The sequence below is a fragment of the Melopsittacus undulatus genome, chromosome 3 (genome assembly GCF_012275295.1).
Source record: "Melopsittacus undulatus isolate bMelUnd1 chromosome 3, bMelUnd1.mat.Z, whole genome shotgun sequence".
Taxonomy (NCBI): Eukaryota; Metazoa; Chordata; class Aves; order Psittaciformes; family Psittaculidae; genus Melopsittacus; species Melopsittacus undulatus.
In genome coordinates, this window is record NC_047529.1 from 105236739 (window position 1) to 105457610 (window position 220872).

Sequence of the window (220872 nt, forward strand, 5' to 3'; positions counted from 1 at the left end):
AATGTTCAGTTTTTAAAATCTAAATAAAAGTGCTTTTAAAAGTTTGCAAAAGTCACTGAATGAGCGTTTTAGTGACGTTTATAACTTCTCAAAACCATCATCTTAGAATCTTTTTTCAATGGTAAATTTTAAGAAACGGTGGCAATCTTTCTTTCCTTTCTTTCCTGTCTTTCTTTTCCTTCCTTTTCTTCCTTTCCTTCCTTTCTTTCTTTTCTTTTTCTCTTTTTTCTCAATATCGAGGAATTGGGTTCCCTACATTTGCCAAACAGCAAAACCAGTTAATTTTTCAAGTGCCCACTAGAGGGAGCGTTTCCATAGGGCTAAAGCAGCCCAGAGGGTAAATCTTGAAACATTCCAACCCCTGTCAGTCAAGCCATGCCATTACCAACACCTATTTCCCTTTGTGCTTGTTACTGGCTCTTAATGGTTCGGCAACAGCTCGGTTACCTGATGCATATTTATTGCTTGATTTATAAGAATGAATTATTCGACCCTGCAATTAAACTAAGAAGAAACGTTTGATACAACTCAGCACTGAAGCACAGTTAAATGAGAAAATAAAAAGAAGGTGGAATATAAATATATATGCCTAAATACCACTAAAAAAAACCTTTTCTGACAAATTGGATTTAGTTAAGATTGAAGGAGTAACAAAGATTCACTAGACAGGCAGTAGTTTCTCATTTTGTAAAACTCCCAATCTCCTTCAAGAAGTGCAAAAGACAAAACTTAGTCTCGTTGCCCAAGTATCCATCCCACAAAGGCACAGAGGTTCTGCTTTCCAGAGGTTAAGGACCTTGTCTACTCCAGTTTGCAATGAATCACACCTGAATCTCACAAGCTCTCAAATTGGATGCTGCTCACACCAAGAGGCCCACGAAAGCCCAGAGCAGGACCAGGAACTGGGACAGGAAGCAGTGCACCCATCTCCCATCTGAGCTAGGCTGGCTTGTACAAACTAACCAAGCTTATGCCTTCAGGCATAAACTAATGGCAAGTTTTACAGAATCATAGAATAGTTAGGGTTGGAAAGGGCCTTAAGATCATCTAGTTCCAACTCCCCTGCCATGGGCAGGGACATCTCACACTAAACCATGTCACCCAAGGCTCTGTCCAACCTGGCCTTGAACACTGCCAGGAATGGAACATTCACAACTTCCCTGGGCAACCCATTCCAGTGCCTCATCACCTTAACAGTAAAGAATTTCTTCCTTATATCCAATCTAAATTTCCCCTGTTTCAGTTTCAACCCATTGCCCCTTGTCCTATCACTACAGTCCCTGATAAAAAGTCCCTCCCCAGCATCCCTGTAGGCCCCCTTCAGATACTGGAAGGCTGCTATGAGGTCTCCACGCAGCCTTCTCTTCTCCAGGCTGAACAGCCACAACTTTCTCAACCTGTCTTCACACAGGACGTGCTCCAGTCCCTGATCATCCTCGTGGCCTCCTCTGGACTTGTTCCAACAGTTCTATGTCCTTTTCATGGTGAGGACACCAGAACTGCACACAATACTCTAAGTGAGGTCTCACGAGAGCAGAGCAGAGGGGCAGGATCACCTCCTTCGACCTGCTGGTCACACTCCTTTTGATGTAGCCCAGGATACGGTTGGCTTTCTGGGCTGCAAGCACACACTGAAGCTGGCTCATGTTCATTTTCTCATTAACCAACACCCCCAAGTCCTTCACCAAAGGGCTGCTCTGAATCTCTTCTCTGCCCAACCTGTAGCTGTGCCTGGGATTGCTCTGGCCCAGGTATAGGACCTTGCACTTGGCATGGTTAAACTTCATGAGGTTGGCATCAGCCCACCTCACAAGTGTGTCAAGGTCCCTCTGAATGGAATTACTTCCCTCCAGTGCATCAACAGAACCACACAGCTTGGTGTTATCAGCAAACTTGCTGAGGGCTTGCATAGATTTATTAAACCACCCTCCTGATGAAAGCCTATGAAATCAGCTTTCTTTTGGGAGAAAGGAGGCTTATAGTACCCCTGGTGTGGACAAAACAACTGAAAAAGATGAAGAATCATATCCTGGAGGCAAAGGGATCTTTTCCCCATTCCCAGTGATTATGCACCCTTGCTGGTACCAAGCAGCAATGCTCCTCCTATGCAAGTATTACGCATCCTGTGAACCACTTCCCATGCTCACAATACAATGCATGTGACACTTCAAACTGCTAGCGAAGCAGCATGAATCACCTCAAAACAAGCAAATACTTTTAAAAACTGTATCAATGAAGAAATTATATCAATTAAGAGGATACAAAAAATGAAATCAAGGGCAGATAAAAACTCATCGCAAAGGATGTGTTTTATCTGAGATGTGTGGAAAGCCAGACACCCCAAAAAAACCTACTAACAACTTCACTGTCATTATTGATTTTTCAGGAACTGTGCTTTGGTGGAAAGCAGCTGTAAAATGAAGTGACTAGATCAGCTGTGAGGACTGAGACTGATGCTTGAGCAAATGACTTGATGTTTGTCTGCACAGTTAGAGGTTGATCCCATTCAGGGTACTGAAGAGCCACACAGATGTGGGGCAGGGATGGGCTGAGTGAATGCTGCCAGTGCCCCAGAGCTGACCTCTGTCTTTGGAAGATGAAGAGCCTGTGGATGCTGATAGATCTGGTAGCTCAAGGTGAGCCTGGAATGGGCCTTGTTTGCAAAAGCAACATGTGCGACAAGGACATAAAGCATTTATATCATCCAGAGATTAAGAGGGTTCATGTTATACAATACATCTTTACATACAAAGAGCAAATTCTTAAAGGTTGTTAGCCGCCTCATATGTGAACTCAAACCATGAGGTGAACCCAGTGGCTGGTAGGTTAGGCTGATAACAGAGGGGCAAACTCATTGTCACCAGAGTGCTCCGATAACTTGCGCAAATGGGCTGCAGGATCTGCATCATCTGGATCTGAAAACTGCTGTGCTGGCAGAGGCTTTGTCATGGTGTTTTGCTATTTCTTGCTCATTCATCTTCTGTTTTATTGCTGGTTTACAGCTAACAGTAACTTCTTTTCTTCTTAATGACTCTGCAACGTTGACTTTACTGCAGATCTCTATACCATATCTCATGGTAAAATACTTCCCCATCCTTTCTCAGCATTTATCTAGTCAAGCAAGGAATGCTTTCAGCAAGGGAAATCACTTTCACTTGAAACTGGCCCTAAGAGTACGTTAGGAATATTTAATGTAGGGAAAGTGTCCTGCACTGTTAGAAAGGGGAGCTAAATTATTGTCTCCCATTCTCCATGGAAGACTCAGCAGTGTTGGCTTGTCCAGAGATCAGAAGATGCACATAACTTGTGTCTAGAACATCCCCTATCTTGGAGGGAAAAGAGGCCCTATCTAACATCTGGCCAGCAACACTTCAACCATATAAAGTAAAAACAGAGAAGTCCAATAGAAGGACAAAGTGGAAAAAAAAAATCCTGCCAATTATTGTAGTTATGAGAGCTATTGGGTTCAAGCTGTGCTCATTACCATAGGTATCTCTTTGGTTGCCGTATCTCTCACTTTTATTGAAAATTACTCAAACATTAAAAGTGCTTGTGGATGCCAGCATCACAGGCATTGCCACCTTTGTGCTAATGCTCAGTAGCAATGTGATAACAACTAATCTGCTTCTCTCTGGTTTACAGATGCTGTCTCTGGTTTACAATGTGCTGTCACGCACATTGGGGAAGAAATGGTTAAAAATTAATTTCAGTAGACTGTAAGAAAATACTTTGTCAGGAACCTTTAGTTGAAGGGACTGGGTTTGGGTGGTGGATTGTTCTGGTTTGGTTTTAAACTTATAATGGTGTTGGGCCTTTTATTTATTCCCATCTCAGAGGCAGAGTCCAAAAGAAGATTAATGTTCAAAAAAATCTATTTTGAAGAAGTTTTTGGAGCTAAGGTTTCATACTTCTAACTAATGTTTCTTATACACCTTTCTTTACATAGTTCCCAAACTTTGAATTTGGGTTTTTTTCTACTCTGTCCTGCTTTCTAATAATTACTCCTATACTTGGATTATTTTACCACTTTCACTGTGGAAGAGCTCTAACTTCCTCTGGAAGCTCCTTCTTAAAATCTAGTCTTCCCTGCACCTCCATCATCACAAACTATGTCTCACCAGATATGCTTAATCCTTTGCTAAACAATTCAGGAAGACTGTTAGCACTCCAAGGTAGAGACTGAATAAAAACCTCCTGTCTTCTCAGAAATTAGAATAAGGGAAACAGAGACTATAAAGAAAAAGTCTGCATCCATCAACAGGGATCTTTAGTCTGCAGCAATTGAATTTAAAATGCCTTTCCTAGGACGGTTTATGTCTCTCAGACTTCAATGACATAATGCAGAAATGCATCTAGAAAATGCTTTTAACTCCACAGCTCATCAGAGCTCAGTGGTAAATGGGCAGATATGTGAACAAAAAACTGTCTCAGGAAGCAGAGAAAACATAATCCCTTGGGCTATCTCTCTGAGACAAAATTTAACAAAGATAACTTTGTCTGATCGAGTTCTTTAGATTTTCACACCTGCAATTTGTTGTGTTTATCTGAAATAATGGCAGCATTGTTTTCCTTTCAAATAAGAAATATTGTAACAACACCTCTTTTCAGTATTGCTGAATAATAATGACAGCGGCTTATTAAATATTTTATTAAGTAATCCTGTATGCTTTTTCCTGCTAGATGAATATGTGGTATTGTTCATAATACTGCAAATAACCACCCCAAAGGATATTCTTTCTGCTGGAGAAATTTCACTAAATAGGTTTTAAAAGCTTATTTTGGGGGAATGCAAATGTAAGATACATGCTGTGCAAAGATCTTCCTTTACATACTTCTTCAAGCTGCATAATTCCCCTGAAGGTTGGGTATAAAGTCATTAATTTATTCATTATGACTTCCTTGTATGAGAAACACTACGAGATAATGTGCCAGTCAGCTTACAGTCAACCAGCATGCTACATCTCCTCCCTTTTGCTGTTTTACCTGCTTTTACTTAACATCATATTGAAGCATTTGGCTTTGTTACTTTGGTATTGTTTATACTGAGCACACATAAGGGCTGCTATTCTGGGAGGGGTCTTAGTACACGTTGGCCTGCCTGTGCTTTGAAGAAATGCATCTTCTGCCTCAAATAGTAACTTGAACTAAAGGATGAATGAGGAGTCCAGCAAGAGATTCTTCCCACATCCAAAACCACATATATCTGGCTCCTGATCCCTGGTACCATGATGTATGACTTCCTATAAAAACTTGAGTGCACTTGAATGTTCAACAGACTTTGACTTCAACTAATGTTAGCAAAGACCTGAGGTTGCCTTTGCTGAGAGAGCTTACCTGTAGCTAAAGTGCTGCAGGTGGCAATGTGATGGAGGAGACAATTTGGCCTGTATCACCTTTAATAAAATGATGAGAAGTAGTCAACTGTGGGGGAATTACAAGTCTCAGTCTGTGTGAGGTTAGTATATAAGGATATAGAACCACAGGCATATTTAGGACTGGCAATGAGGAGTTTTAAACAAGAGCAGGATGGTTCTGTTCACAAAACATTGGTAGTTGAAAAATGTAGACTTCCTGAAGCCATTCTCACAGCTGCTTTTCAGAGAATCACTGTTTTTTTCTGGAAGAGCAAAGCCACAAGTCTTAGGAAGACATGGATCAGTAGCAAATGCAGCTTCTCTGGCAGCACGATTCATCTCACCTTTGACCGCTGCTTTCTGTCTTCTATTATTAGTAATTATTAGCGACTCAAGAATCAATCCTCTGTTGATACCAAAAGTACACAAGTCAACAGGGCCTTTAACTCTGACCATAATGGTGCACCTAGTAAACTAACTAGAATTTTAAACCTGTTGCACTGTAGATTAGACTTCTTACTAAGATTCCAAGATAACACAACACAGACTCTCCCCTGAGTTATTCCAGCAGGAACCAGAATTATTTGCATTTGCAATATCAATTTGAAGCTAGTACAAATGAAAGATTTAACTCAATACAATCTTTATCAGGCTTACATCCCTGGCTTACGTCAAGGCAAAGACAGCAATATCTGCAGCCAGGCTCTTACATCATGGCTCTGGATATTATGCTGATCTTCCAGTCTAAAGGTGAAGAATGCTCATTCTGCACTCATTGTTCCCACCATTTAGTATGGTTTCCCACTTTATTTATCTATTTTAGTGATACCTTTCCTTTCTCTGAGGAATTTTATTTATAGCAGGTTTTGTGGGATTATTTGTAAATCTAAAGACCATATATATACTGCTTACACTGACTAAGGCTGTAACGGTCAAGGTTATAAACCCAACACCCAGAACACAGTGACCAGGTGAGCTCAGAAAAGAAAAGGTGAGAGGAGGTGACTGGGAATGGGATGGGGCAACGGCAGAGGGTACAAGAGTTTCTGGTCAAACAAACATAAATAAACCAGAGGAATGAAAACTCCTGATGGTGGATATGTGAAAGAAAAGAAAGAGAAAAACAAAAAGAAATAAGTTTGTTGGCAAGAGTGTATGTCTAACAGACATGTTCATTGCCTGTCAGTCAGCACCAAAAAAAATCTTCATTCTACTGAAGTGCTGGCACACATGCAGGGTCTCTGCTTGATCCAGAAGTCCCCTCTCTGCTGTGCTTCCGTATATACCTCCAGACCCCTGACGGCACTGTGATTTTGGTTTGCTTCTTTGTAGGCAAATGCCTTAGGAAATCACATACTAAAGGTAAGTTAAAAGAAGAAAAGTGTCAGAGAAAGGCAGGCATCCAACAGTTAGAGCTTGAAAAGATGCGTAATAAAGAAAGCTTGAGTACCTGGGTATGTGGGGGAATCTATTATATCAGCTGCAGAAGGACAACTACATCAGATCCTATATGTCGTATCATGTATCATTTGTATCAGGCCCAGACAGATGCATATGTAACCGAAGACATTAATGTGGTAACAGCAGTATCATAACCTCTTCAGATATTTTCTGCTGAATAAAAACTGAAATATTATTCCATTTACATTGTTGGGTTATTTCATTCTGAAATGCAAGTATCTGACTGAAACTGTACAGCAAGTACAAGGCAGCTCCTCCTCAGGGTTGTGCCTTTTAAGTACCATACAAGACTGCCAGGGAATTACCATATAAAGTTTATGTTCTCTCAGTACTAAGCAGCTTCTGACCAGGAAATCATGTCCAACAGGAGCTGTCAAATGCCAGCAGTCTGCTTTTTTCTTGCCATTCTCTGAAATTCCTCTCGGTGTGAAGAATTATAGCTTTCCAGAGAATAGTCTGTCCTTGTATTGGTCAAGTTGACCCACACCAGATTAGTCCTGCTGACTCCTTGCCACCACCCAATAGCAGGATGCCCTGTATTAGTCCTTCTTGTATTGAAAATAGGAGTAGCAAAGGTTTTATTGTTCAGAAACCCTGCAGTCTTCACAAAACAGCCTTCTAGCATAACTCCTACACATAAGTACTGAACTGACACTTGTTTCAATGGGCTCATCTTCAACAAATGACATTAAAGCAGAGAAACTAGTCATCGGAGATTTGCCACAGCTTTGGTATAGTTGTATGTCTTGTTGATGCTCTTTGCTGTCCTTCTGAAACACATTATATGACTGGAGAGCTCAAGGCCCATTAGAATCTTCCAGCACTACAATTCCCAGCCTTGAGTGTGCAATCCAAAACCCAGAGTCAGGCACAGAAGGTCCCTGGGCAGTGTAAAAGAAGAGGTGTGTGCTTGCAAACGGCAGGCTGAGTAGCTCATTACTAGCTCATTAAGAAACCCACATTGTTTAAAATGAATGCTTCAGTTGCTCTGTGTGTAGCATGCAAAGCAGATTTCTGGCTGCATAATGTGGTAAGTGGATAAGAAAAAAGGGAACTGGTTCAGGCAGATAATGAAATTCCTGATACTACAGAAACAGCTTCAGTACAGCATGATTTCTGTAAAATTAAAGGTTGTTTTCTGGTTGTTTCTGTTTGCCTTTCACATAGAATTTATGAAATATTTATTGAAAGCATTAATTGAGTTATATTGGCAACCCAAAATCTGCAGAAGGGTATTGTCCCTTCACTGCCACAGGCCTTCAACCAAATAACTTCCTGTTTAAATCCACAGGTAAAGCACGAAGCTTGATGTAAGATAACGGGACTGGACTGAGCACTCCTGTCAGAGCTGAAGAATGGACTCATTAACTTCTTAGCCTCTTTACTAAGCCTATGCCATTTATTGAACAACTGAAATCAGTGAGTTCACTGGCTAAATATATCTACATGCATAAATCCTGATATACTAACTCATAACCAGACTTGACATCACTGAATCTGAAGTCAAAACAAAGCAACCTAGAAGCAAAAGTTACCCATGATCTTGACACCCCTTTTTCACCATAGGTAAGCTGGCTACTCACAGCAAACCCCACTAAAAGGAAAACTGACATAAAGAAAAAAATACCCAAATTGACAGGAAGTTTGAGAATTTGGTTTATGTTTTAAACCCTTCAGGTTCAGATGTGCCACTCATTTTATGTTTCAAATGCACCTGGCAAAACAGGGACTTTTGCCCATTCTTAGATACTGTACTAATAAAGGAACAATTAATAATATTAAGGGCAATAAACTTCAGGACATTTCTATATAGATTTACATTTTTAAACATTTACTTCCCAGTGTATAGTCAAACAAGACTTCAATGGATTTCTTTATAATGCTCTACTGGACAAACAAAATTCAGCTGTACAAATATAGTCTTATCATTGAAAGCCCAGAGAGGAGGAGAGGTTAAAAACAAAATGATTTGAAAGGACAGATGTATTGGTTCAGCCAGGCAAAACAAGCAGCAGCGTCACAGTGGAGGTTCATGAGGTTCAGTCATAGGTCTTGCAATACCACGGTCTCAGTGAAGTTAGAATCACCAGTCTTTCACATCAGCAGAACCTCATCTTCAATGAATCAGACAAAAAGGTTAAGTGCCCGGAGTCTTTGCTCATGATCCGATAGACTTTTTCCCTAAAAAGGTGTAGCAGCAGTCAAATCAGTCAGAATTGTTTAATCATTAATGCAAGCAAATTTGCCTGTCTCAAGAGAAGTGCCCTCGTAATCACTTTTGTAAATACAGTTGTATCAATCTGGTATAGGATAACAGGTTCAAAGTTGTAAACCCTGGAAAACTTTTACCATATGAAATGTTATTGTAGGCATTAACTCGTAATGTTTGCTTGTTATCATGACAGCAGTAGCTCCCTCAGGGGTCAGGAGGTTTATGCTAAAGCATTTAGTGCTGAGTAAAGAGCACGTATAATTCTCTATTGTAACTGAACTCAAAACACCCTCTTTCCTTCCCTGCCCCAAACAATAAGTTGAGAACAAGAGACATATGCAGGCACATCTGTCTTGATTTTATATTTACCGCAAGCTCTCTACAATGCTTTTGATGTCTTCAGAAAAATCATGTATCGGAAGGATGTTCTGGATTTAGGCGAGCGCTGCTGATGGGAGGCAGCAGATCAAGGTGGCAAAAGCAGAAAGGAATGAGCTAAGCACAGTCGTGACAGCCCCTCTCGTTGCAGTCTAGCCAGCCTGGTCTCAAATAAGACAAAAAACACATTTACAAAGTGGTGGTTTGTGAGTGCTGCAGATGGGCAGGACCTCAAGAATGGTGTTGAGAATATCTGTGGTCTTTGCCAAAGGGACAGCACTCAGCGGTTGGAGGAAGGCTTGTCTCTGAAGTCACCGTGTGGTCCTGAAGGACACTGTAGTATAGGATCTAGCCAAATACCTGTCCCTGAATATACGTGATCTCCCACAAAAGCTTTGAGGGTTTGCAAATGTTTTCTTAAGTAGCAATATTGCAGGGAATCATTATATTGATCCCCTTCTCTAAATTGTTTGAAACTAGTCACAACACCCTTTTCTCTTCATGTTGCTGTTAGTAGTACTAGTATTAAAAACCACATCTACTTATTCACAGTTAACTGGTCTGAGTTTCATCTTCAGACTTTCTAACCTCTAACACATCTCTTGATAGTTTTCAGCAAAAAAGACAAAATTGGCCAGCAGTGTATTTCAACCTCCAGATCTAGATAGGAGACTGAGCAGCAGTTCTGTAAAAAGCAGGTTAGTTTTCAAGCCAGCTGCTCTTTCAAGCCCTAGACCTGGCCCCTCGGAACACATCTCTTTCAATGTTTTCCAGGACTAAGCTAAAGAGTACTCCAAGCAGGAACACAGCAAGCACAAGGTGGCCAGAAGCATGATGGCGAGGGAGATATTTGCAGCCCTGGATGGATGGGCAAGGAAGAAAGATTAGGGAAACACCAGTTGATAAGGAGAAAGCATCCAAGAAGAGCAAGCAGAAGGAAAATAGTCAAAGGGATCAGTGGGGCCCGAGTTTGGAGCCCCCAGATAGAGTCAGGGTGGAGCAGGACCCCACATGCTTGAGGAAGGGCGATAACGGCTGGTTGGATTATGGCTGTTGTTACCAGCCCAAAAACATGCTGCAATAGCAGCTACTCACTAAATGAAGCAGCAGGAGGATTTCCCCTGGGGACTGGCTGTGTTTACCCATCCATGCCCTCTTCTTTTCTCTCTATGCAAGTCTAGCTAACTTTTGGTTACTATCAACCACTGGAGGGAAAATCAGTGTGAACCTCACAAGGAAAGTCCTGTTGTAATGTGTCTGCCCTTTACACAACTTCAGCACCTAGCAGAAAGCTGCCTCACACAGCTGGGATCCACATGGCAGTGCTCATTCATAGTATAGAAAATGCACTAAATTCACACAAAACACTGCTGCTAGAGTCTGTCAGCTTCTTCCAGGCAGACACACAACTATTTAAAGGGCAACTCTGCAATCCTGACATACTGAATTGGTCCAATTTCACAGTGATAAGCAGGAAGGCTATACCAGATAGAAGATATTGGGGATACCCAGCAAGCTGTACTTGTATGGCACTGTGACTAAAGCAAACACTCTCACTTGCTGAATGCTGATAAATATGGTTATATATAGTCAGTATCATGCGTGTGTATACACATGTGTGTGTATGCAAAAAAAGAAACAAAACAACACATGCATGCATGTTTGTGTTTTAAATAAAAGGCATTCCTCCATTTCATCAGTCCCACTGCTGCTGGCTCTTGCTGTGGAGACAACCTCCCTCCTATGAGACATGCTCCATCCCTATCTTCCTTACAGCTCGTTGTCCAGAGGCCACATTTGTCCAGACTGTTCTTTGCTTTGTGTGTATGTGTGTCCCATACAAAGAAGGTAACCCTTACCCCTGCAGCAGTGGGCACGGGGCTGTATGAGATGCTGGATTAAAAGGAGTCAGGCACAGGCAAGCTGCCGACTTCCTTCGCCAAGTGAACAAGTACTTTGAAAGAACTCTGTGAGCAAGGCTTCTCTTTGTTCCCCTTGGTCTCCCATTGCTGCTGCCTCACATGATTATTCTTTGGCCAGGACACAGAGTGCTTAAGAGAGACAGTATTTGTCTTTCAGAAGGAAATATAACATCAGTGTTAGTCGGGGGTTGCATATAAAGCATCATTAGCGGAAGCTTTTGACTTCTGCCGGAAATAATATATATAGATAGATAGATAGATAGATAGAGATACATCTGTCACAGACAGCAAGCAGGAATGTCATTGCCTTACTGCTCCAAAGCCCTGGGAGATCCCTATTGTAGCCAAAGAGATACATTTTCATTCCCTTAAAGTGATGGCTGAAGCACTGTGTAACCTTCCTTGCTGTACCAGCAGCCCAGTTCCCTGCCACGTGGAGAAGAGCAGAGCACAGGGACAGATTTTTCAGCTGTTGAAAATAGCCAGAGCTTCCTTCTAGCCAACACACTTGTGCTTGCTTGATGTTCCTCCATCAGAAGCCAAATCCCTTCCTTCTTGGGCTAGCAAAGCAGAAAGAACTGCAAAGACAGTGATGCCTTCATGCCAGCCCAAACACAAACCCAAAATGATAGTTTCCTCCTTGGAGGAGCAGTACCCTGCTTTGCAACCAGGAGGAAGCATAATCCATTTCATAATTCATTTAACTTCATGACCCTTAGGAGAACTATATCTCCACCTTTGCTTTTCCTTTTCTTTTCAGTACAGATATGCAACACCAGCATATTAGCATAGAAGAAAAGCCAGTGTTAATTTGAGGGATAGAGGGACTTACTGTGACTGTAAGAACTGATTGGTTAAGGTCAGATTTCATATTTCTGATACACCAAAGCAAATCAGGGTTAATGCAAACAAGGGAAAAGCTCACATCTGGAGACAATGGGAATTTAGGCTTTGCCTCAACATTTTTCCAAGTAACTTCCTTCATGTACCAAAGTATCCAGGAGTAGGAGGCAGAAAGAAGACGTATACACCACTGCCCACTTCTGAATGGCCTCAAGCAGTGCTTGGAAGCACAAATGGTATTCAGAAAACAGGGTTTCAGGGCCACCAAGGATACTGAGCAGTTTCCCTACTCTTCCCTCCCTGAAACCCTTGGCAAATCCTTCCCCAGCAGCAGCTGAAGTTGTTTGCCCCAGGGGATGCACCATGTTCCCTTGCCACAGCACAGGCATGGGTCCGCTCCATGCCCACTCTGGGGGAGAAGCAGGACCCTCTTCCTCCTCCAGCTGTGGGGGAGCAGCTCCTCTTGGCACTTTGCAAAGGCTCATAATTATTTTGGGGACCCTGATTATCCTCCTCTGTCATGACTTATCAAGTTACACCCAGACAATTTGAGGATGAACCCCAAACACTCTTAGAAATTACACAACAAAGATGTTCACAAGTAGAAGCATGCTCCCCACATGGTGATGTCCTCAGAATCATTTGGGTGCAGATGTTTGAAGCATGCTCCACTTTCTGTGAACAATTTGGGCAAAGGAAGCTGGGCTATGCAGAAAAGCTGCCATAACTGCTTCATACAGCGATTTCAAAAAGAAATAGCTAATTAAAGCAAGTGCTGTTCTACCAGACATGGCATTCATTGTGCTGAATTTCCATCACCTGTTGTACTTCCTGGTTTAAAACTCGGGGGATCAGCTTATAGAATCATAGAATGATTTGGGTTGGAAAGGACCTTAAGATCATCCAGTTCCAACCCCCTGCCACAGGCAGAGACACCTCACACCAGACCCTGTCACTCAAGGTCCACATCAGATGCTTTTTACACGATTGATTTTTAAGGTACATTGAAAACAGAGTTGTTTTCTACCTCTTGAACTATGCAATCCTTCACCTACAAAGCTTTCTGTATCTTAGGCTGTGGGCCTGCTGTGCCATTTCAATGACTTGTATATTGTTTTCACCCTGAAGCCTCTTGCCATAGTCTTGTCTCAATCTCCTTAACACAAGGTGAGGATACACCCCAGCAATAGGTGGTTAAACAGAGAACTTTAGTAAACAGGGACAAATGTTGAAAATAAATAAATAAATAGATGCACCAGGGCAGGAAGGAGGTAAAGTGAAGTGCAACTCCGTATCATCTGTGCCACTTGCCTTACGCTTTTTGTGTCCTGAGCCATGCAGACAAGCTGTGATGATAGCATTATCTGCTGACTGCACTGCTGACCCAGGCAGCCTCTCCCCTTCCAGCTCACCCAGCATAATGATGCAGCACACCATAGACAAGGATAAAGTGGAGATCTTTCAACCCCCAATAGTAAGAAACCACTGCCAGCTTCATCTCCTTTTTTTATCTGCCTTGCAGAATAGCACAGAGGCCTTATCAATACTTGCAGATTAAAAAGCTACTGGGGATGAGCCATGATTACATATTAGCAAGTTGTTCAGGCATTTCATGGCCTATAGCAATTTCTCCTCTCTCCAGGCCTTCCCAGGCACAGTCAAGGACCTAATCTCAGTTGGCTCTCTGCACGGGGCCACCCTCTTTGAAGTGGACAGTATTTTATTAGCATAGATGCAAGCTCTTCTGTGCTGACTAGTCTCTTGTGCCTAGGAATATTCCAAGGTATAATTAATTTACTAATATAGAGGTAGTCAATAATGCTTCACAGTTATTAAAATGCATGCTATCTCTATTGACCAAGTTACGTGCTTCTTTCATGAGTGTCACTTTAGCAAAGCCAAGTTCAGTCATCAACCTGCAGGGCTGCTCTAAGTGACTTCTCTGGTGATTTGACAGTAAGCATTACACTTATGCCCTTCCCTCTAGAATTATATGGCAAACGTAACTCTCTGCATGTAAAATACAGCTAGGATTCAACCTTTGCATCAGAGGGCAAGCTTATGTACCTGAAAAGACAGAGGCTTACTCATCCCCATTGAATTACTCATTAGCTTCTCCTACTCTCAGGTTTACTGAACCTTCACCTTGGCCTAACTGGAAGATTTGCTAACTTCATCCCAACTATACTCTAAATCTGGCAGGGGGGTTAACTGACCCTTCATCACCAGTTGTGAAAATTGTTATTTCCCCACCTCTTACTACAGCTTTGATCCGAATAGGTCATCCACCATATCAGAAAGTACTTGCCCTCAGCAGATGGATATTGCACATGCATCTGTGAGGAATCCATAGCAGCCTCCTAAAATACTCTTACAGAAGGGTGTGGGTTGCAAACCACACATTTGAAAGCCCAACAAACTGTAATTGCAAATACATATTGTAATGTGAATGTGTAGAATCCCAGACTGGCTTGGGTTGGAACGGACCTTAAATATCATCTAGTTCCAACCCTCTGCCACAGGCAGGGACACCTTTCGCTAAACCAGGTTGCTCCAATCCACCTTCAACTTGGCCTTATGTATTTTGAATACATAAACATTGGACATATAAGAATCCACATGGGTTTTTTTTAGAAGCTGTTTCTGAAAATGCAACCTATGACATCCAGCCCAAAATCATCTTAGTTCTGTGGCTTCTTGGAGCGTAGGTAAGTGTCAGAGCAGTAGCAGCCCTCTAACGTGGAAAGTACCTACTGCTTCAGAAGGACCCAGGTATAAAATAAGGGCCTCTGTGTAGAGAAGAAGTTCTTGAATTTCAAATGCCTTGTGCAGTGCCGTGCCTATGCAGTGAGGAAGCTGTTCATTAAATGTCAGGATTAAAACTGCATGCTCCAAATCAATCAGCCCTTCTTCTTGTCCTAAAATGATGGGTTTCAACATTTAACAATCAGAACATGATTTCTCTCTCTGAAAAGCAACCTCAGGATTGCGTGGGTAGTATTTCTGCAATCATTTTCATGTACAACCAGTAAGAGTTAGGTTAAATCCTTAACATTTCTGTTCTTAAATAATTTTTGTTTCCCTTGAGGATGCATATTGTTTTATTTGTCAGGAATTGCTTATAGATGCTTCAGTTCTGTCTCCCAACCCACCAGCTTCAAGCTGAGCCAAGCACATGACCACAGGCAACATATTGGCCAAAACTGAACTGAATTTCTTTTGGAGCATTTACTGGACCATTTCTTATGGACCATTACTTAGAAAGCCATGGCAGTGTGCTGAAGTTGACTGCTGCTCTAAAACCAGCACCTAAACTTGTAGTGCTAAGCATCATCTCGTTTCTAACATGCATGCTCATGTCATGAAACCCAGAAGTGAGAGTCACAGAGCTCTCCTGTCAGTTGCAACCAGCATCCTTGCCTGGTATCCTGGAGTTATAGACTCTTAAGTTTACTCCCAGGTTAGGGAGCACTAGGCTGCTTGTGAGGGAAGAGCTTTTGAGTGTCTGCCCTCTTTTGTTCCAAACACATTACAAATGTTGCAGCATTAGCAAACCTACAGGTTAAGAACAAACTTTGCTCATACAAAGGTCTTCAGATTATCCAAACTGACACAAGCTCCTTATTGCTGACACACATCAAGCTCAGGACAACAGGTTTATTAAAAAATACACTTTATTGACAAGACATTTAAATTTCATTTTGAAAAAAAATATAACTGTACATAAGACCTTAAGTAATCTTTCACTAATAGTTAATAAAACCACAGTGAGATTTAAAATTCAGTGATTCAGCAATCATGGAAGTTAAATTTGGCACATTATTTAAATCACATAATGAACAGAAAAACTGGAGGAAACTTTTAAGCAACACAACTCCACAAATGTAACAAACTTACACAGTGACATCCTCATATCAAGGTATCACTATTCAAATAAAGTATTTAACATAGAAAGTGCTTTCACTTAGAGCAGTGTAAGTGGTAGAACTTACAGAAATCTTCATAGGTTTTGAATGATGTTTTCAAAAACATCCCTTTTACCTGCTTTCCATTTAGTGACCCACACTTTCCCCTAAGGTGTTAATGAATGACTACCAAACCCTATTGATTTCATTGTACTTTCTCAGGTTTAGAAGCCAACCTTCTTTTAAAAGTTGGCTCATGTGGACTGTTTATAAAGAATACATATATATAAATATATATATATTTACATCTCAGGATAACTACTTAGACAACACTTCTACACAGACCACAGAACATAGAACAGTCCTTGGAGTAGCTCACATCAAGACATCCATAGACTTTGGGTGGTGATCTTCATCTCAGGGAAAACTTGGATGCTGGCATATTCCCCTCAAAGTTCAGAATAAAAGGAAGAATTCAGAACAGTAAGTGTTATAATCAGGTAGGGAAAGGGGAAAGACTAGGAAGAACTAAACAAGGTCAAAAAGTGGTTTGCAATGATAAAGTGTATCACACAGCAAAACCAGAAAGTGGGTGAATTTGAATAAAATGGAGTGCAAAAATTAAACCAGTGCACAAAAGAGGTATTTCTAAACTGTACTATGGGTACATCACCCTGCTCAGAAGGCCACCAAAACCATCCTGCTTTTCTTGAAGAGACAAAGAATAGGAAAAACATTAAAAGGAAAAAAACACAGCTGTAAAATAACACAAAGAACACAAGTTTTCAACTGAAAACCTGTAAAATAAAGGCAATGCTCCTGAAAATTGCTCTTCCGTGTAAAGAAAAATAACTGATACTAAGTCAAGGCTTGCATTTTGAGACTGACCGTAGGAAACATGAACACTCAAATTGGCACATACGGTACAGATGAAAAGGTAACAAAAAATTGATTCATTTTACTGGCCTTCATCAATTGTAGGTCTTTACATAAAGTGCTTTTGCATTCAATATCATGTTAATTCTTTCCAGGTTTCACTTCTGCTCCAAAACTACCTGGTAAGGCTCGCAAATGTTTCACTGTCATACAAGTAGGTGATGTTTATGCCTGGCTATGGATCAGAGGGACAGACAAGCTGGATAACCAGTTGAAAGTCACCTGTATTTTAAACAAACAGATTTCTTTTGCTATAAATAGTGACAGGCCACAGAACCTGAATGCCATAATGATGCAATTCTAAGGGAGAGGACAGAGTAGTACAATCAACCTGCAATCATCAGAAATTTTACATTACTGAATTGGGAGAGGTAGAAATTAAGCTAAAGAGGCCAGACAAGAGATTTCATGACAGTGCAGTATACTACAAAACTGAATCTAGAACAAGACCTACAGTAAAGGCATATACTTGAAATATATTATGTTTTGAAATGAGGTAAGCCTACTTCAAGTGAATTAGAAGAAACATGCCAAGAACTGAAGGGAAATAAGCCAGTACAAAATACACACTGGTTGGAATGAAGTCTTCTACAGATGTAGAGAGGGGCTACCCAGTACCGTCAAGGTGTGGCACGCTTCAAACAATGGAGAAAGATATTTTATTGTGGGACTAAAAGAAAGGATACCAGAAAACTTAGCTGAATACGCTTAAAGTCCCTACACAGAGAAAACATGGCTCATCTCTTCAATAACATAGCTCTGTTGGTCTTGCTTGCTTAAGCAATAATGGAAACATTAAACCTGCTCATTTTCCAGACCTGAAGATTTCTATAATCCCTGGTATTTTCCTATTTATTCACAGGCAACAATTACAGTACATTCATCCAGACAAGAAAAAATGTCTAAGAATGTTCTTTCATTGTATTTTTGGGTTACAACACTTTTAAAAGCTTACAAAAATAGATAAACACAGTTTTAATAAACACTGGCAGGACAAAGAAAGAGATGGTCCATTTTGTCAAATGCCCCAATATCATATACTTGTTTTCCCTAATCCCAGAATAAACAACACTGCCATTCCATCTTCAACCATTTAATAATATATACATATAAAAATTACCTGATTAAAGACACAAATGCATAATTATGAAAGGGTGCTTGTTTTCAGAGGGTATCTGGGAAGCAAGCTCTCCCCATGACTTTGTTGGTATTTTGGGAGCCTTTTATAACCCCTGTAAATATATTTGTTTAAATGTTGAGGTTTAGTTGTAAATAACATCATCATAGATGAAAATAAGGACATTAAGGACAAAACTGTCTTACTTTATGCCACACACTTTTAGAAGATACAGCAATTCTTTAAATGTTTCCTGATTTACATTAATTTGTGCAATAACTGCCAAGCAAGATCCTGCTGCTTTCACCTCTCCTGCTAACAGAATCAGACTAGAGGATCAAGTTTTTAATTATATTAACACATAATTTGGTTTATTATAAAAACTTACAATGGAAAGCTATAAAATATATTAATTCATCCAAGAATCTGTTCAACTACAAATCTCAAAATGTGCTATTTAGACTGGAATCACTGGTTCAGTAAATACCATCTTGTAAGCAGCAAAATATCCTGCTGTGTGCTGTAATAGTCATTGACTTAATGTAATCATCCTTATTAATAAGAAATTAGCTGCTTTCAAGACAGCCTTACAAGGTGATGCTGGTGTTTTCCCAGCCCAGGCAGGAAATCAATTTGCCCTTTCTGTTAAGGTGTCACTGAAGTAAAGATCCTTTTAATTTATAAAGGTGTTCTCCTGAATAAATGAATAAAATAGCCTGCCCAGGCCACACATACCATTGAAAGGCTGCTTTCGACAGCAAAATGTATTTGAAAGCTTCTGGATATGATGTGCATAGTTACCTCTGATAATACTGCATATAAAATTTTAAAGGGACTTTCTTAATTAATGCAATATTAAATTATATCTTACTAGTAAAACTGTAGAATTTTAACTGTTCACAATAAACACATTAGCTTATTTATTCAGCATGAGTAATGACAGACACTCATTGTTAAAGGTGCTGCAACCATCCTGTAAAATGGTGAATTAAGACTGTGGATCTGATACCTTCTGTTGTCAAGAGGAAAAAAGAAACACCGAGTTGCAGTCACGGCAGTGAACAAGATAAAAGTTAACTGGATGACTGCCTGTGTTTCTATTTGCTAGAATTGATACTAAAAGTATTTCTTTGCTTTCATGACAAGAAGTCTATTCTTAAGCACTCTTATCTGTGATTAGGCTAGGACTTCAGTAGTAGAGAAGCAAGACCAGCTTCTGTTCTTAAATACATTCCTTAAATACAGGAATCAGTCATGAAAACAATGCAAGTCAAAACTCCCAAGTATTTCCCATATTCCTTAGACTCTATAATTTCATTCACAAACTCCACTGGCCAGAAGCACAAGCATTATGTTAAACATGAACTGTCTATGCAAAAATGGGGTTTCAGGAGCAGTAAAGAATTTCTACTGAAGTTCTTTATAAATATACAGTACTTCAGCCCAGTAGAATTATTAACTGGCCACAGGGCTTTCAACAAATGGCTCACTTCAGCAGAAAAGGCCAGATTTTCATTCCCAGTGCCACTGGCCATTAACTGCGAGCATCAGTGCAGACAGCAAAACACCCCATTCAGTCTAACAACAGAGACTCACACATGGTTTGGGAAGGAACTGTGTTAGGCTGCATCAGAACACACTTCATGGAAATATGAATCCTTATTTAGGTGTATTTTGGTTTACAGCTAAAGCAGAGAAAACTTTTGCCACATCAGCTTCAGCTACAACCCCCTTCCCAGCCAGGACACCTTTGTTCTGTGAGAACATGGTGCAGAGTAGAGGGGAATTGCCTAAAGCCGTGTACTGCTCAACATGGATTTGCCATCAAAATTTTTCACATTTTTAATGCTATCCTCTGCCAGTGGATACTCAATAGGGATTTCAACATCGTTTTTCCTGGAACCATTGTCTTTATGCACTGCAGAAAGGCAACTATCATTTTTCTCAGTACAGCCATTAGTTTTAGCCAGATGAGGTTCCCGCTGACTGCAGCACAGCTGAGAGTCACAAGCTTTTGAGATGCAGGGCGAGCTGCACAGTATCTGGGCATTCTTGTGGTCAGTGTACTCGGGCTGGATGGTCACAGAATGGATCCCTGCATCATGGAAAATCTTCCGTATTTTATAAGCAGCATCTTGGTAATCAGTAGGGGTTTGGCACTTGATGTGAAGAGTAGCAATATTCTTCCCACCTGCAAGCTCCCAGACATGCACCTCATGAAGGCTGCTCACCCCTGGTACACGAGCTAGTTCATCAGCTAGAAAATGTAAGAGAGAGATATTACAGGCTTTGCTGTACTGGGTAATTACTCGATTTCTCATTAAGAGACCTATTGGAAAGCAGACAAAAGCACACTTACTGTTATTCTGTGCACTTACACTTATTTTATGCTTAGTAAAATATAGCTACTCCCAGCTGCCTTCAGTTCACCCTCCAGATGGCCACACAAGCAAGTCACCCTTCCTTCTGGGTTCACTCATCCCTCAGACTCCTTTATGGCAATTTACACTGAAGCAATGGTAGAGCACCACTTCTTTGACCAGGATCCCACATCTTCTGGTTTCCTTAGCCCTGAGCATGGTGGAATTACAGCAATAACCAGTGCTACCCCACAAATTAACTAGTGAGAAATATGCCAGAGAGCTACAGAATTAACCAGCCTTAATGGAAATTTCCAAGCTATTTTGGAAGCCTCTCAGAAGAAGGGTTGGGAGATACTGCAATTCAATGTTATTTCTTTCACAAACACCCCACACAAAGCATTAACAGCTCAAGACCTGGTACTTTTGATGTACTGTTAGAGTACCACATTCTCAAAATGCATGCTTTAACTAATCCAGAGAGATTTGAGTCATGTTGCTAGGACACAGACATGTGACTTATTTCTCACTGTTCTTGAGAATTTAGAGCTGTTATGAGTAAATAATCCAAACATGTAATTCCAGAAATAACCTATGCATTGAAATATATCATTAGAATTAATAGCAACAAATTTGACTTACTCAGTAGTTGCATATTAACACCTTTGGGAACCATCTGCAACAAAATAGTTGAGGTCTCCTTGATAAGTGGGAATGCAGAAGACAAGATGATGAGCACCATAATTATTGTGAGGCTTGGATCAATGTAGCACTGCCAGTTACACGGAGCATCCCCCAGAGGAAGTACATGGAAGATTGTAGCAGCAACTACCACAACCACAGATCCAAGCGCATCTCCCATAACATGCAAAAGAACACCTGAAACAAATGGTACAACTTCCATTAGTGGGGGTGAGGGAGTTTTTTTCGGGGGGGGGGGTGTGAAGTACAGGAATGCTGCTTTTTTCAAGTCTGTTTCACTTGACATGTAAGAAAAGCAATTTTCCAGGCATTAATATCTTAACTGATACTTTCAGTGACAGCTTTCAGGACAAAACAGCAAGGGAAATACTGACTGAACCCCAGCTGCTTAAGTGGGATGCATTATTAAACATGTAGGGTATGCTAGCACTGCGGTCCAACTGCAGTGCCATGGCAACGTAGAAAGTGTTGGCTTAAACGCCTGCAGATTATTAAAAGATCCTGGCACATTAAATCTCATTCCTCTATTAAAAATTGATGACTAAATATATCCATTCTATCCTGGAAGCTAAGAGAGCCATAGACCACTCCCAGTAATAGTTATTCTCCTCCATCAGCTTCTATGACACTACTAAGACTTCAAAAGTTACCTGTGTGAAAACAGCTCACTCCTATGTCTTCAAATGCCCTCAAATGCTGATTTTGAGATCAAGCTTGATTACTAGGCATACTAAACCCTGTCCCACCAACACTATTAGCCCTCAAAGCCCCCCAAGAAATCGGAATAAGGTTTGACAGTCAGTCACATGGACAACATATTTTAATATGTGCCTGGACTATTCTAAATTGAGAGGAATGCTGGGTACTACTCTTTACATCTATAAATATGTTTTTGCACTAAAGGTAAAGACACAGAACAGGCTCCTGTAATAACACATTTTTAGCTGCCCTTTCAATTACAAAGACTGAAGTAGTCTTCCTGCTATAAAGTCACAATAACCCAAGAACTTTTTTCTTTTTACTGCTCTACATTCTTTTCTCTCAAATGCTTTCTAGTTCTGTCAGTCTTTACTATTTAGACTCAGGTTCATTCAACCCATGCCTAATTCATAATAACTCTCAGCATATTAAGTTCATTTCTTTGCCAATACTTCTTACTGTAAGCCTGTGAGAGAATGCAATGGACTATCTCCTGTCAACATCCTTATGCCAAGCACTTTCAAGAGCTTCAGTCTATTGGAATCACTTCCTCTGGGCTGGAGAATCTGCAAAAGGCTCCCTCCCAAACTCATTAACAACACAGTGGTTTTGGCTGTTTGGTGGTGCTAGTCACTGAATTAAACCAAGCTTTGCCTGTGCTGTCACTTCTTGCCAGCTCTGTGCATGAACACTCATCTTCTGTGTGATAAATAAAGGCAATAACCCTGGAGCTCCTCTGAATCACTTAGGTCAGATAAGAAAAGTACAAGCTTCCAGTGAGTCCAGCTCTTTCTGCTGGAGTCAGGCATGTTCTGCCCTTTCTGGCAGACTCCCACAAAGCTTTACTCCTCCTAACAGTGTTGCAGTGTTCCCTTTTTATTTACAAATAATCCTGATTCAGCACAGGCTATCAGCTATTGCACGAACAAAAGGGACAGGCAGGATGCAATTGCCAAGGAAACGAACTGGAGAGCACAGCTTAAAGAGAACAGGAAAACGCTTCAGGAAGTCTTCTTTTGAATGAAGAATAAAGTAAAATGTGTCAGAATTTTGACAAATTATGAATTGAGAACACAGAATTTGGAGAATTATTATTTTACATTACTCACATAGTTAATATGTACATCTTAGTTCCATATCATATAATGAGGGCCTAGACAGAAATTATTTCCCTACTGATCCCCTAAAGCTCTGGTTATTGGATAGAACTGAAAATCATGCCTTATTTAATAAAGCCAGTCTGGTAGGATGATAGTAACGCATAGTTTCCAACAGCTTGTGTTAGAAAGTCAGAACTATATGCATATGCTCAGGAAATAAAAGAAATAATTTTATACTACAGTAATTAGTACTGTTGGGCAGAATGTATGGATCCCTGTTCCTACCACTTTTAAAATCCATTTTCTCCAGCCATGTTTTTCAGGGAGGCTCAGATTCTGTAATACGCAGGAATTTTGCCAAGTGATCATGGCTATGCAATGAATCTCAAAGGCAAAAAAAAAACCTAGATTTTGAATTTCTGTAGCAAGGAACATTTGTAAGGACAATACAAAGACTTTGCAAAGATGACACACTGAAGTAGCACTTGGAGAGAAAAATCTCTTTCCAAAAACCAAAGATGACAGGTATCTTAAAATAACTGACACAAAACTCTTTATCCTTCAGACATCTTTCAAAGTTTCCAGCATCTGTATGCCAAGCACTGTCATTCAGGCAAGTAAGACCTTCTCTAAAATACACCCACTGGTTTCTTATTCTTTCCTTCTCCATACCTGAAAGTGACAGTTTGGTTTACCTGCTCCAATACTCTTACCGCTATAATGCCATAATATCCAGTGACACCAGTCTCTAGACATTCAGGAAAGTGCTGTGGCTGTAGCACATGGTTTGATTTCCAAAGGGTCTTCCTTGAAAGACAGGTGGACAGACACACAGAAAATCCTATTCTATTCCATTCTATTCTATTCTATGAAAGCCCAACCAAACAACAAGTGCCTGGCTGCCATATTGATGTCTTAAGCTGAATTCACATGATGCCAACTTACAGGATTTTGAAGGAATATCAGATGCTGATAAGCAACCTCAGCAGCCTGAAACTATCCATTCTGCTTAAGCATTCCAACAGCCCTTTCCTTGGAGACAAACTCCATGTGTAACACAGTCAAAGATATCTGCTTTTGACTGAGCTTAGAGTAGGTATTTAAATGTGTATACATTTTAAGTGCCTATACAGGGAGGGAGAGAGACAGTTAATTTCTCCCTAGAAGCAGCTACACCAGTTCGCTCCAGATACCCAGAGACTTGTCAAATTACAAAGTAAGAAGGGTCAATCCTATCACAGGCTCTTCAGGGACAAGTTCACAGTTCAAGGACCCACAAAAATACTGTGCTGGAGCACCACTTCCAGCACCTTTTTCCCTGTGCTGACAACAAAACCTTGGTATTTAAAGTTCCGTTTCCTGCCCTAAAGCATTTGAAAGCTGAAAACTGCTCAACTGCTACAGTAGTGACAGCCAGCAAAGCACCTCACAGCTACCTAGCTCACCTTCCTATAAAGCCAATAATGACTTGAGTTTAGGGCAATAGGCTTTGCCTCCTTTCCAAGACATTCAGCTGCACTCTTCCAAATAATGAAAATCAAGACGTGAGCACACTCACAACCAAATCAGCACCACACTATTTTGTTACCATCTATGCTACTTCAGACAACCAAAACCCTTCTGCTAAAGATAACTAGGTCTACATACACAGAAGAGCCCTGGCTTTTGCTCTATTTATTATTGATCTATTTGGTAAAAGTAAACAGAAACCTGAAATGGAAATCAGAAAGTGTTTTAAAGTTAATGATAATAGTAGCAGTATACTCCTGTGCTGTACCTCTGATGTTCAAGGCTTCAGACTTCTTTTCTTTTTTCTTCTCAGACCCCTCCTCAGGGCTTTTTTGGTCATTGGGTGAATCACCTGCATTCAAAGAAGAAACGCTGTGTTGTGTATAAGTTCTACAAACAGAAAAAACATCAACCTTCTCAAAACCAACTTATTTCAAAAATGACCAGAAGAGAAATAAAAACACAGACAACAAAACAAGCCAACCATTCTCCACGCAGCAATCTGAGCAACACCACCTCCTTCCCCCCAGCAGCCCGGTGTAAAGTACAAGGTGAAAGAGGCAGCAGGGGTGTGAGTGACAGATAGCGCGTCTGAGTGTCTTTGTGACCCTCCCCAAGGCCTATGGGTGGGCCTGGAAGGGATAGGGATGAATCAAACAGGTCCCAAGGGAAAACAGGCAGGAGAAAGGGCACGGGAGGGATGTGAAGGGGTGGGAAGTAGGGCACAAGGGGAAGCCTGGACGGCGAGGCTGCAGCCGAAAGGCACCTGCTTCAACGGCCTCCCCGGCTGAGGCACTGCTGGGCACGGCCGGAGCGGGCATCGGGGCTGGCGGGCGGCGGTTACAGCAGGAGCCCCAGTCCTGGAAGACGAGGAGCCCCACCAGGTTGACGGCGAGGCCGAGGGTGCCGACGATGAGCACCAGCTGCGCGTCGTCGATGGGCTCCGGCCGGGCCAGCCGCAGGATGGCCTCGACGGAAATGGTGAAGCAGAGAGCGGTGAGGAACACGGCATTGCTGAGGGCTCCCACCGCCTCAGCGCGGCTGTAGCCGTAAGTGGCGCGGGGGCCGCGGCGGCTGCGGCGGGCGATGCGCCCCGTGGAGAGCCCGACGCAGAGGGAGATGAGGTCCGAGAGCATGTTGAAGGAGTCGGACACCAGCGCGATGGAGTTGCCCAGGTAGCCCGACACCAGCTCGGCCACGAAGAAGCCGGTGGTAAGCACCAGCATGAAGATGAGGCGGCACGTCTTCCCCGAGTACCGCCCCATGGCCAGGCCTATAGCCGGGCCACCCCCCCTCCGTCAGCACCCCTCTTCGCGCTAACTCCGGGACATGCCCCACCGCCGAACACAGCAACCGCCACCCTCCCGCAACAAGTGCGGCCGCGCCAGCCCTTAACGCCGCCGTCCGCAGAGATACGCCCCGCCCTCCGCCCAGCCCCGAGGGGACGGGCATGGGCGCCCGCCCATCCCCTCCCCTCTACAGCCGCAGGTACCGAGCGCTGTGCGGTACCGGGGATCGCGGCGGCACGAAATACATCGGGTCCGAGATAAACCCGCAATAGAGAGGCCGTGGGGAGGTGCCGGAGGATGAAGAGCTCTCTCGGGAAGGCCAGAAACATCCCGATCAAAGGGAAAGGCTAAACAGGATGCCGGGTCCCACTGATGTGTCCAAAGGTGAAGGTTAAGGGTGCTGAGGTAATAGCACAGGGTGCTCAGAGAAGCTGTGGCTGCCACATGCCTGGCAGTGTTCAAGGCCAGGTTGGAGACAGAGGCTTGGAGCAACCTGCTCTAGTGGAAGGTGTCCCTGCCCATGCCAGGGGTTGGAACTGGAAGAGCTTTAAGATCCTTTCCAACCCAAACCAGACTGTGATTCTATGACAGATCAAACAATTAAACTCCTTTAGCACTTTATTGGTTGCTTAAGTGTCAAATCAAAGCACAGAGTGCCATCTACAGAACAAGGTGATTTCCTGCCACTAGCCTCTAAAAAAGTATATCATAATAGTATTTTAGTGGGCATGAATCTATCATCATCCTACAAGAAAAACAATTTCACACTTTATTTAACCTACAGCATAGTCTATAAGAAGCATAACAAGTGAATAAACCTCTGCCATCTATTTGTAGATTATTAGTTTTGTTATGACAGTTCTTGGGAAAGTGACACCCCTGTAAGTGGAAGGATAGATCCAACTGCTGATACAGCACTGTGAGATGAAGGGAGCAACTGGATAATCAGAGGAGGTGCTGCATAGCTGTGGGTTCTTAATAACAGAACTGAGCCCCAAAATAATAAGCTTAAATGAAAGACATGAGACCTAGAGGAAATAATGTCCTTAAAGTTGTATCCTGCAAGACTATCCTGTCGTATTTCAGTTATGCAAGAGGCTGGAGCTACTGCTTCAACAACTACAATTTACACTGAAGTGCCACATCAACCATTTCACCATACTTGACAAAGCATAGATCACTATCAGACAATAAACCAGCACGGCCAGGGAACGCTATCATGTTCCTCCCACCGAAGGTGGTGTTCTTTACAACCAGAGATTCATTAAAGGCTTTGGGAGTTCCTGCTTCATTCTGATTCTGAAGCAATTGCATTGTTACTGCTGTTAATGGAGTTTGAGCCCTTGCCTGAATACATCTTTTAAATAAGGCCTCTCAATGCCACCTAAATTCTGTGTACACAACCAGACACAGGATATATCTTAACCTCTGGAGTGGACTTCAGCGGCGACTCAAGGGATAACCTCCTGTGTATCTGCAAGGCTTAACACACACAACAGGTACAATTAACTGGAGATTCTTGCACATCCCTTACACACTCAAGGCCCAAGCAATGGCATTACCCTGCAATGTTCAACGTAACAAATGCGTAAAAATTAATGTATTGAAAAGAACTTTACCATAAAGACAAACACAACAGTGGGAGCACATAGCATAGCTTACATCAACACACGTTTCAGCTCTATAATTACATCTGCTGACATAAGATGAGAGATTTTAAACAGTGATGCCAAATAAAAAGCAGTGTGAGACAGGCAGAACAAAAAGAAGATATATATGTTATAGGAAGTTAAATAGTCTGTTAGACACAAACTTTAAACCAACAGACTCTATCTGCTTTTCTGTAATTAATGACAGAAAATTCTACCTCTGGCACTTCACTTACAATCAAAGATACAAATTCACTGAAGTTCATTGCACCTGCATAGAGCTGAAAAGCATTTCCAGCAGTTCGTATTTTAGGAAGATGTATAACGCAGTAGCTGGAACATCATTAATCCTGTTGTGCAAAACATACATTAAATCTCTTTGAATAAAACAACCCAACATCTCATTGTCCTGAACTCACTTCAAAAAACTAAAAATATCACAGTTATTTGCAGAAATAGTGCTAAAAATACTATTTTCAGCAAATAAAGCTGTGACTAAGTCCCCTGACATGGAACACAACCACAGATGACACTGAAGAAGCCAGAAGCAGCACGTGTTCATCAGAGCCTCAGCTCTGAAGCTGTGTATGCTGATCCACTGATTCTTCCTTCTTCCACCTGTCAAGCTCACGCATCTCAATCTGCTACTCATGGTAGAACGTCAGTCTGAAAGCCACACACCAAGATAGGAATAGAGCAATGTCTGTGCTGTGTTATACCAGGATCTATCTCTGAACTGCATCCAGTTCCCATCTACATCTTTTGGAGATGAAGGAACCGAACCTGCACAGTCTTCAAAACACAGGGCAGCCACAGACTCATACAGAGTCAGAGGTCCTAACTGCCTCCTTTACTCCTCCCTCAGTACTACCCCACATTTGATTCACTTCTGTCTTCTGATCACTTAGTAAACAATCTTATGGGACTGATCAGTCTCTCCTGCTTTCTGTTTCCCACTTTCTGACCAGTCATTTATCCACAAAAAGCCCTTTCCCTTCATGACATGGCTGCTTAGAAAGCCTCTTGGAAATCCAAACTTGTGCTTATCACACAATGCATACAAGCCTCCCTGGCCTTCTTCATCCAGGTACCACAATCACTTCAAGACAACTCCTAAAACTACAATCTGAACAAAGCTACACTAACGTTCTTAGTGGAGACCTTGTATCTTTCAATGGCAAGAATAATTAATTTAGCTTGATCCTCGGGATAAAGTATGTGTTAACCTCTTTTGAACCTTGATCTTCTTCCACATAGTCCAGAAGAAAATCTGGATCCTGCATGTAAGCAGCACCAACACCTTTACCCTTACTTGCAGCATCAGAACATTTCAAATCCTTTTACAAAGGAACTGTTTCTGACTGTCTTGCAGCATGCATGGTCTCCTTATGTGTTTTACACTGACTGCAGACATTCAGCAATAGTATGTTACAGTTCCACTTGCTCATCCCATACTGAGATTGTCTGAGCAAGCTATGTACCATTAAACCCATCAGTCCAAATATCCCAGTCTCTGCTTCTACCCATGCTGAGTTGAATAAGTCTTTTTTAGGAGGTTCAGAAAAGGTTGTCCAACACTTCATTTTTCTGAATCTTTTGCCAACTTTAGCTGCAGCTACAATACTGCTCTAAAAGCTGTTCTTGCAGTTTCCTCATCCTAATCAGGAGTGGGAATTGGTAAAATTCCTATTAACTGGTAAAATTACTACAAACAAGACAGCTTTCCTTCTGAACCCCAGAGGTGCAAAGCACTCCTGTAAGGTTCAAGATTACTGTGTGCCAAGTATTTAAAGTTCTCAGCACACCAATTTTAAACCCTTAGCCATTGGCAGTCAGACCTCTAGCCAATAGGCTATCCCCACCTGTGGCCATAGAGGGATGTTTAGATAACAGCAAGAGCAGAGTAAGTATATATGACACTTTCCCATAATACTCTTCTACCTTTCAAGTATTTCCAGCTCAAGAGAGTTTCTGAACTATATATCTGTATTAACTAGCCATCAATGGGTTTCTGGTCCATGTACTAGTGCAGCCTTTTACTCACTGATGCAGACTTCAGCATTGCTTGGCAACAAGCTCCACACATCTTCTCATGGTGTGAAGAATCACCTCTTTCTCATTGCTTTGAACTTGGATCCCACTAGTTTCATTTAATATATCCTGGTTCTTTTATCAGAGGACAAAACAAACAGTCAATGACTACTGACCATCCCTATGCAGACTTCTGTCACACCCTCCTTAAGCTATCAATTTTCAAGGTGACAGGTTAAAATCTAGTTAGTTGTTCCTGGAAGAGGAGCCATTATGAGCCTTTTAAATTAGGCTATCTCTATTATTATGAAATATGACAGCACTAACAGCAGTAACAACAGTAATTTTCTTCCATTGCCAAATGAAGAGTGAAAATAAGATCACTCATGGCCTTGCGGTGCTATAGAATTTGGATACTAAACCAGATCATTAAAATGAAGAACTAATTGTGAACACTGTAAGAGAGATCACTCTTCACCCTGCTTATCAAAGTCCTGGCAGAGATTACTTTTTAACCCATCATAAAAATGATTTACAAATATAATATTTCATGAATTATCTGGAAGAAATCAGAATTGAAGAAACAAACACCCACATGTACAGGATAAAGGGGTCATGCCTTTTTAAGACTGTGGGGATAAAAGTACTACATTTGCACTAAAAAGCTGAGGCACATCACATTTAAAGGCAGCATCCCTACCTGTAAGAGCCTGAAATGCAGCAGGTAGATGAGAGCGGACCTTTAAGGAAGATCCCTGAAGGATCTCAACAAGCTTGTGAAGCTTGATGTTTTATATTAGGAATGCTGGGCCAAATTCATAGCAAATCTAAAACTGAAACCTTGTGGTTGGCTTCTGCCCCAGATAAATTTGACCATGAAATGAATCACAAAACAAATACTGACCATCGGACCTTGCTGTGGAAGATGGTTAACATGAGAGTATTCCATTTGCAGGTGGTTTGTTCATCTTTGATCATTTTACTTGTATCTCACTCTCATTCTGCTCAGAGCCATACCTGTAAGAGGAGTATGGGATTTCTTGGCATTCGCTGAAGAGCTGGGAAATCAGTTCATGAAGTTTGCTCCAATCTAGGGAGCAGAAGCCTTAGTTTGCCCTCCAGCAAGAGCTCAGCAGTCTGGGCAGGATACAGAGGTGAATGTCCCTGGCTTTTTTAACCACAGCTGTGACTCTTCATGACAGTCCCGGGGAGAGAACATAGTCTGTCCGGACACAGAGAATGGATTTCTCATGCCCTTCCAAAGAGAGCTTGAATACACTGGTAGGTCAATCTGAAATTTTCAGCCTCTGGGATTATTTAATTCCTAGCCTGGAATGTCTTGTTTTTTATTAGGTATTTTTTCAATTTTAAGAAGCTTGTTCAGTTTGTTAGTTATAAACCACCATTCCCTGCTCTTAGTATCTAGCATAAAGAAACCTTTCACATACATAGATGTTTTTTACATACATAGATGTATCCAGTCAGTATCTGCAGTGCTTCCCTTAATATTTCAACTACTTGGTAATTCAATTTTAAGAAGTGTAGCTCTGCTAAGTTTCCCATATAAATGCATGTGTGTGTATATATTTATACCCCATATAAACTTTTCCTACCAGAAAAAGGACTTGCAAAGAACATGAAGAGGAGAAAGCCACTCACTGGTTTCACCATTGTAATTTACATTGAGTCCTACTGCAAAATCCTTCTTTTTCTGTTCCAGCAGTGTTTCTAGACAGAAGCTGATAACAAACCTGTGCCTGTAGCAAACTCTCTGCAGAAGAGCCTTCCAAATAAAAAAAATTGCAGTTAACATATATAACATGCCAGCCTTTAAAAGCACATTGTATTGAATCTGTCCATGACTTTGAACTCATTTATCTCACAGTCCTTTTATTTCCTTCCAGCTCACCATAGATACTGTGAGGTAACTCAGGCAGTCTATCCATGTCTTCCCTGTGAAAGAGGTTCAAAGTTGAGAGCAAATACAGTTACCCAAAGTTCAGTGGCACTGGTACAGTTGGAATCTAGGTTCAGAAGTTTTAATCTTACTTTTATGCTGTTGCTAAACCATCCAGGGGTGCTTTGCTTGCTTTACTTACAGTTTTTATTCTACAGTTTTCATTCTACACTTTCAATTTTTGACAAACAGTAGCCCCAAAGCTTTCGCTTTTGCTTGTTTTGGAGCAAAGTTTTCTTGAAACAATTGGGGAAAGTAAAACATATCTCTCTTAGATTATCTTCTGAAGTTTATTTTAAGCATTTAAAACAGACCTGAAGAAATTTTAGTGAAGCTTGTTGCGAAATAAACTTTCACAGTCTCTTCCCATCTGTGTTGTCTTTAAGAAAGACTCTGGACTATAGCTTCAGCTAATATAAGTTAACACAGGTTACCTTTGGGGGAGCTGTTCAGAAATGCTTTGGAAGTACTTCGTGAGGATTATTTGGCACACTATTAAGCTAAAGAAGACTTTCAGAAAATATACATGTGCATTCTTAGGTATCTGATAAACACTTAAAATTACTTTGAGTTTCTCTTGGCCCCTTTTTTCCATTTGAGAGGACTCAGTTCAGTAACACTGCAGAAATCAAAGCCAGAAAATCTAAATATTTAGTTAGAGTAGGATTTGGTTACCTGCATGCCAACACCTATGGGATTTATGAAAATCTAAATATGCTCCTTCATTTATGCATACCATGTTGGCAAGCATTTATTAGTCGGATGCCACAGTGCACTACATAGACCGCAAAAGTCCATGAGGATGAGGATGTATTGCATGAATGAAGCAGCTGCCTGTTGGTAAACTCCAGCACTGTGCAGTCTGTACTGAATGCTGCCATTCATGGAACATGGAGTGTTTAGTGCAGGGTTGGTGGTTTTGGGGGAAAGCATCATCAACCTGGTGAAGACAAACTTGAGAGACCTACAGTAAAAGCTTTCAGGCTTTTCAGGTGTGAGAAGCATGGTACGCCAGAGGTTTGTTGTTACAGGTGTTACACCCAGAGTTCCTTCCGATTCCTTAAAAAGGTCTCCCAGCCAAGATGGGTGCAGTCTGGCACCCTTTCAGCAGTACATTTGAGAGAGAAACCTGTTCAGATCAGGGAACTTACTTTTCCTCTTCTTAAGTGCAGGTGATTTAAGCAAACATGAAATTTTTCACACTGACAACCCTAAGCACTGAAATTCTCTTCTCCAGATCTCTAATCCCCACAGAACTTTTCTTTCCTGCAGTATAGACTGTTGGGTCTGCTGAATTGGAGAGCACCACTGCAAATACAATTGCTCCACACAATACCTGCACATCTCTGCTCATCCGGTCTCCACTGGGAAGGACAATGGCATTAAGACATGGATCAAGCAGCCACTTATCCATTCATTTTGGCCCATAAATGTCCTCACTTCCCCAGGGACCAAACACGTTTGCAACAAGATGTGAAAATTTAGTTCAGAATATGATAGCAACAAACCCTCCCTAAGTCACCCAGCCAGTTAAAACTGGTGCCCCCTCTTCACTCACCCCCAAATCTCTTCTACTCATAAAAGCCTGGAAGAAAAAGACACACCTCATAGCAAGCCTCAGACTAAACAAACTCGCTCTGCATAAGAGAAAGAAGGGATGTTTTCCATTTCTGTGACTGCTAGCTTTCATGCCAGCTCTTATCTGAGAGGCCGGCTCCTGGTGCACACTGAGATAGGAGAATCAAGACCCAACAGAAAAAGTTCACACACATGCCTGCTAAATTGCACCTACCGCAATATAAAAGCAATATAAAACCCTTTGGCTGCTAACACAGAATGTGTTTTATTTAATGAGTTGTGAACTGTGTGAAGACCAGGAGGTCTCTCATGAGATTAAAGCTGTTTCCCACAGTCCCAGCTATTTTATGTGGCTCAGTATCAAACTGGTTGGGCTGGGTGACATCTTAACTTCCTGCCTCCCTCCCACCTCCCTGTACAGATCACATGACGACAGCACAAATGTTACTCCATGTTAAATCTTTATTCATTTTCCCAAGACAAACAACAGACAATTGCTGTGATCAGACTAACGTGGTGCTTTCCAAACCGTGGTTCCCTCGCAGTTTATAACTCTGGATAAATGAGTAGAAGAGACAACTACACAGACAAGGACAGTATGATCTCTGTGTGCAGGAAAACATGCTTCTGTATTTTCATGACTGACTGTAAAGGGCACGGCCAGTACTAAAGTTGTCTGGTATTTATTACAAGAGCCTGATTAGTATTTTTTCTTCTCAGCTGATTGCTTTGCCATATTCTTCAATTTTGCGCCAAAACTTCCTGTGTAATTCAAGACCTTAAAATTGACAGAAAACTCTGGCTAAAGCTGCTCTGTCATTTCCAACACCAACAGCAGGAAAAGTGTTTTGTGAATGTTAACTTCTGGCAAAAGATTTCTTAGGAAAGCTTTAATATTTCTATGTTTTAACAAGTACTTCCTGGATTTTAAGTCAAAGTAATACCTAGTGTGTGCTGCCCTCCATGGTGCTGTGGATGGCCCAGCTGGCTCAAGAACCTCTACACAGCAGCTCCTTTAGAGAGTGTAGAAATACTTTATACCTGTAATAGCTGCTCTTGGCCAGCATCAAAAGAAAGAACAGGGTAAAGTCCTTCCCGTACTCCTGCCAACCTCTCCTCTTAATCCTAACGTAGCGTGGGGAACCGCACTGTCTGAATCAAGAGCAAAAGGGTAGCAAGAACCAGAAAAAAGAGAAGGGCAAGGGACAGATGTGTAAGGGGTAAGAGGCAAAACAAACCCAGACAATGGGTGGAGGAAAACTGGGCTTTTCAGGGATGGCAACTTGGAAAAAGACATATTTGCTCATCAAGAATTATTTGTACTAAGGTAAGAACCTACAGCATGAATATTGCAATGAGCTAAAGGAGGAATACAGAAGAAGGAAAAAGGATATTGAGCTGGGTTGGAACCTGTAAACACCACTCTCTGTGTCCACTGGATCTCAGATCTGGCCAGGAATACTCACTGTAGGCATGGCTCACTCTGCCCCTGCTGTCAGCAGCATTCAGGAAACACACCAGCTAACTTTTCCATCCCTGACAGTAGACTGTGCCACGGAGGAATGAGATGAACTGTTGGTTGTTGTGATTAATCATAGCACTAATACATGGAGGAATCTGCTTCAGTGGATTTAGATGTTCCCACTGCCCTGAGCACTGACAACACAGCACTTGACAATCAAAATGCTGTCTTTAGTTTTTGCTTCATATTTTGCAAAGTGATGCAATCACATACAAGAGAGCAGAGGACTGTTTAAATACATTCCCTACTTAGGGAACAGAGATTTAAAGGCAGCTTTCCCCCTTCCTGGAAAGCATAGGAGGCGGAGGACTAGCGTACAAACCTTTACCCTCCAGCTAACCATCACTGATGTCAGGAGATTGCTCAAGCATTGCCTGTGGACAGCAGGATTGCACCAGAACACAGAGACCATGTCCATCCACCTGAATTTCTGCTAGTGGCAATGATGCACTAGAAAACTTGCCTTGACTTCCATCTCCAGGAAGGAGTATCTTTTCCTTGTACACAGGATGACAAGAAAGAGAGATGGAATCCCTCTTCTTTTCATGTCTTTTAATCTGCACGTGAATTACATATATAAAGTATGAAGTATAGCTTTCAGAGTACAGCTTTTTAGGGAATAAGATTTCTTTTAAAAGAAATGCAACAAAAGTCCCACTAAGGTTGAATATAGAGACAAATAGAAGAAATAAATATGAAATAATGAAATTTTACCTAAGAGGAGATTATAAAATCAAGCCCATGAAAAAGAAGCATTCCTCTATAGTATAAAATGGCACTGTCTTGCCTGCAGGCATTACCACAAGCAGAGAAGATTCACAGTACCAGAAAAAGAGGCAAAACCACCAACAAATCTACACACTGTGTCTATGGGATGGTACAAACTTAATCCTTGGTTTACATGACTGAAATCCACTTGTAAGCAGAGTTGCCCAGTATTTGGACATGAGTCTATCGGGGGAGAGGGGTGTCTGTGCTGTCCCAGAGAGTTGTTAGAAGCAGGAATCTGGCAATTCAGTAAGAACAATGTTTACCTACACAGTTACCATTATTTTCAGTTAATCCTCTAATTGTCTACGGTTCCCTTTGCATTTGGTTGTAATTGCTGATGTGTTCTTCCTCCCTGACTTCACTCAGAAACACAACTGGAAGCTGTCTTCCATGAAGGCATCATAAACAGAAACCTAAACCTCTGCACACTCAACAGCACCTCCTGCAAAAGATTTACATAGCAGAGTACCCCTGTGTCCCCTGCACTCCCTTGAGCACAGCTTAAGAAGTATCACCAAAGAATACTCCAGCTCTGTATTCACAGGTTTCTCAGACAGCATCAAAATAGTGTCAAAACAGTTTTTATCCCCAAACCAAGAAAGGCTGAGACTCCCCTTTTGCCCTTTTTTATTCTTTTGTCTCATGCAAACTGTGAACAGTTCTTAGAAGATAACCATGCCCTAGACAAAAATTACAGCAGAACTACTCAAATATTGAGTGTGAAGATTGTGGACGATTAGTATTTCAGGATAAGGTATTTCCTAACAAGTATCTCCTTGGGTGGTAGTACACTTTGTCCCTGTTTGGCCAGTCAGCGGATGAGGGACAAAATTTCTCTTGCTGATTGCTTTACACTTTAGGAAGTCAACACATACACTACTTATACACTACTTAAACACATGTGGTGATAACTGGAAACACACATGGGTTCAGGCATTAAATCCATTGCCCTTGCTAACAAAGGAATGAAGAAAACTACAACATTTTACTCGCCCATCTCAGAGAAGCAGTAAAGAGTCTCTATTAAGCCATTAAGCACAAGCATAGAGGGCTGGGAACGTTGAGCAACCACACTAGGTTATTTACCTGCTTCGGTGTCTCCTTGGGGTGAACGACAATAACAGCAGTCCATGAAGACAACATAGTTGATCACATTGCAGAACAGCCCTATAATCCCAACAAGGAGGACGAACAGTGCTTTCTCAGTCTTCTGAGGACTGATAAACCTCTTGATTCCCTCAACGAAGATGCTAAACATCAGAGCACTGGCAAAAACTGAGTTGCCAAAAGCTCCCAGTACATCCGCCCGGCTGAAGCCATAAGTATTAGCTTTGTGCCATCGGATGCGACTGACCCTAACACCGAACAAACCGATGATCATGGAGATCAAGTGAGAGAGAACAGCAAAGGCATCTGAAGCTAAGGAAAGAGAGTTGCCAGCATAGGCTACTGAGATCTCAACAATAAAAAGCACAATGCTCATCACACACATGAGGATGAGCCTGCTGCTCCTGCCCGAGTAGCGGCCCATTTCTGCTGCTCTTTTCCCCTTGGCTCTGAGGTTCTGCACAAGGAGCACCTCACTGCCTGCGTTTCTGCCCTTCACCTGTCAGTGCTGCTCACATGCAGGAACCACTTTTATAGGAAGCTGTAAAGCAATAAATCAGTTTAAAGGGCAGTTTAGCAAGACCTGTCATGTTAAGGCAGCCTGAACACTTGAGTACTGTAAGGGTTCCACCCTCAGGAGGCTTTTTTCTTTTTCCTACCAACCAAAAATAAACCAAAGGAGACTACTCAGTGGCACTGTCCTGTAACACTGAGTAAGGCCTAGACAGGAGAGCTTAAGAAGGTGGCTCAGAATTTTAAGCAGTTAGAGAAGGAGTTTCTTTTGCTACAACTCTCTTCTTATGCCTGTTTCAACTATTTCTATTGCCTGCAAATTTAGTACTGAGTCTGAGAAAATACTACTACAAGCCTATGAAAGACAATATTTGAAATCCAAGTTGGGTGGACATTACTTTTAAGAACACAGTAAATATGGACTGTCTGTGAAGGCTGTGGAACATGTTCTCCATAGAGCAAGTTTCAAAGCCAACTGTATTGATCTTCCATTTTGGCAACCTAGAGTTCTCACCTGCTTGTACTTTTGGCATGTTTCTCCTGGAAATGGATCAAAATTGGAGGCCATTTTCTAGATACAGTCAGTAGTCACAGAGATGAGCCTCAACAATAAACCCAAGGCACATTGTTTATTCCCTATTTAGAGAACTCTGCCTATCCGAGAATCCCAAAGTAATCCTCATAGGCTTGCAAGAAAATCAGATTTGGAGAAAGCACAACCAGAAGTTAAGGGGGAAATAAGAGATGCAGAAGCCCTAGCTTGGACTCAGTGCCTTTTCTGGAACAGTAAGGGCATGAAGCTGTAAACTGGTTTTTGTCACTCACTGTAGTACCTGTTGAACTCCTAAGTGTACACATAATTTTATGCACACTCAGAAACCGTGGTGAAGGAAATCTAGCTGCTAATAGCACACCAGGCTATGTGGATGATGACAAGGTTACGTTCCTTGAAAAGTTTATGATCTAGCAGTCTGTTTGAAATCCCGATCCATGTACGTATATATACAGTTACAAGATAAAACGGAAGGAAATTACATGCAGTCCAGCCTGAGAGAGATAACGTGATAACACTGATAACCTGAGCTGACTGACTGTCCTTGCTGGCCTCAGCCTTCCCAAGGTGAATTAACTTTGGGTTAAAAACTCAAACACCCACCCCTAGTTTTCATCTAGTTTTTTTGCTCACAGGGTTTCAACAGCCAAAATGTTTACGTTTAAAGTCCAGTTTGCTAGAAGCCTTGTCTGCCAATACATGTAATCTTTAACATTTAGTCATTTGTCTACCTACACATTGCACTCTTGAGAGTGCCATCCCTCCCCCCACTTTAAGAACACCACCAGTCCTGGGACAGTGAATAAGTAGAACTAATTGCCACACTGAAACTGGTACTTGCTCTTCTTTGTCTTCATATTGGACCTGTGTTACTACTTCTACTCCACCTATTTCTATGGTGCTTTCGTCCTTATATTAATGTTCAGCTACTTCATTATTTTATTATCTGAACTCCTAAGCATGAAAAGTGAGAATTTTATTTTCAATGGGAACAGACCTAGGTGAAAATTCAGATCTCTCAGGTCACAAGGTTTCAGTTACCAAAACAAGCCCTTGAGCTAAATGAAGCATTCCCTTTGCAGCAGAGCTAAAATGCTCAAATAGACTCTGTCAATAAAGAACACATCAAGGCAGCTTCCCTGCATCCCACCTTACTATGCAATTTAATCCAAATTTATCAGTATATAAGAACTAAGAAACAGTAAGAGATCTGCAGTTCTGTTATAAACACAAAGTAGTAACATTTAACCATCTGTAGCATATTATTCAGATTCATATATTTACTTTTCTAACAGACACAAACTACTAGGAGTATGAAAGTTTTCACACCAGTAAAATTAAGAGTATGGATGTTTCTATAATGCTTTACAGGTAGCTCAGATTGTGCTTCTGTTGCAGTGATCCTTTACATGGACCTGTCTCTCCCAGGCAGGCACTGGCATCTCTGTTGGAAGATCAAGAGCTTTAAAGGGGAGTCATACACATTCCAGACACTTCAAGCCCTAATATGGTCAGGAGGAAAAAAATGGTGGAGGTGGTGGAAGAAGGGCTGGCCTTCTGTGAAATCTCTGGCTTCAAACAAAACCTTTTGTAGGTGGAAAGGAATGCGTTTCTACAAACAAAATCATCAACATGTTTACTCATGAATTTGATCCAGTCAACTGGTTGAAGGTTGGCTGTTCAAACTGATAAGGCTGCAACAGTGTCAGATGCTGCATGTTGTTTCGTCTTTTCTTTCTTCTGAGCTTCCACATCTCGCTTGTAAAATACCAGTGTTGTGGAGTGTGTCAGTGGGATCCTGAAGTGCTCATCTATTCTTAATAATCTAGTTTGCCTTGTCAAAAAAGTCTTGGCATGTTTCTGTCTCTAATTCTAATTCCTGAGGACACTGCCTCTACTTCTCTTCAAAGGACAATCCCTCTGAAGACAAGTCTTACCCATCATTCGAGGCTGGGAAAACATCACCCTGGTATTACTACTTACATTCTTTCTCAGAGTATCATTTCTGTCAGTGTTAGGGACTGCACATGGAAAGGTCTTAGGGTCACTCTTCTCGTATGTCAACTGAAAACAAAAGACAAATGCATCTACTGACATATCATTCTCCAAATCCTTTGCTCATTGGTACCCTTGAAACTTTGTCCATATAGTGAAGAAATATCTAGGCAGATGAATGCAAGATAGATGATTTTAAGATGCAGCTGAAGCAAATCCTTCAGGGCTAACCATCATCCAAGGAACGCTACAGAGAATTTTCAAGTGCTCAAGCACTCTGAAAGATCTTAATTCTTTCACATTTTTTCTGTAGGATCACAAGGTGCATGATCCTAACTTTGAAACAATGGCCTGTATAGTTTAACATTCATAATTTTGACTAAGTGGGCTGACCATAGGAACCCTGGCAAAGCAAATGTTTTGCATGGTTCTGAAAAGCAGAGAATGAAGATCTGGGAATAGCACTGTATGCTTAAGACTTTTAGACTACTGATGCTACATAAAAATAGAGGTTTGGAGACAGGCAGCCATGTAGTATTGTCCCAGGAAGAGCCTGAGGAGGATCTTACTGGGCCAGCTTTTTAATTGCCAAGTTTTCACTCAACTCTTTTGAGGTAAAACGATTTATGTAAACAGCCTTCAAACCTAGAGGAGGTTAAAAAAGTAATAAACTAAGCATATCATCCAAAATGTATTTTATGCCAGGTCTCTCTTTTTTTTGTTAAAGTCAATCAGAGTAGAAGTAATTTTCTCTTAAAAATAGTTTCATAACTGTGCAACCTCTGGCCTTCTCTGCTAAAGCAACACATAGTAAGTACAGGAAAAGCAAAAGGGTTTTATGAAACATGCTCTAAATTTAACTACAACGCCTAAAATCTTTAGCAATTAAAATACCTCTCTTCAGACTGTCTCTGCATTACTCACTGCAGTATCACTGTGAGACAGCTATAAATGCCAGTTTATAAGATAAGAGAAACAGGGCTTTGGCAAAGGATCTGCAAGAAATGGCACTCACCTGCATCTTGCTAACAATGTGGCATTTAATCTAAGGTAGCTTTTCAAACTTGCTTTACAAAAGGGTGAAAATACTCCTTTTAACACCTGGCTCCAGAGGGAGTTTTCATAAAGGGTAGCATTCACCATGGCTAGTTAGCAATAAGCCTGTATTGAAAATTGAAAAGTTTGAAGGCAGAGTTAAAAGCAGATGTTTTATCTATAAAGTTGATGTTGGCCACTAAACTGTAGACTGTTTATATTCTCCCCTATCTTTCATGTATTTTCTCAATGTACAATAAAATACGTATGCCAAAATGGAAAGAGAAGTCATGAGCAAAGCATACCTATCATGAGCAAAGGATAACCCACTGAGAAAACAGAAAAAACAACCAGAGCATCTTACAGCTCACAATACATGTTTATTATTAGAGATGTTTACAGAAAAGTCTGTGAATTACTGCTAGCCTAAGACTGACAATTGTCGGGGAGGGACACAGGGTGCTCTGGTTTATGGCTTTGTTTTTTGAATTGTTTAAAAAGTTGCCAAACTGATTAAGTTCGGGGGCTATTTCAGTATTCTTAAAAAAAGGTGGATTCACAGATAAAGGAGAAGGTGCCTTCACTAGTAATTTAGTAACTACGACCAAACAGGGTGTAAAACTTGGCAGGGTTTTTGCCGCAGACACATCTTGCCCCACTCTGTAGTTCACGGATTGGCTGGAAAGGTATGCAGAGACTTTTTGCTCCCATGGAGGGGGCACCAGGCTCAAGATCTTGATCCCTGAAATAAAAGGATACTCATAAATACTTTGATTTAAAACTAAGGGTGCAATAAAGGTATTATACATAAAATCTCAAAAGCACCTTAGTCTGAAAGTTTCAGAACTAAAGGAATAAATATATTGAATTATGCAGGACAGCAAGAGTCAAGGGGGAGGAATGTACATCGGTGTTATACCCGGGGGCATGTTATATTCCTGTTTTATATTCACAACGTTTATTTTGATCTTGGTAGATACTCCCCTCTTCAGTTATATATTACCTGGCAGTTGTCTTCTTGATCCAATCCTCACACTCAATTTCTCCACAAAAAGGGATTTGTACAATCTGAAGCAGGGAGGAGAAGTGGAAAGACACAAAACCCAACAGTTATACATCTGAAAAAGTCATCCTCATCTCTGGAAGATTCCTAAACATTAAGATCTCATACACACTCAAAGTGGGAAAAGTTCCAATTGCTACAAATATTTTTAATAGCTCTTTCTCATCACAGAAATAGATAAGTACAGTCATCCCTCCATAGTGCAGCATGGAAAAACTTACAATCAAAGCAGCATTTAAAGCAAGTCAGGGGGTTGATTTCTTTTTTTTTTCTTTTAACCCAACATATCTTCCTTCTGTGGAAAAATACTGTTTTTCAGGAAAAGTTTGATACTTTCAAACTGCAGAACACATACTTGCTTCCATATTGCACCACAGTGCTTTCCTAATGAAGTTTCCATTTTAACTCCTAAGATTTTTCGTATCTTCTGAACAAAACAAGGACATACATACAGCACATTTTTTCTTGGGGGCAGAGAGAAGTGGTGTGTAATATTCTGCTGTTTCCTTCAGTTAGCTTAACTGTTTCAACTTTCCCAATTTCCTTCAATCTCATGTATTCTTCTCGGTAATACTCTTACCTACTGTAGTGAATCTATTTCCTAAGTTCTGTGTTCCATTTTACTGTTGATTTGGAGTCGCAGGTTTTTTTTTTATTATTTTTAATGGACTTTCACAGTGAGAATTCTATTTGCTACTAAAAAGTGTGATTTCTGTTAAAAAGACACTCCCTACATATATTTGACCATTCTAATGTTATCTAAGGGCAACAAAGGCCACTAAATTCAGACTTCACAGTCATTTTAATTCAATCCAAACTGTGATTGAGGTTTCCTCTTCTGTGGCTTTCACCAAACTTACATTCTCAAAATTCTCCATTTGTCTTGATCCAGAACACACCTTTATTATTAGGCTTCACTGGCAACCAAACAAGGGAACTATTACCACTATACTATACTGTTCTTGCACTAAGCTTTTGTTAGCTAAATGAAACTTTGTTTAAATACCTGTGCAATTATTCTTAAGAGTTTCAGCTAAACTTAGAAGAACACAGAAGCAGTCTACATTCTGGACGAGCTAATAGCCAATGCTGCAATTATGGTAAAGGGGAAAACAGTGACAGGAATTAAGCAGGAGTACTTTGGCTTATAAATTCCCTCTTAAACAGTAGACAGTGCTAACAGGATAATTTCAAGATACTACAAAACGTATATGCTGTAAGACTTTGTCCATACAACACATATAGGTAGAGAGTGAAACAGTCATAAAATTACATACGTCACTTTTTTCAGCTCATGTATATTGATTGTAATAAACTCATATAACCAAAGTACCAAAATGGTGCAAGTATCCAACTTGGAATGTAAAACTATTTGTTCATGTTTTCAAGTTTAACTACATTATAAACTAGATTAAGAGTTCAAAACACGATACAAACATTTTAATACTCTTGGCCCTCTCTAGAATCTAGCCGTACACAACAGTTAGTGTTGGAAATTGAAGACCATTTTGCCCCCTCCACAGGCAGGAGGTATCATGTGAAACTGCTGCAGTAGTAGAAGAAGGAAGATTCTACACTTTTTCATCAAAGTTAAAGGAAATGATTTATGTGCAACAAATACAGATAAGCTTCACATTCCATTCCTGCTCTCGAAATGAGCTTGACTCTTCATTTCAGTTATTACATTAAAGTTTACTGCATCTCTTATAAATTTAAGAGCTTACCCTCAATTGTTTTTTAAGCATAGTTTCTGAGTGCTTGTTTAATTCGTAAGTGATAATGTGATAGCACATCTTGAAATCACAGTACTTAAGAGCTGTAGTACTAGTTGAACTTCTATATAGAGCATGATTCTGTGTTAAGCAAAGACTAAAGATTTTGGGTTTTTAAATCTACCATCAGAATCAGACACTTCAAAAACACTTGCACTGAGGAAATAATTTTTGCAGTCAGCAGGAAGTGCCCAAACCAGTTTGGAAAGAGAATAGTTCATACTCGCGTTTAGCTTTGTAGCAAGAAAGCAATGCACAGAATGTCTCAGATCTCTAAATCCTCAACTTCATAAGCATACTAAATCAGTCTCTCCTCTGAAGTTCATAATTATTCATTTAAATCTTGTTATAAATTGAAATTAAGTGCAATAGAAATGCAAGAAAAGAGTGTGATGGAAGGTTAAGCCTAACCAAGAGTAACTGAAAACTATTTTTGAAGTTAACAAAAGTATTTCTGCATTTTCCATCAGAAATTATTAATTTTTCAGAGTAGATCTAATTAGATCTAACACAAATAAACCCCAATCTCTCTTTAAAAAACACACAGCCTTAATGACTGATCCTGGGGATCTTAATACTTGAACACATTCATCTTAAAACATGAAAAATTTCACAAGCTGAGGTTTGTGACTGAATTTCAGGGTTAAGAACTGCTGTTAGTTGATCTCTGAAAATGAAGCAGCAGCTCAATTCTCTACCAGTTCTTCTGATCAGTGAAGTTCAGTCATCCACATTATGCAGAATTCTTACTATCAACCCAAGGAGGTTTCTGACTTGGCAGTAATTCTCAGTGAACCCAATGACTTCTACTTCAGTCATAAAGGTAAAACTTCTTTGACGTAAATTGCATGTACTTTAAACTCTTACCTGGACCTATTATGAGATTTGACAAGTGTTTTTCACTGCTTGCATTAGAATAGTGTCAGGAAGTTTATCTTAATCTGAATAAAATATTTGCTTTAATCTCTCTAAAAAGCACTTTCTAATAAAAATGCAACTTATCAAACTGCAGCCATTGTAGGTCATCTCAAGAAACCCTGCTACCTCCAGCACAGAACTATATTTTGAATGGTGCTGGAAGCATCACGTTTAGTAAATACAGTATTTTAACAAAAGAAAACAGCAACATATCCCACAAATGTTGGGAAAACTGTTTTTGTGCAGCTTCATGTGCTTGTAAAGGGAGAGTTCCATAAAAAACACAACAGCATTTATATGCAAGTTTTGAAATTTCTAGCCCCTGATCATCTGTAAGGGACAGAACGCGTGTGAAAGCACTTACAAGACAGAATGAAGTAAATTTTCTTACCTTTCCTGAATCAAGCTCTTTTTGAAAGTCCTCCATAGTATTGGCCACCACCATATGACTTTTGAGGTCCTCAGAAGCTCTAAGAAAAGGAAAGAAAAAATAGGTCAGGGTAGATTTACACACATAACCTCAGCAGCCAAACTAACAAAGTTCTCAGAGTCAATCAAAACAAAAAGTTATAAAAGCAGCTATACATTCATCCAAGTTTTCCTAATCAGTTTGTGTCTTTCTACCGCTTCTGCCTTCAAAGAGATGAAATTCTGATCGCTTATGGAATGTTCTCCAAGTTGCTGCACATTTTACCATGTTAATTCACACTGCTGGGCATGTCAGTTCAACACTGACCGACTGCAGACAGAAACAGATGAGTACTACAGATATAGAAGATAATTAACAAAGAAAAATCTACATCTGAGTATAAAAATTGCTTTTAATTAGGTAAAAATACTCTGCTTGTAAGCGACTTTGATCACCACAGAAGAAAATAGGAAAACTCCTTTGCCATAGTGCTGGATCACCACCCTGTTCTTTCTCAGTGTTTCTATGAGCAACAATTTACAGTGGCAAACAGGCAAAGGATTCTGGCATATGCAATAAGTGCAAATAACATTTCCAAAAGTATTTGATTGCTTATAAGAAAACAATCCTATGAAATCAGGATTAAAATACACTTCTGAACTTCAGCTATTGCGGTTTCTTCAACAACTTTCTATCTTTCAAAATTCCTACCAAAAGCGTTTTTGTGGAACAAATCCTGTACATTATTAATCCATGAACTATTTATGGTGTGTTTATTAATACTTCACATGAATACACGGAAGTATTTTGTAAGAACAGTTCACAACCTTTAATGCTCTATTTGATAAGCACAATAGAAAGCTTCTATCACTGTATGCAAACAAGTTTCAGAGACAGTAAAATTAGTATCACAAACAGGAAGATGTACCTAATCTGTCTGTCGTCACAGATGAACCAACAGCGTGAGAAATTCTTCCAACAGGTAAAGTGCATCTGTGATTAGCATAGCCATTTACTGTACCTCTCAGTTTACCTGTTAAAAAGATTAACATGGATGTCCTCCAAGATCTGCTTCAGTCTGTCTTCTGCTTCATGTTCAGAAAGGGTCAGCTTCTGTCCTGTGTCTCTTCTAACAGCTACAAACTGTTGACTCTTCATGTCTCGTGGTCCCACTTCAATCCTGACTGGAACACCCTTCATTTAAAAACAAACAAAAAAATGTTTAAAGTAATGACAAATAAGTAATTCTCAGGAGATGTAGTTTTTTTTCTCTCTTTTCTTAACCCTAATGCCCACAGTTGATATGGACTCACTTTATACATTTAAGTTTCTTTGAAATAAATTAGCATATATTCCACTGCTTTTATGCATTTCTGTCTTTCCCACACACATTCTTCACTTGTGCATTATACCTTGCTCCACTTGGAGACTACACCTGTGCCAACATGCAAGTAATAGTCACACAGTTAAAGCACAACTGAAACTACACTAAGACAGTTATCCCAGATAGTGCAAGTCAGATTTTTGAAGTCTGATGATTAAGACTTCTATGATAATTTTAATATTCTTGTTCTTCCAGTAATACCTTTTAGCTCTGTTTTCACAGAACATTTTCAACTCTATTAACAGAAAATAACAAAACTTCTGTTAAATATATCCCTAACATCAACATCAATTGCACTGAATATTTGACTATAAACAGATCATTGCTTGATTTATGTAAAGTTTTTACATTTTATAAACTTTACTGATAAGAGCCATGTAATTTCTCATATCCTATATACCACCAGACAAAAAGAGTTTTCATTTTACTAGTTAGTTCAAGAGTGTACTGAGTCTAACATTTTCTCTACATGCTGCCAGCATATGTCCCAGGATGAACACATTCATTCATGGGAGATGAAGAGAATAAGTATGAATGCATTTGGCAGTGGTTTTGTTGTTGGTTTTCCCTTGATTTGTTTGTGAAAGAATGCCTAACGGGCACATAGGAAGACTTCCCAAGAGAGAGTAATGAAACTAATACTAGACATCATAAAAAAAGATACTAATGATTTGGCTCTTTTTGGGGTTAACATGAGAAATCAGCTAGGCTGAAAAATATGTAAGGCAAAATACTTTCCAGTTCATTCTTGAAATACTTAGTACTTTTTACCCTATGAAATTCCTTGTCAGTACTCAATGAAATGAGTGTACTTTGCCTGCATTAGCCTGAAGATGCAGTTTACACATTATGCTGGACACATTAGTAGACTGAATAAAAAACATCAAGTTTGTCCCATGCTCTGCCTCAATTGATAAAACTGGTGTTACACCAAGAGGAAAGAACTTGGACACAATGGGAACTTTCAACAACTCAGGGAGCTTCTATCATCTTACACTGAATTCAGAACACGATACTATAAAATCACTTTACACATTATTCAATTTCTAATTACCATAGTCCCATTCTGTTGTTTTTGTTTTACAAAAGCTTCGTATTTAATGAAGCAGAACTGTTCCTTTCAACTACTATGTAAAGGGAACATGGCAATTTTGAAACAAGAAAAATTGCTCCTTTCTTTGTTGATGCTTTATCTTTTCTGTTCCAATGTGTGCAGAGAAGGCATTGTTGTGACCCTGGAGACACTTACGTGCTAGTACGAATTGTTAAACATGCAAGTAATTTGTACTATTAATTTTCTGGGTATATAAAGTAGAGACCTGGAAGCTCAAAAATCTATAATGACACGTGAAGCTCAGCAAACTGAGCAAGTCTCAGAAAACTTTTTCTTCATTTATTAATGAAAGTGATCATTAAATCAGACAAGACTTCTTCATTTAGAGAAAATATTTGCCTTCAGAACACAAGGCCTCCTACATACCCCCCACATAAAAGCTTCAAAACACCTGGAAAGAAATGTACCTTAAGTTCCCAGTGGTTGAACTTCCAACCAGGTGAATAGTTGTCTCTTAAATCAGCCCGTACACGGATATTAATACCAAGCAGCCTACTGCGATATTCATTACATTTCTTCAATAAAGCCTCTTTATCCTCTTCAGAAAGGGAATTTGTGATACCACAGGGTATAATTACAACCTGCAATATAACACATGTACTTTAAGTTCTTAAAATAAATAGTTGCTACTTATAGGAACTTAAAATCAATATTGTGGCCTTATATCCATATAATAGTAAACTCTTTCAAGTTGCCAGAAGTAAAGGATACATTTCCCTTTTTATCCAGATACAGATACAATTATTTTAAATTAATGGATTGTTAAAGGGATCTTGACCACTAGAAGTATCTTAATGATATGTGCTAACTTTATAGAGGACACTCCATGATTGGACAGCTCCTGTGCTATGTTAAGTCTTCCAGGAGCCCAATATAAAATTCTCATGAATTCCGAGACAGGAAAAGAAACAAAATGAGAAAGCATTTTTACACACCTGAACACAGGCTACTCGAGGTGGAAGCACCAATCCCATGTTATCTCCGTGAATCATTGTCATTACACCAATAGTTCGGGTTGTAAGACCCCAGGAATTCTGGTAAGCAAACTGTTTTTCTCCCGGTTTCTTGGGATCTTCAAATACAATCTCAAACATCTTTGAGAAATTCTGCCCTAGATGATGTGATGTTGCTCCCTGAAATAGTTGCACACAGAAAACTCTACTTAATGGAATGTTAAGTTTATCAAGCATCAGTTTAAGGCTTTCATCTTACTCTATTTACTGAAAAACATTATACTTGTAATGAATACCTGGATAGCTCTTCCACTGGCAGATATAAATGCCTCCACAGTGGTTGTATAATCACCACCAGCGAACTTCTCCTTCTCTGTCTTCCTTCCTTTCACAACAGGTATTGCTAGGAGATCTTCGTACACTTGAGCATACAGATCAAGTATCTGCATCACCTATGATGAACATACTCTCTTGAACTACTCAGTATTTTGCATTTGCTAAATCATGAAATATTTTTATATGCCAGTCTAAAATCTTAAAAATTTAAGATTTTAGCAAGATTATGATAAAAAAAAATTAATTTTTTTCAATTGCTTTAAACTGTGGCTGTTTTCCATAAATCAAATAGCAGCAACTATCAATCATGACAGAAAACAAGAGTCACTACAGAAATATCAGTCCATTTGTTACACTGACTTCCGGTTTTCACCTAAACCTCTTAGTATCTGCTAAGTAAATAAAGATATGCCATGATACTCAGTGACACATCTATCTTTGGGCAAAGGAAACATTAGAATTTCTAGCTGTTAATACATGAATGCATTATTTAGATTTTTAAGGAAAATAATTTTTAAGGAAAGCATTCTTTTTATATAACACACTCTTCAAACTCTCCATGTTGTTTGAAGAGACTAAAGTCTTAGACATAAGTTAAACCTGAAGAAAAAAAAATAGGTTCTAGTACACTTGGCATTTTTCATGACAAAGAAAACGAGACCAATTTCTGATTTGGTTGTGTTGCTATGGAGCAAAGTAGCTTTCTGAAAGCAAAAGCACCATTGCATTTGCTTTTTACCTCCTCTGCTGCTTCTTCATACGTTGCAAATGCTGTGTGACCCTCTTGCCAAAGGAACTCACGAGTGCGAAGGAATGGCTGGGGATGTTTGAATTCCCAACGCTGGAAAGAGGGAAATAAACCACTGAACACTATGATTAACAGTAAAGTGTCAAGTTATTGTTAAAAATAATACATAAGTATTAGAAAATTCACCCATTTTACTTAATATAATCAATATACATTGATAAATTATGTTTTATTAAAAACAGTGAGAAAAATCACAAACCACATTCATACTTCTGCCATGAATATGTGCTGTGATCAGTATCATCAGGTCATATCCACATAGAATAACTGTCTTACACTTCACTTAGAATGTAAGTGTCAGTCAGAAATTCTGCACATACCACAATATTACACCACTGATTAAGCTTGATAGGAAGATCCCTGTGTGACTGCACCCACTTTGCATAGGCAGGATACATGACTGTAAAAAGAAAACAGCTTTAGGTCTCTTCACAATATAGTTAGTTTAAGCCAAACTCTTCCCTTTTGCTACATACAAGCTTAACATTCTCTGCTGTGAGAACTATGCTCTTATGTTTAAACTCTCTTTAAAACAGTTTAGTTTTAACACATAATCTTTTCACGTAAGAATACTTTCACTTCATTCTGTGTCTCTGTAAAATAGCTTGCCTGCTGCTGGCCAAAGTACAATCCAAAGCTTAATATGACACTATGTTTGAGCCTCTGGCTTAAGGTATGTAAATACAGCTAGGTTCACAAATAGAAATTCAGCAGCCTCGAGACTTCAGGACACTATAGTGTACCTGAATCAATAAAAAAAAAATGCATCCAGACTTAGGTCTTACAATGTATGTTTAAATTACTCAGAAAAACTTTTAGTAAGAGCTAATTTACAGCTATAGTCAAAGTACTTGGAAAACTGAAGTGAATAATAAGATGAAGAAATTTCATGAACAGTATAGAAAAACCCCAACTAAACACGTTTTTTAGTCAAAGCAAGTTAGCCTTCAGGATATATAAAAATTTCTAGTGTACATTTCCTAGGAAACTCCAATTCCAAATGTTGTGACACTTGCTGTAAGCAGCACCAAAATCAGGATATTTTGATAAGGAGTTATAGAAAACATCCTAACAAATGGGTTTCTGCTTTTCACAAGTTCGTCTATCAGCTACACTATACTTGCAAATGTCTCTTTTGCAGCCAAACTGCATGAAAAAGTCTACCTGTTTCACTCGTGGGCCGTACAGCAATGGGTTCAGCCAGATCTGTTTTCCCTGATCTTGTGACCCAAGCAACCTAAAAGAAGACAAAAAAGGAAAAAAGGAGGGGGGAAGTCAAAACAAAACAAGTTTACAAAAACATTACTTTCATACTCAACTGCAGAGTAAGTGGTTGGGCTCTCCTGTACTCATACTAAAACAAACTTTTGGAGTGTACCTCAGGAGCAAAGTCAGCAATATGAGTCTTCTCTTTCTCTAGGGCAGCCTGGGACACAAACATGGGGAAGTAACAGTTTTCCACTCCAAGTTTCTTGATCTCTGCATCGAAGAAGTTCTTGATAGCTTCCCAAATAGCATAAGCCCAAGGACGAAGAACATAACAGCCACTCACATCATAGTATTCAATCATCTCTGCTTTTGTGATCACCTTTCAAAAGATCAAATACTTCAGCTTCTATTTCATACATAAAGAATATTCAGTAATTTGTGTGTCACATGCAATTCAAAAAAGTCTACTTTTCTACAAAAGCTAAAAAAATTAGCAAAGATATGTTTTGAGATCACTTTTGTTACCTATAAGTTAAGCAGATCTGAATAATGTAACACTTAACTAAAAATTAATTTCACTAATCCAAGAGACAGTAGCTAATTTCTGGAACCAACAAACTGCAATTCTGTAAGAAATCTCTCTGGCTCATGTCAGAAAAGATTGTTTTTTTCCCTTGGGATATAGGCAAAAATTATACTAGTGAGAAGCAATGCACACCAATGATACCTATTTACAATCTTTCATAAGTCGCTAATCTAAATTAATCACATCTACTCTGGTTGTTTTGAATCTTATGAACAAGCAAACTCATTCACTATCAACAGATGCTAACTTCTGTTATACATCATAGAATCATAGAATAGTTAGGGTTGGAAAGGACCTTAAGATCATCACTCCCAAGCCTGTGAAATTCCTATCACTTCACTGATATTTTGTACTCTTAATGAAAGAGGAATTCATATATAAATTACAAAAAAAAATATAAATATATATATGTATATATATATATATATATATATATATATGGTAGGAGGGGGTATGGTTGATGATTTCCCTTTTTAAAGCTTCCTAAATTTATTCAGCACTTCAATCCAGGCACTTCTATTAAAGACTATGATAGCAATGTAAGAAATAGAAAAGAGCAAGTACTTGGCTTTGTATTTAAAAAACAAGACAAAACAGAAATATAAGATATAAATCCAAAGCAGATATTGATTTATAAGAATTAAACTGATGTGCGCTTACCTGAGAGAACCATTCTGCAAGATTTTCTTCTTTTTTAGCTTCTAGACCCAGCCTAAGGTGTTAGGAAAGAACCAGATTTGAACTGTATAGCATTTTGCATTCAACAATGAAATTTATCCTAACCTCTTTTTCTGGGGGGAAGGGCACTTGACATAGAAAAAGGGGGTATGGAACAGAACCTTTTAATTTTACTTCATAAAACTAACTTTTCCCAAATTATTTTCTGGCAGTTCAGAAACACAGCACTGCCCCAGCTACTAAGAAGGAGAAAAATAACTGTTACAGCTGAACCCAGGACAATTGGCTAGTAGGAATTGCTAGTATTTTCTCACCTGGGCTAACACAAGTATATAATAAAACCAGTTTTGTTTCTTCTCTATTGTTCGAACCTTTCTAATTATCACCATGGTTGCATCAAGGAACTTCATAACAATGCATTAAAAAAACCCCAAGCACCTTAAGTAAGACACCTCAAGTAAGAATCTTAGATTAACCAGACCTGTGTGTAAGCTCGTTTACTTTTTATTAAACAAATCTGGTTAGTTTCTTACCTAGCTGGTGCCTACAATTTCAGGAAACATATGCAACTTGAATTCACCATTCATGTGAATGTCAGTCACAGCGTTCAATAGAAAACTGACCCTATCATCAAAATAAAGACAACCAATAAAGATTCTGAAGACTAAAATCACCAGACTCAAATGACAGTAGACAGAAGCTTTTATATTTCTACAAACCAGGAAGTTTTAAGGGTGAAAAAATGCATTTTTCTGGCATAGTTCCTATATAAAATAAACACAACTGTGTCTCTTAACATGTGATTTATGTACCTGAAACAGAAAATAAATAGCACTGCATAATATATGCTGTGAAAAGACTTCTAAACTTTCAGGGTTGGAGCAGGAGAGGTGATACACAGCAATCATCACCTGAGAGTTCCACCAAGAACAGCAGTGTTGTTCTGGCTTGGGTTTCATATTTGTCATGGTACTCACAGTAAATATTTTGGAAACTCCAGTACAATGAAATAAGCATAAGGGGTTTTCTTTCCCCCCTCTGGGGTTTATACTGGGCAAGATAAAGCAGCATATTCGAAAAAAAAAAACAAAAACAACCACCCCCCCCCAAAAAACCCCCAAAACAAACATAAAGAAGCAAGTTCTCAGTGACAGTACTCACAGTAACAGAGCATGCACACTGCTTTGTGCTTTCTACAGGCACAGTAGATGTATGATCATAGATCATAGTAGATAGTAGATCATAGTAGATCATACATATCAGTATGATGCTGAGGTACAACTGAAACTAAATGAACTTTAGTAACTTGCTTTTGTCTTGATCCTAAATAAAAATTTATTTTGCAAATGTCCATGTTTTCAAGAACAATAAGAAACCTGTAAACTCTAAATCAGAGTAGAGGCAAATAGCTGAGGTCTCTAGCAAACAGATTAAAGATTGTATCTTTACCTGGTTTGTTTCTTAGGGCCTTGACCCTCTCCTGATCCACTTGAGGAGAACTCATTACCACTCTGTCCTTGCAAGGTTTCTTTTTTTGGGCCATCACTTTGCTTCTGTTGCTTACTCTGCTTTTCAGACTTGTTCTCTTTCTCTTTCTTCTTCTTGTCTTTGTCATCAGTGCCAGTAGCAGTAACTGGTTTATAGTCAACTCCTGCAATAGACTTATACTGGGCCTTCAATTGAAGAAGTTCCTTAACAGCTGCATCAATCTTATCCTTGAAAAACAAACAAAAAAATTATAGAAATTTATACAGAAATCACAGGAATAAATGTCTCAAAAAAAAAAAAAAAGAAAATGCATCTATGTATGACATTGCAGACATCCACTCAGTATTGGGGCAAAAAATCTGCCAAATCCAATAGTTATATGCATTAACATTTTAAGGACCATAGTTGACAGGAATAACTTTAAAAGTACATACATTTCAGATCTCAGAATTAAAATGCCTCTTATCCTAAATGCACATTTCTAATTAACTAAATCTACTGGGAGGTGACCCGGCCCATGGCAGGGGGGTTGGAACCAGATGATCTTAAGGTGCTTTCCAACCTAAACCATTCTGTGATTTAATGATTTTCATAATCACACTAAATTTAAAATAGATGCTGATTTAAATACATATATCACATTTTTATATTACAGTATGTTTTTACCTTTTCTGCTTTTTCTGCTTTCAATTTCCTAACTTCATCTCCTTGAAGAGCTACTTTGTTAAACATGGCTTTAGCTTCAGGTGTGTCTGGACCACTGGGTACTGGGTTTGATGATGGAGTCAAAGCACCCTTAGCTGCTGGTGGATGTCCCGGCTTGTAGTCATGACCAGTCTTTTCCTTATAGTCAGCTTTTAGAGAAAGAAGGAGTTTTACTGCTTCATCTATTTCATCCTGTATGGAAAATAAATAGCAAGATGTACTGGTGAGAATTAAAGAGAGAGCTGAAAAGAAGCACTGATTTCCATCTAGCGATAAATAGTGCTTTATCACTGTGGAAGGATTAAAGTACAAGCTCTTCCCCAAGCAACAAGGAGTATGTTTGAGAGCTGTCACATTGTAACAGAATATTCCCTTAGCCTCATCAGCTACAACCTGTTAATAATTGCAGCATAATCTATAAAGTTAGCTGGTTTAGGAAAGAGCTTTTTGAAAAAACCACCAAACAGGAAAAATCTAAAAAAAATGAAGCCAAAAATAAAATCAATTCTGCAAGGTAGAAATGTAGGCAGGAAAAAACCAGCAGCTCCTGAGAACTTACGGGGTTCTCTTCTGTGCTTTTCCACCTCTATCACTGAATTTGTCAAGTTTTAGAAAGTCTTGCTGTTGTTGCAGCAGACTAGATACTTTTATCTTGTCCCAAATAGAGCAAGAAAAAGTAAAATACATTAAAAACTGCTGCAGGATTGACATCTGTCATGCTTGTGCCTATTCATCTAGATGTGAGAAATCTGACTTGCTACAACTAGTTGAACTTAGAATTTACATCTCAAAGAAAAGAAAGTATCCAGCCCCAGATTAGCCTGTGTGGCATTGTCATGCAAGTTTGACCTCTAAGCTAGAACCCAGACATAAGGGAGTTTGATCACTACTTGGTGAAAGATTACCCCCCAGTGGCAAAATGTGGTAAGAATTACAACTGCTTACTCTCTATTTACTATTATACCTTGGAAGCTTTCTCTGCTTTGAGTTTGCGCACCACTTCTCCTTGTTCAGCTACGTTATCATAAAGTGCTTTGCCATCCACTAAACTACACGATTCCGAGTTATTGCAGCACACAGAAGATGGAAGTGTATTAGAAGGTATGCAAGGAGGAGCTGAAGGTGGATTTCCAGGCTTGTACTCTTGACCTGTCTTTTGTTTATATTCTGCTTTTAGATTTAAAAGAATTTTCACAGCCTCATCTATTTGTTCCTGAAGCAAGAAAGGAAAAACAGCAGTTGCAGATACAGATAGAAGTAACAGATGCAACACAATAGATAAAATAATGTAACCTTTACCAGAATGGCACTAACACAGCTGATGTACTGAAACTTCTAGAGCTAACTTATACTAACAAGTTGTCATTACTGAGTTCAGCAGTAAAACAGGATACCTATAAGCTGCACAACAAAGGACCTAATCATGCAGTACACGAAGGGATGATTTCCATACCATGAAAGCTTCCTATTTAGGGGGATTAGTTCCCTCCTGTTACAGCAGTCTATGACTTCGTACACCAGAGAATGGCAGCAAATACTCAGTCTAAATAAAGAACTGTTCTCTAGCTGCTATCAAGTTACTACCACATTTATTACTACCATTCCAGCTTTCAAGTTACAGTCATTTTTTCAAGTTACTGATTATATCCTGCTTCACTTATCTTGTATAACTAAAAAAGAATTTATTTCCCAGGTTCTCCATGCACTATCACAGGACTCACAAAGTCAGCCATATCATCAGCTGAAGAGAATGTGCAAAAGCACTTCATGGAATTTGAAAGTACTTGCTTATATTTTGTTCCTTGAATTTCTCAAAGCCTGCAATCAGGTTTTAATTTAAACTGAAAATACTGTTCCACCTAGAAGTATTCATTGCTAATACACCTTTGAAGCTTTCTCTGATTTCAGCTTGCGGACCACGTCGCCTTGTTCAGCTACTTTGCTGTATAGAGATTTGCTGTCTACTGGACATGTGGATGGAAGAGTAGAAACAGAAGAAGACTGAGGGGGGACAAAGACCACAGGTGGGCTTCCAGGTTTGTACTCCTGGCCTGTCTGTTGTTTATATTCTGCCTTTAGGGATAAAAGTACTTCCACGGCGGCACCTATCTCACCCTGAAAGACAAAGGAAAAGGGCAGAAAGAGGGAGGAACAAAGACTTAGAGACAGGAGACTCTGAAGTGCAAATTAAATGCTTTCATGAAAAGACCTGCAGTTTATGCACACCTATTCTATTTTCTTAACTAAATAGCAGAGTTGTTCAGCAAAGTTTTCTCTGCTAGTTTCCTACTTTAACAAAGTAGCTCCTCTTAAAGGATATACAACCCTAACAGTACTAAGTAGAATTATAACAATAAATTAATTTAGATCTTCCCATTTAGATTTGATGGTGTTGCCAAGACACTACTATAAACAGTATTTAACCACCACACAAAGTATGTCATTTCCCATCTTTTCTTTCTCTGCATTAGAAAGAATGGAAAGAACACAGCTGCTAGTAGCTATGTTTTCTATGCTCAGTTCTAGACAGGAAGATCTCTCAAAAATATCCACAAGATTTGGACCTTTACTTTCCTTTTCCCTTTCTGATTTCGGGAGTTTGTTCAGTTTGACTTTAAGGTCTAAATAGCAACAAGTCAATCTCAAAGTCACATAACTTGACCATATTGTGTTAAATAAATAAATAAATAAAATACGGTAGGATATTTTAACCCCAAGGACCAGATTTGTATACTTTGTATACCATTACGAAAGCATGAATTCATAAGCATCCATTCACCTCCACAGACAAGAGAATAATGGGCTATGCAAACCCAAAGAAAAGAAGTATTACTTTAATCAGTCACCTTAGGTGCTTTCTCGGCTTTCAGTTTTCGGACCACTTCTCCTTGCTGTGCTACTTTATCATACAGAGCTTTACTATCCATGGTACCAGAGCTCTCAAGCTTTGAAGATGGTTCAGTTACAGATACTGGAGGATTTCCGGGCTTATACTCATGTCCCGTCTTCTCTTTGTATTCTGCTTTCAAGGCCAGCAACTGTTTCACAGCTTTATCAATATCTTCCTTTAATGCCTTCTTAGCTTTCAAGTCACGAACTACATCACCCTGTGCAGACACCCTGTTGTACATAGCCAGGTGACTTTCAGATACAGTACAGGTTGGAGCAGAGGTATCACCAACAGGTGGAGCAGATTTTCTTTTTGCAGCTGAACTAGCCTTAAAAAAAAACAGAAAAAAGCCAAGATTTAGCATTATAATCTCATACAGTAATAGATATACCTAATACATTTTATGTCACTTTTGTAAAACACAAGCTTACCTCTTTCTTTGCAGTTTCAGCTTTGGTCTTCTCTTTTGACCCAGATGTTGGCATTTCCTTAGTATGTCCATCAGGGATGTAAATCAAAATGCACGGGGCATCTTTACAGCTGTAAGGACTATGAAAGGATTTATAGAAAACGTAACAATAAAGGAAATATAAGATACATATGAAATGTTTGCTGAAATAAATGTTCTACTCTTCCTCCAAGATGGTCTCACATTTATCTTCACACAGAACAGCAGTTCCCCAAATTTACATCACTGGGGTTCTGTACTGATTCCTGTTATTTCAAGTTTTCTTTATAGTACAATATTATGTTGAAATGCAGCGTAATTTAGATGTTTGGTACTTGCTAAAGAACTCTTACAATTAAATAGTATGTGCATGCTCCAATGGGGCGAATGTCTGTTTTATTCTGTAACACTATTTCTTAATTTATATACTTAGAATCACAAGTAAACTATGATCTTTTTAACCAAGTCCAAGTTAGCTGGCTGTACCAAAAGTACCATGAACTTTGCTTAGACAGTCTGAAGACGTAGGAACGTAAAAGCTAAAAGCCATGCCGCCATCAAAATATTCCATAGAAGGGTCATGGTAAAGGGGAAAACATTAGTCTTGCCAATGCACGTGTGACAGCATTATAACACAACAAGCTAAGGCGAATTTTGTGAAGTCTCCTTAGGCCATTCTTAGGTAGCTTACCTCACTGGCTCATAGGGCTGATCACAAATAAAGAATCCCCTCCTCTGAAGTTGTATGATGTCCCCTTTTTTTAACTCCCTAAGGCATGGATCACCTAACATCAGTTCTTCTTGCTGTAAGCGTTAAAAGAAATGAGTCCAAATGTAACACAGCACAAGAAATAACAAGAAATACAGTACAGCTGTAGAAGGATACTGACAGGTTTCTGTTTTTTGAAGAGTTGAAATATTAGTTAATTCCAGGGGCAGCAGAACAAGTAGTAGCAAGAAGATGCTCTATCATAAGAATGTATCAAGACAAAAACTCTTGGTCCCTGGTCTAAAAGCCAGATAATCCTGAGAAAAAACAAGTCAGGTTTTGATTCTGAATTTACGAGAGGGTAAATGGAAACTAGACATACCAGCATATAATTTTCTTATTGGAGAAATTATATTTAAAAAAGAGCAATTAAGTTTCAAAGAGAAACAGCGATGGCAAAAAAAACCTTGTGAACATTAAGCTCTGTGGAATAAAGGGGATAAAAGATAACTTACCTTGCTATTTCGGTTAATGTATTGCTTGAAATCTTCATCTTTACCTAGAACTGGCTTAGTGATTAGATGCTCATAATTAACACAGACAGTTGGGACGAGTGGTGCACATGGAGTTTCTGCTAACCAAGTGATCTTAGTCGTCTTTTTGAAGTCCTTATTCTCTAAGTTTAACTTGGCATTGATGGATACTATTTTTCCATTTGAATTTCTACAGGAAAACAGAGATGGTAATAGTAAAGCCTAAACAATTAGTTCTCATTTGATACTACAGACCAGCAACTCACTGAAAAACAAGTGTTCAGAGTTCATTTTTGAAGTGTGGGAGATGTAGGTAATTGAAGAGTGTATTCACTGCTGTTGAAGTTCCCCTTTAATTTTAATTCATTAATATCAAGAGGCATTGAAAAACACAGGAAAAAAATCTCTACATATTTATGTTCTCTGCCCCAATTCATCTCATTCTGCCACTGACTCAACACAACCACTTCGAAGTTATTATGATGATATTAATGGTCTCCTTCCTCACCTTAACAGTTCTGCAACTGAAACTGTGATAGATTTAGGTTCTTTTATTATGCAATAGCAGTACTTCTTACAGGGTGAAAGTTGTTAAAATTCCAGGTGGTTTTTTTTGTCTAAAAAAGTTATTTCACAGTGGAAATATTGCTGCTGAAACATGGAGAACACTGGATGAGAAGGACATGCAGCATCGGGACTGACTGTCGATTTCAGACCTGAATCTAGAGTAAAATATGTTCGAAGCTAAAGTTGAGTTTTGTAGTCTATTTCAAAGAAGATATCAATAAAAAGAATTACAGAATGAATATATATGGACAACCATTAATATTTTACTGTTAGAAGCTACCTATTAAAAGAATAATCAATAAAAACCTGAGAAGCAAAAAATGAATTTCATTTCCCAGTAAAGAAGTTACCTGTTTAATTTGGTGATGGTAATATTGCCCCAGTTTATGAATGTAACCACCTCTCCCTCTGTCAAGGTCTCTGCATCTGCACCCTCAATGAGGACTCTGGAGCCGTACCACACAGGTTTCAACCCAACCGCATCATTCTGTGAACAGTGATTTTGATTTCAAAGGAGAGATTGTTATTAAGTTGACTAAAGTTAATGCAGTGCCAAAACACTGCATGACAAGACAGATGAAGACAGAAGATGGACAATAAAGTCATGCAAAGCTACAGTATTCTTTCACTGCTCTCAGGCTTCTCATCCACAAGTGTTGCATGCATTCCTCTAACAGTATGTTCAAAAAATCCTATCTTCTATGAAATACTAGCACCAAAGCAACTGATACCATATCCCATTTCCTTAAAGTCCATACATCTTAAAGACCATACAGGTAAAAGCTGCATACGTTTTTCCTCAAGTTTCCATTTTTCTATGCAAATTCCCTTCAAAAATAACACCATAACTCTCATTTTTTGCCTTTTATATAGTTAACATGGAAATAAATATGGAGCTTCTCTCAGCTGCATAGATTTTTAAAGATAGAAACTAGAAATACTAACAATACTGAGTTTAAAAGCATCTCAACAGTGGAGATAAAAAAAGTAAGGCACACAGCTGGGAGTTCAGGCTTTTCTGAACTGAAATTTGTTTCTTCTGATCAGTACTTATTATATACTGGAGGCAGCATTTTTAATGTGAAAGTTTTACTATGCTGGCTTGCACTGACCAAACTTCAGATTTTTCAACTCTTAAACAGCAAAAATTCTCACTTGGCATCTGCTCAAAACTGGTTTCCTTGTTTATTTATCAGGGGGAGCTGTCAAACTGAATGTCTACCTCTTAGTTACAAGAAGTGGCTATAAGAACATCAGAGCAACAAAAATGAAAACAAATAAATGAAGCAAAACCTCAAAAATATTCTCGTTTCTCAGCATAAGTGTGACAATCTAAGGGCTACTTTCAATTTGCAGATGCCCGGCTCAAAGGAAATCACCTTCCTAACTGTAGTGCCAAAAAAAATAATTGTACCAGTAACACAGTCCTATTCTTAAAAGATATTAAAAGTATCAAATTAACAAGTTCTTGACTTTTTATAGTAACTATTTGCTATCTTAACTTAAAATCATTAAAAAATGCAGAGATTGGTAGAATTAAGAGGTTAATATATCACTTCTCTACATAAGTCTAATTTTATACACTAGTTTAAAAATATATCCTTCATTCCTCACACTTCTGGATAAGCAGCATCTATGGCATTATACTCACAAAGCTTGAATAAAGTTTTCTATTTAAATTTCTCTATGAAAGTTTGTATCAAACAACAATAAAATCAGCCTAAGCATCACTCCATACTTGTAACACCTTGCCTCTTCTGAGGCCTTTCAATGCATCTGACATATTTACAAAAGCAGTTTCCTATGTCCTCTTAACAGAATAAACATGTTTTGTAGTTGCCCAGTTTCTGACAATTCTGTGGAAAAAAAACCCAAAAACCTCAGTTTTCTCTCATGCTTCCTGCACAAATTAAAAGCAGGACTGTCCTTGCTGACTGCTCCAAGCCAAGGTACTTCCAACCTTACTGATCTGCAATATATAAGAGTAAAGCAAGAACCTTGGGATGTTTAGCCACTTCTTTCATCTCCTCTTGAGCTTCAGGAATATTCACTGGGACCACTGCATCTTTCAGTAAAGCAGTGTACCGAGGTGCTACTGGGTCTATAACCTACAGAAAACAAACGAGGTGGATCATGAATAAATGACACTGACAGAGAAGTAAGATGTTGCATAAAACAATTGCCACAGAAAAGGAATATTAACTGACATTCTTTATGTTACTGCATATTTTTTATGTTTGTTTTAATGTCACTCTAATCTTAAGGTATAGAAAAGTGAGAAAACAGTGGTAATACTTCACAATTTTCCATCTTTACTGAAATACTTCCAAGTAAAAACTAAGGATTGGGTACTGCTGACACCAAATGTTACCAAATTTATGAGCGAATGCCTTATGGGGAAGACAGTAAAATGTACTTTGATATAGTTCTACTATGCACATAGGCTATTCTTTCTCTCTAGGTAGCTGAATTTAAAGTGATAATTTATGAGTGCAGTTTGTTCTTTTTCTTGAAGGACAAGATCTGATCCCATACTCATTTTTCAGGTCAATACTCCAGCAGAATCAGGGACAGACCTGGCTACACAGGAAGCACCAATTAAGTCTGCAATTTTAACACAGACACATTAGATACTATAATAAGGCAACACCATAACATTGACTTCATCAGGATTTCTACAACATGAATTTGGCAAGGTAAAGATACCTTTATTTTTACCCCCTTTTTTAATCCTGTATTTTATTTTGTCCTGTATTTTCATTGCCCATTTTCAAACTTAACTAACAAGTTTTTCACAGCATTTTTCATACTTGAAATACTGGCTTGCCAGACTGTTCAGAGGCACTTTAAAAGATGATTCAATTAAAATAGTTTAGGTCAAAGGAATCTCCGAGACGTATCAGTTCAACTGGAAAACTAACACAAAGGAAAACACCTGCTCATGTTAAGTGACTTTTTTCCCCCCTCTTTAGTTTATTCCTGCTTAAGTGAAAAGCTACATGGAAATTTTAGAAAGAAAAAGCATTTAGCATCTAATTCTTGACATTAGCAAGTAAGGCGATATGATGATATATTTTTTAAGATGTCACACATTTGCAAGTTCAGTCATTGACAACAGACTTCCAAATGGTAGATGCACACCTTAAAAGAGACTTGTGAATGTATCTCAAAATCAAGGTGTATTATGTGATTTAAATAGTAATTTTGATAATTAAATAACTGAATTTTACAGTGTTATTACCAGGTTCTACTTCACTCATTAAAACTCAAATCCTTCCTTGGATGACAGGTGTTAAAAACAATCAGCAGAATAATTACAGGATAATGTATAAAGTAAGAGCTCAGAGCTACCTGTGTGCAACCAACTGGTTTTGCATGTATTACAGATTTCAAACCATCTGCAGAGATACATGTAAATAAAGATGGCTAATAAATTTAGTATTGCCCAAGGAATTGAGTCTAAGAAGCTCAATTTAAAAACCAATTAAAAAAATGAGCCCTGACAATCCATTGTGCTTTTCCCAAAAATCCAATTCTTAGTCATAAATATATTTATGCAGCAACAGAAAGAACCAATTAATAAACCTTTGTGTATGTAGTAGACCAAATGCAAAAGACATGAATAAATACAAAGACACATGCTAGACAAGCAAAAACTACTTAAATGAACAGATCTGGGTAGTATCTAAGGCAAAACCAAGCAGGAATCCCAATGCAAAATAACAGGTGTTTCCACAATCGCACAAAATATGCCATCAGCATTGTAACACTTCGCCTTATTATAGTGTCCAAGCATCCGCTGCCAAAAAGCAAGTAACCATGTCAAGATGCAATATTCCTTATTTGACATTCAGTCAGAAACATCAGCAGTGCTGGCTTTATCTCTGTGGCGCATCGTCCTTTTGCCACAGAAAGGAAAAGCGGCCAACGTGAATCCAATTGAGGGATATTTGTGTTGAAGTTAACAAATAAGCCAAACCAGAAATGGGCAGCCTTTTGAAACTAGGAATAATGCATTTTCAGTGAGTTTGTAGAGCTCCTGTTATATAAGCAAATGTGACTGTGCTATGGAAGCTGCAAAATGATAGCTTATGCTATGTATGCTTACAGCACTGTAAGCTATATGCTAAGGTAAAAAGCTTTAAGTAATACCTTCTTACAGATAGCTCGCAGCTTGAAAGCAGAAAAATGAAATGCAGTTTTCAGATCAGATTTACAGCAAATATCATTATCTTTCCCCATACTACTAAATAAGGCAAGTCAGTATTGGTGTAGGAGAATCAATAGGATTAGTGCTAGTTCAGGTTACAAAGGGGAGGGGGTGGGAAAACGGGGGACATTCCATTTTCCTGAAAGTGTGCCAAATGATGCAACATATTGCAACTGCTACTTGTTGTAATAAGCACTTTAATGAAGGCTAGATTCTCTACATATCCCAGAAAGAGGGTTTCAGGAGTAGCATCAAATTCAAGTAAGCACATACCTTTTTGTTAAAGGACCAAATTTTATCCCACTCCATATTCACAACAGATCTAGAGGAGCCCTGGGGAAAAGCCAGAACAAAACACATTAATATAAACATTAGAGCTCTTAGACTTATTTAATACAAAGCTCTTTAAAGACTACAAATCCTCTACAGTTTGCCTTCATCAAAAGTTTAGAAGGACAACTTTAGCTTGCAAAATAAACACTTTGAAAAGTGTGAAACCTGAAAAAAAAAACAAACAACTTGTCCTTACCAAGTGAGATTCGAAGAATCAGAGTAAATACCCACCTGAGCAGCAATAAATTGTTTTAGCCCTTCAACTGTCATGCCTCTTCTTAGGACACCACGCACAGTGGGAAATCTTGGGTCATCCCTAGTAAAGACATTTCATTAGTGTCACATGTTGAGTTTTACCTATTATTTACACTGATCAAAAACTTCACTAATAATGCCACAAGTAGAATGCACAGCTTCAGTGTATTTTGCTTGTGTGAATTAAGAACTAAATGAGAAGACCTAACTGAAAAGACTGAGCTCTCATCCATACAAAATGTACAGTGCAGATCTCTTCTACTTCACCTCAGAGAGGGAAGCCAACCCTCAGTGAAGTGGCTCTTTTCCTCTATCTATTCAATCTTAAGTTTCTCAAAAACAAGCAAAGCAAAAATTATGTTCTATCACATTACTTCCCTTCCAATGGCACCTGAATAAAGAAGCCTGAAACAAAAGGCTTCTTTCTTGCTCAAGAGAAACCAGAAAGAGATGAGTGACAGGACAATGTTATCTCTCAATGACATAAGTGATAGAATTACACGATTTTCTCATGCAACAAATAAAAAGGTCCTATCTGAAGTATAAAATATGTGCTGGTGAGAACACAAGTCAAACCTTGGTGAGGACCTAACAGAGAGGCTTAGGGAAAGAGAGGTCATCCTAAGACCAGCTACACCACAAATACTTCCAACACAGTTGAAAAATAGAACCAACAGAAAAAGCACACTTCGCACATCTAAGCAAAGTAAGCAAGCGGTCTAGGAAATTGCATAAAATGATGTTCCCACAGGCTGAGCACAGAATCTCCTAGAACCAGCTCAGGAAAAACACTACAAGCAGCTGTCTGACTTAGCGTTATTCATGGATTTCTTCAGACACCTCAACCATGAGGACTTCAGATGGTGTGCCCCCACAGTGGGAATGAACAAAGGAGCCTCTCTAGACTTCAAACTACTTGCAGAAGTGTAAACGCAAGGCTCATCCTTTCTAGGAAAATGCATTATCTGCAGAAATGCAGTTACCATGAAAAGAACAGAAAGAAGTTGGGGAGGGCCATCAGGAGGGAAGTAGCAGAACAGATTTGACTAGATGGATAGGACCAGAAGTTGTTCAATTCAGGTCCCCTTCTGGCATTGCTCAGGAATGCAGCTGATGACTCAGAGTGGAAAATGTGTAAGTAGCACCCATAGCAAGGGCCAGAGTCCAAAAATAAGCTACCTCATGCTTATTATAGGATACAAATATTTATGTACACAGTTACTGCAGAGTAGTAAACAGCCATAGTGTACATGCAGAAGCCACTGTAATTATTCTATCTTCTTAATTATTGTTCACTTAATCAATTCTTGCTGCTTTGATGTCTAAGTATTGTCCAAAACAGAGAATGTGCAGCAGCCACAAACACCTTAAAGAACAAAGCTGAACTACAACCATGTAACGTACCATCCATCCACAAGCCCTTCATTGACAAACCATGTAAGCTTTCTCTTAGAGAGCACAGTGTTGTTGAGGTTTAACCGGCTGTATTCCCATATATATGGCTTCCTTATGCCCAGTGCCTCAATGATCCAATAGAATTGTTCATCTCTGTCATGGTATTCAGTTGTTCTCAGTGCATGTGTGACCCCTTCAATACTGTCAACAATGGGGCAGGCAAAGTCGTATGTGGGATAAACCCTGAGAAGAAAATACTTTAATTAGCAAGGTACAAAAACAAAATACTTGTCTCACATGTAAACATTTAAACTAAACTCAATTCTTATTTATATATTAGAAATATTTATAATCTGTGATCCTGAAAACTTCTACATTAAGACTAAACCAGCCTAAACACAACAAACTAACCACAAAAAGAGCCAGAGGGCATTAAATTTTTAAAACAAAGCAAGCCTTCAACTGATCATAGCCTTAATATTAAAGACTAAAAAAAGTCCTACACTGCTATTGTTCCTTTCAAAATTCCTGACTTAAGGGGTCTGCTTTTTTTTTCCCTTAAATATCAAAAGGAATTCAGTTCACTGAATAATGAGCAAAGCTTTCATGTTTAAAGCCAAACCTCTATCCACAGACAGAGCTTTACTATTATACACACATTAAATTAATGTTTCCAAAAAGGGACTTGTTGGCTGGAAACAGAGGTTTCAAATAAGCACTGAACCATAGTCTTGAACGACTGGGTTACTTCAATGCACAATGCAGTTACTTCAATTGCACAAAGACAGCAGTTGCTGTAAAAATGGAAGCAGCCATTCAGATAAGTAGATCAAGAATATATTATAGCAATACAAGGTTGTAGCAGTGTAAAATTCCCATGGTTCTGTTTAAGCTCCAAGAGCTAAAGCAAACACCTTTGTTGTCCAAAACCCATCAAGTTTCAACTCATGCTTTGATTCAAAGCTCTTCCCCAACATACGATGTATTTATGGACCAAAACTGAAATAATATTCACTGCTGACCATGATGGCCAGCTCAGCTCACAGGTTTTAAAAGTCCTTTGCTGAAGCTTCAGGAAGTCAAGGGACTCATTACATATTCTGTCTAAAAAATTCTAAGAGGTTACAACCATTAGAAGAAAGTTACAGAGGGAAAGAGCAAGAATTACAGCCCACACAAGGAGGGAGCAGACATACTTGTAGGTACTTCCAGTACGTGGGTGAGGCTGGTTTTTACAACGATAAAGGGTTGGATCTCTCATACATCCATTGTTACTACTCATATCTATTTTTGCTCGTAGACAACAAGTTTGTCCATATTCTGTTCCCTTTTTCATTTCTTCCCACATTTGTAGGTTCTTATTAACACCTAAGACCAATAAAAATAAATTATTTTCTAAGGTATTATGAAGTTGATATGAAACCATAATCAACCACTACTGCAGTAACAAAAAGCAATGTCACCCCCTCTTTAGACACTGGAATTCATTTTCACACATTTTACATTTAGAATTGTTTTAAAAGTGGTGACGAATTCATACATACACAAATTTACTGCAACTTTCTAAATACACTTATTCCAGCCTTGCAGAACAAAGCACTAAACACTCCCAAGCTCCTGTAAGGACCTTAGAAATATGCAAATAGTCATCTCAACTATTTTTTTTAATAAAAATCACAGAATCATAGAATAGTTAGGGTTGGAAAGGACCTTAAGATCATCTAGTTCCAATCCCCCTGCCATGGGCAGGGACACCTCACACTAAAACATATCACCCAGAGCTTCATCCAACCTGGCCTTGAACACAGCCAGGGATGGAGCATTTACCACTTCTTTGGGCAACCCATTCCAGTGCCTCACCACCCTCACAGTAAAGAATTTCTTCCTTATACCTAACATGAACCAAGTTTTGATGCCAAATTAAGAAGATAAGAAGACAGAAGCTTAAAATATCGTACAGTTATTTCTGTGTTTAGATTCCACTCTTTGCTCACGTTCCGCTTTCATTTGTTCTGCAGGAGTATCATCCACATACGCCTTCCCTTCTTGAATAAGCTTCTCAGCATACTTCATTATTGTTTCAAAATGATCTGAGGTATATGTAAATTGATCTGGTTTGATGTGCAGCATTGCAACATCTTCAAGAATAACCTGAAAAGTGGGAAATTGTATACTGTAATATTCAGGAAAGCTAGTTTTCTTGAACTTCTATCCTCATCATGCCAGATGTGGTGTTTTTAATGCTCTATTGTCCAGGAAGGATAACCCACAAGAATAACATGACACGCATGAAAGAAAACAGAGGCAAGCATTTATCATTCATTCATTAATTCACAGGCTGTAATTATATGAGATCAGACTTTAAAATTATGAGATTAGACTTAATTTAACTTTAAGAAAGAGGTAGGACAAGAAAATGTCCTAAACAAGAAAATGTTTCATTTATAGAATGAAAACAAGTGTACTGCAAGAGTTGTGTATCTACGTACTGTAAAATAAGTATTGGGAAAGAGAAGAAATAAGCTACCAGTAAAAGAGCTTTAAGCTTTGTAAGGTGAAGATGATGGGAATTTCTTCCAAGCATTAGACTTCAGTGCGATATTGATAGTGTAAGTCTAGTACAAAAAAAGCGTGGAAGAGCAGACCTGCTTGTCATTTACCTCTGGATTAGCTATATAGTGAATGGATTTCCCTGCTCTTTCACCATACCTTTTCAAAGTCTTCTTTCTCTTTTTCTGGATTTGTGTCATCAAATCTCATAATAAGCTTGCCTTTAAAGTTAACTTGGTAGTGCTGATTCAGCAGAGCAGCTTTGGCATGACCAATATGCAGATAACTAAAAAGGAAATAAAAAAATATGTGCACCAGCACTTCTTCAGATAGATTTCTTTTTAGGGAGGGAAGGGGAACAAATGGAAAGCAATATCCAAGTCTAACAAAAAAACCAACCCAGGATATTTGCGTAAATACTATGCATTTATGGAAGTAGATTGTGTTTTTCTACCATAAATTTAGCAGCTGTTACAAATACTTAAATCTGTATATTAGGATATCACTACGGATATAAAGATAGGACTACAATTATCTTCAATTTTACAGGTTAACTTAAACCAACCGTTGATGAACCTCAGTAGCAGCTACCAGACAATCTAAAGCCACCACATTCAGAAGAGTGGAATTTTCTGAAATGGTGATTACTGTGTATTTTTAACATAAGCTAAAAGCTACTGTCAATTTAAACTAAATATAAAAAACCCAAATCCACAAATGAAAATCCCTTCCAAAAAAAGTTTTGAATATGTGTCCTTTAACAACAGTATTTTAAATAAAATACTATAATTAAGACACTAAAAGCAACTAATGTAACATGAGAACAATATGTGTTACACACATACATGCACATAATATATAACTTATTTTTGAACAATAGCTTATACTGGACTAATAAAGAGACATTACTACAGCAGTGACAATGCTGAACAGCCAGCTTAATAAAGAAATGCAAATCATGGAAATCTTACAGCTCATCAAGCAATTCCAAAAGGAAACAGAAAATTAAAAGCTGGCTGAAAGCTATGTTTATTAAATTGGTTCTCAGATCTCCACTCTATGGTCTTTAAGGAGTCTGTGTTTTAGGACTGCGTACTGTCTGGACCCCTGAGCCAAAGGCATCAATTACATATCTGCTGTGAAGCTTCCCGAAGCAAGGCTATCCCATTGCTGTATCTTTCCCTTCTCAAATCTAAGCTTCCTTGAGAAACACTATGAGTCCTTTCATCCAACCCCTAAAGTATATATGGACAAAGCTTTAAATACTCTTTTGGCTTAAAAGTCTTTTCTAATAAGCTAATTAACATCCTCATCAAAGCACACTTTTTTGTGTTTTTCTAGAAGAAAAACATAAAGAGAACCTTCTCTAAGTATTTGCTTCTTACCCACTTGCTTCAGGGGGAAATCTTACAATGACCTTTCCCATCTCTGCACCAGGAAGTTCAACAAACTTTCCAACATCGGCTTTCTTTTCTGTTGCCTTAAAAATTAAAAAGACATAATTATAGATCACATTAGCTGTATAATCATATATAAAGCTCTAGGTAACAGCTTCTGCACCAACATATCCTTTCAAATCAGACAATAAATGGCTGCTATATCAGACCCCAAATTCATCTCTTCACAACTTTCACATTACTCTTAGTCCATCAAAAGGAGATTAATTCTGGAGTTTTAAGTTACTGTTTTCAAATTCGATCCAGGACTGAGAAGTCCCACCAAGTTCTTTAATTTATTCCACTGAAGAAAATTTACTAGCCAAGTTTTTATATCTTGGTGTTCTTAACCTGAATGGAATCAACAAGTTTGATCAAACCAAAGACTGCAATCTTTGCAGGTCTATCAGGATCTCAAAATCCTCTTAAGAAAAAGCAAACAATATAACTAAGGATCACTGCTGATTAAGAGGTGCCATTTTAACATGATTCCATGTAAGCACTGGACTACACCACTCATCCCTTTCTAAATATGAAAGGGACAGATTTATCTTTAAACAAAAGTTTACAATAATGTAGTTTACTGTACAACTGATTCCTTTTAACTTTTAATTCTCCAACTTACTAAAATAATTTGTCTAATAGTGTATTCACACAAATAAAGCTACTCCCTTCAGAGAGAGCACATCTTACCATTTTAACCTTTGATGTATCAGAAGCCCACTTGGCTCCTACTGCCTGAAAAGCACGCTGTGCCTCAAGAAAGCCATACCACCGTTTTGCATGGACAGGAGCTTTGTTTTGCTGCAATTGCTCTTGCCATACATTATTACCTGTTAGAAAAAAACAATTTGCCAAGCTATTGAATTATGAATATGAAATGATTACTGAGAGCAATTTAAGACCAAGAGAAACTTATTATGTCTAAAAAAAATCTACTTACCCTCTCTTCTGAAAAGACATAGTCATGGGGATGTAAGAAATGCTAAAGCAAATTAAACAAACTCCCTCCAACCCCAAACCATACTGCATCCTTTCTTGGATTCATCAAAGCATAAGGGGGAGGTGGACACATGGCTGAGGAACATAATGTTTTTCTTCCCATCACCCACCTCCAAATTAATAACTTCTTTTCAAGACAGAAATACATGATATCCCTCTACTGTGTCTACAGTGGATGCTCTCTAAGCATTAGCAGAAGTGAAGCATATATCAATATTACCCTTTATTTCTGAGGGACTGTATTCCCACAATCTAATTTTCAAGGAACACAACTTCACTAGGAAGATTATGATGGGAAAAGGGAAAAAAAAAAAAAAAAAAAAAGAAGTACACTCCCTTCAGATTTCACTCAAGAGCAGCAACTTTGGAAAAAATACCTTTTAATCTCGAATATGCCTTTTCCTTCCACAAGGAATTTGGTTATGCTGACTGGTAGACTGACACCTATCAACTTTAGACATACATCTAAGAATATAAAAACAAAAGCCATAAAAACAGATCATAAAGGTTCTTTTAACCTCTGAAGGGTATATCACAGAGTAATGTATACCTCTTTCAATAACTCAAACACAACACCAAAGAAACTTCCTCTACTAATAAAGTCATTGAAAAGTCTGTGTACGTAATTTTACTCTGTATTACAAAATAATTTAAATATTTAATCCAAAATTTTGGGCCATAGCAAATTCTCAAGTTTAGGCACCATGTAATAAAAAGAAAATCATACTGATACCTTTTAGTACAGCCCATACACACAAGTCTGCGAGACTCAGAGCATTTCCAACCAAGTACGTTCTTAGAGACAGAGAGTGGTTGAGCTCTTGGACTGCTGAAAGAAACTGTTTGGCAGCAGCTAACTTCGTAGCACTGAACTCCAGCCAATGGTCAATCTAGTTTTAAGGGACAAAAGATAGTCGAAGTTACTAATGGGATGAGAAAGCTTGTTAAATAAATAAACAATCCATTTATCCGCTGAACAGAAAATATTAACTGGAATATAAGCATTAAGTATATTGGACAATAAATCATAATATATACTTAAAGAATATTTAAAATAAAATATACTGAAACATTCTTCCAGTACTATATTAACTGCTTAATTTTCTTCCTTGAGGTTGTATTCAAACTGCAGAAAATACTGACTAAAGCTATTCCCATTGGTAAAAATCATCAGCAGTTCTAACGTACTTATTTATCACACACAGTATATAATAGTCATCATTATCCTTCAAATATTTAGTTACTGCGTTTGTGACCTACTTGAACTTCCTGGTACTACTACAGGATAAGTATGCCATTTTCCCCTCAGTCCCTATCTTCCCTGCCTCAACTCCTGTAAGATTTAAGGCAATCAAATCCCTCCCCCACCTCATTTCCCTCCCCCTCTCCCACAAAACTGTCCTCTCCTATAAAAAAGAAAAAAAAATACATTTTGGAACATAAAAAACCCCACACTAATCAGGCCCTTGGTTAATAATGTAGCCCTGTCTATAAACTGAATCCCTCAATCCTGTAAGAGATCCAGTTTCTCTTCCAGTCCTCTGTCCTTATTTCATGTGCAAGTGTTCTGTAAACTGCATCAGGAATCCTTCCAATATTTGAGCTGACGTGGCAGGCACAGATGTAATTACACCACCAAAGAATTCAGTTCAGTCATTTGCAGTTATGCTCCACAACATTTGTACTACAAGTGCAGTTGTCATTGTACTTCTCAAAGCACAGCATTATTTCTGAAAGATGCAGAAGTGAAAAGTAGTATTTTATCAGAAATACTCATCTTGAAAGAGTGTTTGCAGAGGTCTCAGCTTAACTTAAAAACAAGGGCTTTGGTCAGGGTTTAAATAGCCTCAAGGCAGCCTACAACTTTTTAAATGCCTTAGGAGCAATATACTAAGACAAAAGACTAAGACAACACTTCTCTTGAAACAGCTATAAGGGTTGAAGAGTGATTACTACTAGCTTCAAGTAGTTGTGGAAAAGAGCAGAATCAAGTCCTTCTGTCCCTCCCCACATTTCACAGGAAATAAATTTCAATTTATGTGTTAGCTTCAGCAACCAACTCAAAATTTAGCACGATTATTCTAAGCTGGACTCCAGAGGAATTCCCTCTCATTTCATATAATACCCATAGCTCCTAATAACTTCTTGTAATCTGTGTTAGCAAGGAACATAGAAAAGACTTCTCTCTAGGACAAAAATTGTGGTGCTCTCATGGCACCAGGAGGGAAGCACTATGGAATACAGGACTTTATCCAAGGGAACACTCCATCTATGTGGCAATGTCTTGACACATTTCACTGGATGAAACTGGGGACTGGGTTTTGTCCACAGCAAAAAATAATTCAGCATTTCAATACCATAAATTGTTCTTTGGTGTTACACTGAAGGTCACAAGGTAACAACTGATGAAGATGATGATGATGATGAGAGATGAGGAAAGGGAAGACGGAACATTGTAGATGTTCCCATTCCAACCTGAATTGTCTTGTTATTAAACTGCCAGGTTCAGAGTTGTGGTTGTAGGGGCAGGATAAGGGCAACCCTTTTAAAGCTCCTATTTACAACTCTTCTTTACAAGAAGCAGCAAGCTTAAGAAAACAAAACCCTCAGTGTCACACATAGTTGGAACCTCAGTCTAACAATAAAATGCAGAACAATACACACAAGTTCCAAAAGAAAACCAAAACAAAGAAAACAAAAACTTTGCTCACAGACCAAAAGAGAGGATAAAAATTAAAAAAAAAAAAAAAAAAGGCATGATTAATTCTCACCTCAGTGTGTTCCAACAGATTTGAGCCATACAACCCAGCAGAACCAGCAACTCTAGCCAGGTAACGAGCTATTGAATTCACATCAGTAAATGAAACCTGACTAAAAAAAGAAAGAGGCAAGATAAAGGTATGTTAAATTACTACCTCGAGTTCAAGTTTAATTGTACATAGTTGAAACATGTGTAAAGCAAAGCAAAATAGTTTCTGGGTGAACCAACCGGTACCAGGTCACCAGAAAAAAAAAAAAGAAGTATCTAGCAAAGCATGTATCAGTCCTTGCTTTTTTACCACCAGATGCAACAACAACCTTCTAGACATAAAGCAATTTTTAGATAAACAGAAGTTAAAGAAATAAAACTCTGATTATTCTTTCAAAGAATAAAACACTCTCTTCACATCTTACAGAATGCGGAAGTACAACCCGAGCTACATGTTTTCCAGAACACATGAAGCTAGATCAATATTTGTTCTCTTTTCATACATGAAGGATGATTTTTCAAAGTTCCTGGAGAATCTATAGATGAATCAAGAGGTTTCCACCCAGGGTTTAAGGGCAATTATGAAGACAAGAAACCCTATTCATTTGTTACTCACTTCACTCAATTCACACTTCAGAGAGACTATCCCCTGTAGAAGAAACCTGGCTGTATTTCTAGTTTTTACTCAGTCTTCTCTAGATAAAAAGTCTAACTTGAATTTGCTTTTCCTTCTCAATAGATCTGGAAGCAGAAGGACCTCCAAAGAGTATACTATTTTCTGTGTACTAATCTCCCTTTTCTACCTGACATACAGCATTACAAAGACTGCATACTGATAAAAATCTAGCTTTAAATTAATCTAAGATAAATGGGAACATTTTCATTAAATATTTACCAAAGCAAAAGCTTCAAAAATAACCTTTAAAATAAAACTTTCCAGAGAACTAGCTGATAGCCAAGTTTTAGCTAGTAAGTGAAAAGTTCGTCACCAGATTTTAACTGCACTTCAAAATATAACCTAGAAGAATAACAAATGAAATGTTCTCTCTTGTTCAAGTCATTAGAACTAATGTTTTCCTGGGAGGAAAAAAAAGTAAAATCAACATCTAAAACATCCCAAATGAATTTCAGGTCATGCCAAAATAAGACAGCTTCAGCAGAATTGATGCCATGAAATCCATTTAGCAAAAGCATTAGCTGAGATAAGAGTTCAGCCGATGCTTCTCAAGTTACAGATATACTTTAAACATACTTTAAAATAGAGAATCAATTTTTTTAATGATTGTGCAACCAAGCAAAAGAGAATACAATATTAAGGTTTGGAATAACTTCTTCAACATAATTCAACACCAGGGATAAGAGGACCCTAACATAAAAAATTCCATCTGATGGAACCATGATTCTAGATATTAACCACATGTTACCAAAGTGCAGAGAAGGAGCTTTTGCTTTACATTTCTGACAATTTCCATTACAGCTAAAATGCCTGTTTCTGCAATATAGTGGGAAGAAGACATGGCAATATGAAATTATTTAATAACATAAAATTTCAAAGCCAAGTTCATCAATCTGGATTATTCCAAGGTCATCCCCATATGTCACAAGTGTACATGCACATGTATTATCCTCTGGTATATTTATACACACACTGCCTACAATGTGAAAGGAAAATGAAACCAAAACTAATACTGTTTCAGGGTAGAATCTCATGTAACTAAAAAATATCCGATTAATTCTCATTATGTAAGTTGTGTCCCACATATGCATAGCACACCCTAAAATTATTAATGCTGTAGCAGCTGAGTGCCAATATGCCACATTTCTCTTGCTTCAATCCAAAAAAAAAGAAAAATCACAAATTCAATGACAGCACTAGACATAAAATCAGCTATTGCAGTAAGAATTAACTCCTATTTGAGTTCAAGTCTAACATTTCAAACAGACTCATATCTGAGCTCAAGTCTAATGTCCAGATATTGTGTTTAATAAGGCAATATCTGCACCAGTAAAACAATCATTATGACTGAAGACTGTGAATCATCTTCTACTTTGCTTTTTTGCAGAAATATGGACACAGCGACAAGCTCTTTCCCCTAAGGTTAGAAGACAGTGAAAAAAGTTCAGTGTTGATTCATGAGGATCAGGTCAAGAGCTCTGCAATACAACATAAAAATACCATGTTGCACTAATAACCATTCTACAGATACCCAGCAATTCAAATTTATGATGCATCTACTGAAATAGGTTATAAAATGCAAGTTTGTTTTTTGAAGGAACAGACTGCTGACGATCATGATTAAAAGCTTACAGGTATGATCACTAATTCCAAACTCACCATAGCTTCAACAAACTTTAAGTCAGGAATGCAATGTTTATGGGTCAAAATATGTACTTTACTGGAGATGCTAGATATCAGAGGGGTACATCTCCTCTTGCTATCCAGGTATTCTACCTCATGGAAGGCAAGATGACAATGCAGCTTCCCAAAATTAACAGCATTAGTCCTGCATTTCTGATCTATGTATGATCCTACTCAGATCCTAAAACCAACTTTTGTGCCCAACTTGAAAATATTTATTCCAATGGCAGAGTATTTTTAGAAGGAGACAATGGATTTTCAAAACATTTTCCAAAATTCTTTCTACAGGATGCAGATGGATGGCATGGCATAATGAATTAGCACTTTTCTGAGATAACACCATGCCTTCACTTAAATGCAGCAGTGAGCCCAAAACAGTGCCATATAAACCTTTGACATTCATTGCAGCACATATGTACAAGGTCCAAGGAACCTTGCGTATACCAGTCTTGCTTAATATAAAATGGTTTTGCTTTTGATACTCCATGGCATCTCAAAAAACCAAATACCTAAACAATAAAGTGACTGGCACAGCATAAAGGATTAGATGTAAGTGCATGCTAATAAAAATACCAAAACTTTTTCCATAAAGATCAAGTTTGGAATATATTGTAAATGTTTTGCCTGTGCTACAAAGAGACATCAGTGATGCAGTGATGAATAGAACTCTATTCTTCTCTTCCTCCTACCTGTAAAGGTTACAGTCAATGTTACACCATGTGATTTCTAAAACTGCTGACCCAAAGCTGGAAGGAGAGATGCAAAGTCACTTACTCAGACACACAGAGGATGGTTTCTTTGCCTTCTTCCACTGCAATTTCAACATCATTCTTCACATGCTCCACTGTCAGCAGAGCTCCTTTAAAAATAAGACGAGAAAAAGATACTGAATTTTCTTCCAGAAAAGATATCTTTCATCACAGCAACAAAACAATTACATTTCTTATTAAATAGGACCAGGGGACCAAACTGGCTCCTTCAAGTAGGATTGTCCAGGAAAGAAATTAATGTTCAGCCTCATATGCAAGAGGCTTCTTATTCTTGGCAATCCTTACAGCTTTGAATTGATAATGTCCAGCATTTAGTAACCCGCAGTGAGCTCAGCAAGTGTTAGCAGCAATACATTTTGCTTCTTAAGGGTATTGTAAAAATCAGTGCTGTCCCCCGCTATAGGTGGGGAGCGTAATCAAATTGGTTTAAATTATTGAACAGCATTGTAATGTACTCCATCCTAGCCCTGACATATGCATCAAAGGAGATCAATTACTGAATATACCAGTACTTTCTGAACAAGGACGAGACTATTTTTAATGTGATTTAATGTTTATGAAAAGATTAGCCACTCAAAATGAAGAAACTATCCATAAAAGTGCAGGAAGTTTATACAGGGTTTTCAGAGCAAGTAGTTCAGCAGGGAGAGTAAAAGGCAGTCTCTAGGAAATAAAAGAATTTTTTGAAGTTTTTAGGCTACACTGTCAACTGAATAGCTCTGCTAATATTCCAAGTGCCTTGATGCAAACGTGCTCTGATCTCAATGATCTATAGCATGACACAGTTGCTCAAACAAAGCACTAACTTGGCTGTATTTCTGGATTGGCTCTGGTCCAGATTCAGCCTACTGAGCATAAGTAAAGAAGCTTGTGTTCTTTTGCTTCACTCAGAAGCATGCACAAAGACAGCAAGTTTTTGCATAGGCAAGTATTACTTAAATTAACCTAGCCAAAGGACTATACTGTAGGTCTTGAAAGGCATCTAACCTGTTACAGTGCTCATAGTGTGCCGTGCATCTTATCTCCCCTAGAACAACACCCAGACTACCCAAGGCAGATGATGTAAGCTATTAATACACTGGCCTAAATACAAAGCACTTGAGCTAGGAATTCCCTAGCTCACCCCTGCTCAGCTGCAGAACCGTCTTGCAGCCTTAAGCTTTTATCAACAGTAAGTCAAGGTTCTTCACCCCATTAGTTACTTGTAGAATTCAAAATGACATCCCTTGCGCAATATGTTTGTAAGATGTGTAAGTATTTTAATAACACGCATGGAAATGCTTTGAAGTTGAAAAGCATTATGCGTACCAAGCTATGTAATTAATACTAATAGCACTAAAAGCTACTACACTTTTCCCAGTGCACAGTGGATGAATAGTACAAAGTAGAAATGAGTAGGATGAGTGTGCTTGTCTTCTCAATACAAATGTTTACTGAAGTGTTTCCTCTGTAATAGTTCTAAAATAATTATGTAATCTCCTGAATTACATCTCTAGTGCCACTCACCAGTTATCAAGAGATAAGAATCGTCCAACCCCCCCCCCAATCCGTGTTAATCAGCCCATACTGCATCATATCTTTGCTAACAAATTGGTATAAATAAGTATCAGGAAAAACATTATTTAAAACTTGTATATTACACCTTAAGTCAATAGTTACACAAGTTGTATTCAATTCTGAAATGCATTTAGGAATAACAGCATGAAAAAGAATCAGTGAAGTGAGATGAAGAATGTGAAGAAAATATACTCTGAATAGTTAGAATGGAAAAGAGGTATGAAAAGAGGTATGGAAGACGTAAAAAAGGCTGCGCAATGGAGGAGGTCCTCAGGTTTTTAAAGGCAAAATAACACCGACGGTCAAGAACCAAGTGAAAAAGCAAGATTTTGCAGTGAAACTTTGAACTAGCTCCCCAGACGAGCCAAATTTTAGCAGCAGGTTAGAACTGACAACGAAACATAGTTAGGCAGAGCTCACAAACAAGCAACCTGAATTCGGGCTGCCTTGAAATCACATCTAACTCACCCGAGGGGTCCACCTATGCCTCAGTTTCTTTAGCCTAAGTGCAAAGCAGCCCACTGGTGCACCCGCCGGAGGGCGGCAGGACCTGCCCTGCCCTGCCCGCTGCCTGCAGACCGGGGCCAGGCACACGCTGCGGAGCACGACACGCGGCCGGCGCCTCCTCAGCACCTCAAGCACCGGCGGGACCGGCGGGGCCGTGCCTGTCACCCCACCGGCCTGCACCCCCCCTCAGCAAGGCGGGTTCGTCCCGACACGCTAAGGCCCATGAGCCGTCTCCCCCGCTGCCGAGGCCGCAGCGGGCACACGGCCCCGGGCTAGCCGGGCCGCAGAGGGCAGGGCGAACAAGGGCCCCCCCTCACACCTCACCCGTCCCCACACATGATGCAACACAGCAGCTATAGGAAAGGACAGCATCCCGCCATACCTCCACCCAGCAAGCGGGAGGAGCGGGGTGCGCCCCGCACTCACCGAGCGGAGGGCTGCTGGCGTTGACGGTGAGGCTCAGCGCCGCCATCCCGCCGACACGGCGCCGGAACCACGGGAGAGGCTGAGGCGGGACGTGAGGCCGCGCCAGCAAGGCAAGAGCCGGCTCGGCTGGTACCGCCTGTCGCCGGGGGGCGGGGCCGCGCGGAGCCACTTCCGGTGGCTGGGAGTGGAAGGCAGGGTGACGGGTATAGATGGGGCCTTGGTAAAGGTAGAGTGTGTCCTGAAGGAGATGTTGAACTTGAGGAGAATTCATGGTGTTGTGTGGAGGTTGTGCCATTTCTTGCCTTGTTGTAGGCTTGGGTGTCGGAGATTCGCTTAGGCAGAGGCTTCTCTCGAGCTTTGCAGGAGCTCACCGTAATCCTGAGGTACATGTGTGGCAGTGGCTGTAGGGAGAGCTTCCATCGTTTTCCTATCGGTAATAACACAAGTAAATCAAGCGGCGCACATATACCGACACAGTGGTGCTGTGGTTTAGTCGTCTGTTTAGTTAAGACTGTTGCTTGTTACTCTCGTAAACGTGGGTTTTGCAGTGTGGCCCAAGCTAGTCTTGGAATGAATTGCTAAAATGCTGTGTCAGCGTTTTTCTCTTCAGAGGAGGCAGACTCAAGTTCACATTGTTGCAAGGACAATGCAGTGTTTTTTCCCCCCATGTCTAATTTATAGATGGTATTACAGCACCTCATGTGCTACTAGAGGCATTATCAAATGCTTGATTGGTGGACTGGTGCTGTTTTGTGCAGTGGGTGTAGTGGTACAGCAGAGCATAACTCTGTCTTATGTGCTGGCTTTTATCCCAGCTTCCCTCAGTGCTTGCCTGTGTTAGCAGTACTACACTTTGTGTAAGTATGGAAAGCGGTTTCATACATAAGCATTTCTATACATCAGGTAGAAGCTGGTGTATGCTTTGTGTGTTTTACTCCCACTGAGGTAACTGTAAATGAGCGGAGCAATAAATTACAGCAGAATTAGAGAGAAGCTTATACAGAGGAAATTTTCAAGCATATAGCAAGTTTCAGATGAAAATAAGGATAAAGATGAAATTGCTAACCGTGAGTTCTGTGATTTGTATTTTAATGTTCTATGGAAAGGCTTATCAAGCAGGATTTGAGTTGTCTAAGTTTTTCTATGTTTTCTGTTAATGTGCTTTACAAATTCAGATGCAGATTTTTATATGAATACTAAAGCATGCACATCCAAAAGTCCTGCAGAAGGTAGGGGTAAGAATTATGTATAACTGAGGCAGTGAAATGATGTTAATTTTGTATACGGAATGATTAAACTTATAATGGGGCAAAATGTGAAGGCTCTAATTAAAGCAGGGTGAATTTTTGTTGCATGTTCTTACTAGTCATGAGCTTGAGAAAGGAGAAGAAAGGTGAAGCTGTAGACAAAAGGATTAGATGCATGTGTTGTTTCTATATATATGCAGCTTTAATCCAGTGTCATGATAGCATTATGGACTAGCTGATGATAGAATGCACTAAGTTGTAATCTTGCTAACTGATCTGTAAACGTTATAATAAGCTGACCTCACTAAGGAAAGAGCTTCCTTAGATCCTTTTCCATGCGTGAATATGGGGAGAAGGAGAATGCTTTAGCAAGAAATGCTTCCTGGAAATAGAACCAGGTTTAAGCCCGTGAGGTCACATTGGTGTTATCCTGCTGTGAGGAAAGGATCTAATCTAAGGACTCTAAGTAAACTGGAGTTTATTAAAATACCTTGTGTGATGAAAGGAGAAAGAAGCAACTTGTACACACTGAGGGATTTGGGTCACAAAATGTGAAGAAAACAAAGTACTTAGGGGTTCCACTGGTTCAAAATACTCCAAAGTCCTAAATTCAGCTTGAGGGAGACATCATCTGTTTTGGCCAAGTTTGTCACTGTTAGTTAGTCATATGTATTTTACTACTTATTCTCTTTTGTGTTCATGTAGACTGAACAGTTGAGTCCTGCTTTCCCAACCCCCATACCTATGGGAAATCTGACTGAAACAGGCTCTCCAATTTGTAAGTTCATTTTAGGTGATCTTGTCATCTGGTCTCTCCCCTTCCCTAATGTGCTGACATTCCATAGGAGGAAGAAGTGGTAGTGTTGGGTTCCTCAGCTCTTGGGGCTGTTGGGAAGGCACCTGGACATAAAAAAATTCAAGTTCTGGCATTTAAGTTGTCCCTGTGTATGACAAAGTGACCTATGCTGCTCTCAAGACTGAGGTGACAGACTCCAAGAGAGGCATTCCAAATCATCAGAGGGGTGCTGGGAACTCTTCTCCCCATTGCAGTTTCCTTGCGTTCTCCTCAACTGAGGTGTCCTGAACTCTGCTGTGTTATGCTTCACTGATCCCAAATGGATCCAGTGATCTAGGAACCTCTATTTGAGACATTAAGAGGTCCAGCTAGACTGGTCCTAGCTTCTGCAACACTGACACCCCAGCTCTCCACAAACAGCAATCTCTGCCATCCCAAAACCAAGTGCAGATCAGAAAATTCAAAGATCCACTTCTAAGAATCAAAACTGTGAACTTTATAATAAATGGGCTAATCCATCCAGGCAAATTCTTAGTCCATTTGTACTTAATAAACTCTTGTTGACTACATACAACAAAAAAACATTGAACAACATCAGGAAAATGACTTAACATGATTTTGTGCCCTGACTATTAAGATGATTTTTGCACTCTACTGTTATGATCAGCAGTATGTTAAATGCAGTAATGAAAAACAAATACTGCCAAAGGATATGGAAAACACCTATTCAAGAAATGTGACTGGTTTGATGTTTTCTGCTAAACACAGCAAAACAATCTGATCCAACATATACATATTGATTCTGTGTGGGATTTGAAATTATTGAACACCTTAATGTAAGAATGCAGTTCAAACTCTCTAAAACAATATTTCAGGCTCAGTTATCATCTTGCTTTCTTCTCCAAGCTCACTTTCTCAGCTTGCCAGGCCAAATGAAGATGCTTTATTGCTTCAAGGCACAAGAGATTGTTTAACAGTGTTAGGAATACGACTGGCATAATAGTCATAATTTCTCAAAGCAGCAAGGACCCCAGCAGAATTCATGTGTTTCACTTCCTTGTTGTACTGAAACGAATTTCCATGGATATCAGTTATCTTGCCTGGAAAAAAAAAAAAAAAAGAAAAGAAAAAAAAATCCAGCAAACAAGACCTGGAGAGAGAGAATCTACTTTATTAGTACAAGTGGTACAACTAGAAAAACAGTCTTTGTTGTACACATGCCTGTCTTCAGATGTCAAATATCTTTGCTCCCAGTTTAAGTGCAACAGTATTGTACTGACCAAAATCAAATAACTAATGGTTTTATTTTCTTTCAGTAACATTTATATTCCTTGTGTTTCAGGAAAAGGAAAAGACCACCTCTCTCTTATGGATTAACTAAAATGCTTCCTGAATAGTTTTTACATTTGCCATTGACAGGAAAGAAAGAAATACCTTGAGTTCAAGTAAAAGCCACGGTAAGCCTATACAACAAACTCTAACATAATATAGAAGTACCTTTGCTGGTTTTAAACAAGTTTCTAGAAATCACTTAGCAAGACCAACACCGATCTTTATGCAAGCTAATTTAACCATGACATATCTAAATAACAAGGAGGCTAAATACAGCCCTGCACTGCCCCAGATTAATTGGGTTTTTTTTGTGCCTGAGCTAACCTGTTTAAAGCTATCTCAATTATCAACACTAGAGACTGCAGATAATGTCATTATAAAGCCAGTTATCATTGCTTGACAATTTAGGAGATTAAACCCTATTTATAAGCATAAACAGCAGAAAAAGTATAATAACACTTATATTCAAGTTCTTGTCAGTGAGACTTTTCATAACTCCTCTAACCTCTTCCTCCCTAGAAAGGTGAAGTGGCTTATGTTGGCTGGAGACCACTAATTTTAGTGAATTACACAGAATCATAGAATGGTTTGGGTTGGAAAGGACCTTAAGATCATCCAGTTCCAACCCCCCTGCCATGGGCAGGGACACCTCACACTAGGCCATGATGACCAAGGCCCTGCCCAACTTGGCACTGCTGGGGACAGAGCATTTACCACTTCTCTGGGCAGCCTGATAAAGTGCCTCACCAGCCTCCCAGTAAAGGACTTCTTGCTTGCATCTAACCAAAATCTCCCATTTAATTTTAAACCTATTACCCCTTCTCGTATCACTACAGCCCTTGATGAATGACTCAAAGGAACAACTGCATTATTTGGCCTATTTTTGTTGTTTTAAAGAATTCTCTGTCCACGTATTACATAATGTTACTAATGCTAAACTACTACATCCACTTAGGACAATGTGATTTTAGTGTGAAATAGTAGCCAACAGAAAAAAGACATTTATTTTGGCCTATCCCTTTGGAGCTACTGTTGATTTCAGAGGGCTTTTTTTTCCTATGAAAATTGTAAGTAACTTTAAATTACATTTCACTTATCTTAGAGCTTTGAATGATATTAACTTACCTCCCACAGCATGTAGAATAGCTTCCGGTGCACATGTATCCCATTTCTTGCACCCAGGACTGGCAAATACATATGCAGATGCCTTGCCTTCTATAAGCTGAATGACCTGTTAGGAATAGAGAGTAGCAATTGTTGCAAATGGGCTAGGCATTTAGAAATGGGTAAAACTAACACCAGCAAACAGGGATTAGATCAGTTTATTGACTTACTCACTCTCAGAAAAGGAAAACCAGTCATTTCCTTTCCAATATTACAAGAAATTATATTAAGATTTAGAAAGCTATAGTGTATTACTATTCTGAATGATCTATTTTGGATTGTTATGAATACAGTCTAGTAGATTAAAATCTGATCTTAGTTTCAGAAATAAGAATTTCCAACTTGTGCAAGTAAATACTAAATAAATAAAAGTGGAAATTATCTCCATGTTGTCTTGGTGCCTTGCACAAGTTGGAGAGAAAAGATTGGAGAGACTGTTTTTGACAGCCATGACAAAAAAAAGCTTTAAAAACTGTAGCAAATGAGTATTCCTTGCATGCAGAGAAGTTCTGCAAAGGAAATATCGCTGAGTGCTTTTATGTTTATCCTTTCATATAAGCTGCTAGATAGTTGGAACCAAAACTGTATTAACATGAATGAGAGAAAATGCTTAATAGCTGTGATTAAACTGAATTCCCATTTAGTCTTCATTACAACTTTTTATTTTCTCTCCTAGAAACAAAATACAGGGCAAGCTGGACCTGAGCTATGACCAGCATGGCTACTGTTATCAATATACCTGTACCAAATTCTCTCTACCTCACAGCACACTGAATGTTAGGAAGAGAAATTGTGCTGGGAAAGGAGGAGGAAATCTCCTGTACATTTATGCAAGTAAGTGATTTCTTTAAAAATTCTTTTTTTTTGAAAGGTACCACCTCCCAGTAATAAGAAAAGATTTACAGCTTTCATACCTTGTTTCCTGCTCCTCCAACTCTGATGACACTGTCTGGATTCAAAGCACTGATACATTCATTTACCAGGGCACTGCTGTGAGAACGGGTGGTAACAATGATGTGTTTCCCAGCAGGTGCTTCTGTGAGCTGAAATCCAAAGGCACCTATGCCTACGACTCCCCAGATTGTCCGTCCCAGCACAGCATCAGGTCCTGCCTACAGAAAAGGTACACAGGTCCAGGTGATGGTTAATCACAGTGATATGCATTTAAAGCTCAAATGGAAGGAGTACTTAGAGATGTCTTTGCATACCAGGGAGTATAATACTACTACTAGGTTATACATTTAAACTACTCTAGAGCTCAGAATGAGAAATTGCCTCTAAGGCAAGGACATTGTTTACCCTTTTCTTATCTGTGACATTGTGGTGCATTACATTCTGCCTCCAATGACTGATGTTAGTATTTGTATATTTCTGTACTTCAGGCACAATCTGTAACTGAAAATATCATGTCATTTTAAATGTTTTGTCATACATATCACACAGAACATATAGAATCAGCTGATGATATGCATTACATCAACTCAAGAATTTTTTCTTTAAATTCCAGTGACTTTAACCAATCAGGCTGTGCCATGTGCTTTTTTCCCATCATACATAATACTGATATAATCTCAAAACATGTTTAAATGCTTATAGGTTGGCCACCCTGGACTTATTCCTGAAACCTAACATGATACACTCTAACCCAGCTGTCAGTGACAGGTACACTTTGTTTACTACAGGGCTGCAGATTTATGGCAGTTACCACATATCACAAATTCACCTACTGCATGGATTTACTAGAGAGTTTATAGCAAAGACTGCAAAACCCCTGATCTATACTTATTTTACAGCATGTACTCTGTATTTACTCTAGCAATATGTACAGCATATATTCAATATATAGGATATTACACAAGCCTCAGGATTCAGTATGGCTGTTAGTAGATCGCTGAGATTTGGTTCCTGGAAACCAACATTCAAAATTTTATATATTTAATAAAAAAACCACCACCCAATAATCCAGCATTAAGTCCACTATGTGCTGCTTTTCAGCTGAAAGTGTGCTAATTAGAAAAGGCTTAGAAGTGACAGAAATTATCTAATGCTTTTAAACAGATCAATGCATTTAATACCTCATAGTTGTAATAGGGCTGGTTAATAACTCCTGCTATTGCTTTGCCTCCATAAGCAATTCCAATAAGAACCGTTACGTGGTCAAGGAGACCTGTACAGAAATCACATGAATGTAGTTATGCTTCAAAAAGAAAGTATATATATTTAAAAAGAACCCCTTCAATAGATGTCCACACTGATATGCAGAGTGGTATCTTAAAAATGCAAATACTAATCAGGATTTTTCAGGTGTAATAGGTTGGTTGATACAATTTTTTTTAGTCATTTACCTTTGAGGTTTGCAAAAAAAAAAAAATGCCCCAGATAGAATGCTTTTAATAGAACTGTGTTATAATTAACACAAAATGAGGAAGAAATTTAAAGATACAGCTAAATGGAAGTATATGATAACATTCTTCTTTAATTGTGGTGTGGTTTCTTTAATGGTATTCAAAACTAACAATTTGTTGACAATTGTACATCTCTCTTCCTGAAAAAGGGAAAAAATCTGCCTAAAAGATTTCACATTAAAAGATGCAGCAAGAAGTTTCAGCATATTATTTCTGGAGGTTTTCTTTTGTTTTCTTCATTTTAGGGTCTGTTTCTAAGGACACAAATTAGGCTTTGCTGAAAACAGTTTCAGAAGAATAATGATTTGAAAGAGATGTTTTATTTTGAAAGAGCTACAAATATAGCTCTGGTATTTGAGCTGTTTGAAGAGGAGGATTGAGGGCATTCCTGTGTGATTTAGCCCTCAATTGAAAGTATATGTGAAATTTTGACTTAAAGCTTAAGGAAATCTGCCAGCAATCAAAGGCAGCCGTTTGCTCCCTGGAATGATAAAAACTGGCAGTTCAGTACTCCATCAGGAATATTCAATACTGAATGATGAAAAAATCCATAGAACTCAAAGTAAAGAAGCAACGTCAGCCTTATGAAACAGTATCGTGTATGAATTCTATCATATAACTATCTACATGTACATGCTACTTTATTATGTTCCTTTTTTGGTCTAAATCAACAGAATTAAAGGAGAGGCCAACCTTCAGTGTACTCCTTGGTTCCGTCCAAGGGATCAACCCATATTACAAGCTTTAAAAATACAAAAATAAGGACATTAACAAATACAAATGATTGAAGTTATCATGCAAAGTATATCTTTTACTTTAGTGTTTTCATTTCCTTACAGGAGTAAATACAGAAAAAGTTCTTTACACAAGAAAGCTTAAAAACTGACTAGAACTTCTCAGAAAATATCTTTATAGAGGTACAAAGGCTTAAACTTAATATGGAAATGACATTATTAGGTCTGAAGTAGATAAATTAATTTCAATCAGAAGTTGCAGGAAGCAAATGTCCATTTTCCACTATTGCACCTCAGGAATATGCAGCATTTCTGACTCTGGAGGTGTGATTCTCATAATAACATGCCAGTTTTCCAACCAAAAAGAAAAGCTTGCAACACTGGAATAACCTTTTTCTTAATACATTCTTAGCTAAAATCAGTGAGTAATATAACATAGTGTAAAATATGAGGACATGACTGGAGCACCTCCCGTATGAAGACAGGCTGAGAAAGTTGGAGCTGTTCAGCCTGGAGAAGAGAAGGCTGCGTGGAGACCTCATAGCAGCCTTCCAGTATCTGAAGGGGGACTACAGGGATGCTGGTGAGGGACTATCCATTAAGGACTGTAGTTACAGGACAAGGGGTAACGGGTTGAAACTTAAACAGGGGAAGTTTAGATTGGATATAAGGAAGAAGTTCTTTACTGTGAGGGTGCTGAGGCACTGGAATGGGTTGCCCAGGGAAGTTGTGAATGCTCCATCCCTGGCAGTGTTCAAGGCCAGGTTGGATGAAGCCTTGGGTGATACGGTTTAGTGTGAGGTGTCCCTGCCCATGGCAGGGGGATTGGAACTAGATGATCTTAACGTCCTTTCCAACCCTAACTATTCTATGATTCTATGTATAGCGTTACCACATTACCTCTTCCTCTTTAATTCCTGTGTACTGAGCAGGACAAGTTTTCTTCAGGATTTCTTCACAGTGACCATCTTCAATTAGTTCCTCAGTTACCTCATCATTGGGCAGCTCCTAACAAAAGTATTCTTAGAATTATCAGAAAAGATGTTAGCTTCACCTCAGTTTGTCTTAGAACTGTAGATTTACTTGTGGCTTGCTCAAAAAAACTAATGCAATGGAAAGGTGAAATGGACTGCTAGTATTTTTAATAGGTTATTTCTTAACACCTGCCAAACAGCTTCCACTGCAAATTAATAAACTGTTAGTATGAAATAAACTAGGTACTTACTTCTTCTCCTATGATTGTCACCTTGGGAAACTTCTGTGCCAGCGAAGCACAAATGCTCATTTGTACCAGTCGGTCAGCTTTGGTCTGCAAGTCATTGGCTCCAGTCTGTAAGAGGATGGATGGGAATTTGTATGTTTCAAAGCAACAACAACAAAAAATAACCAGCAATACAATGGCCCATATGTCATGTTGAATATCTACCTTATAATGAAAACAAGTCTAATTAGATAAATCATCAACCTAGTAAATGATCCTGAGAGAGGCAGGCTAAAAACTGAAACAGTTTCCCTGTACACCCCAAAGCTAAAACTGACTGCTGTGATATCAGAACAATATTTACATGCTGTGTTCTTCTCATGCAGTGGTACAATTGTACTGATACGTATTTGTGCAAATACTGCACTATGTACAGAGTAAATGAATATAGGTATGATCACAGATAAGAGGGAAAAGCAAAACCGACATGCTATCCAAAACTTGTGTTTTGTTAAGAAAATCAGGACAAAACTGAGGTGTTCCTTTTAAGTGTCTGAATATTCCTTAGAAATATCTGTCAAAAGATACTTCTCCAGTGCTCTTTTAATCCTTTAATAAGGAATATTTCTTGTATCAAAGAGACAAGGACTGTATTTCCTTCCTTATTTGCTGATCTTCAAAAATACCACTTTAACCTGTATCTAAATTAGCATTAGTAAGAGAAATTATATTAGAACAAAGTAAAAGTTATACCTTCTCCACTATGCCCAGATCTCCTGCAGCCATTACATTTCTAACAATTGTTGCAGCTTTTTCTGCAGCAGAATATGCAGAGGCGACCACACGCATGAGCAGAGCTGGAGAAGCCATAATGAAAGCTGAAAGGAAACAAAAGGCAAACTTAGAATCATAGAATAGTTTGGGTCGGAAAGGACCTTAAGATCATCCAGTTCCAACCCCCTGCCACGGGCAGGGATGCCTCACACTAGACCATGTCACCCAAGGCTCTGTTCAACCTGGCCTTGAACACTGCCAGGGATGGAGCATTCACCACTTCTTGTACGTTTCTCTCTTCAAGAGAAGACAAGAGAGAAAATATTTTAATTAATATTCCAAACAGATAGAATTAGAGCTGAGTAGGAGGGGGTATGTGGGTTACTTCCAGTGAGCAGTAATGAAGTGAGCTTTGACTTTTTGAAAAATACATTCAATATGTATAAAGCTACTTCAGACAAGTTTTCAAATACCTGTGCTCTGTCTGATAGAGAATCTAGTTCTCCTCACTAAAACAAAATCTGACATTAAACAAGAAAAGCAACAGAAATTCATAAATGTTAGAAAAAGTGTAGTCTACTACTAGTCCATTAGTTGAAATGTAAACCAGGTTTTTGTAGATGGCCTAATTGTGGGCACAAATAAGGCTAATGATACACAGATATCTCAAACTTGTATGTGGAAGTCTGTTCATCTAAAGTTTACCATCCTTTAAGTATTTAACTTCTCTTGTTTTTTTTTTTTTTTTTCTATGGAAATCTATTGCATCTTCTTCTGTTCTGGTTCCTCAACATAAAAAGGACATGGAACTGTTGGAACAAGTCCGGAGGGCCACGAGGATGAACAGGGAGCTGAAGCACCTTCCATATGAAGACAGGCTGAGAAAGTTGGAGCTGTTCAGCCTGGAGAAGAGAAGGCTGCATGGAGACCTCACTGTAGCCTTCCAGTATCTGAAGGGGGACTACAGGGATGCTGGGAAGGGACTATTCATTAGGGACTGTAGTGATAGGACAACGGGTAGCAGGTTAAAACTTAAACAGGGGAAGTTTAGATTGGATATAAGGAAGAAATTCTTTACTGTTAGGGTGGTGAGGTACTGGAATGGGTTGCCCAGGGAAGTTGTGAATGCTCCATCCCTGGCAGTGTTCAAGGCCAGGTTGGATGAAGCCGTGGGTGATATGGTTTAGTGTGAGGTGTCCCTGCCTATGGCAGGGGGATTGGAACTAGATGATCTTAAGGTCCTTTCCAACCCTAACTATTCTATGATTCTATGATTCTTCCCCTCAACACTGCATGTCCTGTAGTTCTTCCTCCTGTAATCCTCTGCATCTGTTCCCCAGCACACATCAGTGCAATACACTGTGCCTTCAGTTCCCAAACAGAACAACTATCACTTGCAAAAGGCTGACAATCATCCATTCCTCCCAGCTTTTCTCTACCTCAGGAAAAAGAAGTATGGATCACCAGGCTGTAGTCTTTCAAATTCAGAGCTAATTGCTTTTTATGTTTTCCTGTCAGTTCTTTCTGTCTGTATAGATTACATGCTTTTTGGGTTGGGCTTACACATGCTATATACTTCCAATTTAATTCTTGAGCACAGAGCTAGAAAAATACAGAGGGACTCATTAATCACCACACAGAAGTCTTTATTAGACTTTCCTCACAACCAGTATTTGCAGGAATTGCAGCAAGTATTGCATAAGTTGCACTAGTAGGTTATTAGACAATGTATTTCCTTTCTTGCTTGAGAAATCTCAAGTATAGTGTACTCAGTAAAGTATAATGTAACAAGGTTATAAGCCTAGCTACTGTAGATGATAGTGATAGGACCTCAAGTTCATGTCTTTACAGTTTACAGCAAGCAGCCATGTTAGAGGTATCAAAATCTCTAATTTAGCTGGTTTAAGAACTTTTCCAGCACTGTACAAACACCGTATGGGTATCTCTAAAGCCAGAAGATCTTTGAAGCTAAAAGTGTCATTGTGTAAGTACATTCAAAAAGCACAGCTGCTACTGTTTTTATGACCTACTGCTTGTGGATGGGAGCAAAGTGCTTTGGAGTCCTGCACAGTAGCCAGGGTGCGTACCCAAAGTACTCTTGGTCTGTCTTTGATTGGTAACAATAGTTACAGAGGAGATTTTTGAAATGCTACCTGTGGCAAAAAGCAACTCTCAAATAATTGAAGTTGTAGAGCAAATATGTGTAATAACACACGGGGAGACAGATACTATTTTAAGTATATACTATCATGCGAAACAAGTTAAAGGGAAAGAAAGTTGAATGTAGTTCATTCCATACTGAAATTATCTGGAATATTAGAACTTCTGAGAGAGAGTAAAAATTAGCGTATTAGATGGGAAGTTTGAGTTAAAGAATTGAGCTCAGAAGAGGATAATTAAGATTTTGATGCTCAGCTTCTCATTCTTCATTTGTCCTTTTATTATGCTTTTGATGATGCTTTGTAAAATAAGGTTTAAGCTTTATTATTTTAAAGGCTTGATTTATTTAATGATTTCATAAGCTTAAAAAACCCTCAGAAAACAGTATAGAAATACTGTCTTATATTCTTGAAGCTTGACCCAAGATGTTTCTTGGGCACGTTTTTCTTGGACATTCTTAAGGCAGACAAATATATTTTCTGTAATGAACCTACACCTGAAATCTTTAAGCAAACCTTAACCTTGAAATATTCTTATGAAAAACAAGATTTATTATGAGAAACTAAAATGGGAGGTTCAGCACCCCCTCCTCCCCAAAACATAGTAACTAACTAATGAAGTGTGAAATATGTTACTGCTGCAGAAGACAAATTTTTGCAGGGCTGTACCTCCTATGTAGCACATTTTCTGGTGTGTTGGACAAGTGTGTGCACTAGTTTCTCATCTCTAACCTTTTTATCTCAAATTAAGTAGCCTATTTATAAGTTTATGGCTTTTCCTGATGAGGGCAATGTCTAATACTTCAACAAGCTGGTGAAGGGCCTGGAGCACAAGTCTGATGAGGAATGGCTGAGGGAACTGGGGGGTTTAGCCTGGAGAAGGCTCAGGGGGACCTTATCGCTCTCTACAACTGCCTGAAAGGAGGATGGAGCTAGGAGGTGACTTCTCTCTTCTCCCAAGTAACATATGACAGGGCTCAAGCTGTGCCAGGAGAGGTTTAGACTGGGTAAAAGCAGTAATTTCTTCCCCAGAAAGGTGCTCAGGCATTGGAACAGGCTGCTAAGGGCAATGGTGGCATCACCAGCCCTAGAAGCACTCAAAACCAGTGTAGATGAGGACCTTAGTGACATGGCTTAGTGGTGGCTTTGTCAGTGCTGGGGTAATGGTTGCACTTGATGAGCTTAAAGGTCTTATACCTGATTCTATGATTCTATGAATACATCCAAGAATATATGACTTGCTGTGGACAAGTTTGACTCTTATAAAGCTGTTCCGTTTACAAAAATTGCACAGCAGCTATCCTTCAAATCAAATTTATGTATTATTTCAAAACCACAACAATGTTCTGCAAACAGCTATAGTTTCCTCTAATGAAAGGAGAAGGTGGATGTCTCAGAGCACGGGACAGCATGCAGAGCTTGCTTTTGCCAGAGTGTGCTCTGAACTTCTTTCCCTGCACTCTTCAAAGCCCAGGTGATGAGAGCTCTCTATTCCTTTACCATAGACTTTGGCTCACATTTCGTAAAAGATAAACTTTTCATTCTGTGTAATGTGAGGAAATGATATTTACCCAGAAGTGGGCTAGGGCTCGAAGTGGGAATGCCACTTCTAGGGGGAAAGAGCTGTGCTGCCTCATTTCACCCCAGTGCTTTGAGGCCTTTTGAGTTTGTATTGAAAATAATCATTGTTTTCTTTAAAGCCTGTTCCTGATTCTCTTGTGATTAGGACTCCCGGCGGTAACCCGCGGCAGGGCAGCGCACCCCAGCCGTGCTACCGAGCCGCGCTCTCAATGCATTTAGCCGAGCACTGCACAACGCTGCACAAGCGGCCGCCGCAGCAAACTCACCGTCCCGGCCGTGCTGCCCTCGGTCTCGGCGGAGTCCCCAGCACCCCTTCGCTCACCAGCAGTGTCCGGGAGCCCTTCTTGTGAGTCCTTTGCCCTGAGGGATCAGGAGTCCAGGCCCCGCCACGGCAGCAGCCGGGATCTCCCACAGCCTCCAGCGCTCCTCTCCCCTCACAGGCGCCGCCCGCTTCAGGCAGAGCTCGCCCCGATCGCGTCACGGAGGCGTGTTTACAACCCAAGCCCGAAGCACCCCAGCTCCTCCCGGCTCCGCGGAGGGCTGACGCCTTGTCCCGTGCTCTCGTCCGCCCTCCGAGGCCTGGAGGAAAACGCGTTGCTCCGTGGCATGTCCTTTACCGCGGCCCGTTGTCACCGCCGCTGCGTGCCGTAGCGCAGGCGGAAGTGCTCTCTCCGCACGTCGCAGGAGCTGCTGAGGATGTTCCGGGCCTGGCCTGTGGCCCGGGCCCGGGCCCAGGCCCGAGCGCGAATCGCCTGGGGATGGGTGCGCCCCGCCGCCTCCGAGAGCCGGCAGCCCGCGGCGGACCAGGGCTCCCCGTCCCGGGACACCGTGCTGCTGCCGCACAGCCGCTTCCCTGCGCAGCTGCCCGGGCGGCTGCAGCCGGAGACAGAGCTGGAAACGCAGCAGGTAGCGGCGGGGCAGTGGCTGGGTCCCGCGGGGCAGGCGTACCCCGGGAGCAGCTCCTGCAGGGGAGCGGGGAGGGTCGGCTGGGGTTACTGTACGGGCCCGGCTTTGGTGCCATGAAGTTGTGGGTGTGGGCTGCCTCAGGTGAGGGCCAGGCCGTCTGCAGTCGGCTGGCAAAGTAAGTTGAAGGACTTCAGTTGTTCATGTGTAAGCACAAGTACAGGCTGGACGGAGACTGGATTGAGAGCAGGAGGACTTGCGGTGTTGGTTGATGTAGTCCAGAAATCAACCGTGTGCTGGGCTCCATCACCAGCAGCGTGAGCAGCAGGACGAGGGAGGAGATTCTGCCCCCCTACTGTGCTCTGCGTAGATCCGCCCCAGCAGTCCTGCTCCAGCTCTGGGCCAACAGCACAAGAGGGAGGTGGAGCTCTTGGAGCGAGTCCAGAGAAGAATAACAAAAACTAGCAGCACGTCTTCTATGAATACAGGTTATAAGAGTTGGGATTGTTCAGCTTGGAGAAAAGGCTCTGAGGAGACCTTAGAGCAGCTTCCTGTACCTAAAGGAGGCCAACAAGAAATCTAGAGAGGGACTTTTTACAAGGGCCTGTAGTGGCATGGACAAGGGGAAATAGTTCTGAAAGAGGGTGGATTTGGAGTAGACATTAAGCAGAAGTTCTGCCCTGTGAGGGTGCTGAGGTGCTGGCACAGGGTGCCTAGAGAAGGTGTGGCTGCCCCATCCCTGGCAGCATTTAAGGCCAGGATGGATAGTAACCAGACCTTGGAGTAACCTGGTCTAGTGGAAGGTGTCCCTGCCCATCATAGGTGGCTGGAACTGGATGAGCCTTAAGGTCTTTGCCAACCCAGACCAGTCTATGATGTACAGGTGGGTACGCTCTGGTTTGCTAATGTTTTGTTTGGAGGAAGAGTAATGAGCCGCTTGGTTGTGGAGAGCCAGAATAATAATGTTAGGCTGAGTGTTATGCCTGTCTGGAGCTTTTTAATATTGTTAATAATGTCTTCTGCTACAGAGTTAGAAAAGTGAACTCTCTGTGTTTGTTTCTTTGCTTTTATTACATGTTTTACCATTTAGCCAAAATTCAGGAAGTGATGTGACTTAGGTGTTTTCTTGTTGTCTCTACAGAAATGTGGTTTTTCAGAACTGTATTCATGGCAAAGGCAAAGGAAAACGAAGCAAGAATTCTGTCTGCATGATGGACCACCTTATGCCAATGGAGACCCTCATGTTGGCCATGCGTTAAATAAAGTAACTGTTTATTTGTTCACACTGTACTGCTTTAAAGTGGTAAACATGTCATAATGTGCTGTGTGTTCTCCATTCCCACTTAAGTCAGTAACACTTTGAAGTCTTCAGTATTCTTGTAGATGGAGCTTTTGAAAAGAAAATGATGTGGTTATGTAGGTGCCGTATGATGCCACAGTGATACAGATACCATAACAGAACATGTACCTGTATTCCAAGTGTTCATTTAGGAGGCTGGATATTTCAGTCAAAACAGGACATCTCTTTAGAAAAAGACCAGCCTGCAATTCATTTCTAAGCAGCGTTAAATGCACGGTTTGTATATTGAACGTATAGCACGTAGACACTAAGGTGAATGTATATTTCTATATGTGTGTATGTAGTAACGTTACTGTAATGCATCGTTGAGCTGTGTCTTGCTATTATTTTTTCCTCTGAGTACTTTGTAGATTTGTTCCATTGAATTTATTTTATCTTGGTATCTTCAGTGGAACCACAATAACTAAGTGTTGATGGCTTTTAAAATACAGATTTCAGCTTTGAAATATTACTCCAAAATATGTTTGGGTATGTTTAGATTCAGTCCTGAGAGCATCAGTATTGCATACACTGCAACGTGGGAAAGACTTAAAATGTGACCCACAGCTTATAGTACTAGTGCCAAAAGTTGGACTGCAGTAATATGCACTAGGCCAGCCCTGTAAACGCAGCTCAGTGTTTCAAAAATGAGGACAAGTAGGATTTGTTCACTTCAGGTCTTGCAGGTTTTTAATCTTCATCTTTCGTCAATACTGAATGTAAATTCCCTTCATCGGGGTCCTCTGAGGTTCTGCCAAAATACAAAATGATGGGCAAGAAAAATTACAAATGCACAGCCTTAAATGTCAATTTATATTGCACCATTGTAGTTTAACCCCAGCTGGTAACTCAGCACCATGCTGCCAGTGGGATGGGAAGAGAGCTGGAAAAAAGGTTAAAACTCATGGGTTGAGATAAGAAGAGATTAATAGTAATTAAAATAAGGTATAATATAATACTAATAATGAAAAGAGAAATAACAGAGAGAGAGGAAAAAAGGAAAAAACAACAAATAAGCGGTGCACAATACAGTTGTTCAACACCCAGTCTGACATGAGCAGTGATTGGTGTCTCCTGGCCGACTCCTTACAGTTTATATACTGGGCATGACATGCTGTGGTATGGAATACCCTCTTGGCTAGTTCGGGTCAGGTGTCCTGTCTCTGCTTCCTCCTAGCTTCCTGTGCCCCTCCTCACTGACAGAGCATGAGAGACTGAAAAATCCTTGATTGGTGTAAGCACTACTGAGCAACAACTAAAACATCCATGTGTTGTCAGCATTGCTTTCAGACTAAAGCCAAACACAGCACTGCACCAGCTACTAGGAAGAAAATTAACTATCCCAGATGAAACCAGGACATGCAGCCTTTTGTATTTTTGGTTTTTTTTTTTTTTAGCAGGAGGACCTTAATAGTGTAGTTGTTCCACGTGGGGGAGCTAAAGAGGTAACAGGCTCTTGTGTCCTTTCAGATTTTGAAAGACATCACTAATCGTTTCTACATGATGAGAGGTTATAAAGTACATTATGTGCCAGGATGGGATTGCCATGGACTGCCAATTGAGTTGAAGGCATTGTCAGAAGTCAAAGGATCTGAAAATCTTTCACCAATGGAAATTCGACAGAAAGGTAAACTACTCTTTGTCATATCTCTATAGAAGAAGTTGGCTTAAGTATTTATACATCCTACTCATACTTTGTATTTTATGCTTTATACGTAGCTTTTATACTTTCCTGGAGGCTTTTCTATAAGCTATTGGTGACATTTTCTGTCAAGACAAGCAGACTGAGTGCAGTGTAATCTTATGAAACAAGATAATTGATCGTAGACTTAATTCACTGCTGTAATCAATGTGCATATTGTTGACCATTGGTTTAAAAAAACCCCAAAAGTAAGGCAGAGGTTTTGGATTTCTGTTTTGCTTAACTGTGTAGTGTTGTGAAACTGATATTTATCAGATTAAGATCCTTTTGGTTTTTGAAGACTGAATTGGGTAAGAGCTAAAAAGATGCATATGAAAATCAAGCTTCATCAGGACAGATTGGCTCAGTACTTTAAGTAGGAATGTATTTGTTTACTGTGTTTGTAACGATATTACAGAACTATAAGAGTGATCCTTTCCGAGGAGGTTAGTCTGCATTATATAGAAACTGTTTTGAAGAAATAGTTTGAAATACTGTGTGTAGTTTGAAATACCGTGTGTATTGAGACATCAACATTTAGCTGCAAAGCTATTTGTAATGGACAATTTCAACTGCTTTAGCTTGTGGCAATGAAATCGGCTTAGCTTATTTTCAGGTGCATGTTGTTCTGAAATGTCTGGCTCAGCATCAACAGAAGTGGTTAATTTTCACTCTTATTTTACATTATTTGAGAAGGCATTTTGAGAAATTGTTCTTCCTAACTAAATTTACCTATTCCCCTCCCCCCCTTCCTTAAAAAGAAAGTTTTTATTTTAGAAACATTTGTTTTATGTGCCTGTATAAATCAAAAGGTACCACTTCTGGATCTTTTTTGCTGATTGCAGTTTATGTAACTACTTCTCTGAAATGCATTTTTTTTGAGCCGTAATTATCTATGTAATACACATCAGTAGTTAGTGCATGGTTTAAATATTTTCAGCTGAGCCTTTTCTATAAAAGGTCAATAGAATAATTAAGTGGTATTACTTTGGTAAATGTACCAATTGTACAAAAATGTACCAAATGTACCCGCTTACCTTGGTGGGGTAAACCATGTGCTTAATGGAACTATTCCTTTCAGCCAGAGAATTTGCAGAGAGAGCAATTGAGAAACAGAAATCTGCCTTCATTCGCTGGGGTGTAATGGCAGATTGGGCTAACTGCTACCGTACATTTGATCCAAAGTATGAAGCAAACCAGCTGAGAATCTTCTATAAAATGTATGATAAGGTATGTTGAGCTTTTGTTGAAGTCTGGTTTGATTCATCATGAGTTTTGATTATCCTAACTTAATTTCTTCCCTCTTTTCCTCTTCAGGGGTTCATTTATCAGGACTACAAACCTGTGTTCTGGTCTCCTTCAACAAAGTAAGCATTAACTTACTATTTTGTCTTCAAAATTTTAGCAAATATATCAGTAGCTTTTCATGTTTAAGTGTGTTAACTTATGTTTGTTCTCTACCCAGAACAGCCTTGGCCGAAGCAGAGCTGGAATACAATGAGCAGCACGTCAGTCGTTCTGTGTATATGAAATTTCCCCTGTTAAAGTCACCACCTAAACTGGCTTCTGTGCTAGGTATGACTTCTGTATAGATTTTAAGAGTAACAGCTTTTGGTTTTGTTATAATTTTAAGTAAAGTACTTCTAATTTACATCTGTAGATGGATCATCCCCTGCTAGTGTGCTAATCTGGACCACACAACCCTGGACTGTGCCAGCCAATCAAGCAGTTTGTTACATGCCAGATTCAGCGTATGTGTCTTTAACTTGGTTCAGTGATCTGTGTCAGTCCTTACCAGTATCAGTGAAGTTAAAACGTTCTGGACTATATTACCTTTTATTTAAGGCATCCTTTTGGTGTGGTTATTTGTTGTTTTGTGGGTTTTTTTGTGACACAACTACAAACTTTGTTCTGTATTACTCTTAATATATCAGTTTCACCTTTATTTTTTCTTTTAAGTTAGCTCTTCTTCCTGATGTTAACATTATCTTGAAATTCTTTTGAGTTTTATGGGTGAATTTGACGTGTAAATCTCAAACCATTTTGCTGTCTTTTAGAGAAATTAAGTGTTTAGACAACTTGTAGCTTTATGGTGTTGGTAATTATTGAGTATTACAAATATATATTTGCATTGTAGATACTCAGTTGTGAAGTGTACAACTACTGGTGAATACTTCATTTTAGCTGCAGATAGAGTTGAATCTACAGCTGCTGTTTTGGACACTCAGTTTGAGGTTGTGTCAACATGTAAAGGTAGGTTTTAATATTGTTAATCTTAAGTTGCTTAGAAATCTGTATGTAGGTGTCTGAAAACTGCTTCAGTTTTGATATATTATGAAGTTTCTTTGTATCTTGAGAATGTGCTTCACTGAAATTGGACAAAGAGGAGTAGCAGTCTGTCAGATTCACTGTTGGCAAATTGTAGCTCAAATTTTCATCAGTAAGTTTCAAAATACTCTTTAAAAACTAGGTTCACATGTGGACAACAGAGTAAAGTCTGCTCGCCAGCAAAATCTTCATTACAGTGAATGCACTTTTTTCTGGTTTTCTCATCCATTGCTGATGAGAACAAGGAGCTAATTACAGGTATACTTGCCAAACTGACTAATCACTAAATTCTATGAAAACTACTGCAATTACTGTTTGAGTTTTTCATTGCCAAGAGGTGCCTTAAGCCTTCATTATAACCGTGAAGACCATCAAGCTATCACAGGTGTCTGTTGTCCTGTGGACAAACTAAAGCAGTTAAGTTTGCATCCTGACGTAATGCCTAGTGGTGTTTCTTAGTAGACAGACTTTTGTCTATTCACATCTGTATTATGATTCATTGTCGTAAGTTGGGATTTAATGTGTCATTTGTGAACTTTATTCATTTGCCTTTATCAGTGATTCAGTGCTGGAAGTACGTGTATCTAAAAGAGGTGAGAAATCTGTATGACTTTTCAGGTTTTTGATGTTACACAACACATTCTGATTCAGAGGCAAAAGAGGGTTCTGTTTCTTTGCTTAATAAACTTGCTTTTACCTGATGCAAAAATTAGCTGGAGGTCTTCTCATGGGTTTCACCTTTTTCAATCACACAATTTGCAGATAATGTATAGAGTTGGAGCTTCTTGAAAAAACCTTCATATTAGAACCTGTTCTTTTTTTCTTCCCACATATTCAGTAATTCATTATATTTGTTACCTTCCTGTATTAGTGTACCGAGCTGTCTGTCAGCCGTTCCTAAACATGTTCTTTCTAAGAAGAAAATTGTCAGTGAAACCCATTGTGTCACATGAAGCATTTCTCTGTGATTCTTGACTTTCAGCAAAGCTTTGATACTAAGATTTATTCAGTAAGATTAAAACCTTAAATTGTCACAATCTTCATTTGTCCTGTAGTCTGTTTGTATGTAATTTAGAGAATTGATAGTAATTGTTAATGGTAATACTTAGAGGCAGGATTGGGAATAGTTCCCAAATTCAAAGTTTTGAGCCTGCTAAATCATTACTGGGATCTGTGTCTGGGGAACATTGCGATAGTGGTCTCCAGGGAATGGGAATGTGAAGTGTCACTTGGTGAAATGTCGCTATTAGTGGAATACCATTGCCTAAGGAAGAAGAAAAGCTTTTTCTTCAAAGGTAAAAAAGCCTGTTTAACAATGCAGAGAATTTGAAAGTACTTGGATTGGGACCCACAAATGAGATGAAGTAGTAGTTCATCTGAAATTCATGTGCATACACTTGCTGATCAGTTGTTCCATTTCTGCTGTCTGATAAAAGAAGCTGAATGCTATATTCTGTTTGTTTTTCCACCTGCAGGTGTGGATTTGGTTGATGGTTCTTGTGTTCATCCCACGATTCCTGGCAAAGTTTCTCCTCTGTTACCTGCAAATCATGTAACAATGGCAAAAGGAACAGGATTAGTTCATACAGCCCCAGCTCATGGTATGGAAGACTACAGTGTAGCTTCCCACCATCAGCTACCCACGGTACTTCATTTTTCAGCTTTTGCTCTAGATTTCCTGCAAGTGTTTGATCATGTTCCCCTGAATTGATTGTTGTAATTTCTATGTAAAATGTTTCAAAGCATTCACCTAAGTGTGAGCATCACTAATGGCAAGCAGGAATGCATGAGTAATAAAAGCATGTATCAGCATAAAAGGAGGTTTTTCACCCATCTCATAATTAAAGCTTACTGGGAAGTGGAATAATAGAATCTGTTCCTCTGTTTTTGGTTTTTAAAGGATAACGCAAACAACAGTTCCCAGATACTGTCTCTTAGAACTCAAAATTGGCTTTTAAAACTGTATTTTGCAGACCAGTAAAGCGTCAGTTATTTAGGTCATTAGAACAAGCTTTGCTGAAGAATAGTGATAGACACATATATAAACCCTGTTCAGTTATGCATGATCAGTTTCTGTTTGATGGTAATGAAGAGGTAGGGTATTCTTTTTCTCTTTTACCTCTTTAAAGAGATGACTCTTGATGTCCCAAACCCTGAGTAGACTCATATTTCTGGTTGCATTTTTTCAGGGGTAGGGTTTTTCTTGGGGGTTTTTGTTTCTCACTGTTAATTTGAAAAGCCATTGAAATACTAACCAGTGACTTGATGTAAGACAGGTGTAGTATGTAGTATGCAGCAAATGTAATTATGCTCATTTCTTCTGACACGTAGAAGTCACTTGCCTGGTAGATTACTAAATTGCAGTTCACTAAAGTGTACTTAAATATAACATATTTTGCTATTAATCAGAAAAGTAGCTGCTCAGCAGAACACTTGACTCACTTTTGAATGCCAAAAAAAGGTTATAAATTGCCACCAGGTATTTTATTGACAGGATTAACATACTTATTTTTAGGATTGCTTTGTGGATGAAGAGGGATTTTTCACTGAAGCTGCAGGTCCTGAACTTCGAAACAAGAATGTTCTTGAGGAAGGGAATGAAGCTGGTGAGTACTTGATGTTTAGCTGTCTGTTACATTTGTGCCTGTTACATTTGTGTGTTCATATAAACTGGACACAGCTTGAATATGGATGAGGTATCTGCACTTCTTAATCTGTATTGATCATGGAAAGAAACAAATTGAAGTTAACAGAAGTGGTATGTCCATATTAGATTGTTAATCCTACTCATTGTTTCTCTCAGTCATTCAGATGCTTCAGGCAGCTGGGAGTTTGTTGAAAGAGGAGAAATATGTGCACAGTTACCCATATGACTGGAGGACTAAAAAGCCAATGATTATTCGTGCCAGCAAGCAGTGGTTTGTAAACACAGCAAGCGTGAAGGCTACAGCACAAGTGTGTAATTTTGCTTTCTTATGGGACATTTGAAGATGGCGGATGCTATTTGGAATCAAAAAGCCAATCTTGCTATAGCTCACTTCAGAATATATTCTTCTCTAAGGTTTACAAACAATAGTTGAAAAGTATTCATTACTTGTAGAAGTGATGAATCTTGTTGAGTTTTGTTCTCAATATTAATATAATCCAGGATGAATGCATTGACATATTTGTTCATTGTATTTACAGGAGATATGCGTATTTCTTAGAGCTACTGATTTTTTCCCAAATTAAATCCGAAGAGACAGTTTTATCACTATTAAAATTACCTTTGTTGATTTGCATTGATTCGATACCTTTAGCTGCATGACCAGATATCTTTGCTCCCCCACTGATTTTGGCACAGTCCTGTTTTAAATAACTTCATAATTTTTTTAATATGCAGTGCTCTTTGAAATTATGTATATCCACACAGAAAACTCAGACCAACACGTCAGGCTGCTTTGGGTAATAGCTATTTTCTTCTAAGTAGGGCATGAGGTATTGTATTCCATGAAGGATAATGTGGTTCTTGAGGGCTGGGAGTGAGTGGTAGCCCTCACTCTGTAATGCAGATGGTATGTGTCATGATGGGGATCAAAGTAGACAACAAGACAATGGGAAATGTACAGTATATACAGTGTTCAGAGTTTGTTACTGAAGAGCAAGATGTAGGGAAGTAAATGAAGTAAATGTGACAGTTGCTGGAAACATGTTATTCAGTGCTGAGAGTGGGAATGTAGACCTGTACCTTTTTTTACTGGTAACATTAACATTGTGCGAATGCTGCAGCATGTTCAATTCACTGTCTGCTTTATAGGAAGTGCTGAAAAAAGTGAAAGTTGTTCCCACATCTGCAGTGAACAGAATGCTTGAAATGCTGGACAGAAGGACGTTTTGGTGTATATCACGACAAAGATCTTGGGGTGTCCCAATTCCTGTTTTTTATCAGAAGAATACAGGAGAATGCTTGATAAACAGGTATTTGCCTAGCTTTATATACTGAAAAATGAAAGAGTGAGCACTGTCTGTTGTGCTGCAGTTACACAATATTATAAAACTTCTAACTGTTCAAGTATAAACCTATGCTTTTACTTGTAACTGTTTATATGCACAACTAATTCAGCTATAAATTAAAACAATCAAAACCTCATTGCTGAAGGTGACTTGCATGTAAGTAATGGAGATCAATTTATGTAGATACCTATGTTACCTGTAAAGTCTCCTTGATAGTTATTGCTGTGCTTTCATCCCTCATCTTCAAGTTAAGTGAAGTGATAGTAATCACTATCCTTTATGTTTAAGCAAGGAGTAAAAATGCAAGTTGTAGTTAGACTGGATTGCAACTGCAGCTGGAAGTTGAACAGGTATTTTGTCAAAATAGCATTTTGCAGTTGAATAAGTGGCAATAATATATCTGAAGTGGAATAACCGAATCAGTTGCAGAATAAGTAACTGCACTTTGTTTCAAAATAAAACTAGTGTGTTTTTGAAAGCTAGCCTCAATAAACGTAGGCAACTGGCCTTTAGCCATATGATTTGGGACTTGTAAAGCTTCAGATGTTAGCCTTATTCAGCCACCTTCTGGCTAATAGCATCCAGGTACTGTAAACCCTGCATTTAAGGAATCTGGACAATGTAATGTAGAGTAAATCCAAGCTATGCTTTGAAACAAGAAAACTCAACTAAGTATGAACCTTTCCTCTTTTAAAGAGTAATAGATTTCTGCTTTTATTCCTTTGGGGAACAGAGGTTACCAATTGTGAATATCCTCTAAGAGATTATTTCATAAAAGTAGGATTATGGAGTTCCACATTCATTGTTTTCTGTCTTGAGATATGCTGCTGTAACTCTGTTTTATACATCTTGACTGTCCACCCACTCATGCAAATTCATTATGGATAATAAGATTGCGTAGTTGGAGATGAACTTAAGTAGTGTTACAGAACTCTTGGGGTTTTTATTCTGGTGTTGAATAAATATACTGCACAGAGTCCAGCGTGTTTTCCAGAGGCTGGACTGAGCACACTGGTATAGTAGTAGGTGAGGCTTAGGGTGTGGGAGCAGGGGATGGACTTCAAGCAGTTAGTCCTTAGCTTCACCTAGTGCAACTGGGTGTGTAGGTGCAGATGTGTACTTTGACTCTTTCACAGTAGGCAATAACTGTGAGAAAAGACCACAAGAACTGTAGCTGTTTATAGTTCCTGAATAATGCTGACACACCTCAGGAAATAAATGAATGGAGGCTCTGTGGGGTGTAGAAACCATTTTAACCACCAAAATTGTTACCGTATTAAAAAGTAAGCATATGCTCACATTTTAAAAAGTCACAATTTCTGAGGAATACTTGTAGTCTATTTGCGGAATAAGCTTAAGTGTACTTATGACTACTCTTAACGTTGTACTTTCTTGTGCTTGCTGAAGATTGCTAAATATATAGTTTAACAACAAAATTAGAGTGTAATAAAACCCAGCCTAACAGTTAGTAGTCAAATGTGAAGGGCACTATGAAGCAATAGGTCCTTCAGAACCCAGGGGAGCTGACCCAGAGGAATCAGAAAGCATTTGAAAGGAGGGATGCATGGGAATTCCTTTAGGTTGCAGTAGAATTACCTCGAAAGCCAGTGATCTGTATTGAAAAGCATGTCTTTTGTAAGTGCTTGAGCTGTGTGAGATTATTGCTGGAGTTGTACAATATGGCAATTGGGGCATTTTCATGTGATAAACTCTGCACTAGTGTAGCAAGTTGACTTTTGTGTGTAGGTATGGAACTAGTGGTCACACATGTAGGTGGAGGAGCAGAGCAACATTATGGCATGTTTGGTTAGAGTTGATCTGGGGGAAAAGAGACATTTAGGAAAAAAAGAGACATATGCAATATGCTTGAAAAGTAAATTTATTTCATTTGACCCACAGCTTCTGATGCTCATTTATAGTCTGTACTCTTGTAACCTGTTTTACAGCAGAGGTGAAATCGTCAAAGCGAAGTGTAAACCACATTAAATATTTAAAGTTAGCTGCAGCAGACTTCTGTGACCAGAGTGGGAAAAGTGCACAGAATATTGGCCTATAGAAATGACAGGCAAATTTAGAAAGCAGTCTGTCAATTCATAGGTCATTTTCCTGGACACCAGTTCTTATTGAAATAAGCACCTAAGATGAAGTATTTTGTTGCATTTGTGTTAATCATTTTGAAAAACTCATCACAAGAGGTTGCTGACGTATTTCTACCACTTAAGAATTTTCATATTCAGATTGCGGTTATAATTAATATCATGAAAACAATAGTAAATAATTTAAATTTCAAAACAAAATCTGTTTTCTTATCTGGAATTGTGGATAAATGTGCTCCCAGTAACAGCTGCTCTGGAGTTTCCGAGTGACTATCAAAAGTAACAGCATCTCCACTGGAAGTCAGTGTAGTCCACATGGAGTTGCTGTTACATATGAGAGCACCAAAGGTCGATCTTGAGTGATGCTGTTTGTATATCACCTGTAAAAAAGACTTTAAAAAAGATAACCAAAAGAGTACCTAAAATAAACCGCTGTGTTTCCCTGTGAGCTCCCCTGAATTTGTTATGCAAAAGGCGACAGAAGGCTTCTCTTCAGGTTGCTCACGTTTAACAGAGTATTTTTCCCACACCAACAATCCTATGTTTCTAACTTGAAAGCCAAGAGCTAGATGGAATCTTGCATGCAGCAAGTACTCTGTGAGTCTTCCTGTTTGCTGCTATGGCCCACCACAGCTGTAAAAGCCATTCAGTTGTTCAACGCTGTTGTCTATAGTTAGAAATTTAATACTGATGATTAAATTTGTAATGTAGGGTATGCAACATTATACCGCCATCAGGAGTTAAAGAATGATTATAAAACAGCAACACCCCATATAAGAGAAAGAGAGAAAGAACAATTTTTTTCATTATTGCCACTTTTAGTAAGAATACGGAGGTAAAGTTCTGCCATTGTTCCACATGAGTGGAGGAAGAAACCCTTTAACTAGAATACATGCACAAATAAATGCTGATGCTGTTTGTCAACTTTCAAAGTTTAATAGGTTTCAAGAGAAAAAAAATTTGCAAATTCACTTTTCAGATATTGGTATTAGTAAGTACTGTTACAAAGATTATTCTAATGCCTGCAAACGTTTGTCCCTTTCTCTGTGACTTTGATTAACAGGTAACTTAAATTTCTGACGAAGAAAACCCCAACCTGTTTTGAAGTACATCTATACTGCTCTCTAATTTACTGTTGAAAGTCTTAAGACACTTCAGTGACTTGTAAGCAATAGCAACTTACCATAACCTAAATACTTACTGCTACAGTATCAATGCTCATGAAAAAAAGATAACAACTTGCCGTCTTTTCTCATTTGAAGAGGTTGAGAGAACACCAGGCCCTTTATTCTTCTCCTCCTGACTGTATCTTGTGCTGCCTAATTTCTGTTAACACATTAAATAAGTGTTCAGCATAATCAATATCATTCTTCAGAGTGATTGGCTGGTGTCATGGTAGCGTGAATTGCCAGGAGGGGGGGGTCAGTGCTAAAACGTAGCGAGTGACACGTAATGCAAGTTCTTCTAGATAGTGCATGAATACAGGGCAAAGTTTTACAATGGGGTTTATTGCTAACTCGGTGAATTGTCATGCTCATGTTGAAGCCTGCAGATTATAAAGTAATGAGTGGTTGTTTGAGAAGGGTGGCTTTTCGCTTGCACCTTACAGAAAAGTAATTTGCCAAAATCTTTCTTCCAATACAGATACCTTAAGCAGTCATTTCTCTCTCTTGCAGTGATAATTAATCATGAGGATACTGGGAATGGATTAGAGGAATGGGGTTTTTCAGACTGTTGGAGGAAAAAGTATTTGTTGAAATGGTATCCTGGAAATCTTTGGTCTTAACTATCTCCTCTTATAAAATACTTGCTTGTTAATCATAGAATAGTTAGGGTTGGAAAGGACCTTTTGATTATCTAGTTTCAACCTCCTGTCATGGACAGGGCCACCTCACATTAGACCAGATCAGTTACATTCTGTAGGGAAACTGAATATAATGACAAAACTAAAACTGGTAAAATGTTAGGGGTTTGTTTGTTTGTTTCTTTCTTTTTTTTACTTGGTTTTAAAGTGTAGTAGAATTTGGAGAATACCAAGTTAAGTTCACAGTCATTGACTCCTTATTTATTCTAAGTAACTGATAACAAAAAACCGACCTTATCTGTCTGAAAGCTTGTATCTGTGGTGTAATCATATCTGTTAGTTCACGTGTCACAGAAATGTGTCTTTAAAATTATTCTGCCCTTCCTAAATTAGGAATATAAATCTTTGCATTACGTAGCAATACACTTGATAAAAGCTCTAGCTATAGTATCTTTTGTAGTAATGGTGTATCTACAATGGTAGGCAACTGCTGTGTGACATTGGCAATACTTACTGTAAATGAAGGCAGTCATTTTATTATGGTTTCCCAAGGGAGACTGATAGCAAGGGTTTATTTCCTTCTTGTCTCTCTCCCTGCCTCCAATGGCAAGGAGAACTGCTCATTCTCACTACAGGCAATACAGTTTGCACTAACACAGTGTTTCAGGTCCTCTCTCCTTATTAATTCTCCAAATATTTGTTTGACACGCCTGATCTTAACAGTTATCCCTTCAGCTGAGGAGAGATGTCATCACAGTTAATAGTTGCAGAGTCACAAAACTGTCAGCACTTGAAGCTGTATCTCCTTTACGTATAGCTTAGAACATCTGACAAAGAGATTTGTGCTGTAATCAAACTGAAGCCAGACAGTTGCTGGAAAACATTGGTTGTTAAGAACATATTCGTACATGTTGTCCAAAGTAGCTCTTAGTTTTGGTCTGTGGCTGCATTTATCACCTTCTAAAAATCATCACAAATACATGTTGAAAACTTCAAAGATTTCTAGGTTGAAAATTAATTCAGCATCAGTTTATGGCCCTTCACTGAAGTTATTTGCAATATGGAAACGTTATGTGGAAGACAAGCTTAGTTCCTGTTTAAGTTTTCTACTTGCTTTATGGAGCATGTTGGTGGCTTTTCTATACTGGTTATGGGTATGATTCATAATTAGAAAAAAATTCTGGCTTTAATTTGATACCAGAGCCATTAGCTGAGCACTGTCTTACTTCTTCCATGAGTCATTCAACATGTATTAACCTTTTATGTGGTAATAAGCATGTTCTGGGGTGAATCATCCTCTTTTTAATTTAGCTACTTTATCTTCCACTGGTGAATTCCATGAGTAAGGATTGCCCAGTAACAAGAAGGCATTGACACTGGAGAGAGCTCTTGAAATACTTGAAAACAACTAGTTATCCATCATTGTCTTTAAAAATACATAGGTAGTGTATTTGAGAAGAATCAAAGATGGAGCTTTCTGTTGGCAAGGAGTGAAAATGATGCTGTATATTGTTTTTTCTAGCCTGTTCCCAGGTGCCATGGTCTGTGTCAAGACCGAAGGTGTATGTGTAAAGCCAGGCTTTTCAGTGGAAGGTACTGACCCTGCAAGAGAGACTAATTCATTGGAGTAATTTTGTCTGTACTGAGGCGAACAAACTTTTTGGCTTATGTGATTTGTTTTTTCCTGAATGCTTTCTGAATGTGAAGGTTTAGCCTGAAGGAGACAAAGCATAAGGGATACTGATACTATCTGCCAGGAATCTACCAGGACTGGAGTTGTTTGCTTTTGTCTTGGAGAAGTAACATTTCACAACTGGAAGTGTAGGCAAGTAGGCCTCTGTGCAAATATTACTGAAAGGGAAAGATGCTACTTAGAGTTGGAGCTCCTCAGTGTTGTTTTACCAAGTGTTAGCAGTTCTGTTATAAAGCCATAAATTGTGTCCTATCATCATTAAAATGGAAGGTGAGTGATACCCGTTCTAATCTGAAAGGGTAAGACTGGTGGAGGTAAGCTGGTTGGCTGTCACTTTGTGAGCCTTACTAGTTAGTGGGTTTTCTCTCCAGAAAACCTACTGGGATGTTCTACAGGAACTTACTTTGAAAAACAAACTGATGAATTGATGATTGATTGATTAATACAAAACTGCTGGTCTGCCATTGCAATTTTATTCCCATAACTAAGAGCAAAACTGCATTTTCTTCTTACTGTTGCACCTCGTGTCATATGGTCAAGTGACAATTTGTTCTGCATTTTGGTGGAAAACATAGGTTGTCATGCTTGAACTCTTGTGTGTAGGAGTCCACTAAATGTTATAGTGATGCAGCTGACCTTAGTAGCAGTGCAGTAAAAATACTGTGCTGAAGTTCAAGTACAAGACCAAGACCATCTTCATGTTGTGTTTTCAAGTTAACAATGTCACATCATTATTTTACTTCTTCCCCTCTTGCAGTACTGTGTCATGAAGTTAGTTAATCGATTAAATATTCGTTTCTTGAGTTAAAAATGAATCTCCAGTGGCTTGGGTAACACAGTGGGTTTAGTTTGAAGTTGTCAGGTCATGATTATTTGCTGTACTCCTTGAATACAGCAGGTGTCTTAAAAATCATCTCTTTAGTAAAGGCAAGGCAAAGTGCTTGAGGCTTGCTTTGGTTTTTAAGCTGTCTTAATTAACGTCTAATTAAATGATATTAAAAATCAGTTCTCCATAGCCATTCCTACTGGCCACAACAATTGAATGTCTCCTAAATAGTGCACAGAAATGCTGTACCTTATGAACTCGTCTGTTGACTTCAGAGTATGTGTTGAAAGGTGTTTTACATCCCTCCTCTACTGGGTAAAGTTTGCCACATTATTGGGATTAATATATTTATCCATTTCTTACCATTTAAAAAATATGTTACTCAAAAGGGGGAATTGAGGCAACCAGAAGTCTAATACACATGTGTGTTGTTCAAAATATTGCCATTTCTCAACTCTGCATTTGCATGTGAGTTCTCGGTGTCATTTTATCCAGTGGAGAATAAAAGCCTGTTGTCAAAAGGAGCAGATATTTTGGGTGGAAAATAATTTTTTAGTTTCTTTTTAAATTCAAGGTTAAGAAATAGCAAATTAAATGGATTCTAGAAGTTTTTAAGCTGCTGGCATCTCTTCCGAGTGCCCAGTTATTATTTGCAGAAAAAGCTGTTTGGAATACATGCGGATTTCTGTATGTCTGGGTTTTACACAACCCCAGCCGTCTTGGAAGACAAAAGTAGGAAATCTTCCTATACAGGCAGAAAGCTCTGTAGAGTCTCATCTGGATTAGAAGCTGGAAAACTGCAGGTTTAAACAGCTTGATGTCTATATCAGTTTATGTTACTGCTTTGGATCTGAGACACTGAGGTACAATTAATTCATTAATTAATAAACCCCTTTTTTTCTTTCTAACCCAGTGAAACTGTCGCAAATGTCATCAAAATCGTGGAGCAGCAAGGAACAGATGCATGGTGGACCCTTCCTATTGAACAACTGTTACCAAAAGATGCTGTAGCGAAGGTAAGTTTTTGACTTCAAATACAGAAGGTGCTTGAAAGAGTTCAGTGTTGGGAAATGATACAAAACCTTTATCCATTCCCATCCCCCTTTTTCAGTCTTGGACCTTCACGAGAAGGTATCCTGGGAGAGGAGTATTCAGAAAGTGAGATCCGAGTATGGCAAGAGACACAGTCAGATTTGTGCCATTAATTCAGGGCAGAAATCTCCCTCCTTCTCCTGTTCGTTCCTGAGAAAAGTAACACCCTAACTAAGCAAGTTATGAGCCCAAACATATATTTGGTCTTTGTCATTAAAATAGATGAGAATTTTAACTTAGTTCTTCCTAACTTTTTACTGTTCCTTTAACAACTTAAGCAGACACACAGACTGTACTTTTCCTTGTTCTGGTTTAGGTTTTCATCAGTAAATATCCAAAAACTATTGTGAAAAATTATCCAAGTTATTTTGTGTTCACTCACAAAGCTGATGGCAGAGCTTGCACAGATCTACAGGCTACTTTATTTCTACATTCAAAAAGCGTTGATGCTAAGGGGTATTCTATTTGCAGTATTTAATAGTTGTTTTTCCAATAGGCTGGTGGTAATGTTTTGGATTATGTCAAGGGACAGGATGTCCTAGACATCTGGTTTGACAGTGGAACTTCCTGGGCTCATGTTTTGGAAGGTACAGAATTAATATGTTGATTTTTCTTTTAAAATGCTTGTAGAACAAAAATGTAACTGTTTTGCATGATGGTGGCTGGTGTCAGCAAAACTAACGTAGGATCGTGGCTGTGACTTCTCATAAAGCTGCTTTTGCCTGTAAAGATAAGGATCTAATGTTGGCAAACTCATTTTCAGCATAGTCAAAATTGAGAATTCTCTAATACTCTATTCTGACTGATTTTGCCATGTGGCATACCATAGATCTAATCAGAACGTACTTGTTTTGAGTATAGAAGCTTCATGACACTAAGTACTTTGCTGTTAGGTGGTACTTAAATTATTTTCAGTTAACAAACTTCATGTTGGGCAAGGTATGTGAAGCGAAACAACACAGATTAGCTGCTGGATCTAAGTGAGTTGTAGGTGTACTTTTTACTTTCTGACCACTTCCAGTAACTAAAGCAATATATTGTGTCTTAAAATATTTATACTTGCTATCTGCTATTTATAGCTCCTACTACCAGTAGTTGCTACTCAGCAGGTAGCAGCTATATATTTATGTAAAAATATATAAAACATGGCTTGTTTGCCTGGAGGATAGTCCGGAGTCAGGAGTCCTTTCTAAAGGAGGAGTCTGGTCCCATACATCAGGTCTGTTGGACTTTAAACCCTCAGTACACAATGGTGTGATAACAGTCTTGTTGAATTATAAAACACTTTAGTACCAGAGGTTTTATTTCTTAGCAACGTGGTCAGGCAACAGTATCATCAGCAGACATTCATTTCCTAGAAGACCTTTACATGTATTAAAATTTAGACTCTTTAAAAATGGTTCTGGCTTGGTTTTGGAAGGTATAACAAAGTAGTGGCATTCTGTGCACAGTTACATACTTGGATTCTTTATTGACTTAACACCTCAGTATGCAAAAGCTACGTCTAATCCTGTGAAGGAAAGACACTGTGTTTATTAAGGAATAGCAGAATAGCAGGGGTAGTAGATGATGACTCTTGACTCACTGTTCATTTGTGTAAGGCTCCCATATGGATACTGTAAGTTGTAATAAATGTTGGGTCTTTCACACTATTTCTTTCATGGAACCATTCAAAGTTCCTCTTCTCTACCTAGTCATATATATTCCTGAAACTGGGCGCAGTGTGGTTTGTGTAAGGCATCTTCTTTTGCTGTCTGACATGATTGGAGTAGCCCCACTGGTTCAAAAGCTGGGGGAAGTACAACTAAAGCAGTGTGATTTTATAAGCCTCTATCTGCAGAAATGACACGAAAGTTGCATTACCTTTTTTCCTATGTAATTAAGGCTCCCAGCCACTGCCAGCAGTAGTAGTGCAAAAAAGTAGTAGTAGTAGTGCCATCAAAATGCAGAAAGCACTTTGCAGGAGAAATTGTTGAATTAGTAGTTGTGTCTTGAATTTCCCAATATACTCCAGCTTCTAAGACTTTTTGCAGAGCTTCTTCCTATGAATAACAGGCCAAGGCTTACAAGGAGGCTCACTGGTGGGATTCTTTTCCAAAGTACTTTTACAGAAAAATGGATGAAATCCATAGAGAAATCCAAAATTGCTTACAGAATGTTGTAACAGGAAGAACTCCCTGCAGTTTAAACTCATGGAAGCACAGAGGCACAGGGAAGCTGGCATGCTACCTGCAAACTGCTACCTGCTCATTTTGTAGCAGAGATCAGTGATAACAGCAGTTATTGCTGGCCTTCTGATGACAGTGTCATGTTGTTTCACAGCACATGAGTTAGTTTAGGACAATGGGAGGGTATAATATGATGGTTAAAACTGAGGCTGATGTTTATAATTGCTTCACTCTACCATGAGCTCAGTTTATTGAGAATGAATGATAAATCAATGATCTGTCTGTAACCAGCAGGAATAAAAGGTGGTACAGATTTCCATGCCAGTTCCACACTTGCAAGAATAAGTTGTTTTCTCCATTGTCTCTGGAACGTGGGGAACTTCAGCCTCAGTTTTCACTGGACTCAAACAATATGTGTCTGAGCTTATGAGATATGGAGCAGCAGTTATAAAATTCATCCTTTTAGCTGATGGCCACATGGATTGCTTTCAAAAAATAGGTCAGGATAAGGAGGAGGAAGTGGAGAGAGAGGTTCTGCATTGTGAGGGTCCTGAAATGGTTAAAGGAGTTGCTCAGTGACAGCAGACTCAGTGGCCTGAATTGTAGGTTGCATGGATACAGTTATATCTGTATGCTTCCTGTGCTGTGTTTCGTACCAGAGACTGGGCATGGTTCTGAGGGAAGGACTTAAAGTTCCTCTTTTTCCATTAAATTATGGTTGCCTTCCTTTTTCCAGCCTGGCTGTGTCAAAGGAACCACTTCTAAAATGACGTTACCCAAACCGTTCTCCATCAGCAGTGTGGCAGGGATGAAGGGGTGACTTACACCCTAAGACCAAAGATTCAGCTACTGTAATCACAAACCCAGAAGTGTACAGTTATAGCTAGATTGTGTGTAAAATAACCACCCCACTTGCACCACTGAGAGCAGACCCGCAGTGCAATGTGCTCTGACAAACCAGCCTACTGCTACTGAAGGTATCTGAGATACCACTTGCTTCATTAATGCTGTTTGCCTAGCACTGCTTTCACTGAATGGTTTATTCTTGGGATGTCTAACCCCGTTTCTTCCTTGCTACACATGCAAGTGTTAAAATCTAAGTCTGAACACTGAAGTGTGAATACATTCATGTTCACAGTTCTGCTGTGAGGTGGCAGAGTATTAATACCTTGCCTCCAAAACCAGGGTCTGGTAAAAGCAGACTTTGGTTTAAAAGCATTTGCTGATTTCAAATACTCAGTGCTGTGGTGCCTTAGACTTTTGGGGGTTTGGGTTTTTGCTTTGAAGTTTGCATTCAGGCTTTTGATCATGCTCATTCCAGTAGTTGGCTTTGGAGTACCCATTGTAGAGAATTCTGTTTTAACACTCTCTTACAGGTCTTGCCATTCTCCCTGTGGGCAGGATGCCCTCTGCACTGCAACCTTCAGATTGTTACTTTTCAAAATACTTCATATAAAAATGCACACTGGGCCCTATTGCAGTGATGGGTTCAAACTGAAATAGGGGAAGTTCAGGTTAGATATAAGGAAGAAGTTCTTTACTGTGAAGGTGGTGAGAAACTGGCACAGGTTGCCCAAAGAAGTGGTAAATGCTCCATCCTTGGCAGTGTTCATGGACAGAGCCTTGGGTGACATGATCTGGGGTGGGGAGTCCTTGTCCATGGCAGGGGGGTTGGACCTGGATGATCTTAAGGTTGTTTCCAACCCAAGCCATTCTATGATTCTATGATACCTTCCATTGGTAAAAGTCCCACAGAGTCCCAGTAGTTTTGTATTGCAGTGATGGTAGTTTCCAACATCATAACTATTTTCCCTATCTTATTGGCTAATATTTAACTGAATGAATGTGATTATTTTACAACTTAACTATCTGCTTAAACTTTTATGCTGACTTAGAGACTTGAATTTATCTTGGCTGATTCGTTCCTGGCATTAAAATACATTTAATCTAAAAGTCAAAGTCTGTAAGATCAAAGACACAGAATCTTGAAATCAACCCAGAAGGATCATAAATTGTAATTCTCTGTCATGACCTATGTACTATACCTCAGTGTAAAACAAACAACCAAGAAGTCTCTCCTGGGTTGCTGGACATACTCTTCCATGTACAAACATGCACATTGTTGGAGTTGATTTATATATAACTATCACAACTGTAATGAAACTGAGGTGGTAGGGGAGCTGCTTAAAAGGCAGGCTTTGTATATGCAAAACCCATGTTTGTGTTTTATAGAGATAAAATGATCAGTTAACTTTAAGCTACGTTAGCCAGATGTACTGGTTCCTGTCAGAAAAGACCAACAAGTTTGCTGTTTGTAACCAGCTGGTTGTTTAAATTCTTCTGTAAGTTGTTACTACGGGCATTTCCATTAAAAGTTCACTTATCTAAAGCCAGTGGCTAGTAAATGAGTTGTAAATAACAAATGTTCTTACAGATCATCACAGTGATGTTCTTCCTTACCACAAATACTCTTTATAATCTTGTCCTCACAAGTATTTTTGCAGTCTGTTTATACAAAGGCCCTTCTCCGCTTACTCTCCTTTTAAAACCCAAACTCTGTAGATTTCCTTGAAGGAATAAACAGATGTGTTAAAACCCGTAACAGGAGCCCACGCATTTTTCCTGTGCTAGCTGGAACCATGTGGCCTTGACCTTTGTAATGTTGAACTTCCTTTTATTGCAGGATGGATCTAAATATCGAAACTTCCATTAAGTCAAGCAAATAAATCAAGTGTGTCAGCAGCAGAAAGAAGCATTGTCTCAGGGGTCCTCGAGGGAGGAGAGAAGGAGCAGTAGATAAAAACTTGTGTCTGCATAGCTGGAAAATTACACCACCAACTTTTAGAATCAGAACTAATTTCCTGCCAGATGTGTGTATCATTTTGCACATTTCTGGGCTTTGACGTGCATGTTCTCTGTGGTGCTCCACATTACTCTGTTCTCACTCTCATGGTGACCTTTCTGGGCCTGGTTAGGATGAGGAGGGACTTGTTGAGTCTACAAGTCTTTTACCTTTCTGTACAGTGACTGAACTCCACAACTAGTCTTTACAGCTTTGCTGTGCTCTTTCAACCCTGTGGGAGGGCTGAGTTAGTTCATAGAGTCATCAAATGGTTTGGGTTGGAAGTGACCCTAAAGCTTATCCAGTTCCAGCCCCCTGCCATGGGCAGGAACACTTTCCACTAAGACCAGGTTGCTCCAAGCCCCTTGAACACTGCCAGGGATGGGGCAGCCACAGCTTCTCTGGGCACCCTGTGCCAGTGCCTTAGCACCCTCACAGGGAAGAACTTTTGCCTAATCTAAAGCTACTCCTACTCTCTTTTAGTTTAAAGCCGTTCCCCCTTGTCCTGTCACTGCATACCCTTGTAAAAAGTCCCTCTCCAGGCAGGCATAGGGTTGCTGTTATGCTTTTAGTGTGCAGGCAGCTCATATCCAGTCTGTGCACCTTGTTGCCCATTTTTTCTCTGATGCCAGCAGTACTGTTCAGCTCCAGTTCCTCTCTAGCATTCCTCTTTATTGTGTATTTATATGGAATGATATTTCCACTCAGCCTTCACCTGGATAAGCTAAACAAGCCATGCTTCTCCAGACCCCTCTCTCCCACAGCAGGCTTTGTTTCCCATGTTGTCCTCACCCTTCCCTGAAATGTTTAACCTTCCTGAAACACCAGTGACCAGAAATGTTGATTCTGTCACAGGTGAGCTGCGGTCACTGCCAAAGCTTCCTGGTCTCCTCTGAAAGTACCTGATGCCTTACACAGGCCAAACAGGCATGTTACATCTGGGACTTGTATCCTGAGTAATTCCCAGCTGGTGAAGTTTCAGGTTGTGGCATAGATATTTTATTAATTCTGAAGTATATGATTTTTTTCTTTAGGTTCTTCACTTTGTTGAGTGTTTTGAGAACTTCTTACGAAGTGCTCTGAGCGTGATAGCTTCTGTTTTCATAACTTACTATTTTGCTTGGGGGAAAGGAAGCTCATTTGTTAAATGTCTTGGACTTAAAAAACCATTGTGCTACTAACGAATCACTTGTATTATGTTCCAGTAACCATGCACCATGTATACAAGTAACTTACGTACTGTGTTTAAAGAGCAGAATACGTTTTACTAATCTCTCTCAGATTTTCTGTGAAGTGTATTAACTGAAGGTATAGGCTGATACTTTAAACAAAGTCTCCTGGTTTTAAAGGTGCAGAGCAAAGAGCAGATACGTACCTTGAAGGAAAAGACCAACTGGGAGGTTGGTTTCAGTCCTCTCTGTTAACAAGTGTGGCAGCAAGGAATAAAGCACCGTACAAGTAAGTGTGGTTTGCAAACACATTGCTAATTCATTTATTAAATGTCAGGCTTCTGAGAGTGTGAACAGTAGTGTATAACAGAGAGAGAAAGCCATTAGTAAGTATCTGACTTAGGTTGTAACACCTTCAGTATAAAGTTTTCCTCAGATTAGATTGTAATGGATTTGTTGTTTGAGTTGTTTCAATCCTAATTTTAGTAGCTGTTTTCTTCCTCAGTCATTTAGGTGTATCCTTTTACGTTGCCAGATACAAGCCTGTTCTTTTGCCATCTCTTCCATTCCCATAATGAAAAGGATTGGTATGGGAGGTGCAGGATGGAAATCTAAGATCATTAACTTGTGAATTGAACATTAGGCTGTAAGGAATTCAGAATTAGTCTGTGTGAGTTTTATACTGGAGCTCTGTTTGTCCCCTGGCAGATGAAAACAACAGGGGAGGGTAATGTGGGTCAGTTGCAAGGAAGCTGTGCAAATTTGAGCTTGAAGAGAGTACTACTTTTAGTCTTTAATTCATCTGAAATACATGTGCCCAAATACCTGAAGCAATCTGTTGCTCCCATGGCAAAATCAGATGAGGAAACTCAAGTTGTATCACTGCTTGGAGGGTAGTACAGTGTATTCATGGTTGGTTGAAATCAACAGATGAAGCCTCAGTCTTACCAAAATAGAGGTTTTCTGTATGTTTTGATGTGGGAATATCCTTAGAAACCTGTTCTTAACAAAGATTTTTCACTGGGATATTGGTTTCACTAAAATCTTTTCTTCAGGACTCTGGTAGTTCATGGATTTACTCTTGGTGAGAAAGGGGAGAAGATGTCTAAATCTGTTGGCAACGTGGTTGACCCTGATGTAGTTATCAATGGAGGTGAAGTAAGTCAAACTCTTGAGTTTGTAAGAATCGCTAGTTGCAACTTCCACTACCAGATTCTGCAGCAGTCTTGTATGTTTTTGTCTGAACAGCTGCTTTTTGTAAGGCTCTTCTGAAGACCTCACACCTTTGTTCTGTGCTAAGAGAAAAGGAAGTGCATTATGCAGGAGGTGTAGAATGGTTCCTTTTCACTTGGCAACACTGTTGATGGAGTGATTTGGGGCAGGGTTTAAAAACATTTAACATACTTAACCTTTGCTTTCAAACTGTCTAAAACCTCCAAGATGAGCTGAGCAGTCAGAGCAGTGGTTGTACTCAGCGATCTGCTCCCAGCTTAGGCTGTGGATTGACTCTGGAAACTGAGTTCATTCTGTGCTCAAGGAGGTTGCACTGCAGGTCATGCTCTGATGCTCTGCACAGTCCTGCTGTTGCTCTTTCAGAGGCTGCCAAGTAGATTTTGCAGCTCTAGATAATGCATCCTTACAAAGACCTTATCTAATTCAATAAAACACATAATAGCTTTCTATGGTTTTTCAAAAAAGAAGACATTTTCAGGGTTGAAAAGAGGGTGGAAAACAGTCTGAAGAGGGGGTGGGAGAATGTAAATCTAGATATTAACATTAAAAAGCAAAGTTAAGCATTCAGAGGGTTCAGGCTGTAAGATGGGTTGATCTTATGCAAGTTCTGGCATTCGCTGTCTGCAGACTGCTGCAGGTATCTATTGTACTGGATAATGTAAATGGTATATATGCTTGCTAAAAGAGGGGGAAGACCTGCAAAGACATGCTTACAGATACTTCACAGCAGTGGTGGTGTGGCACTGCACTGCTCGCCACACTGCAGGGCCCCCAGAACTTTAACTTGGTGCCTTTCTGTCTGCATAGGATCACACCAAGGATCCCCCATATGGTGCTGATGTTCTCCGCTGGTGGGTGGCAGAATCCAATGTTTTCACTGAGGTGCTGATTGGGCCTGTTGTACTTAATGCTGCAAGAGATGATGTCAACAAGGTAAGAGAGACCCACATATGCTCTTCATTCTAGTGACAGGTCCTCTGTATCTGATTTTATGTTGGATGCATAGAATTCATGGCAAACCTTTTTAATCTTTAGCCTAAAGAAAGCTTTTCTGAACTCAGGTAGGGAGGTACTACGGCTTCTTACATCTGTGAATTAAATAGTAAAGTGTCCTAAGGAAAAGACCAGGGTTTGCAGCATTCTTCAGTAATAGCCAGTCTTGTCTTTATTTCTCTATAGGTCCTTTTGGCATCATAGAATCATAGAGTGGTCTGGGTTAGAAAGGATCTTGAGATCACTCAGTTCCAACCCCCTGCCATGGGCATGAATGCCTCACACTAGACCATGTCACCCAAGGCCCCTTCCAGTCTGGCCTTGAACATTGCCAGGGAGGGAGCATTTACCACTTCTTTGGGCAACCTGTGCCAGTGGCTCATGAACCTCACAGTAAAGCACGTCTTCCTTATATCTAATTTGAAGCTTAAGCCCATTACCCCTTGTCCTATCACTACAGTCCCTGCTGAAGAGATGCTATTCTAACTCTTCAGTCACTTTGAAAACCAGTCAACTTCAGTTAATTCATTCTAGGATATTAAGTTGTTTCATCTAAAGTGCACACCATTAATGTTTCATTTTCCTGGTTTGCTCCTAGCTTCGGAATACAATACGCTTCATGCTGGGGAACCTGGCTGGCTTCAACCCAGAAACAGATTCCATCCCTGCTCCAGAGATGTACATAGTGGATCAATACATGCTGCATTTACTGCACGATTATGGCAGTAAGGTAGGGGTGAACTGTACTGAGATGAATGTATGTGTAATGTTTATCATCAGTTATTCCCTCTAGGCTCTTTAGGTACAGAGTACATGTCAAGTTGGCAAATTTCTTTGATGCAGTGTGAGCTCTCTTAAGCCCATTCCAGATTTTGAGAAGAAAGCTTTGTTTTTAACGTTCTTACTTTTGACATAGGCTGTTTTTCCCACTCCCTCCTGCTCAAGGCCTCAAATTACAAGTCTTTAGAAATAGTTAGAATGGAATAAAAAAAAACAAACCCCAAAAATTCTAGAGGTTTGGCAGCTGCTGTAGTCCAAAATTTAGTAATTTCTGTCACTCAGAAAGATAATTTCTGAGGTTCCCCGTGTCCTCTCCCCTCAAATTTGAATTGAAGTTATGTATTTGTCCTAATTGTTACTGTTCTAATATTCCCCACAACCCACCTTTTGGAGGAGAGCTTTTGGCAGACTCTGTCACTTATTACAGTTTCTTTAAGTTCAGATTCATCAGGGATTGTCATTGTGTGCCATGTATGTGAATCCATACGCTGTTCTCTCTCTCTTTGCTCCCTCTCCAGGTTACAGAAGCATACAAAGAATACAATTATAGCAAAGTTGTTCGACTATTGCAAGCATTCTGTTCCAGAAACTTATCAAACTTTTATTTCAGCATCATTAAAGACAGGTACGTTCATTACTGCTGCCCTTAGAAGAGGAAATACAAGTTCATCAGTTTGACATGGAGGCAGTAATGCTCCAGGTGAATGTCGTGTGAGCACAGGGAACATTTCAGTGATGTGTTGTGCATTACTGCACTAAAGCTCATAGGTAAAGCTTGGCTGCTGTCAGCTGAGTACTTCTCATTAGCAAGCTTCTGTTTGCTGCGCACTGGGAGCACTGAATCACTTTGTTGATCACCTTTCAGACTTTTAAAGTCAGATTCTTGGAGCTGTATTTCTACCTAGAAATGTGTGCATCTGGATCTGGGAAGGTAGAAGAGCATTTAGTACTTACCTGGGCACCCTACTGTCTTTTACTGATCTGTAAAACAAGTAGACAATCCTAAGAATGTGACCAATGCACTTTGACAGGGCTGCAGGCTCACCTCTCTGAAAGTGATCCTGTTTCTACACAACAAAGCAAATTAACATGCCATGTACAGCATCTTTCATGTGGCTGCCCACGCAAATGGATCTGTACCTGCACTGCTGTGCATACCTAGGAAGGGCAATTCAAAAAAACCTTTCCTTCAAAAGGCAAACTGCATTAGACTCCTGTACGTTCAGTGAAGCATCCTGAAAGGATGGCTCAGGATCAAGGACAGTAACATGAACACACAAATACTTCCCAGCTTTTATCTCTGTCTTGCAGGCTCTATTGTGAAGAAGAAAAAGATCCCAAGCGCCGTTCATGTCAAACTGTGCTAGCAGAGGCTTTAGACGTAGTAGTCAGATCCTTTGCACCAATTCTTCCCCACCTGGCAGAGGAGGTTTTCCAGCACATCCCTTACAAGAAAGGTAAAGCACCTGTGATTTCTAAGGGATTCTTTTAGTCTACTCTTTCATTGCACAGTTAAAAGAATGCACATAGAGAGATAAGCTTCACTTTTATTCATTTGATAACCACTTGACTAGAAGACACTAAATGAAAGATTCCTTTGCTTTCAAGACTCAGGGGGTGTGTTTCGTACTGGCTGGATTAATGCAAGTTCAGCATGGAAGAAGCCTGGCATTGAGGAAGCAATAGAAGGTGCATGTGCAATGAGAGACTCTTTCCTTGGGTCCATTTCTGGCAAGAATGCTTTGGAATATGAAGTCATCATTGTAATTGAGCCTGGACTGCTGTTTGAATTAATGGAGGTAAAAGATGCAAATAAGAATAGTGTTTTTATCTGTGCAAATCCTACTTATTGCTGGATGCTTTCTTCTGCTCAGGCAGGGACATCTAGCACAAGTTCCCCAGAGTGTGTCTGGGTAGGTTGTGGAAACCAACTGGAGGCTCCACGACCTCCTTGGGCTACCTGTGCCACTGTCTGGCCACCCTCACAGTATAAAAGTGGGTTTGTGTTTTCTTGGGATTCCTTTTTCCAATTTCTGTCTGTTGCCTCTTGTCCTGCCACTGGCCCCCACTGAAAAGTGCCTGGCTCAACCTTGTCTACCATCTCAGTCATCTTTATGGCCCTTTGCTGGACATCTCCCTTTTATCAGGGAGTACAGAACTGGACCTGGCACTGCAGATGTGTCACAGAGGTGCTGAGGAGTAAGTAAATTACTCTCATTCACTCTGATCAGGAACTTACACTTTAACATTTGTTTTGAAGAGTGGAGGACCTTAGACCTTGCAGTGGTAGACCTTAGTTTTGATGCTGGATCTAAACAGAATTATATGTATGTATACATTTAGGCATGTATGTGTATGTGAACAAACCTGCTCTTCCTTCATGCCAAGGCCATGACAGCTGCTGCAATCACATACACAATAATTCTGCTTTTGCTTTAACATTATCTGAGAGGAGGATGTTCAACAAAGCCAGCTCACAGATCTGAAAATGAATTATTCCGTAGGCTCTGCAGGCTGAAGAAACTTCCAGTGTTTCAGAGCTCAATGAAATAATGATGGCTTCCCAGACAACGCTGCTGACTGAGCTACCTAAAGAAACACCTACAGATGCAAACATCATCAGAGGGACCTTCCTGATTAACTTGGAAGGTATGATAACGACTCCAGACAGGCTACTGTTGTTTTCCGCACTATACCATACTTTGTTGTTCATATGTAGAGTACCCAACCTACACCCACACGATCTCAGCAATAATGTTTTCTTTAACAGGGGGTGATATCCGTGAAGAATCTTCATATAAAGTTATAGCTCTACCAGTTACCAAAGCAAAATGCCCTCGCTGCAGGAGATACACTTCCGATTCCACAAGCACTCCCTGCCCACGGTGCCTCACAGTCATTGCTGGACGAGGGAGCACGTGAAGCTGCTCCGAAGCTGTGAGTACTGCAGTATGCCAAAGCAGTGGCTGAACAGAAGGTCTGTGTACTAAAGCCTGTAGAATCAGATGCTTAAGCTCTAGCCTGAGTAGATTTTCCTGCGTTTAAGAGGGGAACCTTATGTACATATACCTTATTGTGTATATTACTTTTCAGCTTAATAAAAAGGGTGGTTCTAAATAACTGACTGATTTACTTGGTTTAGCAACCTTTATTCTTTTGAAGTTCACTTCCATTTACATGGAACTTCATGGTAAAACTACCATTTAATCTTTACACTGAGAGCAGTCAGCAACCCAGTTTTCTCTCTATGGGAGTGTCTGCTCCTCTTGTAAAACAGAGGGAGAAAAGGTGGTGACCACTATTCCCTAAAAAGAAAGAGAAGACACAATGAAACCTCAGATTTTATTTAATCAATTTACACAAATCCACAGCAAATTAGACACAAAATAGCACTATATACAGAGTATTACTTACAATACATTACAGATCTGGTTGGTGTAGTGTGTCAGCTCTGATGTGATACTCAGTTACAGTAAAATCCTTCACACAGCTATACCAGGGGACAGAATGTGATGCAACTAAGACACATTTTTTGTGTTCCTCGATGACCAAATCTAGCATGCTCCTTTCTGCAGCAGGCTAAAGTGCTGTCAGACAAGGTGTAAAGTCACCCATACAATCTTGCCACCTCCCATTCATCCCCTACAGCTGTTTTAACCTGTTATAGAACAGCATAGGAGTATCTAAAACATACACCAGGGGGCTGGCCACTTACTAGAATTCTTACTCTGACCTATCACAGACATTTAGTATCAGAACTTTTCAAGAAGCCTTCATCAGCTACATTAGTGCAGTGGTCAGGAACTGGGGATGCTGAGCCAGTGGAGGAGGCTGTGTACAACAGGCCACCTACAGAACCTTATTTTTTTGGGAGAGTTTAACCTTCACTGACAGCAGCCCACATCAGGAAGATAAGACCAAATTCTGTCTCTAGCAAGGCAGAATACTATGAATGTTTCTTACATCTAATGCAAGAGGAGCAGGTTACAAGATGGAGCTGGTAGTTTCAGCTGACTTCAAGACAAACAGAGTTTACACCAAGTTTAGTTTTCTTTCCTGGTTTCCTCTAGGTAGACAGTACTAAGTGATGCAAGATAATCATGTTTAATACCATTCCAATAGTGAAGATACTCACTATATGACTCCCTGTAGGTACCGTAGATAAAAATGGGTTTTTTAAGGCTAAAGTACTCAGTACTATAGATCTTCAATGAAGTTGGGTCAACTACTTAAGCAGTTTCTGACTACAAGTTACATGTGCAGAGACTTATAGCATACTACATCTTCTACAGTGATGAGGAAAACAATCTTACAGTAAGACATTCCTTGACCTATTTAAACTCAGCAGAGCTTAATAATAAAGGAGAAGGACGTAAACCCAGTTTTAGCTGAAGGCCAGCACCCTAGAGACAATCCTGGGAGAGCTGGACTAAAAGATGAGTCCATACTTGTGCCTGGAGAACTGGGTTCTCCTTCCCAAGCTGTTTCTGGTGTCAGCAGTTCTCCCTTTACATGAGGCCCCAGCACATTTCCTCTGATGTCTAGTTCAGGCGCTGTCATCACGTATAATGCAGTTACAAGGCATGAGCCCAAGGCCAGCTCTAGCTTCTGAGAAAGCAGTATTGGCTTTACATGGTAACTTCAGAGACTGAAGTTTTGCTCGGGTGTAATTCTACAGCTTGTTTCTCAAATCATACATGGAACAGTAAAAGTGCAGCAGTTCCTGCCAGCATGAAATACAGGATTTCACAAGATGTGATTCTGTGAATTGGCTAAAACTGCTGTCAAATAGATCTAATTTAGACTACTGCAAAAAGCGCTCGAGTTGGAAATAAATAACAAAGTATTTCAGATACAAGTGTACTAGAAACTAAACAGCTTTGTGTTAGTGCAGAGTTTAAAATAGATCCCAATTCCAAATTACCTTCTGAAGTTCTGGAATGGGGAGTGTTGTTCTTGTCGTTGTTCTAACAAGAGCCACACAGAAGTTTCTTCCTGTGAAGTTCATCCTCATGGTGTAAAATCATGCATTGTACCACTGTGTAGCACAGCGGTGCTAACACCAAGAGTGTCACGATGATGAGATGGATTCAACAGCCTCCATGAGGTTCAAGGCCAGGCTGTATTGCCCGTGATTCTCCGGTAAGTGCTCAATGACTTTGTTAATGAGTTTGGCTGTTGCTGCAATTGGTACTTCTACGTTTTGCAGCTCCTGGGGGTCCTGTATAAGTGAATAACACAGCATTAGAGTAACTTTACAGATGATCCCCTGCATATAAAGCCCTCCTCAACCTGTACAAAACAGATTAGAAAGGTTTATTCATCCAGTTAAGCTCATGCATTAACCCATGGAGCTGCTGTACCCTTCATGAAGCAGAGCTAGCACCAGGGAAAATGAGAACAAATTCTTGTTTCCATTGTAAGAAAAGGCCATCCAGATCTAATCACTGTCTTGGTGAACAGCAGCTCCTGAAAAATCCATGTTTTCCTAAATCAAGTTTAACTTACCATAGCCTTGAGCCAAGTACACAGTGTTGGAGGAAGCCTGGTGAGTAGTTCCATACCCTCCTTTGTCTGCACATGAAGTAAGGCAAAGGCCAGTCTCTGCCCAGCCAGTATAAGCAGCTGTGATGCAAGCACTTCTTTGTCTGTCACCATAAGAAAGGCCTGAAAATAGAAGAACATAAGGAACTAGAAACCATTGCAGCATGACACAGCTCACTTATCTGGATGCTTGAAAAGCTGTATCAAAAGAAGCTTCTCAATACTAAAATGACACATAGTTTTGAGACTGTTTCTTGTGTTATCTGTTATTGTAATTAACCATGTTATTAATAGCTTTAGAACAACAGAAAAATGAGCAGAGAACTACTTTGTACTTTACAGTGATTAGCATGAGATCTGTTTTATAGTTCAGCAACATACTCCTGACTTCCGTATAATCTCTTTCCCCCTCAAGAAAAGGAAGTATTTTTTTGTCCAAAGACTAGTAAACTTTTCCTAAAAGATTACAGGCAAAAAAAACACAGATTCTTATCCAATCTAGTTAAATGAAAAAGGCTGCACTGGTTCGGACCAGTACTGCAACTCCCTGTCCTGTTTCCCCTAGTTCCTATACAGAGATTCTTGCTGGGAGTAAGGAAAAATGAGGGTGATACTGGTCTTATTTTCCAACCTCTGACTTCTTCAAGCTTGGGGATTTTTTGAGCCTGTAACACTTGCATTACCTTCCCAGGCATCTTAAGCACAGGAAAATGTAATATTAGCAGAATATCTGACATAATGACTTAAAAATCATTCAAAACTGTTACTACCTCTTCACCAAGATGATCCATCCCATAACTATAGAGCTCACACACATAGTGCCTTTTGATGACATCCTCAGAGATCTGAAGATACTGAGCCAGGTCCACAGCCAAAGTTGGCCAATTCCTCCCCTTTTCAAAAGGGAACAATTCCTCTTCTGAGACTTCTTTGGCCTTTTGTGATGAACAGAGTGCTTCAACTGCTGCACTCACAACTTTGACCAGGAACTTGGAAGCAAAAAAATCGCAGGTTACTCCAGTGTTCTTTGGAATTTTAGATGTTTAAGTACAGAAGTTATACCTACCTGTTGTCGTATGGATAACACACTTGGATCCATACCCCCACTGGGTAGCAACTGAATTGAAGTGAGGTCTTTGAAAAATGCATTTTTGCCCTAAAATTGAAAACCAAAGACAGGCCTCAGATACAGGCAAATACAAATAATCCATTTTGATCCAATATTAATAAGTTACTTATTTTTTACATTAATTTTGTGCTGCATCTTCTGTTTCTCTCCAAGGACAGAAATCCTCAGCAGGATTTAAATGACAGTATACACCAGTACTTTGTGTTTCAGTATGCATTAAAATTGTAGCATGGTAAAACAAATGATTTGTGGGACCTGCTTTGTATCAGGGTCAAACTGAGTGGAGATACACTGCATTTTAAATACAGTGACTCTCATTTTAAGTGTTCATATGCATTAAATGACAAGCTGCTTATTCTCTTAGAGATGCTCAGAATTCTGGAATAATCATCAGCAATAATGAATATAACATTTCTGACCTTAAAATATTTATGTTTTCACTCCTCTGGCATGTCTCAAAGCAATTAGAAAATGCTGTCATCCCATGTTGTTTTCAGGACAGCTAATTATTATGGAGCTGGTTTTCATGCATCTGAGGTTACTACAAATATCTTATTCATACGGAAAAGCATCAGGTTTGGGTCTCAGCTTGAATGCTGCCGACAACTTCATTAATGCACCACACTGGACTAAATGTCTCAAAATTATGCATGAATTGTTTAAAGAGTGAAAGCTAGCCTATATTACAGATACCAAAAGGAAGGGTAGCAATATTAAGGCACATGCTTTCGAAAGACATACCTTGCTATCAAACAATGAAAGAGGCTTCACACTCTTCAGAGAAAACCTCATGATGGCATACAGGATGGTACATAACACAAACTGGTGTTCAACCAGGGGGTAGTGAACACGTTTCTGCTCAAGGGCCAGTTCTACTATTGATACTGGCCCTTCTACCGCCACCCAAGCATCTTCAGTATCTAAAACAGGAGCCTGCATTTCATCGCTGCTAACATCAGCCTGCCAGAGCAACACAGAACAGTGGTCACACTTTAAATGTCATCTCTATTGGCCTTCTATGCAAAAGACCTTGCTCTATAGTGAAATTAAGAAAATGTCATACTGCGTTTAAGTTCATTAATATCTGAACTGAACAGTACAGAAATCAGTGTATCTCTATTACTGGCAATTAAATTTGAATGGATTAGTTGCTTACTTTCTACAGGATAAAATGCAAGTTTACCTCTAGCAGTGTTTGCAGGAGTTCTGAACAGCAGCCAAGAAAAGCTGTCATTGCTACGTCACCCATCCCCACGTCCTGTTAACAAACAGTATGATTTAAAGTGTTTCAGTTGGAATTGAAACAGGCTTTTATTAGCTCTGGTTGAGAAGACAGCTGCTGACATAAAACACTGTTAAGCTCAGTTTATTAACCTGTTCTATTTAAAGATAAACAAATATTCATGAATTACCACAAAGAAATAGAAATAACAAGGGAAAAAATAGGAATAAAGCTAAATGTAGCCATTTACAATACTGTATCTCTGAAGAAGACTCAGTTCCTCAATCACATCAAGTGAATTTCAATTTCTGAGCATATGATTTGCCTTCCAAAAATATTTTAACTAAAATCATAAATTAGTATTAAAATTAAGGCATTTTTATTTATTTCTTCCCATTTAAACTGAAGTATTATTACTTGCCCGTCTGCACAACCTGTCCTTCGGAGCTTTTCCAACCTATCAAATAAACAAATACTTTAGCAAAATTAAATAGTTTTCATCATAAGGTATTTGATACATCACATTTTAACCTTTTATTACTATTTTCATAATAGAAAACAAGAAAATACCAGGTATGATATTAGAAAGAAACAGCACAGAACAAGGGAAGAGGAAAGGAAGACTGAAGACTCCAGCATATTCACTGAGATGGACCAAAAGGTTAGGAAAAGATGTGTCTTGTGGGAATCTGAAAGTTCCACGGCAATAATTTACCAGGAAACAGGCACATAGAAAACACCTTATTTACTGTTTTCTATCTTTAAATTTGATACATGCACACATACATAGTTCCAAACTGTTTCACACTTCTTATTCAGTAATTACAAGCTAATGCTGTGCGCAAATCTTCAGTACACATCAGCCAGTGCTGATCAGCTATCACTTAAAGTTGCCTATAGTGGACCATCCCATGGCTTTGATATTTTAAAACATACATTCTTTCCTCATTCAAAAGTTAGCTAAATAATAAACCAAATCAGTAGGTTTTTTAATGCTTAAATCAAAGATATTCCAAACTTACTTGAAAACAACCCCCCCCCCCCCCATGGTTAAAAAAATACTAGTTTCACTTTTCAGCTAATAAAAACTCAGCCTCAACTATCACAATAGCACACTCACCTTTTCCATTAGATACGTAGCAGAGGAAAGCCTTTTGACTATGAATGTATTCCACATCATCAGAGCGATACCTGGAACAATTGCAAACTTGTGAACTCCCAGTGAGCAGAAAAGAGATCTTATGAGTGAAAAGCCAATCAGAAGTGTAATGAAATATTATGCAGACTGGGTTAAACACTGTAGGTACACAGAAACTTCAGTGGTAAGCAAGAAAGCTTAAGACTAGTGCTTTAGGAACAGACTGCCCCTTACTTGCACACAAATAGTCTACAAAAGACAACTGCCATCACATTCACTAAAACAGATTATCAAGAAATGCATGAAATGTAGTTGACAGCAAGAAGCATGTGCCGTAAATTAAATACAAATAAAAAATCCGTTTCAGAGCAATGTTTTAGTTAAACACATGAACTTTATTGATTATTTATTGATTAGTCAACACATTCTCATGGTTGGATGGAAACTCAGTTTCAACATGAAAAAAACAAAGCTTGAATGTCAGCAAAAGGTCTTGGGGTGTTTTTAATTTAGACAGAATGGCCATCACTACTTAAAACCTGCATACATTTACACTAGTGAACAAACAGTCATTTATTCTCTTGGGTTAGTTTTAACCAAGGTAGTTTTTAACAACAGCTTCATACTTACCATGCTGAACATGAGCGTTAGTGATGCATCTGAGGTGATCTATAGACCGAATGAGAAAACATGCTTCCTTATGTAAAACAAAAGGAGTAAAAGTTACCACATTATTCAAAATTTGGTTTACATGTAAAATACTGATTATTTCAGTTACTGATTATTTTAAAGCTACTACATTTTGACTGTTATAAAACTCGAAGTTATTCTGATACTGCAATCTTCTCTGCTACTATCAGACAAACATGTATTCATGTGGCAAAGTATGTTTCAGTCATGAAACACATTGTGATTTCAGCACTATTTTCAGAGCTTTGTTTTAGTCTATGGACTGCAAACATATTCCTTCCTAAAAGACACCTCCACTGACTATAGTCGTTTTTCAAAAACAAAATCCATTTGTGCTAGAAAGATTAATTTTTATTCCATTAGGATGGATGAAGTTTTTAACAACCTCAAAGGATCCTTTTATAACAAGGTGTTATCTTGCACAGATCTAAGGAGTGATAATTTCAATTTTAATGTCAGCTGGACTTTGGACAATATTTTCCAATATTAGAGAAACTACAGGACAGCAGCAGCAAAAGGCTTCTGGTTTGTTTTATTTTCCTATGACAATTCTCAGCAGTGGCCAGGAAATCTAAGAATATTCAGAAAATCCCTCTTTCCTCTTTAAATGGAATGGATTCTAGCCTAATGCATTCAGCATTTTGTGATCTTGTTCAGCATAGCCAAAAAAGAGGGGAGGTTCATCACTAATATGGCAGTGCTGAAATTGGTTTGTACTTGCACAAAATACAGTCAAAACCCTTCTTCATGCTGCCTGTTTGAATCCCAGTTTCCGCACTTCCACTTCTGAGAATGTGATAGCTTGGAAAGATCCATTCCTGTCTTTGTGATGTGCCATTCAGCCTCAGGACCTGCATTTGTTTTCTCAATTCAATGTCTGCTTGCCACTTATCACAGAACTATTGTAACTAGTATGCTCTCAAAGTCAGACATCTTAATGAAAGCTTTTACAAACTATTAGAAACTTTTGAAACTGCTTCTGTTGAGTTGGTCTTCACCATTACTCCCTGCAAATGAAATTCTTTTACCTCTGGATCCTTATTCCACTGCACTACATATTCCCAACAGCAGTGTGCATGGAGTACATCCACTTCCAGACTACATGGAAATTGTTGATACGCTAGTTGCAGCAGGTCTAGAAAAAGCAAATCTGAAGTTACAAGACAGACCTCTTTCCACTGTAATTTTTGCTACTTCACAACAGCAGTGACCAAAATATCTCTGCAGATGTTCAGAATTAGAGAAATTCATGTTATTTTCTTACCTAGGATTGTTTCCAAGCCTGCATCTGCTTCTTGTTCCTCAAGAAAGATACTCGCACGCATTTCTTCAGATTCTTCAGTACTATCTGTACTGGCTTTCTGTTGGGCCAAACTCAGTACAAGAGGACTGAAGCCTTGCCTAAAAACCCACTTGGCTACAGTGTCAGCAATACCTCCTGGGACATACAAACAAACAAACAGCAATGAGGTACAGTCACTGTATCCCAGAAGGCTGATGGTTCAGAATCAAAGGACAAGAGAGAGTTTTAACCACTACTATTAATTACACAAGGGTAACTTTACCAACTAGAAAACCTAATCAACTGATAGATTACAATGCAGTCTTTACAGTTATACCCTTTTACAATTCTTAAGCAATACTCTTACGAGGTTTAAATTAAGGAAAGTAACCAGCACAACAATTCCCAGTGCAGTAGGTCAGTAGAACTCTTATTAGAGAGACAATCAACCATCTTTCCAAGAGAAAAAATGTACCTTTTCCAGCTTCAAGCAATTTCTTCACAGAAAGCTTGCCCAATGGATCAGTCTGGAGGGATGAAACTCTCTTTGTCCTTTTGCTCACTTTGCTGTGCAGCAGTGTTTGAAGGATCAGACAATCCTCTAACTGTTTCAGCAGAAGTTTCCAATATTCAGTATCAAGAGAAAGCGCTTCCCAGGATTCTGTGTCTGAACCTACAATTATTTGGGAAAACTAACAGAACACATGAACTGTTTTGTGTCTGTCCACTTAAAGGAGGACATGTTTAAAAAAAAAAGCATGTTATTACAATGGAATGCTATATCCCAAGAGCTACCGCATTTAAAAGAATTATTCAGTTCAAACAAAGTACGCACGTTAATTATGTGCAAAGATGATGTGACATCCCATACTACCCACAAGATGCACAGATTCTTAACTAAAAAGCCTAAGGAAATAAAAAGATTTGAAAAGTAATCTTATAGGCCCATTTTTTAGCTCATATTTGGTCAAAAAGCGGGCTAGAATCCTTTCAAAAATATTTAGTTTAAAATCCTCCTTTATATACACATTCCCTACGTATGTCATTAAGCCACCTGCATTTCAATCTCCTACTCTATTAAAATAATATATATCATGCACTCAGAAATACTGGATCTACTAGGATGTCCAAGAATCTTTCCAGTCAGGGTGCAGATCTGATTTTTAGCTTTGTGCACCAAGACACCAAACACTATAGTTCTCCCAAGCCTGGCCATTAACACAAGCTTTAAGACAACGGATGGTTGGGAATAAAAGGTGAAAGGATAAATGGCTTTATGGAAGGGAAGTTTTGAGGGAAATTGAACTGTTGCTTTATTCCTCTAAGAGCATAACAAAGGAGAGAGCATATGAGTAAAGAACAGTATGCTGCAACATACTAACACTGCTATTTGGGCAATGCTGACAATTCTAATAGACAGACTAGGAATAGTTAAGATGAATGCTCAAATTACTAAACCGCTCCTAGGTACCTGAGTTATAAATCATATGGCAGTCTGTTGACAAGACTAAAGAGTTAAGACAAGTAGTAACACACACATATGCCTAGGGCTATTTAGGAATAGAGTAACTTCTCCATCTTGAATTGCAATGCTGTGTGCAACTTCACAGTCTTACTCACAAGTTTGTGAAAAGATACTCATTGCCAAGAAAACCAAACACCTATCAACTTAAGAAGGCATAGTAACATAAGTGCTAAGACAATTCATCAGTATATTTTAAAAGGATAATAATAAAAAAATCACAGCTATGTTAAAACAGGTTAAACACCCAGAGTTCAGTGGATTTATGTGGAAACTGTATAGGGTTTACGTCTGTCAGCATCATTTACTATCAGGAAAAAATCTCACTGTGCAGTTCCCATCACATATTTAAATATGCTTAGTAAGCAATTGTGATATATCCTTTATTTACTTCAGCATAACATTCTTCAAATTCAAATACAAGTTTTCAGGCTTGCAGGATGCTAGTGCACATGTGAGAATGATGCCAAATGAATGCTGAGGATGTTATTCTGTTACAAAGACAGCAAATTGCAAGGGACTAATACAGTAAATAAAACAGAAGGGGGAAGTCTGGGATTACTTACCTTTTTCTCTGTCACACTGTCAATGATCTGTGCAGTGACAGAATGCCCAACATGAGCTGATAACAAAGCAGCTGCATTACTTTCTGACTGAACACAAGCTGTACGCATTTGCTGCCACCAGGGGGAAACTGACTGAGTGTCCCACGACTCATCTATAGCAACTGTAGAGAAAGGGAAGAGTAGGACACTCAACCTGGGTCACTGGGTGTTGAAACTAGTAAAGCAACAGCCAACACTGAAAGCAGCACTTTATTAGTACAGCTTACATGACAAGCAATTCTCAGTTTCTTTTTCCTGGATATGTAACACACAATTTCTAGATTACAATTCAAATTTAAAATAAATAGCAGAATGTGAATTACTCATTCTCCAAGTTTCATTTGTAGGAAACAGGCAATAGATCTAAATCACGAGGTAGTAAAACCTGCTCCACACTTACTACATCTAAGGAAAATGATACTTCATAATGCAGACAGCTTGTTGTGTAATTTCAAGATGCCACACAAATACAGTGCACTCAAATTGGCTCTCTTCAAACTACCTTGTGTTCAGCAGAATTAATTATTCAGACAGCAGCAGTAGATTATTCACACTTGCAGTTTCAAGCTCATAACAGTGCCCTATGGCATACTAGACATAAGGGAACCTAGCACAGACATATCTGTAGCAGCTCTGGGTGAGGTAGGAGCATCAGTATTTACTCATTACACTACCTAAGTAATGGCAAGTTGGCTTCAGAAAGTCTCCTCAAATTAAAGATATTCCAGTGCCATTTGTATACTGAACAACAGTGTCCCGGGGGCTAAAGCAACTCAAAGGACTTCTGAGAGCCAGTCAGCACGAGAGAGTTAGGTGTGATTCTGTATGCTATATACCCAAAAAAACAGGGGGAAAGGGAGATGGACAGCCACCTTCTGGTGTAAAACAGAAGCTGTGTCAATTTAGTAGCAAGTGAAACTACAGGACATGAATCAGGCCTTTAACTGTGACACTCTTCTGGATCTTATTTTCAGCTATTTTATCAACATAAAACACTCAGCTCTGTTTCCTAATAATGAGGAAACGGAAGGGAAACCCTAAGTGATAATATAGGCTGTGATTAATAATAATATTAGCTATTAGCAGCAAATTTTTAGCAATAATTAATATCAGTTGTGTTTAAGTGTTCCAAATACACATCTCACCTTTCATTTTGCTCAGAAGTGACAGCATAGTGTGAAGGCAACTGACAGAATCTGGTTTGTCTAGAATACTTTTTTCCTTGGAAAGCCATAAATTGAGAAGGAGTGACTGTAAAAAAAAAAAAAAAAAGAGTAATACTGAATTAAAACAATATAATGAAATTCTAATATTGCAATATAGTTAATGCATAAGATTTTATTCCCCCCAGTTTTTTTCTTTTGACATCTTTTAAGTGGGAAATATGAATAAGAGCAACTAAAGAACTGAATGTGGAGATATATGAAAACCCTGAACACAGCATTAATACAAAAATCAACATTTAGAATTTTTCCCTTTGATATTTTGTTTTCAAAATATGCAATAAAAAGCTTACCAACAAGATCTGAGGGCTAAATCCTGCTGATTCCAATGCATGACACATTTCTTCTGCAGAACTCTCCCCACACAAACACTTCCAGAAGAAAAAGCTGCCTGAAGCAAAAATTAGTTGACATTATGACATCTACAGCCTCTCCCTGTACAATTATATGAAAGATCAGCTATTGATCAGATCCCACTGAATGCAATAAAAAGGACTAAATTACATCCAGGACTCCCTGATGGTTTAACCTCTGTAATGAGCCTTCTTCTCCATTAGGGACTTACCACTACAGAAGTCACATGGAAAATGGATTTTAACAAGGCTTATTGCTATTATCGTTGTTACTGCTTGAATGTCCTAATTTTGGTTGGGATACAGTTAATTTTCTTCCTAGTAGCTGGTACCTTCTGATAAAATTCCTGGTCATGAGACTAACTGATATTTGTACTCAGCATTGCCATCGCTGTACTTAGGAGCCATCTATCGGAGACTATTCTTAATTACACCTTTCACCTTTTCTCAGAGCCAATCCATGGGGTAGAGGCAGTTCTCCATCTTCCCCTTTTCCTCCAGGATAATTACAATAGCTCTTAAGATCTTTTAATATTCTTCACGTCTTGTTCAGGGCTAAACATCTATTTAAAAATACCACCCAGAGATCTGCCTGGAAGCTGGACAGTTAGGAGTGGTAGGATGTAGGAGAGATTATGAGCAAGTACCTACACCAGTGGGCACCTCCAGGGTTTCAGAACTTCATCCCTGAACAAATGCAGAATCCAGGAAAAACAGTATTTGGAAGAAGTGCACTGTTGTCCTAGCAATACCAGAGAGGCACAAATCACTGCAATGTGCTGGAGTCTAACCCATGCCTACAGAGCCTGTGCAGCACCTCATCACCACTGTTCAACTTAGTGGCATTAATAAATGAACACACAGTGATAACATGGCTGTAGTTAACTTATACTAATACCCATCTAGGTAGAAAAGCTTGTCCTACGGCTAAAGGTAAAAGTCTAGAACAAGCACTGTCGCATACAACTGCAAGGCAAGCATTCTTAACGCCCCCAAATTAAGGCTGAAGTATTGATACGATCTTAGATTATAATCAGTCTATAAGTAATGTATAATAATTTACAGTCTGTAAGTAATTTATAAAGTCTCTATCAGGGACTGTGGCAATAGGACAAGGGGTAATGGCTTTAAATGTAAATGGAGGAAGTTCAGGTTAGATATAAGGAAGATGTTCTTTTCTGTGAGGGTGGTGAGGCACTGAACAGGCTGCCAAAGAAGTGATGAATGCTCCATCCCTGACAATGTTCAAGGTCAGGTTGAACAGGGCTTGGTCTAGTGTGAGGTGTCCCTGTCCATGGCAGGAGATTTGAAACTAGATGATCTTAAGGTCCTTTCTAACATCCATGGTTTCTATGATTCTAATTTGACAAACAGTTCAATGGCTCTTACCTAAAGCCACATATTCTCCATCTTCCATATTTTTCACATTAATCATGTCCTTTTCATATTCCAAATATTCTAAGAACATTCTCACAGACAATACATCATCCTTCCCATCAGCAGACTGTACGGTAGTTTGGGTGTTTTCTTTCTTGTAGTTCTCCAGTAAAGTTTCAAGCCTATGAAAATCTTCTTCTTTCAGTCGAAGCAGTTTAGCCAAGTCCTTAAAAGCAAAAGCCCCAAAAATCCCACATCAGAAGACTAATACAAAGAGATGCTTTTCAAAACAGTAAAACAATAAAACAAGAATCAGAAAAGTTAAAATATTTCATTTTGAACATTAAAAATTTCTTTTAAAAAGGCCAAAATGACCAAATAATCTCAGTTATTCATAGAGCCTAAATGAAGACCTTTTTTAAGGACTTCAACAGACACATTTCCCGTATTTAGATCCTGCTCATAGTATAAGAATCACCCATCAAGCAAGCAGCTTATTTAACACCACTCCATATGGATTTTATAAATATATACACATTTTACATATGATACCAAAAGCCAGCCAAATTATGATGCTACACAAGCAAATACCAGAATCTGTAATCTCTACTGGGCCCACAATACCCCTCCAAAACTAAATAAAAGTTAAGAATATGCCATGTACTTTGGATACAGGACTGAAATCAGGAGATCCTGGCTGTATTTTTACTTCTGTCTCAACTTTATGTAACTACCAAAGACCACTAGGTATTTGTACAAGTGGAGAAGCATTACAAAACAATTACTTCATTAAAAGTTCCAGGCCACAGAACTGGGTAACTTGCTTAACTACATATCTTATCTGAGACCTTGAAAATGCACTTTTATGCTTAAATCATCAATAGCTTCTATAAGACAACTGAACTTGTAATTTACTCACATTATCCGAGGGTGGAGTGTCTTTCAGGATGCTTTGGGAATTTAATTTGCTGACCACCTCATAAAGATGTAACAGCTTTAACTTGTTTGCACAGAACTGCATAAGTCCTTCATCCACACACTCAAGCTCTGAAGAAAAAAAAACCCACTGCATTTGAACTTGAATATATAGCCTGAAATAGTGAAACATGCTTCTCAGCTGCATTTAACTCCTCCTTTATTAGTATCGGAGGCCTTGCATCTCTCAAGTGTAATTTTTTGATGCATTGCTGCTTGCAATGATACTTAATTCACAGAGGTATAAAACAGGAATTACTTCTATGAGAAGTATTGAGAGAGAACAGGCTCATTATCAACCTCCTTCAGTTTAAAAATGTGGAACTGAATGAAGATAAATCTATTGTCCTTTCCTCATTTAAGGCCAAATCAGAGATTTGCAGAGGTAAGCAGAGTCCTTACCGCAGTGCTAAATGGAAAGGTACATGGACAGTTTTTACACTTCCAGAGACTGGACCAAGTCTCAATCATATTTTCTTTTATCAAGAATACCAAGCTATAATCTTATTCATTCTGCCAACATTTTAAGCATATTCCTTGCATCAGAAGACAGCTTGATATCTACTCACCTGAATTCTCTGCAAGACACTGCTGTTTGTATTTATACAGTCTTAGTCTCAGAAATTTCATGTATCTCTTGGCATACAAATTTCAGTAACAAATAAAGTAATTAGAATGTAGGAGACTAACACCAAAACAGTGTTGGGGAAAAAAAAACCAACCTACTCTCTATTCCAACTTGCTTTAAAAGAAAGCATTTTAGAGAGATCCCAAAAGGACCTTTCTATACAAAAGATAACTCCAAATACATCATCTTAACCTGGAACAGGTTCTAAATGTGATTTTCTCCCTACTAGCTCTTCTAATACATAGCATTAAAAATCCTACAAACAAAAGAGAAATGCACAGTGCTTGCTGTACAGTCACTTGACCTTTTCTTCACAATCACAGCATTCACAGAGCCCAGGATCTGCATCACATTCTCTTTTACCTATTAAGCACAAAGAACACTACTCTTCTGAAATTAAAAGGCTGGAACATCAGCCAAGCTTGTTCTTTATTGTGAGTGGAAGGAAATAATGTTATATATGACAATAACAGACTAATGATGAAAATAGACACACAGACACACCTCAATAAGTGTACAGTTCTGTCAATCTCTTTTCAGTGTAAAAAGAGATGTTTCTATCTTTCTTTTGGGTTTTTCTGGGAGTTAATAGAACAGATAATGATTTAGAATGCCAGACCAAAATTACCTTGAGAACTGCATGTGTGAAGCTCTCCATTTCCTCTGTCCAATTCAAGAACATGGGGTTAATACCCCACTGACAAAACTGAAAGATTTCCCCCAAGGCTTTGAAACTCCCAAAACATGTTGTCACATTCTCCCTGAGGCAGTACAAGGGACATAGCCTTTCTCATTGACAAATGGTTTATTCAGGACTTCCACACAGCAGGGATTTCTTGAGTCCTGTTGCTAAAGCTTCATCTTCTAAAAGGTGAGTTGAGTGGTAATAAAAAAAAAAAAATCTAATAGACTTCTATTCCTGAGAAGTCCCAACACATGCAAAGAAAGTGTCAGGCACACTCTATTCCTCAGTTCCAGCTGGGTCTTCAAAATAGGGTCACCTCAAGCACAAAGAAGGTTCTCCCCATTTAGAAAGATCCAGGTGTATCATTTCAAAGAAACAATCATGCAGACTTTCAGCAACAAGATTTTGAATGGGTAATGACACTTCCCGACATTGGCTCAGATATCTCTAGCAGAACACATTGAAACATGAATTTAGCAAAGGTTACCAAGAAAAGATACCCAAGCATCTGGCCACAGCTCAGATCCTCAGTGATAAGAATTTTGTGCTTCCAGTACACCAAAATTTACAGATCCAAAGTACCATATCCTTAATGGCTTCTTTACAAACTAAACCATCTAGAAGTAAATGTCTCCAGAAAATTCTTCCTGAAGGAAGCTTTTAATGGATGCAAGTATTCAGCCCAGTTGTTGCTGGGGCTTTGGAGGGGTTTTCTAATATAATCACTCTTTACTAGGTACATAGCAAATATACCATACTTCCTAGTAAGCTATTTGCCATCTGCATTAGAGAACATAAAATACATAGAAGCAACACCCTATTTAGCAGTGAAACATGCTATCTAGCAGCAAAACCAAACCTGGTCTCTCTGTGAAACAGAACAGTTCTACAAATGTCTTACAGTGCTGCAGGCAAAGTGCAAATGTCTCTCCATATTTGCAAAATAAATATCCACCTACCCTGTTTGTTCAAGTTATCCATCAATGTCTGAGTGATGCTGGTGAGGGATGACAGTGGCACACGTTCACTTGTCAATAGACTCTCCAGAGCCTGTTAAGCAGATGTTCAGAGTTAAACATTTACTTAACTTTACTGTAAAAACATATAAGGTAGGCCACCAACAGCACAACAATTTTTCATCTGTATTTTGCCTTCACATATATTTGTGGCATAATCTGATCCTATGGGAAGGTCTTTTCTCTTTTTATTAGTCTGAATTTTATCATAGATGCCTTGGGGGAAGTCACAAAGCAAAATTTATTCCAGTCAGTATGCTGCAACAAACAAACCAAACCCCACAAACAAACAAGAAACCAACACACACCAAACTCAGAATAAAACAGCTCAATTATTTGCTTCAAATAACTCTAGGGGAAAAAAACGCCATACTTTGAAAAATTTAAAATATTTAGCACTAATCTGATAATTTTTTTCCTAATAATAAAATATACTGGCTTCTAAATACTCACCTGTTTCTTTGTAGCAGGGTATTTGATATCAAGTATTAACTCCTTTGCTTCAGCTTCAATCAAATCTGCAAACAAAAATAATCAGAACTTCAATTCTTATTTCTCAAATGCAATCTGAAAAACAAGTCGACCCACACCATAGTTGAGGTACACGGATTCATACTATGAAGATGAAGACACTTCAAACTGCCAAAATAAGCTTAAGAAAATGAAACAAAACAAGAGCTCAGTAGCATCTGTATCACTTAGAGGAAGAAGGGTATCTAGAACCAAATGCCAAACTCCATTACATAGCATAATGGATTGCAAATAGACCATGTTTTATGCAGGCACTCGAAGTAGAATTTAGTTAAGATTTACATGGCAGACAAGGCTTATAGTGAATCAGTGTATGAGATTAAATTTAACCTGGTGCAGGCAGAATGCACTTACAATGCACTACAATCATACCTGTGTTTGTCAACTTACAGGATAAATAATACAAGACCCATTTGATAACATCCAATTTGAAGAAATTATACAAGAGAACCTACCTGGATCTGAGGTTTTAGCTTTGAGTAAAGCATTTAACTTCTTCACTAGATGCATATCCTTTGCTCGCTCACTCTTTTTATCACTGGAGGGAAACAATTTTAGTTATATGAGTGAAGAGAACTAAAAAATACTTTAAGATAACATCACATTAATAAAAAAGAAGAATCAAGTTAATGCATACAAACCCATCAGGCTATTGCCTACCATTCAGCTTGAGAAGAAAAACTAGAATCACTCTCTCTAAATAAAACATTGTTTCCAAAACAATAATGAAATTCATTTGGTTATACAGAGCACAGAGTCCTTACCTCAATGCTAAATGGAAAGGTACATGGACAGTTTTTACACTTCCAGAGACTGGATCAACAAGGCATATCTGGTAAGTCTGGGGCTGCCATCCCTGACTGGTCACATTGTTTAGGCCCATTATTTTATAACCAGGGTACAACAACCTGAAAACAATAAAAAACAGGAACAAAGTTAGCAACCATCCCTTTCCACACACTGCATAATAAGACTTACGTTATAAACCTAAGGTTTTAACAGCTGCTACACACGTTTATCAGGGAAGACTGACAGATAGTGTGTCTATCTAAGCAGAGTGATGAAAGATAACAAAGTCCCCTTCTATGTGCAAGCAGCTCCATTCAGTAGAAAAACTGTGGGCTATGCAAAAATTGCCTACTAGCACTTTCCACTTTTACCACTGGCATATCCACATAAGACTTTACTGCAGCAGCACAGCCAATATGCCTACCTGCTAAATGTTTCTTACCTACAGTATTTCCCCACATTGAAGGCTCCAACCCGAGGCCCTTGCTGAGTGCTCCACACTTCCAGAATGCCTCTCCTTGGAGCATAGATCACAAGGAACTGAGCTACTCTGCTTGGACCCTGTGCATTTCCAAAAGGAGAAAAATCCATCTTCTCAGTTTCCCTCTCATGAAGGTCCTCTACAGTCTGTATCCAACCAACTTCTGCATCACGGTATCCTTTGGAAGAGAAGCCAGAAGTTCATGAGTGTACAGTAATTAATACATGATTAGTATGCATCACCACCCACTTCAGTACTATTCCAGCTGCAAGCTGTCTTAGGCTTTGTTTCAAACTGTCCAACAAGACTAGTTCCTGTCAAGAGCTGTGGTCCATGGACTTAGAGCAGGGCCCAACAGAGGACTCCTCAGAGCCAAACGCAGCCTCCTGCACAGCTCTGGGGAGGAACAAATTCTCCTGGGAGAAGCCACAAAAAACCCCAAAACACATCAGGTCTATACTCTAGACATTACACCACTGCAAAAGCTTCCCAGAGAAAATATGTAGTAAGTGTCCAGATTTCCCACACTTCAGAATAATAAAAAAAGATTTAAGGAAGTAAATTTGTATAACCTACTAAATACAATATGTATGTGTTTTCATCATTAAAATGCAACTTTTAGTAACCCAATAAAAATACTTATCTTTTCTCTCTCGGTAACACTAATACCTTCCCTCAAAATCTTCCTAAACAAAAAAAGGCAAAGATGTTCTATGACATCACTGTATAATGGTTTAGCAAGTACAAATGAAGACTCCAAACCACAATACTAATGTATAAAACAAGTTTATAACACAATAAGTGATGGTAAGAAGGTTGAAAAGCATTCACAACTCAGAGGGGAAAGGTACAACTCAAACCATTTAATTCAGTGGACAGTTTTGCTAAAAACTGTGGTTTTATTCCACATGTCAACATGGGGGAAAGGCAAATTGTAAACCTGTGTCTGACTATCAAATAAAGCTAGGGACTCTAACAGTACTTGCTAGGTGACAGGAAACTCTCAAGTACCGAAGAAAGAAGTCCAAGAATATCAGAAAGAATGTATTATAGCCAATAAGCTTCAAAATATGAGAAGGAGAGTGCATAAGGAAACATGATTAATCTAGCTATCACGTTGCTAGCATGTCACTGAAGCAGCTACTATATTCATGACCATCTGAACTGCGGGTGGGGCAGGGAGGAGAGAGAAGAGTTAAAGATTCTCTGCTTGTTCTTAAAACTTCTCTTCCATTTCATAAACAGCTGGAAAATTTTAATTGCATAGAGATAGTAAGACATGCTGTAATGTTAGGTGTAATTACAATGAGAGCTTAATGTCTGCAGTTTAGAGACTGAGCAATCCATGCTTGCACACTCACACGAAGGAATGAAAATCTAGTAAGTTGTGTATCTTACTGATTTTTCAAACTTCAGGTCATTTTCTTAATAGAATTAAAGAAGATACTAGAGCTTCTCAAGAGAGAGAATCCTGGAGAACAGAGCTAAAGCTTTTCCCCCAAAAAAAAATTAGGTTACAAGCCTCCTGTTGGGATAGAATCTATGGGGAAAAAATAAAGACATCTACACAATACGAACCAAACACAATTTTTACTACAGGCCGTATCAGTATTTCAGGAATTGGTACAACAATACCCATACAGGTTTTATATTACCTGCCTTTGGTGTTTAATAACAATGTACTAAAGTAATTCTTAATAATGGAAAAATACTTGGAATTCTATATCTGAACATAAGAAGCCACAATGTTTTGAAGAGTATTATTTGCTATGCTGATATATATTATCATACCTTTCCACATGCGAACTGCAAGTCCTCTTGTAACATCCAGCAAAATAACCCTTCCAAAATCATCTGTTACTGCTGCCAAAGTGTTACATGGAGAAAGACATATTCTTTCACCGTGGCGACGGGAATCAGGAAGCCCAAACCTAAAAAAAAAGGGGGAAAACACAAGTAACACTAGATACCTATTGTTCTTCAGAAACAGTAAACAATATCCCATAAGGGTTCAGATTTCTTTTTTAAGGTAACATAAAGGTATGGGTAAAATCGAGAGCATGTTATGTCTACTGTGAGATCTCAGAGATCTGTTAAAGTCCTGGTGAAAACCAAAGCTCAGGAACTAGGGTGACTGCCTTGTCATGCATTGTGAGGCAAAGATCTCAAGTGCAGTGGGTTACTTTATATATCCTCTCTTATTGCCAAATAGTCTGGGGAATACTTAAAAATAATCAGGGAAAGCAAACAGGAATTATTTTAGTCTTTTATCAGCTTTGATAACATGAGGCTACAAACTGTTGTTCCTGTTCTCCTCTCTCCTCTATCAATGGTGAAATAAGATACCTCCTTTTTGAGAGGGGCTTTAAACTATCATGCAGCTTCTTTGAAACACTTGAGTGATAAACTTCAGGGCTCATATTTATGCACTTATAATGTCATTAAACTGTGCACACTGTTCTCTTACAGTAATAATGAGCCCACACATCTTAAGTGAAAGGGATGAGTCTACAATGATAAACTGATATAAAATAAAGCTTCAAATGAATGATCTGCAAACTACCATCACTGATTAAGGTCAAGAAAAATATACATTCATCAATTATACACCATTTAAAATAATTCACACCATTAAAACCAGAAGAGATCTAAAGCAATTGTGACAGTATGTAAAACTCACCGCACGGCCAGTGGGGTTGCAGGTTCAACTTTCGGTTTCTGTTTTGGGGCAGGTTCTTCTTCATGTTTACTCTTCCAACCAAGCCAGCCACTTGCAATAGAGAAACACATTAAGAGATCATACTAATGGTCCTAAAAATCCTCAAACCATTATGTAGCTACAACAAAAACACATAATTATTTTATTACCTGGCAGCATTAAATAGTGCTGAAGTCAGTTTACTTGCAACTGCTAAGGCAACATGAGACAACAGTGGCTGTGAGGTACCCTGAAAGAAAAGAAGAAAGTGTTCAGAAAGACAAGAAACAGTCAGATGTGAGCCACCCTGAAATAAAGGAACAAAGTATTCAGAAAGCCAAGAAATAGTTCTTACACTGAACTCAACTGCAGAATAGTTTTTCAGGCCTCCTATGGATTTTCAGCTCAGAAAGCATAGCTTTAAGACTCTGCAAAATTTTAATTCACTGCCCCCAGAAAAGCCATTCTGACATCTCTTTACCATTTCAAAATCCTCCTGCAAGTCACTGGTATGTATGTCTGTAACAGAAGTTAAAAAAACCCTGTGTGTGATTTATCATGGAGAGTTAGCTGGTGGATGGCTTTGGCATCCTTGCAAACATCAATGTAGGCAGTTTTTTTCATAAACATATTGGAAAAGCAAGTACAAAATCAAAACCATGATTCTGGCATTTTCAATCAACTTTCAATCGTGATATGGACAGCACATACATAGGGTCTGATTGTGCAAGACAGAGCTACATTGCCATCCTTCTCCTCCAAGACAATGCAAGATGACTAAGTGTGCTGCAAGTATTGTTAAGCCTAAATTGCAGTTTCCTTCCACAAGTAGTAGTTCCACTACATAAAATCACCACAGAATACTCAGGCTATGTGAGTACATGATCAAAGGCCTCCAAACATCCATAAGAGGAATGTTCACACAACTTCAACATAATTTTGCAGAAACCTTAGGTTACTTAATCAGCAATAAATTAACAAATGAAAATAAATTAAAAAATATTTTACTATCACATTCATTTTAAGATAGAAAATAAAATTTCTCATTAGCAGGAACCTGTGATAGATGTTACTATCACATCCACTCCAGATCATTCCAGTTTTGGAAGATCAAGATCTTCTATGCTGACACTTGTCAGCAAAAAATTAACATAAGAATACTTCAGAACTACCCATATGGAAAAGAGCCTGATTAATCATTCAAAGTTTCAGCAAGTCAGCTTTGTAGTACATACCTCCAGGGCAAAAAAGAAACCAGTGAAAGGATTGGATCCAACAGTAACATACTGAGATATAGCAGGTGGGCTGTTTTTTATAGCTGCATTATATCCACCTATATTGGAGGCAGTCTTCATTTGATCAAAAGGAGACAGTGTCATGATGCCTAACAAAAACATTAAAGTGAATGTCTTACACTTTCAGAATAAAGGCATGCAATTGCTCTAGAAGCCTAAATATATTCCTGCCTTCTTGACTGACTAGCAAATGTTCAGAGGGGAGGGAAGAGCTGCAGCTTTAACCACAGGAATTCCAAAGAACACAGCAGAAATAACCTGATGTATTTAGGTTAATTATAAAGCATAGTTAGTTTGCTTAGAAGAGATAAAAAGTCAGTTGAGGTCAGCATCAAAAACACAACTACCAAATTCACTTCACCTGCCTTGTTAACTCCCTTCTGACATCTTACCTGGAAAGGGGAGAAGGAAAATGAAGCTTACTGTCCCTTAGACCTGCCTGTCTGACAAGAACCTGGGCTTCTGCAAATTCCTAAGCAGTAGAAGTCTTTGAGAGCCTAGAAATCAGTTTGTCCTTTTTGGAGAGGAACAATCCCAACTTCTACTTTCTTGATGTGCTAGACTCTGGAAAAACCCATACGAGCCTGAAACTGCCTGCAGACAGACCTTTAACCTGACCATAATGGAAATAATTGCACCTGATCTAGTCTCCCTTGGCTGTTCCCTGCCAAATAAGAGAGGACAAGACAGCTACAGCTGTAACTTTCTCCCCTCAAGTGGATAGGGGAGGCTCAATCAGATTTGAAGAGAAAGTAAAATGTATCTGATGATGGTTAATGACATGAATCACTACAACACCCTTCTCCCACTGTTTATTTCTATCCAACCAGTACTACTAAGAGCTCTTACCCCAAATTTAAAACACAGAAGCATTCAGTTTTATTTAAGTCAAACAGTTGAAATTAAACAGAAATGCTTACCAATACTAGCATGGTCAACAATTGTATCCACATCTTGCAAACCCCATTTCTTATAAGCTAATGGTGGAGGCTGAACATTCTCATTGCCAGATGCTGCAGCTGACAAAAGTTGATAAAACACAAAAAAATTCCTACTGAGTCAAAGACAAAGGAATAGCATAATAAAGTGAGGGAAATGATGCAATCTTAAGCCACAAAATAACCTAGTTTTAAATTGACATACGTTTAAACAGCTGCTGAACTAAAATAGCCTTTTAAAGTACTTACCTTAATGAAATTAAAATATTTTAAACAATTAACTGAGTAAAACTGCAAATTATATTCCATCACATCTATGTCTTGTGCCTGCGGAGGGCTTTGTTTTACTCATAATTTATGGTTTAATATTCTGTCCAATTTTAAAATGCCACCACAATTTTTCTCTGTGGTCTGGGCATGTTTAAGTGGACACTCCTGTGCAAAAGTACTTGCAAAGTCAGCTCATGCACTAGATCTGTAAGAATGTGAGGTAAGAACCATGGCAAAAATTAAGGGATAATTGAAACTCTCCACCTATTTATGTTTTATCTTGCAGAACTGTAACAGCAGCATGCTTATACAACCTACCACACAGTGCTGTTACATGACTCTCCTCTAACCCCAGGAAACTAACCCTGCTTCCAAATTAGAGTATAAACCAGCACTATACTAAAAAAACAGGATCAAAGGTGGCACAGTCAAACCAGGTATCAAAAGCTCTTCCACATTAATACAAAGAGCAGTAATCATTACCAACATTATCATCACAGCATTATCACTTGCTAAAAAGTCCTTACTGTCAAGAAAAGCATTTCACTAATAGCAAAATCAGCATCCTGACATGTTAAAAAGCACCTTAGCAGTATGCTGGTGGGTTAACCCCAGTGAACAGGTACGCACTATAGAGCTGCTTGCTCACTCCCTCCCAGTGAGATGGAGCAGAGAATTGGAAGAATGAAAATGAGACAACTTGTGGGTTGAGATAAAGACAGTTTACCAGTTAAAGCAGAAGCTCTGCATGCAAGCAAAGCAAAATAATGAATTGATTCATGACTTCCCATCAGCAGGCAGGTGTTTAACTGTTTCCAGAAAAGCAGAGCTTCATCATGCATAACCCTGAGAACATTTTCTGTAGAGGAAGAAGTTTTCTTCTATGCAGTAGATGCCCATATATTGATGGACAAGCAAGGAAGATCCAAGTTCCACCTTGGTTTGATATTTAACAAACATAAGTAATTTTCATGTAATGTAAATTTCTATTAACAGAGTCAGAAATTAACATTAAACATACCTTTTGCAACCTGATTGCGACATGCACGAAGGGACTGAAAGAGGCTGAAACCATCAATTGTCACAATAGCTGCTGGGTACAAGATACTAAGTTCTTCGTTCTATGGAAGAAAATGAAAGTAGGGAGAAAAAACTAAGAAAAAAAATCACTGTTACCATTGCAACAGCTTCTTTTCCAGCTTTTTATACTATTAACTACAAAAAGATGAGGATTACATCCAGCAAGTTAATATCTAACAAGCCACAGGCAATGGACTAAGGCAATACCACAGAAATTTGGTATTAAATTCATGCAATATGTAAGTTTAGGCACATATTATATTTTTATCTTCTTTCAATAACTTTAATTTTTGCTTCATGTATTTTATGGGTTACAGAGAAAACAAAGTTACAGCAGCTTGTGAAGGCCACAGAGAAACAGGTTTATCTAGAATCCAAGTATCAAGGTTTTATGAGCCAAATTCTGAGACTGGATTTTTTAGAGCCTGAATTACCACATGGGCACATAAATGCTAATTTGGTGATATAAATTCAAGACTCATACTCCTTAATTCTTCTGAATTTCAAAACAGATCCCAAAACGTCATGTTAAATCACATGTGCATTTGGATAAAGCAAACCTGGGGATCTGTAACTTCATTAGTTTTCTGCATAAAGCATGCCAACTCAGCCAAGAGCAAAGCAAGCTGCTTTCCTACTAAAGAGCTTGAGCTCTGCAACAGCAAAAACATTCATAATGACATGCAGGTTGCTACAACTATCTCCTATAAAGATTGTTTTAATTTTCAGCTATCTTCTCTGTGAAATAATTAAGATCTTATGAATGAGTACATCTAGCTCTTGGCACTTGTCCAGCTGCATTTTCTCTTTTCATCAACATATTATCATGCTTTGTGTACATAAATGAACAAATAGGAAATGAATGAAGCCTTGCAAAGTTATGACAGAGAAAAATAGTACAAATCTAACTAAATACTCCAAAAACTAAAAATCAATTTGGAATCCTCAAATTACACAAATTATAATTCTAGAACAAGAAATCCAGAATCTCGTATTCTAAGGAACTGTCCATCCTATCAAGAACTGGTAAAGGACATAGGGATTCACAGAGAAGACTCCCTTCCATACCCTGTAACACTGCTACTTCACTTCTGAAAAAATGTGACAAGACCTGTTCTGTGACACCAGGATGCCTGGGAATTTCATAGGTTCTGCACTTAAGCTGTAGGACAGGATCTTCATTCAACAGCTGAGCAAGAAGCAGAACTCCACTCTGGAAGAGAAAGAATAACAAGCATGAACATTAGTACCCCTTTTCTTGTGTAAGGCAAAAAGCACTATCTGCAGAAACAGAAGTTTTATAGAAATAGATGAGTCTTACAATACCTTGGCTTGTGAAACATACCTCAGTGTAAAACCTAACATAGCCAGAGGTGAAGCCAACCACAATGCAGGTCCAGTCCGGACGGCCTGTGGAACTCCTGTTGCATGAACACACACTACGAGTTACAAACAAATCCTGCTCCAAGATGTAAGCGTTTAAAACTGGAACAACGCAAGGGGACCGATGATGCATATCCATAAGAATATCAGTCCTTACCTCTTCTGACTTGCCAGTGGGATACACAATACACTACTCACGCATTCACTAAAAAAGAAAGATAAAACCATTAAGTATCTTTTTTTTTTTCCAGTTGTGAAATTTTGCTTTACAAGAGATTTCACCAACTCAGCATTTTAAACATTTTAAGACTATATTAATGAAGCACACAATATATCAAATTTATACTAAAAAGCAAAAAAAAAAAACTTTTTCAAGTCATTTTCAATTACAAGTTTCAAGATTATCCAAGTAGATTACAGAAGTGCTTATTACACCTTGCTAGTGTTGTCTTTCATCATTCACAGACTGAATATTCTGCCAGTACTCTTCAGTAAATATGCAAGTTAGATTTCAGGTATCAAAAAGTAAGTATTTTTTCCTGATCTATAATGATACAGAGAACAACCACCAAAAAACCCCAAACAAACAAACAAACAAAAAAAAAACCAAAACAAAGAACTGAACCACAGTTATCAAAATAAACTTTTGAATCACATTATGCAACTAGGTAGATTTTAGATCAATTGCATTTCACCAATTTAAGAACATTCAAAGGGCAAACATGGTCTTCTCAGTTCACATAATAGGTGAGCATGCTCACTGCATGGCAAGCAAAGCATGCAGGAAGCAAGCAGATGAGCAAGCCTCAGTATCTCCAGTCAGAACTTATTGAACTGTTACCATGAGACAAAGTTTTATAGTGTCTGGGGAAACAGAAGCAGTACAAAGGTTTTATGAAAGAGCATATAAATTCAAGATGACATCCCAAACAGCATTTAAAGCATAACCGCCTGCAGTACTGTTGATTATTTCCGTTTCAGGTCACCTCCATTCCCCAAGGAGTGATTAAATTATCAGCTACACAATTATAGAAAAAAGGCTTTCTAAATGCAAGCTTGACATCAGCTACAGTTCAGTTACAACTTCAAAGCAGCAGTGAATATCTCAGTGGAATCTCATCTTCCAATAGCAAAGCCTGGCCACCACAAAACGTTATCAGTTGGAGGCAATTGCCGACAAAAAGTCATGTCTTTTGACAATCTGATAGTAATTTATTACTTACCATATTACCATACTTCCAGAGATACAGAACCTTCACCTACAGTAAACCCTTGCAAACCTTAAATCAAGGTGCAGTGAATACAACCATGCCCATTAACGAAAGCTTCCTGTTCTGTGTAACAGCATGTCTCTTGGGCTGTAAAAGTAGTAATAAAGAAAATCCCAAACAGCCAAACAGAATTTATTTTCCTTTTTTTTAATAAAAGATAACAGAATAATTTCAGCGAAAAAAACTTAGAGATGCACATACACCAGTTTAAATGTGTGGTACCAGCAGTTAGGTTATGAGCTTTACAGATTGGAGAGAAACTGATTAAGTCAACACCTCCTGCAGTGTACCAGAAGGTTGAAGCCAATAAGAAGCATGTGTAAAGGCAGACAGCAACTCAAGGCTGCAAACTCAATAACAAGATGCAAAATCCTCCTCCATATGGGACATTTGTGGAAAGCATCTGTCTGGTTATTTGAAGACAGAGAGAGCAGAAATGTTGTATAAATACCAAATGCATGACCAAAGCAAATTTTTCAAGTCCCTAAATGACTTAGAGCCCAAAACTATTTGTGGATCAGAGAGATAACGTTATATTTGCTTGAGATTTAAAAAATGAAAGGGAATATTGCTAAAATAACTTCATATGTTTCCAGTTGCAACATCCCCTAACAAAATTTAATCCCTGCTTTAAAAGTAGATTTTTTTTCAGAAGGGTAATTTTTTTTTCCCCCCTCCTAGTACAAGAGCTCATAAACAGTATCACAACCCAGATCTCTTCAGACGTCTAAACTACATGCAAATACACTCACTCGCAGAGAGAGGACCTCTTTTAATTTGTATGAACTTGTCCTGAGGTATCGCACTGTACATGAGTAGTGACTTTTGCAGACAATGTTTCTGATCACCCAGGTTACTTCTGTTTCCAACATTGAAATACAGAAGACAATGAATGCATTCAGATGTAAGAATTAAAAAAGCCCAAAGTCCACAACCCTACAAGTAAAAAGCATATACTACTAATTATTAAACATGGAAATGACATTTTTATCACAGCTGTATTTCAACACCTACCCTTCTTCAACATTCAGAGAGCCACTCCAGCCAACAGCATACTGCATCTCCTCCTTCCCCTTGTCACTGTGCTTCCATTTAGCTGCCATTAAGAATAAAGATACCATCTATAAAAACTGCTTTGCATCTCACAAATGTGGTTCTATTCCTAATCCTTCCCTTCTGTACAATGGATGTACAATACACCCACCACACTTAGCTAAGTACCTTGTCATAAACCTTGAAGACATGGAGTAATGCATGATTACAATTCTGAAATGACTGGTTTTAATAAGATTTATACAGTAATATCTACTTTATCAAATTTTAGAGTTCAATTTATGAAACAGGATCCTTAGGAGAAAAGCACTGTGGAAGGGCACGTTTGTTCTGGGAAGAATACTGAAGATGAGCTTAAATGAACAGAAAATTCTAATTTTAACTGCCAAGAAGAGCATGGGAATCCTACATTAAATCTGACAGTATTTAATCATCACATCATATTCAAAGTTAAAAAATAGTACAGTTTGTTATGCACAGGGTGCTATTACAGCTGACATTTGTTGAATCAACTCCCAGATGCTAAATAAATTTAGTGTTGTGTGCCATTTGTCTGACACCTAAAACAGGAGACACAGGGACAGTTCTGCCACTGCGTGGTACAGTTGCTACTGCACTGTTGAGCAGAAGCAAGTCTCCAGCAAGTGAGATCCTGGCAAGGTAAATCAACTCCTTACTCCTGATCCAGTAAGAACTTTCTGAAGAGTACTGCTACCTTTCCATTCTTTGTGAAAAATTAGCAACTAACCTATATCAGGTTTGGAACACACAAGGGAATGCAGAGAATGCAAATGCAGCATGACAACTCAACACAATCTACCTCATTATGCAACTGAGCTTCAAATGCCTGGTTTTGTTTTCAAATGGTGTTATATTCCCCATAGCAGGAGGTTTCACTTCTTCATGTTCATGTGCAACCAACTACAGCTGTACCAATACCCCAGCACATATGTAGACAGCAGCTAGCTTATCAGCATTCATAACACTAAGGGTAAAGTTCCAAGAGCCCTACTTGAGAGTAAAATATAAAGCTTCCCATTATTCAAGACAAAGAATAATGTTCTATCAAAGATAGGAATCTCAAAACCAATCCACCTCAATATCCCTCCTCCAAGTGCCATTGGCTCAGTTAGCAATTTTGTTTCTTCAAAAGGAAAAGAGAAATAAGGTCAAATATTTCTTAATGGCTAAAATGAATACAAACATTTGTGTTTTCTTATTAAGTGCAATTGAAGTAAATATCTCGGAGCATCTCAAAACAACTGGGTAGTTACAGCATATACTAACTATACAGGATAAAAGTTTTCTCCAGTCAAAATACAGCTAAGAAGTAAAACCAAACCAACTTACTTTCCAAGCAATACCTAAAAATTACATGATGTATACTATAAAACACTCTGAAATTACTGAAGGTATGCCTTGAGGGCATAAGTGGATGGGGGAGAAACAAATCCTGTCCTGATTGCTATTAAATGTACTAGATGTACTAGCATATACACTTTGTAGCATGTATACTTACATACTAAGAAGACTGCCTTCTGTTCATTAGCTATTACCATCAGGTCATTTGTTGGTGACAAGGACAACACACACTCCTGAAGCCAGTAATTTCTCTGGTTCTTGGAATTAGATTCCTCTTCTTCCTATAGGTAAATGTATACAAGAGTTTCTAAACATAGAAGAACTTGCAAGATTCATGACAACAGTTTGGCTTGCCCTCAATACCAGCATTGAATGGACTGTTACTTATCCAGTCACTAGAACTTGCATGAAAGCCAAGAGAAATGCACCAACCTTGTACTAATTCTGTCTATGTGTTTACAAAACAAACCCCAAAGTACTCATCACTAATTCTACTCCTCAAAATCTTCTCTTTTCACCAAAGAGACATTAGAAAAACAAAATTTAAAGTATTGTTGTTATGGATTAGAGACTAGAGAGAACCTCTTTAGCTGTTCTCATCATAATCCATACTCAAAATTAATAATTTATCCAAGCTCATACACTGACCAGCATTAAGTAAACATATGCACATAGGAAGAATGTAACTAAGCTGGCATTCACACTAAAGCCTCATGGCAATGTGCAACAGGTACCATACCTCTTTGCACAAGAAGGAACTTTCAAAGAAAAAAATTCAAGTTTAGTGTCAAGTTTTAAAGGTTTAACGATGAGCCAGTTAAGATTTAGATACCATCACTAAGTATAAAAGCAAACAGATCGCAGCTTTTCTCCTTGGAGCAATGTCAAATGTTTGCAGAACAAAGGTAGCTCCTGTTAACCATAATTCAAAGGAATAAAGTAGGTAACAGCCTTTGAGCAGACAGCTAAAAGGTGTCTCAAATATAATACTCCAGCTTTCTTAGCTTCATCCTCTTACCCTGATCGCAGCAATATAAAACACCTTCCCTTGTCCAGTCTCTATTTCCATAGCCACCTACCCAAGCCTACTTCCTCCTAGCTCTCCAAAATATTACTGCATCCTCTGGTATCCCAAAGCAGCAATGCACAAAGAACCCAATACCTTCAACGTGATAATTTTCTGATTCATGTAATTTATCCTGTTGTTATGAAGTTACACCTACTTGAAAATATACACATGTACTCCCAAATGAAAAAGTAGGAATAATTTGTGTATCATACTCTTAATCTGCTATGCATTGCATTTCTTTCTTTTAATAAGGTTGTACCATAAATGGATCACTTTGTGCACATAAGAATACCTTGTATATACATCATATGCTCTACATTAGCACACCACAAACATTCTGCTAACTTTGTCCACATTATCCATTGATTTGTGCAAGAGGACAACCTATTTTCATGTCATTTTTGTCTGCTGCTGGATGCCAAGTTCTATAGCAACAATTTTCCCCCGATTACTGGCATTTGTCAAGTCTTCACAAACAGGTGATGAAGTTGTCTGTGATACCGATGTCAATTTTCACTCTTCATGACAGAGGTAAATATATCGTACCAAAACACATAACCAAACCTCAAAGAAAAGCCTTGTACTAGATTTTAATGTAATGATTTTCAAACTGAGGTAAAAGAATAAAAAATGCAAATTTTTTTTCAAGATTAAAAGGAATTAAAATTATATCTTAGACAAAGAATTCACCATAAGTATGCATATACAAAGAACTTTCAATCTAAAGGCATCAAATATGTCCATCTTATATTACTAGTAAAAATGAACTAAGGGTTAAAACAGAAAAGGCACTGCACTTGTCAAAAGAAACTCCTTTAAAAGGCAAAAGACAGAAAAATTAAAATCAGTATTTAAGACATGACTTTAAAAACATCATCCCAACAAACTAGTTAATATAAAAAGACACCTTGTGGAAGAGAAGAATGCCTTCTCAAAAGTTGCTCTGTTCAATGAAACAGATACTTGACAACTGACTAATTCCAATAAAAGATGCATTTTGCACTAATTACAATGCAAACCATGGACAAACAGTCCTATTTGCTGTGGATCACAGTTTCTTTCTTTCTGAAGAGTTTGACCTGAAACCACTAGCAACTTCAGAGGAAAACATGCATGCAGGACATCCTTAGCAAGAGGTGAGTGAACTACCTGGCAGAACAGTTTGAAATATTAAAGAAAAAGAGTGAAAAATAAGGCAATTTCCATTCAGAGCCTGTTGGTTCTATTAAATTGCAATGTAAGCAACAAACAGAGCATTTGTTCTTCTCATTAAGGAAGTTACAAATATCACAGCTCACAAGAAACACAGTCATGGCAATTACAGTGGAACCGATTTCCCGTCCTATTTATGTTATTATACACTTGTCATTCCCTGACATCAGCACCAGTGATTCACTCCTGGGAGGCATCATAATTGTTTCAAACTGTTTGTCAGCTCAGCTGAAAGATCTCTTTCCCTGCTAAAGTAAGTACTTAGGAGGATCTGCCCAAATCCTTAGGCATACTTTCTGCATACAGAGATAAAGACAGCAGATAAGAGCATTTTGTTAGCACAGTGAGCAATAGATTCCTCAGTATACCCCATCAGGAATAACAGGGGATGATTAATGCAGGTGCAGAGGATTTCCATAGTCAGCTTTGCCAGCATCTTATGTAAGTCAGCTGGTAGCTAAAGGTCTCAGCCTTAACAACAATTACCAGACTAGCAATGTTATTCCTAGTTGAGCTAGTTGGGCAGAGGGATGTTTTTCTCCCTTTGAAGGGCAACTGTGCTGCTCCATCCTATATATGTAATTTAATCCCTCCATAACACCATCCCCACATCACAACATAAAGGAATTACTACATGATCATCACAAAGCTGCTTGTGTCAGTGGTTCATGATTTAGGAAATTGATCTATATTAACTCATGGTAAATTATTATAACTCCACTGCCATGCCCTATTTTCTCTGACTAGTTATAGGACAAACAAGATGCCCCGGCTGCAGCAGCACAGAAAGATGTGTGCATACCCTAGTGAGAAAAACCCTATAGAATGCAAGAACATGAGTAAATAGCACAACAGGTAACATTCAAGTTGTATTTAGAAAAAATTACAGGAGCAAGGGACAAATAAGCTGTCACATTTGTAACACAGATCAAGATCCTTCTTGTCCAGGTGATAACTATACAGGAGAAAAAAAAAAAAAAGCACAAACAAGCTGAGAAGTCTTTTAGAATAGGCAACTTAGCAATAAAAACTCATCTGTATGTACTTACAGGTTCCTGTAATTCTGCTTCATCCCAGCCTCCCCAGCCACCATCTTCCCAGCTGGTTGATTTGCCTGCTTTAAGTAAAGAAAGATTTGTTACATGAGGAAAACAGCACATGAGATACAGCATAAGCAATGAAAAACACAATTAGAAAGGATTGCTGGTGGTTGTTTTTATTTCCCCGCCAATAAGTTCATTTATGGCAGTTACCAAATGAGCTCTACAGAAAGAAACAAAGTGGTAGAAATGGTTGTCCTTCTTCTCTGTATTTACTTCCAATTTTGACACTATTGAAAAGTAATACCAGAAGATGCAACCTAAGTACAACTTGGAAACAGGACTAATTGTAAATTAACTCTGACAGACTGCATCTAGAGCCCTTGCTAAGTAACACTTTATAGTCCCTGGTGCAATACACCATTGATCCATCAACAGGGCCTCTGTTTTTTAGAACAAATTATTCAACCAGATTTGTTTTTTCTTGGTTTCTCATAGACACTGAGGGAGAGCCAAGACATATTTTAAGTTCAATACTGCAAGCAAAGAGTGAGGGCATAACAGGGGGAAAAACTCTTGTGTCCACTTGACAAAAACTTTCTCCAGTTGGTGCAGAGACCCCAGACATCACTGCAAAATTTGAGCTTTAGCTGCATTTATCTAATTATTACTACTCCAAACACAATAAAAGTCCCATCTTGTACATATTAGGCAGCTACAGAGGGAAAGTCAGGGGACAGCAGGCTCACTCCTGTCAGGACTCCAGGTATTTCACTACGTGATGCAAGATGATCTTTAACACACCATAAAAACAACATATGTTCAACTTTATGAGAAACAGTATTTCTGTACATAAGCAAAATATATTCCTTTCCATAGTAGTAGATTTCAGTTTGGTTTAAGTAAATTGCTGGATCAGTGAGTAATAAGGGAAGTTTCAATATCTGAAGGGTGCCTACAAGGATGCTGGAGAATGACTTGCAGCAATAGGACAAAGGGGTGATGGGTTTAAACTTGAACAGAGGAATTTCAGGTTAGACATAAGGAAGAAGTTATTTACTGTGAGGGTGGTGAGACACTGACACAGGCTGCCCAAAGAAGTGGTAAATGCTCCATCCCTGGCAGTGTCCAAGGACAAGTTGGACACAGCCTTGGGTGACGCATCCCTGCCCATGGCAGAGGGCTTGGAATTGGATGATCTTCAGGTCCTTTCCAACCTAAACCATTCTATGATTTTAACAGGGAATGACTGTACATGGAAATTCGTCTGTGACAACAAAACCTCTGAGGATAATGCAAATCTCACCCGCACTCCTAAAGCAGCCAAAGCAAAAGTTGAAGCTGTGGAAAATGAGCACAAGGACCTTGGCTGTTCACATCTTTGCAAGACAACAGAGGAAAATGAATGAGACACTGATCAGTTTTAATTATCTTGTTTAAAAACCACAAAATTACAAAATACTTGAAACACCTGAGAAGACTGAGATTCAGCCACAGGCTACGTGGAGACAGTGTTCTCACAGAAGAATGAGTATTTGGTACATGAGCTCTGAATAACTCCAAAAGATACAGCAAGGCCATGAGAGGCCCAAGGAAGCTTAAGCAAGCAAGATAAGAAGAATCTGGAATTCACTGAGTTATGAGAACTGTGGACTGTTGGCAAGCTTTCGAGATCAAGTTCTCACACCTGTGCTTAACCAATTATGTTAGTCACTAAGGGTCTTCAAGACAAGTATCCAATCATGATATGCCAAATTGCTGTAGGTGTGTGTAAGCAATAGTATATAAGGAGTTAATGCTTTGCAATAAATGGCTTTTTGTCTGATCATATTGATCTCTGAGTCCATTCGGCGGCAGGCTACTTCTTAGTTGCCTTAAAAGAGTGAACATATTGTATGAATACATCTAAAATTCCTTCATCTAAAAATCCCATTTGTGATGTGGACTTAATTATTCTATGCAAAGGGTAATTTTGCAAGCAAATTAGAAGTAGAAGATGTACAATTCTCAAAGACCGTCATTGAGACCCTCAAGAAATCAATGTACTGACCTCCATCTAAAGGCACTAGCATGAAATCTGAAGCATCAATTAGACTTCAAGATTTCTCCAAAGATTTCAAGTTTTTTCATTAGCTTATGTTATGGCTACTTTGACCTCTTTCCTATCCATATCAATTAGTTTCAATTTAGTCTTAAGCAAGTAAGATTTTGCCATTTTAAGTAGTCAAACAGTTTGGACAAGAAAGCTTGTACCTGGAACACACCAATTTTATCTGGTCTAAAAACTCTGGTTCCTTTACCACAAAAGAAAGGCAGAACCCAGTACAACAGAAATCTGTATTCCAGCTGTTTAGGCAGATTTTTAAACTATTGTATGGCTAATAAAGACAACAAAATATTAGCTTAAGAAAGAAATTTTCCACCAATGCTGTTGATAAGGTATTTCATGAGACTGTAGAAGACAAAATGCCTACTCCATGAGTAACCTGTGTTAAAATGGAAAGGTCTGCACCATCTATAAACTGGATGAGTCAGTTTTACAGCATCGTCATCGATACAGATCTGACTGCAGTTATTTCAGGCATAACCAAGGAGCAACCAGCTTCCAAGGGTCACATTCTAATCTTGTATTTGGAGTTGAGAATTTTCCAGTGTGCAAATTGTCTTGGTTTAAACTCAGTCAGTCACGCAGTCTACCCCCCCCCCCCCCCCCCCCCCCCCCCCCCCCCACTCCCTCCTTCTGCTCCTGGAAGGATGGGAAAGAGAACCAAAAGAATGTAACTCCCACGGGTTGAGATAAAAGCAGTCCACTAACTAAGGTATAACACAAATCCCTACTGCTGCCACCAGTAACAATAATGGTGAGGGAAATAACAAGGGAAGAGAGTACAACTGCTCACCACCAAAGACTGATAACCAGCCCGATCTGAGCAGTGATTTCGCCCTTCCAGGTAACTGCCCCCAGTTTATATACTGGGCATGACATGCTGTGCTATGGAATACCTCTTTGGTTAGTTTGGGTCAGGTGTCCTGTCTCTGCTTCCTCCTCGCTTCCCCTCTTCCCTGGCAGAGCATGAGACTCAGAAAGTCCTTGGTCAGAGTAAACATTACTAAGCAGCAACTGAAAACATTGCTGTTATCAGTGTTGTTCCCACGCTGAAAGTCAAAAACACAGCACTGCACCAGCTACTAAGAAGGAGAAAAATGAATGCTGCTGCTGAACCCAGGACAAAATACATGAAGGAGAATTAAGACAAATACTGTTGCATACAAGCCACAAGAAGAAAATTGTAACTAGCTTTGATGTTTAGTTGAAGATAGCTAACAAAATTCTGCTTCTGTTTGCATTTTGTTACCTCAAAAGGGAACAAAATCTCCTTACTGTAAAATTCATGAAGGGAGGAATTCTGTCAGTGTGGCACAGTCCAGAACGAAACATAACTATATCCAAAAAGCACAACTGGGGCCACTGCCTTCCCTACAGCACAGAGCAGACCAGCCTTCCCAAGAATCTTCAGCCACTTCAATTCTGAGACTGAACATGCAACGTCAACCTTCAACCGTGAAGAATCCCGCTGCCTCTTTATGAATAGCTATATTTTCCTGCTTGTCATCTTCCTTGAATGAAGCAAGATCAATAAAAAAAAGGATGGGAAAAATGAGATAATGGTGAGACACAATCCCACTGATAAAGCTGCAGAACTGCGACCTGCTTCTGCAATGCCAGCAGAAGCTGTCAGCCTGCAAAGTCTTTTCCATGCACCAGCACCTAGAAAGGCTGGTCAAGCCAGAGAAGACACAGGATCAAAGTTCTTTTTACAATAAAGATTTTAAGAAATACTCCATCATTTCTTTTAGTTGCATTACAGAATTTGCAGCTGTGGTATGTAAGACATTACCTAGTAACCAATACAAGGCCAAAACAGTTCTTGACTTGGAATGTGTTCATTTTTTCCAGTCCACTAATTGGAAATCAAACTTTCCTGTGCAAATCTGTATTTCCCTTCATCTTTCTCTGACTAGCAACAGATGTCTGGTAAATAGGTCTCCCTACTTAGATAATGCATCAGCAATATTCCAGATTGTGTGTTACTGCAGAGCTTGCAAAAATAAAAGTTAATCTACTGCACTACAAGAACAACTTCGTTCTTTAATTTGAAGTATACTGCATTAAAACTCCATCATCAGCATACGTGAAACTTTAAATGCTGCACATGTACAGCACTGGTGTTCATGGATAAGAGAATTCAGTTCAAGCACATTTATCATAAACTTAATACGCAAGAAACCAAATCCTTCTGATAAGCATGTTGTTTTTAGAAGACAAGAACAGAGGAGAGAGAAATGCTAGCAACAGATCTAGATCAATGAGATCTAACTGACATTTAACAAATTCAGCATAAAAGATGTTTTTACCTAGTCTAAGACTTCCTCCCCAAATTGCAGAATATATCTCTGGGCACAGAAATCTGCCAGCATCCTCCCTTCCAGAGCAGCACAATAAACTGGGGCTTACACCAACAGCCTTTCCCACCTGCTTTCATGCTTCTGTTCCAGCTCTATGCAGCAGGTTACCAAAGGACATGCTTGGCATAGGCTTGCCCAGAAAAACCTGTATTTGACAAGTGGGAGAGCACGTGTTGAAAACGGAACCACAAAGGCCAAACTACCCCTACCTATATCAATATATAGCTCTAAAGCAAGCAAGTTTATGTTTGTTTGGTTTATGATCTTGCAGCTTGTTTCCCATCCATGTTTTAAGAATCTATAAAATGCATATGCAATTAGTTTTTGCCCTGTTACTTAAATGCCAGAGTTTCAGGTTGGTTTTTTTCCCCTCTGTATATTTACTGCAACTCTGATACCATTTGATTGCATAATTACTGAAGAAATAGAAGCAGTTTCTTTTCTTAAGCCAAGGAACTATAGAAATAGTTGAAAATGTTCTTGCTATTCAGTAATCACAAGCCATTTATTCCCAAAGCTCTTGCAACACAGGGACTGACAAATACATCAGGTTTCAACAGCATTATGAGCAAGCCCCTTTTGAGACTAGTTTTACATTTGTGTTATCACTTCAGACAACCATAAGCAGAAAAAAGAAGACAACACTCAAACTTGGCTCACTGATCTGAAAAAGAAACACTTGAGCAATTTCTCTTCCTTTAGATGGTCACAATTGCTTTCAACAGAATAAAAAATGACTAAATTAAAAATATTCCCGAGAGTCTTTAAAGCAACGCTGCAGATCTCCATGGCTTACAGCTGTTAACTCCAAAATCAAAGTCTGATGCACCATATGGAAAAAATAAGCCAACAAGCAACTTTGTGATGCTATATGGCACAGGAAATAGGTGAAACAGATTGCATTCAAACCAGAGCACTTCAGCTTTCTTTCAGGTGCAAGTAATAGCTGAAGCTATAGCAAGAAAGAAGGAAGTTTATGTAGTAAAGGAGGTGCTAAAGCAGCAAAACACTCAGGTGCAAAGATAATTTGGACAAAGTATTCTGACACCATTGTCATGTGCATTAAGAGCATGTCATTTAGTCTTTCCTATATCTCAGAATGTATTACCAATTACAGATGTAGCACAATTCGGGTACAGTGCATAGTTTTTAGGATATTTTACATGAAAAGGAATCTTATCTGTACATCATGCCTTCTGGAGGGGAGAAGCCAACTAAAGAGGTAATACATAAGAGTTTGTCAGAAGATTCCTCAATAAGAACATATCAAATTCTCTAAGAGGGATACAGAAATAGCTAAGAACTGTTGCTAAAGGCAAAAGAGAATTTGATTTTATAACCTTTTTTTTTTCTTTGTAACCTTGTTTGCAACTCTGAAATAAAAAGCCTGCCTGGCCTTCTGTGTTTCTGAATGAAATTAGTTGATCTAGATAAAGCACAGTGTGCAAGCACAAGTCCAAAGATGCTGTTTAGAAGAACTGGGCTGAAGAGCATCTTTCAGGATGCTGCCAGCGTAACAGGGCTGGAGTTCAGAAACAAGTTTCTCCACCAGGCTGAAGCCAACATTCCTACTGTAAAAAGAAGCAGTGAAGTGACACCTTATAGCCCTGAGCAACCCTCCAAACCAGGGGGTCGATTTTGATGCAGCTGCACCTCAAAGCTGCGTGCTGTGCCAGCTCACTATCACAGATGCAGGTATCATCACTCAGGACCTCCAAAAAACAAGTTTGGGTTTGGGTTTTTTTTCATTATCCATTTCATTTAGGTACTAGGAGATAAACATACTTGGAAACTAAAAATACCTCCACACCAGGTAAGTAATGATTGTTTTATTTCATCTTTACACCTCCAAAGTTCAGCTTCAGACCAGCAGTCCTAACTGGCTGTCACTGAACTCCTGTCATCAAAGTTTTAAAACACACAGTTCAAGCTCAGAGTCTACTGAAAGAACACATCACTTTAAATAAATTGTAATTAAATTCCTCAAACTACAAAGTTATAGGAAATGTTATGTGTATTGCTCAGTCTTCTGCTCTTTCCTGTTAAATATCATTAATTTCTTAAAGCTAAAATTCTGTTATGTCTGTGAAGCTTTATTGCATTTTGCATATAAGATGTTTTTTTTCCTTTCAGGTGTACACCTAACTGTATAATGAAATTAACTGCTACAGCTGTTTTCTGATCTAGCCAATACACATCCCAAAACACAGCAAGCTGGCAAATTAAATATAATGCGAACACTTTCTATTCCCAGTATTTACATATTTGAAACAGAAGTTTTCAAAGCCATTTAGATATCACTCCACAGATTATTTGTGCCTCATTGTTAGCATTATTTTTTCCACCCCCCCACCTTTTTTTTTTAAGAGAATGTAAGCACAGGAGCTCCATATGAAGCATCTTTAGCCAGCTTACTCCACAATATATTTTTTTAATTTAAGATATGTGAGACTAGATCCACCCCAGCACCTTTTATTCTAATATGTACAACAAAAAACACAGCTATATTTTGCTTCACAGCAGATCAATGGTTACCTCAGTCCGGGAACATTTCTTTAGTCACTTCAGCATTGTATTATTAGCAATCTTACGACATGAGTGCATAACACAAGCAGGAACAATGCGAACCCTTCCTTCCAGTGTTTCCTGACCCAACAAGAAGCTGGCAACTGCAGAAGTGACTTTACACCAGGTTTAAAGTTAAAACTTTCCTTTTCCTCCCCAGTTTACCACACAAAATCATCCTTTGCACAAACCAGATAAACTGTTGGGCTACAGAAAAGGATAAAGCTGTAGTTGAGATAATGCTTTCCACTCTTTTTCTAACACTGAAAGCATTTCAATGTTTACTTGTATAAAGGAAGGGAAAAAGAATAATAATCAAGTTCCCTTAGAATAAAAAAGATTTTTTTAAGCTCACTTACATTTTTAATAGAGGTAGCACTTTGATAAACAATTTTCAATTTAAATTTGAAATTAACCTAAATTATCATACATAAATGAAATATGCTATGTCAAATATGACTAGGTGAGAAGTACAGCTTTTTATTCATACTAAAGACAATTAATTCCACACTTTAATAAAAGTTACAGTATCACATGGTGATTTAGACATGTATACTGCTTGCGATTTCATTTTCGTTTAAATGGACCTACAAAAATGCTCTCACATGAATCATCCCAGAGTTTAGTGTGGCCAATACACTCACAGAAAATATTTTGGTTATAATGAAAAAATGGCCAAAGCTAAAACAGCAGAAAAAAAAGCTTATTTGATATATAACTAAGAAGAAAAAACAAAGACCTACAGCTGATAATAAAAAAACGAAACCCTGCACACTGAAAATCCTGAAGGCACCTTTTGAAAACCATTTGTTATCCAAAATCTGACAGGAGCTTTTGAAAATTCTACTCAGCACCTAAAACATTAAATTATGTCTCAAAAAACGTAATTAATTTGTTCATTGAAACATGTTTTGTTAACTAAAAATATTTAACAAACATTTATTTTCCTAAGGTACACAGCAACTTTCATTTAACTATGAAGTTTATATACTAGTGAAAGAGTTTCCATACAAATGCAGCAGAATGTAGAAAAACATACAAAAACACACACAAGAAAAATAGTAAATGAAAGGTTCTAGTTCTCCAGTTTAAAATTTAAAATACTTAAGACTTTGACATGTGTTTATTGATATTTATGCAACTACATAAATATCATGTACATAAATATTACAGTACATTCTGCCAGTGGAACAGTGCTTATTACAGAATTCTCTGATATAAATAAATTGATTTTATCTTATTTGGTTAAAAATATTTGCCCAGGCTCTCTGGCCGATAAAAATGTAATATGCACTTTATAAAGAAAACAACTAACTACAGATAACTTGCTTAGACTTTCTTTTTTCTTTCCTCATCATCAAAAGCAGAGATTCATTATATGTTCTCACACTTTATTTACAGCAAAGAATTCTTCCACACGAACAGAAAAGGGAGTCATTATGGACTGTCATCCACCAAGTCACCTGCATACTAAGAAAAATGAATGGATTAGTATGTAGGTGAAAAAAATAAAGGAAGAGAATTAAAAGCTGAATTAAATATTTCCAACCAGAGCAATCACTGTTTGAGTACAAGTCCATGAGACTAGCAGGAACTGCAGGATCTAGCTATATCATTTTATCCCAGCCTGAGCTTCAGAACAACCCTGCAGCTTTGCTCTCCAATTGGTTAGGCCACAAAGCACCACCAAAGCAGACTTGGAGAAACAATCCTAATGGGAACAGCAGCTCCTGTTCCACACAGCTGAACACACTTTTTCCCAACTCAGGAGACCTCCACAATTTACTTCTTTCTAACTTAAGATACCTCTGCAAGTCATAACTGTTTCTCACAGTCAAAGATGAATGCATCAAAGATTTCTGCTTCAAAATCACTATTATAATCTTATATAAAACTCACTCTGGGAACTCTCACTTTATGTTCATTTTTCCTGAACCATGAAAAAAACTGTGATATCAAAAATCAGAGGCACAAATCCAAAAGGGTTCAAATAATCTAAATGTGCTATATTTTGAAAAATACTCAATTCTGACACTCAATGACTGGATAAGCAAGTACAAAAACAAGCTAGAACAGAAACAACCCACTAAAATGAAAGACAAGCACATTTTGCAACATGCATCTTCTTTGCTCCTATAATTTTTGTAGTTTTACACACACCAAATGTTTTCTCTCTTTACAGCTGCCACTTGCTAAATCCACTCCCAACAAAAATATCCAAAACTTATCTTACACAAAATCTCTCTCACATCTACCACCAAATCCAATCAAGCCACATTTAAATTTCTTTCAGGACATGCTTTTAGAAACACAGACTCATTATAATCTTTTGGTTTTATCTTCAGTATTCAGGAGGCACTAACAGGAGTCTACTGGTTCCAGATTCTTCTGTAACTCCTTTAGATATAGATGATACCAAAAAGAAAAGTCATAAGGAATGTGCATACCTTTTCCAGAGCATTATTAGAGCCAAACAACAACCAGCAGTAGCAGCAGTACATAACTGTTTTCTAACATATTACTTCCTTCCAAATGCATTTCAACAATAAAGTAAATGAAATTTTATCTTGAGACAAAAAGAAAGCAATGATAACACATAACTATGTGCATGCATAAGTTTTAGTGGTAAAGTTAAGTAGCTGAACATACACTGTACTTTTAAAACTTTCTCACAATTGTTGCATCGCCTTTTTACCAGAACCTGTACCACAGGACAAGGACCAAAATTTTTTAACTGGAAGTGGGCAACTGAATTTAAATAGTAGAAAGGAATTTTTTTACAGTGAAGGTAGTGAGAAACTGGAACAAATTGCCCAGAGAAGTTATGGATGTTCCATCATGCAACTGTTCAAGCCCAGGTTGGAAGGGGCTTGGAGCAACCTCATATAGCCTGAGATGTCCCTGCCCATAGCAGGGGGCTGAAACTAGATGGCCTTTAAAGGTCCCTTCCTACACATCCCACACTATGATCTCTCCCTGTTTTAATTCCCCCACAGACATTTTAAGCTTTTCTAAATAAGCACGTTTTGCTTTCCCTCATAGCTCTGTTTACAGCAGGGAGGACTTTACTAACATCCTCATTAACCTCTTCAAACACTTTCCTCCAATGTTATTAACAGAAAACCAAAACATCAGCCAAATACAGTTAAGACAGTACAGGACTGACAACATACAGGCCAGTGTTTCATTTCCTTGGCCATGGACCTACTGGTCACTCTTCTTTGTTAAAAAGCTTTCAATGTGCCTTGCCTCACACAACAGAAATCAGGTCCACAACTTTAGACTGTAGTGTCTACAGAAGGGATCTTATTGCATTTTAGTGCAAGCTGCCAAACTACATCTTTAACATACGTTAAGCAAACTTTGCATTATTAGACAACCCTGCACATACAATGCCTGTTTACTACACCACCTTCAAATAACAGCACTCTCTTAATGATAAAATCACAAACTTTCATCCCGAAGTTCGCGGCACACGGGGTGTGTGGCCAAAGGGCTTCACTCACATACTACAGGATAAGGACCGAGAACAGCTAACACCTGAAACTTACACACACCAGAAAAACATGAACTTGCCGGCGAAAACACGGCACCTGTACCAGGTCACTCACCCTTTACAGCCCCATCCCACAGTAACAGCCGAGCACCCGGCTACCTGCGGTTACACTCTGCACACCCCACAGCGGATAATGACACACAGGAGAGCGGAGATGACCGAGTCCAGCCCCAGCTGTAGCACCGGGCAGGCCACACAGCGCTGCAAGCGGACCGGCCGGGTAGGACTCACCGCTGTCCTTGCCGGTCCCGGCGCTACCCTGACGGCGGTGCGGGCACAAGAAGTCGCGAGCCGCCTCCAGATCCTGGAAGTGCCCGAAAGGAACCAGGACGCACGACATGGTGATACCGGTAGTGCCGACACCGGTGCCACCCAACCCGGAAACGCTCTCCGACTTCCCTCAGGAGTGGGTCTGCGCACAGCGCATGCGCGGAGGGGAGCGATGGTTGGGGGTTAACGGGGGGTGGGTTCTTTAGTGTGTGGTGAGAGGTTGGGGCTGGTGTCTTTGCTGCTGTTGTTTTTGAGGTGAATGGCGCCCTGCATGTCTGTGTGCTGCCTCTTGGGCCGGCGGCTGCGTGGGAACCTTGGATGCAGGTATCATTTCATCACTCGGGTCTGGTGGTCATAAGATCATTCAATCATAGAATCAGGTGGGTGGGAAAAAGCTTTTAAGATCACATGTAACCATTACCCCAGCACTGCCAAGGCCACCAGTAACCCATGTAACTGAGAGCCTCTGCACGGTGTGTGAACACTTCAGGGACTGTGACTGCACCTCTGCCCTGCCTGTTCCAGTGCCTGAGCACCGTTTGGGAAAGAAGTTGCTCCTAATCTCCAGGCTAAACTTCCCCTGACACAGCTTGAGGCCACTTCCTCTTGTCCCATCCCTTGTTACTTGGGAGAAAAGATGGACCCCACCTCACTCCATCCTTCTGTCAGGCACTTGTAGGGAGCCAGAAGGTCCCCCCTGAGCCTTCTCCAGCATAAACACCCCAAGGTCCCTCAGCCATTCCCCATCACACTTGTGCTCCAGGCCCTGCACCAGCTCCATTGCCCTTCTATGGCCCCTCTTCAGCACCTCAATATCTCTGTTATAGTCAGGGGCCCAGAACTGAACCCAGGATTCAAGGTGCAGCCTCACCAGTGCCCAACACAGGAACACAATCACTGCCCTGGCCCTGCTGCAGCGCTGGGTCTGATACAGGGCAGGGTGCTGTTGGCCTTCTTCACTGCCTGGGCACAAGCGCCTAATGTTCAGCTCCATCAGTCAGCACTTCCAGGTCCTTTACCATGGGCAGTTTTCCAGCCATTCTTCCCCAAGAGTGAACCAACACAGCCCTAAACACCTACATTACTGTGTTGAACAGGCAACACTTTTAACAGGTAGTAAGAACAGGGTTTATTTCAATCTTAATTGCTCTTCAAATAGAGAGCTCATGCTTTGGTTCAATGACAATTTCTGTTCATCTTCGTGGCAGCAGTGATTGTGACAAGTGAGATTTGCTGTGGAGTGACATTGTATAGTGTTGGCAGCCACAGTCTCAAAAATCATCCTTTAGGGCAAAGAGGGAAAAAAGCATGTGAGAAGAACACACGGAGGTGTTTTCTGAGCCCTGAAGAAACAAATTGCACTGTCCACAGGACTTCACAACATCTTTTAATGGACCTCAGTTTACCAGGCTCTTCCTAACGTATAAAATACAGGTGGTTGATTTTACACAGAAGTCTTTTATTTGCTAGATAAGTATGTGTGTGTATCTTTAGTAGTTAAAAAAAGAAATGATTGAGCAAGTAGTCCAAGTCATTTGGACAATTTGGTTTGTGGTCTGTGTTTTTTGGGTGGTCTTTAAACACCTTCTGAGGCTGAACATGTTTTTGCTAAGAGAAATTTCATTCCAAACTAGAATCTGAAGGCACAGACTGTAACAGGGTATAAACTCCAGAGGATCTCTGGTCAGATTTTCAAATAAGCTGGCTCTAACTTACCCTGACAACTTTTTAATGTCTTCAGCTGTTCTGTTTTGTTACACCATGACCCAACTGCAGTTTTGCCTTTAGTAAGAGCAGGGACATTTTGTTTTAACATTTTAGCATTTAAAATCTGTGGCTTCCTAGGCAATACACAGGTTAGACTTGAATTTGAGCAGATGAATGCTTATTAAATCCAGAATGGTTGAATCCTGTTTTTCTGAATGGGCATAAAATTACATGCTGTGTACCAGTGAGGAGGTGGTTCTTCAAAAACAAGGTCACAGTGTGGAAAAGGTTTAAAGCACCTGCTATTAAGGAATGGCTAATGACTTTGAAGATGCTCTAATTAACCATGTAAAGCCTGTGGGGAAAAGTATTTTGTGACATTTTAGATCTGTAACATGCAGTCACTGGTAATACCAGGTGAATAAATAAAGAGTATACAAGCAATTAAATTTGCAGCCTGGTTTGTCACTCTTTAGTGATGCTTCCATCGCCTTATGAAAATTTCCTTGTTCAGAGACTAGTGAGCAGTGTAAGAGACACTGTCATATCCCTGTCTGGTTTGCTGTGCATCAAGAAGTCAAGTTATGAAACTGCCAAGATACCAATTAATGTGTAAAATAAGGTGATGAATAATTCAACAGATGAGTTAATATTTCAAGGCAGGGTTGAGCCCTGATTAACTCACATTATCACTTTGGCTACAGAATTACCTTCTGTATGTTTGTTATACCTTCTTCAATAGTTATTAATTTTAAAATATTGATTATATTTATCTGGTAGGCTATTAGAAAAGAAAAAAGGCTTTGAAAAACCTCTGTCATAAACATTAAGCAAAGTTATTGAAGTGACTGAGATAAATGCTTAATAGCCAAAATTAACAATACATTTGCAGTGACAACAATACTTTGCATTTACATCAGTCCTGTCATTTGGAGACCTTAATGGTGTTTACAGAAATGCATAATTATAGATTTTAGGAATTTTCACTTGGGGAAAGGAAAGTAATGAAAGAATAAGTGATTTGCTTAGGATCAATCCACAGATCTGTGTAGTCCTGTGAGTAGAACTCTGCTTTCTTTGCCATTAGTGATGGTCTCTACCTGTCATTCATGCATGCTAGTTAGCATAAATGAATGTGATTATACTAATGTATGCAGAGCCCTGCATTTGGTCTTTGATAGTAAGTGAAAATTAAACCAGCAATTTAGTAATAATTATAGCAGACACATCTATACCGTAATATTAATCTGATGCAAACAGTTACCTTATCAAATCCATGCATAAGTGGCTTCTAAGTACTGCAGTTAGCTGGGAGGGAGCAAGAAATAATCAGTGTTTAATAAAAGCTGTTAACAGAGAGAATATGGAGAATCCCAATCAAACATTGGTGCTCATACCAAGACTTTCACTGCTGTCTAATCACAGCTGATTATAGAACTGCATCCTTGGATTCCTGAGTAATGATGTCTGTTTCATGCCAAATATCCGCGATTCCCAAAGTGTCACAATAACTTACAGTGGTTTGTCACCTCCGAACATCAATTTGCATATTTGTATCTTTATATAAATTTCTAAATTCAGATTTATAAAAACATATATAAAATCAAGGATATTAAAAGAGTTTTATGTCACAAAATTATCCATCTTGAGCTATCTGTAGCAGACCTTTCTGTCTCCTTGTAGCTCTGAGCTGTTTGTTACAAGGTCTCACACAAACACAAGGCTGAACTGTGGCAGGGCTAAAAGCTTGAAGATGCCTTACTGCTGTTGCAGACATTACGTAAAGGTTGTAGTTGAAGAACACAGGCTGGATCATTGAATGTTTGTGATTGATGCTACCCACTCTGAGTCTTACCTTTTTAATTTCTTAACTTTCACCTAAATATGTGGTTTAAACACTGTTTTGACAGTGCTATGATATATTTCCCACTGATAGAGCACAGTGAAAACCCCCAAAGTTCTCTTCCCACAGTTTTGGAAGGCAGTCTTGGGACAGAAGGGATCTACACCATAAATTCTACATATTCATCTTGGAAATACCAGGCCTCCTGATTGGAGATTACAACACTTAGTTCCTTAATTTCTGTGTAACAAAGTTAGCCACATTCCTTCTAGATACCCTTGGGGCTTGCATGTAGTTTTAAGTCTTGGGATTCGATTAATTCTAATTCATGCCTAATGCTTAATAGTAGGATATTTTAGATCTGTGTATATGCATCCAAAACCTATTCTGTTGCATGCACTTGATTCCTGTCCTGTCCCGAGCTGGTATTTCTTACTTGGAAAACCAGGCCTGAAAATGAAAGCAAACCCTGCCCATCCAACACATCTGCCAGTGTGCAGCATCAAAGTCTAGAGGGATTCAGTCTGTCTTGCTCCTGGATTTTCTTACCTTTCTGGGCTGGACTCCTATGCTGACATCTCTGCCAGTTATCCCTGTATCTGGAGGGTAGCTGTTGCTAAGCAACTGTGGACCAGGCACTACAGCCTGGTTTTAAAATGCAGAATTAATGAAATTAGTTTTGGTGAGGACAAGATGCAGCTGAAGAGCAGGCAGGAGCCAGATTAAAAAAAAAAACACACAAAAACCAAACTGCTGTGATTTATGTTAGAGAACAAAACATATTCACACAAAAAGGGAAGTTTCGAAAGCAAAGAGGGAATGATGTATGTGGTCCAAGTGGAAGAAATAAACAGAGTTCATGTGTTCTTCCTGACAAGTGCTGTCTCTGTAGTTGTAGATCACCTAGCAGAGCAAAGCTTCAAATCTAAGGGTCTTCAAGGACACTATCATAAAACAAACAAGTGGACAAAAAGGGCTGCCACAGAACCTTCCATCCCCTCCTCTTGCTGGTCCTGATTTAAACACAGCCTCACAGCCACCTCTCATGGAAGTTAATGAATATGGAAAAAAAAAAGTGAGGGAATTTAACAGTTCTGTTTTCTGTCCTGAGGAATTGTTACCTCCATTGACTCCTTAAGCCACCCTAGCTTGCATGACATAAAGCCTGCAGCAGCCTTGGGTGACTGTGCACTGACTGAGGACTCACCATGTATTTTATGTAACAGTAACAATGTCACTGCTGCAGTTCTCATCCATACCCTATAGAGAATTTTTCTTCAATTAAGGTCATTCTGTGCTACTTAAGGTTGACCAAATCACATTATTTTGTATTGCCTGAATTCTCCAACCTCAGAATCCAGATTGTAGCATTCCATAAAAACACACTGGCTGTTGAGCTCTGTATCTTCTAGAGATAAAAAGGCCAAGCAAAAAATAGGCTGTTTTATCTGAGGATATTAATGTTTTGTCATTAACTCACTGCGATTCTTCCATCTATATTCATTTTTCATGAATATTTCAGCAAATAATTTCACAGGTTGAAATAGTCTCAGAAAAAAACAGTATGAAAATATTGAAGAACAGTGCCAAAAAAATACTGTACAACTGTGATTCTGCCAGTTACAACCCCAGCCATGGAGCATATGTGTACCCCACTGAATTTTTTGTCTAGTTATGACAAATCAATATGATTCAAATGCTGAATATTTAAACTGGAAAACTAACAGGCAAAGAATTCTTTATTACAGTTAATTTTTGAGTGAATCTGAACAAGGTTAACAGTTTTCTGATGTTCAGGATGCTGAAAACAAAAGCAGAGAGAAATTAAGTGAGATGATTGCTTTTCAGCAACATAGCTTTATTCATTAGAGTAAGACTTTGATGTCACAGATCTGACAGATAAAAACAGAGACAAGAAAGGATCCCTAGTCTTCGTGATCCTTAATGAGAGAAAACCTTAATGAGAGAAAACCTGAACATCAGCAAAGCAAATTTACCATCTCAGAGGATGAGTTCAGACTGCCATCTGGGGGATTTAGGGCTGATAAATCTGGCTGAAGGGCTGAGAAGTTCAGCTTGTGTGGTTGATCTAACAGGATACCTTTGCATTCCTTGCAAATACTTTATCCAGTGAACTCTTCACTGAGTTGTTAAATTTGCATTCTCTTTGCAAACCTGGCCTGATTCTGAGTAGTTGTGGAATTGTTCGAATGAATAATTTTTGATCTACAGCCTGTTCTCAAACTTCCCTTCAATACGTTCATAGAATCCCAGACTGGTTTGGGTTGGAAGGGACTTTAAAGCTCATCTAGTTCCAAACCCTTGCCATGGACAGAAACACCTGCCACTAGAACAGGTGGCTCCAAGCCCTGTCCAGCCTGGCCTTGAACACTGCCAGGGATGGGGCAGGGATGTTTCTGATCTATAAATGGTTACTTAATTTACATGGGAATTTGTTCCATTTTGTTTGTGTGTCATGTGTCGTGCTTCCCCACCTCCCCCCCCCCCCTCCCCCCCGTTTCCTTGTAAAGGGAGAAGTAAAATATACTTAGTAGTAAGGAGCAGTTAATAAAAAAGACAAAAGACCATCAGTCTCTATCCAGGCATTCATAAGAAGTTGGGGCAATGCTTCCCTAAATTTTGTGAGTACAATATTGTGTTTATGTAAAAGTTGTATGAATAATGTAACATAAACAGCATCCAACACAACAGCTGCCTAGAGTGCTAATTGCCACCCAGAAATGCTTGTAAAGAAATCATTACTAATGATGTGGCAGGATTTGGGGGTGCAGACCATCTTGACATGGGTCAGCAGAGGCTCTTGTTATAGAATAGATCAAGTTACATTCATCCATGTCATGCTGGTTCAAGGTGTCATCATAATTCCCTGGAGCAAGAGAAAATTTCTCATTCCAGGCAGTGGATTCTTTTAGTCTTGTTTGGATATTTTAGCTTATTGCCACATATTTCCCTAGAGAAGCCCTCTAGGGCAGGGAAAGGCATTCCTGGATCATTTCCTAGGGATGTTGGGATGCTGCAGAAGTGGGGCAGCACTGTCTGTGCATGTTTCCAATGTCCCTAGTTTCACATACTGTTCCTCTTATCTTTACCTTAACATATGAGTCCAAATGAGATTTTTGAGCAACGGGGCAGGTTTTCTTGCTAGCGGGAATTGATTTATCACAGCTTAGGCTGTGATCAGACAATTTATTTCTCTGCATCTGCTTTCATCTTTCATGAAGGGCAATAACAATAATAAGAAATTATCCTAGCTCTCTGCATACAAATAATTATTCTTTTATCACACTTGAGGCAGTGTTCTATGGTCTTGATAAAAATGGGATTCCCTATCTATCAACCATCAGCTTAAAAGGCGATTCTGGTTAAGGATCTGTAAGAGCCGGATCTAATTATTTTCTGCAGTAGCTCAAATGATGTCATGAGCTGAACGTTAAATGTAAATATGGGTGATGGCAGATTCCTTTCTACATAAGCAGACTGAGACTGAATAAAAAGCAGATCCTGAGCAAATACATTTATCTGGTGTCTGAAATAAATATATCTGGTCAACAGTCATTAAACATATTTTTCCATAGACAGAAATCTCAATCTCATCTGTAGACTTTGCAGCCAGGCATAATCTTTCTTCCTAACAATTATTTATGTAACAAAAGGCTTATCCACACATGTACAGAAGGTTACAAATTTATTGTCAACACCTTATATCTCATGGGTATTTTAGGAAGAAAAACCCCTTGCTTGTCCTCTTGACTCTTTTATCAGTGGCAGTGGTTACTTATGACCAGACCAGAAATGGGATTGGCACTACCTATTAAGTACTGTGGATGTGGTCGGTGGGACTGGGCTTGCAAATTGGATGAAGGCTGTAGACATACCATTTCTTTTGCAGTACATTCTCTACCATCTTCTCACCTAACCAAAGTAATGAATCACATCAAATTCAGAATGCCATTTATTAAGGTGTACTTAAACATATCTTCTCAAATGCTAAGGGAATAGTAATGTGTCTTTTTTAATCCTCAATTAAGAGCAGCAGTATATAACCAATCTGTTTAGATAATTATGGAGAATTAATGTCTGTTAAGATATGGCCAATTTACATCCTGTTGTCATCTGTTTGATTCAGCAGGTTTTACTAACTTTTCTCATTTCCAGAGAAGAGAGACCAGAGTCAGTATCTCATTGTTAAAAGGCATAAGGAAAGGGAACATCCATAAATGCCTCTGAAATGATGTACTGCATGCACAAAGCAAGCAGCTGTGTATTGCTGAGCTGGATGATGTGATTGGGAGTCCAGGTCTCTGCTAAACTATGAAAATTGCATGACTTGTGCCTCCTGAGAGAAATAAAACACCTCTAGATAGAGAGACAGACCAGCTGCTAGCTTTAAGCTCTGTGTAATTTACTGAACTTCACAATGCCATGGGCTCATTAGATTGGCCAGTGTCACAAGCATCGAGTATGCCAGTGGGCTAACAGATAATCCCATTAGCATTAGCTGCTTAGTAGCTAAAACTGGAATAAAAAATAATGGATGTGAATCTTATTCAGCCTTATTATTTTAGTTAGACCTCTCCTTCAGATTTGAAGACCTACACAGCATGGAAAATAAATTCTCAAAAGAAATTAGATTGGCAGAGAAAGAGTTTCTCTTCACCCCTTCAAACTCTGCACAGAACAGCATGTGTTTATCATGCAGAACAAGACTGTAATTCAGGTACTTACATAAATGCCTTTCTAAATTGGTATTTTAAGCAATGTTTTGAGATGATCCTGTCTGGATATACCTATTATACTAATTTCAAATCATAAAAAAACTAACCACCTTCTATGCAGCTGTACTTGTATAGTTTTCAGGGAAAAAATATCTGTTTCGTGCACTGTTATCCATTCAAGAGTCTATGGGAATGTTATTTTCATGAAGTGGAAGCAAACTGAATGGCTAACATAGCCACCTCTTCACAATCTCATCTCAGAAATAGCAGTAATTCTTTTTATACATCAGCCTTGTGGGTAGAGCAGAAGATATCTTGAGTTCTGTAGCATGGACTTCAGTACTTTAGCCTTTACATTGTTTTCACAGGTTCAGGAAGATAACATGCCTTTGAAATTCAGTTTGGGAGGTTATTTTTGGTAGATACAACTGCGGCTGTGATTCACTCAGTAGCAATCAGACTTGCATTTGTGCAGGAGGCAGAGCTGCTGAGGGAGGAAATTAAATACAATCAACCCAAAAGACCCGTTCTTCCCTAGAGGGTTGTTTTGGCTTGGTTTTCAAGTGTGATACCATTGGAGGGAAGACTCCAAGCTATGTGGACACTGATAGTCCTTTTACATTTCTGATGGCTGATTAAAACCAAAGGAGTGACGGCAGATAGGCAAAAGCACCATGTATCTTGTCTTCTAAAGCCATAGAGAAACAGAAGGTTCTGGAGTTACAGGAGAGAGGAGGGTGCGCAGCTCAGAGCAGGATCTGGTCCTGTGTTTTCTAGTAAAAATCGGTATGTGATTCCTAAGTATTGCTGTTAGAGGGCAGCAGACACTCTAAATAGGTCTGGAGACACTATAACCTAGTTCTGCCGGGGCTCTGTGGCATCTGCAGTGGTAAAGTAATGCCCATTTCAGCCTCGGGATCCAGTCAGCAATGAATCTTCTACACTTTAATTTTGTCAGGTTAATATTTTCCATGCTCTGTCTTTCTTAGCTCAGGCTGCCTTGAGAATTTGAACAGTTTTTACAACCATCTTCAGGATGGCAATTAATCTAAAATCCATCATTCTGCTAATGCCAAAAATATCCCAACCAAGCATTTCTTCAAATCAGCAAATGTTTCTAACATTCCAGAGTGGAATTTGTACAAAAGACTAATGCTGGGCTCTAGGGTTTTCTAATTTTTATTGCTATAATGAATTCTATCGTAACGTTGTGAAACACCCACGTAAACCTGTTGAATACCTGCTTTTTAAGTTTGCTGATATTTCATCAATACTATGCTTTTACTCTCTTTATCAGGATATTTTCATGTCCTCCTCTTTCAATTCTCATCACAAGTCTGTGTGGGAAGACAAAGAAACAAACAAAAAAACTGGCCTAGGATTCTGGAAAGGTTTTAAGTTTCAACTCTTTCAATGGAGGGGCCTACAAGGAGAGGGACTCTTCCTCAGGGACTGTAGTGACAGAACAAGGGGTGATGGGTTTAAACTCAAACAAGGGAAGTTCAGGCTAGAAATAAGGAGGAAGTTCTTTACTGTGAGGGTGGTGAGGCACTGGAATGGGTTGCCCAAATAAGTGGTGAATGCTCCATCCCTAGCAGTGTTCAAGGCCAGGTTGGATGGGGCTTGGAGCAACCTGCTCTAGTGGAAGGTGTCCCTGCCTGTGGCAGGGGGCTGGGACTGGATGAGCTTTGAGGTCCTTTCCGACCCAAACCATTCTATGATTCTATGATTCTATGATTCTATGATATTTAGCAATTAGTTTAAGTGTTAAGCAAACCTGTATATCCTGACCTAGGACACCATCCTGTGGCAGTGGGGTTAAGTCCTGCAGATTCAATTCCCCAGTATAGAAACTATAATTTAATTATTATTCATTTAACTTCACCACCCTCAAAATGGAATTGTCTGTACACCAGACTCTAAGACCTATAAATACTACGTCTATATAAAGGCATTTAATTGGGTCCTCTGTATTTTTTGTTGTTTAAATAGCAGAAAGTTCAGACCTAAGCCTTCAAAATATATTCTTTCTGGAGAAATGTAGGATTTCCCTCTAAAGATGGCTTACAAAAAGAAAAAGGCGAGAATTGTCTGCTCTCCTGCAGAATGAAGATGTTGCTCAGGCTCAGCAAAATATAATCTGGTGCTGTCTTCCTTTCCTTTCTGACATTCGTTTCTGTGGATAGCTAATGAGAACAGCCTATTTAAACACAACATCATACTGTTAAATATGCCAACAGCCAGAAGATCCAGGCTCCTGTTTTATTCTACCTGGTGAAGGAATTAATCATTACCTCATTAAATATTTTACTTTTCTCTTAAGCCTTTCTGCTGACCTGTGATAGTTTGAGAACTCATTTTCTTTTCCCAGTCTCATCTTTTTCAAGTTCTCTTCTTTCCTAATCCACTTCTTTTTTTCTAGTGCACAGCTATTGCACCAAGGTCAGTCACAGCAACAACTGAAATGTATTTTTGATATGCATTTAGTTTTATTTAAGACATCACTTCATGACTGTGGAAACAGATATTAGTAACAGGAGTAATCTGTTTCAGCTGAAAGCAGAAGAGAAAATGTCACTGTGCTAACTCTAGAAAACAGAAGGTTTCTTTGAACCAGTTTCTTGGTGTAGAGTCTGAGGCTGCCCAGGATTAATTCTCCATCTGGTTCATTGAGATCAACGTGCAGGTTGGGAATTAACACTGATGCATTCTCAAATAAAAGCTTCCACCTGCAATCTGGATATAAACACCCCCGATTTTCATAGAGCTATATATATATATATATATTACATATGTATTATAAAATACATGCACCCAGATATGAATATTGCTGATGGTACTTGCCTCCTGCCCTGTGTAAATAAATAAAAGCTTTAAATCTGAACAGTAGGTAGCAACAACTTCAATGCTTTTTACCCAGTGGACATCTCAACAGAAAACTTTAGGGACATGTGCAGGTGCCTGTGGACATTTGTAGAATGCAGCAAACCTTAAGGAAATGATATCATACAATACATTATTGATAACATGATATCATACAATACAATCGATATCATACAATTGATATAATGATATCATACAATGCACTATTCATTTTCAGAATGATATGAACAGAATGAGAATATTAAAGAAAAATAAATATTAAATGAATTAAAAAGAAAGAATTGTCCATTTTCTTGCGATGGATCCAGGAGCTCTCTCTGGTGGACCCCTGTCTGCATGCAGCCTAAGCTGCTAGAGGCTTTATGGGGCTGCAGCAGGTGCAGAGAGGATTCCCTGTCCTGAAGCTTCCCAGCTTGGCTGTGCAACAGAGGAAGCAGAGAATGAAAGCCTGGAACATGCATCTGCTCTTGGAAGCACACTGGTTCAGGAGCAGGAGCAGGTCCTGGCCTGAGGCTTCTCTCTTCTGAGGTGTCCACCTACACCTCTAGTTACAAGGCTTGCTCAGGTTATGTCTGAAAAACGACTGCAGTGAGGATACCAGAGCAGTCCCTCCCCACTTCTAGGAGATACTTGTTTGAGTACTCTGACCTAGCTGAATGTGGAAGTATCATTTGAACAGATGGCCAAAGTACCCACTAATAAACTTCCTCCAGTGTCACCCCAGGAGCTGTAGCTGGAAATAATTTGTTACAGGAGACTTCTAAAGTTTTACTGCTTTATGTGTTAACTACTTTGTCCTAGTTGACCACAGTTCACAGCCAGGGAATGAACCTGTTTGCACTTTGTTGCTAGCACTGGCCTGTCACAAAGAGCTTTCTATGGCTGTGCTGCTGCAGACGGGAGGAATGTATTAAGTCATTAAACCAGATTAAAAGTGGGAGATGCTGAGTTTTCCAAACCACCAGCAGAATAAAAGCTTGAGGAATATAAATGTAAACCAGCAGATGAAGCACATTCCCTCAACCCAGGGAGCACAGGCTGAAAACCACTTTTCATCTGCAATTAGGAAAGGAATAGGGCCAGCAATGCTCTTTCACCTCTGTACAAGGTTGTTCCAGGTATCACCCCATAATACCCCAGCAATCAAGGGCAGTTTTACTTATGATCTTTATAGGTGGCAGGCTGGGCTTTTATTTTTGATGGGGAAAGATTAAAAGGCTCAAGACAAGTGTACTAAGATCACAGAGCTGCAGTTACTCTCCTTCCCAGGGAGATAGGAACTTTTTTCCCCTCCCTCTCAGCTCCTACAGAAATTTCCTTTCTATATGTCTTTTGATGGCTGAACAAAAGAGGGACAAAGAAACACAGTGCAAATTGACTGACTTAGGGAAACTAGAGATATCCTGGCCAAGCAGAAGCAAACTGCACTGATACTCCAACTGAGTTCAGTGTCTTCCTTTGGAGGCCATTATATCTGTCCTTTGAACTGACTGCAATGGTCTTATTATTGTGTGTGAGTTTTTTAATTGATCCAAATGGTGTAGCCATATCTTGCATGTTCTCTACACACTCATGTAGCCAATATCTCTGCAGAACCATTTTCTAGAGCCCCCAATGCTACTTAACAGCCAGTCTGTTACTAACAGGCACTCCAACCCCAAGGAAACCGGAATACAACTGTGCAACTCCCTTAGCATTGGAGATCTGTTTGACTGTTTCTCTTTTTGCCACACAGAAAATCCCTGCTCAAACAGCTCCCAAATGTAGTAGCATGACTTTAGTTCTTAACTGTTTTCTTTAAACTGGCATTTAGACACATTTCTCATCATCTACCTCTTTTACACTGTCCTGGTTCTAGATCAGGTCACTGGGCAGCTGGCTCAGAATAGCCCTGACCTGGAAAACGTATCTCTATTCTAGAAGTTAATTTTCGGTCCACCTGTATTTGTTCTGCACCACAAAACCCACCTCTCCCAAAGAGGATACAGCCCTTACCCTCCTTCCTTCACCACCTCTACAACTGCACTGCCCTCCACTCCTAAACAACAGTATTGCTCTTTTATTACCCAAACCACGTCCCCATCACTTCCCAAAGCACAGCCCACCTCTGCCAAAGCAGCTACCATTCTTGACTTTAACATTCTCCACTCCCACTTCCAAGCCCCGACCTTTTTCTGAGATGGGTATAATTTAGGTTTAGTGCTAAATCCTACCAGCCTTATTTGATTTCTTTTTGGTGTAGGTGAGATTATGTGTGAACTTTGAGTCTCTATTATACAAAGTAGATTAGTAGGCATGGCATTTCAATAAAATACTCTCCTACACCATTAGGCTTTATTTCATTCTCACTGCAAAGCTGACAGTTGTGTTGCCTTTCCTCTTTTTTAATTAAGTCCAGAGTCTTTCTGAACTTCATTAAATTAAACTATAATAGCACCATAAGAAGTGATCTTATTTGATAATTTACAGTGGCCTCAGTGTCTTTTGAAATGTTCAAATAAACAGTGCTACTTCTATCCATTCAAACTTCATTGCCTGTTAGATATTATAGCTTAGGAACAGAGTTTTTTCCTGCAAACCTTGTGTTTTCTCTCTGATTTCTGGAAGTTCAGTTGTTGGGAAACACTTCAGTTTCCACTGGCCTTCCCCAGAATGAATACTCACACAAAACCACTACACCACCAGAAAACACCTACAGGAAAAATGCCACAACAGCATTACCCCACCAACAAATTTCCACCTGAATATTCCCACGGGGATACTCCACCATCAACAAAGTCCTACATAAAAACATTTATGTTTGCACTAAGATTCCACAAGATGCTATAAAGAAACTAAGACACACCTTACTCCAGTTGTGGGAAGTTGGGTCATAGTGGGATGAAGTTGGTGGGAAACACTGGCCTGCATCCAACTGCCCCTTGCTTAGTGACACTGAAAATGATTTAAGGCACGAAGGACAGTGATAGGGTAAGTGCTCATACTGATGTTATGCTCACCCAGAGGATTAATGGAGGGTTTTGGATTCAATCTGAGCTGTTAATCCTTTCAATGTCACAGGAATCAAATACACAATTTTCTATAAAGGCTGGGTGCAAGGTTATGTGGGCTTGCTCCTCATCAAATTATACATAATTCCCTCTTTCTGAAGTGTCCTAGGACAAGCATTGCTCCCAGGAAGAGCCGAGAGACATCCCTGCCCCACAGAAATGGTGTAGTTCTGGTCTTAAAGAAAACATCCTCTTCCCTTAGCGGACAGTTTTAGGCTTGGGTAGATAACAGATATGAAGCTCTGTCACAGAAATTTGTTGTCAAGGTGTCGTGGTTTAAGCCTGTCACTCAGAAACCATGCAGCTGTTTACTCACTCCCACCCTTCTTCCTCCCTCCACTCCCAGAGGGATGGGGGGGAGAATCAAAAGAATGTAACTCCCACGGGTTGAAATAAGAACAGCCCAATAACTAAGGTATAACACAAAACTACTGCAGCTACCACCAATAGTAATAAATAAGATAAGGGAAATAGCAAGGGGAGAGAACACAATCGCCTACCACCCACCAACCGACACCCAGACAGCAGTGATCTAGCCCTTCTGGGTAACTGCCCCCAGTTTATATATCAGGCATGATATATATCGTGCCTGCTTTCGTGAGACCTCACTTGGAGTATTGTGTGCAGTTCCGGTGTCCTCAACATAAAAAAGACATGGAACTGTTGGAACAAGTCCAGAGGAGGGCCACGAGGATGATCAGGGGACTGGAGCACCTCCTGTATGAAGACAGGCTGAGAAAGTTGGGGCTGTTCAGCCTGGAGAAGAGAAGGCTGCGTGGAGACATCATAGCAGCCTTTCAGTATCTGAAGGGGGCCTACAGGGATGCTGGGGAGGGACTATTCATTAGGGACTGTAGTGATAGGACAAGGGGTAACGGGTTGAAACTTAAACAGCAGAGGTTTAGATTGGATATAAGGAAGAAATTCTTTACCGTTAGGGTGGTGAGGTACTGGAATGGGTTGCCCAGGGAGGCTGTGAATGCTCCACCCCTGGCAGTGTTCAAGACCAGGTTGGATGAAGCCTTGGGTGATATGGTTTAGTGTGAGGTGTCCCTGCCCATGGCAGGGGGGTTGGAACTGGATGATCTTAAGGTCCTTTCCAATCCTGACTATTCTATGATTCTATGGTAAGCACATGGCACTTGCCTTGGCGGGTTGGTGGGAGTGTGATAACAGTCAGTCTACCAGGCCTCCCCATATTTGTGCTTCAGCCATTGTCCTCCATACCAAAGAGGCTTTAACCACTTGGCTTGCTTGATTGCAGCACATGTTTCACAGTCGTGAATAACCTGGGCAATAGAGTCCATTGTTAAGTCCACCCCTCGATCACGAACCCATCTGTATGTTGCATCTCTGCCCTGATGACCTGAAATATCATGGGCAAATCAGGTCAAAAATAATTCACCCTTATGTTGCCAATCTAAGTCCCTCTGAGCCACTTCAATCTTAGCAGCTTTATCCACCTGTTGGTTGTTCTGGTGCTCCTCAGTGGCCCTACTCTTGGGTATATGGGCATCTACATGGTGTACCCTCACCACCAGGGTCTGCACCCGGGCAGCGATATCTTGCCATAATGCAGCAGCCCAGATGGGTTTCTCTCTGCATTGCCAGCTGCTCTGCTTCCATTGCTGCAACCACCCCCGCAGGGCATTTGCCACCATCCACGAGTCAATATAAAGTACTGGCCACTTTTCTTGCTCAGCAATGTCCAAGGTCAGCTGGATGGCTTTCACCTCGGCAAACTGACCCAATTCACTCTCTCCTTCAGCACTTTCTGCAACTTCTTGTCAGGGACTCCATATAGCTGCCTTCCATGTCCAATGCTTTCCCACAATATGACAGGACCCATCAGTGAACAAGGCATACTGCTTTTCACTTTCTGACAATTTATTATATGGTGGGGCCTCTTCAGCATGCATCACCTCCTCCTCTGGTGACATTCCAAAATCTTTGCCCTCTGGCCAGTCCACGATGACTTCCAGAATGCCTGGACGACTGGGATTTCCTGTTTGAGCTTGTTGTGTAATTAGTGCAGCCCATTTACTCCAAGTAGCATCAGTTGCATGATGTGTAGAGGAGACCCTGCCTTTAAACATCCAGCCCAGCATGGGCAACTGGGGTGCCGGGGGAGCTGTGCTTCAATGCCAATCACTTCTGAAGCAGCTCGAACCCCTTCATAGGTTGCCAGTGTCTCTTTCTCAGTTGGGGTATAGCTGGCCTCAGATCCTCTGTATTCCTGACTCCAAAAGCTGAGGGATCAACCTCGAGTCTCCCCTGGCACTTTCTGCCCGAGGCTCCAGGTAGGACCATTCTCCTCAGCTGTGGTGTACAGTACATTTTTTACATCTGGGCCGGTCTGGACTGGTCCAAGGGCCGCTGCATGAACTATCTCACGTTTAATTTGCTCAAAGGCTTGTTGTTGCTCAGGGCCCCATTTAAAATCATTCTTCTTCTGGGTCACATGATAGAGAGGGCTTACTATCGAACTGTAATTCGGGATGTGCATTCTCCAGAACCCCACAGCACCCAAGGAAGCTTGTGTTTCTTTCTTATCAGTTGGTGGAGACATTGCTGTTATCTTGTTGATCACTTCTGTGGGGATCTGTCTACGTCCATCTTGCCATTTTATTCCCAAAATTGAATCTCCTGTGTAGGTCCCTTGACCTTACTCCATTTTATGGCAAAACTGGCTTTCAGCAGGATTTCAATTATTTTCCTCCCTTTCTCAGATATCTTCCACTGTATCGCCCCACACAATAATGTCATCAATGTATTGCACGTGTTCTGGAATGTGCCCCTGTTCCAGGGCAGTCTGGATCAGTCCACGGCAGATGGTAGGGCTGTGTTTTGACCCCTGGGGCAGTCAGTTCCAAGTGAACAGGACACCCCTCCAAGTAAAAGCAAACTGTGGTCTGCACTTTGCTGCCAAAGGAATTGAGAAAAATGCATTGGCAATATCAGTCGTGGCATACCACTTGGCTGCCTTTGATTCCAGTTCAGACTGAAGTTCTAGCATGTCCGGTATGGCGGTACTCAATGGTGGTGTGACTTCATTCAGGCTACAATAGCCTACTGTTAGTCTCCACTCTCCATTAGACTTTCACACTGGCCATATGGGGCTATTAAAGGGTGAACAGGTCCTCCTGATCACTGCTTGGATCTCCAGTCTACAGATCAGACTATGAATGGGAATCAGGGAATCTTGATTGGTGTGATATTGCCGCTGGTGCACTGCTGTGGTCACAACTGGCACTTGTTCTTCGACCTTCAGCATCCCCACAACAGAAGGATCCTCTGAGAGACCAGGCAAGGTGGACAGTTGCTCAATTTCTTCAGTCTCCAATGCAGCAATACCAAAAACCCATTGGTACCCTTCTGGGTCTTTGAAGTACCCTCTCCTGAGGTAGTCTATGCCAAGGATGCATGGAGCCTTTGGACCAGTCACAATGGGGTGCTTTTGCCACTTCCTCCTGGTCAGGCTGATTTCAGCCTCCAGTACAGTCAACTCTTGGGATCCTCCTGTCAGTCCAGAAATATAGATGGATTCCACCCCTTGACAGCTTGATGGCATCAGGGTACACTCTGCGCCTGTATCTACTAGAGCCTTATACTTCTATGGGACTGATGTGTCAGGCCATATAATCCACACAGTCCAGTAAATCCAATTGTCCCCTACCTCCACCTGGCTGGAAGCAGGGCCCCTCTAATAGTCATCACACTGGTCACTTATGTCTTGTTGACAGGGATTAGTCTTTCTCACAGGAGCTGGAGTAAAATCAGCTTTTCCACTCCATCTGGGAACCTGCTCACCAGAGACAGAAGCCGCAGCTTTCATGGGATGATCAGCCTTGACCTTTGTTCTCCTCTTCAATTCACACACCCATTCCTCCAGAGCTGAGGTAAGTTTTCCATCCCACTTCCTTATGTCTTCTCCGTGATCCTGCAGGTAAAACTGTAGGGTGGCCCATGACATATACTTTCTATATCTTCTCTCTCGAACACTAGGAAGCCTTTTGTTAAAAGCTGAGATGTGTGTTGGTACACCGGAGGAGCTGGATAGTGTTAAACAGGGCTCTGTAAGCATAGGCCAAGCCCCAGCACGTTGCCATCATTTGTCCCTCTCTGGTATGACTAGGATGACAACACACCTCATTTAAGTGTTTTACTAATTTTTCTGGATTTTGCACTTGTTCAGTGGTGAAACTCCAAAACACTGGAGAGGCCCACTTGCCCATGCTATTCCACATACCCTACCACTCAGGACTATTCAGCCACAGGGAAAATCTCCTGGTCCTCTTATATCGTTATCTAAACCTAAACAAGGTCCAAACATGACTCTGCTTAACTTTTGAGATCAGATGAAATGATCATGGGTAAAACACACTCTATGTGTGCCAGCATGGTGATCCCTATTACAATCAGCAGGCAGGTCCCAAGGGTACCCAAAGTCCATTCAAAACCTCCAGAACTCTCGAATTATGCTGTAAATGGTCTGGTGGGGGGCCTGGGACTGTAAGGGAATGTCTCCCTCACAGGTTGGTCACATGAGGAGGGAAAAAAGATGTTAAACACTTTTATTATATACTTCTCAAGGTATAGAGGTGGTGACCACACTGGGAATGCAAGCCATATCAGTTTCATGATCAATTAGTCTATTTTATTACAAGTCATTACCATAAAGTACAATGAAACAAGAACCTTAGCCCAAGGCCCCCAGCCGATTAACACAGCAAATGCCAGCTGTAAGTAAGGTATGACATGCTGAAACTGTGAGATCAAGAGCAACAATTTTGAGAGCCAATAAATCAGCATTGAGATGAGTGTCTGTTAATCTAAAACAATAAATGCTTATCACAAATACGATTAGACACACTCTGGCCAGTTCTGTTGTTATCTTAATTCTTTGTGCCCCATGTTGGGTGCCAAAAAAGAACTCTCATGGTTTAAGCCCAGACTGTCACTCGGAAAACATGTGGCTGTTCACTCACTCCCCTCCCCTGCACCCCCCCCCCCCTTCTCCCCCTGCTCCTGGAGGGATGGGGAAGAGAATCAAAAGAATGTAACTCCCACAGGTTGAGATAAAAGCAGTCCAGTAACTGAGGCATAACACAAAACCATTACTGATACCACCAATAATAATAATAAGGGAAATAACAAGGGAAGAGAATGCAACCGCTCACCACCTGCTGACCAATACCCAGCCTGACCCGAGCAGTTATCTAGCCCTCCTGGGTAACTGCTCCCAGTTTATATACTGGGCATGAAGTGCTGGGGTATGGAATACCTCTTTGGTTAGTTTGGGTCCTGTCTCTGGTTCCTCCCAGCTTCCCCTCATCCCTGGCAGAGCATGAGACTCAGAAAGTCCTTAGTCAGACTAAACATTACTAAGCAGCAACTAAAAGCATCGGTGCTATCAGCACCTGTTGCAAGGCTGAAAGTCAAAACCACAGCACTGCACCAGCTACTAAGGAGAAAAATGACTGCTACTGCTGAACCCAGGACACAAGGCCAATGCCCTTTCTTTATTTTAATTCAAAAAAGCAAGTATAGTTGCTGAATAACACTTCATCAAAAGAAAAAAATTGTTTCCATTAATCCTGCATTAAAAACTAACAGACTTCAGTTGTCAAGTTCCCAGATAGGCAACAGCGAAAGTCTTTCTAGGAATATATTCAAAGCATTCAGAGGCATTTCTCTCAGCTTATCTACTAAATATTGTATCTTTTTCTTACATTTTTGCAAATAAAACAGGGTATTTTTCTTCACTTAGGGTGTCTATAAAATATTACATTACATTATATTATATTATATTATATTATATTATATTATATTATATTATATCACAGAATCATAGAATAGTTAGGGTTGGAAAGGACCTTAAGATCAACTAGTTCCAACCCCCCTGCCATGGGCAGGGACACCTCACACTAAACCATGCCACCCAAACTTTGTCCAGCCTGGTCTTGAACACTGCCAGGGATGGAGCATTCACAACCTCCCTGGGCAACCCATTCCAGTGCCTCACCACCCTCACAGTAAAGAACTTCCTCCTTATATCTAGCCTGAACTTCCCCTGTTTAAGTTTGAACCTGTTACCGCTTGTCCTGTCACTGCAGTCCCTAATGAAGAGTCCCTCCCCAAAGGGGATGTAATTAATATTATTAATTATATTATTAATAATAGTAATAATATAGTTAATATTATTAATTATATTATATATTATATATTAATATAATTATGTGAATATTATTTATTTATGTTAATTTATAGTTCTATACTTTTTTCTGAATATTAATTTATTTTATCATCATGTGTAAATCAGTAAGACCAGTCTGCTCTGCTAGCCCAAAGCAAATGATTTCTTTGCCTATGCTGAATTTTGCAATTCTTCCTTACTTTTTTTATGCACATCAAGGTACTCCATTGCTGTAGTTTACATTACTTTATCCCTGACAAATTGAAATTTCACTGGACAAAACCCAAAACTAACCAACCCACACAACAACTTCAAGTCAATGTATGGATGTGCATCAAATTTGACATATTACCAATGATCACTAAGCTGCAGTTAGAAGGACATATCTGCTCTTTATCCTGTAATCCCTTTAGCTAAAGATCAGACATCTGTCTGTAAAGAGATTATTTATACAAGCGTGTGGAAGTTTTGCTGGCACCCATCTGGTTAATATATATTCCCAACTAGATTTCAGTTTTTCTGGTGCTTATCCATTTGCTTTGCAACTTGAAATATCTTGCAGTGGCCACTACAAATCATGTGTCTTATTTCACAGCTCTTTTTCACCTGATTCACTGTAAAAGGCAAAGAAGGAGTTAGAGTAGCTACAGACTGAATTTTTACAACAAAGTGCAACCTTACCTCACTTAAATAGCAAGTAAACAGAGATCTAAACTAAATGTCAAGTATGTATGAGATTCAATATCTAGTAAGTTGGTTTTGTCCAAAGAACAACAACTCGCTGCAAGGCCATGACCAGTTATAAAGACACTCCCTGTTGTCAGAGGTTAAGATGATCTGGTTATTTGTTGTAAAAAGGATATCATCTCCATCATTTTAATTCAAGGCATGCTCATGACTTTCTGATTAACTAATAATTACAGAATTGAATTTGATTTATTTATTTTTCACCACTTCAGGGCTCATGAAAGTTGAAGATCATGATTTGGATGAGCTTCAGAATTTAAAGTGAATGTTTTAAAGAATACGTGGATATTTATACACATGTGCATTACGCATTAGCAATGTCTGCAGCATAGCTATGAGCCCTGCTAAGAAATATAGCCAGATCCTTGGGAGATATTATGTCTTTGGAGCTATACCAGTGTACAGCAATTGTGGGTGGAGGCCAAAGAATCCAGTGACCTCTGAAATTAATCTGGTAATGACAACACAACTTGTGCTGCAACAAACCTGATTAAAAATAAACAAACAACCTCCCTGCCAGGTGCCATTTGAAGCTGGAATGTTTTATCCATCTCAGCAGAGGCCAAAGACTGAATGAACTAAAACCTAATTCATAAATACAGGCTTTTAAAGTGTAGGCTGTGAAGCACCAGGGTAGAAGAGACAGGGAAACTTCAGCTTGTGAGCAATGACAGAATGAGCTTCCAGAATTTCCTCTCAATTTGATAAAACTTTCACATCTGTGAATCAAGTAGCAGTGGAATTTAATTCACACATGGATACGGAGGGAAAAAGGCAATTTAGCTGGGTGGTTTTGTTGTTTGAACAAAGTAAGACAAAGAGCCATTAGTCCAGAATGTTGAAAGCTTCCCATAAATGACCCTTTCCATTCTTCATCCCAATTTAACTCTGGAATGAAGCTGTGAAGCTGCATGGGAATATTTTATAAACTTAGCTGAGACCATGATGTCATTTTATATACATATTTATGCAGAACATCTTGCATAGCGCACTACAATGAGTTGGATACTAGTAATGCATCAGCTATGTAAGCAAATGTAGCAGCAGCTCTGTTTCAGTTAATAGCTTTTGGACAAAGGAATGTTGGCCAGGCCATCAGAAGTAGCATTATTCCCTAGCCTATTTCTAAAGGAGTGATGGCTTCCCAGCCTTCTCCTGGATGGTGGCAGCACAAGGGAAGGCAGGACCTGGATCACAGACTTGTCAGGAAGCCTACAGTGTAGGCCGCTGCAGGTTTTCACCCTGGCTACAGGCATTCCCACCTTCTGTCCCAACAAGCTTTAGGTATATGCTTAGTTATATTATTATATTAGTTATATGGGTATATTATTATATTAGTTATATGGGTATATAACTAAATGTTACCTCATCTAGTTCCTGCCTAACAGCATTTTATAAACACTCCTTAATTTTACCTTTTAAGTACTTTTAAAGCAATAATGACAACTGTTGAAATGTTTGTGTTTCCATCTGAACGTGTGGACCACGTCCCCGGTTTAGTGATGATGCTAATCTGAAGCTTTCATTTTGTCAGCAGATTTGTAGCTGTACTCTTGCTTTATAATGAGAAATCTCTGATCATCTCTCTCTACGGAAGAAGACCACAAGAGTTATAGTTTCCACAGTAGAAAAAACAACTGGCTGAATTAACACTAATGCCACAAGATGGTGCTGGCCATTTCATTGACACAGGTCTTTGAAACTTAAGTTTGTTGCTCAAGAATCTTAGCTTTGTATTTGCTCTGACTAAACCTCTCCCCAGATGAGGTTTACTCTGAATCTGTGCTCACTCACTGCATGGGGATACCCAAATTGGCTGGCATTTGACCAGGGTTTCTGTCTTACACTCTTCTTAAAACATCAGTGTTGCTTTACAGTTGTGCATCCCAGATGATTTCATCCCAGGACAGCAAAGCTTTGATCCTACTATAGAAAAACTCTGCAGATTAATACTGTTTCTGAAGATGCTCTGTTGGTCAGCAACCCAGGATGGTGACCTGACATGAAGAGGAAAAAATCATAAAAGCAGGAGCTACACAATTTCATTCAATTCAATAAAAACTCCAGGAAAAAAAGATATCTTGGAAAAGAGATTAACTGCCTCTTCTGGGTTATAAAACACTCTTGAGGAAAAAGATCTGGTCATTACATTTTTTTCCACTAATGTCTCCCTAAAATTAAATTTTCAGCAGTGTGAGGTTTTAATGAGGAATTTCTGACATTTCCAGGCCATGACTGATAATGCTGTTAACATTTCCTGAAGAAAAGTTTAGGAAAAATACAGAGAACATTGAAACTTTTAGGTCAGATTCTCAGTGAGATCAATGGACCTACGAAGATTTATAGCTACTGCAGATTAGTCCTTTAAGTCTAAAAAGCATTTCATTCATGCCATTATGAACATGATAGAGTTTGGATTTGGATCCTGAAAACAAATGCCCTATGTTTGATAATGGGAAGCACCCAAATCTGGAATTCAAATATCCTGAAGTCTGGAAGTGTTTACGTTCCCATCTGAACTTGAGGAGTACATCCTATCTTTAATTTGTGCGTCTGTGCTCCACAGGATTTGCAGTCTCCTTTCCCACAGACAGTACCTCCTACAGTCTCTTTTCCCAGCTGCTCTGCTGACTTTGTAACCAGTCAACCCAGAACAACACATCAGACACAGACTTCTAATATACAGCATCAGCTGCATCTCTCCACTTGTTTATTTTCTTTACTGCTCAAGAGGAGTGTTTCAGTGGAATTCAGAGGAATGTGTCTGGCTCCCCTTTGCCTCCAGTTTGGAATATGGTACTCATCTCCAGTCCTACACTTCTGCTAGCAGAGTTTTACACCTCTTCAGTGTAATCACCAAACTGCATGCCATCCACAAAGGCATATGATGAAAGCAGAAAGGGTGGGACTTGTGTTTATAGTCAGCATTGCTCCCAGGCCTGTGCTAGTGATGCTGTGAAAGAGGAAAGGTTAAAATCTACTTGTCAACATTCGCTTAAAATATTGATCTTATTTTCTATATGGAAAATTAGAATGGTTTGTATTTATTAATAAAATTGTATATGGAGATCTCACCGTGCTTTAATAAGAATACGTTATTTTCTCAGATTGAAAGATAGGGAAATTAGGACACAGAAAGTTCAAGACAATCATAGAAAATTAACTGAGTCAAATGTCACATCTAAATTCCTGGATTTCTAATAGTCTGTCCCTTCCTTTTACAATTTACACACACTACATTATATCAAATGAGAACTACTTAGCATTTAAACGACACAAGCAACTGAAATATCAGCAGTTCACAGAGCAGTAATTCTGAGTCTCCTTTTAAATACAACTATCCAAATATTTTGCCATAGCTTCTCATTATTGATTTATTACTGCTTGGTCATTTTGCAGCAATTAATGTGACATTTTGTTTTTAAAACCCCTATTATATTAGTCAGAGTTATTACGACAAATGCTGATAATTTTACAACAGTTTTTAAAATGTCATTATGGAAAATACTGTATTTTCCTACGTATTTTATGCATTTCCTAGGCATTTATTGCAGGGCATGAGGCTGGCCTTCTTCCCTTTACCCTTCAGTGTGGCTGACAGTTTTTAGTCAAAAGAATTCTATGTTTTCCTAAGCACATTCGAGTATGGAACATTACTTGGATTCTTAATGGGAGCAAAAAGCTTGGTGTTTGTATAATGTCTTCTGTTCCAACTGTCTGGTTCCTGGAAAATGTGGTGAAATATTTCTACTCCACACCCTACGTGAATGATACTGTAGCCTTCTGACAAGTGTAAATTGCAGAATAAAATCTGCATTCAAAGTCATTCATAGTCCTCTCACTGTCTGTCACTGCTTGTATACCTGCTTGGTTTGGGATTCCCTTGCTCTGCTGGAGTCGAAGAAGGCTTTAATGAAAATGAAACTCATGATCTAAAGCTTTGATCCTCTCACTAGTCTCTCCATTACATCACCCTTTCAACAACCTAGCCAAAGTCAATGGGAGGGGAAAAAGACACAGGATTTTGCATTGCAAAATGCCACCTAATTTATCATGACACTTGTTAGAATGTTGGTATTATTACGATACTTCCTAAACAGACCTGACTGTAAGTAATGAAATGATAAAGAGCTAACACTTTGAAACTTCCTGCCTCGTCCTTGGGTTGTTTAGAAATATGGAGAAGACACGTTGTTTTGTGATTTCCATGGGAACGAGCAAAGTAGCCAACATCCTGTTTGCCATGGCCCATGCCACCAGGCAAGGCAGGGCCAAGAGATGCAAAAAGAGACTTGCATTTAGAGGTTGATTCTCTGTTGCCCTAAAACATTTGGGTTGCTTACACCTATGCAAAAAAGGTAAAACCCCTGCACATTTTGTGCTTCCCTGACAAATATAGACAGGATATAGAGTAATTTCTTCCACTGTACTTGGTGCTTAACATGATCCTTACTTGGCTAGTTGGCCTGATGCAGTTGTTTATGCACCTCTCTTGGGTAAAGCAGCTTACAAGTTTGCTCATTATATACCATTCTGATGAAGCATGCTCTATGGAAAAGCATATTAAGTACAAGGTTTGGATCTATAAGGCAACTTTCACAGAACTTTTGGTTAGAAACTGTCCCTAATTATGTGGAACTATGTCTGAGGATGTATAAATTCTGATGTGTGTGTATTAAAGGTGTAAGGGTAATACTTCATATTGATGGGGGTATTATTCTTATTTCATATAGTGTACACCATCATAATACTGACTTAAAACTTGGCTTAGCAGGGTGTAATACATGACTTGGAGCAGTCACTGAAAACTCTTTGTGCATACTGTGGCAAAGGCTAATGTAAATAAAGGAAGATCAAAGTAAACTTTGAAGTAGGAATAGAGCCTGACATAGCCTTGCAAGACATACTGTAGTTAGGCATAACCCAACAAACTGGAAATATTTCATTTTCAATTTCCTGTCCAAGATACCGGCCTTAAGACTTACTTTTTGATTAATATTACACATTTTGGTTCTCATTGTTATTAGGTACAAGCTGTGCTGGCAACTTACAAGCTTTCCATAAAGATACAGACTATATTTCCTTTCTTGTAGACATTGTTGATAGCATTTTATCATACAGTAGAACAGTACAGTCTACCAGCTTCACTAGAACATGACAAGTGCTGTCAGTGCCCCCACAAAACCACCATGTAGCAGAGAACTCAGTGAAGGCCCAGGAGAGGGTGTTGGGATGTAAGTGCATCAGTACCCTTGGCAGTCTCTTTTCATCCACCTCCATTTTCATCTTTGTGTAGAATCTCTCACACAAGCTACAGTGCTGGAAGCAGCTGTGCCAAGTCCTATTTTCCAGACCTTTCAAATATAATTAGAACAGGCTTATCTCATGGTTACAGCCATATATGTCTGTACAGGCTCTTGAGGGAAGCAGCAGCTTTCACTCATAACCACACAGGTCTTAACAATTCTCAATCTCAAATGCTGGAGGCTCCATGCGGCTTTTTTCCTGCCTTTCATCCCACAGGAGAAGGTGAATGAGCTTCAGCTGCAAAAAAAATCTGCATTCTACTGCAAGTCCCCTACATCTTTTACAGTCTCACACCTAGGAGCCATCAGATCTCCCATTAAGGTGTCTTCTCACTAACGTGCAATGCAGCTAGTCGACCACTGGGCTATAGCAATGAGCTAGAGAGAAGGCAGAATCACTCTTGGTGAGTTGTGTCTAGTGGAGACAAGCAGGAGCAAGCAACTCCAAATCCTAACCTGGATTTTTTCCAGAGCCCTTGTGCAGTCACATCCTACAGGATAATGGACATCTTTTATTGCTGCATGATAGACAAAATTTAAGTGACTTTGATGTATTGCTTGGCAAGCTGTCAATAATGACTTCTGATCATTATCTCTTCTGCACAGAGAGTGCTGGCTACACTCCCCTCCTTTGATGGTGTGAAAGTGGTAGAGATGTTCCATTCTCTTCATTCTTGGAATCCCTGAAGGATGTGGTGCTGGGCATGGCTGCTCTGGACTGAGCCAGGCGCCAAACAGCAGTCTAGCAGCCACTTACCTGCAGCCCTTCTGGCTGCCCTCCCAGCTGAGAGCAGAAGCCACAAGGCAACAGAAAATTCCTTTACATTCTCACCACATCACTCAGCTGCAGCCAGCAAAACAGCTGGAAATCGAGATTTCCATTTTGAATAGTTCTTGAGTGTAATGTGAGGACAATCACCATGAGAAAAGCTTTGGGTCTAAGTGATCCCCAATAGATCAGATACAGCATTTCCAAACAGACCTAGCCCCTTGTGGAGATTAAAGTAAATCCCAGAGTATTTTATTCTAGCTATAATCCTAAATAACAACAATTCTGGATCCACTGTATAATATTTTATAACTCCTCCCTTACTTTTTGTCTTCCCGTGTCAAAGAACATTTAACATTATGTAAGTTTTAACAGACAAGCACTCAGAAATAAGGAAGTACTCAAAATGCTGGCTGTTCTCTTCATGTAGAGGAGCAGCTATCCCCTAACATGCCATGTACCACTAACTAGATGAACTGCATTGCATGCTGTCTTCTAGAGAAAGAAACTGTGTCCAACTGAGCAGTGTCAGGGCCTGCACTCAAAATGCTGATTGCTAGGTCAGTGTTTTCATTATTACAGGTTCTTGGTGGAAACATAAACCACGAGAGCTCAGAGCTCTCATGGTTTGTACAGCTCAGCAGAATGTAGACTATTCAGTTTGGATGTATTTTATTAACACTGAGCTTTCACTTCACTCAGAGATAGCTTTTGACATGGTTGGCACTTAAGTAACAATTACAGCCCCTGTTATCCAGTGTATTCAGAAAAAAAAGAAAAGCCTTCTTCTTTTTCAAAGGCATCTCCCTTTGCAGTGTGAGGTGTTTCTGTATCATTTCTCTGCCTTAAGGGATGTGGTGTATCACTGCTTGTAGGAAACCAGGCTCTGGGGATGCAGCTGTGTTGCCAGAAAGTCTGCACACTATAGACATATCTTTTGTGCATTGCCAGTAAGTTGTGGCTGTGACTATACCCTTAAGGGTTCCCAAAAGGTTTTGGAATGTAGGTGTATCTCTGTGCTTCCAAAAAGCTTGTGTCTGTGGATGCCTTTGTCTGTAGGGCTGAAAAGTTGTGGGCTGCTTATATACCAGTATGTGCTATAATAAAGCCTGTGTGCAGTAGGTGCATCCCTTGCTTCTGCTAGAAGCCTTTGGGCTATTCCAGAGCCAGTTGTCTCCAGAGCATTTGGGACACACACTGCTCTATATGCCCTAGCACATCTACATTGTAATAAAGTTGTAGGTGTGATAAAACATTTGTGCCAAATTACTCACTCTATTAACATATGCACCATTCCTCTCAGGAGCTCAAGATGATTTAAAATTGCTAATTAAGCTTCCTACACCGGAGATGAGTGAGGATTATGATGCCCATTTTACAGATGCATGTTTCCATGTTCCCTGGAAGCCTGGTGGTGTACAAAAAAACCCCATGTACCTATTTTGGGTCCCTAGCTAGCTCCTAACCAGATATAATGCTAATCTGGACAGCAGCTGAGCCTAGCACTCTGCAGCAAGCAAAACGTCTTGAAGCTGAAGGCGAAGGGAGCTTAGCTGGCATCCATACAGCATACATAGAAAATACCACATGCGTTCATTCTCCTGCTTTCAGGAACTGCAACTTTTGATTCAAGGACAAGCTCTGTAGCTCTTTCTGCATAGCATGAGCATCTCAACAGACTTAACTACCAACTTCATATGACTTTGATGCACAGTAGTATGTGCATTCTCAACAGAGTGAATTATCCTGCAGCACACTGTGCAAATACATAAAAGGTTGCCATCCAAATCTTTCTGTCTGTGCCTGATGTGTATTTTCCCCTGAACAGTTAATGGGATCTAAGTATGCAGTCTAGACAATGCTCTTTTTTTTTTCTTTCTCAGGCTAACAACAAGACAGTGTGAAAAGATGCTGAACCCAGACAGATGTATAACAGACTACAATTTTCAGAAGATTATGGGGATTCCAATTTTTATGTTCACTTACTGAGTTCCACATTATTTTGTCCTCTGCATGGAAAGTAATACTTATCATCCCATTCAGTAGTAACATAAAGCTGACTGTACTTTTCTGCTGAATACTCAAAAAAATTATAGACCCTGATATGTGTTTAGCCAAGAAATGCATCTGATCATGTGCCCAGATGAAAAATCAGGCTCCAAATACCCATCTGGATTCAGAAATGAACTCAGCACCTCAGGCTCATCCCCAGTGGAAAGAATGACACACACAAGCATGACTTCACGGTCATAAGGCCTTGAAAATGTACATCCAAATTGTTTGCAACAATATACATTTGATCAGTTTTTGGAAGCTGTTAAAAATAAACAGCCAAATGATGAAGCAGTGGAGAGTGTCTGCAGGGAAAAGGTGCTTTGTGCCAGTAAGTTGGGGATGTTACCCTTGGCTCACAAGTCTGCATTATATTTTGGCCATACACTCAGACTTGAATCATGTAGATCCTAAAAATGTAAGAGAAGCAGAAGATGTCACTTGCTTCCTTAGGCTCAACCCCCACATTTTAAAAGCTGTATTGAATGTTACACACAGCATATGCTTTTCTACCTGTTTTTTTCCCCCTTGCAATTAATATAGAAAAGCAGCTCTAGAACTGGGTGAATATTGCAAGAAGTTTTTGGATAAACATTTCCTGGTTTGAGTGTTTAAATGAAGATGCTCCAGGCATAGCTGTTAAGTGTGCAACTGCACTAAACCTGACAAGCTGGAGAAGCCCAGGAGGTGGGTGGTGAAGAAAAAGTGAGCAATGGTATTACTCATGGCTGAGTGCGGGCTCTACTTCATTTCCACCACCAAAGGTCCATATGAACTCTGCTATCCCACTGGTTAGCTCTTTTTTGAATGTATTTCTATCCATGTTGTATTTCCATTTTGGAAGGGCTCCAGTAAATGAATTTACTGGCAATGGTACATGATAACAATGGCATTGTATGAAAATATTGCAAAAGGATTTGTCAAAGACTTGAGGTTTGTATTGCTGCCTTGAGGATTTACATTGTAAAGGTATTTCCAAGAGCTACCTTCTTCCTGCAAGACAGCAGAGTGATCCTTTGTGAGCTGTGTGTCGTCAAGACAGCAAACCTCCCGGTGAGCCCTGGATACTCATCTTGCACGGGCACGTGTTCAGCCCAATGGAGGGCACCCTCAGCTCCACATTCAGTTACTTTGACAAGTCTACTTCTACCTCCCTGAACCTGTGAAGGAAAGCTGGCACCAGTCCCAGACATGTTCCAGCTCTCTCCTGAGGCTGCTGTGTATGACCTGCCACTTGGGCTGAGGGCCAAGATAGGAGGTAAATGCCAGATCCCAATGCTGTTTCCTCAGGCAACAAGCAGTCAGCCCAGAGTAAAATGGGTGAGAAGGTGGGGTCTGAGCTGGGAGTGGTTTGGGGATTTTTTTGACCCACAGAATAGGCAAGATTCTCTAAAAAGGGATAAAGATCTAGTATCAGGCAGGAAACTATTCCACCACTATTCCAGTTCACCCATGGGACATGGTAAGGAATAACATGGGGAGAGGACTGGGGAGGAAATAGCTTGGAGGATCCTGTGCATCTTCCAGGCAGTAAACACCACCAGGTGATGGCTGGAGAAGCTTGGACTCACTCTTCCTTCCCAGACCTGCTGCTCCATCTGTTCTGGCAGTTTCCAAGCACTGTCAGTGACATACTGGTTCTCACAGCTGTGTTGGTGGTGCGTGAATTCTTCTCCTTAGAATATTTGTAATCAGCTACAATTCTGAAGTGCTGCCAATATTTTATGTTTCAGCAGTTCCTCCAAGAGTGAGGAAAGAGTAAGTTTTTAATCATTTCTATTGTGACAATACCTGAAGAGAAATTCACAGCAGAAAACCAAGGTACTTTTCTGTGCTGATCACTTTCTTCCTGTCAGATTTCAAAGCATGAGGCAAATAATAAAGATATTGGAGCTTCTCAAAAGTGGAAGGAACCTTTCATCACATGTAGTGTTAGCCCAGCAGCAGGGATCATAGGGATCGCTGTAAAGCTGGCAGGTAAATTTGGCCCATGTGGATGAAACAGAATAATAGAAGGTGATGAAGGAAACTCAGCTCTAGATAAACAAAATAAAGATGCAAAGCCCTCAGAGTAAAACCCCCTTTTGTGAGAAGAATCATCTCTCACAATGGTGATCTTAGTCTTCTCCTCCTCCTGTCTCAGGAAGGTGTCTGTGGCAAGACCTGGGGAGCTGCTCTATTTCTGTGACACCCTGCTGCCTGCAGATAAAGTTCACAGGGAGCTGAGAGTACATCAGAATTTTATTAGCAATTTTCCATTGCATCATACCAGACAACCACCAACATGAAAACTAACGTTAGCTGAGCTGGTGTGACACGGGGTTTGTTCTCACTGAAAAGTATGTCTAAACCAATTCCATCAACACTTTTTGTCGTGTATGAGACATATAATGATTAATGTGGAGAGTCTTCATCAAGAAGGTCCATTCCACACCCTCATCCACGTATTATCAATTTACCCACCTATAGAAAACGTGTCTGGGCAAGACTCAACTATATTTGCTTGGTGAGATGTTTTCTCAGGAAAATAATGAGCTTATTCATCCAGAGATTAGGGAGCTTGATTTAACCTCTCCTTTGAAGGACAGACTCTGTAATGACACAATGCTCTCCTGGCAATACCACACAGCTCTATTTTCCATGTTGGACTCAGACCTGATCCTCCTGACTCAGGTGTATGGGTTGTGCTCACTGCTTTCCATTGGGAAGGATAGGATGTATAATAATTTCTAAGGACTGCATAAAATAGAGTCTTGGGCTTTTAAAAAATAAATTTAATTGATTATTATTTTTTTTCCTTAAACTGAATAATTAGGCATAATCACCACTGCAGATGCATGAAAACACTTCTTACCAGGAAATAAGCTGTATGTTGTAGAAATGCTTCAGTATTACAGCTGGTTGCTATTCATTTGTTTCTTCTACTCTTCCAATGATACAGATGTAGTTCAAGCGTTTTCATCTGGACAAAGGTTTCAGTTTTCACTGAACCTGCCATTGCGTGTTTGTAAATTCTGATTTAGACATGTATAAACATTTGTTTCCTGGATGCATCAGTTAACTCAGCCCAAGCTGTGGCATGGAGATATTTTTACAGCGAGAAGGTAGCTATTTTCACATGATGTGATGTTTATTTTGACAATTCTCCTTGTGCCCTTCCCCAGTTCCTCACTCAGGGGCACCTACACTACTGTTTGCTGCACAGGGGATTGATGTCCAAACACAAAAAGCAGGGCAGTAAGCTTTCATTTTAAACCCCATCTAAGGACAGCTGGAATTTTATAGAAGCAAGCACAGATTTGTTAACTTTTTCCCCCCTTAATTGACTATGATTTGTCATTTTGTTTGCTTGTTTCTTGAGGATTGTTACTCGAGAACAGCAAATGAATAAAATGCAGTGTGTGTGGAAGCAGACTGACTGCCAACGAGATAAAACAAAAAAAGGGCTGCAATAAATCAATGAGTCATCTGATGTTCACAGGAAAAATGTGGGATGTACAGTAGGAAGGGAAAGTATAGAATAGAAAGAGTTGCTGCAGCATGCCCTGTTCTCCTGCCGTGCCTGTGTTACTGGCAGCTGGAGGTTGGATCTTAACCAGCATGGCTATCCCTATGTAAGAAAGAAGCTGCTTCATGAGTATGGAAGTAGTAGAAAAGGGAACAGGAGAGTTCACAGCTTGCATTGAGGGCATCACCAAAAGAAAATGTTGAAAAAGAAAAGATTACTTCTGGGTATTTCTATGTATGGCATGGGTTGCAGAGAGCAGAAAACCTTGCAGAAAGCCAAGCAAAAGTCATTAGTGACTGTTACAATGGGGAGACTGTAGGGCAGGAAGAAAAATGTATTCTTTCTTAATTACACTGTACACTTTTTCCCGTGGGTTCTCCCTTGGTTGGAGTATTAGTGCTTCATACTTAATTAGCTCTTCCCTCCTTCAAAGCAATTTTATGATATTAATTAATACAGCATTGTTAACTTATTAATCCTGCCAACTGGCTCGAGGTATTGCACAAATGGTTAAAAACAATCAGCAACTGAAACAGAGCCATAATTTATCGAGGCATTTTTAACTTGAAATAGGCTGCTCAGCCCTATAAACGCAGTGACTCCAGGATCACTGTCTGTGGGAGATCTGACGCATAAATGCTAAAGGCCTTGTAGAAATGCAGGTCCTGAATCTGAGATACTGTCTCAGGTAAAGCCTCATGTCCTGATCCAAAATGCCTTTTTAAGTCATACTTAACTCTCAGGATGTAAAATGTCTCATGGAAATTGAAAGAATTAAGAAGTAAGTGGTGCATCGAAACTCCAGTGATGCTGAATCCCCACTGTCAAGATTCATTTCGGAGGAAGTTCACATGGATGTGGAGCTACAGCATCAAGGCCACTTAGTCTGGCAGATGCCAAGATGCCTTCAGATTATTGAAACCAACCTGCAGAGGTCATTATAAATGGCTTCAGGGAAGATGTGGGAGATGGTATAGCAGGGGGAAGAGTTGGTTTTGAGACAAGCAGTAATATAATCTTCTGCAGAGGGTCATCTGTAAAATACACAGTACTGGGGTCAAGTTAGACAGCGCTTGTACAAGCTGTACTCATGGTACTACACACTGGCACCTCATGAGCTGCTATTTACTCTTTTTAAAAGAAATAAAGGTGAATAAAGGGAATATAAATAAAAAGGCATAGAGGCTGGGTGGAGAGCAGAGTGGGGTCAGCACAGAGCCTGGGACTCTGCCACAGAGAAGTCAGAGGAGTTAGCTCAGCAATGAGAGGTGGAATACAACATTTTAAGTGCTGCGTTTGCTGGTGTAATGGCTGGATGCATGGGCTGGGCACACCCTGCAATCACACCTCCCGGCTGACTGTGAACAAAAGATCAAAAGCTCTCTGGGAGCTTTTAACCTGCACACACAGGGGCAGAGCTCTCCTTTTAAAACAAAGCCCAGGAGAGATGGAGAGCTGTGGCCATTGCATCAGCACGTTTTCATCACACAAAAGAGGAGGCACAGGATCACACTCCTACCGCACTGAATGCTACTTGCCATCTTATAGAAATGTGGGGGAAGTTTCCCTTCTGCAAAGAAGGGACCAATCCTTCACCATCTACTGAAGTTCTCAGATATATTTTTGTATGAGGCAAACCTCGAGTTCTCCCCTCTTAACCCTTCCTTCCTCCCAGGTGAGGATAAACCACAGAAAACGTGGGAGTTACTTGGATGAGTCAGTTCCAGGTGGAATTTTATTTGGAAGAAAAGCACGATTTTGACAGAATACAGGCAGCATTATTTCTTGTAGTATTAGGCAATAAACTGTAATGCATTGCAGCCCAGCTTTAACAGAGAAGCTTTACAGTCATATTATAAACAGGAACATTAGCAGTTTTATCATCTTGTTCCAGGTAGTCATCTTGTTCCATATAATTATTAGCTTTCGCTTCTTGGATGAAATAATCTTAGCAAATCTGTTCCTATTTAATTAGCCACATTCCCTACTGACTGCCACAGGCATCTCCTGTGCAGGTGTAGTCTTGAAGCTGTAAATTCATTTTCAGAAGTGATTCCAAGAAGGAGCTGCTCAGGCTGGAATTTGCAGCAGAAACCTTCTTCTGCATCGGTCTTACCAAGTAAGACAAGATGATCTGCTCCAAGGCTGTGTAACAAGCTCAATTCTGAGCAGGCAGCCAACCAAGCAATAAGACCTTGTCATGTCAGAGGTAGGTTTTCTTGTTGCTACTCTGTGCTCAGTGCTTAGAAAGCTTGGTCCTAGCTTCCACTGAAGTTACTTGGAGTTTAGGTGTACTTATCATCATCCAAAAGTAGGTCCTAATTAACTGATCAAAAGGCAGGACTGCAAAGGAATAATGGCCTGGGGATGGGCTTTGTATTCCCACTGACTGAGGTGTAAGTCCTCCAATTACACACACATGTTCATACCCTGCCCTTCATCCATGATGTTCAGCTCCACATGATCCCAAGCTTTAATGCCAAAAGGATGTGCATTAAAGCTGACAGCAGCACGTGGCCACTCCCAGGATTTTAGTCTGTTTCCTCACTGGCTGGGGATATTTTTAAAGGAAAGGATAATGACAGCTGTGATTGTCATGGAAAAAATTGACCAGGGAAATGAATAAAAGATAAGGGGGAAAAACTGGGGCTTTTATATTCCACAATAAACTACAAATCAGTCTCTAAGCACCTCTTTCACACTACAAGGTAGGGCAGAATCAAAACAGGGTGGTTGTGCTGTAGCCTTTTTGGCTAATGGCAGCAAAGAAAGAAAGTTTCCAGCCTTCTTTCATTTACAAACCACAACTATGTCAACTTGCCTAGGACACAAAGATGACACAAGTTTACAACATCTCCATTAGAAAGCAAAAAAAAAGGCATATACTGAGTTCTACTAGTCATGGTAATCCAGTAGTCTCCAGGGTTCAATGAAGTGAGGGACTTTGAGGGGGGAATAAGGAAAAGAAATGTTCTAATAAGACCAAAACCCTTGAGGAAATCCTGATGGTGATGGTTTCCATTTGTTATTTGTTACCTCAGTATAACTATGCCTACACTGGAGCATCCATATCTTGATTTTAGGAAGAGGAAAGTTCAATATTTAACTGCCCCACCTGAACTTTAGATGATGTCTGACTTAAAGAAATTCTTTGCCATCTGCTAAGAAATACAAGTAATTTAAAAAAAACTAAGGTTGGAACTTCCGAAAGAGCAGATGAGGTGTTTGCCTCAGACCACAAACTTCAGAGAATTAGAAACTACCCATTTTAACTGTTCAGTTTACCTGATAAGTTTTAAAAAATACATCTCTTGGAGTTTCACATGAGGCTTTGGAAATCAGCTCACAGCTTCTCTCTCCTGGTGCTGCTCTTTTAGGAGCATGTATTTCCCCTGACATTGGTCCAGCTTTTTCTCTCCATAGTGTTACACTATGTGCTTTGGGTAGTGGCAAATTTAGCTCTAATCTTTTTGTCTCCAAAAGCAGCTGATTTTATCTAGGTACTGTAAGAAGAGACTTTGGGGATCCTCTCAAAGGGAGAGACTGGTAGGTCCAATTCTGCTATGTGTGTTCACAGTTAGAATGAATAGCCTAAGGTAAAGGGAATCCTCCTCTGCTCCAGAAGGTTTGTTCCCCTGGCCCCAGGCCATAGCAATAAAGAAGTCCTTTGAAATTATTCCCCACTCCATGATAACCTTTGTAAATCCCACATCAGGAAGGGATTTGGCAGAGATGGTGTTGCCATTATTCTTGCTTTGACCTTCATCCAAAGCATGTTTGTATTGCAGAAGACAAAGTGAGTTTTCCCTGAATGCCTGTGCACAGCACGAACGGGGAAAGCTGTGAAGGGTCTCTGTCACCTCTTTGCTCTCTCTCCTCCTTGCTGCTGCACTGGGCTCTGGTAAGGGTAAAAGACAATCTTCTTGTGATAGTATCATAATTATTATTAGTCCTGGATGATATTCCAAAATTAAGTCAAGCTGACTACAGCATATAATAAGTTATTAAGAGGATTAAACTGAATTTAAGCTGTTTCTCACTGTCAATATCTATTGCCTACGTACTGGCATCTGAAACTGAGGAGTCATTGTCAGTCAGAAACTTTCATTTCCACTGAAGGAATTTAGAATCATAGAGCCATAGAACAGTTAGGGTTGGAAAGGACCTTAAGATCATCTAGTTCCAACCCCCCTTCCATTTCACAGAGGCAAATCCACCAGCTTCAGGAGGGATGCTCTTGGTTTGAATGAGTCTAAAACGGATGAGAAGCAGGCCCCTAATATCTATATATTAACCTTCTACTTGGCTACCCACCACTGTTCCTTATCCCTGCCATAAGACATTTATGCTGATGTGATTTCTAGATGTAGTTAAATGGTGGCTAACTTAAAGGGATTTTGTTGGGGTGTAATTGGTACTGTACCACTCTGTGCCTACAGTTAGTGTAACTGAAGGCTCAGCAGGGCCCTATTCTACTCTTTCTATATACTGTCTTTGATGTATACCTCATAGTGTCTGAGCACTTCAAAAGCACGCAGGGGTTCAGTCTCACAGCAGCCTTGTGCAATGGATGATATCCCATTTTATAGGGGATTACATATTCACACTGCCAACCTTTAAGCTTCTAGCTTGGCACATAGGAGCCTTAGGCTCCTTATAGAGTCGGTTAAGTCTCCAGCCACCTAAATTAGGTATTCTGAATTATCACAAAGAGATTAAACCCCTGACTTTCAAGCATGGATTCTAATTAGGGGATATGCCATTTCTGATTGCTTTGGGAGAATCCTGACTTCTATTACACACGGTAAAAACTGCAGGTCCCATAGACTTCATATGGAGTTGGAGGCATTAAAGGCCAGGCCTTCAACTGGGCAAACAAAACCAATCACAACAAAAATCATAAGTCAGCTATGAAACAAGCCCTATAGCTTTCTGCAAAGGAGGCTTGGCATAACTTCTAGGGGATTGTTCCCCTACATTTTGAGCCCAAATGCCTTAACAACGCTACTCTTTTCTCTTAATGGGAGAAGCTACAGGAAAGTCTGGAAGCTATGGGTGAAGCCAAAGGGTTTCATATGGTTTATTTAAGCAATTATGCAAACCTCAGGAGAAGAATGTATGGCAGATATGGACAAGTACTCTTCTGTCTGGGAGGTTACTGGCTTTTTAAAGAAGGACAAAATCATTTATTGTTTGGCTTCTTCTTACATGTATATCACTTGTTTGTAATGGCAAAGTTATGAATAAGCATGTTATTTCTCAATCTGTAATTGCTGATTTTTTCTATAAATGTTCTTGTGGTTACCCTGTCTGTCTCTAAGAAGTGCAGGGTTTTATTGATCCTTATGGAGTTGTTAACTACGTAGCATTGATTTAGTCTTTTACCTTTTTTCTCCTTTTTTTCTTTGTATTTTAATATTAATATTGTTAATATTTTCACTTGCTTTCCCAGTAGATCTGCCTGCCTGCTTAACATTCTGTTCTGCCTTGCATACAGTGAAATATACTTCTCAAATATGATAAGATACAAAATGTGCTGCATCATATGAGTAATTTACCTCACATATATTCACTGCATATACTCGATGCACCAAGCATCAAGCACTGCTGGAAACTTGCACAGCCTAAAAGGAATTTCTTATAATGAAAGAATGAGCAGAAAGTTACATTTTAAGGCTATGATCTGACTTGTGTACTCAGAATGCAAGGAGAACTGAGCCCTGACTGGCAATGCAGGTGAAAAACCATCAAAAGTGGGAAAGTAAAAGCTATGCAATGTGCTGGGATGAAATGAAGTTGAGAAAATTGGTCTTTTATTTTTTTTGTCCTATTCTCTTCCAGTTACTTTATTCTCCCAGTTACTGTATTCTCAGACATTGCTATAAAGAATGGAAGGATAAAAATAGACAGAATCATGGAATTTTCTTAAGACACAGAATTATTAATGGAAAGCAAAATAATAATGTTCATATTAAGCTGTATGAAGCACCTCTTGACATAAACCAAAAACAAAACCAGTGGGGAATTCTGAAGTTGCCAGCCTGAAATACTTGATATTGTATTAACAAAAGCCTTTTGAAAAGGCGTGTACAAATCCTCAGTAAGTCCCTGTATCTTAGGTAATCCAGAGTTGGCTAACTGAATGATAAAAATGTAAACTTTCATATTTGGGGTCAAAGATAAAAAAATCTCCCAATGAACCTCAAGTTTTCTTGTGAATCTGGTCCAACTTCCTAAATCTCTCCGCTTCCTGACCAAGCAGAAAACTACATGGGTTACAAGTCTAGGGACAGAAGATGTCACAAGCACTAAATCAGTAGGTTTACTCTCTGTATTATCTGCCTTCAAAGAAATAATTTTAAACTGAGTTGTCCTTTCTCTCTCTCTTTCCTTCTTTTTTGATGTTGAAAAGCAGCCTGAGAAAATTCAGCCTCTAAATATTGCCTTGCTTTCTTTTCACCTTATATAATCTGGGTGACTTTTACAAGGGTATGTAGTGACAGGATAAGGGGGAAGAGGTTTAAACTGACAGGGGGGATGTTTAGATTAGACACTAGGAAGAAAGTCTTCCCTGTGAGGGGGGTGAGGCGCTGGCACAGGGTGCCCAGAGAAGCTGTGGCTGCCCCATCCCTGACAGTGCTCAAGGCCAGGTTGGATGGCACTTGGAGCAACCTGCTCTAGTGGAAGGTGTCCCTGCCCATGGCAGCGGGTTGGAATTGAATGGGGTTTAAGGTCCTCTCCAACCCAAATCATCTGTGATTCTGATCCAATTCTGGGTCTTCACCGGTTTTGCATGAATATTTGTTGGCACCCCTGAAGAATGTGTATCAATAATTCTCATGCACTGGTTAAAATCACCATGAGGAGGTGAAGGGAAAGACGTGCTCAGTGTTAGATAGCTTTGTGACAGAGGCTTCCTTCCTCCAGCATGTTAATTAATCTAAAATTCAACCAGTTAAGTGCTTTTTAGGAGAATAAATGGATAGAAACACAGAACCATCATTCCCTCACTCCTTGTAAGCTAGCACCACTGACTGAATGCTGATGTCATGATATCAAATGATGTAAGAGTAAGTACAATCAGTTATCTTGTTTATCCTGGGGCTACATCTAGGCCTGAATTAGGGCAGAAAGAGAGCACATTATGTGTATACACAAATCACAAAGAATTGAAATGAAATAAACCCATCTTTTCATGTTTGTTTTTTATTTCTACATGGCAGGTCATTTTCAGCTGTTACTCTGTGAGTGGCACAGTAACCTGTACTGCATGCTCACCTTCAGATGGATTTGGACATTCTGAAGAAGGCTGCGCTGCTTGTGTCTGTCACCACTTGTTGGTGTAACTTTTTAATTAAAAACTGACAAGGTTATGTAGTTGTCAGTGATTGATTTACAAGAAGTTTCTTGAAAGATCTCTATGCATGGGGGTTCTTTGTTATTCAAAGAGCACGCAAGCTGTGGACATGTTCTCAGAATTTGAGAAGGTGTTAGTCATGACAGAGTGAGAGTATTCATTTGAAGTGCTCAGGAGACTTGGCACGATAGGTCCCATTTTAAAATCAATCCATTTTCTCAGCCTTGGGGGCACAAAGTGAGGTGCAGAGGAGGTATCTGACATCATCCCGTTGTCTGACAAATCAGATGACTAGAATTGTTCGAACAAAACATTGGGATGGGCAATGATTCATAGCACTATCCAGGGAATGATCTATGTGGAGTCTCTGAAATGTGAAGTCAGTCACTAGCATTTTTAAGAGACTGATACATTGCTCACCTCTAGCAGTAACTGCTTATATTTATGTATTTGTTTTAATTTCTTCTGTTAAAATTGTCTGCACGATGCTGTTGGAAGAGGTCAACAACACTTGAAAATGATGTTTTTATGGTACATATTTCTGTGGTGGTTTGCTCAACTTCCTACTTAACCCTCTTCCACTGTATTAATCATCTAGCAAAAGATAATTGCTGCAATACTTTTTGTTCGCATACCTCTATATGTTCATCAGATTACTTCATCATAATCAGAGTTCATTTTTGCAGAAGAGATTGAAATGTCCCCTTTAGGGAAACTAAAATGAAATTAGGTGCTCCTTTGTACTGGCATACTATTGCTTCTAGCTTGAGAATGCAAAGCAGGCCACTCTTGTAGACAAGGTTGGATGACATGGTGGTAGAAACCTCATTATCAGCCCACACCACATTCCCTATAACTTACACAGTGGAGTTGTATCACTGGTTTTAAGGGAAAGTGTAATGTATGTGGGTCATTTGTGATTTGAACAAAACAGCAAAGATTTGCCTTTTGGATTGGAATAGGAGATGCATGATCACATTGCTTTAAATCTTCAGAAAACATTGTGCACGTGAATAACTGTATATAAGACTACAGAACCTGTCTTTTCACACAGAGGCAGGGACCAAGTTACTAGAAACATGCAAATATTCAGTCTGAAGAAATCAGAGTTAGTTGGTCTTTTAACAGAAGTGTGGACTATAAAACTGCAGCGTGTAGCTAGTGACTGTCACAAGCAATGAAATGAAATTATAGACTACAGTCCTGCAATGGTGCTAAGGAGCACAGCTGAATGATCTCATGATATCTTACAGCATTAAATCAATTTTCAGAGGTAAAATGAGAACTAACAGAGCAGCAAGCAGATGTGTCATGCAAGGTTTGTAAGGAAGTTACCATCAGGAATGACTTAGCAAAAGAAATCAAATCTTAAGGGTCTTGAAGAATTTCCACACTTAGAACCACATCCTCCATACCTCTACATCCTACAGCTGTTGCTACAGCTCAGTTACTGCCACCTCACACAACACAGCCCCATGGTATGTAAGTGTTGGCGCTGTGGTTAGGGCTGGGACTCCGCAAGCTTCCCAGGCTAGGTTTAAATTAGGAGCAAGAGGATGTGGGGTCAGCACTTCATATGGGGCTAGTTTTGGGCACTCCAGGTTGGAATATTATGTGTGAACTTGCTATCATTTGATATTTTAAAGAAGAGTAACTATCAGCACTGTAGCAGCTATGCCATGGTGTCCCTTTTCTGAGAGAGAGAAGGTTTTACTGGACCTGACACAGATCTCTGTGGTCTCTCTCAGAAGAACCACCAGAATGCAGACACCTTTAGTGAACATTTTCAAGACAAATAGGGAAAAACAAAAGCACAGCACTGGCCACTCTACCAAGGCAGAGCTAGAGAGCTCCAGATGAATTACCAGAGGACAAGCTGGACCACCTTTTTCCAAGTGTTGCAGGCAGACTCTAAATTTTATGTGGTGGTTATCTATTCACAAAGCACCCAAGGCTGCAGCGCAGGCACAGCCAAACTGACAGCATAAAACCCACTGCAAGGTCCTTTGATCTTGTGTATGCATTGTGATTCTATCAGGAGATTTATGAGAGCAGCCAGCAACACTGCACAAACAACAGGGCTGAAGATTGCACAAGAGCCCAGCACAGAGAACACTGAGGCCACTGGGCCACCCTCACAACAAAAGTCCTTTCTCTTGCACAAGACCCTTGCAAGGGTTTTTCTGATTCCTGTACAAAGAAAATAGGGGGTACAACAGGACTGCTAACCTGCTGACTGATTTAATCTATTTACATGAGCCAACACAGCCCCCCCAGCTAATTGCCCCTTCTTTTGACATATTCCAAAGCATCTCATCTTTGCTACATGAAGACCTACAGCAAGTGAAAGCAATCTGGATTACACTCTACTGCCTTGTCTGGACACCTGAGTGTGAATTAAAGATGGGGTAGTGTTAAGGGAGTTATGTTGCATTTAGCATGAGGAGTGATATTAAGAAAGTATAATTTAAAATCCCTTACTCTTTTTTAACTCTGCCTTAGACTTTTTGATGCCACAGCTCCCCTGAAGCAGTAAGTAGTGCACACAGACGGATGGTTAACATGTAGTTCAGAAAGAAAAACGAGCAAGAGAGGGATCTGTTCCAGCAACTACTGGACCTAACCCAACAGAAGGCCCTAACACACTACACGGAGAATCCTCGGAGGACTGAAATGGAGCTCATTGCCCTGAAAAGAGCACTGACACAGGCACTGCAGGGGAGGAATGTCATGAATTAACTTCTTTTGTGATCAGCTTTAAGGACTGCATCCCAGAGTACTGTGCTCTGGAGAAGATACACCATTCAGGGGTAACTGGAGGGCCCTTCCGAAGCATGCAGTGTGCAGTCCCACTCCCAGAAGATGGATGAGAACAAAGGCATTACCTACATTCGTCATTCTTAACCTGTGGTTTACAGATCTCCAGCACTTTCCCAGTGGAAGTCCTGCTTTGTATTCAATTAACTTACACCATCTGCTTGCTTTGTTACTTACTCACCTAATTACCAAAAGGTCAGCTCACCAGGGGCTTGTTAGTCCATAAACAATGTGCTACTTACATTTTTACATTTATTTTATATTATTTATCATAAAAATAAACTTATTCTGATAGCACTCAGAGTGGTGCTGCACAAAGCAGAGCTGTTGCAGAGCTCTGCTAAAGTTCTTGCTCAGTTTCTTCATAATCAATACCTAGAGAAGAAGCAAAGACATTAATTTCCAACCCCCAGCCTGTACACTTCATGGTGGTCATCCTATAGGGTACCACCAGAGAAACCACTGGGTGCAGAATGATGGAGCAGGCCATCACATCAGGGGTTGTCTTCCCACAACACCACGCCGTTCAGTCAAACAAGCTACATCAATGCAGTGATCAACATGGAAAATATTATAAATCTTCATGGCTTGGGTATACTTAGGTGCCACATAGTTTAAGGAGGGTTGAGCAAAATAACAAGACACAAAATCAAATTGTAAATGCATAATCATCAGGGAAAATAATGTGATCTTAGTTCTACAGAGGTGACCTCTGCCTTGTGCACTTCCAGAGCAGACTGTAAGCCAGCCCAGCAGTTATCCTGCAAACCATCCTCCCATTAGAAAGAACCATAGAATCACAGAATGGCTAGGGTTGGAATATGCATTAAGCTGTAGCCCATGGAAAATGTTTCGGGAGTCTTTTGGCTGAGATCCAACCTGGAGTCAGCCACGCATCTGTGGGAGTGCTGGGCTCCTCACTGCAAGCATTGTCTTTGGGCTGACAGCATCACAGCTGTGAAAAAGGACACTGAGGAGCCTTGGCAGAACACTCCACATTACTCAGTTGGTGCAAAATATTGGTGTAACATACGATGTTTTGAATAACTATCTGAGTTATCACTAAAACTCTACAAATGTGATGATATTCCTCCACTGCCTGGGGCTCACAGAAACATCTGTTTGTCAGATATGAATGCAAGGGGCTGGATCACACTCCAGGATTTTTTCATGCTGTCCTAGTAGAGGCTGCCTTAAGAAAAACAGAAATTGAAAAGGAAATTCCTGAATAAAGGCAAAAAGTTTATACCATATATGGCTAGGAATATTTGAGGAAGACATCCTGATTAAAAAAAAACAATAAGATTATAGCTACATATAAGATTACTGCCAATTTGTTCTGATAAACACTTTTGGCACATCTCATCTGATGGTGTCCAGTACTCCTCAAGCACTTAAAAGAACTTATGCAGAGACAATTAAAACAAATGGAATCTGTCTTGTGACTCCACTGGGATTTGGAATTTAAGTGCCAGAATGCTATCAGTGTTTTATCACTTTATGCACTTCCTAGTGGTCTTTCCGTCTTTTGGATTTGAAGATCACACCCCTTGAATAGATCACAGGAAATCCAGAGAGGGAAACCTTTATAAATATGTAGTAAGGCAAATAGATAGATCCAGTAGAATATGTGTATGGTCAGAATGGTACTGTATGGTCAGAATCAGAGTTCTGTTTTTGTAGTTGACCTTTAAACTGCAAGGGGTGACATTCTTGCCCCACTGAAACCAGTGGGATTTGTGCCATTGACTTCAAGACAGCTAGGATTTTAACTCATTTAATTAGCTATGAAAACAAGCCAAAATCCCAAATCTTCCTTGAACTCTGACTAACTGGAAATCCAGTTTCAAACTTCAGAGCCCATGTTCAGCTCTGTATGTAAGAGACTCAAAGCAGAGGCTGTCATCTTGAGAAATACATCCGTAGGTGACCTAGTCACACTGACAACTTTGGGGAAAAGAAAATCACAGGCAAAAAAATCTGGTTTTCATGTTGGTCTTGCTACTGCAGCTAACTGTGTTTGATCTGGTGTGCCTCTCCAGCTCCCTCCAATCCAAACGTCTTTTCCCCCTTTTTCTTGAAGGAAAGCATTTGTAAATTGCTATTTTTACAAATAGCAGTTTGTAAACCTGTTGCTAAAAAATTGTCTGTTAATGTCCTGAACTAATCAAGAGATTTTAACTAGCAGAAAGGAAAAGATGATTTATGACCATATTTAGAAAATAATCAGGTTCATGATAATTTGTATGGTATATGGGAGTTCCCTGTGGAGAATTTTCTCATGTCTGAGTCCCATTTAATAGAAGAAAGAAATTCCTTTGTTGGTGACTCTGTAACACAGAGGAACTTGGGGTTCAAAGACCACATTTATAATAGGATATATGTGACTATTTGCAAGTGTAATAGGCAATTGTACATATAGAAAGGGCTGTATTTCCTCATCAAAAGTATACAATAAAGTAATGACACACAGAGTATGTGCCCACTGGCTGCAAATTCCTTTCTAGAGGGAATCTGGAAGGACCCTCGTTTCTGGAAGAAATACACAAGTGCAATAATTAATAAGCTTAACCATTTCATAGTCTTCTCTATGTTTCATCATTTATCTGTCTTCTCATGTCCACATTGTATATTGATCTCAGCAGATTTCAAACTCAAATGAAGAGCTGAGAGCAGTAGAATGAGACTACTATAGGGAACTGAGAAAAAAAATGCTGCAATCAGAAATTAATGATGGATCTGGGGGCTTGCCTTCCTCTATTTCTTTCATCTGTATCCTATGTAAGGTACATTTTACATCTCCCTTGAGCAGACATTAACAGCATGGAGAATCTCTGCCTCAGAGTAAACCACTGTGTGGAAAAATAAGTCAGAGCTGGCTTCGAAGATGGTCAAAGTGGCAGAAGGCAGCTGCACACTGCACAGACTTGTGGGTCTTTCTAAGTGACTGAGAGTACAAGGAGCCATCTGAAAGTCCGGGTGCATCCTGGATATGTTTCTGGCTGAGAATATTGAGAAATACAGACAAGCAGGGAGGAGAAGATTTGCAGAAGGCTCTTTGCCTGATTTGCGGATCAAAGTTAGGAAACCTTGCTATAGTCTGGGCCCAACAGCAACATCCTGAAAATATCTAAGAACAATATATTTCCATTAAATTCACAACGTGTTTTAAGACAGCTATCCACACTCTGTTGCCCATCAGCAGCATGAGAATATCAATATCCTTTCCCACATGCACAAGAGTAAAGACAACAACTTTCATCTAAGGTCAGCCCTTCAGTTTTTTAGCAGTCGTATGTTTCTGTTTAGTCTTCCTCTGGATTTTGTTAAAAACACAGTGGTACAAGTGCTCCACTAAGTATTTATTCTGTACTACACATCTTGATAAAGCATTTTGCAAACAGGGAAACATGAGTGAGATTTTAATGGAAAGACAAAGCTATATCCTGGACCATTTACCTGTATCAAAAAGACATGTCACGCTGCAATGTGTGTGTGTTACCATGAGATAACACATGCCTTCTGGGAATTAGGAAACACTTTGCCTTGCTTATGCCTTCAGCATACTGGTGGGAATTATCTAATGGCAATAAGTAACCAAAATGTCTAATTCCTACAACAAAAAAGGAGAAAATAAGCAATAAGTTCATTGTTATGAAAGATCACATTCCTTCCCACTGACAAAAATGTTAGTAGTTGAAAATGAATTTGGAATGTATCTGAACTATATGCCTGCACCTAGTGTATCTACTGTGTGCAGTTTATTATGCATACAGGTATAAATACACATTGGTAGGTACTATTTCCAGATGTGCACAGATACCTGAAAAAAAAGTTATGCCTATACTTGATAAATTATGACCATATATTTAACTTTATAACTGCTTTATAACATGAGTTACCCTTTAATTAGAATTTGGAATTGCTTTGAACATGTGGCATTATTGCACCTTTTTCAATGCTATAAATGTTAATGCTGCAAGAGGAAAATAGAACTTTTACTACAAGGATTTAGGTACAGGTTCATAACTGTTTCACAAACAAAACATCTGACTATTTAATTTTTAAAATAATCAAATAGGCATATTTTAAAGAATTATATAAACTGAATTGCTTCTATAAATGACAATTAGGTGGTTTTTTTTCCCCACACTTTTAGAAAGAAGCAGCTTAAATTCTAGAGAAGAATATCTTTCGATCCCCAAATTCCTTGGTTTATAGGTGCTCAGTATTGAACCTTTTCTTGATTAGAGCAAACTGCAGGATTATGAGACATCATGACGCACTTTCCTGCATACTTAAGTTTTGAGCTTACTGTAGACTTATATGCCTGAAATCTGGCACAGACAGGAAGGCACATGGCTGTCTCATTATTTTTGTCATCTCAGGGCAAAATTCTACCACTCTCAGCCTTCAGTTGTTTAGGAATTTGCTAGAAGCCAAAAAAAAAAAAAAAAGAGGAAAAGAAGAAGAGATAAAAGTAAGGGAGGATGTTAATATTTGACTTTAGGATTAGGAAGATTTTATGTTAATTATTGATTTGTGTCCTTTAATGTATGTGATGTGTTCCTTGAGACTGATGGGATAGCTATAGATTACTAACGACCTTTCCCTAGACTAACATTAAGCAAAACATTAACAACAAAAATTGCATTCCTTTAGTCTTCTTATTGGTAAGAGATCAAAGAACAAATTTGCGGCTCCATAAACATGGGCCTCAAGACACATTCCTCATAGCAAGGTGCAGGAATCAGCCTCATTCTTCTATTTGCAGGATCTAGCTTTTGGTGCTGGTTATTATTTGATAAATGATTAACACAAACATATTGCAACCAGTGGCTCACTCATGAACTATGCATTAGGATAATTGCTTAGAATACCAGCTGCCTATAGTTCGGCCTTGTCAGATGGCGAAGAGAAGATGGGATGGGATGGAGAAGGCTTGGAAAGCTACTGCTAGGTGGTGGTATCAGTAGCTATGCTAGTAGGAGGTAGGGATCAGCCACTCAGGCTTGGACAACCCATCCTGGCTGTGCCCTCTCTGTCAGCCTGCCCTGGTCCCAGGGATACTTGCTGCTGTGGGCCTGTCCTAAAGCTCCCCAGTTGTATGGGATATGATAACTGTCATGAGAAAGGTGCCCAGGTGCCATGGTAAAAGATGCTATATAGGTACCAGAGATATGATCATATTCTTTTTTGTCTTGTGAAGGAATTCCCATATTCACTGATGACATCGTTTTGAATCTATATTAAGGGCTCAATCAGTACATTTCTCTAGCCATTTTTTAATGTTTTTCTTACTACTGGTCACAATAAATGACTCTACAGTGAGTATATGATTGTAAATCACTATTCAATTTTGTCAGACCATCTTCCCTAAACTGAAAAAGCATTTTCTTGGCTTTGCTCCTTGGTATTCCATTCTCGCTCTGCTATTTGCTATGCCCATTTAGTGCATAATTTGAATTTTAGACTGCTCTTCCATTTCTCTTCCACATCTTGGCATGCTACGTACTGGTAATAATAGTAACCAAGATCCATATTCTAATCTTGTTAACAGAAGAATAAATCTGAAGCTTCTGTGTTGGCTTTACCAGAAGTGTTGAGAGCTTGTAAGGACCATGATCTTAACACTGAAGTTGCATATATACATGGCTTTTAGCACAGATCATGTTGTAACATCAAGGCTTTTTTTTTTTTATAAAGCCTTAAACAAACTAGGCTCCTGATTTCTCTCACAATATAAAAAAAATGAGTCTTACAAAGAATAAGTACTTGTAGTTACGTAACTTGCACTTGTAATTAGTAACACAATTTCAGTGAAAGTGGAACTTTTCACCATGAACTATTTTGATAGTATTACTATGCATTAACATTTGCTTTGGCCCGTAAGATGGGTCAGATGGAGAACTGTCTGCATTAACAATGATGAGGACCAGATTGTCTGCTGGTATACATTGGGATAGCCCCAGTGGTGTCGACAAAGAGGAGCTGTCTTACAGCCCTGAGGATTATGGCCTTGGCAGCTCCACCATGAGCCTCACTGGGAGTCAGATCCAGTCCCTAGTGTGCATTCTCTAAGAGGTAAATAAAATGAATAGCTAACTAGGAATGAAAACTAGGGAAAGAAAGAATCTCGCACAAACGCGTTGCTGTTTGTGCTATATCAAAACAAATCTTTGCAATTACATTTTTCTTGGGGGAAGGGAGGTGGTTTTTTTTTTTCTGAACTCCTACACCCTGGTTAAAAGCTTAAAGGAGGCTGAGTTGTGCAAGGTTGTGTTGAGACTGATTAGGCAGGAAAGCACATTGTGACACTCCCATCTGTGTGAAAGAAGAATGGACCAGCTCCTGAAGTCCATCCTTGCCAGAGCTTGATCTTTCTCCCACTTGCTCATGTCAGCAGCCCTGACACAGGAGCAGGAGGCGCAACCAGTCTTTACTCAGCAATACCTGCTATGGAAATCAGAGGGAAGGGTGCATGCTCAGCTGCTTTTTATCTATCAGGATTTGAACTACTGTGAGTCCTGCTTCTAGGAAGATCTCAATAAAAACTGACCAGAAGACCTTAAGCTTTGATCTGATAGGTTTTCAATGTATTTCTACAGGGCAAATATTGGCAATAGAGGTGCAGTGCCAAAAGTAAGGCTCAAGATACAAATCTAACCTGAAAAAGTTGTGTATATATTTTTAGTCTTGCAACTGAAATACACTTCAGCGTTCTCAAAGATAGACTTGAAAACCATACTAGAAAATGTTTTGGTACTCCGGTGAGATCTTCTGACCCATATTTCATTGCAACTATATCAGATCTCTGTAAAAAATGGAATTATTATCTTAAGTAAACTTACTAAATTTATTCTCAGATAGCTTTTTAGTGGTCCTAAAAGGTGCTGGACTTCACAGTCTTTTAGCTATATGTACTTAATTCTATCATCACCATCACCAACTTTGCTTAGCTGAGTTTTGCATATGTTATCCCAAAATAACGAATGGCATTTTCTTCTACCCCTGTAAGTGCTGGCATCCTCACAGAGCATTTTCACTGGCTCTAAACTAAGCTGATGAGTTACAGAGAGGAACAACTTTTCCTCTAGCAGCAGAAGCATACCAGGTGTCAGAGAGGAACAACCAGCCATGATTAACCCCTAACAGATTTGAGCAGTGACCTAGAGATTAGAAGGTGCATATCACCTAACACTGTGAAATACAAACATAATCCATAACCTTTATTCAGTAGTGTTGTGTTTCATCCCACTGTAGATACGTCATTAACATGGTGTGGGCAAAAATGAAAACACCATGCATAATAATGCTTAGCATACGTATAGAACTGTTCATCCTCAAAACACTTCAAAGCATTTAAACCTGAAAAAAGCTGTGATGTAGATAAACATGTTGCTTCTATTTATTTTTTCTTCTAATTTTATTTTTAATACATATTTTTCCACTAAAACTTATGTATAAGTGCATCACATCAAGGAAAATAGATCTATGGCCAAATTCTGATCAAATTACTCTGGTGAAACTATTAATTATCTTTAAAGCCAATGGAAAACTTCCAGCAGTATAACCAAAATCAGAGTCTGGATCCTATTCCTACATGCCATAAAGTTGAGCTGTTACTGAATAGCTTGGTACATCTAAAAATAAACACTTTGGTTTATTTTTAGCTCATTCTGGAAATTGGGTTGACATTGTTTCTTACTTCCCCGGCTAACTTAAAAAGTAAAATACAACAACACGCTTCTTTTCTTGGTTGCTGTGTTCTACCTGTTTCCAGGCACTCTCCCTCCACAACCTTGCAAAGCATAGTGATGTGGTTTTGCAAGGCAATGATACTGGTGGCAGACTACAGCCCTGTGTGGTCATTTATCACATCTCAGGGGCAACCAGGTAACTCAGAGTAAGGTCTTCTTTCCTCTCCCCATGCCTGACTTCGGGTGTTTTGTGTAGTCATTTACTCAATGCAAAGTAAACACTGCTGCCTATCATTCTCATCCAGTTGTTTTATACCTGCTTAGGACTCTTTTAAAAGAGACCTCTAGAATCCACCCTCTTTTAAATCCACCACTGAAGCTATTGCAGCCAGGGTTATTGCCAGTGCCATGGCTGTTAGAGGAGGTCCAGATGGCCCTTCTTTGTTCCTGATAACCTCAGAGAAGGTGGGAGGGATTTCAGCTTAGTCTGCTGTAAGACGTGGTCAGTTCAACTCATGGCAGTAAGCAGTTGTTAGCCATTTTGCTCGGCACGGAATTTCTGGATGCAATAAAATTTACTTTCTCTTGTGGGACTAATATGTTCATTTGAACAGGCCATTGTGGTTTAACTGTTAAGAAGTCCGGGAATGCCTGTGTCAGTTCTTCCGTTCCAACATTTTATTCTATCCTGTCATTTTGTCAATTATCTATAAGGTTATTCTGCCAGTTCAGTGCAGTCAGCAGAAAACAAAACAGGGAGACTGCTTTTTTTTTTTTTCTTTTGGGGGGGGGGGGGGGCGACGTGGTGAGGTAGGGGGAAAGTACCCAACATCGCAAGTCATTTTAAAGTGGTAGAATGACTCAGTAAAATATGAAACCCAGTGCACTCAACAAGGTATATTAACCAAGTAAGATATTATAAAAATATGAAATAAAAGTTGTCCTAAATAAGTTAAAAAAATACAGAGACACACACATGCTTAAATGTTGCAGTTGGTAGTTTAGCTCAAATCTTTCTTTCCTTGGCTACATTAAAATGGCAGAAAGACTACTAGAACTGACACACCCTGGAGGATTACATAGGGTCTCTGTGACAGTTAGGAACTTCCCTGAAACAGAATCATATATTGGATTAGTGTATATCAAACCCTGAAATTATTCCTGGATCAAAAGCTGTTCTAGTTTGAATAGGAATATGCAGTGCTGCTGCTGCAGGATAGCTTTGCACCTTTCTGCATCAACAAGCTCTTGTTGTGTTACTGGAAAATATACATTTTTGTTAAAAAGCAGATCCTGCTAGGGACAGCAGCTCCATTTAGCAGAGTTTCTGTTTCCACAGAAACAACACCAATGAAGTCCGCAGAGGGCAGATGTGGAGTGAGAACATCTGTGACCACTTAGGTTAATTGCCTTTCCCAACTCTTCCCCCACTTCTGGGCTCTGATGGCCCTCTGAAGATCAATGGCAGATCATCAGGCATCTTGTTGCAGGCTTTCTGCCATCCTGCCCCATCTCCTGGGGTTATCTGAAGCTGGTTTTAAATCTGTATCCAGAGAGTCCCAAAGGACTACTTATGGAGAGTCTGCTGTCTCCTTTGTCCCTGGCTTCCTCTCTGTTCCTGAACAGACTATTTAGTCCCTCCACTCCTCAGATCTACAGCTGAGCAACACCTAGGGAAGGTTCCCAACTTCACAGTCCTAATGCAGTGGTGCATTATCTCTTTTGTGATACCTCAGATACAGCTGTGATAGGAACCATGTAAGTACCTGCTTTAGATAGCTATTTTACTCTTTAACATGCTTTCATAATGAATAAATATTTTCAGATAAAAGGGATACCAAGATATTACATTGTTACAGATATTTCCAACATGCTACACTTTGTTTTCATTGTTATTACTCTGATACATAATTTCATTCTAAGAATGTTATTATTTCAAAAAAAATGAGTATCAAAAAGGATATTGTCGGCGCTGATGCATGAAAATGATTCAAGCCTTACCTCCTCTGCCAACATACTTAATCTAAACTCAAGCTACAAAAAGGAAAGAAAGAAAATGAGATTTTTTTTAAGCAAGTTTGAAACCACTATCGAAAGCCACAACAGTAAAAAAAATAAAGACTGCAGCAAATGAAAACTAGGGCTGAAATTCATGCAGTTGCCATTGCCCCAGGTTTCATTGTGGTTCTACCTCAGTACTATAGTGGCTTGCTAGTTTCCTTTTTGAAACTCTTCAGATGTGGGAAGAAGTTGGCTGTGGCTGTAGAGACTGGGGGCGTCAAAAGAAAGATGAGATATCAAAGCTGAAGGAAACAATCAAAACTACTTATTTTTAGCCATGATTATTACAAGCCAGTACAGAGATCTTTGCCAATGTAAGACCAATTTATAACACCCTTCTGGATTTCTTCAGGCCATTAGAGGCATGCCCAGGGACAGACATATGTCCTTACTAGCTTCTTCAGACCATTGGCAACCCATGTTTTAGAAGTGTCTTCCTTCTGTCAAACAGATTTGCTGATACCATTTTAGAGGCCTTGGGGATGTGTGAGAAAGCTCTGTAACTACAGAGTTGTACTATGATTATACTATCCTCCACCCAGAGAACCAGGCTGATCAGTGACTAATGCTGCTTTTATTGACTGTTTTCATATGAAGTTACATGGACTTTCTTACAGCAGGTCTTCATAGTGGCATCGAAGTTACAGAAATCTTCAGTTGCCCAGAAAATGTGAAGACAAACTTAACTACCTTTAGGGCCAGTTTTCAGTACAACTCATCTTGAGACAAATTCTGGCCTCTTAAATGTATTGATAACAGTATAAAATATATGATAACAGTAGTCACAAGAGGTATGTGTTCCTATTAAAATGAAAAAAAAAGCTCATTTCTTTAGAGGTTTAATGTATTTGAGGCAAATTATACATTATTGATATTTTCACCAAGACTGTACTTCCTAATGATTCTTAGGGCAAAATCAGAATCTTGACTGTAACTAATATATATTCACAAAGTCTATGTAGTCCAAGTATTCAGAGTACATATAATTTTGTCCTGTGTCCCCCATGAAAGTAAATAATTCATGGAGCCCTGTATCTGTACTTTGTAATGACTTTAGGAGTCCTTAATACTACTGCAGTATTACTACATGCAGCTGCAAGTAGATTACTTTTATGCATTTGCCAGGTCTTTTGTTTCATTTTCCACAATATAATATATTCCTTGTGCAATGTAACTCATTAAAGACCAAGATTTTGGTCTATTTTATTCAGATTTCAGTGCTCATCTGTTCCTGCATTATTTCTGAACTCTCACCCTTTTGCTGTTCAGAATTAGATTTGAAAATTGTGGGAAAAGGTTTCATTCAATTTAGTGTCCAAAAACACTAATACAGTTGTGGATGGGATTCACTTACTGTTAGGGTAGTGGAATATCCACTCTTCAGAGCTGAAGTTCATGCCAGTCATTAAATTAACTACAGACCATCTGAGGTGGGTCCAGAAGGAGCGCTGGAGCTGGGAAGCCAACCTTCTGCCAGGCAGGAGAGACTGGGATTTTGTGCCTGTGCTCACCTGGCTGTGCTGCTCCCATCCAGCACACCCCTGCAAACAAAAAGGAAAGCAGGCCTAATCACTAGACAGCTGGCTTCGTGGAGGAGGTGCATGGGCTTGGCTTCTACAAGGCACAAAGCAACAAGTATGTTCTGCCTGTGTTGCAGGAAGCTGCAGCTGACTCAGTGCTGGAGCTTCCCTTTGGAGGGACAAGTGCCTACAAAGCTGACTGACACCTTAGTTTCCTCACTAAACAAAGTTGTCTAGTCATAAATAAACATGCCATTTCTGGCAAAAACGTAGAGAATGAGTGCATTTCAGAATAGTAATGCCTTATGAGCTCAAGTCTTGTGCTTTGCATGCTCTCTTTCTGCCTCAACAACGAGCCAGTAGCAAAATAACCAGGCACTTGCCCAGGCTTGAGAAGAGGCCTGTGCAGGTTTCTCAGAGCTCAGGGTAAAATATCACAACTACTACCCAGAGCTCACTGTCGACATGAATCTGTCCTTTTCACTTCTGATGTGATGAGCCAAGGTTTCCTCTAGCCCCTTAAAACAGGGATCCCAAGCAAAACACTTGTTGCTGTTTTATCTCTTTGGAGAGCAGCTAGGGGACAATGGGACCATCTTTGTGGTCACTTTCTAGTCCATGCAGCTCGTTGGCCATTGTCCCTGCATTTTCTCACTCAGGGGAGATGAGAGGCTGGTGGTAATAACCAAACACAATTAAACCAAGCTATTAAATGAATGAGTGACCTTATTAACATGAAAGAAGATGGTAACAGTAACAACCGTGGCCAAAACAACTGCAAACCAGATCTTTAGATGACAAGAATTACTACATCACTCCGCTTTAAATTTCATGATGAACCAACATTTTCCTATGAATTACTGACCACAACACATCCATATCTAAGGCAGGAAGTCTTCCTAGGCTTTCCCTTAGTCAGTGGTGCCATTGAACACATTTAGAAGACATGTG

At 39.4% G+C, this 220872-nt stretch overlaps 5 protein-coding genes across 8 annotated transcripts; 1 reads left to right on the forward strand and 4 right to left on the reverse strand.

The window, feature by feature from the left end:
* Window positions 1-19918: 19918 nt before the first annotated feature.
* Window positions 19919-25763, reverse strand: SLC30A10 (solute carrier family 30 member 10). Its single transcript, XM_031051572.2, has 4 exons — window positions 25265-25763; window positions 24767-24850; window positions 21131-21367; window positions 19919-20385 (listed from the first exon to the last, which is right to left on the reverse strand). Exons 1-4 carry the CDS (start codon window positions 25761-25763, stop codon window positions 19919-19921), a joined length of 1287 nt encoding a protein of 428 aa, XP_030907432.2.
* A 15095-nt stretch (window positions 25764-40858) lies between these two features.
* Window positions 40859-78738, reverse strand: EPRS1 (glutamyl-prolyl-tRNA synthetase 1). 3 transcript variants are annotated; one of them, XM_031051659.2, is made up of 34 exons: window positions 78618-78738; window positions 76132-76216; window positions 73021-73120; window positions 70983-71139; window positions 69941-70080; window positions 69197-69291; window positions 67971-68097; window positions 67220-67412; window positions 66458-66629; window positions 65271-65504; window positions 63843-63927; window positions 63552-63611; window positions 61066-61176; window positions 59419-59555; window positions 58484-58691; window positions 57951-58063; window positions 57243-57360; window positions 56768-57139; window positions 55806-56036; window positions 54886-55134; window positions 53883-54113; window positions 53178-53443; window positions 51711-51762; window positions 50634-50843; window positions 50420-50492; window positions 49576-49655; window positions 49187-49288; window positions 48408-48563; window positions 48094-48291; window positions 47566-47739; window positions 45694-45854; window positions 44643-44721; window positions 41502-41566; window positions 40859-41240 (listed from the first exon to the last, which is right to left on the reverse strand). In XM_031051659.2, the coding sequence occupies exons 1-34, from the start codon at window positions 78661-78663 to the stop codon at window positions 41090-41092; spliced, it is 5031 nt and encodes a 1676-aa protein (XP_030907519.2). In that variant the 5' UTR covers window positions 78664-78738; the 3' UTR covers window positions 40859-41089. The 3 variants fall into 3 exon arrangements, with proteins under 3 accessions (XP_030907519.2, XP_005151940.2, XP_005151941.2); XM_005151883.3 differs by lacking the exon at window positions 55806-56036; XM_005151884.3 differs by lacking the exons at window positions 54886-55134; window positions 55806-56036.
* A 2842-nt stretch (window positions 78739-81580) lies between these two features.
* BPNT1 (3'(2'), 5'-bisphosphate nucleotidase 1) lies at window positions 81581-92635 on the reverse strand. Its single transcript, XM_005151882.4, has 9 exons — window positions 92277-92635; window positions 88250-88374; window positions 87521-87625; window positions 87196-87303; window positions 86255-86303; window positions 85232-85323; window positions 84071-84268; window positions 83118-83223; window positions 81581-81760 (listed from the first exon to the last, which is right to left on the reverse strand). The coding sequence occupies exons 2-9, from the start codon at window positions 88364-88366 to the stop codon at window positions 81612-81614; spliced, it is 924 nt and encodes a 307-aa protein (XP_005151939.1). The 5' UTR covers window positions 88367-88374; window positions 92277-92635; the 3' UTR covers window positions 81581-81611.
* Window positions 92517-122078, forward strand: IARS2 (isoleucyl-tRNA synthetase 2, mitochondrial). Its single transcript, XM_005151881.3, has 23 exons — window positions 92517-92916; window positions 94055-94177; window positions 95723-95879; window positions 97015-97163; window positions 97251-97300; window positions 97399-97508; window positions 97594-97684; window positions 98071-98186; window positions 99737-99906; window positions 100777-100867; window positions 101065-101216; window positions 102058-102218; window positions 109587-109689; window positions 110262-110352; window positions 116125-116233; window positions 117000-117102; window positions 117985-118110; window positions 118769-118900; window positions 119469-119575; window positions 120262-120407; window positions 120559-120749; window positions 121455-121599; window positions 121721-122078. Exons 1-23 carry the CDS (start codon window positions 92707-92709, stop codon window positions 121870-121872), a joined length of 2985 nt encoding a protein of 994 aa, XP_005151938.2. The 5' UTR covers window positions 92517-92706; the 3' UTR covers window positions 121873-122078.
* A 200-nt stretch (window positions 122079-122278) lies between these two features.
* Window positions 122279-165782, reverse strand: RAB3GAP2 (RAB3 GTPase activating non-catalytic protein subunit 2). Of its 2 annotated transcripts, none has more exons than XM_005152076.3 (35): window positions 165631-165782; window positions 154821-154885; window positions 151648-151771; window positions 150090-150171; window positions 147962-148009; window positions 147767-147842; window positions 147533-147634; window positions 146363-146462; window positions 145054-145152; window positions 144074-144222; window positions 143009-143088; window positions 142821-142910; window positions 141932-142071; window positions 140102-140318; window positions 139635-139778; window positions 139326-139408; window positions 138793-138857; window positions 138283-138373; window positions 135955-136082; window positions 135048-135261; window positions 133599-133696; window positions 133228-133333; window positions 132044-132204; window positions 130431-130647; window positions 129938-130111; window positions 129702-129808; window positions 128614-128680; window positions 127966-128036; window positions 127267-127302; window positions 126807-126881; window positions 126365-126583; window positions 125561-125650; window positions 125265-125483; window positions 124459-124617; window positions 122279-124171 (listed from the first exon to the last, which is right to left on the reverse strand). In XM_005152076.3, exons 1-35 carry the CDS (start codon window positions 165737-165739, stop codon window positions 124022-124024), a joined length of 4155 nt encoding a protein of 1384 aa, XP_005152133.2. In that variant the 5' UTR covers window positions 165740-165782; the 3' UTR covers window positions 122279-124021. The 2 variants fall into 2 exon arrangements, with proteins under 2 accessions (XP_005152133.2, XP_030907400.2); XM_031051540.2 differs by having other exon boundaries at window positions 154821-154888; window positions 165631-165781.
* Window positions 165783-220872: the final 55090 nt, after the last annotated feature.

Excerpts from the sequence above, each read along its gene's own strand:
- RAB3GAP2 (XM_031051540.2), bottom strand. The coding sequence starts at position 165,739 with ATGTCGTGCGTCCTGGTTCCTTTCGGGCACTTCCAGGATCTGGAGGCG. Across the intron at positions 138,858-139,325 it reads AGCTAAAACCTCAGATCCAG|ATTTGATTGAAGCTGAAGCA; the intron begins GTAGGTTCTCTT and ends TTTTGTTTGCAG. Across the intron at positions 136,083-138,282 it reads GGATAACTTGAACAAACAGG|AGCTTGAGTGTGTGGATGAA; the intron begins GTAGGTGGATAT and ends TTTTTTCTTCAG.
- SLC30A10 (XM_031051572.2), bottom strand. The coding sequence starts at position 25,763 with ATGGGGCGGTACTCGGGGAAGACGTGCCGCCTCATCTTCATGCTGGTG. Across the intron at positions 24,851-25,264 it reads CGGGGAGGCCGTTGAAGCAG|GTGATTCACCCAATGACCAA; the intron begins GTGCCTTTCGGC and ends CTTTGAATGCAG. Across the intron at positions 21,368-24,766 it reads TGAAGCCTTGAACATCAGAG|GTGTTCTTTTGCATGTTATG; the intron begins GTACAGCACAGG and ends CATTTGTTTCAG.
- EPRS1 (XM_031051659.2), bottom strand. The coding sequence starts at position 78,663 with ATGGCGGCGCTGAGCCTCACCGTCAACGCCAGCAGCCCTCCGCTCG. Across the intron at positions 76,217-78,617 it reads CGCCAGCAGCCCTCCGCTCG|GAGCTCTGCTGACAGTGGAG; the intron begins GTGAGTGCGGGG and ends TTATTTTTAAAG. Across the intron at positions 58,064-58,483 it reads ACATTAACCGAAATAGCAAG|CAAGAAGAACTGATGTTAGG; the intron begins GTAAGTTATCTT and ends TAACGCTTACAG.
- BPNT1 (XM_005151882.4), bottom strand. The coding sequence starts at position 88,366 with ATGGCTTCTCCAGCTCTGCTCATGCGTGTGGTCGCCTCTGCATATTCT. Across the intron at positions 87,304-87,520 it reads TGACAATCATAGGAGAAGAA|GAGCTGCCCAATGATGAGGT; the intron begins GTAAGTACCTAG and ends TACTTTTGTTAG. Across the intron at positions 85,324-86,254 it reads AACCAAGGAGTACACTGAAG|GTCTCCTTGACCACGTAACG; the intron begins GTTGGCCTCTCC and ends ATTTCTGTACAG.
- IARS2 (XM_005151881.3), top strand. The coding sequence starts at position 92,707 with ATGTTCCGGGCCTGGCCTGTGGCCCGGGCCCGGGCCCAGGCCCGAGCG. Across the intron at positions 92,917-94,054 it reads CAGAGCTGGAAACGCAGCAG|AAATGTGGTTTTTCAGAACT; the intron begins GTAGCGGCGGGG and ends TTGTCTCTACAG. Across the intron at positions 118,111-118,768 it reads CAAGAGATGATGTCAACAAG|CTTCGGAATACAATACGCTT; the intron begins GTAAGAGAGACC and ends GTTTGCTCCTAG.